Here is a 262,411-nt window from a genome sequence, read left to right on the forward strand (position 1 = left end):
GGTGTTTCTGCATGACTCTCAGACGCTCTCTTTCGCCAAGCTCTTTGCCCGCCCAGGTGGTAAACGGCTGCAGCAGCAGGAGTCATTGCTTCCGAGATTGCTTGGCCGAGGTGGGCGCTTCCGAGCGATCCATGATGGAAATGCTGCTCAGCCTGCATTCCCTGAGCTGGCAGGTACCAGTGTGCACAGCTTCTAGGAAATGGCGGGGGGAAGAGGTGTTTCCACAGAAATAAACCAGGTTACTCCAGAAACAGCAATAAACCTGTAAAACACTTGAAATTTATTGTGATAGAACCGTGTAGAAAAATACTGATGATTTAAAAGCTGTATACTTCACTGCTCCTCCCAGCTCTCCTTCTTCTCGGATACAGGCTGAGCCACACTTCTCCATCACATCCTCAGTGATTAAGCCTTCAGATAAATGTACAGAAATGAGTGTGCACAAATGGACAACTGTTTGAAGGAGACTGAGGTGATGCAGAACATCTTTGGTTTGGCATTGAATAATAAAAAAAACAATGTGCCTGGAAAAGACCTGCATCAGAGGAGTTGACATCTAAAGAACACTGAGGCCACATTGTATTGGGTCTGGCTGAGATGTAGTTAATTCTCCCCACAGCAGCCCTCATAGTGCTGTGCTCTGTATTGGTTGATAACACCAGTGTTTTGGCTACTGCTGAGCAATGCTCCCACAGCATCAAGTCTGCCTCTCCAACATTTTCCCCCCCTTTGATGGCAGGCTGAGACTGGGGAAGATTTTGGGAGGGGACATAGGCAAGACAGCTGACCCAAACTAACCAAACATATTCCATACAAGCTCAGCTATAAAAGCTAAGTAAAGGGAGATGGAGGGGGGCCATTTTTGTCTTCCGGAGCAACCACTACACGTACTGAAGCCCTGCTTCCCAGGAAGTGGCCGGGCATCACCTGCTGATGGGAAGTAGAGAATAACATCATTTGTTTTCCCTTGCTTTCGTGTGTGACCTTTGCTTTCACTTTATTAAACAGTCCTTATCTTGACCCACAAGCTTCCTGTTACATTTTCTCTTCCCTGTCCAGCTGAGGAGGGGGACTGATAGAACGGCGTTGGTGGGCACCTGGCGCCCAGCTGTGGGAGCACTGCTCAGCAGTAGCCAAAACACTGGTGTGTTATCAACACCTTTCTAGCTACCAATACAGAGTACAGCACTATGAGGGCAGCTATGGAGAGAATTAAATCCATCTCAGCCAGACCCTATACACACATAAATAGACTTTTATGGTCTACAAAGTGCTACAATCACAGACGGGGGCAAGAGCAGGCTGTTCTGCTACCTGCAAAAGTGGTATCTTTTCGGTTTCAGAAGGCAGTGCTGGTGATAATGACAGAAAAATGAAAAGACAGTTTGGATGCCTTCCCAGGCCTGTGAACTCAGTAAGGTTTGCCCATTGCTAACATGCAGTGCTGTCAAATTTCTCTCCTTTAGAGATGTGCTGCTTTCTAAAATGGACTGGGAAGGAGCACTCTCCCGCTTCAGACTGGAAGGACTGCCTCCTTCCTTCATCTGCTCAGGAGACACTCTGGCCTCTCCCACTGGCCAGAGTGCATTCAAACAGCAGTATCTCTTGAAAACAATAATTTTCCTTTTCTCTCACGCTTCCTGAAGTCCTTCCTTCCTCCTAAAAATAACAACCAGCACAATTTGAGATATTCTATAAGGCACTTTGTACTCTTGCTTTCTCAGAAGACTGAGAATCCTCAGACATGAAATACCAAATAAATCACAAAAACAGAGCAATGTGACCAAACATGGTAGGCCAGATTCTTAAGAAAGAGAAATTGATACAACTCTGCTGAAATCCTTGCAACTAAGCCAACTTAAGTGAAAGATGTCGGGCCTGGGACATAGGCCTAATACACTGTTACTTTTTAGTTTTGTGTTTGAAGTGGTGGAATGCAGTATTCAGTGCTGAGAAAGGTAGCCTATATCTAAAAGACGTCAAGTTTCTTTGCACCACCTGCATTCCCTTCATCTAACATTTCCCTCGCTATCACATAACCCCTTTCTATCAAATATCTACATGACTTTTGCAGTAGCTTCTCTCAAAGTTTCTGAAACAGTGATACTGGTTAGCAAAACACTGTTGGAGGTGGTTTTGAAGAAGCTACCAGAGAAGTACGTGGCCTCATGGCTTGGTTGATGAAAGCACATATTGCTCAAGCCTGTCTCCCAGACATTGTTTTGTGGCAATAAGACATGTGCAGACCTGAGCATATCAACAAGAGCTTTCATGCTGCAATTACGCACATTCAGATACAGGATTTCTGGTTGCCCCTATTAAGATTCCTCAATCTCCACCAGCTGGAGCTGTACTGTAGACCAGATGACCATGTATGATGGAGTGGCTGTGTATGACATTCTCCATGCAAAAATACTACTTCTGCATTTGCTAAAAAAAAACCTGGAGAGCTGTTAAGTCTGCTTTCTCCTCAATTTTATCCAGCTAGAAGATAAACCCCAGACCCAGGACAACACTTTGTGGGCCACTAATAAAGCACAGAAGGTGACAGAACTCTAAAAGACAGTTTCAGTTTATGGAAAACTGCAGTGCAACAATGAAATTTAAAATGTATATAGACTTTAAGAATGCCTTTGGTACAGTACATGTCAGAAGGTCATAGCTCTGAAGTCTTCAAGATGTCATGTTTAGGGCAATCAACTCCTCCAGTCTTCCAGCACTGGAACTTGAGAATGCCAGGATGCCACATGAACACCAAAACTGGCAGCAGCTGCCCATTCAAGGCAGATTGGTATAGGTCTTACACAACTTTAAACCTGAAACTCTGATGGTGTGAATTCATGAGGTGTTAACATCTCACCAGCACTTGCTAGAAGTTGCGGGCATAAAATGCAGGATGTCTCTGTAATAAAAGTCTGATGGACTGTTCCCAGGCTGAGCATTATTAGTCCTTCTCCAGCTACTGCTGACCCACTGGAATGAACATGAATTGTCTTCCTGATAGATACTTTCACCTTCCAGTAAATTAGATTGATTGCAGGAGCCAGGTCCTGCATACTACTTTGGGACATTTTGGAAAGACAGATGAAGTGAAAATACCATAGAAAGATCATGATGAAGAAGAAACTTACTCCTATACTGATGCAGATCCCTAAGCCTTGCCTGTGAATTTAAATGTTTCCTCCTGCTGCTACCTAGGTCCATGAAAAAGAAGAAAAAAACGCTCATTCTAACAAGAATATACTAACAAGGCAGTATGGAGAACCTTACCCCTCATTCATATGCCAGCCACTACAACCTGTGCGAAGAATGTACTCCAACCAATCTGGTTAGAGTCTGCTTTTAATTATCTAGTAATTTATTTTGCAACGTAGCAGGCTGTGTTCTGTTTGACTGCTGATTTTTGCTCTGCAATAATTTATTTTTATGATAAAAGATCTTCAAGGTCAATAAAGATGGGCAAAAAATGTTAAAATGGTTTAGAATATGAATTTAAAAATAAAATGGATGAGTAAACAACACATTTCTCACAGCTTTGTCCAGTAGTGTGTAGACACACTTTTTGCCTTGACACTTGCAGGCTGACAGCATCTGTGCCGTATTTTCCTCTGCAAGTAGCAAGAGGGGAGGTTGGAATTAATATTTGTTTAGGTCTTTTTTTAAGCTAGCTTTATATAGTACACACCCAAAAGGCATGCAGAAGCTAAAATTTATAAACCCCTTGTTTTTCATCTCCTTTTCCAATGCGAATCCTGAATATGCTTCAGATATCTCACCATTTAACATCAGGAGACCAGAATGCTGTGCATGACACGGCTCTATTTGTCAGTAGCAAAGATAAGAAGCTTTAAACAGGGGCAAAACAAGGAGGTTTTAGAGATGGGCTTTACTCTTGCACCAGCCTGGTAAGTATCAGATTGCATTGTCAAACAATTTAGCATTTTGTTTATGAACATTTTTTACTAAAGATTGCTCATTTGTTGCCTCTGTTGTTTCCTTGGGCTATCCTTTTGGGATAGCAAGGACAGCTGGCTTCCCCCTCAGCCATACTGCTCATGTGTCTGTGTGTGAATGGGCTTCTCTAGCTTTATAAAAGCTATCCCAGTTTTAACTTTCACAGTGAAAACAGACTGTTGTACAGCTGGCTGTCAGTGCAAACTGCATTCTGCTCCTTAGTCTGTAAGGTGGGGAAGTTTCCAGATATCATACTGCAGGGGATTTTATGTGTAAAGAATACACCTCCTCAAAGCTACATTCAACAAGTTCATCAATGTCATTTCCAGCTTAATCCCACCTGCTTCACAGTCATCTTGGTTGCTTGTCTTGTGCTTGACTTTTCTATCTGACATGATTTATACCCAGATTCTGATGTCCTGGCTCTGGCTGACTAGCCTTTGACTTCATGCACGGGTCTGTGCCATTCCTTGCAACAACACAAGTAAAGATCTTTCATGATAGTTCTTACTAGTAAAGGACACCCTTCTTTCACCCTAACTCCTCTAAGTAATCCTATGCAACTGCTCACTTTAACACCCTCAATTTGAACAACACTGAAACAATGTTCTACTTCCAGGAAAATTCCCATCAAGACCAAAATAATTGTTTGTGATTCTTTACTCTCTTCTACGCAAGAATAGCAAAGAATTCAACACAGACTAATTTATTTTACTTCCTTCAATTGCCTCTGCCTGATGAAAACACAGAAGACCCCTGGAGACCAGAAAGAAGAAGCTGAGAGCAACAAAAAATTCAAAACACAATTATAGCTCCCAGTTCAAACATATCTGTTTACCTCCTTTGCTTCCACTCTACCCACTCTAGCTAGGTTTCCTACAGAAATAAGGACTGTGGATGGCTCCTTGACCACGTCTGCATCCATTGTCATCTTCAGTTTGATAGGAGAGCCAAAAAGGTGATTAGCCACTAGTAGGTGGCTGTGCAGGACTGAGAAAACACACAGCCCCTGCTAAAATTGACAGTGACTGCAGGAAGAACATGATAAAGCAAGACCCAGGTGGTGGGAAAACTTTATAAATACTCTTAATGGTAAACAAAGCATTTGCCAATACTTGCGTCATCGTCCATATCTACCTACATACAGCAGCTTGGAGAGAAATCCTCAGGAAAACATACACTACTAATTCTGCTGTTTATTCACTTGTTTGTAGCGCACTGCCTGTACCTGTCTTAGACTGCAAGCTCCTGAGGACAAGTCCCCACTTTGTTTTGCTTGCACAGCAGTAAGCACTGTACAAAAACTCTGGCTAATGTTCTTTATCTGGGACATCTGGCATGCAACCCAAACAACCCCTGTTTGTTCTGATATGGCAAAATCGATCTTGTCACCCCAGTTATCAGGGTAATTTAGGCATGCTGCAAAGGAAGTAGCAGTGGCACAGAATATAACCTCCTCTTGCAGCTGCTAAAGCACAGAGGAACAACAGAAATCAGAGCTGTGGTTCAGAAGGATGATTTTCCTTTCAGCCCTGTGTATCTTTCCAGGCAGTAAGATGACCACAAAAAACTGCAGAAATTGATGTAAATGTAATGCCTAGCCAGCAGATTAACTTGTTCATCAGCCATTTTCTGCATGCCATGCTAATTCAAGTACTAAAAAAGCATCCTGCAAATTGATGCCTGTACAGTGTGTGGTCTATTAATTGGCTGTTAAGGTTAGAAGAATACTGATTAAGAAACAGGAAAACGATTTGTTACCACTGTTGTGGTTTAACCCCAGCCGGTAACTAAGCACCACACGGCTGCTCACTCACTCCTCCCCCTGCAGTGGGATGGGAGAGACAACTGAAGATAAGAAGTAAAACTCATGGGATGAGATACTAACTGTTTAATAGGACAGAAAGGAAGAAACTAATAATGATAACAATAACAAAATGACAATAATAATAAGAGGACTGAAATATACAAAACAAGTGATGCACAATGCAATTGCTCACCACTCACCGACCAATGCCCAGTTAGTTCCTGAGCAGTGATCCCCCCAGCCAACTCCTCCTAGTTTATGTACTAGACATGACATCCCATGGTACGGAATACCCCTTTGGCCAGTTTAGGTCAGCTGTCCTGGCTATGTCCCCTCCCAGCTTCTCGTGCCTCTCCAGCCTTCTTGCTAGCTGGGCATGGGAAGCTGAAAAGCCCTTGACTTACTTAGTCTAAACCCTACTTAGCAACAACTGAAAACATCCGTGTGTTATCAACATTATTCTCATACTAAATCCAAAACATAGCACTATACCAGCTACTAGAAAGAAAATTAACTCTGTCTCAGCCAAAACCAGGACATCACCATGAGCAGCTTCAAGCTTCAGGCAGCTTCAGTGTAGATTCTAACTATATATTTATTTACAGTCTATTATTACAGCAAACTTCCACAAGAAGGGGCCAAAAAGTGAAAAAAAAAAAACAAACAAACTCCAAACATCCTGTAAAGCAGCTTTTGTGCCAACACTGACAAACCGCTTAGCATTTCCCACTGCTGAGGTTAAGTGCTGGGGCATGTCAGAGCAGACCAAGAAATATTTTGAGGAGGTAGAACTTCATCAGGCTGCTTTGTTTTTCTAATTTTAGGAACAGCCGGAGAGTATCAGAGGACAAAATGCTATTTCAGATGACAGGGTAGACATGAGACACTGAATCTGGAAAGAGAAACCTTCAGTGACTGCATCAAGGGAGAATAATTCAGGTCTGTAGGCAGAATTCCCCATTGCCTTGCCACTTGTGACTTTATACCAGTGCTGTTACATGTGATGCATTCATAATGACAATCTCTTTCACCTGTTTTTTACAAATATAAATTAAGACCAAACTGAAAAGGCAGTGGTCATTTAGGCCTGCTCCTTAACATGTGTTACACACCTATTCCCAATGTAACATAAAGTGCACCAATGTTGACAGAAACAAAGGAGTACACTGATGTACGCCTACATTAATGGGATGCTTCTCTGTCAGATCTTTTGGTGTATTTCTATCTCTGTCACCCTGTCAGTTGCATAAGTCTATTCTCACAATAATTAAAAGAAGAATCTTGCTTTGCACTCTCCAGGTTGCATCACACAATGTTTTACACATTTTTATCCAGACTGTTCAAGGGCACATATCAAGAGAGCTACAAAAATGCTGCTTGTGGACAAGTAATCAGGGCAATGCTAGCAAGAAACTTGTCACTCATCAGAGAAGGAAAATGCCGCATGATTTTTCCAGCCCTTATTGTAAGAAGTAATTGCTGTTCTAGCATTTAATGCAAAAACAGTTGTCATTTCTGGTGTCTAATCCCTGGCAGATGGAAACGCAAGTTTGCAGCTTAGTGCATTAGTGATTCTTCATTGTGTTGGTTGTGTGGTAATACTAAATGCAGAGCAAATGCATTACAGATCAGTAGGACAGAACCAATGAATAACAAAGCAGTCAGATAATGCCTCAGAGACACCTTTTTCTTTCACTATATACACATTCTTGTTAGGACTTCAGCTCCAGACTGTCCCCCACTGACCATAGCAAGTCTCACTGCCTCCCTCTCATGTGGTCAAGATATTTTCCTGAATACTGCAGAACTTGATAGCTGTCAGACCTCTCCCTTTCTGGAAGAAGCAAGTCCAGTGATGAGTAGGTTTAAAAGTTATTAGCACTCCATCCTGCTTCAGAATACATTAGCCAGTTTGTATACCTGAAGAAACCCTATTGTATTAAGAAATCAGGCCAAAGTACTTCTTTCACAGTTTGGTGAGGGCTTTTTTCCTAGCAGTACATTCCAGACCAGGAAAATTGGTCTTCTTTAGCTTCATAACTTGCTCCCACAATAAAGGGGATCTTTGAAAACCAAGCATACGTGTTGGTGATGTCTGCTGGTAACTAGCACTCAGCCCTGCAGTGGCAGAGAAGGGGGTGTTCCAGGCCTGCAAGGACATCCCAGTCTGCTCCACGACTAGGTTTGCTCTTGCCTTTGGCATAGCATACAGACAAAGCACTGAGAATTCAGGGTTAAAATAAATCTGAGTTACATGCCTCTATGTGTCCCCTAGAGTTCCACAAATTCATCTTTAAGGAATGTTTTTCTTGAGATTATTCTGGATTTGTGAGTTTAAGCAGATCATGCAAGAGAATTAGTAAACCTGCAGACAAAAATCTTTAAAAAGAAGCCCTGAAAACACTGCTGCTGAATGACCTCATAAAATCAGGAGCATAAAAGCCTTTGCATTGTTATTAGAAAATACTCTGAGTTTCATGGAAGAATAAACATCAGAATAGGTTCGAACACAGTTCCTCTTTCACTGATTGCACGTGTTTTCACTGGTCACAGACAAGCAGTAGGAAGCCAGAGTCGGGAGCAAGTCTGCTGTCCCTGTGAAACTGCAGTCACCTCCATCAGGACCCATTGTGCTTTAAGGAAACCACTTTGTATCCAAAGCGTGAAAAACTGTATTTTGGAAAAAGGCAGCAGCTCCCTTCACAACTTAGCCTTCCTGTTAATGGTTGAACAAGTAGGTCTGCTTGGCACTGTGACTTGGGCCAGTAATTATTGGTTTCTTGTTGCTCTGCTATTGATGGTGTGTTGCTGTGTCAGGTGTTGCTGGGGTGGAGCTGCTAGTATGTTTCACTTGGACAGTCTGGGCTGTTTTCTTGTTTTAATAAATTCTATCATCCCTTCGGGTGCCCAGAGCATTCTTCAAAAAACTTCATTCAGTAACAGAAAGCTTGACCAGGAAAGTCCTCCCGTGCTGAGCAGGATGCATGCTTGGCCTGCAGTGATTCTTGGGAGCAGAAGCACAAGGCAATACAGCTTCAAATCCACATGTTGTCTCCCCTCAAGCTCTGACATTGCTGTGGAAAAAAGAAATTTTTCAAAGTTCATGGCTATATGCCAAGAGTGGATGATCAGGTGAGTCTATTAACAGGAGTACTTACACATGGGAAACAAGACCACCAGCCACCATCTTCCCTCTGGCTTAGATTCTCACTGCCTGCTGCTGTAGGGTGATGGTCCTTCTACCTATAGCAATGAAAGAGGAGGATGACACCCCATGCATTGCAACATCAGCTTCGAAGTGAAGAAGGAGTCCAAACTTGGGCTAAACTGACAAGCTGTGGTTCAGCAGGGGTGGTGCCAGCTGAGGAGGAGCTCACCTCCCCTGTCTCTGCTCAACCAGCTGCCTTGGCAGCACATCCTGGAGGGACGACAGCACCAGCTCCACAGTACAGCCACAGCACACCTGCAACGGGGTGCTCAGCCAAACACCAGCCAGGTGTATCTGTCTGTGACGCTAAACAAGGACTCTGGGGCCCTCTGTGTTGTGCAATACCTCCTCCTTGCAGGGATATGCATATAAATATGTGTGTGTGTGTGTGTGTGTGTGTTTTTTATTACAAGGCAGGTGAGCGTATGTATGTATCTATCTATCTATCTATCTATCTGCCTATCTATCTATTTTTTTTCTCTCTGTGTCACTAGCACTACAGAGTCCTCTACGTTCTCCCAGGCCAGTCAATAGTATTTTTAGCCAAATTCCCTATTCTTGCTAATAATGCAATTGTTCTGTAAAAAATCTGAGTATGGGCTGCAACCTGCTCCTGTGGATAGTGCTTCAGAGGCTCTCACTAGGATGCTGCTGTGCCAGTGGTGCCCCTGTAGGAATAAACACAATCGCTTGCCTCTTCCATCCCCAGCACCATGTGCTCTTAGTGTCATCCTTAGCCTTGGACTGCTGCTGTTTCCTCCTCTCCTGCCCTCTTCACACACAAGCACTCCTGCACCAGCACCAGACTGCACAGTTTAGGTTCTTTCTAGAAAGAGGCAAGAGGACAAAACACCCATCCTCAAGCTGTGACTGGAGATGATGGAGAGTACCAGAGTGATCTTTGAACGTGGTGACTTAGCCTGAGCTAGCAGAATAAGTCTAGCAACATGGAAGAAAGTTGCGTTCATAGTACAGAGCTATGTACTTCTTAAAACCATAATCTGGTTTGTTTGCAGGAGTGGTTGTAGACACCCTGACTTTGATAATCCTGCTTAACCACAGAACTGGTTTTATATCTCCACTGCTGCCATTGTCCAAAATGTGCCACAGAGCTATTCAGTTAGCTTTCGTTCAGTCTTATTGTTATGTCCTAACGATTTAGTTAGAGTGATACATTATTAGGTCTGGAGAGAGGAAGAGGTAGGCTAATAGGGAAAAGGAAGAAAAGGTGCAAGTGCACCTCAGAAAGCCACAATTGCCTCAGACAGGATCTGCACTTACCATGCCAGAATGTTTCATAACCTGGTCCTGAGTAGTTTTTCTGCACATCAGTGGCTTGTTGGCTTAACGCTGATTTCCACCACGGTTTTACCTTCTCTCACGAGGTTTCCATGGAAACTTCTATGCCTGAGAAACTGCGAAGACCCAGCTGTAGGACTGGAGAATACATAAATCAGTAAGCAGGGAAGTAAGTCAGAAAAAAGCAAGGTATTCAGATGTGCACCTTTTCATAAAAGCCACACCTGAACACTTTACAGAGGACAAGAAAAGTGCCTTTTCCTAGCAAAAGCCGTGACTTACAGAAGCAGGGCACAGGCTAGTTAAGAAGATGCTGAACTAAAATCTAGAGAGCATGAGGAGGATGTAGTCTTCTTGCATGAAAATATTTAATTAATAACATCAACCTAGAGTCTGATAACACCCTGCTTTCCCCAACTTGTCCCGGGCAATACTTTTGACTTTCCTAGCCTTGAGATCATAATGAACCTCCCTCCTTTTCTAGTAGCATAAATTAGTTTTAACCAGTATCTCATAAGGGAATAACTCTCCTGTATCTTCTTCTTCCCACACTGTTCTCATCCCCCATTCTTCCTTCTCTACTTGATGCAGTCCAATAAACCAGAATTTGATTTGCTGGCTTGACCTAGCATGTGCACTGAGGGATGTGCTGTGTGGTAGAATTTTTAATTTTTTTTCTAAAAGTGAGAGGCACACTGCACACAACTGTCAGGTACTAGCCACAGCACAGAGTAGCTCATACTCTACAGATCACAAACAAAAGACTGGGGAACAAGGTTTTGCAAAAGTGGACTTAGTTGTTGCAAAAGTGGACTTAGTTGTTTCCCTCCCTTGTTGTTGTGGTTTAACTCCAGCTGGCAACTAAGCACCACACAACTGCTTGCTTACTTCGCCCACAGTGGGATGAGGTAGAGAATCAGAAAGGTAAAAGTGAGAAAACTCATGGGCTGGGATAAAGACAGTGTAATAGGGAAAGCAAAAGCTATACATGCAAGCAAAGCAAAACAAGGAATTCATTCACCACTTCCCATGTCAGGCAGGTGTTCAGCCATCTCAGGAAAGCAGGGCTCCATCACGCCTAACGGTCACTTGGGAAGACAAACACCATCACTCTGAATGTCCCCCCCTTCCTTCTTCTTCCCCCAGCTGTATATGCTGAGCATGATGTCCTATGGTCTGGAATATCCCTGTGGTCAGTTGGGGTCAGCTGTCCTGGCTGTGTCCCCTCCCAACTTCTTGTGCCCCCCCAACCTACTCGCTGGTGGGGTGGGGTGAGAAGCAGAAAAGGCCTGGACTCTGTGTAAGCACTGCTCAGCACTCACTGAAACATCCCTGTGTTACCAACACTGTTTTCAGTGCAAATCCAAAACACAGCCCCATACCAGCTACTATGATGAAAATTAACTCTGTCCCAGCCAAAGCTAGCACACCTCTTTATCACTACATTTAATACCATTAAATATATATGGTGAAATACTTTGCATAGTCATCTTGATTAAGATGCTCCTAAAAGATACTCATAAAAGAATTAAGATACATAAAGAATTAAGCTACTTGCTTAAGCAAGTACCTTCTTCTGCATACCTGACTCTCAGCTACAGCATCTATGGCAGTGTTTCCGCTGGCTGGTAGTTGCATGCACAGAGCATCATCTGTATTGGGAGTAAAACTGAGGACTGTGCTCCTTCTTCCCTAAGAACTCAAACTAACCTGCTAAATGAATTGACTCCACTTCTCAGTGACCTTCAGGGGCGGCACAGTTGCAGTCTAATGCTCCCTACCTAAACATGCACATTTTTTGTCAAGGGTAAGACACCATACAATCTTACTTTCAAAGATGTCTCAGGAGACTGGAGGTTAAAATCATGCCATTTGCAATTACTCTTTATAGGACACAGCAGACACAGCCTGTGCTTAGACAAACAGAAAGCAATTACTTCTGTTGCTAACTAGGCCCTTTGATCACTTTATTGTCTAACAAGTTGTTACTATTATTTTACTAACTGTCCTTAATCTGTTCCTGTTGTGAAGTCTTATTTTCCACTACTGTCCTTCTGAAAAGAGTCTCTGTCTTTGCAAAATTTTCTTTTCTTGCTCTGAGTTGTTAGTGGTGTCAAGGTTTCATGGAAGTACTGGAGTCTTCATTAGTCAGGTATTTGCACAGCAAAGCTCCTGTTTGACTTAATGCGTAAGGGAGTGAGAAGCAGAAATTTCCATACAAGACAAAAAGAAAATGATACCTGCTAATGTGAGAAAGGCAGCTCACAGGGATTCACATCCTCAGGAAAGTCAATTCAATGCACAGGGCAAATCACTGCCCCAGAAGAGATATGGGACCAGGGCTGCTTCATACACAGGGCGCCTGTTTCCCCAGCCTAATACATGGCGTTTCAGTCACTCATTCTTCCTAGGGATGACCTGAATTCATAATTGTTTAGTCTTTTCCCAAAATTTGGGAAATTTCTATGCTGCCCTCTTCTTTCCCCCCATTAAAAGTACATGATTTGGGTTTTGATACCAATCAAAGCAGGTTTGTCAAACTGCTTGTATCTAGCCATCAAACCAGGAAGCTATTCTCCCAGATCCAGTTAGAAATAGAAATCTTTTGGAAAAGGAACTTTTAATACCTTTGCCTTGTGCTGCATGGCAATATGCAGTAACTCCAGAGCACAGGCTTTTGCCTTTTGCTTTCAGGATAACAGTCCCAACAAAAACTTATTACAAGATTCAGAGTCCTTATTACCATGGTGACTATTAATAATTGCTAGATATATTTTAAAAGGTGGCAGGAAAAAACACTTTAGGGAAGTCAAGTTAATCAACATATGACTAATTTTCTAACACAAGTTACCAAGTCACATGTTTTATGGGATATTCCTGTTGCCTGTAGAGAGACAGATATATATAATTCCTCTTTGCCACAGAAAGGACACTTCAGAGAATTTTGGCAGAGATTGCCGCAGAAGGAGTTTTATGTTCATCAGATGCAGAGCTGGAGCACAATGGGGACCTGGGGATCTTCAGCAGGTCCACAACGAACCCTTCCTGACAACATAAATTTGCATGCCCTGAGGCTGTTTTAATTTGCACCAAAGGTTAGATCAGTCTCTGAGTACTGCCTGGCAGATAAAAGGCAGGCTGGAGCCACTTGGATGCCCAATATCAGCTTCTAATGGTCAAAAAGGCTGCTTGCCAAGTAGACTGGAAGGGAGATTGACCAGAAATGGAAAAGGATCACTGTATAAGTAAATGATACTGGATAATCTCATTCATTTGTTCTGAAATAGAAAGCTTACAAATACTGTAAAAGTCCAAACAGTGCTGAATATGTAGCTAATGCTAAAGAGTTGACACTTGTGAAAGAGGAGAACGTGAATACAGAGAACATCAGTAGTTCTGCAAAAGTACCACTTTGAAGAATGCTTACAAGAAAAAAAATCAGGTCCTACAAGAAGAGCCACTGTGCCCTGGAGCTGCTAACTGCAAGGATTTCTATTTAAATATATATTCTCCCACAGCTTCCAAGAGGTGAGAAATGTGCTTAATTTTCTTTCAGCCTCCTTGACATTTTCTGGTGCTGTTCTTGTGTTATCTACATCAGTTTAAACCATTTCAGCTGTAGAAATTATATTTACATGCAGGTTTGCTTCACATACTATTGTCTGCTTATAACAGTATTTGAGTAGCTTAACATTTATTTAGGATTTTCTGGTAATACACACTTGTTTTACTATGTGATCGCTTTCATAATGTTTGAAATGGTGCATGCCTGCCTGCCTTTTAGTCTTGGAGTTGACCATGACAGATGTTCGCCGTTTACACTGTGTTATGCTTTGTTAAAATGGTTTCATTGGGGAGCAAAAAGACCAGCTTTCTGTTCAACTTATCCTGAACTCTCCATTCTAAGGACCAAGTGGAAACCTTTGGAGCTGCAAAACAGAGAAGGTCCAGGAAAGCTGAGAGTGCAATACACAGCTATAGATGGGAAGATACCCAAGAAGAACAGTGAGAAGGCAAAGTTACTTTCTTGGCGTGAAGCACCGAGAAGAATATAGCAATATACAGGAGTTCTGGCTCCAAAGCAAGGAAATGGAAAAGCACTCATGTTATAGGTTAAATAACCTACAGCTATTGCATTATAAAACTTAAGCATATGCACCACATTCTTTTTCTTGTACTTGAACTTTTGCATCTGAAAGAAGCATCCTCTTACTCCCGATCAAAATCAGCAAGAGTGTTAAAAGACATCTCAGCAGTCTGATAATTAAGTCTTCATTGAACATCATTGAGATTTTAGGTAGAAGTTTCATTGTATGGGCACTGAACACTGCTGTTCGTTCTGGAGTGTAGAAATCACCAATTTTATTAAAAGCCTTTTGCTATCAGGCCAAAATATCTAATAAGATATCATTTCAGACCCTAACTTAACACCTCAGATTTTATGGAAAGCTATATCTGCCTAAATCCTTCTCAGTAAAACAAGGATTGCTCACTCACATAGCTAAGCCCTTCTCTGCCTTGCTCACTCCAACATCTAAATCCAGGTCTGAGCTACAGGGTAGCAAGTACCTGAATCCTGTAGGCTGCATCATCGCTGTTAACAGCTGATTACATCTGCATCATCACTTCTGTTTATTCCAAATTCTGTGATAAAGGGATGAAAGTGGAATGGAAACGTAATTTCAACCATACTAGTTAATGGCCTTCTGCTGCTAGAGGTGATCCAGCATCCCAGATAATGCCTATCAGCACCTGATTTTTTAATATGCATGTTTTTATGGGCAAGTTTAAAAGGCCAGAGGGTTACACTAGAGTGAAAGGAAGAAACCCTATGCCCTAGGAGGGGAGGCCTGATCCATGTTTACAGGGTTCAGGTCAGAGTTTTGCTGACCAAATTCCTGAAGAAGCAGTACCTTGATCCCTTAAGGATTCCATAAAAAGTCCACTTTCTTTTACAATTGGAATTGTGGAGATTAGAAGGACTCATGCATATGCAATTTAAAATGTAAAGCAAAACAATATTCATTATCAAAAAGTCAGTATGTTTTAGAATAGTTGCTACAGGAATCACTTTGCCATAGAATCCTACTGGAATACTACTTCCCTGTAACAATAAACATTGGGAAAAAAAAAAAAAACCAACTTAGACTGCTGTAAAGCCATTTGAATTCCAACTTCAATGATTTCCCCTCCTTTCTTTTCTGCCACAGGGACAACTGAATGCAGACATTGTTCCGGTTGCTATCTCAAGATTTATCTGTTCTCCTTTTGGCAAATGGATTTTCCCTCTCCCTCTCTAGTGTGCCTGGCTGGGCATTTAAACAAACTAAATCCTAAGTAATAGACTCCTAGAGGAGTATCCTGGATTGCAAGCATTATATGAAATTATCAGGTCAGAAGTATCACATTCAGTGACAGACAGCCTTACAGAGACCGTCATCTCTACTACCTTGGAATTTCCTCAGTTACTTTCCTTAATAATTTACATTTAATCAGTACAAAGAGAAGTAATAGTACAAAAGCTCACAGTGGCATTGGGCCATCTAGTAATTTGCAGACAACAGCAAAAGTATGTTGATACTGTGATGACTGCTTCTGTACGGGACTGGCGTAACTAGCTGCTGAGGGGCAAAATCTCTGTAGAGGCATAGCTGTGACATTGTAATTCATGCTGAAACTCGATTACAATGCATCCACAGTATTTTACTGGGACATTCAGTTTCTGGCTTATGTGACTTAAGAGGGAAAATATTTTTCTTTTTGGAAAAAACTCTTTAAAATGAGTGAGGAGAACAGGACCAAATTCTGTTTTGGTCCCTTCTTCATGTTCTTTTCCCCTTTTTGTGTTGTTTGGGGTGTTTTTTTCCCCGACTCCCTAACTAAACCTGCCTGTATTCCCAATAACGGACTAAATTCAATCTCAGCCTGTAGGCATTATTGAAGAGGAAGAGGAGACTGAAAATGAAGTGGCAAGTGATTTCCAAGTACACCCGTGTTTCCACACCAGGGATTGTCTTATTAAATGCCTGTTCACAAGCAGGTTTGCTTGGCTCCTGGCTTGTTTTTCCCCGTCAAAATGGTCTAAGAGTTTTGGATTACCTATCTTTAGAGTTCCACAGGCAGCTGAGTAGATGGCATTTAAAGCTGAACTTTTGAAAATAAGTTTAAATAATGCATTTTAAAATATTTTAAATGAACATTTTGTCAGGACCCATGCCAGTTAAGGTTCATGCATTTGGTGAAAGGGACATTTCAATGTCATTAGCAGAGTTACAGAATACCTCGCCTTTCTTGTTTAGGTCAGACTGCAGCCAGTTCTTTCTACGGGAATCAGTTTCCACTCATTCCCACAGGTCTTTAATCAGCAAAACACTCACCATTAAAGCAACAGTCTTGAGCTGTGGTACATGCTCTTATGAAAGGTAATCCGGCCTCATTTTCAGCTGCTTCCCAAAGAGGTTTCAGCTCAGCTATAGTCTGGGCAGACCTTTCCTCTTCAGAATTTTTGCTTGTAATTGTACCCATATTACCAATCTTGAAATTTTGTTTAGGAGGCACTGTTTAAGCCTCTCATGTCACTTATTTTTAATAAACTTTCTTTTTTCTTGTTGGTTTGAGTGTCAGCTGTCAAGGTTGTTGCTTCCCTTTTTCAAGACTTTTACCTTTACATATTCTACTCATATTATTGATCTACCCTTGGGCGGCTGAAGCTGCCCTTGGGGCTGACAGCTGACCTGGGCAGCAACCTGGCTCTTGGAAGTGGAATCAGATTAAAAACTGGGAAAGCATTTTGTTAAAAATTCATTCCTTCATCTGCCCCTTGCCTCCTTCCCTCCTTCCCTCCATCCCATCTGCCTCCCTTCCTCCTTTTCTTCATCTCTTTTTTCTTTCTTTCTTCCTTCTTTCTTTCCTTCCTTCCTTCCTTCTTTCTCTCTCATTTTATCTACTCCCATCTCTCTTTCTTTGTCTTTCTCTTTTCTACAGACCTGCAGGCTTCTCTTTATTCCATGTCACAGGGCAGTCCCTGTGTAAATTTTGCCACTGACCTGATTTTTTTTTTCATTCCTACTAACAAAATGTATATTCTTCATAACACATTGTGTGTGTGTGTGTGTGTATATATATATGTACACACACATATGACTCTACACGTGTGTTGTAGTCTGCTTAAAAGAGGAAGAAAAGTCAACTACAGTCCTCTTGGGAGAGGCGGGCAATGTGTCCCGCTTTGGTGGACACATCTGCAGCTGCCTGCCTCTGGCCCCAGCGTTGGAGGTTGCTGACATAGGAGGTTGCCACTGCCTGTGCCCAGCCCTTCTCCCACCTGCATTGACACCTGTGGGCTCCCTTCTGTCCCTCAGAAACATGGACCAGCACCGGGAAACCTTGGCCCAGTGATCTGCAGGGATGCCAACCAGGACCCTGGCTTTCCCTCACCATGGGGGTTCTTTGGGCGGGCTCGGACAAAGAAGCCAGGAGGCCACCTGCATCCCAACTGCCTGCTCTGACCTTAGGACGAAGTCATGGCCCCACGCCGCAAAAGCCAACATCCAGCCTCAGCAGCCCTTCTCTAATTAGCTTTTTTCCCCCCTACGTCTCTTTCTCAATCTGCCATTCCCAGATTCCTTCACAGTCAGCTATCCCTTTTATGCCTCCTGGAAAGCATTATATATAGCGCAGGGCTATAAATAAGACTAGCAATGTCATGGTAACCATGGTAACCGGTAGGCTTCAAACACGGATGTGTGTGAGATTTATAGGAGGCTGCCCTCGACTTTACAGCCAGATGATCTGTCCTTTTTAAAATTACACTGCTTGGAATCTGGATTTCCCACTTGACACAAAAATTCTTTTTTTTTTGTCAAATACTAAGCAAGGAACTGGATGTTTTTCCCTTTTTTAAAATAAATGGGTGTTGAAAAGAATGCCTGAAAGTGGATACCTTCTTTGGATGCTGATTGCAATGGTATTTCAAAAACTTTTTCATTTCAGATAAAGGGAGAAGCTGTTCTTGCTCACCATGCATTGTAACTGTTAGGTCTCATCTCTTGTTGTGAGGGAGAATTCAATTCACTGCAAGGATGAAATGGGTGTATTCTGATCTTTTGTGCTGGGCAGAATATCAAAGGTTCAATTTCTTGAAAATAAATGCAGCAACTGAAATGCAAAGAAGACACAACTGGCATCTGTCAATAGCTATATAGTAAAAAGGTGCTGCTTGGTTCCCCAGAAGTTGTAACTCCTGACACAATTTGCACATGTAGCAGAGGAGGCCTTCAGGTACCTTTGCAGCGGGGTCTCTGCAGCAAAGCAGCGACATCCATGTAGACAGTCTCTGTGGGCAGTGGCCAGACGCTGATTTATGAGGGGGGTAAGCACCAGTCCGCAGCTCCAGCCTGCACCTGCCGGCACGCTGTGTACCCCCGCCTCCCACAACAGCAAAGCTGTGTCTGCTAGTCCCTCGATAGTCGTGCAACCACAGCGGCTCACCGCTCACTGCACAAACCCACCTGAGAAGCAAGGTGGATGATCAGATAGCGAGTCCCTGTAGACCTCCCCATGGCTGGCCTGTCACCTGTCCTGGCAGTGGCAACTGCACAGGCATCCCTTGCTGTGTGGCCCTGGGAGCTTCTCCCCACTGTGATTTATTACTCTGCCCTTGTGGAAAAGTCTGTAGACCAAAGTCTACAGCAATCCCTCAGGCAGTGGTACTGCAAGGTATTTGGGACAATCGCTGGGGAACGGCCCAGCATTCTGCTTAATTAGTCTGGACGATAATTACAGCAGGGGACCTGAAGCTCTTCAAGGTAAGGGTAGATGCTCAGATGTAAATAAACTGATTGCAGACTCAAGCTGTGAGCAGGAAGCACTGACAAGCTACATCTCAGGAAAAGCTCTGGGAAAAGCCAGACCTGAGAGGTCCCTTCACATAATTCCTGTGTTACAGAGAAGGAGTACGATCGCCTCCCTGCTCCATGGAGGTGCTAGCGAACTTGTCAAGACCAGAGAAAGAGGGTAGCTGTTTCCTACCAGGATCCTGCCACGACGACTGCAGACAGCTCAGCACTGCACACCTGGCTGGACTTTACAGGGGCATCCAGTGCATGTGGTTGGGTAGAAAGCCTGGTGAGGTCTGTCTCCTCTTCACTGCATGGGAAGGGAACCAGTAGTATGTGTTTCTAGACAGCAGTTGGACATGGGGAATATAGGGCTCCCCCAGCAGTAGAAGTGCTCTTGCTCCATGAACTTCAGCAAGAAGAAACCTGCGCTCTGCTAGCTGAGCTCTTTGTACCAATGTGTGTATGCTGCTTGAACAAAAATATGAAGCTTTCACTGTCCCAAAGATAGTTCAGCTTGAATAGTTGACAGACAGATGCTGCAAAATAATGTGGCTCTCTGCAGAAGAATTTGGCAGTGGCATCTGGGAAAAAAAGTAATGCACCACTGTTTCATAGTTTCAGGTTTGCTGGCAGCCCCTTGGAGATGGATTTGGGGAAGGGAACAACAATGCGCGGCATATGGATGTTTTGGCTGTTCTGCAGACTGGCTCTGCAGCAAAAGGAAATTGCTGAGAAAGGATGGTGTTTCTCAGTCCACATGTTAATGGAGGTGTTTGAAAGGTGACCCTAACTTCAGTGGACTCCAGAAATTCCCTCCACAGAGATGTGACTTGTGTTTTAGAGTCAGTCCTGAGGCTCTGTGCTGTTTTTCTATTATAATGCCTATCCTTAGCTCAGCATTACTTGCAAGATTTTTGTGTTTGGAAATAAACGTGGGTCCATTAGAAAATGTTGCTTGCATGTAGTGTGTGTGTGTGTGTGTGTGTGTGTGAAATACGTAGCGCTTTGGGGGAAGCAATATGAGTCAGACTGTTTCTTTCCACTCCACCGAGACTTGCCGAAGGTCTGAGTTTCTACAAATACACCGCAGAAATTCTTCTCTCTTCCAGCAGCACAAAAGGCATGCATGCTGCCTCCAGCAAAGCCCTTGTCCCTGCAATTTTTGCTGCCTTCAGCAGGAAGCAGGTTCAGCAATGCCCACCTCAAGCACCTGCGCTCCATCTGTCAGCAAGGAATGCTCTTGAACTGACAGAAGTGCCACCAGTGAAACTCACGGTGCAATGCCAGAGGCCCTCTTTATCCACCCAGTGACCCATAACCATCGCCATAGATTTTCAATGAGAGTGCATTGGGGTGTTAAAATGGCCGTGCTCCCCTTGATAATCAAGGGCATAGAAAGGTGGCAAGGACACAGCAGATCAATAGGAGTTTTAAAGCTGCTCTGTGCAGATGGTGAGCCTTGATCTTGCAAGCAGTCACAGGGTAGCATTACAGCTATCCATTTTCCATTAATTCCAGTAGGATTTCTGATGCCAGTAAAGTCCTTTGTCTGCCGTGCCAGCCCTGGTGTCTGTTGGTCAAGAATTTAGAGCCTCTTGGCAGGCTTAGACTCAACCATCAGGAAAATATACCCTTCATTGCCTTCTTTCACAGACAGCTGTCAAACCAGTGGCTGGTACTGAACTGCCAGGCTCTTGCATGTTTTTTTCACTGGCACCAGTAACAAATCTCCAAATTGCTGAAGTTTTTTACCTATCAGAAAACACTAGTATGCCCTTGAGCTTCACAGCACAGACTTGTGTTAGAATAACCTCTCTGCCAGAGAGCAGTTATCCCATCATTCTTTTTGAAACCTGCTTCCAGACAAAAGCAGAGCACTGTTTGATGCTGTGAAGAACATCAGACAAAGATGAGCACAGCCGTTTCCAAAAGACCTCAGACACCCACTTCCTAGACCCTTTCCCTTTCCTTAAAAAACACAGCCAGTTTCTTAGCTGTTTTCAACTGACCTTGCTCAGCTGAAGGTAATCGAAGATGCAAATTTCCTCTGGCTGAGGCTAAAAAAATTGCCGATAGCGGGGGAAAGCTAAGGAAACAGTGGTGGAGCATCTTTTCTTCCACTCTCACGATTTCTATGGTTTCAGTCAGGCATTATAATTGCTCATGACATCTTTTTTTCTCTTCCCACAGACTCAGACTAGAAACTTGGGTTCATCTACAGTTCCCCCAGTTCCTGCCTCATTGTGCAACTGGCCATAAACCATTTATAACACAGACAAGCAGCCTGCCTACCTGCAATGGCTTCCACGTGAGTCTGCTTTATAGTTGCAGTAGGTTTACAAAGAGCAAACTGTTGGATGCGAGTAGCTTGCAAAGGTTTTCTCTCAGAGCAAATTTTCTCTCTTACATTTCAGTGTAAACAGCTGGCAAAAAGAGCTGCCGGTTCCATGGTTAGGGACCCAGAGCTTGCTCCACCATCGGCTTACCAGTTTTTCCCTCATGTCAGGGGAGCTCTTGGCTGGAAGTAAATGCCATTGGAAGAGTCAGGCTTGGTTCTCCAACTGCACAAAGAAACGAAATGCTCCCTTTGATGCTAATGAGCTGCTGGTATAGATAGGTGCAGGGTATGGTTATTATCAAGGGGCAGGACGCCTGACCTGATGGATTTGGGACACATCTTGTTACATTTGTGCCACCCAACATCTGCCCCTCATCATCTTCAGGCTCATTGTTATTCTGCAAAGACTGATCTTTGATGCTGTAAGAAATTTCTGACAGGGGCCGAATTTTGTTGTGTGATTCACACACAAGACCTGGCACAGCAGAAGCCAGACTAGTCTGGGCAATAAAAATTTTGAGCAATTTGTATCTGAATCCAGCACCTGATTTTCAAAAGTATTGAGTCACCTATGGAAGGGTGACTTTGCTTCTGAAATTGTATTAAGTGTTTATTTGCATCTGTTGAAGCCAAGATCAATTTCACAATCCGCGCTGCATGTCTGAAGAAACATCTGACCCCAGCTTTAAAGGTACAGTTAGCGTCTGTTTTCTCTACTGAAAGCAGTTTCTTCATTTCCGTGAAGGAGAAGATATAGGGGAAGGATGGCAAGACTTTTTGCAGCCACAGCAGCTGAAGCAGAAGGAACTTCTCAACATGGGCTTTCTGGACCACAGGCTGCCAATAAACTATGTGTACAGGAGCTTCGTGCCTTCTGAGGCATTGCCTCCAGGAACCAGTTTCACACAGTGTTGGGCCCTGCTTGCCCTGTGCTCTCCTGAACACCTTATCCCATTCCTTCATTTTTTTCTGCTTCAGTCTTTTGGGGGGATTAGTATGTGCTGAAGCGCTGCTTTATTGACGATAATAATTATCTCCATAATAAACTGACTTTATGCAGGAAGACAGGTGGAAGGGAAAGTGAGAAAAGAACTAAATAAGGGCACACAGATTAATAGTTTGGAAGGGGGAAAAAGCAGATGGTGGATGAAACTCATTAGATTAGATTAACCGTATTGATTGCCTCCTTTTCTCTGAAGTTGCAGCTAACTTTTACTTCTCCTATTTGTAATCCTGCTCCCCCTGACTGGCAACTTCCTTTCACATTTGCTACCCTTACAATGCTGTCCTTGGAGCATGCCGACAGCGGCTCTTTGGTTTACCTGTAACAAAGTGAAGCCACAGCCAAACCACCTTTCCCGCTATGCAACCAGCCAGCAATAAATTCAGGTGGAGATCCAGCTGTTGGAAGGCATTACTTGCTGGTTTTAGCCATACTGAGACTGTTCATTGCAAAATAGGAGCAATTTTTTGCCCCGGGAGGTTAGTGTGCCACTTGGGTAGAGAGCTTGAAAGCTCAAGTCCCTCTGAAGTTCAAAGAGACTGAACTGTATTTTGGGGGAGCTCCAACAACAGTCACATAAATGCATCATTTCTCGAACAATAATCCAATTCCTGCTGTCCCACACCGAGAGCTGTTAGAAGCGGGCCAGATTCCCTGGAGCAGCTGGATGAATCTGAACAACATGTGAGGGGTTTCAGACACGACCTTGCCCTGGTGAGCAGTGCAGCAGCAGATGGAGCACCTGCACAGCAGAAGAAGGGGCTTCCCAGGTCCGCTCACCCCAATGAGATGAGCAGAATTTGGCAGGGAAGCCACCCTCAGCCACGACCAGCAGCCACCTCCCTTCCCCAGCACCAATCACCTTCCCAAACGCATCGTCTTCTGCAGCTTCATCTGCAGACATGGAGGAAAACCTCTTGCAGCTCCTTTGGAAAGGCTCAGCACACATCCCTCCGAGGCTGGGACCCTCCTTTTTGTGCAGTTGTCAAGCCAGCAAGGCGGTGCCAAAGCCCAGAGGGGAAACTGGTCCTAAACTGAACACAGGGATGGACCGAGGCATGCTGAAGTAAATACTAAGGCAGCAATTAAGTTAATGGAGCTTTGGACCTGGCCCATAAATGGCTTCTAAATCTTAGCGCGATTCTTTTGCCTGTTGCTAATTTGACTAATTAATTTGTCTAATTCTACATGTTGTAGAACTGTTAATATTGGGGAAGCAAATGTTTAATTTAAAAGCTAATTAAAGAACATCGGGCTGCTGTCAAAAAATGTAGCAGGATGAAATGGGTATTTGCTGATCACTTAAATTTCATCATTGTCAGTGGAAGAAGGCAGGCTCAGTAACCTTAGGAAACAGATCCTGTGCGTGAGCAAGGAGTAAGAGAGACAAATAATTTATTGACATAACTAATGCTCATTCTTTTTTACCAAGCCATTGGTGAATCTCCCTTCTTTCTTACAGTGAGCAATTAGAGTATTATGTCTCCACCTTGTTTAAAGGATTTTAGAATTTGTGGCTCAAAATGTTCAGAGTATTTAAAAATAAGTGCTGACACCTAGCCAAATGCTTTTAAATTGGCCACAAAAGGTTACTTTGGGAGAATACTAACTATGTTAAGATTGGACTGCTTTTCCCAAGACTTTGATTAGAAGTACTTCAGGAAATTTCATTTGGAGCTTTCCTTAGAAGGAGGATTTAGGGATGCTTTGTACCTGGGTGCACTTGTATACGTTTCTTTCTTTGTAACATGCTGCACGTCTACACCCTCTGTAATTAGCTATAGCAATCAATCGTGCAGGCTACATTGCTTCTCCAGCTCTTAGTATCCATTAAACCAATTACCAGGAGAACTCGGAAGAATGCTTATGCTGCAGTTTGCAGAATTTATGTTTTCAGGAAGCAAGGGTAGGAAACTGTGTGTTTAACATTCACCGCAAGTATGTGTGCAGTCACTCATTGAGATAAGGAAAGGAACATGCAGACTTCCTCCACCTGGAGCTGCAGCCACCCATCCTTCATCATTGTCATTGAAGAAAGACCAGGGTCCAAACCAAGGACAGATTTCTGTGAACTTCACTTTATAGTGTTTATCTTGATGACTGTAGTGTGCCCAGAGTCTTTACAAGCCTGGCATTGAAAGAGCCTGTTCTGATTAAGAGAATTAAGCTGAATTTCAGGTTATAGCCAGAGATCTGTTCTTTCCACCTACTCCTTCAGAGACTCACCTGCAGGACATATTTCCCCAGGGTGACTCTCAAAGCTGGTGTGGCTACAGAAATTAAGAAGTTAAAACTGATGTGGGAAAGAGATAAACTGCCGTGTTGCTGCAATGTGCCACATGGTTGGGGCGACTCCTGCTCTGTACATAGACCTCTGGGTATTCTTCAGTTGACACACAGGAAGCATCATTCTGAGAATGTATTTCCCCATTATATTTTGGGGTGGTAAGTTTTCTCGTCACCTTCGTTATGTATCCATCCCCACATTACGGGGTCTGCCCTGGGATCCTTATGACACTGCTGAACCTAGCTGAACGTTTGCAACTGAGTTCAGTGCCTGGTCCATTGAACCCTGCTCCTCCTCGTCTGCCACCCCTTGTCTGAGATGTATGGAAAAGTTTAACTGTTACATTGCAGTGCATCTAATGCCCACATGGCCCCGTCCCTGTTGTGCTGCACACAGAGGCTGAACTATTTGCTGAGTGGCTCAGGGAAGAGCTGAGCTCTGGTATCCGCAGCTTCAGGCTACCTGTCAAACACAAGGATTAATAGTATCTGAAGGATGCTAGTCTTGGAATTCTGTTGTACCAGAGACCCAGGGAAGTACAACCCCTGTTGAGGAGACATACAGTTGCTGTAAGATGAAGGCACAAATGACAAATATTGCAAATCACAGGGGAGGAATGCAGGAAGGACAAGAGGGCAGCAATTACAACTGGATATGTGATCTTCATTGCATTTATTGTACTAAAGTGTTTGAAATGTTCTTCTTTCCAAATCAGGTGTAAAATTTAGTCCTGAATTTTTTGTTTATTTGGTTTACTTCGGGGTTTTTGCAAACTGATCATATGGAAGGAAAAAAAAAAAAAAATAAAAGGGCCGGTTGAAAATTTGGGGTTGATTCTGACCTTTTAAAACTCCAAACAAAACCACCAATCTTCTTTGTACAAAGTCACTTACTTTCTAAAATGGCCAGTCTTTTTGAACTGGAACACAAACAGAAAAGACTTTAAAAACTGCAAAACCTCTTTGAGCTGCAGAGAGACTGAGAGATACATGAAAGTCATCTTTCATGGAAAGTTTTGATTTTTGACAGGGTGTGCTTTCCGGTTAAAAAAAAAGCATTTACTCTGATAATTACAAACCAGCAAAGCACAGCAGTGATGGACATAACCATCAGCTACTGCAACACTTGGAATACCTTTTTGCTGTGCTAAACTTCTCTCACTTTCACCTCCAGGCTCCTTCCCACAGCGTAGGGTGGGTTCCTTCATCATTCTGCTGTGCTTGGCCGCTGCTCCTGTAGAAGCGTTACAATCTCACCAGCCTTCCCCAGTATTGACGTAAGGTTTCAGGCCCCATCCCATACAGCTGAAAGCCACAGATGGCTTTAATAGATCCCTGCATGTCATCCAAAGCTCAAAGCTGCACTGCAGTGTGGCAGGCAGGAGAGGGGGGAACTTCTGCTCTGCACTGCAGGGTCGGGCAAGACCAGCCGGGGCAGGATCTTGTCTCCATAGAGCCCCTGTTCTGGCAGAGAGATTGGAGCCCACAGAGAGCTCCTTTTCTTACCCTTCATCTTCAGCAAGTGCATGCTGCAGCCCACGTCCATGCCATCACAAAACTGACCATGTATTAAAATAACTTTTTTCCCCTCTTTCCTTCCTTTTGGTGGGCAGAAGTTGTCAGGATTACGATCCACCTGGAATGAGCAGATCACACCACAGATCTTCGGGGCCTCTGCTTTCTTTCATGGCAGTAGCATCCCCCACCATGTTCTGCCAGAAGATAGATGTGGAGTGTTTTCCTTGACAGGATGGGGTCCTTGTGACCCATGGAGCACTGGTTGCACTGGTCTCTGCATAAGGCAGTCTGAGATCAGGTTTGAGTGTCGCTCTCCGGGTATCTGTGCTTTTATTAAAAAGTTTGTAGAAAAACTGGAGAGGTCACATCAAGGACACATCAGATGATTGTATTTAGGGGCTGCAGAAAATCCATTAAGATGAGATACTTGCAGAAATCTGCCTGTTTCACTTATCAAAAGGAGGCTCATCTATGACATGATTGCTGTGGAAGAGTACCTTCATGAGGAATGATTTCCATGTACTGACCTTGCCTTTAACATAGCATAGAAATGTATAAAAAGAATTGATTTCTGCACTTAATGTCTGGTCCAAATGAAAAAATAGGACATTTTTAAACAGAAATGACCAATAACTCAATTACAACCTGATGCAGAACAGGAAAAATTGTTTGTCCTCTCAGCAATGTTAACAAGCCAGAAAAACTATTTCCTACCCCACTTAGAGAAATGTAGATCAGACAAAACCAGGGCCAGGAGTTCTGCTCAGAGCCTTTAGGTGCTATTTTACTGCTACCAATAAAACACAAGCTCTCTTCAACTGCCGAAAGGCTTTTACTTTTCCAAGAACAAGTGTACCTCAGTAACAACAACAAAAGCTAGACGGCACTAATTAATATTGCTACAGCACTTAGAGAATAAAATACATTGATTAATAGCTTTGGGAAGGTTTAGTTTTTCCATGCAAGTTCTTTTAATACAAGATCCTTGAAAAGCAGTGCTTCAGAAGTATGGAGGATAAAAAAGCTGTGACCTGTCTTTACGAAAAAGGCAAACGATATGGAATAACAACAATAACCAGACGTGTTGCCACAATATAACTGGAAGATGTTCAGACATGCTTTCTAAGGTTGAAGTGCTTATTTGTTAAGATATTCAGTGCCAAATAAAGCATTCAAATACCCTTTCTTCCATTACTAGTAATGGGAACTGGGCACGACGATGGCCTAGAAAGCTTTAGGAGTTTCCCTTTCTCTTCACATTACAACTAACGGAAAGCATTTATCCTGCCACACAGAGCTGATGCCAAGTTTTTGCGCCTTTGCATCTTGGCAGAAAGCAGTAGCTGTGCTGCAGTCTGTTTGTGATTTTTCCATAAATCATAGTAGAGAGGAGCGTTGTTTGTGACCATTGATCAACACCATACAAAAATAACAGCCTTGATACAGACAGACATTTCAGGATGATTCTGATGCTGCCTGTAGATCAACTCCAAAAAGCCACCGTTCAGAGTGCTCAGTTATGCTGTTGACACCCAAACAGGAGCCTGACCCCTATTTAGAGAAGAAGCTGTCACTAAGAGCTCTTCAGAAACCCCTTTATTTATGATAATTTATTACAGCTTGTAGGCTGGTGTTTCTGCAATTCACATATCCTTTCAGGCATAAGGATGGTCTAATAAAAATAGAAGTGTAACAGGTCACGTTTCTACACTTTAGCCTAATGGGATAATTTAATGCATTGTTAATGGCTATAGATCTCTCCCATCCTCCCTACATCCAGTTCTAACAATGTGAGATTTGAGGAAACAGAAGCCTCTGGTCTGGAGCCATTATTTCTTCTTACAGCTTGCTTTTGCCACTATGCAGAGTGCAAAATTAAAGTTTAGTTTTGATTAGTTTGGATAAGCATAAGTACATCACAGAGAAATTTTTAATTGCTTCTTCCTGCTTCACCAAAGTCCATTGGCATTCAGGAAAAAATCTGTACAGGATTCATGTGTAATATTTGGGTGAAGGCTTGAAAGCCAATGTTTAAGAGCATTCATTGCAAAGAAACTTCCAGTTAAAAAATCATGCAGGTTCTTTGGGGATCCTGAACCCTTGACAGCAATGAAGTATTTTTGGAGATACTGTTTTATTCTGGTTTTACTTTTAACAAATGGGACAAAAGTATTTAATATAAAATAAATTGAATTTGATTATAATGGTGAACCACCAATCTCTATTCTCTTCTGCTGTTCAGTTTACACATGTCTAAGTGCACACAAGACATTAAGTCTATGATTACTAACCAGTTTTCAGGTTTGCCTTGTGTAACATTAACCCTTGAAATTCCTGATAAATTCTAGCTTTTCTTGCATGCTTGCCAACTCTTTCCATGTCTACACAAGCAAAATGTTTTATTCTTTGTTCTGGAGTAATGTGCCTTTTGCTTTGCTTGGTGCTAGGAAAATGTAATCATGGTGTCAAAAATAAAATACGGTAAAATTTCACAGCTTTTTTGTAAAGTTACAAGAACCTTTCAGTTTGTGAAGGATTGATTCTAGTGGGGCTTCATTGTCTCCATTTGCAGTGGCCCAGAAGATGCACAGAATATGTTCAGTTACAGAAGATGTAATTAATATTAAGTAACAGAAAACCGCTCTTGGTTTTAGCATCATTGAATACCATTCTGAAGCCTTCAAGCCCCTGTGTTAGCCCCCTCTATGTGTATTGTCCAGAAAGGAGGGATGTTTTAGTTGCGTTCTGCATTTATCCTCTAAAAGTTAAACAAAAAAAATTAAGTCATAGCATTAGCAATATAAACAAATGGCTTTAGTAACTTTTCTCCAACCTCTGTTTAACACACAGGGCATTGTACCAGGGCAAAGAGCCACAAGTAATTACATCTTACCTCAAACAGTTTCTATTTATGCAATTTCAATTAAGGAAAAGCTATGAGTTCCTCTTTCCATTGCCATGCCACAACATAAACCAGTCCCTTAGGGCCTTTCAGAAAGATGCCTGTCCCTGCTTCACCTCAATGGGGGACTTTTCCCCTATGTGGGGTCAGCACAAGCCTCTCCCCACTGGAAACCGGCTTTTCCAGTTCACCCCTTGGGGCATGCCGGGTGACTGTCTGTCACACAACTGAGACACAAGAGATACAACATTTCCATCAGGGTGTACTTGACATAAAACCCACATTTAGCCTATAAACACAGCAGCTTTCCTCCAGCCAAAATGTGCTCAGGGACAACTAGGTGGCTTGACTGAGGCAATGCTCTCCTGAAATGAAGCTGGAAGTCATGTCCTGCTGACGTAGCGTGACAGCAGCCAGAATAACAAGGACCGACTGCTCTGGTGGTTCACGTCTTTGTGCATCTTCCTGAAACAAGAAGTACCTGAAAGAGGTGGCGGTTTTGCCAGCTGCTGGGACCCAGCTTTCTGCTTTAGCAGCTCTGGTGTCGCTCTGCTCTTCCTAACACAACAGCATAGTGGCTTTTCAGAAGACCGCAACATCTATTTTGTGTCTGCTCTGGACTGCTTTCAACATCCCTGAAGCTCTGCCACATGGGAGAAAAACCCCTAGTGTGCTGCTGTCAAAACGTTGCCTCCCTTCTGTGCTCTTAACTGGGAGACCACAACCACTGGGAATCGGGAATGGCAGAGCACGTAACATAAATAAATTGCGAGGTGCTTTGGGACTCTCAGGAGTGAAAAAAAAAAAATAAATCTGTGTTTGGCTATTCTAGAAAATGAATGAAGGACAGGCTTCAGATTGCAGACATTGCACTGTGATGCATGTACATACCAAGGCCATTTTTTATCACGTGTCGTATCCCAGTAAAAACCCAGATGTCTAGTGACGAGGCTCCAGATGGGCTGTGGCAGCAGTCAGTACAACTGGCAGCATTCAGCCTGTACAGAAGCTTTCTTGATCCCTCCACCAGAGCGATATCAGACTCTGCAGCCAAAGACACCAACAATTCATTACCCCACTTTCAGAGCTTCAAGCCAGAAGGGACTACCAGATCTGACGTCTAAATACCAGGCTCGTCCAGATAGCCTGCGCTGAGACCAAAGTCTGCTGTTAGACCACAGAATGACCTTCTTGTGGAGATTAAAATGTGTGTTACAGGCAGAGGACTTTTCCACTGGTGTTTTAGCTGGCTAAGCACATCTTGCAGGCAAAGCAAAGTGGAGCTTACAGCTTGATCTGACAGCCATGAAGAGGCTGAGTGTCTCCCCTCTGACTTCACTGAGCTGTGGATGCAGTTCAGTGTCCAAACACCATCCTCTGCAACTTTGACCCTTCAAGGGACTGATCAGGAGCAGAGAAAAGAACAAGCCTTCACCAGGCTGGCGTTCACATCATTAGCCAGGTCAAGGTCAGCTAGAGGGAAAACAGTCCAACAAAGTCATCGGTTGATTACGGGTGCATTTTGTTCAGCTGGTGAGGTACGAAGTCACATCAACAGCAACAGCTTCATTCTTTCAGACACACCAGCACCCGAGCTTACACTGTCAACCACGTGGGATTGGTGTGGTGCTCAGTAGCACTTTCTACACCTGTAGGTGTATGTGGTTTGCCATAGCTAATCATACCGCAATTAGGAACTTGGGTTACGAAGCTAGGGAATGGTTCTTGGTCAAAAGCCATTCACTTTAGCACTTCTGTTGTCCCTCTTTGGCACAAGTTTAGAGTTGGCCTAATGTTTACTAATGAAGCACAGGTGTTAGATTGCAGTGGAGCTTTGATATGATGAGATACATCAGATATTATGAGATATTATGAGGCACTCAGCTCATCACAGGAAAATTCACATCTGTGATGGATTTCTTCTACACTTTACCTCTTCTTAAGAGCCTTAAGTTCTCTTGAGGAAAGCCAGAACTACACATTTATTAATTCAAAATGTACACAGCAACTCTGGCTTAATTGATAATGCCCTTTTCTCATCTGGCTTCAAGGTCAAGTATTTGTCTAGATATGTTTGGGATTCCCAGCTCAAACAGGGTCTCGTTGTGCTCAATGTTGATCAGACAGATGGTATGGGCATTTTCCTTTCACAATAGTTGATAATCTGGATATCAGATGGAAAATGTCAGGTAAGCAGAACAGACAAATGATCACAAAATGAACTGGAAAAAGAAGTGTGTGGATAAAATTGAGAAGTTGTGTAATCACAGTTTTAAAATGTTTATTTTCTCACCAAAAATGTATGTAGTGTGAGCTCAGGTGTCTTTTGCCATACTGCAATTCACTTGTCAGGCATTTCTGCTACTACTTGAATTTTTAAATTAAGGTTATGCCATTCACTGACTTCAGCAGAATGAGGATGAACTCTTCCTATCCAAAACTGACTCTTCATAGATAAAGCAGCACCTCCTTGCTTACCCATGGGCACGTGCTTGAGCTACGCAGACACACTGTTTCCACAGATACACTTCCATGCTGTTACACATGAACTGGCTGATGCAATGCAAGCAAAAAGAGTGAGTATTGACCAGATAACAGATTTTATTTTTTTATTACAGATTTGAAAATCAAAACAAATGAACCTTTTCTTTTGTTATCAAATAATATACCTCAAACACCCAAATCTAAGTCCCATATTTCTTGTCCACTGTAGTAACAGGGATGCCACGCAGTTGTATCCATTAAAATGAGGACACTAGAAATTCACTATATGGCTTCTCTGCATCATTTGCAAAACTAGTTATTCCTAACATACTGAGTGAGAAACCAAGCATGTCTACATTAATAAATCAGTAGTCCAGGATATCTAACTGATCACTGATCTATGAATACTCCTGCCCTGGTTTCAGCTGGGATAGAGTTAACTGTCTTCCTAGTAGCTGGTACAGTGCTATGTTTTGAGTTCAGTATGCAAAGAATGTTGATAACACTGATGTTTTCAGTTGTTGCTAAGTAGTGTTTAGACTAAAGTCAAGGATTTTTCAGCTTCTGATGCCCAACCAGCAAAAAAACTGGAGGGGCACAAGAAGTTGGCACAGGACACAGCCAGGGCACCTGACCCGAACTGGCCAAAGGGGTATTCCAGACCATGGGACGTCCCATCTAGTATAGGAACTGGGGAGTGGGGGCACGGACTCACCGCTGGGGGTCTAACTGGGTGTCGATCGGCGGGTGGTGAGCAATTGCACTGGGCATCATTTGCACATTCCCATTCTTTTATTACTACTGTTGTCATTTTATTAGTGTTACCATTATCATTATTAGTTTATTCTTTTCTGTTCTATTAAACCGTTCTTATCTCAACCCATGAGTTTTACTTCTTTTCCTGATTTTCTCCCCCATCCTACTGGATGGGGGGGAGTGAGTGAGCGGCTGTGTGGTGTTTAGTTGCTGTCTGGGGTTAAACCACGACAACTCCTTAGCAAAAAAATGGTAAGGGTTAGAAAAAGGATGCAAAAAGTCATAGGCCTCTGGTATTTCTACATCTTGATAAACAATGCTACAAATGTGTAGTCATAGATAGGTCAGTGGGAAGTGAAAAAAAAATACAAATGCTAAATGTTCAAGCTGTCTCACACATGTGCAGACCATAACAAAGAAGAAAATCAGGAAAACTGATGAAAATTTGAGTATGTTTTAGTCTAAAAGCAAAGGAAGCATATAACAGTTTATAGCTGTATCAACACAAAAATCACAGTTACAGCTGTATCAACAAAAAAAATAGGGCCTTATAATGACAGGTTTGAGAAGGTTAGCAGATACTGTTTCAAACAATACAGGAGAGATTTGTCTTCAGTTTCTGGGCCCTTCTTTGAAGCGTGATCAATGCAAAGGTACCAGTAGGGCTGAATTCCTAGGGCAAATCTTTAGCTGACATAAATCAGCATAGCTGCCTCTGCTTTATGGCTAGTTCTGAGATCGAGAAAGTGATGGTAGCTGTAAAAGAAATTTATAAGCTATCCAGTTGTTTAGTTAGTTATAACTTATTGTTATGCTCAGCTCAGAAACCAGCAAATACCAGGCAGAGGTACAATTTAAATCGTCTGTAAAAGCACTCATGCAATGCTTCCTCAGGTAGCTGTGCAATGATTTCCATGTCCGTTACCAGAGGTTTTGCCACTTTTGAGACAAAAGCGCCATAAACATTTGAAGATACTGACAGCACTGAAGTCCATTCATTCTTCCCTTTGCACTCTCACTCCTGCAGTGATCGGAGCTTTTAAGACGGCTATCCACAACTGCTACAGGTACCCCTATCGATGTACTCTTGCACCCTCAGCTGCAAACATACAAGGCTTTTACTGCATGACTCTGCCAAACTGCACTTTGCACGCCCTTTCATATAAAGGGTTTGTTTCCCTCTACTCCACCCATACTTCTAGCTCCATTTTCTGGTATCTCCAAGCCTTCATAGAAGTTTGCCTATTTAGATGATTCCTGCAATCACACTCTCCTCTCCGCCCTTAGGTTCATTCTTCCAAATCTCTTCTGTTAAGACACATTCATGATTCACCACTTTCTTCTTGCTCTTGGAGAATATTGCACAAGTCCAGACTAGTGAGAGAATAAACACCAAAAGGTGTGTATTTCTCTTCTTTCTCTTTGGATGGGAATAACAATGAACTGCAGTCATCCTGCTGCTCTCCTTTGGCAGTGGTGATGACATAGTGATAATGAGAGATCAGCAAGAACACCACAAGGTCAGTGTTAAAGGTGGGGAAAACATGCAGTGGAGTTATCCAGCCAGGAATAAATCTGTGATTGTATGAAGTGTATACATGGTGATCTTTATAGCTTTTATAGACTGCAACCTGTGAATAGGACAGCTGAAGCATGGCAATAGCAGACACAATTATGTCAGTGATGTTTTTTTAAATTTGGCAGTATATGGTTACAACTCTGTACTCCTACAACAACTCAAGCCCAACTCTGATCCAGAAACAACGACCACCTCGCTCTCTTTCTGCAGCTGTCGAAACCACAAGGTAATTTATCACTTTTCCTACTTCCTAGTAATTTGCCATGTACCTTCACACAGCTAGGAAGCAAGAACTGGTTAGCTTCCGCCTTGCCACAAGCCATCCTAAAATTACTTATGCTGCATTGACAATTCAGTTACAGACCCACCTTGGCTCAGTGGTATCCTTAGTGCTACTGTGAGCCTGAGATCCTCGCTGCTCATAGAGTTAGATTTCATTTTCTCTTACACTGGGATGTATCAGAGGAAGATGAACTGCTCTGAAAGCAATTCCCCTTGCCTTGCTCTCAGTCTTGCGTCTCCTGTCCTGGAAACCACCCTTCTAATCTGCTCTGCAGCTGTTAAGTAGTGTGGCATTTTCTTCTTGTTTGTCTGCAGAAATAAATATTTGTATATAGAAGTTCTTTATAAATACATTTATGAGGAAGCTGTTTGTCTGGTATGGAATTATAGAATGATCCCATTTGCTGATTGACAAATTGTACAGAGTCAATAAAAATTGGCTTTATGAATGTGAACTGCAGAGCAAAACAAATAATGTTGGTAAAAACACCTTGAGATTCCAGCTCTGGCACTGTTAGCATGGTCAGATCACCTTTTTCAGAAGTCATTCATGATGTCAGTCTTTTGATTTCAAAGGACCTGTTTTTCCAGAGGCTGGTGTTTTATTCTTTAATTAAAAGAAGAAGAAATGAGTCCCTTCACACTGTTTCATGCTCTGAAAACAAAATCTCCAATTGCTTCTAAAAATCTTCGCTTCAATCTATATAGGAGGACAGAAATACTTATATTCATGTCATCATGTTGTTTCTGGAGTACACTAATCAGCACTGACTGGAAGAAGGATATGCTTAGTATCAATAATCACATTTTTGTTCCACTATAGCCATGTTAACTCTAATTCAGAGGGACTACTCAGAAATTTCATACAGTGCATATTTTCAGGTAGCTTGCTAGGTCAAATCCAAGTGCCAAACATTCAAAACCTGTCCCTGTTCAATCTAGCCTGTGGCAACAAATCAATTATGAAAACAGAAAAAGGAAAATGTATAAGAAAATGTCCATTCAGCAAATTAGAAACATCCAATTGACAACAGAAAGGCAGTTCTGCTGTAAGGGTGATGACATATACGAAAAAGCCAAGACAAGTGCTTTTCTATGTGTAGTTGGAAAACAATGAACAAATACTGCAGGAAAACAGCATCTGCACTCTTTCTTGCCCCCCTTTCAATCACAAGACATTACCCTTACAGATCAGATGGATTAATGAGACTTTCTGTTTTTTCCATGACTGCTTGGGGATCGTATGTTTTAGCCTCATGTCTGTTCTTTGAAGTATGTGCCATTCCCCTTTCTAAGCAGAGATTATCTTACAGCCAGGAAGCCATGTGGTGTTTGAAGACAAGACCCATCACAAAACAACTGGCCCAGTAAGAACCACTGGGCTTGGCCCAGTCAGGGATAATTACTTTTCTTCTAGCTGGGTTGAGCAACTAAACGATGGGGGGAAGGTCATCCAGTCCTCCTGGGAGCCCTCCAGAGAGGAGGGTGAGTTGTGAGGAGGCTCTTTTGGGGAAAGAGTTTTGAAAAACAAAGAGTGGAGCAGGGTATGGTTGACAAGGCAGCTTTCCACTCACTGGGCTGATGAAAAGGATTTGATATGGTGAATTTATTCTCATTGGAGAAATGATTTTGAATGTTCAAAGGGAAGAGTCTGGGCTGAGCTGGAGAGAGCCTTTAGACACCTAGCATTGTCAGTTATTTTTGCCTGGTACTTCTTAGGAAGAAAATAACTGTTTCCTCAGATCTGACCCTTAGCAGGTATGTAGCCAGCTGGGAAATATTGCATAGCCAGAGCTTCCTCATGCATTTCTTAGCTTCTCTTCTATATATCATTTCAATGGTGCAAAGCCTTCTGATTCTGGAAATCTTGGTTTGCAGTGGCATAAGCGTTTCCATTCTATCTTAAGGCTCTTCAGCATAAGTTAAGATTTTTTTTTCCTTCAATGCCTTAATATAGAGTTCGTATGATATTGAGATTTTTCTTTATTAGCTGGGAAAATAGCTAAAAGCAAACCAAATCGTGTCCTTCCTGATGGCCTCAGAGAAGCCGTGCTGCCCCATGGAGTCAGTTCTCTGATAGAGCATCAGCAATGATATGGGCCCTTCTGCAGTCTGTCAAAGCTCCCTGCTTGGCTGTTTAGATTATCTTACACAGAAATTGGAATACGGGAAAGGGGCTTGAATGTCCAACTGACCCAAGTGCAGCTGGGGTCCAGCCGCGGGAAGTGGCCCTGGGCTGTCATGTCCTGCACATCATCCCTGAGGAGCTGGCTGTGAGGTTGGAGAGCTCTGCTCTCTCTAATGCAGTAGTCCTACTGTGGGATGCTGAAGATCCACTCCAAGACTAAGGACTCCTGCAATTTTGCAGTCAGCTGCACAATGTTGAAGAACCTCTGTGACTCTGAGCTGACCAACAAGGTGTGGGTCTGGACTTGCTCTATAAGAGGATAGTGACATCTACTTATACATTTCCTTTTCTGCATAAATTAAGTCTTGCTTAATTTTGCAGCCAGTGCTGCTCAGGAGAGCAAAGTTGATAACCTGATCCCAGCCAAAGCCAAAAGTAAACTGTTTCTCATGGGAGGAAAATGGTTGCACGGGAGTAGTTCTGCCATGAAGCATTTTAAAGTTTAAGTCTTCTTCAAGTATACTCTTAGAAGCAGTTTAGGCAAAACTATTGGCTTAGAAGCAAGCCCTAAATTTCAAAAAGTGCCAGGAAGTACTTACTAATTGAGTAACTGAGGCTTATTCTGAAGGGCATGAGCAGCTTCATGCCAAAGCACATTATGTTCTCAGAGAGTAAGTAAGGAAAACATTTAAAATGGTCCATACTGAGGAGCAGCAGAAATTCTGGTTTAGCTGGGGAAGTTGCAGACATTGCTGAGCAAAGCATATAGGGGTGCTTTTTTTATTCTTATTTGTGTTTTGTTTGAACAGCTGATAAAGAATGGATACCTGTAATTTACAGGTAGCAGAGCTGTTTGGAGGTCTTGGGGGCATTTTTATGTAGGAGGGAAAGAAATGTCTCTCTGCAAACTTCCAGAATTGCATGTATCACAGAGCTAAAGGAAAATATTTCTTTCCTCCCAAGGCAGCACAAGTAGCCTCATGTTGCACACTGTTCTCATTTAAAGCTGCCTTATAACAGGGGAACCATCCAGCTTGCACAACATACCAGTCTGCATGTTTGTGCATGAATTGGGACTGTTCAGTTTTGGACAGCTCTGCAGGCCAACAGTGTTTAATAACTGCCTGTATTTCTCAAGTGGAAATTGTGAACGAACAGATAAGTTCACTAAATGAGGGCTCTCTACAGAAGAAATCAGTACTTGTGCCAGGTGCTTGTAGAGTTACTTGTAGAGATACATCATGTATCCTGCTTCCAACCCCTAGAGATCAAAACATAAAGTAATCCATGTGATTCAAAACTCTCACAGTCCTGCTAGGCATTACAGACTACTACGGACTACTACGGATGAAGTCCATACCAGAAGTCCTCTTAGCTCACCCCAAAGGATTAGGGCCTGTTGATGATGGAGGTTCTGTAACTGGTTATTATGGCTACACTATCTGAGGAGCTTCCAGTTCTTGCTACTAGCTCTAGTAGCTCTTAGCTACTAGCTCTGAGTGAGGGCTAGATTCACATGGGAATTTAGGTGCTGCCAGGAACTTCCCACTTCTAACCAAGAGAACCTACCTGGAGCATCATTCTAGAGAGAGGGCTGGTATGGTCATCTGTGTCTCAAAATAAAGCACAACGTAATACCTATACCCCTACCTTTCCAACGTTATACTCTACCCTTTACATTAGGGGTACCCCAAGATGTGAAGAAACCTGGGTTCAGCCTCCTTTTTCTCTTTAATGGATCTTAAGCTTGTCTTCCACCTTACAATTCATGAACCCGGTTGCCCTTGATGGCAGGTAGGTTATAGGCACACTGGGCTAGAGCCACAAAGTATTAGATGAAGGCACCTGAAGCTGATGGCAAAGCAGGGAATTGAACTAAACATATCGGTCGGATTACTTTTACCTTCCTGCACTTCAAATTGCTTTCACTATCATTTCAATGTTTACTGATACTTTCAAAGCAGTCTGTAGTACTCATAAGCTAAGACTTGTACTCACCAGCTGCTGCTGAGAACAGCCTGTGCGCTAAGGCACGTGTCCATGGCACACCTCACCAACTGACAAATGTATGTGCTGTCACGTTAGTGTTTAATTATACAACTCTTCCCCATCTCCATCTGCACAACTGAGGAGAGCTGAGATCAAAGGTGATGAGAAAGGGAAAACAGTAATCTGGCAGGGGGAAACATATGAAAATCTTTCAAGCTGCTGCAGCACAAATTACTCCAACTAGGGTACGATGGGGCATTAAGCAGTAAGATGTGGCAGGCAGAGTATTAGGCAGAATAACATCTCCTCTTTGAATAGCAGAGAACAGAGGAAAACAAATCCTGTGCATGAACAGAGTGGAAAAATCGGAAGGTGAAGAGTAACACCAAAAACCCCAATGCACAGCAGATGAGAAATGTAAGGAATGTGGGGATATCCATAGGATTGTGGAGAGGAGAAGGGCTGAGGGTGAGATGAAGGATGCAAGACTTAGAGCTTTCCTCCTTTGGTGAAAGTGGAGCTCCTGTTGCCTGATCTCTGCTCTTTGCCAGGCTAATGCACCATAACAATTACACTCTCTGTCTGTGTGCTTCATTGGGGGGGGGGGGGGGGGGGGGGCGTGTGTTAAGAAAAAAGTCCCAGAACTCTGATAAGTTTCATGATTTATCATGTCAGTCAGGGCTCCAACAGAAGCCCAGTGTCAGAACTTTCAAAAGTGAAGCAAAACTTTCTAAAATCCAGAAGCCTACAGAAATCAAAAGTTTTGAAGCTCTACATCCAAAAGCTTTCTAATTTCCCTTTGAGCTGTTAGGGTTAATGCTTTTAACAACAATGTTGGATGAACAAGGAAAAAGAAGATTCGTATGTAATCACCTTGTTTCAGGAGCCTGGCTTTTAAGATGCACAACATAAGACAATATTAAACTTTCATGAAATGTGTTCATTAAAATGACTGAGTTCCTTTTGTAAATAACTAGCTCCTTCACCATTTAATGTCTTCACAAGGCTTTTCACAATCTGATGTCTTTGTAAACTTTGACAATATCTTCCCCTCCATTCCTCCCCTGTATTTGTGGGAATATATATGCTCCTTCTGAAATAACTTCATATTCCTCAATCCCTATGAATATTAACCAACAGACTTTGTAGAGTAGGAGAGGAAGTGTTTACCACTCACATCAAAGTTAGTCAATTCATGACCCATTTAGATTGAATCCCTGTTGGGGGCGTAGGGGAAGGAAGAACAGGATGAGGTAGAAAACAGTCCTCTATGAGTGCCTTTTGAGCACACATTTATGGTAAACCTTTCTTGCCTCCACAGATGTATTTGCATATCCATAAGTAATAAGAATTAAGACATGGGCTTTGTTTGAACTCTTCTTGACATTTGATTTTCCTTTAACAGGTGGGTCCTGGTTTGCATACTGTGTTCAGTGTCATTTGAGTCCCCAAATCACTTCACCAAAATAGCTTAATAACTGCTTTCTGGCTCCTTTCAACTCCAGATCTTTTAACAGAAATAAATTATCAAAGATAAATCCTCTATCCTGAATCTCTGCATTTCAGGGACAGCAAATTAAATGTTCAGTAGTGATTCCCATGTTCTGGTGGCTCTGAGTGTTGTCTGAGGTAGGGGAATGTGTCTGCTACGTGCATAGGATGACATTGAGCAAGTTCCTGCATCTCTGTGTGTTCAAGGTTTTTTCCGCATTCTTGTAGGATGGGAGTAATACTGATAATTGTAATAGATATTGAGACCTGGTAAGGGCAAATGTTCAAGAAAGAACCAAGAAATTATTGTAGAAAAATCAATCTTATGACTTTATTATCATTCACTTCACAGTTCAAGCAAGTACATAGATGGCCAAAATTGCCAAAACAGAACAAAAACCAGAAGGGCGACTTCACTGACTTCAAAACAATGCTATGGATTTATTTCAGCCTTTAACAATGTACCTTACTGTCTGCACCTGCTTTTATCATTCAACTCACATGCACAGTGCAAACGAACAATGTATTAACAATTCTGGTTTTTCCAGAGCATCTCTTCATCCACAGCAATTTCAAATAGTATTTGAGGTAGCTAGACTTAAGAATACACCAAGGGACTACAAAATGCTCACTTTTTAAATAGTTCCAGCTTAAGAGTTTACAAAGAAAAGAAAGCCTTTGTTGCAATTCAGATTCCATTTCTATTTAGATAGGTGTTAACTAAAATCATCTGCTGGTAGGGAGAAAAAAACCCATCGATCCCACCAAGGTGGGTAACATCTTTTTTCTCTTAAAACCACTGAAATTCCAATCCTCCAACACCCAATTTTGTGGAGGAAGATTTAGTTCCTTGCATTTTTAACAAATTCTAAATCTGATTCTTGCAACTGATTCTGTTTTGTGGGGAGTTTCAACGAACAAACTCAGAAAGTTTGAAGAGAAGCAGACATAGAAGCACTCCAAGTCCAGATTCATGCCTTTGCCTCATTTTCCATCACTGGTAGAAATTAAATTCTTTCCTTCCCTCTCAAAAGTTAACGCAGGGCAAGTACTACCTGGTAAGCAGTGGTGCCTCATAAGTGTTATGGAAAGGTGCAGAAACGTACAGCATGACTGACAGGTCTTATTGTTGAATAATAGTGCAGTTTTATAGTGACAATGTATCTGGCATTCATGCCCTAGTAACAGGCCTAACTCGGCTGTTTCATTGTGCTCAGTATCTCACCCTTGGTGATGGTCACTAAATGCAGGGGCACAGGAAGACCTTTCCTATTCCTTCCAAGTGAAAATGGTTCTGAGAAGGGATGAGATGTTCTTGGAGAAAAAATAATACAGTTGCAATCCTATTTACCTTCCTCTAATAGCCCTGAATTAGATGATCACAATATTCATTTTCTTTAGTAAAATTAAGGCAGAAATGAGCTAATGCTATTCACTTTGGTTTTGCTAGCAGGAAACTATTGCAATGAACCTTTCTTTCCTGCCTGCCCTGTTTCCCTTCAGCATCAGAAGAAGGTGGTGGGTATCACATTGGGGCATGATTACAAAGAAGGTGGATGGTAGAAATGTCTTGTTTGTTAAACAGTTGCTGGCTTGCTGTTGAGATATTTACATTTCAAGCAGGTGTTCAAGTCTTCTTCCGAGCTGCAGGAGGTAGAGAGGCATCCCTTGTCTTTCTGGGAGACAGTGCCACAGCTTAGCTGAAGCAGGAGTCTTCTGCAGTAGCTGTAGTCTTCACATTTCTAAAGCAAGTGGAGCATGGGCTTCTGCCACTCTCAATTCCCATGTTTTGTTAATCAAAGACCGATTTGAGTTTTGAATTCAGGCTAGCGTACGTCCAAAAGCTCATGGTGGAGATGTGGAGACGTGGTATGCAAATGCCTCGGTCCGTGTTAGCATGGAGATCCCTGCTGGTGCTGACACAGAGGGACAGCCAGAGGTAGAGAAGGGAAATTGCGTTGATGGAGGTCTCTGCGCTAAGGCTCCTCTTGTCTTCCAGAATTAATTGGTGCTGTCAAGCCAGTGCCAAGAATGCATCTCAGTGGCAGGAGTTAATACTAGCCTAGGAGAGAATCTGCGGCAGGGGTCCTGAAGCAGCTCAGGTGTCTGTTAATGCCTGTCACCTTTCCTTCCTCATCCTCTCCTTGTTTTAATAAGCCAGGTATTTGGCACCGACTTGGTGCTCCTAGGAGACCTTGTAGCTACACAGCAGAACAGCTGGAGAAAATCTTCAGGTGCCAGTGAGCTGCCCAATGTCCAGGAAGCTCCTGCTGCTTGTGTAAATCGAAGGCTGTTCCAACTCATGGTAAAAGCTCAGCTTTGCTCTTCAGTAAGGTCTGGGAAGGACAAAAGGGCTATAGCTGAGTAACTATACTACCTGTTTCTACTCTGCCTGCTCCCTTAACAGTTAATCCTTTGCATTTTCTCTCTCATTCCCTGTCTGTTCATTTCCCCTTCTTTTATCGGTAACCAGAACCTCTCTAAAGTGGGTGAATAAATCTAATCACTACTTGGCCTAGGATTGTGTGCAACAACCTCAGTATCCAAATTCTTTATATTCATCACTTCCAAATTGATCTCTTTATCTTGGAGGAGCTATGTGAATTGAGCTTGTCATTACACAAACTGGGTTGTATTGCCTTTTCAAAGCAAGCCCCGCTTCTGGGAAGCCATATCTGAGGAGCCACTACTCCACAGGCACTGTGTATATTAACTTTTATTTTTTGGTTCTCTTTTTTTTTTCTTTAATTGACATTTAATATCCCTTCCATTTTAGGACAGCAACAGATTTAGGGGAAAAAAATGAACTATTTAACTCTTTATCTGCTGTGATATTGTCCAGAAACACCAGTCCTGTGTCTCTTTGACCAACTGCTATTTCCTTTCAACCCTCCCAAGGCCCTGGTTTTCCACTCCCAGTCAGAAACTACCAAAGACCTCCAGCCTTTTCAAGGCTTGAAATCTATACCCAGGTCTTGATTGGACCTTGTTTTTCTGGCGGCAGAGAACAATTTCTATGTAAATGATGATATACCTAGTAGCTGTAGGGCTTGTGTTGATTGTTTGATCTGATAATCTCAAGTCCTCTACTGATTCTGGTGTCTCTGATTCCTACAGTCATGAGATACCTCGTCATGGCCAGGGTCTTTGGAAGATCCACAGACAAATCTGATTGCAATGACCTAAAGAAGACACTTCCTTTTAAAACCCTGAGGCATTATACAGCACTAGGATATCATGGTTTGGTGTGTATCCTGAAACCGCTGTAAGAACCAATGTTCAGAAACAGCTGCTCTGCTCAGGCTGTTGGGTAGGGGGTGTTACATTTCTGATTGTCAAGGATGAATCACCACCACCTGTGACAGGCCTGTAGGACCCTGCTTCTGTTGTATCTCTGAGCTGTCACAGGAGATTCTACACACCCTTGTGACACATCTGCCCTTGTAGAGGGAAACAGCTCCTCTGGGGCAGATTGTGCATCCGCCCCTTCAAGACCACAATAGTGGTTGATCTCAAAATGGGCTGTGCCTGCCTGTGAAATATATGTAGCATCACGGTGCTTGGAGAGCTAAACTTGATACTCTTGAGAGCAGAGAAAGGAATCACATGTATATTATAATTACTATATGAGTAATTAGTGTAATTAAGGTAAAAGGTGAAGTGTTTGTACCTGATAAAAATCCTATTCTGTGCTACTTGATGCTCCTGTATCTTGTATTAAACCTAGCAGGGCACAAGGTGGTGATGAAAAAAGTGTAGATTCTTCTCCTCCCTCCTTCCTCTGTCTTCTACCCCAACACTCATCAAAGACAGGTGGTGGGGACAGTACATGGTCGCAATATTTTTCACAGAGGAATTGTTTTTTAACTGAGGAACCAGACTTTAGTGGAGCCAAATTATCTTTGTTTTCTCCTCTCTTTCCTTCCAAACATTATAGGTGACCATCTTAAATCAACAGAATTACTGGAGTGAATAAGGCAGAGAGGTCTGGTCACACTTTGGAAACATCCCTGGAAGTCTCTCTAACCAAGTCAATGGTGTATCCTCCTTGTTTTTAAATGCAGACCTTGGCAAGTCACAGTATGATCAAATGCATCACAAAAAACCTAGAGAAGCCTTATGTGTGAAGCTGTTCTCAGAGGAGAAGAGCCTTTCCTCTTTCATGCTCATACCTTGGGTCTCTTCTGAAATAAATTTTTTCTGTTGGTTGATAGCTAAACCTATCTGTCAAGCCTTTACAATTTACCCTTTTCTTCACAGTAAGACTGCATTAGCCACCTCCACAAGGCAGTAGGTGGTTGTTGGCTGTCATCCAAAGTGCTCTGTAGCTACGATGGCATTTCTTACTCTGCCTACACTTCAATTTGGCTGGCGATGGCTTGTCACCTCTATACAAATGGTATGAGTATATAAATACTTTTGGGGGGGGAGTGTTTAAGACTCCATTCATGGAAAGACATGGACCTGTTGCAGCAGGTCTGGAGGAGGGCCACAACTATGAGAGGGATGGAGCACCTCTCCTATGAAAAAAGGCTGAAAGAGTTGGGGTTGTTCAGCCTGGAGAAGAGAAGGCTTTGGGGAGACCTTCTTGAGGCCTTTCAGTACTTAAAGGGGGCTTATAAGAAAGATGGGGGCAAACTTTTTAGCATGGCCTGTAGCAATAGGACAAGGGGTAATTGTTTTTAAACTAAAAGAGGGTAGATTTAGACTAGATATAAGGAAGAAATTCTTTATGATGAAGGTGGTGAAACACCAGAACAGGTTGCCCAGGGAAGTGGTAGATGCCCCATCCCTGGAAACATTCACGGTCAGGTTGAATGGGGCTCTGAGCAACTTGATCTAGTTGAAGTTGTCCCTGCCCATTCCAGGGGGTTTGGACTGGATGTCCTTTAAAGGTTGCTTTCAATCCAAAATATGATTCTATGATGATTCTATGATTGTATGATTTATCATCACACTGTTGTTCAGAGTGGCATACAATACCTGCCTGGTGATGAGCTGGACTTATCCACTTTTTCCCCCAAAAGGGAAACATTCAAATGCATATCCCTTATTTAATATGAGCTGCTGAATCAGGTCAGAGTCAAAAGTCACTGACTTTCCTCATTTCTTGTCACTGATTAATCAAAGCAGCCATCCTTCTTGTTACACAATGTGTTTTGTTGTCTTTCATTTCTCCAGAAAATAAAATACTGCAAAAACCCAAACTGAACCTTACTTTTTTTCCAGTGAAGATGCACAATTTTCTGTGAAAGGAAGAGAAAGCAGAAACTATAGATTTCCAGTAAGTCTCTTTCACAGTTATCACGATTATTTTCAGACATCATTGCTGTGGTCAGTCCTGTGGGAACCCTGTGCCATGAGGACACCATACATTGTTCTGCTTACCCAGGAAATACCCATGCACCTGGCCCTAAGTCTGACCAAGACTGGCTGTAGAGCTGGAGGGGTTATGTGGCTGGCTTGCACCGACACAGTGCAAGATTTGGATTACAACCCTCCCAAATCTAGGTATCACAGCTGTGGATAGCAATGCAATGGGCAGTAAATCTGGAAAGGTCTGTAGGAACTCCTCTTCTAGACCTTTCCTTCCTTGTAATGGCTTTAAAAATATAAGTCGGAGCCAGTTCACTCATCACTCACAGATAATTTCTTGAAGAAGGAAGGAAGGACTGAGGCTGGCTTTTTTGCTCTTCTGTTGTGACAAGCACTTGCTGACAGAATGAGGTTATTCTCAAATGGTACCTTCTAAAAGTTACTGTTCCAGGCTGCATTTCCAGTTGTTAAACCCCCAGATTTCACAAGCAGCCTTTGTGGAGCTCCATTCCTCATGCCTGGTGGAAAATCTGCTTCGTCAGAAGAGCGAGAAGGTTAATATCAAGCCTTGTAAAATGAAGCAGTTACTCTGAATGCTCTTGTGTGACACCACATTTTCCCACCAAACCACACAACCTCTTCAACGTAAGCATTATCCAACTGCCAGATTAGTTCAGGTCCCAGGTTCCTGACCCACCAAGGTGATCATTACAACTTCTGTATCTGATTCTCAGCTGCTGCGCACAGATGTAGTTGGACTCAACAAAAATGACAGATGACAGTGTAATTAAACTCAGTAATTACATCTCTTCTCAATAACCTACTTTCTAGAGAGCTGTCCTACAAACTTCAAATTAGTTTTAAACTTCAGGCACTGTATTATTGCATGCTAATCTTGTTGTTAGGCTGAGCACACAGAAACAAAGAAATTCACCTTGGCATTTAATCTGATGGAAAGCTTGCTGCTCAGACGTATTGCACTCACCTTTGAGCGTGCTGTGGAGTCATGAATAAGCATATGAGCACAGAGGGGGAATCTCCTGTGCAGGAAAGAGGTAGAGTGGGCAGAGGGAGATCAAGTCCTTGGCTCATATAAAAGCAACTCATTTTAAATTGGCAGCAAAGGATTTCCTTGCTAAAGTGTTTTTAAAATTACTCCTACACTGGAGAAAAAGAAAAGAGTAACAGACACTAGCTGATATATCTAACAACATTTTGTGACCCTAACACTAGCAGGTCAGGCTTTCCAAAGCTGCTCCTAGTCCTTAAAAGTCTCGTGCTTTGTCATTGCTGCAAATGACTGACAGCTTGGACCTGGAACCATGAAATGGCAGGCACTGAAAATGGGTTAGGAGGCAAGGACATGGATGGTGGGGTGGCAGGGGTGTGAATCTCTTGGCCCTTGCCTGGAGCAGCATCATAGAGCAGAGGAAGGACAGGCAGGTGGGAGCTCTGCTAGGGAGCTGTGCGCAGCCCCCAGTGCTGCCAGACCCCAAATGGGCACCTGCATGGTGTTACAAGGATGCTCCAGTTGGTCCACCCAGGTACAGGGGTGGACCACTCCCACCCAGTCCTCCTGAGGATGGGACCAGGCCCCACTCGTATGGTGGACGTGTAGCTACGGGTTTTACTGACTGCCTCGCTCCAGCTGCCATGCCCAAGTGCAGGACTGCCTGATGGCTACCCCCAGACAGCCCCGCTCACATCCTCTGCGGACCTTATCATCCCTTCTCCCACTTCTTAACCCTCCATTTCACCAGCCTTGTACCTCCTTATGTCCACCTCAGTCTCCGCCCATATCAACAACCCACCCCAAACTGCTTTTTGCCCACAGACACCAAGTTGGATATTTCTGAGACTGTTACCTGGCTAATCTTCGTCTGGTGTGATAGACCTGATACAGTTACCGGGGTATGGTAGCTTTTCAAGACTGTACTTCCCATAAGGTCCTTAGCACTCGCCCCAGTTACCTGTGGAGTTTGGCCATGTCTCACACAACTGCCGCTTAGCTGCCTGTGAGAAGTGGCCAACCTTCGTGGCACCATCTCTAACTTCTGCCAGCGTCTCACACTGCTCGTTGTTACATCCAGCAGTTTTCTCATGTCAGGTCCAACATTCTTCCATGTCCTGTTCCGCTTGGTTAGCCTGAGGCCAGAGCCCAGTCAGTGCTCTCCTCATTTGCTTGCAGCCCTAAGAGTGATTTTTAGGACAGGTCTTGCAGCATGAGTCTAAATAGCTCAGTAAGTGTGCGCAAATGCTCATCCTTGGGGATCAGACTAAAATGCACTCAGGAAGAGCTGTTGCTTGTCCTTTCCCTCTAGGATGAAGAGGTCCAGGGATACACCAATGGATTTCATGATCAGAAACACTTGCTCGACTCGTGAGTGCTGCTGGACTTTAACTTAAGGTGCAACTGCAGTATGAAGAAATACAATCAAGTAAAAACCACTGAAGTACAAACTACGGCTTGTGTAGGCCACAAGATTAGGGCCCTTTATTTTAATATTTCACCGATACGTTGAAATTAGTCAGCTACCTTTTGGCACAGGGGCTGCTCAACCTCCAAAAATGGAATACACTTTTTAAAACAGCGTTCAAAAGCAAGCGAATTGATGGAAAGGGAATGGCTAGCTTTGAGTTCTAAACCAGGAACCCGTTGAGTATGAATGCTACCTGAAGAGAAAGTGCAGTTCAACGGGTTTGCACAAGACTGGAAAAACCTAACGTAGACTGAAAACACGTGAAGATATGCCGGGGAAAATCTTGCCTAGAAGCTAAAATCTAATTCAGCAAAATAAGACAGGCAAGCGAAATTACTGTGAGTTGATACGAAAATATATAAATAGCAGGGTTACCAGTTGAGCTAAATTGCTGCCTCTTTGTGTAGGACAACCCCTCCTATTTCCGAGGTCTGCAACTTGGACAAATCGGAACGACTGCAGAGCAGACCTATTCAGAGCAAATTAGAAGGAGCCTCATTTGTTAGAGCACTGAGTCTTGTTGTGCTTTGAGACTGATTCTTACTCGAACAAGACTTGACCAGACCCTGAAGCTTTTACGGAGGTGCCCACATTTCTGAAACCTGAACACGAGACTGGAGAGCAAACAGCTGCGTGCCACGCTGACTCATTTACTTATGTGTGAGCTAGGCTGAAGATGCAGTCTCCACAGATTTGATACGATTGTTCTGAAAGCATAAATTTGCTTGTTTTGCTAATGCCTCTTCTCTTGTGTAGAGATGTTACATTTTTGCTTGTTTGAACCTCCCTAAATGCTCATGCCTAAGAATATGAAGAGCTTGTAAGGCTTTTCGCCTGCCCAGCCAACTGTTGAGGGCATTAGGTCTAGCAGAAGTTATCTCATTTAGGAGGTTAAATTCACTGCTCTTTAGTACGACGGATGATGTTCAGAAAGCTTGAAGAAAATAATGTACGACACCTCAACAAAGCTAGAACTCCACTGAATTCTAACTTTTAGCTCGTGTCTGAGCAATTAATTGGTGAGATTTTCAAGCTGTACGAAAATAATTTTAGTCTTCATGGCTGTGACACAGGTGAATTCCTCGTCCTTGTTCTTGTCAAAAGATTTTTTGTCTGTGCATCAAGTGGCCTCGCGAAGGCCCCAAGCAGGTAGCAAGCGAAGTACCCAGCATCAATTTGAGGACGACACCTGCAAGAAGTAAGCACTGTATATTTCTGAAACTGCCTGTAAATTTTTCTGAGTCTTTCAAATCCTATGTGGAAAAGCAGAGTTTATTCTTAAGATACCTGAATAGCAATACCTGAAATAGTTCTTAGCCCCGAAATGGAAAACAGGTATTTGTGAATCACTCACTCTGCTTTCTCTGGTGGCTTGGTCTTTGTCACCCACTCCTGGACGAACAGCGGGCAGATGCCTTGTGTACAGCAAACCCGCCAGCACTTGTGTGGCATGTCCTAGCTCACATGGACAAGGACTCTGGTGGGGGGAATTGCACAGCTGTTCTGGCATAGGAGGCCAATGGCCAGGAAGGCTCACAGAATGATGGGGAAAGAGTCGATGAGATAGGTCTGTACCTCTTTGAATCTTACACAAATGTGTGGGGAACTTTTTCCCATTGCTATAAGCATTCTCCCGAATGTGCCAGCTGCTAGTGACCCACACAGGAGGAATCCCATTGATTCGCGTGTTAGGGCAGGACTTACCCAGCACCGTTAACAACGCTGACCACAGAAAACAAGTTGACAAGAAAAAACCCCAACAAACTGGAAGTGTACACAGGCCAAAAAAAATTAGTTTAAGCAATGTAAAAGTTGAGATCAAACATTGTCCAAAGAGAGGGTGTGTCCTGATGTGAGGCTTTAAGCCAACAGATAAAGGGCAATGGAGAGAGCTGGGCTGTGGTATACATCTTGCTCTCAGACATTGTAGACTGTTTGGCTGGAGTGCTGGTTTTAGGCCCACACCAGAAAAAGTACAGGCCATCTCCACTTAGGTGCAAATTCTGGTTTGTTCATCTCTCCCTGTACAGTAATTAGGAATTTGTTGTTACCCCTGTGGAGATAGCATCTTCTCTCTTGCTAATAGGAAGGTGCTAGAAAATTCAAGAAAAATAGAAAAACCACATGTGAGGCATAGAAACTCTTCACTTGTGCTAAGGAAACAGCTTTCTAAGTTACTGCTGAAGTGTACTACCTGCCTACACCCACTCAGCTTGAGCTCGCCTGCCAGCACACTTCATTATGCAAGTGTCATTTGCTATCATAAAGCTATGAGATGATTTTCCCAAACTTAGGTGTATCACACCCTATCGGCAGGCTTGTGTGTGTGTGCATGTGTATGCGTATAGAGGGGTTTTTGCTAGAAAGCGCCAATCTGATGTTGAAAAGCAGAAAGCTGGTTCCGCACTCCCTAGAGAGTGAATAATTTGGATTATTCCCGGCGTTGCAGGGTGTGTTGCTCATTGTATTCACACCTTTCTTGCCAGGTTGCTTTGTTCCCATTCCCCATGAATCTTCTCCATGGTGAAGGCTTCTCCTGTGTCACTGGCAGCTAAAAGATTTTCATACCTGTAATGGCAACGTAACATGTTAGAAATTGGTCTATGCCCTCTGTGTGGGCTTTAGCTTGTCCTTTGTGCTTGAACCCTTTGTTCTCAGGTAAGAAACTGGCATTTGCATTTAGCCGACCGGGCCTTTAATGGGAAATCGCAGCTCCCATCGTACCTCCCTCTGGCCAAAAGAGTTCGTCCTACAGGAGGTTTGGGCATGGTGTTGTTTATGAAACCGGTCTTCCTTGTAGCTGAAGTGGAATACCATTATCCTACACTGGCGAAACAGATGTTGCATTTTCCTGCGACTAATTAGCTATGCAGTGCCTAGCCTGCAAAGAGTGAGAGGAAATCCTCAATGCCTCTCTGCTACTGTCTTTTCCCCCCAGGTCTTCTGCCCGTGCAGCACACCGCCCCCGACCGCCGTGGTCGAGAGCTTCTTGGCCGGACAGCGGACAGCGAAAAGCAGTCCTGACCTATTTCAGGGCTTTGGCAATTTGACAGATCACTCACCACCAGTCACGAGAGGCTTGCTTGGGCTGCTGCTCGACTCAGGCGTATTTGGCACACACAGCTGAGACGGGAAGCCCCTCGGGCTGACTGCCGTGAAGACGGGCTCATGGCACCTCGGCCGTCCAGCCAGCGCCTGATGTGGAGTTTCACATCAGGGCAGGGCTGTTGCCTCCTTCCTGCCCCCTCGGGGAGTCCTTGGAGGTGATGGTGGCGTACTGAGGCCCCCTCAGACCCTAGAGAAACTGAGTTTTCAATCTGCGACCTAAGGCAGCTGTGTAAACCTAGATTCTAAGGGACAGTAGGACTCCAGCAGTGTGCCCTGCGAGTGAGACTACGGCAACCGACATACTTGCAAATAAGCACACTGAATTTGCAACCAGAAACGTCTGACACCCTAACAGTTGGTATGGCTAACTCTCTGGCTAGCCATGAGGGGTGTGTAACGTCATTTCAAGATAGCAGGAGAAAATAAACCATAGTGGAGAGGAACCGCCCAAGGGCGAATTCACTGGCAGCTCTGCAGCCGTCAGCCCCAGCTTGCCAGAGTGACACCTGACGGAGAAATTATCTGACTGCCGCCTGACCTGCCGTCAGCGGGCACCCACTTAACTTCAGGTGTTTGACAGAGCTGTAGCCTAAATTGGTGTCGGCGGGCCTGGGATTGGTAACCCGTCACTGCTGCTTGACAGGCACTTAGCAAAGATGATTAAGTAAGCGCGGTGCTCTTAGACAGAACGTACTTGGCTAAAAAAATCCCCCAGGTACGTCCTAAAATTCTTTTTTGTTCTATTGGTTGCAAACTTTGCGTCTCCATGCCTTATAGGCAAGTCCTACAGATGCAGTTTGGTCTGTGCGTATGTGTGCTGTCATCTTCTTGCTCTGTGCACAGGTAGGTGTGGACATGAATTAGATGCAGCTGCTCTGCTCAGTGAAACACTTAAAAGTCTCACTGGGTTCAAAAAGCTTTGCAGAAAGCCTATCCTTTTGCCCCCTGAAGAGAGTAGTGGAGCAAATCTATTGACAAATGAGAACAGCAAGGCCTTACGTCGAATTCCTACGCACTAAACTCTGACGTGACTTCATCTGAAACCTAGTCTGTATTCATACTGGTGTGGAAAAAGGTCAGAAGGGGCCACCAAAGAGGTGTTTATTAGTTAGAGGCATGAAGCGAAAAGTGCTGATTCTTTCTTCTTTTTGAGGAAATCATCTCATGAAATCAACAGCAAGCAAATGCATGCTAAACGTAGCAAAACACTTTTGTTGTCACTATGAGCATCCTACTACAAGACGTGATGGAGTACCATATGATTGTAGGACTTTGGTAGGCGTATCTCTCCTGACAGCGGCATGAAGTTTCATTGTGGTACTCTGAAGGGGAAACTGCTTCCAGCCGGTAAGTTGTGCTACACATGCTCAGCTCCTAAAAGCTTCCAGTGACACATATTGTTCTGGGTTTCTGGATTGGATCTACCCGAACACTCGGGCAAGCAAACAGCTTTGAATGTGTCCTGCAATAGGCTTCGGGGGAACGACTCACGCCTTCAGGAGAGTCAGAACATCAGATGTCTTATTGGGACTTCTTCTAGAACGAGGAGAAACTACTACCAGGAGCTAAAAAAACCCAGCAGAAACCAGCTATGTGAGTCCGTGTGGGAGGTGCACATGCGGTTGTGGTGAATGTCGTTACACTCCTTCTTCCGTGAAGATTTACAGACTGCTGAATTATTGCCATCTAGTCTTCCAATGCCAATACTAGACGAAAGAGCTGACAGATATCCATGCCCCCGACCTCATTCCCATTGACTGAAAACTAAAATTTCTTGCTTTCGGGAGTACAAAATGACTCTTTCTTCTATAGTGCCTATCCTTACCTCTTTTTCCTGCCTACTGCAGAGAGCTGCACGTCAGGAGCAGCACCTTGCCCACAGGTTTTCACTAACAAACATGGGCAGGTATTCTCCCAGCAAGTTGGGCAACCAGTTTCAATGCACTTTGGGTGCCAGCTAGACTCTGATTCAAAACACAGACGTGTACCGAACTCTAAGGCGGTGATTGATTTCTATTTAAGTCACCAGGCTAGGTATGCTTTTTCGGGGAAAGGAATGCATGCTGAAAACTGCTGAATCGGGCATCTCGATAAATCCCATTCCAGATGTGCGGCGCTAAACCAAGACACTTTGATTGTTCTGAAGGCGAGACATACTGTTGAGAAGTTGCATTTGCTTGGGTTTTGGGGAGTGGGCTCATGTCCCCTGAGGTGCAGGATGCAGTTTCTACACGTCTGCCGTTCAGCGAGTGCTTCTGCTAAAAGGTGATTCTCGTTTACATCTCTCAGTTTGTTTTCTCCTTTGTTTGCTTGCTTTGTTCTCAAATGTTCCTCCTATTAATGTGTCTTCTGGAACTGCCTGGCCTGCTTGAGGCTAAAAATAGCCCTTGTTGCTACTGCTGTAGCTCCACGCAAGCCACGCAACGCCCACGCTAGGAAAGAAAACCTCGTGCCCTGCTGAGCTTCCCCGAAATGACAAGCAGGTGAGAAATCCGTGTGACCAAAAAGCAGGAGGAAAGACAAATCCTGCCTTCCTGCTCTGCTTCTGCTAGGCTTGCTGATGGTGCAAGGTGGGCCAACAGCAGGAAGGCACGTCAGTGTTCCAGTCTCCCTCTGCCTCCTCCACGTCCACCAGGGACAGCAGATGGATGCCACTCACGGAGGAGAGGCGCGACGGAAACAGTGAAACTGCAGGGATGTGAAGCGGCAAAGACGACGTTTTCGTGTCAGTGTCCGAGCAGTCGTTCTTCAAATTAACTTAACTTGATTGACCTTTTGGGTGCGTATCAGGCTTTGGGTATGATCAGACCAATGCTGCCCATGCTGTCGCAGTGCTTCAAAGAGCAGGAATACCTCTCTGCCACAGCTGAGACGGCTTCAGCGGGCTGTGCCGGTGCTCCCGATGTCTTACAAAGGAAGAGGGCTCTGGGTAGACAAATGTTTTCCTCTGCATTGCAGCAGACAAGACTTAACGCTTCTCAGCCTTAAGCGGATAACTTTACGCTGCCGGTCTGCTTGGGCTGCTCGGTCTGCACGGCCCGCGGTGTGTGCCGGTGAGACGCAAACGGTGGGGGCTTTCTGGCGAGCTCGGGCAAGTCACCTCACTGCTGTGTGGCACTGTGCTCCCCGTCTGTGAAATGGGGGGGTAATGAGGTACCCAGAAACGCTTCTGCAGCTACCTTGGCAACGGAGGCGTGACGCTCCATTGCTCCACAGAGAGGAATTTTGTGCGCGTGGTTCACTCTAGCCCGCGGTCGCCTTTTTTGCCCGTGTTACGGTTAAGGCTCATTGGCGAGAGCGCTTGACACACTTGTGGGAAGCCAGGACTCTGCGCTGCTGGGTGGTTCGCAGCAGGACAGCTCCTGGGTCACCTCTTCTCTGCCCTGCCAGCCAGGAATTTGGCTTGCCGCGGCGGCACCGTTCTCACTCCCCATAGCGCATCTGTGGCTCGGAGGCAAACCTGGCAGAGTTTCCTAACGCAGAGGAAGCGCAAGCCGCTCTCTTGGTGTTCTCACCGAGCCGGCGAGTGGCAGGTTGTTGAGGACAGGCTAAGTCGGGTGCCCTGAGTTCAGAGTGGCCCGGCAGCTGCGGCTCGGGTGGACGGGGCAACGGAGCGCTTTTGAGTCCGGGCCCCAGGGCTGCGCAGCGGTCTCGGTCAGCAGTCCTGCCCGGTGCCCTGCGCGAGCACGATGGGGCAAGGGGGGACGGAGGCAGCCAGCGCTGCCAGGGCCGGGACCAGGGCCTGGATCCCACCCTGCTGCCCTTGCCGCGGCCGGTGCTCCGGGCTGCGAGGGTCCTCCGACCCCGAGCATCCCCGGGCTTAGGGGCACCAACGCTGCTACGGGGCCCCCGATCTCATCCCTCTGTGTGCTCGCTTTGCTCCCTGGGTTCACGCTCCTCTCCCCGCTCCTTTTTTTTTTTTCGGGGGGGGGGTGGCGGGGTCTGGGTGTGTGTGCCGTCCAGCCTGCGGTGACGCTGGGCCAAGCAGGCGCTGGAGCTGCAGCTCCCCACAGCGGGGGCCGGGGGAGGAAGAGCGGGAGGGGGGGCTGCCGGCCGGCGGCCAGCCTCTGCCTGGCAGCTGCCGAGTTTCGGGTGGAAACGTCCCCGGGGCGGCGGGGGGCGTGTTGCTCCCGGCCCCCGCGGCGTGCGGCGGCGGGGAAAGCGCCGGGGGCCGGCGGCTGCGGCACAAAGGGGGGCGCCGGGGCCGGGGCCGGGGCCGGGCGGGGGGAGCCGCGGCGGTGCCCGGGGGGATCCCGCTCCCCCCCTCCCCTCCTTCCCCTCCCCGCCCCTCCCCGCCGCGCCGCTCCGCTCCGCTCCGCTCCGCCCGCCCGCCCCTCCCCGGCCGGCGCCTGTCCCCTCCCTCCGCTCCGCAGCCGGGGCGGGGGGCTGCGAGCCGGGTCCGGCGGAGGGGGAGGCAGAGGAGGAGAGGCGGGCGATGGGGAAGGAGCCGCGGCGGTGATCCTCCGGGCATCGCGCGGGAGAAGGAGCGGGTGGCGGGAGGGGGCGAAGGGAGGCGAAGCAGGACGGGGGAGGGCGGCCGCGGCCCCCGCCCCTCTCCGCCGCGCCGAGGAGGGAGGGCGGACCACGATGCCCGGCCGGCGGGCGCTGCCCGCCCGCCCGCATGGAGACCGCCGCCCGTAGCGGGGCTGCCGCGCCGCACCGCGGGGTGAGCCGGGCCGGGCGGGGGCGGGGGGGGCCCGGGGGGGTGGGGGGGGGGTCGGCGGGCGCCCGCGGGCGGCGGTGCCCCCGGCCCGGCGGTGCCGGGGGGGGGCGGAGCGGGCTCGGCGGGGCGGCCCTGGGGGCGGCCGGGGCGACGCGGGAGCCCGCGGGCTCGCCGTCCTGCTGCCCCCCGCCGGCTCGCCTTCTGCCCCCGCGGCACCCCCGGGGCGCCCCGGCAGCCGAGCGGGGGCAGCGCCCGGGGGGACGGCGCCGGCCGGGGGGGGCCGTGCGGGGCCGCCGCGGGGCGAGGGGCGCGCTCGGGGGTCGGTGTCCGGCGGGGGGGAGGGCGCCGGGCGGCCCCTCGCCCCGGCGGGGAGCTGCCCCGGGAAGGTAGGGGGTCCCCGGCCGCCGGCTCCGCTCCCGACCTCGGCGGAGCCGCGCGGGCCGGCGCCTCGCCGGCGGCTGGGCCGGGGTCCGCGGCGGGGGGGGCCCGCGCCTTCCCCTCGCCCCGGCCGGTGGTGTCCGGCGTCCGCCCGTGTGCGCGGCCGGGAGGCGCGGGCCGCCCCCGGGCGGTGGTTCCCGCCGGCAGGAGCGGCGGTTCCCGGCGGAGGCGGGCGCCGCGTTTCCGCCGCGCCGGTGCCCGGCCGTGCTCCGCTCTCCCGGCCGAGAGCGGGGCTGCGGAGCTGCTCGCTGGCTGGGGAGAAGGCTGCCTGCTGCAGCGGGGCGTGAGGGATACGCCGCATGCGGGGGAAAGACGCTTTGGAGCGGAGATGCAAAAATGCCAGTGTATGCAGTGTCCTTGTCGGGTTTGGATGTTCTGAGAGACCTTGACCCTGAGCCTTTTAGCGTCTCCAGAAAACCTAGTGGCTACCAAAAGGAAAAAAAACGCAGGCATTTTGATCAGCTGTCATTTAAAGCTTGCAGGTAGTGAGATGGGATTTCCTAGCTGACATCAATTGTACGATAGTTGTACGATAGTTCTCTTGATCCCTCTGGGTGAGTGCTTAAGAAATAAATGGGTAAGAGTAACAGTGCTGGTCCCGCACATGATGTGGTCTTTGTGGTGGCGTGAAGACACCTGGGACAGAGGAGGGACTTCAGGTGACATCCTCCCTATTGCAAATGAGATGGGTCTGGTGAGGAAAAGCAGAGGTCATGCCTTTGTGCTCAGATTTCCACCTGTTTCTACTTGGGCACAAGGAAGGAGGTTTTTTAAAACCTTTCAGTTCTGTACAATGGGCTCTTGTGCTTGACTTGGGAAAGAAGGTTTCCAGAGGAGTTACTGCAGAAAGAGTTACCTCTGAGCCAGAGGCTACTCGGTGTGACAGCCCTTAGCCTTTGAATGTCAAGATCCAGTTTAGTCTGAGGACATTGGTGTGGACTGCCCTCTTTTTTAAGTCATCTCACTACTCAGAGGTGTGATTTGGGGGAGGGGGGCCTATTTCTAAAAATAAAGGCGGGTAAGACCTTAGGGCAAGTCTTTTCTGCATTCATCCATAGCTAAGTTTGAATTTACTGTTCAGGAGGAGAACCTGCTTTGGAGGCTTGACACGGGAGGAAAAAGGACAAAATTTACATCAGCTGAGTATCTGTCAAGTACTGGGAGCTATGACAACAGCTCTGGACTACCTCCCCTTAGTTATTTGTATTCCTTCCTCTCCTCAACTTTCATTGCTAGCTCTCATGTGGCATATTTTACTGTTGGCTTATGCTCACTCTGGGTGGAAAACCAGTGATGCTGAAAAACATGCTAAACCCACGTGTATAAACAAGGATGATACTCGGTGCTGTTTCTCCTTTGATGGTGGATGTGAACCTGCTTCAGAATATGTAGACTTACTGGGCAAAACTGTGCTAGGTGCTGGTGCTTATTAACCTGTTTCAACACACACAATAAAGACCATGCTCCCTCCCCCCCCCCAATTGATGAGACATCTGAGGAGAGAAAGAGCTGGTGGGCAACCATATCCTTAATTCCTCAGCCATGCAGTCACATCTGCTCAGTTACAGAACCTTTTGGTGGGTCTGTAATTGGAGACATATTTTGACTGAATTGAGGGAATTCAGTAGCAGATGAAGGGGATTTTTGAATTTTCAATTACATCATAGCTGTCTTTTTTTTTTAATATTGTACCTTAATTTTTTTTGACAGCTTTGATCATCATGAAAAACTTCCCTGCCTCTTTGTTCAATGGTAGGAGTCTAGATGCACTTTGTTGTTTTGAGGGATTTTTTTAAATTGGAAAACGTTTCCATAACTGTTACTTCATCAGACAGTATGTCGAACTGATTAGCCTACTTTCTAGTGTTCTAATTTTTCTTCTTAATAGTTTCTGCAGCCACAGATATCTTGCAGTTCTGTGTATGATACAACAGCATGGAGGAAGGGTGTTTTTCCAGTTGTGTTCAGGAAGACTTATTGTGAATATCACTTTGTCTGGGATTTTATTGTGGAATTGTCACTTCTCATGGAAAGAGGCCCTCAAGATAAGTAAAATTCTCTAATGGAAAACATCTACCTATCACCAATGCTTAAAAACATTTTTTTCAGTCTACTAATTCTGGCCTACTTATACTGGTTGAAGTTATGGCAAAAGACTAACTTTTTAAGTTTACTCTTAAAGAGTAAATTCTGGCTTCAAGATTATTTTTCCCTGTCATTGTCTCCTGAAAATAAAGGTAGAAGAAAGACAAATTCTGTAGTGCTGATGCCAGAAGCCTTTGTGAGCCTCTCTTCTCTCTCTACTGGTTTATGCCAAGCAAATCTGTGACACATGGTCAGTTTTCCACTAATTTTCACACGATGGTGCTGAAATCAGCTGTGCTGCCTCATTCTGAGAGACTGAAATCAGAGTGGTTATTTCTTAGGAAGTGAGAGCCTTTGCTTGGTTTTTCATACATTCTTTCCCAGGTGAGAGCCCCATGTGAATTAAATGGGTTCAGTGTTGTTCTGTCAACCTGGTTGGCAGCCAGGAGGTCACTTCTCCAGAGCTGGCTGCATAGTGTTTGCTGTGGCTCTGACTGGGGTCTGTGATGGTTTGTGCTTTGAATTTCCCAACTCTGGAGGAAATCCATGCTCTTCAGCTAGCCGGGCTTGATGTTACATTGAGTTCTGCAGACTCAGCCCTGTACTCTTCACAGGCCATGTTTTCTTTCTTTTTGGATTTTTCTTTCTCTTTTTTTTTTTTATCTGATCACAGACAGAAAAGACTGGGTGCAAACATTGATCTGCAAACCTCACTTCTCTGAAGAACACCCAAAGCTCCTTGGTTTAATAGGTAGATGTTTGGATGGGGCATAAACGCAAAACTAACAACCAACATATTTATTGCTACTAGCGTGCAAAATTGGTGCTGCAGCTTGCTCACATATCCTCTCTTACCTATTTAGGCATTGTTTGCTGGGTTTGCATATCCAGCGTAAAATTTGCTTTTCAGTGGTGCTTTGCAGAAATGCTTGCTTGGCAGTAGCTGAGAAAGCAGTTGTGAGTGGCATTGTTGTTCACGATGCATGTCCTGATTCTGAAAATCTCGTGCTCCTGTTAACATCATGCTACCATCAATGTCTATTCGATGGCATGAACACGGGTTGAAGAAGGGAGGCTACAGAATCAGTAGCTACTCTGGGTAATCATTAGCTGGGCTATTAAGACAAGGGATCAACATTCACACATTTCCTCTCTTTTTGGAAAACATGCTCCATTGGTAGCCTGCACCCTGTGCATTGTCAAAACAGCCTGTGTTGTCAACAGTCAGACCTCCTTACAGTGAGTAACTGCCTGAATCAGCTGTAACAGTGATGGGGGCAATTCCATGCATTTGTAGGGAATGGAGGGTAGCATCATTCGTATGTTAATCTTTGTTGTGCTACCTTTTTTTTCTAATAAGCAAGTGGATCACAATCTGTGCAACCCCTTGAAATACAAGATAACTTTCCTTACCCAGGTGGGTTTCTGTGTTTTATTTCAAAATGGTCGAACTTTGCTAGTGCGGGCTGCCGGACATCCCACGACAGCGTCTGGTGTGTCTTGTGCAACTGTCATCCTTTCTGGTTATAGTGAAAATCATATGGCGTGATTGAGGACATAATTATTTGGGAAGGGGTAGCCACAGGCAGGGGAGTGGGGACAGAATGTGGCTGTATCTATAAGACAGTGTCTTGATCCGTTTTTCTGAAGGAATCATGCTGCGTTATTCTCCTATCTTAAACAGAAAACGAGAATTGCCTTCAAGGCAGATCCATGTGCACAAATGTGCTAATCATTGATTTACCATGTCCTCTAGGGATCTGAGGACCAGCATAAATGTAAAGGCATGCAGTTCATTGCCAACTAACAGAATTGTATTTGCCAGACGGAGGTTTAAAGTTACCCGTGGGCTTGGACATCCTTTGCACTTGGAATAAGGTTTCTGCTTTTCTTGTTTTAAAGGTGTCACTTTTATTCATGACAATACAGGGTGGTTATGTTGCCACACATCCCCTACTCCTTTAAGCCATTTGTTTCAATAGCCTTGACAATGCACTCCTCTTTTGATTTTTATTTTCTCTTTGTTGCGCTCTAGCAAGTGGAGGGCCAATTCTTTGCTCAGAAAAGTTATCCCATGGAGGAGCAACATTTAATTAATGGCTCTTATTGATGACAAAGAGGGTTTGCAGAATTCATGGCAAATGTGTGTGAGACACTGACTCTTTTAATAGCTCTAAGTCCACTATTACAGTCTCAGAAGGCAGAACTGATTTTAAAATTGAAGTTGAACTCTGCACAGTTGCACAACTGAGCTTCATTCCTAAGCCTCTCTGAAGACAGATGCTGTATAAAACTCAAGAAACATGTCTGAATCTTATGCCTGGTGTCCCTGGCATAGTCTCATCTGAGTGGACCTGAATGCCTCTAAGCATAGAGTTTGCTAATGGGTTTCTGGAGAAGCTGAGGGTTGGACCTCTTAGAAGAGCTGCCCTGTTCAGTAACTCAAATAGGAGCATGAGATTTCAGCATGACTTTTCATACATGTTTCTTGTGCTGCTTTTTACTGCTTTGCTGAGGCACCAGTGAATTCAGAATCCTCCTTCACCATCCATCAGTTTAAATCAATCTAAAGGAGAGGAGGAAGAGAAAAAAATCCAACTTTGATGGAAACACACATACTGCAAAAGGCAGTTGTATCACATTTATATTCTGCTGTGTGCTTCTGTCACCCACGCTTGTAAAATACTCACTGACAACAAAATGAAGTACATTTAATTTCCATATATGCAGTAATTTATTGTATTTGCTGAGTAATTACTGGTAGCTCTTCTATGGTAACTTATTGTTCTACTTATTCCAGCCCTTCTTGCATTCCTTGTGCATGGAAGGGGGTGTTTAATAATGCATGAACTGAAGAGAAACTCAGTTTGTATTAGCTATTTGTTTTTAAATTGTCTGAGATATTTAGCAAGAAACTTGGAAAATTCAATTTCATAAAACACAGCTGGGATTTTTGGAGCATCCCATAAGAACCATTTATGGGAGAAAGAAAGAGTATTGGAAGAATGAAGAATCATTGTAAAAGCTTGGCTTTTCTTCCCTGAAACACCTAAATCACACTCTTGTGCTCAAAGCTTGCTTGTAATACTGATGAAACACACTCAGTAACCTGTCAGAGTTAACAGTTCTGATGGCAATGCCATATTTGGATAAATGAAGCCAGAAGAACTGTTCACAGTCTCATGCAGGAATCTTGCCCTCTCACAGAGCAAACCTGCTGTACAAACTCATGCTCTCCTATGCTAAAACTCTTTCCTACCTCTCAGAGTGGCATTGGCCCTGCTCGTGAAATGCCATGCCAGTTCAGCAAGCAGACCTGAGGACAAGCAGGGCAGGACACCCTACAAAATGCAGGGCTGTGGGATGCTGGCTCCAGTGGACTGCAAAGTGCCCCCAAATGCCATTTGTTTCTTTGTAAGCATCATGCCCACTGGCTGCTTCGAGCATGACTGTGCTCCTGATGAAGAGGTACCCTGGGGAGGTGTCTTACCAGTCACCGTACTGGGTGTGCTGTCGACAGAGGAGGGAAAATACATGTGTGTGTTGAGCAGGACTGTTTGCACATCTTTTTGGTGTGATTTAGAGATACGTCAGGTAGCTTAAAACCTTTGCTAGATTGCAGAGCCATTGGCTGTAATCTACCAAGCTGAAAGTGGAGTGGATTTTAAAGAACTGGGTGTGAAAAACTACTTGACAGTGGATCATCTTTGCAACTGGGGTATTCAGGGATTTGAGCTGCTGGTAGAAAGGGGTGTACCTTAAGAAATATGTGGTGATAGTTGGTATGTTTCTTAAGAGCAGGACCAGGTCAGTCAGAAGACGCCAGTCTCCAGCATTACGCTTCTAACACTGGGCTGAGTCAAGGGAATTTCAGGTCTCCCCAGTGCAAATGTAAGCCACAAACTGATGAAGGTTTCACATCCTTGCATCACTCAGAAGAATTAGTCTCGGTTATCTTGAGAATCCAGTGAATGTTATTTGGAAGGTCATGAGAAGATGTAATACAATTTGTCAGTCATGAAAGCCATTAGGAGCAGGTAATGTCTTTCAGCAAATAAAACACTATTGAGGAAATACCCAGCTTCCTGAGGCTTTCACTGAGACCCTACTGCTTGGCTGGCTGCACAGGGCTGTGTACTCCAAATGCAGATGCAGCATGCAGACAAAGTGGTGTCTTGGCTACTGGTTACAGGTTGGTTCTCTGTGCCGATGAGCATCAGGCAGAGGGCAGCCCTTTGTAGCAGCCTGTGGTATTGGGAAGGGTAGAGGTAGGTCATGGCTTGTAGCAACACCATTGCTACTGTGAAGCTGCCAAAAACACAAGAGAAAAATCATTGGTACCTAACCATTTCAGGCACCGCTACAGCAGTGAAAGGAGAGAGGCCGTTGTTTATGTGGGGTTGTCACATATAGAACATCTGCTTCTGCTCTCATGCATGCCATTGTGCATGAAGCCAATGACCCAAGGGTCTGAGAAACAGCTTGGAAGTTTTCAGATATCTTAGGTTAGGTAAGGACAGAGGCAACTGAAAGGAAAGAAGATGAGAGGTTTGGTGGTATTCAACTTGAGCTTTATACAGAAGCTGTAACGGCAAGGCAGAGATGGTGTAAGGCCACATTAATCTGTCCTGCCACCGTCTGAGAGGAGATGTAATTCACATAAGCAAAACAGCACCTGGCCCACCCACAGGCTGTCACTGAGTTCGGCTCACTTAGGAAATATTGGAGCTGGACTCTGTACGACTTGCATCAGCTGACAGATTATGCAAGGCAGTTGCAGAATATAACTAATTCACAGGTGTTCAGCAAGAAAAGCAGTGTCTGTGCTACAAGGAATGATCTTTAAAGAGAAGCTGTTCAAGGACTATATGCCAATCATTCACTTGTATGATTTGTATGAAAGTGGAGGAAATTTTTTCTAGAAATGGATGGTCTATGGCTTTGTTTTTCTTAGGCAGGCAGTTTCCATAGCAAAATAAAATTCTGGAACATAGAGATTTCTGCCAAAAGTTACTCAGTTCTGAAAAGTTTTGGCCCAAAACATTGAGCAGAAATATTATGCACACAAATTTCTTTTTTTGCTGTAGAGCTGTTTTTTGGAGGGTTTATGTTTATTTAAAATTGCAAACATAAAATGATCCACCATTTTGCATTGCATTAGGTTTTTTTCTTTGTTTATTTCCAGTTGAGAGTGTAAGGGTTTATCTGTTTTTCTGTGTTGTGTTAGTGGCTTGAGCTTGATAGAGAATATTCTACTTTTGATTTTGGTATGTAGAGTAAGAGAAGGGATGTGGAGCTTGAAGTAACAGAGAGATTAAGGATCCAGTGAAGGTCCCCTATTCCTACTAATAGTGTACAACTGTCTTCATTAATTGGATTCTTACAGAGATTTTCTTGAGTTCGTGGTTCTGTGATGGAAATAAGAGGTAAAATAGGCAAGCTGGGAACCAGGAAGGAAATTGTTTGGGGTTGACCAAAGCCATAAACTGTTTTTCTTGCTAACAGGAAGAAAATGGGGTGTCATTTCAGATAGAATTAAATACTTTGTTTGCTTTGTACCACTGTTTTATCTCTTTATGGTTTGTAGCTTCTTTCTGTAAAAACTTTCTTTTATTTACCCAGAGCTGAATTTTGAAACTACCTGCTGGAGTTGTTGACCGAAAGCATGTCCCCAAGCCCCTCCACTGCTCTTTCCTTTGGATTCACCAGTTCCCTTAAGAGAAGGGAAAGCACACAGCTGGTGTTCAACAGAGTAGCAGTGGTGTGAATTGGATGGGTTGCATTTATTTAGTATTGCCCGTGATTCCCCAGGAATTGACTGCATTTGTCCCTACAGAAAAGGGACCACCAAAGACAGGTTTTCCTGCCACTCTGTAACAGCTCTTGAAATAAGAGATTGAGACTCTTTTTTTTAGAATCTGTAACAACCTTTTTACCTAAGCATGTCATCAGACCTCATTTTTGATCACCACAAGAGTCATGAAAAAGCTATTTGCATGACAAAATATTAACGTCAGGCTCGACAAAGAGTAACAGAAAGAAGCCCTGGCTGGAATGGCAAAAAATTAGTAAATAACATTGACCTTGTTGTCTTCCTGCTGGCTTTGTTCTCAAAATAGGAATATATAGGTCAAAGAAATGGTAAATAAACTTATTGATATGTTTTCAATACCCATAGCTCTGCATTTGCTGGCATGATAGTCTGTATTTTCCAGTACATAATGATCTGCAATTAATCTGCAGTCATTTATCCAATTAAATGCTCACATCTTTGGAATCAACACCACTAGGGCACTCAAAGAACTGATGCTATTTGAAAATAATTAATATTGATAGTATTAATTAATAGTTGACATAAACTGTATTCCGGCTCAGGTTAGACAATGTTAACTTAGGCATGGACATTAGTACCGTTCCCGGTGATCTGAAGTTAGGACAAAAATTGGAATAAGTTGTTCCTTCAGCATATGATTTTGAAATTTGTATTACTTGTCCGCATCCAGGATGCTGTCAACACGCAGATCATTACCCTAACTTACACTGTCAAACGGGGCTGTGGGAGATACTTGCTTTGAAAATGACTGTGTTGCTCATCACCACACTCCTAGCTGAAGACATTAGTCTGCGATGTCAGTGTCCTCTTAGGACAGGACTTTCTCTTTGGTCTCTGGCTGATGCAGCATTGCAAAGAGAGATTGACAGCCAAAGAGGAGAGTATGCCGCTTTCCTCAGGAGAATATGGCAGTGATGATGATGATGATGATACACACCCAGTAACTGAAGTTTTCCACTGTGGACTTCAGCATTATCAGGAAGGAAATTTCTGACCAAATTTTGTATTTGCTTTTTTAAAAGTATTTTAAGAAGCTATTTTTTGGTACTAAAAATAGCTACCTGACTAGTGGTTTAAGACAGACTGTTTTTTTCCTCTTAGTCTTCATTTGTTTATCAGAACTCGCCTTGGCTACCATACAACCCTGTCTTCCTCTGTCATTTCTTCTTGGAAAACTAACATCCTCAAAACACTTTCTTAAATTATTAATGTGGCTATCCTTTTATAATGGTAAGGCTTCATTTATCTGAAGAGAAATTTCTCCCCTGACTTCATTTATACAGTAGAGACAGTTTCTGCTGCTGTCAGAGACTTGGTCTGATGAATGTATCTCAGAGGTTTTAAAGATGACTTAATCTGGTCCAAAGTTATCCATGGGGTTCTTGGCTGAATAACTCAGTGAAATGGCTTCACAGATCTAAAATGCATGCACCAGAGAGCAGGTGTTTGGTTGCATTATTCCTTTTATGGGACAGGAAAATATGCTTCTAAGTGTGAGCGACATGAGTTCCAAAGACAGGAGGACTTAAAAAATGGTAATTGTCAAAAGAACAGAATGATTCATTGAGTAGAGGCTAATTTTCTTTTGATATATATTTGTCTGTCTCCTAAATTCCTGCTGAGATTGTGCTGATTCCTGATTCCAAGATGTTTGCCCTGGTATAGAGGGCTAGCAAAACAGCTGTTCAGCTTTAAATCCCATTACACAGGTCTCATACTAAATTTTATCATAGAGTGCATGGAGAGCGCACTTGCTGTTTGCAGTGATGTGATGTGGAATGATTTTTAAAATTCTTACTGTATTGTGGAACAATGAAAGCAATCATTTTAAAACTGTCATTCCTCTTCCTTGTTATTCAAGGTAGGGATAAGAAGCCATAGCAAAATACTGAGTATTACTGCTTGTAGAATTTCATTTAGCTTGGTGATCTTCAGCAGAAGCCAGTCAATGATGCAGGTAAGCAAAAAAAAGGGGGGGAAAGTATTCATCTCTACTGTAAAGCATTCAACAAGGGAAATAGAAAGGCAGGAATAAAATCTACACTGTTTTGCAAGGAGAGGTGAATGAGTCAGGCAGTAAATGGTATGTTAATCAGAACAGAGAGAGCACAGTAAGTGTTTAAATTAAGTCTCATATGAGACCACAGGACAGAAAAGCACATTTTGAGATTTTTGCATTCTGCACCTCAGTGAAGAGGTAGTGTCAATACCTAAATGGGTTTTGATAGACATTGAATGGCTATGTGGGCAGAGAGAAATAGAGATGATAGGAGGTCAGGATACCCGAGTCCTCTTAGACCTCAGGCCAGTGCGTTTTCTTTATGTGGTGCTTTGTCCCTTGTCATCTCCTCCATCCTTGTGTAATAGAAAAAGCCATTTTTTCTCCTCTGTCCATGCCCTTTGCCCTGAAGCCAGATGTGTGAGGTGTTCATTTCCAGACTGAAACCAGTCATGTTCATCTCCTTCATCCTCCTCAACATTTCATGTACCTTAACTGCAAACTTTTTCTGCTTTATATGACTGCTTTGGTATGACTCTCTGAGTCACGCAACTCTTCTGGGGTTTGTTCACTCATACATATTCAGTGGCAAAGCCTTCAACAGCCTGGCTGGGAGGAGCCAGGTCCTTTTCAGGTTTGTTCTCAGCTTGGCTACCAGAGGAGTCTGGTGTTCTCTGACCTTGCTTGCATGTCCAGCCTTGGCCTTCCTTAATATAGTGGTCTTCTCAATCCTTATTTACTTTTGTCTCTTACAGTTTTGATTTCATCTACCTGTGACGATGACTGGAGGAGGAAACTGGGACTTTCTCAGTAACTTCCTTATGTCTGGAAAGTAAACTGAGATTATCTGCAAGTATTAGTTAAGGCATTCTTGGTAGTAGTTGCAGGTTTGAGTTTGTTTTAAGCCTTAACAGCCTCACTGAGAGACTCAAAATTTTGGTCAAATCATCAGTGATTCAAGATCAGTACTTTTTAACGTTAATTGCTTTAAGCCTTCAAACAACTTTTCTGCTGCAAGGTTTTGCTGATGAGTTGTGGAGTGCAGGGGGTAATGGAAATACTTCAGTTCAGGTGAGTGACAGATGGGAATTAGAAACTAATTTTCAGAACTTTTCTCTCCCTCTGCATTAGTGTAGCAGAAGCAGTTCATGCCCTGTTTTATCAGTTTGCTGTAAACAGTAGCTGAACAGTCGAGCAGTGACAGCTTGCAAACAAATGCTGAGGCGCTGGGAGGGTGTAGCTGTTATTCTGAAAGTTATGCAGAACTCCACATTTAATATATGCACAGTGTATCCATGTATGACGAATATGAGTTACCTCAGATACGGCTGGACTTTGAGTGGGAGGGCAAAAGGCAAGTGATAGGATGTGAAGTGGAGGTGGTGAAGGAAGGGAATGAAATGGTAAATGGTAGTAGTTCTGTGAGCATCAGTTGTTGTTGACAAGTGTTATGGGAATGAGAGTTGGTCTTTCTTGATGTCCTGTTTTCTTCATACCTTCCAGGCTGAGCAGAAGATGGGGTCCCCCCGCTTGGTCCTGGGGTCTGTACTCATGCATATGTTAACACAGAATGTTGTATCTCTAAACTAGTTCTATACTGCAGAGCTGTCATATCAGGATTAAGGCCATGCAGCTTCTTACTAGTGTGTCTACAGCACTTTTAGCTCTCTTCTTCTTCTGCACTTGGAACATGCTCTTGGTTTGACCCCCTCTGCAAACAGGCAGGGAGTTTCATTTGCTGGTCTTCTAAGCACTATAATGCATGTCTTGTCTCAGGAACATCCTCTAAAAAAGTACCTAAGCTTTATAATTATCTTCCAGAGAAGCATATGTTTCTTTCCCCTCTCTTTCTGTCTATGCATGAAGGTATAGTTCATGGTACTGATCTGTTGACAATAGCCTGGTTTGTTGCAGCCAGTGGAGTTATACAGGTTTATAGCAGAGGATGGCATGTCTCATGTGAAAGGTGAAATATTAGCCTGTGCAGGCAGGCTAAGTTTTATGTACTGCTCAGTATTAGGCAGATTGAGTGGGGTGAAATTAAGCCAAATAGAAAAGTAATTGAGTTTTTCTCTCATTTCCGGTTTGCTCAGATTAAGCAGTGATTAATGCAGGCACCGAAACTCTTTCTAATGGCTGTATTTAAAATCGTTCATTTTTTAGAAATCTTCATTCTGCTAATGAAGTTGCAACTCCCATCTTGGCCATTGTTACAGCCCTGAAGATGAAATAGAAACAAAAAATAAATTGCAAACTGAAATCTGTGGCTATCCACTTTTCAAGTTAAATGCTAAATCTTTTGATGTCAACTCATTCACATTTTGGAGAAGCTATGCTGCAAGAGATTTCTCAGACCACCTTTCCCTTTACTGTTGCAGTGTTTTTCATAGAATTTGATAGATCTTTGATTCTCTTGAACTGAATGGCAAAGCTTCTACTGATTCAGTGGGATCAAGGTTTGACTCATTATTTGCATGTGGTGTAACCCCCCCCCAGAACTTAAGTTTTATCTTGTTTAACATAAAAATGGCTAATGCCTAAAATAAATAAATGGACTATCTCACCTTGACTTTAAATGTTTTCCAGGGCACAGTTTCACACTACAGTTCTTGTATTTGTTTATAAGCACTTACACTGTGCGTGCTGACATGCAGTGAACACCAATTCATTAAGGCATTTCTCTTCCAGCCAAATGTGTGTTTGGCTGGTTTGAGTCAGCCCTCAGTATATGCTTGTCTTTTTTTTTCTGTAACCTTCCACTCTGCTTTGCTAGCCTTGTTTCCCAGTCTCACAACCTAATGGAAAGACAATCAAATCAAATTAGCTTCTTTGACACAAAAAAGTCCTGGAGCTTGCTCAGATGTGTAGTCTTACGTTGAAGAGCTGGTAACACCAAGAGACTTCGTCAGAAGTTTCACTTCTTGGTGATTTGGCCAGAAAGCATATGGTGGGGATATAAATTAGCTTGACAGAAGTAGAAAGGATAGGTGCTCTGATGGATTTAGCTCATGAGCCTTTACCTGTCTGTCCAGGGACTAGGAAGAAGCTGTAGGTAAGTTATTATGCTGCAGTCTTCTATGGCTCCCTGAGCACCTGGAGGCTGCCACTGTCAGGTGGGATATTGAGTGTGATATGTGACTGCTCTGATGCCTTTATCCCAGTCCCAATATCTGTGGTTTTAAGCGCAGCTTATCTACTGCTGAGTGGATACAGATCAGGCGTTCAAGCGGCTCACATTTTCACTAACTACCTGCCTAATAAGCATCATCCTGAAGAGGGAACCTGGGAAGATCAACCATACTGTAGTCTTTCTGATCTTGAATAAGCTGGGGCATTGAGATGGATTGCTACAAGTGTTATGTTTTCGCTAGATTTGGATGTAAAGGGAGAGACTGGATAAAAGAACTAAAATGCTTTCAACAAAAGCAGTGGGCATATAAGTGAGAGAGATTGGGCTGAGGAATGGTGGGTTTAGCATGCCTTTGACCATAGGACAGGCTTCTGTAACCCTCAAAGCTTCACATGATATAAAGAATATTAGCCTAGAAATGAAAAGGACTTAATTAAAATGTTGGTCTCACTTCGCTACCCACTTATTACTATCATAGCGTAGCTGAGTTTGTTAATGAGATATGCCAATTATAGATGTTTTCTTTCTCAAAACTGTAGGGAAAAAGAGGAGATTTTTAAGGTCAATTGCTATGTCTTTTCTTTTTTTTTTTTTTTTTTTTTAAAGAACCTGTACTCCTTTTTAGAATGATTTTGAAAAACAGATTTTGAGGAAAGGACGATTACCATGGTCAAAATGAAAAGGAAAAAAAAGCCAACTTCAGTATTTTTCTAATGCATTTATTTTTAAACCCAATTCATTGAACTGAAATGTAGTTCCCTTCTGTGCATGATGAAAAGGAAGAAATGGTAAGATTTTGAAATTTAGAAAAAAATTAGTATTATGTGAAATTTGATCATGTTTCGTACAGGATTTTTTCTGATAGATTTTCTCTAACACAAGGGTGTGTTCCTAAGTAGCAGATTGGTTTTTTGTCATAAAGCAGTTACATTAGTGGACTTGATTGTCATACTGCTCTTCACATGAACACATACTTCAAGTAGAAGTATTAAGCTGTGTCAGTTAAATTGCTTCTCCTCTTGAAGGCCTGTGATCTTTGGATAAAAGGTGGGAGAATATCTTGACACTCAAGTTTTTTATCATCTCTGCTCTTCCTTGTGAGGATGTGTTTTCCTTTTTTGTCTGAAAGCCTGCTCTTTGACCTTTTTCCAGCAGCCCCACGAGGGCTAGCTCTGTAAGTGTTGTTTTCTGCTGCCAATCAAGATCTACCTTCTACAACCACAACCGCACGCAAGCCTGGCTGGACACGCAGGGCCATGCTCTGCTGACACTTGGATCTGTGTAATCTACGTGAAGGCTTGTAAAGTGCAGAACTTAGCCCTTTGCATTCTCTAATGGATTTCACTTGCCTGTGCCATGGGATTCATTTTCTTTGTTACAACCTCACCGTGAACCCTCTTGCTGCTCTTACCTTCTACCCTCTTGCTTGACTCTGGAAAGGCATCAGAGCTAACCTCTTCTGTCTTCGCTTCGCGGTATAAACTTATTTGCATTGTCCTTCTTTTAGAGTGATAGCAAAGCTAATGTCTACAACATATCTCACTTACACTGTGAAACGTTTCTATTTCACCACAGTCACAGTGGGATGATCTATAGAAGTCAGGTGAAGCAAAGTCTGGGTGCCCTTTGCTTCCCTAAACCCGAAAGAGGGGAAGTGGCACCAGTGATGACTGTTCTGATGATGTACAGCTCTCTCTCTGTAAAGAGTAGCAATGCTTCTTCACCCTTTTCATCATCCCTAAAAGCATTTAACAGGAACTATTCCTGCAGCCAGCCAGAAGCTTAGAGGTGACATTGGTTTTAGAAACGCAGCTTTTCAGAGAGCTCAAGTTTCTCGGTTACAGTTTCTATTAATTTCTGTGTGCTTGGGTAAGGTCAGCATGCAGCAGAGAGAAGTATTAATATATAGGGCTGGTTTTTACCCTCCCCTCCTTCTCCTTGGTATTACTGTGCTCTGTTCCTCTGTGACCACTGTCCAGACAAACCCTGAGAGACAAAGCCTCGTGTTTCACCGCAGCTTCCAGCAGCTAGCTCAGGTGGGAGTAGCCGCTTACAGTAGCAGCAGAAGGCTCAAAATGAAAGAGCATTCTCCCTGCTGCTTGGGTGGTTTTGGTAGCGTCCCAGGAGGTTCCTCAAACCTGGTTCAGGTGCACGTGTGAGGGCTGAAGTTGCTGGGGCGGCTGATGTGGAGACAGCCTGCAGTACTTGCAGCTGGTTGTTCTGTGCAAAGCCATGCAGTGCTGCACAAAGTCGTGCGTGCTTGGGAACTAGGGCCCCTGTAGTTACAGTTCCCTGGGCAGGCAATAACACTAGGGAAAAGCTGATGGTTGAACTCTGCCAGTGAGCTTTTCTGTGGCACTGCTGTTGGGTTGAGTATCCACATAGGATGGTGGTGGGAGCCTTTTTCTGGGAGGCGGGAGAGCTGAGTTGAAACTTAAGCTGCCTGACACTGCCTTGAGTACAGGCCACCTCAAGCAAAGGCGGGATGCACTGTACGATTTGAGGTGGAAACAGCAGCTGTATCACCAAAACCCTTTCTCAGCTCCCCTTGCAGCTTCAGTGTGCTGTGAGCATGCCCCTCGGTCTCTGGCCCTGCTTATCAGGCAGGGGAACAGCTAGTTTGAGGACACTGCTCAAAGCAGCCCCAGCCCTAGAGCTGCTCTAAATGCATTTGCCTGGGAAATGGAGGTGTTTGTAGGAATAAGAGCCCACCGGGCTGCATCATAGCTAAGCACAAGTTTTGAAATGTCAAAGTCAAGAATTAGACCCCAGAGACTTGGCAGAGAGGACATTTGCCCAAGAGCATGGTGAATGCAGGAGCCAGTCACCTAGAGGTGAATTTTGTCACATGCTCTATCGGGATTTAAGCAGCCAGCAGCAGGGTACAGCAGCCCTTGAAGGTCATCTGAATGCCATTTCTGGCCAACTTTCTTGCTTGACAGTGATGGATGGCACTACTGGATGTTAGAGACCAACATTTGGCTTACAATTCAGCACACCTTGGATTGTATCAGACCCTTGAAGTCTGACCCATTATGCTTGCTTAACTTTAAAATAAATGTTTCCTCCTTTTTGGCATGCAAGCTAGCAAGTAGAAAAGCAAGTGGTTTCCTGTATCTGTGATGAAAACCACTGAAAGGAGATGTATCTAATTTTGTTCTTTGAGGCTTGAAATTTTTCAGTTAATTGTTAAACGCTCAATTCTCAGTCAGGAGCAAAGCCCTGGCTTCATTGAAGCTCTGCCAGCTTAACCGGTAGAGAGTACAGCCCTGAGGATCCAAGAGATGTACCTGGCCATAACAGCTTTGTGAAGAAGAAGAAAGTGGGTGTGGTTAATATTTTGGTGAGAGGGAATGAGAGGTTTTGTAAGGAAGGCTTGTGGCATAGGGTAAATTACTTGCTATCCACTTTCTTGTCAGTCTCCAAGGAATAACTGCTTGATTTAATCAGTTCTTTAAATATCTTGTTTCTTGCATGAGGTTGTTCATTTGGCTAATTATTTTGGAAGTTTCCATGTTCTCTGAGCAAGACAGATATGCAGCATGGCACTCATTTGTAAGTAGATAGATAATAATAAAATCCTGGATCTGAATATAACCTAACCTTTGAGTGTTGGTTAGAAGTGTGCTTGTCAGAAATTCACAGTGTCATTTTCAAAGCTGCTGCTCCATGTTCAGCCATTTTCTATAGCACACAGGGGTTAAAGGAGTGGTTTAAACCAAAAGTGGTGTTTGTTGCTGACTGAGTGGTGTGTTTGTAGAGCCAGTTGGCAAGAGGTGAAAAAAGATTTCATGCTTCAATGTGAAATACAAGCATTAGCATCAGATGAAGCCTTCTGCTGTATAAAAAGATAAGATAGGAAAACCAAACAGAGAGGAAAGCAAGGATTTGATCCAGTCAGATTTAAGGTGATTGAGATTAGACCACTGACTCACACTGGGCACTGGGTGATAACATGCCATCTGGGGCCCGATATGTGATGCGCTGGTTCCTTCATTCAGGTGGATGCCTGAGAGTGGTGGTATGCACTCAGGCTATTCTCAGTTTCAATACAAATTCCATTTCTGAGATTCAGTATTTTGGTCTCTGTCCTGTTGTCCTCTTTATTCTTCTAACCATCCATCAGGCTCATTAGATCCACTGAACTGCCTTATTCTCTGGTCCAGCTGTTTTATAGTCTCCATTCCAGAACTCTGCTGCTGAAATTTGTTTTACATTGGCTGGATTGGGATTGCTTCCCGTTCCCAGCAGGGTTGAATTTCATCTCCATTATGTATTCTGCATTATGCTTATGATGAAATATATTACATTTTTAAGAGTCCATAACACGTCATGTTAATCTCTTGATGCCTAGTACAGGCGAACTCCCATTGGCTTCCATGCATATGCTCTGAATCTTGACTGCATGGATTTATCAAAACCAAACATAAAAATATATGTAAACGGTAGGGTGCTTTTTTGCCTGCTGTTATTTCCTTTAACCTGTCATATTTTTTTTTCTATCTAAAACCTTATTTAAGGAACTCTCTAGGACTATATTCTTAGTTGCAAAGAAATTGAGACATGTAAAAAGACAAGGCTACAAGCTCTGGTGAGTTGCATGGTGTAAAGGTAGCCTAGGATGTGTTTCCTGTTCCAGTTGTGTCCAGATAGACCTGTGATACTGTACAGAGACCAGTTAATTATAAAACTGCTCCTTGTAGTGCCCCTCCATTCCCTTATTCATACTTGGCTTGGTTGAACAGAAAGGAGATCTCAGGGAATGGTAATCTCTGTCTGGGGGAAGGAAGAATAGATGTGGTGATCAAAATAATGCCCTGCAACTTCAGAAGCACAGGCTCAGCTACTGACTCTGCCCTGACCTTGCTAACTTGTGGGTGTCCTAGTCCTTTGATGGCAATTGAGAGCTGTCTTCATAGGTTTTGGCCTCTGAAAAAAGGAGTTGCTACTACTGTCTTAGCTTGCAAGCAACATGAGGACACATGGAAGGGAGGAAGTCTTCATACTCTATGGACAGTAAGGAAGATGCACTTATTGATTTTATCTGAGTAGACTTGTTAGCTGCAAGATTTTTTAGCTTACAGCTGCTAGATTTTGCACTTGGAACTTGAAGAGTTAGAACAGAGTCCGTTTTTTTCTCAGCTGGATTTTCCTTGGCTTTCTGTTTCACATTCTCTACGGTTTCTGTTACGGAGCATTGTGTATGCAACTGTGAGTTAGAGAACTTGCTTTTCACCTTCCTAGTAGTAACAGGTGAATCCAACAGCTGTAGCTTTAAAAAAGAAGCCAGACTGTTAAGTAGTGTAGGGTGTGTGAAATTGCAAGGTAGTTGCAATACAGATGGCAGAAGGTGAGGTTAAAAGTGTCATGAGCCCAGAGTGCCACTGATGGATGCATGCAGTTGGATTTTCTCCTGCCTGATCATTTTCTTCTATCCTAGCAAATAGATGTCCATTCCCCACACAAGATGCAGGTAAAAGCTAACTGCTTCTGCTGGCTAATCTGACAGCTTTGCTTTTGTTGGTGCTATTGCTCTGTTTTATTCTTCCTTCTTTTCCCTCTACTTCTTGTTAATGTGAGAATGCTACGTGCAAATTTTTTTTAATGAACACTGATGAGTGTTCTAAACTATTTAAAAGTACAAAGTCGTCCTTTCTGATGTAAAAATTATTTTTTATGTAATGGCTTTTTGGAAGATAAATGTTTTGCTCTCTGTAGAAAGCATTCTGTTGTTTAAAAACTGACCATCTGAAAAAAAATCTCCATCTGGAGCTGCACTTGTTTTCTTTGGTGGTCCAGGGTTCTTAGCCAGACTACATCCATATAATGCAGTAAGGCATCCAGGAAAGGGTACCACACTGCCTTCGAATGGCACATATACAGTACTTCTTTATAACATCCTTTCACCTCCAACCATTTCAGTTCAAGGACTTCCCGAGTTGGATGTGATTTCTGTGTACAGAGGAGAAAAGCAAGCATATTTTTACTAGGCTTTAATTCACTAGAGACAGAGCCACAAAAGCGGGGAGAGACAGGGAAATAGCTGAAGCAAATTTATCTTTGAATTGGAGGTGACATCCATGAAAAATGTTTTGTGCTTTTTTTGCCTGGCCAAGCTTTGCCTACCAATGTCTTCACCGCATTAATCACAACTAAAAGGTTCTGTGGGAAACCTTTTGTCCTAGCTTGAGAAATACTAATGCGAATATGGACTTAATGTTTCGTCCGTCTTTAGAGGGTTTGCTTGCCGCAGACAGGGAAGGAAGGCTGTCAACAGAGAGTTTTAACGCTGGAAAGGGAGCAAGCACCTCCTGCTCACAAGATGTTTATATTATCTTGCTGTTAAGGAGCCGTAAGCATGAGATTGAGAGCAGCTAACACTTCCAGTGGCAGAAGAGGCAGGCAGCTTGTAAATGGCCTGACATGCGGGCAAAAGACCCATCTGTGCTCTTAGCCGGGATCTGGGTTAATAAGAGCAACCTTGCGTGCAAATTCAACGATGAGAGAGAAGTGTGGTTTCGTATGGCAGTTGTGTAGTGGCACAGCAGGACTAGCAGTAATTGGGCATCTTCAGCCTTGTATCAGAGGGCGTGCGGTTTTCCCTCTCCTGGGCAGGGAAGGAAGGAGGGCAGGACAGCACTATGCAGGGAGGGCCGGGAGACCAAAATGTCTATTACAGGGTTGTGAGACTGCCTACCTGGGTGAAGTCTTCTTAGGTGCAGTGATCGATCCCTAAGGCTCTGTGGAGAAATAAGTTTAATGTTTGCACGTATGGAAGTGGTTTTGTTTTCTGGTGTTTTGTGTGCTTATGCCTGGAGCTTGAGTACAATGCAGATCTAATGGTTGTCCTCACCTTGTTTTTCAGATCACAAAAGGCCTGTCCTTACATTCCACAACCAGGAGTATGTAATCACCTCTGATGTGACCTCCTCATAAACAAATCCCAAATGATTTGGGGCCAGCCTGATTTACACCCAAAGACCAAATCCTCAGAATGGAGCATTGGTCATTTTGTTTTTATCTTCTACCAGTTTCTGGTTTGCGTTTGCAATAGTAACAGGGTGACAAAAATGTTTTCTTGCCTGTTATTCAAACATCAGTATGTCTGAAAGACTGTGTAAATCAGGCGTGTTTAAAGCCAGGCCTTTCGGAGTAAATGATGAGAGCTGAAATCCACTTAGAAACTCTCTTTGTTGCAGACTCACAGTGCATGAGTGAGTGTGCAAAAGCCTGCCTATAGTCTTAGAGGCATTGTATCATCTGAACAGTGGCAAAGAGTGCTTTGGGGTATGTGTTGCTACTTGCAGCACTGTCACTTGAGCATGCGCATGGAGCTTTGTGGGCAAGGTTTTCTGAAGCACTCAACCTTGGCCTAACCTTCCTCGCATAGCAACTGATAGTACAATTTGTACCAATGCCAGTGAATGAAGAGTTGAAGCCTAGTGCTGTAGAAAATCCTGTATAGAGAAGTATTGTTGCAATAGGGAAGCATTATCACTGTTATATTAGACTGATTCTTAACCATTCATAAGGGAAGACTGAAGCAAGCACTCAGACATCATAGCAATGAGGAGAGAGGGAGAGATCTGAAATCCCTGCATGGTAAATGCAATAGCCAGCACAGTATTGTCCAAAGAAAGACCTCTGACAAAAGGTATTCACTGTCAAGTAATAGCATAAAATATTGCGGTGCTTGGAGTATGGCATATTGAGATGCCAACAATATATTAAGTTTAACAAACTACTTGAACACATCCTAACTTTAAACTTTGTGTCAGTGTCACTTGGCCTGAAATGGTTGCATCAAAAGAATGTTTGTTTCTTGAATTACACCTTTTGTAAATGGCAGAGCTAGTGTTACAGATGCACGCACAACCAAATCCAACTGGTGTTAAAGCTCAGATTTATTCTTCAGTAAGAAGTTAGAACTCCGGTAACATTTTATAAACCACGGGCTCAATGATGTAAGGGCAATTAGTACTACACAGCTGACTTAAGAATTCTTAAGGTTTAGAAATGATGGCTCAAAACGTGCGTATCACTCCCCTAAAAGCTGAGGGCTCTCTCCCTCGAGGAGTTACCTTGGGTGGTGCCCCGACCCGAGGGGGAGTCCCTGACTGCAGACCCGCTCTCCGAGGGGGACTGACTCCAACGTGTCCTCCGGCAGGACCCCGTTTATACCCCTGTCGAATCTGACCGGTGGTCTTTAAATTCTGTTGGCCAGGAGGGTCACCTCAGTGTAACTGGCCTGTCTCGATTGGTCTGTTCAACTTTCAACCTGTGGCCTCTAGGGTTTAGTTTTGTTTTTTTTCCTTCCCCTTCTCCCTGCCTGGAGAAGTTCAGTTTCCTGCTGGCGGGATGTGCGGGGGAGGTGTACTGCCACAGCTAGCAAAAGCAAGGACAGTGCTATCACCTTCTGTTAGTTTTAACTGCCTTTTCTTTGAGATTTAACATCTCAGACATTTTATTTATATTAATCATCCCTAGCTGTGGCTGAAAATTGCATTTGGTTTGAATGAAGAGTTCTTCAGGTCAGCCCAAACTCACTAGTGCTGCAGTCTTAGTCTTAGTATTGGGATCAGTCCAGGTGCGCCATGCACTTGTATTGTAAATCATCTTGCCCTTAATACCACACAAGGCTCTTTCGTGAATAAAGCCACAGTGTTAATCCATTCCTTAGCTTTTCAAGTAAGTGCTTATTAGGAGGTAAGAAGGCAGCCAGTTGCAATGTGAATCCTGAATAGGAGACCCCGATTCCCTTGATGTCAATGAATGAGGTCAAAAGCACAATTTCCAGGCTCCTCTGCAGTCCTCATTAGGGCAGGACAGGCATCACAAGCCTTCATGGATACAGACCAGTCAGAGCAGCTGCCTTAGTAGCTGCAGCCTTTATTTTGGTCAGTTCAACCTTCTGCAAATCTGCAGATCCTGTTTACCTGCCTGCTCACACTGGCATCGTTTATGTCAAATCCAACAGTGGTGCAGCGGCCCAAGGAAATGTCTCTTCTTTAACTACAGAGACATAACTTTGTAGTTGTCTTGTTTTTATCTCTGGTTGAATATGGCTGAAACTCAGCATGTTATATCTTCAGCATCAATGGAAGGAAAATTATTGCTGTCTCTGTGCCTTGAAGACACATCACCCATTTCTCCTTACTCAAGGGTAGTGCAGTTTCTTCCATCTCGCTGAACTGGAAAAGAGCAAGGAGGTTGTCAAGCTGTCCCACCTCCAGCTTTTGGAAAGGTTTCCTGGGACCAGAGGATGGGGAATGGGAGAATGGTGAGAGGGCTGGTGCGGGCAGTGGGGTGGGCTGCCTGCCTTCCTCTCCTCCTCCTCCTCTGACAGGGAGGACAGGCGTGAATCGGTGCCCTCGAAATCAAAGGCCAGGGTGTGAGGAGGTTGGGAACTGCTGATTCCTCCATTCCTAGTGGGATCTGGCCTGAGTGCAAACAAGCTGTGTGGTTTAGCTGACAAAAATACGCTAACATCCCTTGCAAACCAGTCTTGCAGCAGTCAGCCTGATTTTTTTCCTTCCTCTCTCCCCTCGGTCGCATCCTTTGTAATACCTAAATAAATCTGTGTCAGTCTCAGCTCTCTTTCAGGATCTCCGCTGAAGGAAGATCAATGTCAGTGCCTCTGCTGGGGGATGCCCAGGGCTGGCCATGGCCTGATCCAGCCGGCTCCAGGCCTGGCGCTGGGTCCTTGGAGCCATCTGGAACCGGCCTTGACCAGCCCAGCACCTCAGCCACAAGGTGCGGCTGCCAAAGCATATGGAAGAAAAGGTGAAAAAGCTGAAGGAGCAGAGGAGTGAGGCAAAAAAGAGGAAGGGACAGGAGGGGAAAGAGGAAGGTAGAGCAGGCGGCACCAAGCAGCATCCCCGGGCTGGAGCAGATCCGCCCTGCCGCCGGCAGAGACCCCACGCCGGGGCAGTTTTCCTGACAGGTACTGCAGCCTGGAGGGAGCGCCTGGAGCCCAGAGCAGGGGACATTGTGAGCGGGAACGAGTGGCAGAGAGAAACCGCCATGTTCTGACCACCCCCTGCCGCTCCGGGGCGGGGGGGGTGGTGGTGGTGGTGGTGTGAAGGTGTTGGGTTGTTTGAGTTTGGCCCTTGGCCAAGGTTAACCCACCATATACTCTGCCAAGGAAGCACCTTTAACTCTCTAAATAAATACACCTTTCATTCTTAGGGGCTCTGTTAGGACACTATAAAAATCTGATTTCAGATTTTCTTTAGCAGTAGGAAAAAATAATCTCAATCAAGCAAAAAACTGCTGAATCATTAGCAGGACCCAGAGGATACAGTTCTCTCCTCAGCTCTGTGAGGAAAGTCAGAGTAGCCGAGCTTGGTCATCTGCCCTCGCCTTTGACACCAAAACTTCTGACCAGTGGCTGCCCTGAAAAACGTGCATAAAGGCTGCCTGGGTCTTCAGTGGAAAAAGGCTTGTTGTTACTGTTTTATTTGAAACTCTTCAGAAGTGCTTAAAGATTCTGTAAATGCTGGGACTACAGAGGCAAAATACGGTCCCTTTTGCCAAACAGTTCATGATCGCAGGCAGCAGTTCCCAAATTATTCTGGTCATGAGGCCATTCTCAGGAACAGGCTGGCCATGTTGACCAGATGTGTCTCCCTCAGTGAAATCTCCTTCGGCACCCTCCTAACATCTGGGAAATGACCCTTGTGTAGCTGATTCATGGTTTAGGTGTTACTGAATTATTATTTTTTTTGCTTTCTTTCTTTCATTTTTTAAAGACAAACCCTTCTTCTAGGTGTTTGTGTAAGAATCGTGACTAACAAGAAGAAATATGAAAAACAGATTTTGCTTTTTTATAATGCAGGGTTAGACACAAAGCAAGCAGTGACATTTTAAAGATGTACTTGCTCAGGGCGATTAATTTTTGCCCCACTGGATCTGCCACTGAGGCTATGTCCTGGTTAGAGGGCAATCTCTGTACTCTTATCTGTGGTAGAGAACAACAGGCAGACACCGTAATGATAGTGTTACTCTGCACCCACAGGAGGCCTGTAAATAGATCTTGATTCAGGCAGTGATGCATGTCTAAATGCAGGCTCTGCAGTCTCTCCCATTTACCCTTTGACTATTTTGCAGTGTGTCCTTTTGCAATGTCAATTACAGACAGGCTCTTAGAGCTTGCAGGTGGAAGTAGAAGCAGTATGTAATCCTAGTGAGAGGTGTGGGTTTTCTGCCAGGCACCTGTCTGTATAGTCACCTACAAGCCTGCTGTCATACTCTATATTGCTAGTATGTAACCCTTTGAAATACCAAGTTTCAGCTTGCACACATACACACAAATCTGCTAACAGTGAAATGTAAATTTCCAGGAGAGGTACAAAGTTCCTTGACAGCTAGTGACAATAATATACTATTTCAATAGAGAGAGAGTTCAAATGGGACTGCTAAACATCGCTCAGCAAACACCCTTCAAACACAGTGATAATAGAAATGTTTTCACTGAGAGACAAAAAAGAGCAGAACTGCTGAAAATTGCGGTGATGTTGTAAAGGAATAGCAATAGGGCATTGCTGTCTTGTTAAGGTGCTAGAAAATAGTAACTTATTCTGGTCTCAATCACAGCTCAGGTCTCTAATCCCTTTCATCTCATTACCCTTGCTGGGCAAAAGATAACGCAATTTCAAATTTCAAAACAGATCCCCTGCTGTCAGACTGGGGTAATGCCTTCTCAAATCTACAGTGGAACATGCTTTAAGTGGGTCACTCTTTATCTTCAGACTTTGCTTGCCTTCAAATGTGAAGTCAGGCACCCGTCCCTACCCTACTGTTGTTAAAACAAAGCTTGTCTGCATGTGGAGAAGCTTTTGCAGCTGTCTGAGAAGGTGAAATCAGAGTGGGATATCAAAACTTTTTTTTAGTTTTATAGTTCTATTTGGAGATCAGCATAGTACATTAAAAGGTCTCTTTGTGTTCACATTTCAGTCCTCTCAATGACACTGTAATGGAGTTGAGAATTTCTATGAAAGTATGGTAAGATGTCTTTTAAAGATGTCTGGCATGATTGCTGAGTGACGACAGGAAATACAGTTACAGTCAACTGCCGTTACAGTTAGATACTCAATGTCATAGTGGTTTTTTTTTTTACTGTTGGGAAGGAGTAATGCATAATGCCAGGTTAGGAACAAGCATTGTTATGTTTTCAAGGTGGTAGACAACCGAGGTTTTTTATTCTGATCGTTAATAGTAATTCAACATGTTCTTCACTGGAGTATTTAGCCCTTCTTCTTGCTAGTTTGTTTGCATGCATAAGAGACATTTCTGACTTTGATAAATTTAAAGTCTGTATACATAGCATGTAAAGCATCGTATTCCATTGCATTGCTTTTGTTCAGACTTCAACAGAAAAAAAGAATACTTTCAAATCCTCTATAAAAGGGCATTAATGTAAAAACAGTTTTAAGATCAGTATGCCCTTGCCCAACACATTTAAAAAAATTTGTGTTATCTGTAATAAATTCTTTTTTTTTTTTTTTTTCCTTTCAGTGAACACTAAAACGTATTGGAGATTGTTCTAAACTGAACCAAACAGAGCTTCAGCCTTCGGTATATGTGCTAAGATATCCAGGTATAACTCCAGCTATTTTTGTGAAGCTGTCATGGATTTTAGTGGGTGTTTTGTACAGTAATTGAAAGGTATATTGTGACCTAGAAAGAGTGAGTTACAGTCTTGCTATGGCTACGTGTAGACAGTTGCCTGATCTTAGGCTGCCTGTAAAAAGCCCAGTACCAGACCTGTCAGTCTTGTCTGATGTCAGAACAGGAACTGACTGTAATTGGTTCCGTTTTGAGTTCAGGTCCCATCAAAAGAAGAATAAAGTAATGCAAATGTCCATTTAATTTCTGTGTTTTGGACAGGTGAAATCTTCATTTCTCTCTCTTTGCTTTGCCTTAAATGAGGAGTGTTTTCTTCTTGTTCAGGTTTGTCACATAAAGAATTAGTTAAGGGGGACAAACTTTTGAACTTAAAAATCTCTCTTATAGGACAACGAATCCACAGCTTTGTCTTCTAGTTCTTCAGAGAGCCGTGTCTCTTTTGTGTCTTGTCCTGTTTTTCTTATAAAGAAAATCTTGTTACTCTGCATCATGGATGAGAAGCAGTGCAACTAGCATAAGATTGCACTTGTAGTTAGTTTTTCCAGGCAAGTAACTAGATTAGCCAAGGTAGAGTTGGATTTTCAACTGACAGTGGCCTTACTCTTGTGTTTGCAGTTTCTGTAATATGAATTAACAGTTCTGAGCTTCTGTGTTTGTGTCTGTATTGACTCGGAGACCCTTATTTTGTCCAAACTTGCCATATAATTTTCAGGAATGCTTACGTTGCTAAACTTCCTGAGCAATCACAGTAAAAAAGTCCTTGAGCATCAGTAAGAAGCAAGGGAAAAGCTACATGCTTTGTGGACCTCCCTAAAGGAGAAATTGCTTGCGATAGAGGAAGAGACAGGCTGTTTTTATGGTACTAGACTGAAATATGTTTTTCGTCTTCGCTTTGGAAATGAAACAACTGGGGACAGATCACATCTGCCTGCTCCCTCTCAGGACAGGCCTTAGACAAGAAATCTCTCCAAGGTCTACTAAGAAATCAGTCTTTCATAGATGTGAGATTTGTCCTCACCTCTGCCATAGGAAATCCCATTTCGTGGTTTTCTCCAGCCCTTGGTTCCAGCCCCAGCTGCCCTGTTGTGTCCCTTGCAGCTTGGTGGCACTGCTTTACCTTGAGTACCACAAGGGGAAAGTACATCTCAAAACACACTCCTCTGTGCTAACCCTATCCCCCAGGAAATGTAGTGCAAGCCCCTTGTCCTCATGCCCACTCCTTGTTGGCTTTTGGCCTCAGGTGTGGGTTTTTGCAGGCCAGTGCAATACCTTGGTGACTGCCTGGGGAAGTATGTGTATGTTTCAGTCTTGCTTCTGCATTGGAGGAGGAAGGGGTTTAACTTGGGGTTGCTTCTCATGCTCAGGTTTAAGCAGCGTAATTCTGAGCCAGGGCTGTTGAAATGGAAAAGGGGCGAAAAAGAGGATTTTGTATAATTATGTATGGTTAACTTAGTCTTTCATGTTTCACTTCAATAAGAAAAAAAAAATCCATGTAGGTTACATTACCTTCATTTTAAGACATGGAGAATCTTATCCCACTGATTTGGTGGGAAGCATATTCTAATGCAATATCCCTGGGCATGTTATAAATTCTTAATGTTTCATTTGGGCATAGTACACTGGATCTTGTGAATGGTAATTCCATGGGAATTACCTGACAGTTGGGTAAAATACCTTTGATGGGGTGGATAAATGATACTGTGGCAGGAGGGTACCATACAGCAGTCTCATTGTTGTGAGAAAACAAGAAATCTTGCATTTTGAAAATGACAAATTTGAATTCATATCCTCTTTGGCGTCTCTGCAGGGCAAGCAAATGCAGCCAACAATGGCATCTGCTGCAGGACTGACAACGCGGCTCTCACAACCGGGAACTGAATCCTTTTATTTTATCATGTGTAGATTAGGTGCCTGGTGCTTTTTAATTTTTTATTAATAAGGTAGAATGTAGGGTATTGAGAATGCTTCTTGTAGACCAGAATTAAGCAGTTTAGATAATGCCAGAAGTAAAGCATATTTCCAAAGCAAAAACCCAGCAGAAGATAGAGATCTGCTAAGTGTAAATTCTTTTTAAGCTGCACAGATGGCCCAGCCTCACAGCAGCAGCAGGATGGGAACAATACTGTGTTTCCTTATGGTGCAAACAATGATGACAGCCTTCTTCAGTCCTTAAACCAGGCTGAGGAACAGCCCTGAAGGGGAACCCGTTGCAAGCTGGGAGATGTAAGGAGTGTAATCGGTGCAATGTGAACACTTGCACAACACAGGTGTAATTAACAGCTTTTACATTTACGGACCCTGTTCATGAATTGTAATGATGGATTGCACCTCGGTGAATTTCCAGAAACCTGTAATGCAGCAACAGCAAGCAAATCTGTAAGAGTTCTGATTTGTCAGAGTTGTCTAGCTTTTGTCTGAGGAAGTTACACTTTGGCAGTGTACTGTACGCTGTAGTCTCTTCATGATGAATATGCTTGGGGCACCATGCCAGGATGTAATTATTCAATATGACGAAGTAGAATCCTATCTATTTATCCTGTTTATGCTTCAAAACTCATCCTTTCATTTTATTTTCCCACATGCCAAATGAAATTTAATATGTGTTGTTATTTGAATATAATACTACAGTTTATGGTATTAAATTGTACAAAAACATTTGCAGATGATAAGGTTATTGCAGACTGTCTTTGAAATGCCTTAATGGGAAAAAAAAGGAGGTCTATTATTACTAATGGGTCTGTGTAGAAAGAAAAATCCATGTCTCACACCAGTGAACTAACAGGTGGCTTAATAGGGCCATGATCTGAAACAGGACAGACTAGAATACATTGATTAAAAATACGCAATTTCACTCTGTGAATACAGTAGCTTAGGGGCAACATGGTTTGTTTTTGCTTTTAACTTGAATGGGGCTTTACATGCTTTACCAATTACAGAATTAACTTTTCTTTTTTTTAGAATGCAGAAAGTTGCTGATGTTTAAAAATGAACCAGCATAGAGCATGATCTGCATGCGCTTTGTGAGAAACTGCATTCTCTCGCTTCAGTACAGCAATTTGGTCACAGTTAATCTGAACTCTTTTGTCTAGTTGCAAAATAACTGTTAGTGTGAGTACGCAGTGTCCTTATCTATTGTACACTTTGCAAAGATTTATTTTCCTTTGTTTGATGGAGAATACAGCAATATATCTTTCACAGATCATGAAGGAACTGACTCTCGTTCAAATACATGGGAAGGTATCTGTGAGAAAATGCATCCCAAGTGATTTAAGCAAATGAGTTGATATTATGTCTCTTAGTCACTTTTGGCCAAACCTTACTCAATAAGTGGTTCCATCAAGATTTCCCATGGAGTCCAGTTTTACTCACAGTGCCACAGTCTGGCCATTACCTGCTTAGACTTCAGTATTTACAATAATTTAGGAATACAGTGAAATTAGCACTTCATACCTTGACGGTAGTGTAACCTGCCCTGCACTGTCACTTGCCTTTAGTTCAGCAGTTTGGACGAGGAGCAAGATGAGTTCTGATCATGTAACTGAGGAGGAACGCACAGAAGATGGTGCTGTTCCTTGAGCTGGACAAACAAGTTACTGATCCAAGTAGAGATGTAGATTTAACTGGACTGGAGAAAGAGGGAATAGCTTTGTAGGGTGGGGTTTGCTTTGGGGTTGGTTGGGTTTTGGGAGTGTGTGGTTTTTTTCCCCCAGAAGTGAGCTTGACTGTTTTTTTTCAGGCATTTTGGAAGGAAGGGTGGCTGTCTATTTAAAAAAAAAAAAAAATCTGACTATAATTTAGAGGCTGGTATAATAAAGAATATATGCTACATATCCATGTTTCTTTGTAATATGGTATGATTTTTTTTCAGCTTGAGTGAGAGTTTCTCTTCATGCTGTCACAACTTACCCTTTTAACTTTGGCGGTTGTCTCCAGTGTGTCAGACAAGATAGGAGCAGTCACAGAAACAGGGCTGCAAAGAACTTGCTTTCTCCGTTGTTTTTTTTGCAGCAAGATAACGGCAGTAATGCGTCACAAGAAGCCTTGTGCTGCACTGTTGTTGTTGACTACTCTGAATTTTCTTCTAAAATAGCTTGGGAAAAAAAAGCATCTTACCATCCTCTAAGAGGTGTGTAGTGAAGAAAAAGACTTTGGTTTTAGTATGCCAAAACACACACAACCACTTGGCTGCATTTCATTCACTCAGCTGTATGGGAGTTGAGTAGCTGTAGCCTAGCTGTTGTAATGTGCTTTTCCTTTTTGTCTGAGGGATAATAGTGTAGTATCTAGCTCACAGAATTCTTTGGACAAGTTTCTTTAGAATTACAAATGCTGCAATGCGAAAAATAAAATATCAGTGTAGTGCCAGGGGTAGGAGCAGATACTGTCTTTCCAGAGTCCCACTCTGGTGTCTCAAATGCATGGAGAGAGGAGGCCTTTTAGAAGGAAGTGCATAGCATTGATTTTGAGAGTATTGACCTCTACCTGCAGAAGTGAAAGCCTTGTGCATTAATTGGCTTCCTTAGCAGCAGCAGGTGTCCAGCAATTGCACAGACAGGAGGATTCAACGCCAGGCAGGAACTCCCAGAGGCTGCTGTTGCTGAATGAGCAGCATAAACAGGTGTAAGCCCGGAGATGCTTCGTTATGTTGTTCGCTAGTTGGGTTGCTTTTTATTTGAATGCATTATAGCAAATGTGCCAACTCAATCATTTCCATGGAATGCCAAGCAAGTCAGAAAACAGAGGCCTTACAGTAACAAGGAGTAGTAAATAAATGTGTTCAAGAGCTTCTTCATCAAGTGTCAAACATGTAGCGCTGATGGATTATTCATTTTCCTTTGTCAAATGTAGAGCTGTTTTTCTAAGTAAATAGCCACTTCTTTGTATTGTAAGGGAACATGCAAATCTGAACACTGTGATAGTTTGCAGATTCCACTGACTTTTCTTTCATGCATGGAGAAGACATCTCTCCTCTCGGGAGGAGAGGATGCTGCCTCTCTGCTTGTGGAAACAAAAGTGCTTCCTGTGGAGCTGTTAAGAACCCTGTTCCATTAAACCCAAAACATTTCATGAGATCCAGTGGCATCAGTTAAGCTTTTATCATTACGTATTTTACAGTTGGTCACTTCTGACTGGAGATCAAGGGAGAAAAAAGTCTCTGTGAGTGAAAACATGATCCTGAACTTCTGGACCTGAAAATGGGCTATTCTAAGAAAATTGCGTCTTGAAAAGATACACGATTTCCAATGCAGGATGAAAACACAAGTTTACTGGTTTGCCTGAATACAGTATGTCCTTTTGGCAGTTCTATTTCTTGATCTAGTGCATGGATATTAGAGAATCCTAGCTCTCTTACTACTGTTGTGCTGCTGAGAGGAAAGGGAGAATCCTGGTTTGGGATAGAGAATCTCCTAGTATAGAAAGGATGGAAAATCACAATATGGAGCAATGCTATAATACAAACATTGTATGCAAATACCATAATGTGAAGAAACTTCCTTGAGTAATTCAAAAGTTAATATAAACAGAACAGTAGTGCATAGAGATCTCAGACTGACAGCTCTTTGTTGGAATTATTAATATATAAAGCAAAAGGCTAACTCACATAGTATTTTCAGGCCCTTTCATTTTCATTGCAACTTAAAATTCCAAAAACATCATCCTTCCTAACCTCCCTAAAGATGCGAAAATCCTGCAGTCACTTGTAAGAATTAATAGCAAAATTTGCTTGGTGTACACATTTTCATATGGGATACCATCTTTTGACTTCAGTCCCATGTTATCAGATGAGGAGTGGCAAGGGGTTGCATTTAATTCTGAGTAGTGTGTCTTTAATGTCATCCCACACCTGAGGTTTGAGCCTTGTACTGAAGCTGGAAAGTGTGAGTTCTAGCTATAGAATATTTCAAAAGATTAATTCCTTGTGTTCAAAAACTGTTAACTACAGCATTTCCATGTTTACTGCTGAGTTTCATGCATTGTTAGGAAGAGGGATTTCTAGGAAGCTCCACACTGCCAGAGGCAGTTCTTTCTGGAAGCACTATGTTCAGGATTTCACTGGATGTGATTGATGCCTTGATCAAATATCGTCTCATCAGCTGACAGGTATTTTCTACAGAGGAAACAGCATTGTTGTGCTGAATATAGTCCTGTTGTGATAGCTATTTTTACAACTGATTTCAGCAGGCTCAGGAAATGCCTGTTGTGTAATGACCCGTACTATCAATGGCATCCTTTTAAAAATGTCAGCATCTGTTTCAGACATGAAAAAAACTTTGTTTGTGTTCTAATAGAAAAGAATAGATCTGTTGTTCAGAAATTCCACTTGGAAACAGTGATATGACTTTTCAAAATGCAGTGGCTTAAAAAAGTAAAAGGGGGCAGGCATGTTGCTGTATTCAGAAGTGATTTGCCAGGTATGTGAATGTAATTATGCAACTGCTCTGACTTTTATAGAAAACATTAGCAAAGTTTGATGGACTCCACTGCATCTATTTACTGTGTCCAGTGGTTCCTAAGATGGTGGGCTGACTCAAAACATAGCTGCTGGAAGTCAAAATTTCTTTTTCTCTTTTCCACTCATAAGTTTTCCTAGTATCTGACTGATACAAACTTGATTATTACATCTTCTATGTCCTGTTTAGGAGTGGACAGCAGTAGGCACTATGTGGCTATAAAGTTAGTCATTTGAAAGAATTGTGATACTGGTTGTCTTTTGGTTGCCTAACAACCACATCTGAAATTAAATCTTAGAATTTACAGACAGTGACTTAAGGTGATAAGTGAATTGTTAGGATGAAAAATTGTACATCTTCATTGTTCTAATGAGATATGTACAAAATGTTTATTAGTTACTAATGTCTGCTTTGTTACCACTGTCAGAAGCAAGTCAGTGATAAGAACACATGGGATGGAATGGCAGCTAGCATATTCATTTTTACAGGATTGTATACCAGAAATCTCAGTTTGTTTGAAACCTTTGTAATTTCTCCTGAAATAAGAACAAACTTGGAATGGCATTCGATCTGTTTTGATTTTTGGTGGTTTGGGTTTTTTTCTAGTCACTGTATTTATTGTATTTTTTCCATTGTTATCTTTTTCACTTTACTAGAGAGCTCTGATTTAAGGAAAGAGTGCACAATAAAGGTGGAAAAGATTAAACAAAAAGTTAGCAAGTGAAAGACTTTTTTCATTCAATTAGTTGGTAAAAATTGCCCAAAATTTAAATATTTTTTTCCACACCAGCAAAAAATGGCAGGCTTCCAAATTTCAGTGAAAAATTGAGGAAAATTTCATGAAAGCCTATTCCAAATTCTTTCTTCCTGACTTTTGTCTTTGTTTGAAAAACTTTCTGGACGATACTTGAGCTATACAATCTGTTAGTCAGAAAGTAAAGATTAGCTAGAACTTTCTATCAGAGCAGGCACAGGGAAGCAGGAGCATTGGGTTCATCCAGTTGCCATCCCAAGGCTGGCAACTCAACATATGAGCATGTGAATATCATGTTTGTTGGAAATAATTGTAACAAAACTCTGTAGGAGATCTTAAAGAAGAGAAAGGCTGTATTTATTTACAGCATCTCTGAGTAAGTTGATTTTACTCGCATTCATTCTGTCATAGTTTTCACTTACTCATGTTCTCACACCCATGTATTTGCAAGCACCAAGACCTGCATTCCCAAGCACTTTGTCCAGCACCACTTGTGTGCAACAGACAGGACAAGGGCCACAGGTGTCTGACACTGCGTTACATCCCTAGGATCCTTCTGGGCTGGAGACAACACAGTCGGTTTGGGCACGTCTTTCATAACATTGAGGAAGCTGCACTCACTATGGAAATGTCCTGTGCATCAGGATTTTCTTCCCGTGGTTTCATTAATCTGAAACAAGGTTGCTGCTCATTGTCTGTTTTCCATTGTTTGTTTGGAATAGTTGTCTATTTCTGTGGTAGGGTGTTGGAAGGAAATTCTTCAATTATTGGAGAAATGGCATAGGCAATATTGCTCAGTCCCATTGCCATCTTCCTTATGTGGAGATGGAGGTCATTGGTGCTGTGGTTGTGTCAGGCTGCAACCTTCTGGGCTTGGCAGAAGCAATGTGTCCCTCACTTTTGCTCCTGAAATTCATGTCCACTCTTACCAGTACAGGGTCTCCTTTTGTTTAGTCCTGTCCATCCAGACACAAATGTTTGTATTCTTATATCATTTATACCAACCTTAATGCTTCTGTTACACATCCAGATATGTTCAGTCTAGCTGGCCATCCCACAGCTCTGTCAGTACACAAATTACTGCACTGTTTCTCAAACTTTTCTAAATCAGAGCATTAAGTAGGTTGTTCCTTCCCTCCCTCCCTCCTTCTTTCCTTCATTTCCTCCCTTCCTCCCTCTCACTTCTTTCTCATGGTATAATCCTTTTCCAGGAAGACGTTTGCAGAATGTGGTAATTTAACAGAATGCTATGCCTGGAGCTCTGAAAGCATTTTACAGCCCTGACTTCTAAGTACTCACATCTTAATTTACCGGAGTGTATACTGCACATTCAGCTATGTCAGCAGAACACAAAAAAGGTGAATACATTTAGAAATAGGCTTCCTTTTTTTTTTTTCTTGTCTAATTTTCACGGTGGCATGGTGGTGGGGTACTGGACTGGAATGTGGGGGCTCCTACTCCCCACGCTGCTCATCTCCTAATGGGAATTGTTGTTCAAAAATTAAGAATTGTACTTACTACTGTTGCTATTTGGTATGTTTCTCAAGAGCTTGTGAGTCTGTAAAATTAGGAGAGGAACACTTCTCCTGAAACATTTCACCTACTCTAGCACTTTTTTGTCTGCTTTTTAATCATGAAGTGGTGGCTTTTTTGTGGTGGTCCTTGCAAGTTTCCAGTCATATGGTGAGGCAGAGCAGTTTTGCAGATGGACCTTCCTGGAGATGTACATGATTTCTGCTTTGGGTCTTCATTTGTTTCAGGGAATTTTTTTCCATCTTGGAAACAAGAATTTATGGATTGGTTTTCTCATTTCCCTAATAAATTGAATGCTTTTGCAAAATAAAGTCTTACTGCTGACTTCAAGAGGTTTTGGGTTGGGTTTTTGGTTTTGGGTTTTTTTTTAGTTTTATTGCAGGCTAAATGCTTGGAACATGTGGGTAAGAGCTGATCTTATTGAACGTTTACATTACTCCCATGAACATACATAATTCCCATGCTGGATTTCATTCTGAAAACTTCCAGAGTGATGAAGCCTCTGTTTTAAATGAGCTTATATGTCTTGCATGAAAGGTCTAATACTACCTTAAGGATCTTTGAGAGCATACCCTGTATGTGGAAATCTTTTGCTGTTTAAAGATTGATCTGAAGTCTGAAATCAGCTGGAGCCTTTACTATGTCCTCATGAGTGTCAGAGACCAGCAATGCAGTAGGCAGGATTTAGCACACTCCCAGCAAAAAACAAAGGAAAGACGGCCAAAACTTGCTTCAGTGACAGCTGAAATTACTTTGTATTATTAGACTCCTGTAGCGTGCTGTAAAACTTGGGATGGCAGCTCTTGATCAAAGAGAAGCCCATGAGCCTTTCATTAATGTGCTAAGGGTGTATAAAGGCCTACTTTATCCCAGGTAATACATATTCTCTTTGTACCATTTGTGGCATCACAGGTACAGTTGCTCATAAAACATCAGTTCCTGTTCCATCAGTGCATTGGTGTAAACACAGAATAAATGCAGATGTCAACTTGCTCATTTTACAGTTGTGTAATGCAGGTCTGAATTACATCTACAGGACAGAGCTGCAATGATACTGCAGTACACAGAAGGATTAAGTTGTGCTTTTGGCTTTAGTGAACAATGTGATGGATAAAAGTGATAATAGCAATTGAGAGCACGTTTTATACTTATGCAGGACTGTGAGACTTTGCATCTGTTTAAAGCAGCTAGGGCTGAGGAGACTTCTGGAATGCAGTCTCTGCATTCCATACTAGCTTACAGGCTTTTGGCCTTCTTCAGGCAAATACTTTTGCACTGTCTGAATACACTAGCTGCAGAAATCATTAGTACTGACAGAGTGAAGTTTGAAAAACGATTACACAATAATGAAAAGAAAGTAGTAGGAAAAAAAATGCCATTGCTGATGACATACAAATGAGCAAGATTTGGAAATGACACTCCAACAGAATCCTGGATTGCTGTTAATTCTTCATTGTGATTGCAAACACTTAAAAAACCACCCTGCCTTTTTATAATCAGGACTTTGTTGTGCTTGAAGGACTTGTCTATTCAGAAGTTATGCTTAGGGACATGGAAAAAAAGAGAGCAGAAGTAAAGACCATGTAAGTTATCCAAAGAAGCATATGGGAGCTTGTCTGTATGCAGCAGTTATTAAAAGCAAAACTGAAGCCTTATGAGTCTTTATCAACAGTTTCTTCAATCTCATTTCCATTGCTCAGTAGTATTTGATGTTACATAGTTCATTAAATAAGTAAGCCTCTGTACTGACTCTCAGAAATCTGTAAAACACACCTTAATACTCTAATTCCTTTGTTTCTAATGGCTTTTTTTGCCATTTCAGTTACTCCTGGGACTGAGCAATTATTACTAACCTCAAGTAATTTTGTCTCAGCTTAAATTGGGAAGTCTTACCCCTTTATTCCTGCTGAAACAATCTTCATTGTTGGTAATTCATCAAAGAAAGATATTATGCCTCTCTGAGACCAAATCAGGCAACTTGTAAGTCCACTGAGTGTAAAGAATCCAACCTTTCTGTGCGTAAATACTTTTCCTTGGAGCATCTAACTGTAACACTAAGGAAAATCTGAGAAAGTGAAAGACTAGTAGGTTCCAGTTTCACTTTCCTGAAAGTTTTGCAGTTTTCTCTATTACAGAGCTCTATTTTTAAGATTATTCTTTGATTACAGGTCTGCGGCCTAAGGTCTTGGCAGAAGGTTCTTTCTTAGCGTGAAGGAGGCTGTATTTCATACTGAGGATCAGTGCTGAAGTGATGTTGAGCTCCTGCAGGTTCTCCTGGCATTGCCTCAGTGCAGGTCTGTTCATACCACATGGCCCAGCATTTGGTTTATGCTACCTTGGCTAAGTGAATTTCTGGGATTTGCAGTCTGGCTTCAGAAAACAAGAGTTATACATGAGATATTGGTTTTAAAGGCTTGCATATTTTAGTTTTTAAAATACTAAGCTTGAGGATGTATTTGCTTACTGGCAAGTTTTGTATCTGTCTTCTGGGGAGGATTTCATTGCATGCACAAAACCCACAAGACTGACTCTTTACAAAGGTGCTCAGTTCCCTGTTGCTGACAGTAAGGATAGTAGGTGTTAAAATGGTTGTTATCAGTTGCAGTGCAGTGGGAATCTGGGTTCCTTGCAGGTTGCAGTAAGTTATATCACCACCACTGTGAATGTGCCCTCAAGGTGACAGATTCATGACTTTATGCAGTAGAAACCTGCATAATGCAAAAACCCCCGATGTGTTTAACACAATGGTTATTCATAGGAGAATGTGTTTAACACAATGGTTATTCATAGGAGAAATGTATTTAGGTGTCTTTTATCTTGCTGCAAACAATGGCTGTTAATGAATCTGACAGTAATTTGGCTTTGAGTGTAACTAAGGCAGAACTATGCCTAAAATATTGTTCAGTTTTGAGTCATAAATAAAACCAGAATTCTAGGATAGATATGCCATCAAATATGTAGATGTGTTTCCTGCTGTTTTATCATCAGAAATGGGAAGCAGCTGCTTTTAAAGGGTACCTGGTTTCCAGTGCTGGAGAGCATTTTCCAGAACATGGGTGTAACATGTGTCAGTCTCCTTGATTCAAAAATCTGAAATCAGGATGCTGCTAACTGCAGAACTGAAAAATTAGGAAAATGACCTTATCCCCAGCTCTTGGGGACTGATTTGGGTTTTGGCTCATCAATAACCATTTCTGCGAGGCAGGGATGGCCATCATCTGAGGTCATGCCTCTATCAAAGCAGGTGGATGGGCAAAGGGGGTTGGGCTTTTATTGTTTCTTTCTATACATGCAAAATCTAGGGACTGCCTTGATGTGGGGCAGACTGCTGCCTTGCTTATTCAGACTGAAGAAAATAAGGAAAGATGAAGGAATGGAGGAATGGGAGGAAGGGAGACAGGGAGGGAGGAAAAGCCAGAAGAGAGGGTGGAAGTGTGTTTTCAAGTGAAACAGGAATAATGTTAATAGGAAAAAATACAAGATCTTTATATCACTGCAAAGAGTATCTAGAAAGACTAGGACGTATGGCATATGTGGAGTTCTTTGTTTTGGCTTTGTTTGTTTTGTTAAAGCATTTCACTTGCTGGCAGTTACAAATCAAATTCTCCAAGGAGAACTGTAACAGGAGTAGAACAAGCAGAGAATTAAAACCTGGTCCCAGAGGTATATAGCCTCCATTTCACTTGTCAGGAAATAGCAGGGGGGAATATACTATGCTTGGGGAACAGTGAGTTGTTTTCTGTGTTTGCTGTGATACACAACAGCTGAAAGAAGTAGTCTTTTTCACTGCCTTTGGGGGCAAGGCAACGGGTTTACAAATACCAGCCAGAAGAACCTTGCCATTAGTCAAAACTACCTTTGCAGAACAACTTACCCTTTTAGAAAGCAATCCTAGGGTTTATTTGTTTTTATTTTAACAGCCCTCCCTCTGCTTCCTAGAACAAAAGTGAATAGGAATCATAAAATATTCATGATCAATATAGACAGAAGGCACATTCACCAATCCAAATAAAGTTTTACTGAGCTTGTGCTTATTATTGAGGACCTGTGAAGTCCTAAATATTTAAACCAAAGGAGATTAAGGGAAATGTGAAAAAATTACTATTTGATTTACTCAGAAAACTCTTGATCCACAGATAACATGCTTAAACCCTCAAGAGGGCAGTGGGAGAAAAGGGAGGAGAGAGAGAGAGAAAACTATATGTTTAATTTTGTATTTTGAAAGTTAAAGCTTGTTCAGTCTTTCAAGGTTGGGAGGCTAATTAAAAAGGCTTTTACCCATAGTAAATTTACAAAATGTTCAAGCTGAAAATTAAAATTACTGTTTGGCAAAACAAATACTTAAGGGGTTTGAGTTCCTTCTGCCTCTGACTTCTTTCCTCTCTTCTCTGACAAGCACACACAAAACATGCTCTCTTGTCAGCTCAGGATAGTAAAAAGGGTTTTAAAGTCCAAAGAGTTTTCTGTTGAAAAGTTCTGGTTTTGAAAAGAATGCTTTTGCAGAGTTAAATTCTCTCTAACTTTAATGGCACTATGTAATTGCAGTATGTTCTCTATTGTCATACCTCATCTAATTTTAGGTGAGGTTTCCTCAGGGCCCTTGGGAAGATGTTTCACAGTCTACAGTGTGCAAGCCTACACTTACACATATTCTGTGCTTGCACCTAAAAAGACAAAAAAACAAAAGCATGCAAAGAAAATGTAGCTGCTGCAAGTTTGAGATGGACAACCAGTTGGTTTCTGTCACCTTTTTTTTTCATCCCCAGTGTAGGAGGCAACTAACAATTTGAACAGCACTGTTTAGCTCATGACCTCAGGGAACAGAGATCAGTGTCCTCAGCCTGAGAAGTCTCTTTGGTAAAGGCCAGTGAAGGCTATGATAGTGACACACTCATTTCTGTGTGCCTTTTGTTTCTTTTGGGTTAGAAAATAGCACTTTTAAAACTATTTTAAGCTTATCCAAACTGAAGGTGAAACAAAGGCACCTGTTCCCTAAATCTTGTACTAATTTTAATTAAATCATTTTCCCTTCACACCATAGGTTTGTTGGTCTGTGTGTAAACAAAAGATAACTTCGTGAGATTGTCTAGGTAATGGGACTTATTTTCCATCTTTTGTTCTACTGCAGTATCATACTAGCAAGTTGGACTGACATTCCCCACACACACACCTTTCCTTCCAGTTAGACCTTTGTGATTATCATCATAACTGGAGGACAGCAGGTTTTGTTAGTCAGATGCTGTTTTGGTAAATGTGGTTGAGAGAATGAAGGCATTTGATTTGTATGGAGATAAACTGCATAATAATCATGTTTCACTCTGGTGGTTTTAAATCAGCTAGGCAGCCTGTTCTTGGCAGCTCATATCCTGAGCTGTCTTCTGTAGTGTCTCAAAACAAAATGTCATCTGTGAAAGTGGTGTTAAACAGCCATTCTTCTGTGCACGCACCAGCACTGAACTTGTGTGTGGCTGGTCAAAACAGCTGAGTTCCAACAAAAACATTTCTGATTGCACTACTGTGCCTAAAAAACGAAAAGCCTTCCCGCATTGCATCCACTGAAAGATGGGCAGAGAGCTATTACCATCTGGAAGAAAATGCAAGTGTTTCCATTCTTCTTCTAGCCTCCAAGGACCATGCATGTGACATCTTGTGTGGATGATAAGCTTATACAAAATAGGTTTGCAGAATTGTACTTCATGCTTGTCTTAAAGCCTTTGGTCCCAGAGTCCAGCGGTTACATAATCCCTGTTTCTCTCTTGCTTTTTGTTTAAGTCCTATGCACAATGCTTTCAACAAAAAGCTTTATGGTAGGAAGATGTGCATTCCAAAAGCTCAAAAAAACAGGAAAAGATGAATCAAAGAGTGTTACATTAAAAATAATAATTTTCAAGTAAATATTGTAAATTATGAGCATCTTTCTCATGATTTTAGAATGCCCATATATAGTTTGCCATTTCTTAGTTCTGGGTCCTTGAAAGTGCATCCAGCTTGCTTTGTCCCATTTCAAAGTTGTTCTAAAATATTTTGATTCATGGATAATCATGAGGTTTCATGATTTAGGAACAAAATCAATAAGAACAGCAACTAAAGCAAAAATTGGTGTGGAAAATGTATTGAAGAAGAGAAGACATTTAAATCAAAGACAGAAATTACTCAAAAATTGAGTTGAAAACAAGTTAAATTATCATGGGAAAAGATACAAGGTCCTGGGTACTACCAAACCCTATCACACTACTTAGTGAAATATTCTGTGAGTAGTATCTCCAGAAGGAATTAAATAAAAGTTAAAAAGGAGTTACCATTTCAGACTGAAAAGATTCTTTTTTAATTCATCAGATAATGGGTTGTTTCCTTTTGTTACTCTGCAGCTTACGTGGGGTACAGGAATATACCTTCTATGCAGAGCCAAGAGTTTATTTTCTCATCTCCGCCTTAACAGTTTAGTCACCATGCACCAGTTGTTACTACTATGGTTGAAATTATACTAGCAGTCCAAATTACCTGTTTTTTTAAGTAATTCCCTTTCATAACTCAAGTAAAACTGTTACGTATACTCTTGCCCATACCTGCCCCTTCCCCTGTGTTATACTGGCCTTTCCAATGCCCCTCTGGGTGGTTTAGTCAGTGGCTTCAGTCTTTATCAAGAAGAGGAAATGATGGTAAGCCATCAGCATCTCAGGTCTCAGCTGAAAGGAGAACACTGACATTGATGGTTTCATCTTGGGCTTGCTTGGGGTTATTTTCATAGCTCTCCGAACACAGACAAATACTCGCCCTTTCTTTATTAGTCCACAATTTCACATCGCATCTGAATTTATTTTATGTGTCATATTTCTCCTTAGTTCCCTTGTAACACTGATAAAGTGGGCTGCCTTGCTTTAATGGCCTAGGACTGTTGCTGGGTTGCTGACACCTCCAATATCATCCTGTGCCTGTGATTTCAAAGCCTGCTGTCATTCTGCAACTGTACTCCCATGCTGTGATTTTATTCTAGGTTCATAGATAGTTTGCTCTACACAAAATAGTTTCATGTTAAGACTCTTAGTTGCAGAAATATACCAAAAGTATTGTAGTAGCATTGCACCACACAACTGCGCAAAGCTGAGCTGAAGTGGATCAGGGGAACAGTTACCTGGTTGTTAACTTGCCTAGACAGCTATGCAAGATAAATCAAAGCTCCAGGCTAGCCAAGACAAAGCTGGACAAGACTGGAGGCCTTGCAAAGCTTATACAAATCCTGTGGCCTGTCTCTAGTTGTGGCAATATCACATCTATTTGTGCACACTTCTCCCTTTGGTTCTGTAATTCTACCTCTTTGAATTTATTCTTCAAGCTGCCTGCTATCTTTATAGTTCTGTATTCACTGAATTTCTCCTAAGGTTGTGGATTTATTGAAAATTTGTGTAGATGAGTTACATGCATGTTAGGACTTTATTAGTACTGTGTATATTTTCACTGAGTTTAATGGGAGAACTTTTTCTCTGTAGTGGGCCATTGACTAAGACAAGTTTGTGTTATGTTGTTAATGAGTATATTAAACAGCATGGGTTTTGTGTGAAACGGACAGGGAACCCAATTATCATGGTGGCTGCTGAGTCCTGCTGCGTCTCTGGGGCTCTGCTTGGCTGGCAATGGTGAATGGGTTTTAGACCTACTTTTCTTTTGTAATCTTTAGGACTGGGTGCCAGTTTGGATCTTTCACCTCATTATTTCTTTTCACCTCTTCAACCTTCTTGTTAATCTTGGGCAAAGTTCTTGAATTTCACAGTTCTCGTGTTTTCCTTATCTGAGTATTTTATGTCTCCAGATACCTTCTTCACCCTCCTGGCAGCTTATCTTTTCTGTTTCAGTGAAACCATGCCTACAGTGCTCTGTGGCAATTAATGCATGCCTTTCTTTTTAACCCTTCTTCTGTTGTTTCTCCTGGCACTTCCTTGTCTGCCTCCCTCTTCTCTCCACTTACTTACATCCATAGTTTCCTGATACAAATCCTAATAGTTCTGTTGCAACACTCTAACATTTCTGAAAATGTTGTTTGCTAACAGGCCTCTACTTGCCCTTGATCCATGCAGAGATTATGTGTCAGAAGAATCAAACTGACCAAAGTGTTCAAAATAACTTTGTTAAATCCATTAGTCTGTATGTTAACCCAGAGCTCACTGATGGTTTAGCTACAAGACTCTCTTCTGTCTTCAGTAAAAATGCGCAGTTGGTTCCTGTGCTGCCCTGACTGCCCTTGATTTGATTTGAGTTACTGAAGAGGTCTGATTGTCTGTTAGCAGTCACATGAATGTTTGAAAAAAGCTTGTAGAACTTAATTTGTTTTTGAATTATTTTGGTGGACTGGCAACAACCTGCTAGATTATTCCAGGGAAAGAGAAATCCAAACTTCTGTTGATTAGAATTTTTTCCAATCGCCCTTGTGCATACTTACCTTTGATGAGCAATTCAACTGTGCTGGCAGAAACACAGCTATGGCAATCTAGAGGGCTTTATTTTTATACCCTCTGGGACCTTTGTGGCACGTTCAGTAAGAGTAATCAGTATCGGTAAGAGTCCACTTTCAATTGCTGTGACCATATAGATGGTACCACGAAGGACAATTGAGACATGTGCCAAGAGTGAAGTTGTGCATACCTTTGGTGTCTGGCTGGTTCAGACTGCAAACTTCAGAAGCTGAGGTTTTGTTCAAAGGAACATGTCCTGCTGGTATTGTGTTGATTTTTAATGATGTTTCCATGTGAGAATGCTGAGCTAAAAGTGTCTAAGGTGTGTGAGGAGCCTTTCTGAAACCGTGATATATGAGCAAATGTTTTATTCTTGTCTCTTGCTTTCTAGACTGTACAGGGCAGGACTTCCTCCAAGAAGAGTCCTGGACAGAGAGATAATATAAATCGAGTTGCCCTTTCCTGTCTCTTATAAAACCTTGCCTGATGATACATAACATGCTAGTTTAACAGTGGAATGAATTTTATTCATCTGACAGCGATGTCTTGATAAAAAAGCAAATGTGAAATCTTACCCAGCTGAAGTCACTGGCAGCCACTGGCAGCAACCAGAGCGTCCCTGTGTTGATGCAAAAGTTGTGGAATTCCTTCTTACCATATCTTAAAGTTTTCTGGTTTTTGTAAGTCCTGCTATGTCCACAAATGAGCACTGAGAGAGACAGAGATAATTTGAAAAAGCAGTGCTAGTATTAGATTTGGACAGTGAATCTGCAGATGGTTTGGGTCATAAAGGCTGTGGGGCTTATTTTGCATTGTAATTTGTGAAAACAGTATGCAGAAAGGGTTGGTAGCCCTTTCAGCTTTCTAAGAGAGATGAGAACATGGTTACTTTTAAGTTGTTTATTTATTTGTGTATCCTCTGAGAGCTGAAGAGATGTCACACTACATGCCTGATCACTCAAGTTAAGAGATGGGAAAAGCCTATTAGCTTGTGCATGTTAGCAGCCATTGCTCTGGTGCTGTATATTCAGTATGATCGGCTAGATGTAGCAGTTGCAAGTGTGCTGAAATCTTGCCAAAGTTTTCATGCTAGAAATATGCGAGGTATTAAATCTGATACTTCACACAACTTTTTCTTAGATCCCATCCTGCTACTTGTTGTTGCCACCATCACACTAAATACTTCCATTCCTTTGTTAGAGGAGACACTATGTTGTTTTGAATCTTGGGGCTCAAATATCTCTTTGCAAACAGGCCCTGAAAGGAAAAGATCTTTTTTGAAAGTAACTCTCAAGAGAACAAAGCTGTAAAGTAATTTATACTTCCAAAATACTTGAAAAACACTATCATACGTTCCTCATTGTTTGGGAAAGCTGGCTATGTTTAGCTGTCACAGTCATTCTCTTATGAGGAAATACCTCCTCTTGTGATAATAGTTGTATTGCTTATCTTGGGACTCTTTTATGCCAATCATTATCATTGTGAGCTTTGCGCCACAGGACCAAACTCATTACAGTGGATCTCTTCCTCCCCACTGTCATCCATCTCTCTGTCAATTTGCTGCTGATTTTTTCCCTTTGTGCCAGGATGTGCAAGGAGGTGGGGTTTGGAGACATTCCAGTTTTGTCAGTAGGAGCAGGTAAAAACGTTCAGCGACTACATACAAGGAGAGGCCCTCTGGGTCCAATTCATATTTGTCAGCACTGAGAGAGTGGTTTCACACTCATTAATACCAGATCAGTGCACTGCAGATTGCCAAGCAGTGGTAAATTCATCTGGGTAAGGTGGTGGGCTTGTGACTGTGATTCTGCTGAATTTGCTGAATGCACAATCTGGCTTTTCTATAGTGTTTTGGCAGCTCTAAGAGGACAGGCAATACTTGATTCAGAACACAGCCTGCAAATGTTGTCAACCAGTGATCTTCCTTTTAATAATTCTCAACTACAGCTATGCTTAGTACCTACACAATGCATGGAGACACAAGCTCTGGTACCCTTGATCCAAGTATTGGGAGACTGAAAGCTGAATTTTTAGTTAAACTGAGACACAGTCTTAGCTGTTGCTGAACTCTGTTATATGTGGAAGTTTTATCCCTGCCTTCAGTGACCGTACAGTTAGCAAAGCAGTTCTTTGAAAAACTCAGGTCTGGCCATTTTTATGGCAGCTGTGCTCTCTGCAGAGATCATTAACGCATCCAAACTGCAGGAGGAGCAGAAGCATCTCCCTGTGGATGTACCTGTCACTGGCAGTGGAGGGCAACGATGTGGTCAGTGTTTGGCCACTTTTAAATGATGAGCAGCTGAGACCAACTGGTGAAAAAATGTCTCACAGTCCCCACGTGTGTCTAATCTACAGAGTTTGGATGTCTGTTGCAACACTTTCTGTGGAGAAGTGGATGCAGGCTAAAGCAGCTTTTTGTTCTGGAGGAATCAGGATCCCTCCCTGGTCTGTTGGCCAAGATGCCAGCCATCACACTGATGTTGGTTGTTTTCTCCACATACAAGAGTAAGTAGATGCATAACTGTGGCTTCTAAGCTAAGCTGTGGCCATGTTGTATGATTGATGCCTAGATGGTACAACATCACATGGCTCCACTGGAAGCCCCAAGAAGAAACTTGCAGCTCTTATGATCCCATGACCTATTGAACAGTCATAATCATGATGCAGGTATGAATGGGTAATTAACACGTGACATTAACAGCTATAAGAGTGAGCCTCTGTTTATGAAATACTGGCTTAAACTTGTGAAGAAATAGTAAAGGGGACCTACTACAGTTCCTAATGTGACCCATTGTATCCACTGCTAGTGGCAAGCCACAGACTGAAATCATTTCATTAGCTTTAAGATTTCAGTTAGGCCAACAGTAAATTCCTTCCTCTTGAGGTGAGGTATACTTCTTTGGCCCGCATAGATGGCATGAGTTCATCAAGTTGGTGAAGATAGTGGGCAAGCCATTCTGGGGGCCTTCATGACATGCTGGGGCATTTTTTGACAACTTAGATGATAAAGGATTAGAGGAAAAACACAGAAGAGGGAAAAGATGGTCTTTGCCTCCTTGTCTTAATCTGGCTGGAGCTCAGCCTAGGCAAATTTGAGTTTAGTTAGGTGTCAGCCTGTGCAGTGTGAGCTGACAGAGTCTGATAAAAATAGGTGAGAGTCTGAGCAAAGTGGAGCCAGATGGAAACCTAGCCTTAGCTGATACTGGTTTAAAATGTTCTTATTATAGTCCTAGGTGAACAGAGGTCTTTGTGCCTGCATCTCCCCCTCAATGTAGTTGGGTCCCAAATTTTATTTTTATTTTTACTTTGAGCAGGCTTTTGTGCAAAGTTGGATAAAGAACAGAAAACCTGGAACACCTATAAGAGAAAGGCAAGAAAGCAGGGTTAGATCTTTTTACTGTTATGACTATTCAAGAGTGGAAGTGGAAGCTTGTTCATGCAGCTCCCTAAATTGTCACTTCCTTGGTTTTCAAAGGAAAAGATGACCCACCTAGGGATGTGGGTTAGACAGTGGTGTACCCAAGTCTTGGAATCCAGGTTCCTACTGGACTGTCCTGGATGCTGGCTAAGAGTTTGCAAAACTGGAAGAAAAAAGCACAACCAAAACCACCCTGTGAAGACGTCAGATGTGCAGGGGAATGGTGGTGAAGAGACAGGACAAGAATTTCCAAACTGAAGAAGCAGAAACAAAAACAAGAGAGAGAAAATGAGATGGGACATGTAAACTGGGAGAAAGTAAAAGTTAATGGTTTTGTAGTGAAATAGTAAGTTAAAAATGCTGTGCAGTACCACAAAGCCAGTAAGCAACTACTCTGAGGAAGCAAATGCTGGAACAGAATGAGGCATTAATGGCTGTCTTACATGAGAAAAGGCAGTTAGGACTGAAAATCAGGGATTGAGGCCCCACCCCACCCCCTGCCCCTGACACACACACAGACACACACACACACACAGACATGCGCCCAAATCCTGAAAGGGAAGGGTGCAGACATACGAGACTCTGAGGTGAAAAACTTAAGTGCAGCACTGGGGCAATGTAATGCCTAATCACAGCTGTTGGTGAAGCACCTTCCAAAAGTGGTCATGGGGTGGACAGAGACCTATGGTTTGTCCTAGTTCAACCCCATCCTTCACTCAGAGGAGTAGAGGGTGACAAGTCCCATTGCTCCTGTTAATGAGATACTGGGAATCTTCAAAGTGTATTTTGGAACACCTGTTGGTGCTGTAAAATGAGAAGGTTGAGGGGTAAGGGAAAAAAAAGGTAATGTGCAATCAGAGACATTTCAAGTTGTTACAAAACTACTGAGCTGCCCGCAAAATTTTAAACAGGCTGGGCTGCAAAATTAGGCCCTTTAAATAAAAATATGGGCACTGAATGGCTTCTTAAACAGGAAAGTAGTATTTGCCTTACCGTGGTGTCATGGTTTAACCTCACCTGCTGACTAAGCCCCACATAGCGCCTCACTCCCCCTCCAGTGAGATGGGGGAGAAAATTGGATGGATAAAAGTGAGAAAACTCATGGGCTGGGATAAAGATAGTGCAATAGGGAAAGCAAAAGCTGTACACGCACGCAAAGCAAAACAAGGAATTCATCCACCACTTCCCATGTCAGGCAGGTGTTCAGCCATCTCAGGAAAGCAGGGTTCCATCATGCCTAACGGTCACTTGGGAAGACAAACACCATCACTCTGAATGTCCCCCCTTCTTCCTCCAGCTTTATATACTGAGCATGACACCATATGGTCTGGAATATCCCTGTGGTCAGTTGGGGTCAGCTGTCCTGGCTGTGTCCCCTCCCAACTTCTTGTGCCCCCCCAGCCTACTCGCTGGTGGGGTGGGGTGAGAAGCAGAAAAGGCCTGGACTCTGTGTAAGCACTGCTCAGCAGTAACCAAAACATCCCTGTGTTACCAACACTGTTTCCAGCAAAATCCAAAACATAAACTTCTACCAGCTACTGTGGAGGAAATGAACTCCATCCCAGCCAAAACCAGCATACGTGGCTGAGTGAGACACGGCTGTACAAGCTTCCACTACAGCTGTTCAGTGGGTGGCTGTAAAAGCTGGGTTGGATGTATCCCCTGCAGCCACAAATCATCATTCTGAGGAGTTTCATTGACTTCTACAAGCCTGAAAAGGAATATCAAAAGGTGAAAAGTTACATTGGAGGAAAGAGTATGTGCCAAATAAACACGTTTTTGGGTCAGAAGAGATTGTCAGGCTCTGTCTGTGGTCTTCTAAACAAGTGGTCTCCAAAGCGGGGTGCATGCACCACAAAGGGTGCATAAGACAGTCCATTGGCGTGTGAAAGAAAATATTTTTGTACCATTAATGAATTTTTAGAACAGTGTTTATGTTAGTACAGTAGTACATGTATATGATTTATAGATTAAATACATTGTGGGGGTGCGCTCAGAATTTCTTTACTGATACGGATTTGCGGTCACAGAAGTTGGAAGAGCACCTTTCTAAACAATAGCTGGGGACAAGATCTGTGTATCAAACAAACTGCATATAGAACAGCTGTGGTGAATGGATGCCCAGGAGGGCATCTGATTTTAGGGCCCATAAATATGTGAACTACGTGTCCTGAGGCAGAACCTTGGTTAAGAGAAATAGGAGTGTGTAGGAGGAAAATAAATGATTGTAAGCTAAAGAAAAATCCTCGGGCTAGGAAAGACAAAGAGGCAGTACAAACTGCTACCTTTGCAAACTGTGACTTCCCACTACTCAGGAAAAGTGGTGTCAAAAGCATGTGTGTGGGAAGAGGGTTGTGGCAGGTACCTTTGCTTAGCGTGATGGTCGCAGGGGGAATTGAAGCAGTGGGGCAGTGCTTCAGTGTCATACTGGGCCTTTTGGTGGAGATCAGTACAAAAAAAAGAAATAAAACCTGGTGCCCTCAACCTCTCAGTCTCAGCCTACAGGTACCTCTTGTGTTTCTGGGTCTTGCGCACAGTTAAAATGTGGAGACTGGGGAAAGCTCAGAGCCTACGCTTCTGGTAGAATTAAGAGTTGATCAGGAAATAAAGTGCCTAGGAGCTGCTGCATACTGTCTATTGATAGAACAGAAAATACTGGATATCAGGTGCAGACCGTGATATCTGCAATTAGGACAGCTATTCTAAGGAAGCAAATCGTGAAAGAGAGTGAGGGGGTGACAACTTGGTTATAGCAGGAGCAAAGAAAGAGGGATGCACGTAGAAGAAGCCAAGGTGCAGTGATTGCCGAGATACAGCTGCAGGACCACACTGACTCTGAGAAGCAGCCTGGAAGCACAGTAACAGAGCAGGTGGTGGGCAATACACTGCAACCAGTTTAGTCTGAAACATGCACTAAACAAGGCCTTGCAGGAGCTTGGGCTGCTGCAGAGAGGGCAGAATGTGATGCACAATGAGAGCAGGAGTCTCCATCGTGGTGCGAGCCTTGCATGTAGAGAAGCAGCAAGTGTGGCATTTGGGGCTCTATAGCTCCTCTGGCATGTCTTCCAGAATGTTTTGGAAGAAAAGGCAGAAACATTTACAAAGAATGTTTTCAGAGGTAAAGCAGCTAGACTAATGTGGCCCTCAGATGGGCAGAAAATAACAGATGGTAAAAATTAGTTTCCTTTGCTATGCAAAATGCTGTGTATGTTTATGGTATGCACTCCTACACCAATTTGCTGGAAAGGATTGTTTCATTTTTAAAGAGCTCATCAGGTAATTTTGGAAAATCAGAATAATAGTATTTTAGAGGTGAGAGCTGTGCATCAGCAGTGAAGGGCTATTAAGCACAACATGATGTTCCCGACGGTCTCCTTAGAAGGATGGCAGCAAACAGCACAGGGCAAGATGGGCATGGTTATGTGCTGATGTCAGCTTTTAGTGTTTACATGACTGTTTCATCATATTTTGACCAAGTTCAATTATGAAATTGTTCCATTTATTTCCAGTCATCATCTGTCATGCAGTTGGTAGCCTCCGGTTGTATTTGACTGTATATGAATTTGTGTGCACATATACACTCATATGCACATATTAGCATCCACAAAATATTGTAAGCTAACTTTCTGTATACAATTTACCTGATAATAGGTGTATATCTTGTGAAAACTGTCAAAGAATGTGATTTTAATCACATCACACTCTTAGAAGTAACATTACGGTCTCAGCTACAGGAATTTCAGAATTTCGGTTTGTATGCTATGGTTGTCATTTTAATCATAACAGTTTTGTGTTTGTGTAGACTGTATTGCCTTTAAAAATCAAATGCTTAACAGGTCAAACAATGGCCATGTGAGTGCTTCTGAGACCTGTATAGTTGTCATGAGACAAGATCACACAGGGAAGAGCACAGGCCTCCAAGAAGACCAGTACTTGGCCCTAATCAGGGGCTTAACTCCACAGAAGGGTTTGCACAGCTTTGCTGGATTCATAGGTGAAAGCCTATGTTTTTCAGTCTGTCAAAAGCCGGGGGGATGGGGTTGTGGCCTTGTAGCCAGACAAATCCTATATTGCCTTTTCTAGTAACAGAACACAAGTTCTGAACTATTCTGTCAGCACAAGGTTTTGTCAGATCTGCAATGTCAGGGCTTGTCTTGGCCTGCCTAGAGCTTTGTTCTGGTCTTTTTAGCTGTAACAGCAATTGTCTAACGAAGTGGTAGCTGTTATCTAATCAGTTTTAGCTTTAGCTTGCTTTTATATGATTGTATAATGTAGTGCCTGTTTTGATAATAATTTTCATATATTTCTCTACCTAATAGTTAGAACTAACATGTCACTATTAATGTAAAATGAACTGCATGAACCTAGAATAAAAATGCAGCATGGAGGAGAACAGACATGGGACAATAGCAGAGGCCTTAAAAGTGTGGGCACAAGGTGGTACCAGGGCCAACGGAGCTACAACCAACAAACCCACCAATGGTCAGTTACAGGTCTCTAGAGGAATGCAGCCATGACATGGGTCAAGCTGGTTTTAGATGTTAAAAAGAGAGCAAAGAAAGAATATGTAAAGTATACCATACATAGCAAATCTGAATGTGACATGGAATTGCAGAAGAGTGTAGAACAAGCAAGGTTTGAGGTATGTTAGAAGTCCTAGCTAGATCCTGGACTAAAGAGGAATAAGCTCCCACTGTAAGCATTGATGCCTTCCTCTCGGAGAGAAGCTCAGGACATTGACAGCTTGCCATAACCCCCTCTCCCATCCCAGACTAAAGCCATCAGCCATAGGAGTCGGAGGGATCTGTGGTGAACATAACACTGCAGAGAAGGGAGAGGTATTACAAAGTCTGTAAGTGATTTTTAACTATTTTGAAACATTTTTGTTACAGTTTGCTGAATTTTCTTTTCTTTTTTTTTTTATGGTAATAAGTAGATCTGGACTAGTAACAGTGATTTTATTGGACTGTTAAGATGTCAGGTAGTCTAACAGTAAATTCTTAAATTCTTGACTTTCCATCCAGTTTTTGTTTCTGAGGCCCACATAACCCACATGTGCTGTACTACAGTGCTGTCCTTAGAAGTTAACAAATGACGGTATTCAGCCTATAGGGGTTATACGTGCTTCCCTTGGCCACATAATGGATGTAGAGATAAAAAGAGGAAAGCAAAAAATTAGGGCTATTTTTCTTCTCCCCCTTCCTTTTGGTTTTTTTTTTTGTTTGTTTGGTTGGTTTTTTTGGTATTAAGGAGAGCTTCTACCATAGTGTTTTATGGGAGGGAACAGAAGAGGTATGCCAGAAATCCATTGTACTCTGTCCTTGCAAGGGATGAAGGTGAAGGTGATTTTTATAAACCAGACGAAGAGATAAAAAATCCACATAAGGTTGAGTTTGCCTGCCAGGTTTGCAGGAGTGGTTGTCCATGCAGTCCTTGTGTTATCTCTGGCAGCTCCACTGCCAATATGAATACCAGAATATCAGAAGAACAAGAGGTTGTGCCTCTGGGTCTCATCACCAAAGGCTACAGTGTGGTGAGGCAGTTGCTTGTTTACTTTCATAACATTAGAGCTTGCAATCAATAGTCACATTGTTTTGCTTGCATGGCCCTGAGGGGACAAAATGAATGCATTTTTTCCTGTGTAGAGTCCACTGGCTTGTGCTTATTACATGCCTAGTGTTTACTAATAGCTCACCACAATTTTGACCTGAAATTTTCAATGCAGCATTCATCCCCGAAAAAATTTGGCTCTAAATAGAAACATATTACTCACCCAATCTTCTTCCCCTCACCCTATGTAACATAGCAGTACTCTGTTCATTTCCATGCTCATCTCAATATTCCCGCTGTTTTATCATTAGACTATGACCTGTATGAACCTTGGCTTCCTAAGTTGTCGTAGCAGGAAAGTAGGAGGAGAGGGGTCTGGACGTTTCCTTGAAGATCTCCATCTGAAGCCTGAGAGTAGCTGGCACTTTGCACAAGCCTCTTCTTTCAAATAAAGGAGAAGGATACGCCATGGCTTGCTCAGCGAGGAGAGGTGTGATAGGGCCGTTTATTTTTCTCTTGGTTCAAGTTATCAGTCAGAGCATCCCATAGACTTTTCTTTCATCTCTGTCAGCTGGATTGGTTGTACCCCCTTGGGAACTGTCAGGGACCAGATGCATAGCAGTGCCAGGTAGCAGGGAGAGGGGCAGATCGGTGCTGGGACTGGTTGCGCTAGACCTGTTCCAGTGCGAGCCACTCATGGCATCAAGGAAATCCCGGCTGGCCAGTTAAGTTGAGACTGAAACTGCTCGGTTCCTCCTGCAGCTAAAAAGGACATAATTCAATGATTGCACTCCAGTGCGTGAATCAGCAGCTTGCTTGGGCCTAGCAGGGGTGGTATGCAAAAAGACCATGCAGCATATATTTTTGAAATATGTTTTTAATATTGGAGTTCCCAAAATTCTTTCTGTGCATAGCTGTGAAACTCTATTCCACATAAAGAACCATTACTTTTTATTCTTGCTGACACATAAGCAACCAATTGGTTTTTTAGTAGCTCAATAGATTTCAATAGGAGTGTTGACTAAGGATGCTTTGAAAAGAAAAAAACAGAACAACACTAGCAGTTTTCTGGAGTAAAGTATGAATTTTCATGTGAATGAGGGAAATGTCTTTGGAAATTTTTTTCTTATATTAAAATTAATTATTTTAATAATTTAAAAATTCTTTTAATTAATATTAAAATCTTTTCTGCAAAACCCTGAGAAATTTGGGAGGGGAAATGAGAACTGATTTCTAGAATCTATTGTATTGATATCCCTTTATTAGAGTAGGCAAAATTTTCAGTCTTGTGGTTTCCCATCATAGGCAAAACTTGTGGTCTGTTTCCTCATCTGCCCTCCATCCCATAGCATTTTTTCTGCAGCTCATCCAGTTTTCCTCTCCTGTGGTGTTGCATTGTTACCCTCTGTATTACACAACCTGGTGTTACAAAACTTGAGGTTTTCTTTTGTTTTGTTCTTCCTCTTCAGTGTCTTCGTCCTTATCTACCAGTTAACTGTGGTAAGAGCCTGAGGAGAATGCTGCTCTTGTATTTTTCCTGTTGAAACTGTCCAGAGTTTCCTCAGTGCTTGTCAGTGCTTTGCGTGGAGAGGCACCAAATGCAATGGAATTGGTTTCAAAGGGTGAAATTCAGTCACAAACCATTCATGATAGTATCCCAAATATCAGGGAGGTCATACTTTAATATTTGGTTTCCAGCAGAAGCCTTGCAAGACTGTCAGCTGTAAATAAAAAGGGGTCTTGACTATTTTCTTGGTAGGTTGTCGAAATGAGACAGTGAAATTAGAACTCTATACAATATTTTAAAACTGGTGGTTTAGCATAGAGCTAAACAGGGTATCCATGTCTCAAGCTCATGATTAATAAATTCAATCAGTTGCAGTTCTGGATCTTGAATATGTTACTTTTGGAGCTATAGACTGCTGTATTTTCATTAAACTGATCATGTTACTAACCTCTGGAATTCAGAGTCTCTTATGTCTATGAACTGTTACTTTATTGCTGACCACACCTGCCAGTTTATTGCTATAAATGCCCTTAAAGATAATGGAGTTTTAACCAGTTAGCAGTAAAAGAAATGACCGGTTGCCTTTTGCATTTGTTCAGAGAAGCTCACAAGGCAAATTAGTCTAAAACAAGATGACCTGCCTTCAGGTGGATGGGTAAAGGCCACAACTAGTCATTTTCTTTTGCCCAAGATAATGCACAACTATTTCATTTAGATTCACTTTAAAGTTTGAAGAAATTAAATGAGAGCTAGAACAATTAGCTTTTTTGAGTTAATTGAAAGTTAGGAGCAGGATCATTCTTGTTAATTGCATGGATAAATTCAGTGGTTTGGTGGTTGTTTTTTTTCAGAGACTGCTTGTTACTTTTTTTTAAGAATTTCCTAATGAATCTCGTTGTTGGATTCCTTCTTAATTTATTATGCACCACTAATCCTTTTGCAAGAAAGAGAGGAGCATTATCAGCTATAGAAGGTTAAACTTTTTATTCATCTGGTTTTGCTGATGTGACACCACATTGTAGTGGGTATCATTCAAAGCAACACTGAGTTAAGTGATACACTGAACATTTCTGCAAGGAATTCAATGCCTTGCCAAATGAAACAGGTCAACCGTGATGACACTTTCAGACCTGCATGACAATAAAAGGTTTGTGGGTGTGAGAGAGTTCAAAATAAGGCTTGTGGTCATTCTGCTTGGCTTCCTGGATGTTAGCATGCATATATCTGCTATTTACAGAGTTATGGTTTGGGTTCTACTTAGACAACATCTGTGAAACTCTGGCCAACTGGCATCATGTAAATTTTGTTGCTAGCAGCTGTGGCATTGGCATTTCACTTGCTTCCCTGCAGTGAGAAGTTGTTATGAGGCCTCTGCCGTGCTGACATAACACTTGAACTCTCTCAAAGATATAAGTAGTGCAGATCCCTTATCAGTCTGCCTGTCTATAGATTTTATACTGCTGCTTATCACTTAGACACAGGATAATTTTATGTGTGAAGCTAGTAGCAAAGGAAGACATCCCTAACAGAATTCTTAAAATCTCCGGCATCACTTTCGCCTGTTGATCAAACCCTGCTTTGCCACCAGGGATTCAGCAACACATTTTTAAGAGATTGGTAGTTTAGGAATCCAGATAGCTATTCATGTAGCTTTCTTCATAACAACCTGGGGTTTGTACCAAGGATCATCATTTCAGATGTGCTGTGAACTATATTAGTTAAGTATCATTGTTTGCCATAAAATGGTTTGCTAGTATGAGTGCAGAAATGTGACCTCTGCTAGCAGAAAAAGGTCAGAACTCTCATCAGAAAAAATGTTTTTCTGGCTTAATACTCAAATGCTGCAAAATGGTTTTTTGTGATGGTGAACATGCGTGGGTTTATTTTGTGTATCGGTGGCAGGTTTTTGTTCTTTTACTTGCTATCATTAGTGATATGTAATTAGTTTCTTTTCATTGAATTTGTGGAGACAAGTGAGAAGCACTATCACTGACAGGCCAATTTCTTTGAATGGCTGTAGCTTAAATAGAAACCAGGCATTTATGCTGCTAGGAAAGTTTATAATAAATGTTATTCTGTGGTGAGATCTAGATCCAGTAGACTGAGCTCCTGCTTCACCTGTTCAGCTCCTCTTTTCAGTGTTCTTGCAAAGCGGGAAGTTGTGCTGCTGATACAGGAGTTCTCTGGGAGACAGTCACCAGCCAAGTCTTGAAATGGAACACACATTTGTTTGTGATCAGCTACTAGGCAGTTTCTGAGTTACCAAGTGTCCTGGTTTCAGCTGGGATAGAGTTAATTTTCTTTCTAGTAGCTGGTATAGTGTTCTGTTTTGGGTTCAGTATGAGAATAAGGTTGATAACACACTGATGTTTTCAGTTGTTGCTAAGTAGTGTTTAGACTAAGTCAAGGACTTTCCAGCTTCTCATGTCCAGCTAGTGAGAAGGCTGGAGGGGCACAAGAAGTTGGGAGGGGACACAGCCAGGACAGCTGACCCACACTGGCCAAAGGGCTATTCCATACTGTGGTATGTCATGCCCAGTATATAAACTGGGGGGAGTTGGCCTGGGCGGATCACTGCTTGGGAACTGACTGGGCATCCATCAGCAAGTGGTGAGCAATTGCATTGTGCATCACTTGTTTTGTATATTCCAATCCTTTTATTATTATTGTCACTTTATTATTGTTATCCTTATTAGTTTCTTCTTTTCTGTTCTGTTAAACTGTTCTTATCTCAACCCACAAGTTTTACTTTTTTTTTTTCCAATTCTCTCCCCTATCCCACTGCGTGGGGGAGAGGGAACAAGTGGCTGCATGGTGCTTAGGTGCTGGCTGGGGTTAAACCACGACAAGTAAAAATCAAGTATGACTCAAACATGTTAGTCAGGGTTTGGGCATACAACATCATCAGTGTGACACCATGTGACTGTTCTGGTGGCTGTGGTGTTGGTGGCTCTTTGCCTCTCAGTTCATGGTGGGTGGGCTAAAGGGTTCTTTGAAGGTGGGAAGCCAGAGCTAAGTGAGTGTCTTCCCTCTTGCCCAAGCTCTATTGTGTGTATGCGCTTTTCCATAGGTCAAGGGCAACCTGATCCAAAGAATAACTTTCTCATTTGTAGGTCAAAACCAGTCTGTTCTGGCTCATTTAGACAGCAAACTGAGTGCCAGTTGTCTGGTACCTTCTAATTGTTGCAGATGTGGTGCTATTTTCTCAGTTTTACTACTTCTATGCAATAACACCAAGCAAATAGTCTGTGTTATGTTTGGATGCAAGGCAGATCAATCAAATCACAAGCAGGTCTTTATGCTACAATGTCATTTGTACTTTTCCTCACACAGTTTGGCTTTTGGAATGGTTCATGCCACCACTCAGTGTTGCTGATTACTTTGAAAACACTAAAAATGTCTGTGCTTTAGCCAGGAAAACATTAAATAGCCATGACTGCCTTTGTAGGAAAGTCTTACCTTTGATTCCTTAGGCCCTTTTGTATGCATTGGTTAGGTTTATGTGGAAAAGAGCTTTGGGAAAGACATTTTAACCCTGTTGCAGCCCGTTCAAAATTACATGCATGTTCATGCCAGGGTTGCACTGTGATAATGAGGTGCCTTTGGACATGCCATGGGTGAAGTTGCATAGAGAGGATGCGAGGCTGTCACATCTTGGTGTATGTTTGATCAGTGCTTATGCAGAGTTGTGATGTGCATGTCGTGGTTTCAGGAGGAAAACTCAGTTTGATTTCAGCAGAAAGCTAAGGGAAACCTGCATTACTTAAATGTGCAATGGGAACCGCATAGTTCTTCTGCAGGAATTAGCAAGTGCATTTGAAGTGTAGAGATTGTATAGTCAAGTGGATGGAGCACTTGACAGGAGCCTGAGAATAATATGTCTTTCTTCAGCCTAGACATTGAGTCATTGTGTGATGTCTGGCAAATTGCTTCAACTCTTTCTGGCTTTTCTTCCCCCACAGGAAATAGAGGACTCCGCTTTAGAATGAGATCTGTAAGAGCTAGTGTAATAAATAATGGTTATAATGATACAGTTCTCTGCAAAAGCTTGGATAATCATCTTCGGCAGCGGCATTAGTTTAAATTTGTTTTCTTAATTGAATGGAGGTTTGACATATACAATTTCGTGTTTCAGTTGGGCAAACTGATCCTTCACGGACTGGTGCAGAAGTTCTAGTGATTTATTTTTTTACTTGTAAACAGAATTCTTATTTTAATGGGAATAAAGATCTTTACAATTTTAAGCCAATTGCCAACAGAGGGTTACAAATTATTAATGCAAGGTTAAACTAATTTACAAATGGAGAGATACTTGCATTTTAAGTATCTTACATTGTTACAGAAGTAGCAGAGTTGTGTTCCTCCTAGTATAACAGTTACATTTTATTTTAAAACAGAATGTTAGCTGCTGCTGAAAAGATCATGACGCTGTCTAGATGAAGAGGGACAGGAAATCCAATGCATTTTTTTGTGTTTGCATCACATCCTGGTACCAAATGATCAGTGATTGCCCTCCTGGTCTGAGCAGATTTGGGTTTCTGCGGTGAAGTCATGTCCCACATGTGCCAGCGGCTATGCTGCTGTCTTAGCCTGCACAGCAGTTACTGCATTTCAGGCTGGCAGTTTCTGAGCTAATGGCAAAAGAACCATGCGTTGGTATTGACTAAATGAAACATAGGTTGAAAACAATGATAAATGCTGCCTGTTAGCTTTTCAGGATTGTTGATTTTAGTGTTTTCCACAGGTGCCGAGATACCCATTGTAGCAATATATAAAGCCATAAGGTTCATCTTCTCTTCTCAGCTATGCAGGACATAGCTTAAAAAACATAACGGTAACCAGTGTCTCCTAAGGAATGGACCAGTAGTTAATGGGTTTGAGCACAGGTTACACAGAACAACGATTAGCTGTACTGTGTCTGCTGCAGGAGCTTGTATGATAAAGGCTCAGCAAATGCTAGTTTGTCCTAGATATGTCCTTTTTGCTGTCTGCCACGTGCTCACATAAAAAGCTTTATGACATACCTGAATGAGCCTTTTAGAAATTCTTCTGCTGGTTAGTAACCTGTAAGAAAATACCTTTTTTTAGAACATTCTTCTTTCCTTCACTCTTTGACTCTCATTCTTCTCTTTTCCCCTGGATGGATCCCTGCGGCAAGAAAGTCTCTTCAGCTTGAATTCTTCTTTCTTTGCTGTCCTTTTCAGTTAATTTTCAATTCACTTATGTATATTCTATATCTCCGCTTGTTCTCCCAGGAGATGTCAGACAATAACCTCCTATGCTGTAGATCAGGGGATTTCTGAAAATGCACATGAGGTAAATTGAGCAACATGAGAACTAGCTAATGCTAATTAATTAAAAAATGTTGTATTATACAATTATATATATTGTTTAAAGATAATACCAGAGCTCCAGAATATTTCTATTCCCTCTACAGTGGTCCCTAATTTGTTAGAATAGGTTTGACCAATTCTACTCTCATGCAGTGCTTACATACCAGGCCTTAAAAGGTCACAGCAAATGGAATCTAAAAAGCCTCTTCTAGTTTTGCTACCATGAGTTCCTTAACAATTGAGTCAAATTGATAAAAATAAAAATTAAAAATGGAGAAGGCAATACCAGATGCTGATATTATAGCTATTATTTCCCGTTGCTTTGGTTAGAGGCTTTGCACTATGAAAATTCGTTCCATGCAAAGAGATCTTCATGGATTATAAAACAGCACTGTCATTAAACACTTGTTTTACATCTTACTATGATTCCCTGATTCTTTGAGAGCAAAAATAGGTTATCTCTGACTGCTCTGCCGACTGAACCATCTAGGGATTGCTGTAATCTGTGTTTTGCTGTCTGCATCCCTAGAGGACTCATTACCAGCTGGAGAGAGACAAAAGGTGCTCCCACCAAGATGACACTTTTCTTCCCCTTTCCTCTTCTGTCAAGTGAGCTGGTGAAAAGACCTGCTATGACAACCACAGGCTAGCTGAGAGTTTTCCCACAATCGGGGAATTAGCTGGCCTGATAAGGCAACTATTTGGTCTCTTACTACTTACATCTGACATAAATGTGTCATCACATAGACGAGAAGCTGACATGCAAAATGCTTTCCCATGGGCAATGCAGTTTTTTAAACTGGTGGTGCACAATAAGCTTAAAAGAACAGACACAGTGATACGTATTTATGACATCAGGACTCCCCTCGCATTAAATTAGGCAATTTTATATGACTACTAAGAACCCTCAGCTTCTTTGCTAGTCTGTGGAGCTGCTTTCAGTCATCTGTTGAGAATGTTTCTTAAATTCTTGGGTTGCCTTGCACCCCTCTGCTTTGGTTAGGAACACAGAGCAGTCACAGCAGTTGGAACTAAATGTGCAGCTTGAAGTTACAGGACAGGGTTATGGAAGACTTTGGTTATTTCTAAGCTTGATCTGGCAAAGCATTCATGAAGGTGCTGAGGTATTAACATCTTTGCACTAAGCCATTTGAAAAACAGGATTTGCAAAAAAAGGTGCTGACAGTGTATCTCCAGGATACAAAAAGAGTTTTGTGGAATAATGCTCTGTAAGCTGCTCTCTTTAACCTACTATTCTACCAGGCACCATGTGTTTGCCAAGTTAAAGAGAGAGGCACATGGCACAAGAGCTGGCAGTATGAAAAGTGTTGTTAAAAAATGAATGATTGGAAATTTTTTCCACAGCCCAAACGGGGTTGGATTACCTCATCTTTTTTTTAAACAATTACACTAACCTCTGAGATAAAACCCATTTTATCCCCTAAGTAAAGTTGAAGTATGTTTGGAAAACCAGGCATTTTGAAAATCCAGAATATTTGTATTTCAGAACTGGCATACAGCATAGGATGGGAATGTCTGAAGAGTGTCACGGGTAACATTTGCTGAGTATTTTGTTTGACCTGGAACTGCATTTTTCAATGGTTAATATTTCAGAAGCCATTCTGACCCAGGATGTGGCTTCACTGGTGTCACCGTAGCTGCACTGCACCTAGAACTGTATTACCAAAACCATCATATACATTGTGTATTTTACAGCTCTGGGTCAAATTGTGAATAGCTGAGATAACAAATAAATAAAGTAGTTCATCAGTGGGAAGACAAGAGCCTGCATCATGGTGCAGGTGGCAAGCACTGGCAGCTGATCCAGTGCTTCAATCAGGCTTCGTAACCTCTGCTGAACTCGGTGCTCTGATAATAGTATTTCTTCCACCCTACTGAAAGCTGGTGAGAAAGCACTGACCCCTTTGTGAACCTCACAGGCTCCATATGCCAATGCCTGAACTGCAACCCAGATACCAGTGAGGTCAAAGAGCTGGAGGAAGATGATGTGCAAAGCATCCTTTGGAAAATATACCAGCTTTCACCTCCTTCCTCCACCCTGGCCCTGGCTTGTGGAGATGCTTATGGTCAGGGCAGGGTTTCTGTGTGAATGTTGGAAGTGAGGTTGGGCCTACCTAAATTTGTGCTCTTGCTTGACGTGCTGATGTTAAACTTGATAGCAAAGGATTTCCATTCTCTTCCGTGTCTTATGCTCTGTGCAAGAATGCACCTGGTAGTTCTGAGCTACAGGCTGCTTTTCCAGCCCCCCTTCCCTGCTAGCTTATTCCTCTCTCTAAAATAATTTAAGCCAGACTTAGCTTCTTGATGTCTTACCTCATGCATGCAAAAAGCACATGCACTCTCAGTAAAAATTCTCCGTGTTAGTCTTCTGTTCTCTCCTTTCCTACTTTTTGTGCTGTAAAGAGATCAAGTGTCTTAGCACAGAGCATTATAAGGTTATGTTAATTAGAATAGCCAGTAGCCTGAAGTAATAAGTAGGTAGGATTTTGTGGGTTAATGTACAAATTTATAGCAGGCTACAAAGGCTCTGCAACAAGGGCCCAGTCCTTCATTGCGTATTTGTTGTATTTGCTTGTTAGGGGGTTTTTTGTGCATAAGACATGCTGTCATCTTGAGACGGTCACACTTCATGCAGATAAACATTTTGATCATGTGTACAATTAATGTACTGTAAGTGTGTCTTTCAAAGTACAAGTTCACATGTCAATTATCAAAAGAGTCTTGATTTAAAACACACTGTAGGCAGGACAGCGGGCTGAAAATGTGATTTTACAATGCTGGGGAAGAAACCTTTGCTTGGGAGTGGATTGTAATTAAGGAAAACAGTTGTATTCCTTACCACTTTTTGCTGTGTAGATGATGTATCTTGTAACCTGTGTCTGTCTCTTGCTTTTGTGCTGCAAAGGGAGTGCCTTCTCAGGTTACTTTGTACGACCACAAGTTAGACCTTGATGTTCTTTTTAGTCTGTATCTCTGGTCCAATATGTCAGTGCTCCATGTTAACAAACCTTATTATGTTAAATATGGAGTTTCCAAAAAAGTGAAACATACTGAAATACCTTTGTCTTTTCTTCTTCAGGATAATAAAGTTTTCAACAGTGCCTGCCCAAGAAGTGTGATGAGAAATGGCTTTAGGAAACAATACCCAGAGAAGTTATTCCATCATCCCCTGCTTCATCTTTGTTGAGGTGAGTGCAGTGTTCAGATGCCAGGCCTACACAGAAGGCAGCTCTGCCCTGCAGGAATTAAGTCATTTTTTGGCCGTTTTGTTTGTAAGGAAGAATGCTTTCTTACTTGGTAACATGAATATCCATCTTCATACTCAGTGTCATCAATATCCCCTGAAAACAGTCCTGCATGAGTTAGCCAGATCTTAGGTACAAGCACACAAGAACAAGTAGATGCTGTGTTTTCAAAACTTGCCTCTACCAGATTTGCCACATGGTCCTGTGGTATTTGGTAGATAACAGGCAGTAGTTCCCAGTGTAGGTCAGCAGCAGGTCATTGCTCATCTTCCCATTTTTCCTCAGACTTGTATCCATCTTGCTGTTGCACAAGGACTAGACCTTGTTTAAGGAAATGTCTGCTCTCACAGTCTAGTGGTTCGCAGGCTTTGGAAGCAACACTCAGCTCTGGTTTCAGTTCAGGTGGAACATAAAATTTAGATGAGGCATGCCTACCTTTAAGTATGAAGAAGCTTGGCTAGCACAAGGGCTGTGAGTTGACTAGCAGTGAAGTTACAGGACTGGTTGTTCCCACAGTGGAGTATGGCTCCATATCTTTGTTCAGGGTAGCTTATTTTGGTTTTTTGTTTTTTAAATTGGCTTATTATTTTACTCTGTACAAATTGCTTTTTTTGTGGTGCTTCTTTTACTTACCCTAACACTGCTAGACTGACCAAAATCATTATCCAAATCAGTGAATGTTCAGCTGGTGCTTATAAGGCTGGTATGGTTTTCCAGGCAAGGGGGGCAACTCTGGGTTTCCAAGGAGGATGAAAGCTTCCATCAAATTTAGATGGTGAAAAGGAGATAACTGCCTGTGACTGACCATCTTCAGAGCCACCTGTCTGATGTAGCTTGGATACAATACTCACTCTTTGGCCTACATTATGAGGCAACTTGTGCACTTCCACAAGAGAAGCACTAAGAACAGTCAAAAGAGTAATTGTAATGCTGAGTGTTGCGTAAGACTTAGGCCATTTTCACTGAAATCTTGGAAAGGTTTCAATGTGCTGCAGCAGCATGTGTAATGGGCACTGTGAATGGTTGCTTTCCAGAGCTCCTGAGCAATGACCTTTCCCCAGGGACATGGGAAAAGCATGCAGTGGTATCCAGGACCTCTCTAACCCTTACTTACCTGGAGTCCCCTCTTCAAAGCATCTTCTCCAGCCAGGAGATACAGTTCCTTTATATTTATACAGTTCCCTGCTTTCTGTCCTACCAGCTTAGCTCTCAAAACACAGTCAGACGATCCCTGGGTACTTAATCTAATGTAAGTGGAAGTTGTCCTTTTGACTTGAATGGGCCTTCCTTGCAGGAGAATCTGACTGGTTGGAAGATGAGGACAGAGGTAAAGCATAATGAAACCACTAGTAAAGCTTGGCATAGGGGCTTCCCAGCTGCAGCTATGGCAGACACCAGTGTGAGAAGGTGGCTGAGCCTTGCAGTGCTTCACAGGAATTTGTCACCGACATAATGTCCAGCTTCCTGGGGAATCTCTGCTCCCTGGGGAAACTGAGGGGCTGTTCTTACTGAGACAATGGGTCACTGCTTTATTCCATCAGCTAGACAAAGAAAGGTTAAAAATGGGGAAAAAACAGCAATAAGCTGAGAAGAAACCCAATAAACACCATCAGGAATGAGATGTCTCAAATTTATTGCTTAAACAAGCAGCTGTGAAGACTTTTAGTCCTCTAAATGTATGAATGATGAGCCTGGTTCGCAGCCTATGACAGGGATATAAATTGTCCTTCCTGCAGACAAGACTGACATGAATATAAGAATAAATCTTTTTAACAGAGGAAAAGAGTTTTTTGCCTTGTAAGTGTACTTTCCTTGTCCTTTCATATACTTGCCTTGCTGATTAAAACACAATTTTAAATTAAAAATCAGTCAAAAGCAGAGAGGTAGTGTCTGAAAAGATGTTCTCTCTGCTACACTTGATGAAAACATGTATTTCTTCCCCCCTTTGTCCCCAGTGTAGATTTTTAATGTGGCACTAGTGGAACTGCAAATTCATAGACTTATGTCAAGCATTGTAGCATTAAACAACAGGAAATCTAATTTCCTGCTGGGAATGCAGAGATGATTGATAGTAGCCATTCGGTGTAAAAAGTCCCTGTAAATCTTGAGGCACAGTGAGGGTGTTTTTCTTTTCCTACTGCCATGCTTCTGAGACTAAGGGAAGTGCTTTTTAGATTAACGACCTCAGACACCAAGCCCTGTGCTGGATTGCCTGGGTTAGGATGGGCCCTATTTTTGTAGCTTTGAAGCAACCATGAGAATTGATTAGCTGTGAGACACCTTGCTGCAGTTGGTAAAGGTGCATGCAGGACAGCTAAAACTGTTGCATGCTTTCCTGATAAGATTTTTCTATGCAAAAACAATCTAGCAGCAGACATGTTAGGTGACCATGAGTAGGAAAAGAGGTAAATATTATCATAGGTCAGTAAATATTATCTGTTTCCCAGAATGTGCTGCCTCCCCCACTGTCTTCCATGGAATGTGGTCCTGTGATTAAAAGTTTTGAGATATTTGCTCTTAAGAAAACAAATGCTGAGCCTTGACTTTCATGTCAGATGCCCTTCCAGTAGATATTTGCTCACTGCCCAGTATGCAGTGTGCATTCAAAGAAGTCATGATGGCAGTGGTGGAAACAAGGCGTCACAAACAGTTTGGACATTTTAAATACCATTATGCTTCAGTCTGTGCAAATGTGACAGTTATAATTTCAGCGATTATTGGCATTACCATTTTTTTCCATTTCATTTTCCTTCCACTGAACTAACTTGTAGCAGTTAGTTATTATGAAACCTGACCTGAAGATGAATGGCTTATTATAAAAACTTAAACCCTGTGCCTGACTCTACAAATTCCTTTTTATGTTCAAAATATGAACTTTTTAATAATACAGAGATAGCATATGATGTCTAATCTGTAATGACAGAAATGTTAAATCAACATTTTCAGTCCCTAATTAGAAACACAATGTCACATTATGAGTAGATTTAAAGGCTAAATAGGGAATCATTAAACTAATTTTTAGCCACTTATCAAATCTGAGTCCCTCTCCCAAATAATGCAGGCAGCCTTCTAGATGGTTCTTTATTGTATTATAAGAGGTATCATTACAGTCTGGCATTTGTCACCAAATGTCTATGAAGATTTGGTATATTACATTTTGTTAAACACAGAAGCAATTAATTAGGATGTACAGGAGACTAACATTCTCCTTTCCCTGCCCCCCCTTTGCAGCATTGCTTGCAGACAGCATCAGTGAAAGGAGACTTTAGGAGGCTGTTGCCTGGCCTTGGTTTACATGTAAGAGGTTGCAACAAGATGAGACCGATTTTATTCCTCATTCAGCTGACATGTGCCACTGCTTTTAGCAGTGTATGGACTGTTGAGAACCTGGTCCAGGAGGACTGATGCTGTTAGCTGCTGACAATTGTTAAATAGAAGTGCAAAGAGCAGGATGCCCTACTCCAGTAGCTTCCAGAGCTGTTTGGAGTCAGTGATTGACCCACAACATGCAGCAAAGGCTATAGAGCTTCTAGTTGTTGGTATGCCCTGGATTTTTCCCAGCAAATGCAAATAGTACACAGCAGCCTGTTTGGGGATTTTTTGGTGGCCAAGACTGGTCACTAAAGTGGTCTTATGGATTGTAGACAAGCATGAGAGAAAGTAGAAGCAGCATCTGGGATGACAGGAAAAAATTTATCGTATATTCTTCCTTTTTCTCGTACTTTTGACTTATGGTGTCATTTGTTGCCAAAACAGTTTGTGGAGCATCTCCTCCCTCCTTCACCTGCTGGGACACGCATGACAGAGTGCTGTCAGAAACATCTTTAATGATGCATCAGCACAGCTGTCTCATTATTTTGCAACGCCGCTTTGCAGGGTTTGATCCAAGGAGTGCTATGTTACATCCTTCCATGTAACATCCACATGTGTACTGGTTGAAGGTGGGGAAAGGTAAAATCACAACTGGCAAAGGTGTGTTTTGTACACACTGGCCCAATTTTCTGCAGGCAGTTGTCAGAACAACTAAGCTCCCTCAGTTCTAGGCAATGTCAGGTGTGGAAGTGGGTGAAGTGCAACGCCTGGTGAATCCCAGTTCTCTTCCTAGGAGACTGGTGAGCTACCCTGAGGTCTTGATCTAGCAGTGTTTTCCACGCGCTGTGGTCTTTCTGTCTTTCTTCATGCCATTCTGAGTGTTAGCTTTCTAGGACGAAACTTATGCTAGGGTTGTGCAGAAGGGACGAGAACAGTGTGGTTTTGAATTTGGTGGGTCAAAGTGATTATACTTGCTTTTGCAGCGTATTTGACATTTATCATTAGTGACAGAAAGTGTAATGCTATGTGATAATTGCATTTTCTAATAGATGCTTGAAGGATAGTTGCATACTATGAGTAAACAGCATCCCCACAACTATCTGTGACTTCAGGGGGAAGGCATGCGAACAACCTTTGAGCCCTTGTGTCTGTTCGAATAGTGGTTTTTAAAGAAGCAACAAGCAAGCAACGCTTCCTCTTTTTCCTGCAAAGAAAACCCGCTCATCTCTTCTGAGTCAAACAGCAGTTAGGACTATAATGGCTCTCTAGAAAATACAAAGAGAAATTTATTCTGCTGATGCAGCGCTTTCTACTTCCTTTTTCCTCCTCCTCCTCATGCTGCAGGTCCTGCTTTGAGGGCTTGAGTTGTTTCAGGGTATGAGTTGCCTAAGGATTTATTTTCAAGTACAGTTACTTCTAAAGGAGTCAGGCACATCTGAGGTGTGTCTTTGCACAGGAAAACACTGCAGTTTTCTGGCACCAGATTTAATTAAGTTGTCTTAAACTGATCAAAGAGTTACTGAATACCAAGTGACTTTAATATGACTGATGTATGTGCCACATTGTGCTTTATTGTGGATTATTGTAATCCTGACATTGACAAGGTAGTAGGGGCAGACTCAAATAAGCAACACCATTAAAACTTAGAACATTGGACATCTTTCAAATTCTGTAATCTAAAGATCCTACTTTTTCACGCTAAATCCATTATTCTGCCCTCAGGAAAGCTTTTGCAGGCAGAGTGGAAACTGTTTCTTCTTGACAACTCGATATATAGTGCATTGCAAAGAACTGAAGATTTTGTAAGAAAAATCTCTTCCCCCCTCCATGAATAAAATGAAAAATGATGCAAAATACAAAGCTCTAGTCTTATGTCTGTTCTGATGCAAACTTTGATTTGCAATGTAGGTATGCTACAGCCTCACAGGATCTCTGTTGCTACAATCAGTGGGGTAAATTTTCCATTACTTTTTGCTATTTTAGACTGCAATTTAGATTGAATCATCTTCAAATATCAGTTCAAACATAATTTAAAAAAAAGTTTCAACTTACAGAAGCACAGAAGTAAAGCATTCTTCTTTCTCCGCCTGCCTACATTTTCCTGCCAGTATTTCACATAGTCAAGCGAACAGCTGAACTACTCTACCAGGAAAATTTCTGCAATACTGAAATCATTTGTGTAAGTGAGACAAGTGCCTCTTGAACTCCTGTTTGTCATCAGCATCACAGCAGGGTTTAGGGACCTATGAAAAATAAGTGAATTTAGAACAGTCATGACATACATGGCACTTTTTTAATTCTATTTTTTTGTCTAGGTGTTTTGAAAACTCAAAAGATTTTGCACATTTGGGTGTACTGGCTGGTGCCCTCTAATTTTGAGCAGTGTTTGGGGAGTGTGAAATGTCTTTTTCTGTGTGCTGTGGTTCTCAAAGCAACATTTGTAAGAGGCATTGAATGTATCAGGAGTGACTTTCTTTTTGTGTTTCTTTAAAGAATAGTCAGTCACATCTCTCCTAAGAAAAACTTGCTGATTGCATTAGAGCTTTAATGATATGATTAAAATTGCATATAGGACATAGGGTCATAGGATCACAGTTTGGGATATTCAAAATAGAGGTTTTAATTTTGGCAGGGTAATGTCCACTTCTCCTAGAAAATGCCAAAAAATTCCAGGCCAGGCAGATTTTAATATAAACATTACCTAAAAAGGCATCCAGATAGTTGAAATGTTCAGTAGCTTTGTTCCGTAGCAGTATCCAGTATACACCATGTGGGGCTTTTTGATTTTGTTTCCTGCTGAGGCAGAAAAGAAGGATTTTCCAGCAGTTTGTGTGTGCCAGCTCAATCCTTTCCCTTGCTATAGGTGTCTTGCACATAGCTATTTAAAGCTCTGTGCCTTGTTTCTCCATCTGTGCCATGCAAGCAGTAGTGCTATGCTGCTCCACTGGGATGCTCTGAGGACAGAATGCCCTGAGGGACATGTCATGTGCTGGTGTTGTGTAAACTGCCTGTCATTAGATCCTCTAGTTAGACTGACTATGTGAATTGGTGGTGACAGATGCTGTGCAAATTCGGAGGAGCTCGTCTTGTAGCAGGGTGATGTTTCTGCATAATCCCCATGCTTCAGTCACTTCTGTTTCTTGGGATTCATTGTTTCTTATTTTATTCACTCAGCATATGCATCTGTTTCTCTTGTTGCTCTTTCTAAATGTCTCTTTATGTTCCCCATTTGCCAGTCATTCCTATTGTTTGCTTTCTTTGTCTCTCCACCACTTACCTCCTTTGTTCCAGATGACTGGATAACTCCATGTTGTGAAATTGGCTTAATCTCAGTGAATAGGTGTCTCCTGAATGTTGGATTAGTTTTGTTGAATTGCTAGGCAGTTTTTTTATTACCTCACTATAAACTGAAACTTAATTTTTTGAAACGATAGTCCTTCTAGGTGCTTCAAAATTAGTCGAAGAGCACAGAAAATTTGTGACAAAAATGGGCACTCTGGAAAAAAGCAGATTATTATTTGATTCTCTTTAGCTTCCTGAGGACATCTTAAAATTAACATTAAGGGACTGTCCAACAGGGATTAGCTGCTTTACTGCATTTTTCTTTAAAAACATAAATGAAAGAAGGATTGTATTGTTGCTTGCAGACACATGAAGCCTATTTTGTTTCCTTCCCCTTTATCCTGAAAATTTCCCTTCACAAATAATCCCTTTGACAGCCCAAGTAACAGCACCAATGAATTTGGTGCAATTTTCAAGGAAGAGATTAAAAATACCAAAAATTCTTTGTCTTTATGAGTAATACAAAAATGCATTTGGTAGTAGAGAAAAATGTTGTGAACATACTGCTTTTTCTGTTTCACTGTGCCCTGAAACTAGCCAACACTTTTGAGATTTACTGCAATTTATAATATGTTGGTCTATATAACCACGTTCCCAAGAGAAGGAATGGTGGGGTTTTTTTAATTACACAGCAGTTACGGAGATTGAATTTGCTTTACGTAGAAATGCATTTTGCCAATTTGTGAGTTAAAAAAACCCATAGCTTTAGTAGAAAAACTAGTAATCAGAGTTGATTGTATAGAGATTTTAAGAAAACTGGTTATAAAACCAGAACCATTCATGCAAGTTTTCTGTGTTATATGTGCAGAACCCTACAAGCTGTGTTTGAAGCCTTCTAAGATGGAAGGTATTTCCAGCAACGACAGGGCAACTTTAATTAGGCTGAAAAAAGATGGCAGTGTGAAAATACATGACACAATATGTAACATGGGCAGCTATCTCCTGTGGGAACAGAGTGATATAATCAGCAAAAATTACTGCTGAATTTTTCTCTCCTTTCTTTTCAGACGTATACTTAGATTTTTATTTTTCTTGCAGACTGTGGTAGAGCAGTTGATGTGTTAATTTTTTTTTGTTTATTTGTATACTTCAAAGACCTGAAGAGTTTTCATATTTTCTCTTCCAAGCACACAATGTTGAGCTGTTTATTTGCTCAGATACATGAAAATTTGGAGACCATTGCAGGTGCAGTGCATTATCATATTATTGATTCCTCTGTGACACAGTTGCACCATTTCCTCTGGTCAACATCTGAGAACATACATTTTTTCCTTGGTCTGTAGGAATATGCCTGCGTTTATTTAGCATGATACTTAATTTGCATAAGTTACATGAAGTTTTACAAAGGGTGAAAAGGAATTAATAGGCACTCACAAATCCATACTAAGTAACCCTAAATACAACAATCAAGCCTTCCCAGAACCAATCAGTAGGAAAGATCTGAGAAATGTCAGACCAAAGTAAGATGCTTAAAGCTAGTTTGCAATATCAAACCCTTTCAAACTTTTTGAGAGTGGTTTTGACATTAAGACAATTTTCAAAAGTGAAATAGGTCTCTTTAAGCATCATGTCCAATTTTATCAGGCTTGCAAAGAACTTGATTTATGGCTCCTGACCAGCCAACCCAGACATTGAAAAGGAGTGTTTTGTTTAGCAATGTTAGAAGGGTGAAGTCATAAAGATCAGTCTTACAGCAAACAGATTCGTATAAGCAATTTAGCTTTGAAAGAATATTGTCTTTTTCTGCACTCTAGAAATTCCAACAGAGTTTAAAGACCAGCTTTAGGAATCAGTCTGCCAAGTCTTGTGCTTCCTCTAAAAACCTAAGGTATTGCACCAACCTGGAACTTCCCCAAGCTGCTGACAGAACATTCTGGTGCCTTTGTGTGGGAAGCAAATAGTTTTTAAATTGTGGTTATCCTCTCCCTCCAAAGCACAAATGGATAATCCAGTTACCAGCACCTGAGTAACAGAAAATAAATAAAGCTATGTCAGGACCCACTCAGAAGAGGGTGAGCGACTCAGATTTGCAAATCCCCAGCAGTGTGGACTAATGTGAGACAACTGTCAAGGTCCATATACAAACATTTATTAGATTCCCACAGTGATTAATATATCTCTTAAACTAGGTTTTCTGATAATTGGTTAGGTATAAACAAATTATGGCAAGTGGTAAGGTACGCCTTGCGTTACTTAACAACTCTTAAGAGAAAAGAGAGAGAGAGAGATCACTGGTCCTGGTTCCAGCGTTGGTCCAGCCAATGGGGGGATTCGTAAGAGCACTCTTCTGTGGAATTCCACACACTTTCCTTCTCCCTTCTTCTCTTCTTTTTTTTTTTCTCCTTATTTTAGTGGCACCTTTCTTCCCCTGTTATGTTCGCTGCATCAGTACGACCAGCTCTCCTGCTACAGTGGCAGTTTCGTTTCAGGTTCTCCCCCCTTTCCCCAGGTGAAGTGTAGTGTGATTTGGGTTGAGAAGGGGATGCTGTAGTCACGTATGTTTAGCAAGATCCCTGTAATCTTCATTAGCTTGTGCAGGGGTGTCAACTTTAATATGCCTTTGGCGGATAATGAGGCAAAGGTCACCCCTCAGACATGATGGTCCCGAAAACAGGGTTCACAATCTTCACAGCTCGCACCAGGGCAGACCCGTCCTGTCTCCACGGGGATTCCTCCCCCAGCCCCATCCTTTGCTATTCCTCCCGCGTGGGTCAAGTGTCAGCCTTATCAGTCCATTGAGCACCAGGCCTGCCTTATTCAGTTCAGGGTACTTGTGAGTGTTTGAGGCATTCCTTGGGAAGGCTTGGAGACCCTCTGCCCTCCCCGCCCCCCCCTCATCTTTACCGACTTTCTTCTCTCTCCATTGTACGTGCTTCCCTCAGGCTGCTTCTCTCAATCTTTGTTTTGGGAGTTAAAAGCCGTCTCTTTCAAGCTATTACAAATGCAGCAGAACGTGGCAACAAATAGAATAAAATACAGCTTTCTGGAGAAATTGTACTGTATGTTTCCATATTTCTAACTTACTTGGCTCGTGCACCTCAGGTTTTGTGATTTATTTCGTGATTTCTGGGGCAGTCTGAAGGAGCCCTGCAACTTCCCCTGAGTCCATTGCCGCATCCCAGCATTTTAGCAGTAAAAATTTTTCCTCTGATATTTCCTTATAGTCATACTGCACTTCAGTGGTGTATTTCACCAGGAATTTCTGTGAGGCGTTGGATATAGTACAAGTAGTTCTCAGATCACATTCCTAAAGTCAGATCATATACTCTCTTACACAGATAAAGTTGCATGTGTCATATATTTGTCCACAGCTGTGAACTCAGTGGGGCTGTTGAAGAGACTATATGAAAATTAATCATATGCAGATGTGTTTGCAGGAAACATGTGAGAGAGTGCTGTTGCTGGGAATCAGAGTTTTGAAAGTTGTTCTATCTTGTGCACATGATGCTAAATGGGCACTCAAGTCTTAACACACATTAATTCATTACTCATGATAAAGATTGCTTACAACAGTGATTAAGAGGTTGACCCTCATTTTCAGAGTTATGAGTCTTCACGGATTATCTTTCAGCTTGATGCCATGCCTAAAATCATACTTCTGATTCAGAAGTTTGGGCTTTGTAAGATTTAGGATATCTGTATAAATATACAATGATAAATTGTGTTAGCTATTCCAAGAACACACCAGTTTTAAGTTAAAGAGTCAGGAATAAAGATGCATCTTCGTCTTGGAACAGAGTGATTTAATGGTCAAGATTTCTATTGAAGATAGATTTTTAGAAATGGTTGTTAGATGAATGATTAATCAATATTTTACTAAGCACATAGTCGATTTTTAAGGAGTTGTACACAGTTCAAGAAACCAAATGGCCGTTCATAATGGTCTGTAACTCTTACTTTTGGGTGATATGTTTATAGCACCCACTGGGATTAAGATCTGCATCAGACTAGACATACCTAGAGTCCTGTGGCTAGCTGTGGTCTCTAGCGGCCTTGCAGCAGAGAGTCTGCATGTTTGCAGAGGGTCGGTGCAAAAAGCCAGGCTGTTTTGCCCAAAAGTTTTAAACATTCTCCAAAATCTTGCTATACACTTCTTTCTCATGTCATTTACTTTATGACCTGATCATATAAGCAGATGAATGGGAGAACCCATGTAATAGGACACGTGAGGGATAGGCTTTTACAAGTTTAAAATAAGTTTGAATCATTTATTAACTTCTTATAATTCTACAGCATTATTAATTTCTTATGATTCTACAGTAATTATTGATGTAGTCTACCAAAAATATGCTGCAATAAGATTAAAGCCGTTTGGAAATAATGATGCAATTATTACTGGAGTTACTGTCAGTTTTGTTACAACTTCAGTAGAGTGAATTCTATAATTTAAAGGATAGCTACAGTTGGTCATGTAATTGCTGAATTATCCCTGTATTTCCTTCTCCCAGCTATTAAACGCTGCATGTCTCTCCTAAAAATCAATAATCTATTGTTCATCATGACTTAATGGCTTATTTCTGCAGTGTAGAGTTTGCATACCTGGAAGGAGCTCTAATAATAATAATAATAAATCAGTAGTTGTTATATACTTTATGAAAACACAGAAATTTAGTGTGTGATTATTTTGTGCAGATGTACAACTTTATTGAATTAATACTGCTTTTATTTAGTTTAAACCATGTACAACAGTCTATTTGATTTGTCAAGACTCTGTGAGTTTTGCATGCTTCATGGAGTGAATGAGGTTTGGCCTTTAAATCTCTCAAAATAGCTTGTGATACTTCGGTTTTTGTAGTGGAACTATTGATCGAATTTCCATTTGATTTATTGTAGTCGTTAATCAACACTGCATTTTTAATAAAATTATAGCAAAATATGTGTAAATGTACTTCATAAATGTAATCTAGTTTCATTGCCTGACTAATATGAGATGCCAGTTATAATGGAGTCAATTAACCTTTCAAATAGATTGGATAGCAGATTACACTTTTATTAGTTTTATAGTCATGCTAATCTTTGACTTGGAGCTAGTTAAATCAGTAGTCATCAGGGATCTTTATGATCTTATTTAAACCAGCCAAAACAAAAATCAGTGCAGCTCTGTTATAAAGGTAGGAAACATACTGAAACTCTCTAACTGGTGAAATTGTGGGAACAGAATGCTTTATACACTGTTGGTTTCATACCAGCATTGGTTTATCATGATGAGTTTCAGGCTTTTCATTCTTATTGAAAATGTCATTCTGTAGAATGAAAGGAGTAAAACAGTTTGGGACTTTGAAAAAACTTGGGGCAGATGTGATTTGAACAAGAAAGGCAGCTAGGGTCATCCAAGTGAGTAAGAGACTTAAGTCTATACTTCTTTGAGCTAAAAGAAAGGTCACAGACTCACAGAATAATTTAGGTGGGAAAGGATCTCTGAAGGTCTCTAAGTACAGCATGGCACAGAACAGTGGCAGCTGGATTAAGTTCCTCTGGGCCTTGTCCAGTTGAGTTTTCCTGTTACCTTACTAGGCGACCTGTTTAGATTTTTAGTATCCTCATAGGAAGAACACTTGTCCTAATATTCTTTCTGATGAATTGATGTAACCTGATGTGAAGGAGAAAGAATCTAGGCCCAATGGCAGTGAAAAGAGAAGGTAGGATGCAACAAAAAAAGAGGATGGGTAATGGAAAGCAGTAAAGGAATGAATTATGTAAAAAAAACCCCTGAATTTTAGAGCTATGTGCAGCTGGAACCTTAAGACCAGTTTTGTCTGCCCAGCCTCTTTTCTTGCAATAATTTCACCCAGGTATTTGCATGCCCATTATGAAAATGTGTGTTGATTACCAATAGTCAGTGAGTTGATTTGCCATAGCAAATAGCAGGTGAGTATTTCTATGGTTTTGACAGGGCTAATGTTGAAAAGAATGGTATCTTTAAGTGAAAGAGACAAAAATGAGCACCAGAACCTAAGGATTTTGTGAAAGTTTTCAAACCCCAAGTTCGCCCTTATTCCCTACCCTGCATTCACAATTGTGTAGCAAGACAATTACAGATTCTGAAAAATGAAGTCATTATGAGGTCAAAATGAGGTCATTATTAATTTTTTAATATGACTGCCTACCAGTGATGAAGAGTTATACAAAAGGATTGGCTCAGACACAACATGACTTGCAAGCAGCAGATGAGATTCAAAGTGATAAGGTGATTGTTTTTTTAAAAGCTTCCTGTTCAGTTGGGAAAATGTTGGAGGCAAATAAAATGGATTTTATAATGCATTATACATAGTAATAAGACTGTGTCCATTTAGGTAAAGTAAAATGTCTTTGATAGTTTTCTATTTAATTTAAAACATTGTCTCTATTTGATTCTTAAGATTGGTCTAAGAGTCCTGCAGTCTTGATATCAACAGATAGTTTCTTTTGGCAGTAACTACTGCATTCATCAATGTCTAATGACTGTAAACCTGCACTACTCTATTTAGTAACATTGGTCTGGAAGCGCAGGCAAATTTTATGAATTTTAATGAATGCTTTTCTATTAATGACAAAGATTCAGAGCTCCAACCGCCTCCAAGGTTGTCAACTTAGAGAAAGCCTTTATGCCTGGAAGAAATAGGCAAAAAACCAAGCATCTAAGAAGGTGATAATGTCAGTGTTGTTAGAGTAAGACTAGATCTGATTTTCTATCTTCTACAGATGGTTTTGGAATGATGAATTCTGGACTGCCTTGGTACCAAGGGACTTGGTGACTTTTACTGGACACAGCAGTGCAGTGCAAGGGACACAATATACCTAAATACAGAACATGTCAGGAAGTTTCCATCAGAAAACATTATTTGGAACTAAGTTTTTTAATGTAATTTTTAATTTGGTGTATTCACTGAAACTCTGGTAGTAGATACCATTTTTGTCCCACTAGCTCACTTATGAGGCAACTAAAGATCCTGGATTTCTAAGATTCACTACTGTGGCACAGCTTGATACAAAACACGTAAATTTATCCAAGTCTGTGCCTGCCAAGGCATTGTCACCTTTAAGACTTCTCCAAGATGTCGAAAACTAACAGGAAGGTTAGGGAGCTGCAGTTCGCATTTGTGTGGCACGGCTCCTGCTTCTAGAAGAGGGCCCCTCTGCAAGTCTAGAGACTTGGTTTCTTGACATTATTAGGGAAAGCAAACTGGGCAGGTAGGCTTGCAGGGTCTGTGGCTTTGAGAGATTTTATGGTCTGAGGCAGATCAACTGCTTAGAGATACCAACAAAGAGTCTTGTAGGCCCTTCAGTCAGAGAAAGATCTGGAAGACATAGCATTTCAGAAGAACCATGTAGCGTGGAAGCTTCAAAGTTGAAAGGTATCTGCCAGTAAAATATTTTTTTGTTTTGAAATTAAATTTGCAGATTTTGCTTTTCAGCATGCTCTGCTCCAATAGGATTTGAGTTAGGATGTAGAGTGACATCAGCAAGCAGATCTGTCTGAAGCTGTGAGGCACCAGCAGCGCAAAAAGATGTGCTGCACTGTAAAGCAAAGGCAGGACAACAGGGAGCTACTGTGCCTCTGTACGTGTGCTGAGGGGATGGGGTACCTGCAAGACCTTCAACACATGGGTCCTGCACTGCTTTCCCTGTGGTATTTTCACTTGTCTGCTCTCCTTATGTGAAAATCAAACAGACAGCAAGGCTGATCACATGCCTATGCTGATCATTGTCTTGTAACCTTCTCTGCACTTCTCTGTTAATGCTAATTACACTGTGATTTGTTTGTGTAGTGCCACTAGAGATCTTACTGTCTAAAGACATCAAAGCGCTTCACAGCTATTAAGAGGATACTGAGCTCATTTAGAAGAGAGAGGAAAAGAGCTGCATTGTCCCCAAACCAAGCAACCCTTGGACCCAGGAGGATGACATCTTTCACCAATAGAATATAAGGCAGTTGTGAGCCAGACCAAAAGCCTGTCTTGGCAGCAGGGCTCTGAACAACTGTGGTAAGCAGGAGATAGCTAGGAAAGGGTATAATTTAGGACTGTTGTATAGTGACTATCTCTGACATGGTGTTGGTACTTCCCCTGGTCAAACGGAGTGTCACTGTATGTAATAGCCTGTGATAGACTTTTCTTCCAGGTTCTTTTTACAGTTGCTTTTTGAGCCCGTGTAAATTGCTAGCACCTGTAACTCCTATGTCAGGGAGTTTCACAGGTTACCTATGCTATCTATATTTTTGTTTATGTGACCCAATAGCTTCATTTAGTGTCCTACATCTAACGCTTGAAAAGACTGCAATCTTTCCCTGTTTTCCTGTGCCTCTATACCAGACACACCCATTTGCACAGCAGTTGCTGGGCTCTGCTTTGAGACTTTCTTGATCTTCTGGGAAATTCTTCTGGGATGATCAGTGGAGTCCTGGGAACCCTTAGAGGAACGTTAGGGTGTCAGTGAGGACAGCTAGATGAGCCTGTGGCTGCTAGCAAGCTCCAGCAGCTTCTAGCAAGCTCTGCCAGTTGCTCCAGATTGAAGGGGGCTCTGAGCTTGTAAATCTTGAGTCCTGATCAAGGAGAGTCAAGCACTTTTCCAGGCAGAGGCCTCTGTAAGTCCTGGCCCAGAGCACAGCCCTTGGAGGCGGCTGCTTGTACAGCATTTTGCATAGAAGGGAACCAGTAACTCTGCTCACACCAGCACCCCTGTCCTCAGTTATGATAATGATGTACCACAGGATCTGGTCCCCATCAGCCACTGGAGCAATTTTCCCTGTAACAGCAGAGGCCTTGACTGGTGCATGGAGCTGCAGAAGGAGGATGCAGCTTTGCAGGTCTCAGGCTGCAGAAGCACCTGGGGCCTCTTGCTGTGGCTGGGGCAATGGGAATGGCCTTTTGGCCAGCAGGAGGGTTCTTCTAATTGAGAATCTGTGTCACCAGCTACATGAGCTGTGGGAGCAAGTCAGCAGGCCGCACAGCATCAGAGATGACAAGAAAGGGATCAACCAGGTCCTCTCTGAGACCCCACAGCTTCCAAAGCCAGAACCTTCAAATGCAGCACGGGGACAGGCAAAGTCTCAGTGCATCAGGTTGGAAAGTGGAAACTCCCGTGATGGTGAAGGCTGGAGGCTGGTGACTTCTGGCCCTGGGGGTGAAGCCCCCTGCTCTCCATGCAGATCTGCAACTATGAAACAGATTCAGTGCTGTGGCAGCTCCCCGGCTGAGAGCTCTGTCCAGTGAAGCACTTAAGCCAGCTGAACCTGAACCATGTGGCAAGAGGAAATGGTGAGTGATGGTGTTGGTAGACCCCCTACTTGTGGGGAATGAAGGCCCCTGTCTGCCAACCTGACCTGCTGTCTGGAGAATTTTGCTGCTTGCTAGGGCCTCAGGGGTGGGATGTTTTGGAAAGACTGTTTCAATCCTCAGACGATTACTCCCTGCTGCTTTTCCACCTGGACACCAATGATACTGTCAGGAGTTACCTGGGAAATATCAAGAGTGACTGCATGGCTCTGGGTGCAATGGTTGAGGACATGAGAGGCCAGTCAGTGGTCTCCTTGATACTGCCAGTGAGGAGGAGGAAGGCCTGAAGAGGACTGGATGGATCCCGTGGGTCAACAGTTGGTTGCACAGCTGATGTCAGCAGCTGGGTTTGGCTTCTGTGGCCATGGAACCCTCCAAGTAATTTTTGGGAAATGAGCACAACTACATGCTTCTCTGTCATGCCACATTTAATAGCTTGTGACTTGGATTCATGGATTCCCCTGTGAGAGAATCAGATCCCACACACACACACTCTCACTTAGGATTAATTATAAGCTTTAGTCAGCAAGTAAGAACTGTTACATACCAGTACTGATTCTTGAACCTCTGATCTCAGTCAACATCCTCTCCATTCTGCAGAAAAAAGTAGTTTTTTCTAGCAGCAGGAGGCATCCCTGACTGTTGGTGGTAATGGGTGCCCCTCCAGTCCACCCATCAGCAGCCTGTTCCCAGCAAAAAGGGTTAACAAAGCAAGCTCATATTTATAGCTGGTTTCTCGGCAGGCCATGCAGGTCATACCATTAACAGGTTTTCCTTGTCTAGCTTAATGGCAAGTGTTCCTTGGCCAGCAAGTGGCAGTTTATTGTTGGATTCAATGTTTCAGCTTGAGACCAGCTTTCACAGTTGCTTAGTTTGGGCAACACTCAAGACCAGGGTCACACATTGTAGCTTTGACAACATTCAAGACTAGGGACGGATGCATGGTCACACTCTCTGAAGTGCCTGTACACTAATGCACACATTGTGGGAAGGAAATCAGAGGAATTGGAGATCTGCGTGCATTTGCAGGACTATGGGTGTCACAGTGATGTGGTGGAGTAGCTCACACGACTGGAGTGTTGCCGTGGATAGACAGGCTTTTTCAGGAAGGACAAGCTGGGACAGCTAGAAGGGAGAGTTGCCCTTTATATAAGGGAGCAGCTGGGACACATGGAGCTCTGCCTTGGGACGGGTGATGAGCCAGCTGAGAGCTTGTGAGTCGGAATTAGCTGATAGACCAAAATACGTGACACTGTTGTATGTGTCTGCTATAGACCATCTGATTAGGAAGCAGTAGATGAGAGGCTCAGACAACTGGAAGAAGCCTCCCTTTCACAGACCTGGGCCTCATGCAGCACTTCAGCCACCTTGATATTTGCTGGAGGACAACACAGCAGAGCCCAAGCAATCCAGGAGGTTTCTGGAATGCATTGATGACAACTTCCTAACGTGGGTGATCAAGTTGCGGATGTAAGATGCTCTACTAGACTACATGCTTAAAAGCAAGATAGAATTTATCTAGGATCTGAAGGTCAGGGATGCAAACGTCAGGGACATCCTTGGCAGCAGTGCCCATGAGATGGTGGAGTTCAGGATTGTGAGAAGAGGGAGCAAGGCAAAAAGTAGGATCACGTACCTAGATTTCGGGGGAGCAGACTTTGGCCTGCTCAAGTAACTGCTGGGAAGATTCCCATGGGATACAGCCCTGCAGAGAAGAGGCATCCAGCAGAGCTGGTTCATTTTCAAGGATTACTGCCTCTAAGCTCAAGATTAGTTCATTCTGATGAGCCAGAAATCAAGCAAAGGCAGCAGAAGGTCTGCATGGATGAACAAGGAGCTCCTGAACTAACCTCAGATGCAAAAAGGAAGTACAAAAGAGCAGCAGGGACAGATGACCCAGGAGGAATACAGAGGCACTGTCTGAGCATGCAGGAGTGGGGTAAGAAAAGCCAAAGCCCACATGGAGTTGAATCAGATGAGTAATATGAAGGGCAACAAGGTTTCTGCAGGTGCATCAGCAGCAAAAGGAAGATTAGGGAAAATCTGGGTCCACTCCTAAATGTGTTAGGGAGCCTGGTGACAAAGAACACAGAAAAGTTTGAGAGGTACTCAGTGCCTTCCATGCCTCAGTAGGGCTGGCCTGCAGGAATCCCAGGCCCTTTAGACTGGTGGAAAAATCTGGATCCAGGAAGCCACCCTCAGGGGGGGAGGATCAGTTAGGTAACATTTAAACAAGCTGGACAGACACAAGTCCGGGGACCCCAACAGGATGCACATGTGGGAATTGGCTGGTGTCACTGCAAGCCACTCTTGAGTATCTTGGAAAGGTCATGATGACAGGGTGAGGTTCTTGAGGACTGTAAAAAAATAAATGTCACTCCTGTCTTCAAGAAAGGGAAGAAGGATGATCCAGGGAACTACAGGCTGATCAGTCTCTCCTCAGTCCTTGGTAAGACAATGGAACAACTAATCCTGGAAACCATTTCTAAACATATGAAGGACAAGAAAGTGATTTGGAGTATTCAGCATGACTACTGATCTCATTGTGACGAGGGAAGGGCCTGGGGATGCTGGTGGACAAGTTGAACATGATACTGCAATGTGCCATTGCGGCAAAGGCGGCCAACAACCTCCTGGGTTGCACTGGGAGGAGCATTGTCAGCAGAGATCATCCTTCCTCTCTGCTCACTACTGGTGAGATACATCTGGAGAGCTGTGCTGGACTCCCCAGTACAAGAGAGATTCTTTGTGGTATGCAGTGAAAGGCTGAGAGGATGTGGGCACAAACTGGAACAGGAAATGGCATTTAACGAATAAAAAGCTTTCTTCCTTAAGGGTGATTGTACACCAGGACAGGTGGTGCAGAGAGGTTGTGGAGTCTCTGTTGTGGAAGATATTTAAAACTCAACTGGACTCGACAACCTGCTGTAGCTGACGCTGCTTTGGGCCAGGACGTCAGATTAAGTGATCTCCAGAGATGCATGTCAACCCCAGCAATTCTGTGAACTACAGATGGCAGCCTGGCACCTTGTTCAGACATGTTTGTAGATGGTGGCTCCATATAACTGTTCTCTCATTCGCCAGGTCTCCTTGATGCTGAGATAACTACTGTAACACATGGGTTGTAAGGGGAGCTGTATATTTCAGTTTTACAGATGGGGAAACTGAGGCATAGAGTGACTTGTCTGTCGCTGTAGTTATTCCTTTGGCTAGGGTCAGGATCTCAGCATCTGCATATGAAGTCTTTTATCCTGACTTTTGCTTCAGTCTGAGACATGACTGTCTCACATGTGTCTGAGAAAACCCAGGTGCATTTCAGTAGCTGCTAGTTGAATACTCACACCTTCTCTTCTTTGTAAGTCTTTGCTTTCTTTAATGGCCTTGAACTATCAACAAAATTTTTCATAGCTAAAGAAAATAGTTTTTTCTTAGAACTAAACATTTATCAAGTTATAGCTCCATCACACCGGCACAACATTTTAAAATATATTTTAGTAATAAATGCAGTCATCTGTAAAGCTGCTGTCTCTGAAACACAATTACTCAGCCTTTCTCTTTCTTCTTTTCCTCAGCAGGTAGCAGAATAGGAATATTGAAGCATTAGTCATTTAAAAATATGATGAAGTGTTTTCATGCATATGGGAAAAGGAGGGGGATTAAACAGATGCTTAAAATGTGTCAGTGCCATGCCACTGTAGGAAAGAAAGGGACAATATTAGAGAGACTGCTGCAAGAAGTAGTTAATAATAATAAAAGAAGAACTTGGCAGCAGGGCGAAGAACTGAAAATTGTCGTTTGTTGTAACTGATGAAACTATCAGAGCATCATTTATGAATGAAAGGAACAGTCCAGGCACACACAAGTAAGCACTCACTGACTGCAAGGAGAGTAGAGATCTGAATGCCTATGAAAATCTTCCTAACGGAACAGTAGTTTGAGCACAGCAAAAGAGCAATAAAATGTGCTCCTTTTTGCTATGTGCCTGGGTGGCTGTCTTGTAGAGTTAACTACCAATCTGGAGGAGGGAGAGCCCCTGCTGTGGAAAGACAGCTGTGGCAAAGGATCTGACTGCAGCCTTTTGTCTCTGCATACACCTTTAACTGCTGGGAAATTATTTGCCCATTTCTAACCCCAAACACCTACCCAGACCACTTCCATAATTAATTAAGCTTTCAGAGAAAGGGCTGGCTGTTAACACCTTTCAAAATCAATGGCAACATGACCATTTGTTTCAAAGGCAGCAGAAAGGGGCCCAAGAATGTAGTGTCTAGGTGTTTGGCTTCTCTGAGGCTTTACATTTACCATCAGACTTTCTGGGTTGAGAAATATTGTAGAACAATAGCTCTGTCTAAGAACAAAATATAAGAACAAAATGTAAGTTATTGCTCTTCTTCGAAACCTCACAGCGCTCCAACTTGCCAGTCTACCTCCAGTGTTTACTAAAATATAAATGTGGGTATACGTACTGATTTGCTTTGTAGTTAGGCTTCATTTCTACTCACATTTGAATTGCCTAAAGCAACATCTTTTAAGAACCTGACAGGATTGGTTTCTGATTGAGATTGTCTCCTAACAGGCAGATTGATGACCAGAACAAAAGAGATGAAAGTATGGGCAAAAATGTCTAAGGAGAGAGCAGATTTGGAAAGTATTCTCAGTGTAAGAAGGGTGAGAGGATGGGCTCTCTGTAGAGCTGCCCTTCCTAACCATGCGCAGTTACTCTATGACTTTATTGTAAGGTTTCCCTCTCTGGAGGGGTGCTTCCATGAGCCTGCAAGGCAGGGATGCTGGGGAGTGGAAAACAGCTTCCCCTTCTTTTGGCCAGATATGATCCCAGCAGCTTTTAGATCTCAGCCTGGTGGGGAGGTTTTTTATAGCTTCTTTGGTCTTCCTGGAAGAGTAATGTGTGGATGAGGCAATGGTCTGTGGACCCCGTGGCAGCTGTCTGCAAGAAGGTAGCTCCTTTCTTCCAAGTAACAGGCAGGAATGATTTTCAGGAAAAGAAGGATGCATGGGGTACAAGAATAAACAGCTATTCGTTGGGAGGAGAATAGGTACTACTGTGTAGAAGGCTCTGCTGCTGTAGCATACCTTAGCATTTGTCTAGAAGTCCAGGTGGGCAAAAGTCCCCTCTTGACTATGTTTTCCCTTGAACTTCCCTCAAATGTATTGCTAGAAATGTCACCCACTCCATCATTAAAGCTTAAGTCCACAGTCTGAAAACAAGCATAGGGAAAGTAAGGATTGTGTTTTGGTGTGGTTTGGTTTTCACTTTCTTCAGATCTTTCTTCCTTTTGTATTTTGCTTTATCCTAGTTCTCCTTTTCATCTGATTCTCCCACTGTCAGTCCCTTCAATCTTCAGAAAAATGCTTCCTTTTCAACCTACAAGGACACATCAGAAATCAAAATGTACCTCTGCATGTCTCAGTGAACAGCTTTGCTTAAAGATACCACATGAAGATACCACAAAGCAATCATGAAAAACATACTGAAAAGATATATTAGTCTGTAGTGCCAGAATCCTGTGTCTTGTCAGGATCTGTTGCTCCTTGTCATTTGAGGAATAGATTTTCCTGACAGCTTCTATATAAGTGAAAACAGTCATTAGATTAAAATGCCTTTAGAGTGCATGACAGATTTAACAGCTTTTATGAGCCATTTCTACAGTGAAATACCATCAGTCAGTGAACCATTCTCAGGGTTGTATAGCAACTTGGAAGTTTTTTTAGCCAAGGGCAGCATTCAACTTTCCAGGGTAGTCCTTGAATTGGATACTTCTGGAGCACACAGCCTTACACAAATAAAATATGTGTGTGTGCCAATCAAATCCATATTTTGCATAGAATGACCATGGTACGTAAAAACTAAATAAACTGCAATTTTGTGTTTTGGTTACTGAAATTAGGTAGATAGTTAATTATGACAAGATTTTGCAGTATTTCTAGTGCACTGGATGAGTCATGTCAGCATAGTCCAGGTTAAGAACTGCTGTCAAAAAGAATCAAACTCAAAACAGCCCTTTCACAGAAGAACACATCTTGTTTCAAGTTGGAAGGGCAAATTCAACACCAAATTCTCATTAAACTTTCTGGAGTTGCTCTGAGTTTTAGAAGGCTTTTATTAGTTTGCTATATTGCAATATTTAAGTATTCCAACAAGTTTCATGAATTCAGATATTTCTGAGGCTGAAACAGACCATTAGGTAGATCCAGAGTGATCTCCAGTGAAAAGCAAGCTGCAGAACTTTATCCAGACAACCTTTTCTTGATTACAATGTCTTGTACATGTCTAAAGCACCTCTTTCTTAAATATATATCACATGGTGTGAAAATGTCATAAGACAACTGTCTGTCCTGTCCTGTCCCATCTACCCCCCAGTGTATACCTCGTTTGGGTGCTTGTGCATTACCTGAGCCCATGTGCTGCTGTAGCTGATCTCTGTAGTCATAGGAGTGTATTGTTAGGCTTTATTGCACTGCAGAATGCTCTTTGTATTACAGTCATTGTCAAATCTGCCCTAAGCTCAGGGAAGACAGACTTAACTCCATTGTGAGGGGGATAACTGGGTGAAGATCTGCTCCCCAGATACATATCCAGTGCCTGGATTCACTCCCCAGGGAGCAGTTTAGTGTAGTGAGTGCTGAGATGCCGGACCTACTGAAGCCTCCTAAAACATGCCCTCCATCGGGAGGCTGGGGTAGGACATAGATTAGGAGGGAGAAGCCTTGGCTGGCTCAGTGCTAGAGGTTGATTTATTGTATTTTAGAACAGAATCTCATTTTTTAGAGAAGCAAACACTGAATCCTTCGAAGCACAATTTGGAGAACAGTTCTTTGAGGATGTCCTGGCAGACTGTTTTCTATTTTCTAACCCTCCTATGAGCAGTTTCATGAGATGCAAAGAACTCAGACTGGACTTAGAAGAATCAGCAACAAATGTTCCAAGTATTCCAACCAAACAAGTTCTTCCAAAGCACCTGTTTCTAGCAGTGGCTCGTCGTATGATGCTTGAAACATAAAAGTTTTTATTAATGTGTTAGATGCTGGATTTCGTGGAGTCAGTAAGAGCTCCCTTCAGAAGTCCTGAAGATGAGCCCAGGATTTTGTACTGTTTGTTTTGGGCAAGCTTTAGAAATGCAGGATAACGAGTCCCGGAGTGTAACTCATTTTCGCTCAGTTCCAAGTGGTACATATATCTGCGACCTCAATATCTCTCTCTTTCCTCTCTCTCTCTTATTGCAACACCAAGCCTTTAAACTTGCGGAAACCTGTATAGGGCTGCTTTGAAAAAAAAGTGCCTGTTCTTGTCATTGGAGGTGCTATGTAGGCATTATTAGTGCTGGTACATGCCTGAACACTAAAAAGTTCAGTGATGTTCTCTTCATTTGAAGAAAAGAAAAAAGAAAAGAGAAAAGAAAAGAAATTAAAAGAGAAAAGAAAAGAAAAGAAAAGAAAAGAAAAGAAAAGAAAAGAAAAGAAAAGAAAAGAAAAGAAAAGAAAAGAAAAGAAAAGAAAAGAAAGAGAAAAGAGAAGATGCCCTTGGCTGCTTCTAATTTAGTATCAGAGTAGTCAAATTGTATCTATACTCTGCTTCTGTTGCTAAAAAAAGTCATTCAGAACAGATGCCATTTTAACACAGCCTTTTTCTCCTAAGAAAATCACTTACTCTCTGCCATAGTTTGTTGATCATTTTAAGGTGTTAAGTGCTGGAAGCAGCAGTTTCCTGGCTGTGTGCCATTTGGAACTGGATAGAGCATTAGTGCCACCTGCTAAAAAGCTTCATGGGACCTGCTCAAGGGAAAATATATACTGTACTTGGGGCCTGGAGGTTTTAATAACACTTGGTAATAGTGATAGCATTCTTCACGTACAAAATAAAAATAAAAATTAAAAAATTTGATACATTCTCCCTCTTGACAGATGGAAGTTTAATTCTCTTCTCCCCTTGCTTGTATAAATCTCATCCTGACATTTATCAGGAAGGCTATCAGATTCAATATTACTCCATGTTTCTGGGGTCTTAAAGGAAAACTATAGTACAAGCATCAGATTTTGCTAAGAGAGGTGTCTTAACTTTCACACACAGAAGATAGCTGCCAATTTCACAGAAGTTCAGAAGGCCTTTATTACTACATCTGTTTGAGGAGCACATTTTGTTTTACTCTTGCATAACTGGGTTTTGCCATAACAAAGGCAGCAGGTTGCATGTCCCTGAGGAATATATGTTAAGTGAATTACAGGATGTCTATACGAGAGACAGAAAAAGTGTGGGATATACCATGATGTCCCAGATACTGAAGCCAAAGCTAGAGGGTCTGGACCTGAAAGCAAGACCTAAGTAATTTTAGAAAGTAGTTTGCTACTGTAGCAGACAGACAGCTTAATGATCCACGTTCTTAATGTGGGTGTCATCTGAATATTGTTTAAGGTCCCAGTGTTACAGTGTATTTAAAACTATTCTTCATTATTCTTAAAAATTCCACTCCTGAAGTCAGGTGATGATGTGACAATCTCAACTTTAGCTTGAAAACATCAGCTAAATTTCCAGCTTTTTATTGTGGGGAAAAAATCTCCAGCGCTAGCCCAAGGAATGTAATTCCTGTCAAAATTTTAAATTAATGGCTCTTTATGCTACACATATGGACATACTGTGGATTATTGTAAATGACACATAGTTTTTAATACAGGAAGATCAGACCAGAATCAGTAACTTTTATGCTAACAGTGAACAAAATAAGAACGAGACCACATTGTACCAGGAGTAAGGATCAACCCTGAGTAAAAGACCCAGGAGTAGAGGGAATGCACGAGTTATCTCTTCCTCTTTAACTTTGACCCCTTCAGTCACTAAATTGACTTTCTGACAGAGAAGCTTTGTGAATTGCCTTCAGTAAGGTTTAGGGAAAAAATGTATTCTTTCTGTTGTTAGTGTAGTAAAACTAACACAAGACAAAATCCTGCTGACATGAACACCTAGATTCATTCTTCGTAACCGAGAATTTAAATTATCGGCATGGTTACTTTTCCCTCCATGAGTGGAGAGTGAAATGGGCACTCTGAGGGGAAATGGTGCTATTTAAAAATTGCCTCCTGGAAATACCTCTCTTCTCCAGGTCAGTAGGTACTGTCAGAGTGCAAGCATAGGAAAGTTGGGTGTTGTCAGTCATTTCCTCAAATGTGCAAGATCAGATGTCAGGGAGCAACTGACGCTTGTGAACAAATATCCCCCATGAGTGTTGAACCCACCTATTTTTCTATTCTTCCTGCTGGTGATAATCCCCTTTGAAATTGCTGGCTGCAAATTTACTGGTCATAAAATCAGCCTCTCCTCTTTTAAACTACATAAAACAGGGACAAAGACTTCTTTTTAAAATCAGGATGAAGCCTGTAATAGGTTATTAAACAAATTGCTACTATCAGCAAATGGCCTGGAATTCCAGCTCTACTTTAAAAAATGAGATGATCTTGTGCAAATACAGCAGAGAAACAAAACATATTAAAAACATAAAACATTACAGACTCTGCATGGTTGTTTGGTAGTTTGGCATTTAGAATTTAATGTCGCATTAATGCCCCCTGCTGATAAGCCTTCAAAGATCTACTTCGGATCAAGCTCAGTATTTAATAGTACTGTGCATCAATACTTTCCTTAAATTAAAAAACAAAATCCAGCGTATATCTCATCATAACTGGATTGATCTTAAATAAATCACATTTCTTATAAGTCTGCTCCATAAGAAGGCCTGTGCTGTCACAAAAGCAGTAACAAAAAAGTCATTATAATTGTCACATATGAACCGTTTCTACTGTTTGTTTAGTAAAAGGGACAAAGTGATGTAGCATGACTATGTAGGAATTAAATTTTAAAGAAGAGAAGGAATCTTTAAAATTTTGTACAGAAGGCAGGTTATTATAATGAAATATAGCTTGCCAAAATAGAGAAATTGCAAAAGGTTGAACAGTTGTATTGCTATTCAGTGTTATGCTTGTGGGAGCTAAATGTCAAGCCTTTTCACAGCATTTATTATCTATTTTCTAGCTAAAAGAGAAGATATCATTAGTATTGATTTTTATAGAGACTCCCTTGCATATAACAACACAGGTATTACCTGAGTCCATAAGAGAGCTAGGGATTAATTTCCTCCCTGTTCAGGCCATAGGGGAAATGGTTTTCCTCTGCTGTTAGTGATTAAAAAGGCACTACTGTGTTTTTTCCAGTTTCCGACACCTGTGCTGCTGAATCTTTCCTCTTTGTCCATACATCTCCCTGCCTCTCTGAGGTACATAAAATCTTGTCCAAGTGTCTGTAGCATTGGCTGACCATGTAAAGCTTGTAGGGACATCCACCACTGTACGTCATGCCCTCTGAAGAGAGTGAGGAGACCTGTGTTGTCGCTTTCAAGCATCACAGAGTGAGTTGAGCCTTTCACAGGCAGAGCTTATGTAAAGAAGCTGCCCCAAGGCAGCCCACCTCTCCAGGAGTGTGATGAATTCAGTGAGAGCAGGGTCAGGCTGTCACAAGGCAGAGTACTGCGCCCAGAAACATGGGTGAAGGCTGGGCAGGGGTGGGACAGAGGCACTCCTAGTGCCCTCCTGTCCTCCCTGTGTGCAGGGTCCCAGCAAAAGATCAGGCATTCTGCAGGGAAACTGATACCTGCCCAAGACAGCTCTGCTCCCAGTCATCAATAGCTTGCACAGATACTGCCTTATGAATGCAGATGATTGTGCATTTTTCCCATTCAGCAGGAATTCAGAGAGATTGTGAAGGGAGAAAGACTGTTGTAGCTCATAGCCATGTGGATACTTCATACAGCAGCGTCATGCATATGGTACGCTTCTGCACGTGTTGTAGTATTGGAAAGTTAATAGAGAAGGGTGTGTGGGGAAAGGCCGGCAAATTTTGTAGCACTAAAGCACTGATTTTTATCAGTGAGAGGAGACTGTGGAGCATTGCTCAATGGTGTCGCAGCCTTACCATGAAAACAGAACTTGGAATGCTCTCTGACACCTAAATTCTGTGCATCTGTTACAGGATCCGATGCATTAGCCTGTGGTTTAAACAGCTACAGAATAGCTGGAAGTGCAGACCTTGAGTTATGTAGATGTGTACAGTTTCTTGTACTCAAGTCACCAACACCAAGAATTAACAGGAAGGCAGGACCAGTTGGGAAGTACCCACTTTACACTTAGCTTGACATATGAGCAAAGAGGGCAGTCCATCAGGCCTACAACATACATGCTTTCCTTTGGTGGCTCTTAAACAAGCAAGTTTGCATCACCATTAGCACCATCCTCAGGAAACAGCATGGTAGATCTATAAAGAATTTTCCTTTGTTGCTTGTAAAAGCATTTTTAATAGTCTGTGAATTAATGGGCTGTTTCCTTACAAAGGCAATTGTCACAAGTGAGAAAAGGGGAAAAAAAGCCAATAGGACAGAATTGTTCATCCATTATTTTGTCAGAAGCAGGTATGTGGTTCTTGGACAACGACAGCATGAGATGGCAAATGCTTGCACACCCTTTTCTGCTGTAGTAGACAGCCAACAGCCCAGAATTTGAAACAAGATATCTCCATCTCTTGAATTTTCTCCACCACAGAGGAGGTGTGTGCTGAGCAAGTAGGGTATGTAGGATAGAGAAAGGAGGGCAAATTGCTGTTGATGTCAGTTATCTTAGCTGATAAAGTCAGTGTCAGATTTCAGTGGATCTAGAAAAATTTGTCAACTCTCTGAGGTTTTTTTGCCAGGACAGTATCATGCGATGCATTGATCTGATATGGCACCTTGTCTCCTCTCAAGCTTACACAACTTCCAGTGCTGATGTCAGAGGAATCACCCTAAAGGTTAGAACATGCTTAGCACCCTTGTCAGCAGTCTTGAGAGGGAAGGTAGCCAAGGAGTCACAGAGTTTGTTCATGGCATGTTGTTATTGTTCCCTTGGAAGGGTGAGGGATGTTTTCCAAGCTCTTCTCACTGTTCCTGGAACGGCACATGTGCCATCTCCTGTTGCAGTACCTGTAGGAGTTGCCCTTGCCAGGCACCTGCCCAGGAGTACCATGAGTATGAAGGTGGTCTTCCTCCCATCTTCTTATAGGTCCCAAAAGAATCAATGGAGGAGACAGAAACAAAAGCCATTACAAGCAAATCCACCTCTAGTGGAAACCCAAAATAATAGCAAGTCATATGCAGCTCAGATTTTTTTGTTGGAGAATTATTAACTTTGAAAAAACAGTTGCAATGTTATTTTAATTAATAGGAGTACCAGAGGATTATAGCTTGTATTGGGCCTGTGCAACTGGAGTTCAGAAATCTGTCAACTCTGCATCAGTCTTCTAGCAAACACTGCTTCCAACAAACTGGACCCATTATCTTGTATTATTCCTATCCTACCTGGGTACCTGAGAAAATGCAAAGATATTTGTATCTGATTCTTTGGGCTTGAATAATTTTTATATTCAGACCTTGGCTATGTAGAAACTTAGAGTTACAATACACAGCACAGTGTGTGGGTAGGTGTCCTTCCTCCCTTCAAGCTGGCAGATTCAGCCTGTGATCAATCCGTGGGTCACAGTTACCTGTCAAAGAAAGTAGGCTTAAATTTATTACATAAGAATCACTTGTAAAATGTCAGGGTCTGCAAATTAAAAGGTTGAAAACCATGCTTTAAACTGAGAGAGTTGGAGCAGTGTGTAGAGTGCATTGAGTTACACATGATAATTAAGGTGCCTCATACTGTTATTTACTTGGTTTCCTACATATGAAAAAGTTGTACCAGTTACAGCATTTTTATGCCTTTATGTCTCTGTTGCCATTAGGAGAAGTGTACTGCTTTAACTACACAACTAGAGCTGGAGAAATCCAGCTTCTTTATGTGGATGAGCTCTTAGGTAACATTAAGTTTCTGTGGTGTAGCACTTAGAAATTCTTCAAGGGCTGTTACATAAAAAAGAAGCTGAAACAGTTTTTAACTAGGTGTCAGTATTTTTAGAGGTCATGCTACTCTCACAAAACTCCTTCTGAAACAAGTGCCTTAGGAACATGTAAAGTCCTCTTTTGTCTGAGAGTGTCTTCTTCAGCCTTATAAACTACACCTAGCCCCAACTTAAATACTAAAATGGTAAAATAATACAATTAGTTCTTGAAATGGACTCTTAAGAAGCTCTGCAGGGACAACTCTGATTTCTACACAGCTCCAGCTTCAAAAGCCTGTGTGCTAATAAACCCTCTCTGCCTCCAAGCTACTTTCTGGCTTGTGCCACCATGCTGACTGGACTTAAAAACTCATGTAACAAAGCCATGTCCTGTAATTGGCTGTTCTCAGAACAGACCATGACTTTTCTGTGCCACAGTTGCATAAGAAAACTGATTTCAGAATTAAATTCCAAAATCAGTTATATCAGGTGAAGGAGAGAAAACACTTTGAAGAGTGGCAGCTTAGGAAGATCATTGGCTTTCGTATTTATTCTGACACTGTAAAATATATGGTTATTCAGCATAATCATAGAATCATGGAATGGTTTGGGTTGGAAGAGACCTTAAAGATCACCTAGTTCCAACACCCCTGCCATGAGCATGGACACCTTCTACTAGATCAGGTTGCTCGTAATGAAACCATTCACTTGCAATTATTTTACTGTTAAGCTGAAGTCTAATATAGGTTATTTTTCTCACTGTGTCCAGGTGAAGTATTTGTTCTTCACACATTCCTCTAGCTGCTTTGTCTTTTTTTGGTAATATTTTCATAGAAAATAGATTATTTCCTACATCCAATCCCTTGGCAACCTAAAAGATTATGCAGTTGGCCAGATTCTTATCATCATTAAAAACATTAATTCACTGTCATCAGAGATTCTACGTGCCTTTACTGTCTGATATGCTCTTCCTCCTTCTACAGACCTAGATAGGTCACACAGAAGTGTGAAGGTAGAACCTTTTAAGGCATGTCATTTGTGATAAAATGGTACAGAACAGATGCTTAACAAACTGCTGTAGAGACAGAGGCTTTTGTTGATCCCTTAAGAATTCATACTGCTAACTCCCATTAATGCTAATGGGAGATATGTAACTACTACCCTCACACCTCAGTGTGAAAATAGGCCTTTTAGCTGCTAGCACATCTGGATCAGATGGGCTTCTAATTAATTGTTGTCTCCATCTTCTGTTATTTGTAAGGAGAGCCTTGTCTGATGGGGTGTTTAATGGTTCCTTACCACTTGACCACTTGTGGTAGGTTGACCCTGGCTGGACACCAGGTGCCCACCAAAGCTGCTCTATTACTCCCCTCCTCAGTCATATAGGGGACAGAAAATATAACAAAAGGCTCGTGGGTTGAGATAAGGACAGGGAGAGATCACTCACCAATTACTGTCAAGGGCAAATCAGACCTGACTTGGGGAGAATTAATTAATTACCAATCAAATCAGAGTAGGGTAATGAGAAATAAAACAAAATCTTAAGGCACCTTCACTCCACCCTTCCCTTCTTCCTGGGCTTAATTTTATGCCCAATTTTCTCTACCTCCTCCCCTGCAGCGGCGCAGGGGGATGGGGAATGGGGGTTGGGGTCAGTTCCTCACACCTTGTCTCTGCTGCTCCTTCCTCCTCAGGGGGAGGACTCCTCACTCTTCCCCTGCTCCAGCGTGGGGTCCCTCCCACGGGCTGCAGTCCCTCAGGCATAGACTGCTCCAGCGCGGGTCCCCCGGCAGGTCGCAAGTCCTGCCAGCAAACCTGCTCCAGCGTGGGCTTCCCACGGGGTAACAGCCTCCCTCTGGCACCCACCTGCTCCGGCGTGGGGTCCTCCCTGGGCTGCAGGTGGAGATCTGCTCCACTGTGGACCTCCATGGGCTGCAGGGGGACAACCTGCCTCACCATGGTCTTCACCACGGGCTGCAGGGGAATCTCTGCTCCGGTGCCTGGAGCGTCTTCTCCCCCTCCTTCTGCACTGACCTGGGGGTCTGCAGGGTTGTTTTGCTCACATATTCTCACTCCTCTCTCTGAGTGCAGTTTCTGTTGCACAGCAACGTTTTTCCCTTCTTCAACCTGTTCTCCCAGAGGGCTCCCGCCATCACTGACGGGCTTGGCCTTGGCCAGCGGCGGGTCCAACCTGGAGCCAGGGAAGCTTCTGGCAGCTTCTCACAGGAGCCGGCCCTGCAGCCCCTCCCCACTACCGAAAAAAAAACCCGCTCCGCACAAACCGAAAACACTGAGTTATGCTGTCAGAGTATTAAGGGGAAGGGAAGGATTTCTGGATGCATCCCAATAGCCCTGGGATTAGTGCAACTGAATTGTACTGCTTACTTTGATGATTCTCTTCCTTTATACTCAGGACACAATCTTACACTAATACCTGATTAGCACCTCCACCAAACAATTACTGATTGCCCAAAGAAGATTGCAAGACTTGCTTCATAAACATCTTGCGCATTTAAGGAAGTGATTTTTTGATTGCAGAGAACTCCCACAACTTAAAGAGGAGCAAGGGTGTACAGTGATAGGAAGGTCTGCAAGGACAGAATCAGTGTGGGCTTGTAGAGTGGTGCAGAATTTAATGGTGTGGCAAGGGACAGGTGTTACGTGCTACAGAATTAATCCATTTAAATAGCTGGCTTTGAGGAAAAAAACACACATCAATTGTTTGAGTCCAGCTTGTTAAGCTGGATCTAAAATTAAGTTTTAAGTTTTTAAAGTTTAAGTTTTTAAATGGGGGTGAATCAGACAAACTGTCATGAATGAGCTTCTGCAGAATCAGGACCTAAGCATGTATCATTGAGTTTTTTCATGTGCAGATTATTGACTAATCCAGAAAAATCTGGTCCAGAAGAAAGGTAAATCTTGGCTGTGCCACAGGCTCTACTGTGACCTAAGGGCAGTCATTTTATCTCCTCTGCTTTTGTCCCCTCTCTGTAAAATGGTGATAAGAGCATTTTCTTATCTTACAATGGAGTAGTGATGATAAACATTAAGGATTATGACATGGTTAAATACTGTGGTAATGGAGGCCATTAAGCACCTTAGACACTTCTATTCATTGGCTGCTTTTCTAAAGTGAATTATTGAGCATTTTTAATTTTTCCCAAGTAAACTCAAGGAAATGAGTTGATAAGGATTAATAAAAAACCCTGCAAAATGTCAGTGTTAAACTGCATTGTGTTTTCTGAATTATGTAACTGGATATTTTGTGTCTTTATCTTACATCAGCCTACCTGCTTTTCTTCACTGCTTCCTTCAATGACTGTAAACCTGAAAACAGGGAGAAAAGGCAGAGTTGTTATCTGCTGCAAACTGACGGCTACAAAAATTAGAGATTTGTGCATTTGTAATTTTAAGTCCTAGCTTTCAAAATCAAAAAAGGTTAGGGGACTAAAGTTGATTAAGGCATCTGTGACCAGTATATCAAAACAAATGTTGGGGAATTTTTATGGTACCCATTGAGGGAAATTAAACACACGTTTGTGCTTCAATATAAAGAAAAAATTAATGAACGATGCTTTGGGCAGAGTCCTACTGCCATAAGTGGTTCTACAGGGAGTCTGGAGAGATGCATCAGGAGCCAATTCCTTATATACACTTGCGCCAGCACCAATCCTAAGAGCAGTTGCGTGGGTCACCTCAGCCCAGCTGTGGGTCACCTCAGCCCAGCTGTGGGTCCACCCCCTGCCCCAGCTCCGCTGCGCAGAGGTGGCCCCTGAACTTGGGCCCCTGAGCGCTCCCCTTCCAGGATGGCTACAAGGCAATGCTGCAGCTATTTCTTATCACCAAGGGAAACTTCACTCCCTTGCAAGGAGTCCTGCTGTCTCTGGCATCCCTGCTTCCAGACAGTTTGACCCCTTCTTGCAGTTGTGCCTTCTTGCCCTTCCTGCCAGATCATTCCTCGGTCACAAATTACCACTGCTGAGCGGTTATGATTAGAATTTCTCCTGCACAAACAACAAAAATCTCACTCATGCCACAATAAATACATACAAAATAGTCACCAAGTGGAAGGGAAAGAGGAAGAGAAAAAGGGAAGGGAAAAGGAAAAGAAGTTCTCACTTCTGACAGCCCAGGACATACCAGGTGCTGGAACCGAGCTTAAATACCTCTATATCCAGTCATCCTGTAATCTCAAACGTGTTTATCTGGGCATGTCAGGTAGAGTAGTGACAGTGTCATTGCCTTCCTCTGATGTTAATTTATAAAACTGAGTTGCCCAAGGTTGATCAGGAAATCTATAGCTGCTCAAGGAGTTAAATTAAGTCCTTAATTGTAGGACTCTTGTTTGTTTATAGGGCATCCCACTGACTCATCCAGGATGCTGTAACGGTCTCTGGGGAGAACACAAATAACAGCATCTTGTTTTCTATTTGTTAAAAAAAATTCCTTTTGAGCAGGTATGGGGTCTTGAAAATGTCAGGATAAACAATGAAAGTTGAGAAAAGTTAAGTACTTTTTCAGCTACACTTTTAAGAAATTGAATACTCTAGCAGTTCCATCTAAAGCTATTGTTATACAATCTGGATAAAATTATGCGAGAGAATACATTTGTTCACACACCTTTAGAGGTAGGTATTGCATAGGAGAAAATATACAGACTAAATCTTTCAAGTTTCCAGCCAGTTCCAGCTGTCTCCAATGGACACTGCAGAACATAGCAGAAGTGTGAGCGGGAAGGAGCAGCAGAGAGCAACTGCCCTGTACTGACTATACATGGTTAGCTTATCTGCAATTCATTGTGGGGAGGTAGATTTCAAAGTTCTGGATCTTAAAGTTACTGAATCATCAGAAGGAAGCCAAAATCTTCAGAAAACAATTGCTTTATTAACATTTTACGTTGATATATTACATTCATGCTGTAAATCAGGGTGGGAGAAATAGAGAACATGCATTTTTAGGGGAAATAATTATGTAGATTCTTACTTGCTTAAGCTTCTAAAAAGGGGCTATGTGCTTTGTCCATATAAATTTAACTTTGTACCATAATTCTGTAGTCAGCATAAGTTGATGTTTGAATCCATAGAGCTAACTGTTTGACCTAAAATCATTAAACAATCCAGGCTGTATTTTCCAGAGGTGGAATTAATCTGTGGTTTTTAGAATCTGGCTACAGAATGAAATTGTTAATTTTGAAGGTAAAAAATGGGGGAGAGTGCAGAATCTCTCAACTTTGCCTTCACTTTGCCCTACTTAAGTCTATCTTACAGGTTGCTCAGGGAGACTGTGGAGTCTCCATCCTTGGAGATACTCAAAAGCTGTCTGGACATGGTCCTGGACAACAGGCTCAAGGTTTCTCTGTCTGAGCAATGGCATTGGACCAGATGACCTGCAGAGGTCCCTTCCAACCTCAACCACTCTGTGATTCTGTGATCTTCTACTTTCACAAGTGATTCCTCTGATTTCATTTTTTTTTTCTAATTTTAATCCAGCACCCACTCAAATAGATGATGACTTTAATGGCTGTCTTGTGTGTCAGAACACATGTGCAAGGTTAGGCCAGAAGAATGCAGGGATAGCTTGTAAGTGTATCTTTGAGACGGAGTTGCTGAAATTATTTTTTAAAGGTCTATTCTTACAATAATCTCACAGCAACACAGTTTTGATGCAGAAACTTTGGTGACAAAATACTAAACCCAAGCTACTTTGGAGTTCATTATTTCACTTCCTTTATTACTATTATTTTCTATGGTGTGGCAAGATAACTTGTATATGTGATTAACTCTTGTAACAGTGGTGGGAGGCAATAGTCTCTATAAAGAGGATTCTGAATCAGATCCTGTAATTGCCATAATTTCCAAATCACTATTGCTATTTTTTAAAATTATGAGGATTGTGACGTGAGATTTCCTTCGCAGTCTGGCAGAGAGTGAACAAGAATGATGAATTAGTATATCTGCTTAACTTCATGAGGTGATTAGCAACAACCTTTGTGAGATCATTTTGAGATGTGTTGTTGAAGCAGTGTGGGAAGCTGACACAGACAGTGACAATAGCTCATGTGCAGTAACTGTGGCTATGTACAAAAAAAGTTGATAGCCGAAGTTTTTCAAGCAACCCATTTAGCCAGCAGTAAACTACCAAAAAAGAGACAAGAAAGGCTCCTTGCAGTTTTTATGTGTAAAATGAAGATCCAGACTCAAGCCAGAGTCTTTTTCAAAAGCAGTTGTGGTGGAGTGGGGAAGCCAGGCAGTGCACAGTAGCCCCAACCAGTTGTTAGGGAGTCAGGATTTCTGAGTAGACTTCTAAAGCTTTACTTGCAAGCAGTGGTTCCAAGGAAAGGTGAGTGGCAGGAGGCAGATTTCACTCTGGATGAGTCTTCATCTGGGACACAGAGGGCTCTTCTGGATTAGCACAGGATGCACATTCCCCAGCATGAGTTTACAGCTGCAGCGGGGAAGCATTTTGGCTTTAGCTCCCTTTATCCTTTGTGATAATCCTTTCCAGCTCCCTACTGCTGTGCACAGGTTTTAGCTTGTCACTACTGTTGGCTCCTGCAGCGCTGCCCCTCGTTCTGCTAGCTTTCATTGATTGTTGCTGCCATTGACACTCACATGCCCTCTGATAAAGTAGCTGTCAAAGCTCCCGTCCCTCTACAATACGGACCCACTCCTATCTGAGACATTCATTAGTGCTGTTTGCCAAAAGGTTTATGTAACAGATGTTGCAAAGCGGACGCGCAGAAACAGATGCACTCACACACCATTATTGCAAGGGCTGTCAGGGTGACGATAAAGGGAGGATGGTCTGCAGGACTAGAGTAGCTCGAAGGCATAGCTGCATCTGTTAAAAAAGCAACTAACATCTGTGTGACCATGTTGTACTTTCAGCTTGTCATCATGGCTGGGACTGTTCTGCTCGCCTACTACTTCGAGTGCACCGATACTTTTCAGGTGCATATCCAGGGTTTCTTCTGTCAGGATGGCAATTTGATGAAACCGTACCCTGGAACAGAGGATGAGAGCTTCATTTCACCTCTTGTGCTCTACTGTGTGCTGGCTTCAACTCCAACAGCTATTGTAAGTATAAGAAATTATTTGAATTCTCCATGACTGCTCCATAAATAATGGCAATAGTCCTTTAATATTTTTGTCCCCTCTCCTCTCTTTTCAGCTGTAATTGATTTACACTTAGCCGGGTCTCTGTTTCGCCTTAGCCTAATATGATCTTCATCAGTTATCTCCAGAAGTAATTATTCTGAGGTAATCACAATGCAAGATTGAGGACTAGAGCTTCTTAAGCCTTTACAATAGCTTGCTCACTTCAGTGATTAGTTGTGAATTGCCTGGGCTCCAGAGAGGTTCTAATGCAAAGGTGATGTATTACTGGAAATCAGAAAACAGGATAAAGCTGAAGTAAAACCTGGGTCGGACATGCAGTATATCCAGGATTATTTGCTGCTAAATTAAAAGGACTGTTGAAGGGCTTTAAAAGGCTTAGATGAGCAGAAAAATGCTCAAGACAAAGAAAAATATGAATGCTATTTCCTTTTTATTTATAAGCTCTTTATTTTTGGCAGTCACATCCACTTAACTTTTTTTTGCCTGATTTTCATTACTATCCAGCCAGTAAGCTGCAATGTAGCTGTTCTGAGCAGATGAAAATATTCAATTAGCTAAGTACATACAATTCCAAACAGATTATTGCAGTCATTGATTAACAAAACTTTGGCCCTTTACCATTTTCTTTGCAGAAAGTTGGAAAGTTCACAAACAGCCAGCTTTTCTGCATTTGTAATTACATTCAAACATTCCTATCAGACTCTGTCTTTATGTCTTTTTCTTTATTTCTTTATCTTTAGTGTTTCTTTCATATATTAATTTTGCTTTGCATCCCTTTCAAAAGTTGATTAAAGCTGTATGTGATGTGTTTACATGTGAAAGGTGAATGCTGGACCATAGTCCATTTTAAGTTTTGATCTGCAGTAATTTTAATGCATGAAACAATGTAACACAGAACATGTTAAGAAATGTGAAAGGGATCTACAGAAAAGGCTATGGGTTTTGGTACAGGACACTTTCTGAAAATAAGTAGGGCTTTTGAATTGGATTACATCATGAGTTTATGAAAATCCTGTGCAGTAACAGTATTAATTTTTGTATTGAAACTCAGTTGAATGTTAAGATTTTCATTTTACTTTGTGCTGCAGTGATAGATGATTTGCAAATGAAAAAATAACTACATTTCTCCAGCTTCCCCTCCCCGTCCCCCAAATATAGTGCCACTGTTTAGGGAACTAACTTTCACAGGCAGTGTTTTTAAAGGGAGATTGAGTGTCACTACCATGCCTTGATGCCGTAACAATGAAGTTAGTGGGAAGTTTGTCTCTTGAATCAGCAATATGGCATTGGGTGGGCAAGTGGTAATAAGAATGTTGCTCTTTATTTGGATCTTCTGTTTTAATCCTTGGTCTGGCAAAGTTTGCTGCAAACCATTCAGGTTTTTCTTCACTGGATCAGCATTTTCTTTCTTTTCAGTGGCCCAAGAAGTTTTTCCTAGTTGCTTTTATTTATGGAAAGCTGAATTGGAGTCTTCTTCAGGAGATGAACAATGCTGGTTTTGTAGTTTCCATAGCCCATGTTAAACACAAGGAATGAAAGACTGTAGTGAATGTCATATAAGTTTTTGGGTGCAGAGACCTTCAGCTTAGTGCTGTGTGGAGCTGGTGTGACTATCTCATGCAGTGCAAGAAGTGCGGAGATGCTAGCCTGGGTCCAGAAGTACAGTAATCACCCAAGATGACTGGATCCAGTGCTCGATATAAAATAGTAAGCTCTGCTTCTTGAGTTAAGCTATGCTGTTACACTGGCTGTACTGCTTCAGCTGGAGAAGGCATGATCAGGGACAGCACAGGGCTCCTTGCACCATGCTTCATTGTGATCTCTATGTACAACCTCAAGGAGACAATGGATCAAACTTTCCTGGGAAAACAGTTTTCTTTCCATTTTTAATGTACTATGTATTAATACATTATTTAATGCATTATTTGCATTATTTGTATTAGTGTATTGTATTATTCATACATTATTTAATTATTTAATGTATTATTACTTAGTATTGGGCTAATCTTCAACTAGAGCATATGTCAGAGGGATCTTTTTCTGTCCTCCTGACTGGCACTCAGCCCATTGTTTTTATATTAGTAATTGCACTTTATTTCTCATTCCGATCTTTTTCTGAGAGACTTTTCTCTTCTTGCTGGCTAATTTCAGACTTCTGCTTCAGCTTGTAGCTGTTTTCATCCAGTCTTCCCTCTGCAGACTGAGTTTTGGCAATGATCGTTTATAGAAAGCTAGTAAATGAGACAGAAAGTGAGTTCAGAGTCTCCCTAAACTCAGTCCTTGCATTGCACTGCTGGTCAGACCACTCAGAGTGTGAGTATCATCAGCTGTCATCTGGTACCCAAACGGATGCTGCCTGTCATTCAGACTGTCACAGTCTGGGAAGAGATGTTTCATCCAGTTGCATCTCCCAGGGATTTCAGTGAAAGGAGCAAGTGCAGCCATTTCTATTTATACTGTGATGATTGTAATCTTTAAAAAAAAACACACCCCAAAACCTGACAAACAAAACAACCCACACAGCTGTGCTTTGTGGGAGGGAGCTTTGTGTGCCTTCACTGTGGGTTAAGTTGTTGCTTCATTCTCTACACTTTGCTCTCAGGAATAATCACTGACATCCTGCAGCTCCACTGTGAAGAAATTACTTAAGTCAAAGGTAATGCAAGTCCCTCCTTACAATTACTTGTTTCTCCTCTGCAAGACACCTGTTGCTTCACTTGCTGACAGCAAATTGGTTGGTTTGGCTAAAAGGATTTACAGTAGTAAATCTGAACTCTCTGTGTTGCCTGCCTATTACCACTGTCCTGACACCTCATGGCATGAGAGGAGTGCTTATTGTTAGAATGGGTGGAACCCAGCAGCAGCAATGGAGCACTCATGGTACTAGTAAACAGTGGTTTTGGAGCAATGGAAAATAGTCTAGGAGTCAGTGCAAGCTCCCTCATCTGAGACACAGGCAGCATTTAAGTGCAGTCTGGTGTGCACAGGTCTGGAGAGGACTCAAAGCCCTGATTTCATCATAGCTGTGAGTTATTATAATGCTTTCAAGCCAAAAGGGAGCATCTTTGTGAATTTAATGGAATATCTTGGTGTCTCAGTCATTTGACTGTGACAGTGGCCATGGGGAAAACAAATGCATGTATTTTATTTCTTCCCTGACAATACTTCTCAGAAGTGCTGTTGTGGGTTGGTACCACTCTATGTGCATTTCCTGCACTTTTAGTGGCAAAATAAATGAGACTGGCCTGGTTTTCTGCAGTTTTATTTGTTGTCCTTGAAACATGTGATGCCGCTGACTCCGTTTAACCATTTTTTTCTGCTACACTGGGTAGTTAATCATCATACATCAGAATTACAAAAGTCTTTTAATGCTCCTACTGATAACCTCTTAGACTCTGATAATGAGAGTTTCTTGCAAGGAGAGATGCCTGAATCTCATGACAACATTGTTAAATAAATGAAAATCATGTATGCCTGACTCCATTCTGTGAAATGCATTTTTCTCCCAAATGTTCCACAGAGGATAGGTCAAAGGCTTTCATCTGCCTTATTAATTTTTAATTTTCTGAGTGTGGTGGTATTAGCATCTTTGCAGCAAAGTAGTAGGATATGGTGAATTTAATTATAAATTGCACCTACATAAGGAAAAATTTTGGTTTTCTTTGTAGAGAAACAACTGGCAATTTTATTTCAGATTTAGTGATTTATCCTCTAAACATACATCTTCAGACTCAAGTAGTAAATTTTGCTGATGGCACTGGTAGAAAAGGGGAATTCCTGGAATCCTGTCTGTTTTGGATTGAACTTGTATTTTATCTGTAGGTTCTGGTGCCACAAAGAGCTTCATAAGTTATGTATGATTTCATCTTCATCTCATGCCAGTTGTTTCCAATGCCTTATTTTTTTTTCTCAGAATCTTCCCCCTTCTTGCAGGCTGATGTCAGTCATATTGATATTGTTGGCAGTTGGTTATTGAACAACTGCTAAATTTCCAGCGTTCCTGTTGTCACACTGAGATGGGTATAGGCCTGCATTCAGCCTGTCTTAAGGTAAAACGGAAGCTATGGTTAAAACATTTTAATTTTTGCAGACAGGAATGTACCACTCCTGACAGTCATGGCAAGCACTTAGGTACTGTACCTACCAGCCAGTCTCTGGAAGCCAGGGAAGGGGAGTGAGAAGGAGGGTATTTGTCTCTGTGGCCTTTTGAGAATAGCACAGAACTTCAGTCTTTGACTCCACTGCATTTCAAAGGATCAAAAGTTCCCAACTTTCCAAAAAACTGCTTTTGTCTTGGGCTTGAGGTGGCCTACAGCAACATGTCTGCACATTTGAATAGCTGACCTCTGCATTACAGAGCTTTAGACAGACAACCCCTCATTTTGGTGGTTATAGGTACTTCAGGAAGTGTGAAATTAGCCAGAGAGTAATTATGGGTTTTTTCAAAGTTGGAGGTCTTAGAATGCAAACCTTTTTCTGGAGGTAAGTATAGCGTAAGTTTTTTACTCAGCTATTTTTCCAGTGGTAGGGAATTTAAAAACTAAGAGCACCTTGAAAGTTTAAACACCGGAGCTTGAATTCCATGATCACAGGTCTGGTGAATTTAAAAGTGACCTGTCCCACAGCAGCATGTTATGCAGAGCCTGGGAGAAAGCATAATATTTCAATGCACTGCCAATTCCGAAATATTGGGGCAGGGAGGGGTAAGAAATAATAATTTTTTTATTTTTTGCTGCTATGAGAACTTTATGAAAACAACATTTAAAGTGGAACAAGTTGCTTTGCACAAACATAAAATTTTCAAGCCATTTCCTTAAAAATACTCTGAGATGACTCCAACACATTCATTAGTGTCTCTCAAGACTGGCTTTCCGTGTTACAAGGTTGCTGCAAATCAGACAATTCCCCAGCTGGTACTGAACAATCCTTCCAGAGTTCAGAGCTGCTGCCTGCACTGCTCCTTCCATTGTGATTTGTCTGCCTGCCCAAGAGGAGCAGAGAGGCTTAGGAACAGAGCCAGCTCACTGAAATGAATACTGAACAGCAGCAGAAAGCTTCAAGGGCACCATTATTTCCTTCCTTAAAGTAGAATAGAAAGTGGCACTACTGTTTTCATGCAATCTTCAGGTTTTTTCCTTCCGTTTCCAGGGAGGAAGTGGCAGCCTGCATGTAATTTTTAACTGGCCAGTGCTATTAACTTGTGCAAAGGCGTATTTGTTTTCAGATAATGTTGGAATCAGTCAAACCAAACTGGTCTGATTATTAAATAGAAGATGAATTACAGTGTTGATCAGATTTATTTGAAGCAGGAGGAAACTGCTCAAACTTTTCTCTACAACTTGCACTTACCTCCCAAGCTTCAGAAAAGTCATTCTTTTAGATGGTTTTCTATTGTCTCTAGCACCTTGCTTCCTTGGACTTTTAACTTTTCTTTGCTGTTGTTTTCATTAAAAAACAACAAAAAAAAACCAAACAAAAACAAAATAAAAAATCCCCCCAAAACAACAACAAAAAAAACCCAAACCAGAATGAGATAATGAGTAATTGAATGCAGATTAAGGTTTTATGCTCAGAAGATTATGGGTGAGCTGGGTCTGCAATGTTCAGCTGAAGACATTGCTTCATTTCTTCTTATAGTTATGCAAAATACAGTATTGATTCCTGTGGGCTAGAGAAGACCTGTCTAGATGGTGATGGCAAAGATGAGAAAGTGTCTGAGAGAACCCTCAGCTGATGCCTAGTCCTCATGACCAGCGATGTTACTGATGTTACCAGGGAAAACCTCTGCCTTCCCAGGCAGGCTTGGGTCAGGGTCCTGGCTGCAGATCACAGCAGAAATACTGTGTCCTGGGAGGGTGCCAAGACAGACCCCAGTGACCGCTTTTCTCCTAAGGTGTCTTTTCTCAGTATGAGTGTTGCTTAGTGTTTGCCGCCCAGGTTTGACCATGGATTTTCAGCTGTGTAGTGTCAATGTTTGGCACTGTAGGTAGCAGGTAGGATGGCAGATCAATAACCCTCGGGGCCTGAGGCTAACTGCGAGGGAGACCTGAGGAATTAAGGAACTAACAACACTAAGTGGAAGTCAGTATTTTCTTAGTGGGTGGTGTAGAGAAGATGGAGACAGACTGTTGAAGGCACAAGAGGCAACCTTGCAATGGACACAAGCTGCCAGAAAAGAAACTGATTAAATATTAGGAAAAATCTTTTTACAGTGAGGGTAGTCCAACACTGAAACAGTGCTCCCCTACAGGCTGTGGGATCTCCATTCCTGAAGACATTCATAACGTGGCTGCTCAAGGCTGTGGTTTATGCTGGCCCTGCTTTGAGTAGGGGTTGGCCTGGAGGCTTCTGGGGTCCCTTCCCAGCTAAATCACTGTGTGATTCTGTGCCTCTGCATTCTGTGGTGCTAGTGAATATTTTCTGCTGTTCAGCGCCTGAAGAGTGTCTCTCTGCTGACAGGCAGCTGTGCTAATGCAGTCCTCAGATACACCGTGATGCAAAAGACCAGAATTGCTTTTGGCCAATGCAAGCCAGTGCTGATGAAACACCTGCTAGAGCACTTCACAAAGGTCACCTTTTGGTGATAAGGCCTGCTTTTCCCAGGGAGAGTTGTGTGGAGTCATTCTGAAACTGGCTGATTGGGGTTGAGAGCCTCATAACCCTCATCTGCTTATATTCTCTGGTTTTGAGTGCTCTGCACATAGCTTGTCTCACAGCCAGTGCCTTCCCTGTATCTGCTCCTCCTCTTGGCTGCTATTTGAATCCTGCAGACCTGACTAATTTAGCTCTTTCTATTTGTGACATTAAAAATGCAGCCACATGCATCCTTATAGAGCATTCAGGAAATGTTATGCAGCTTGCTGAAAGCTGCCCAGAACTGAGAGTGATGATGTCCCAAGTTCAGTTTTGTTTCCTGCCAGAGATTTTTGTGTGTAATAGCACGCTTCTGGATCTGGTTTCTATGTAAAAAGTGGTGTTAAGGTTTGACTGTGTCACAAGGATGCCATTAGAGTAAACAAGTTGAAAGACTTAAAACCTCCCAGAAATCAGAATAATGTAAACTTAATGCATAGAAAAGACAGAGATCCTGTCTGTCAGGACAAATCTTCCTAATACGGGATCTCCATCGTCTTGCTGTGATAGGAAATGCCATTAGTTGTACTTTTTTGTGGAAAGCAGCAGAAGGATGTTGTTTCACAGGGAGACTTCAGGCAGTTGCAGGCTGCGGACACAACTGTGCCTCCTGCATCTCTTCTGTGCACCCTGGCTGATGCTCCTCCTTCTTTACCTGTGTGGAATTGCAGCTGAAATGAAAACTGCCTGTGGCAACTTTCACACAACCCCAGTGTTCACTGAAAGTGTGAAAAAATAGAAAAATAGTGTTTTCCCACATGTTGCCCCGAGTGAGTGAGTGAATGAGAGTCAGGAGGGCTGTTGAGATGCAGCCTCTGCCAGCAGCGATGTGGGACTGCATGGAGGCAGTCAGGCCAGATCCTGTTGGAGAAGAGGGGTGAGCAGTTTGACTAAGTTGCAGTCAATCTGTACTGAGTTTTTCAAAGGGAGGTTGAGAAAAATGGGGGCAAGGCTGTGGCAGTGTAACTGGTGTCAAGCCAGTTTATGCACAGGAGGAACCAGATTGTGGCACTCTGCCTGCACAGGAGTTTGGAGAAACATGACTAAGGAGGAAGATTTTGGCTACTGGAGGAGAGGTAAGCCAAGCTGTGGCAGGGGAGTGAAGCAGAGGTGCAGTCCTCAGCTTTGCTAGAGAATTTGAATTAAGGTACAAGGCTAATGTCCTGAATAAAAGAAACTAATAAAAGGAGCAAAAGTCAAAGCTCGGCCCATCCTTTGGGCTGTCAGCATCATCAATAGTTACTTTTCTAATTTGAATATAACTCTTCATGGCTGCCTGCCACCCTCGGCCCACTGTACAGTTCCTGCAGGAGTGCTGCTCCAGGATGCCACTCTTCTGCAGCCTCCTCTTGGTTGTAACCCAGATTCATTCCTGGGTAGTTTATCTTAGTTTATCGTTACAGAAACAGCTCTTCTTGATGTTTACCCTAGTCCATTTTTAGAATGCAGTTGTGCAAAGAATCATGTGACAAGGAGACTGTGAGCTTATCAGAAAGTGTTACAGGAAAAAAAAATCAAAAGAAAAGGTAAAGATTTCATGTCCCTTAAAAGCAATAGTTACATTGTTTTGTTGTTTAAATTGATAATTAAATAAACAAACTGTTGGTAATCTGTACGGGAGTGCAGGTAGTACTGGGTGCTCATGTTGTGCTGAGAACTTGAAACGGGAAGATATGATACTTCACTGTCTGAAAACATCAGTTCACAAGTTGAAGGACCATCATTTCCAAATCTATTATGGACAAAAGGCTGTTGAAGAGGAAAATGGGACAGATCATTTTATCCGTTTCTTTGCTCAGAAGGAGCCCAGAAATAAGTAAAGCATGTGCCACAGAGATTTTTGAGAGCTGAATGTTGAGGAGCAAGTATTTGGTGACACTGCCAGTAATTGGAAAGCAGGGCAGATTGAAGTTTTCTCAATAGGTTGAAATCAACAGAGGAAAAATGACTGCTGGGTAGGTATTTCTCATTCATACTGGGGCTTTGGGACATCATCGTAGTATTTTTACCTAATAGGAATATGAAAAGGAATGTGAGCAAGAGTGTCCAAGCAACATAACCTCAGTGTAGTTGAGCTGCTGTTGCATTCAGGAAACCAAGAACAAAATCACATCCAGTGGCACTACCTTTGCTTCCCTCTTGCCTACATCACCTTAGACTGCAGATCACCTGTGCTTTCAGTCCCAAACCTCCAATGCAATTTTCTTGCCATTTCTACTATGTAATTAAGCCAGTATGATACAGCAGTTCATTAACCTTGTATTGTTTCCCCAAATGGAAACAAAAAAAATAGTTGGCTTGCTGTTTTCTTTTTCCACCCCTATCTTTGTATCTATATTTAGGTTTCAGATTTAGAACTGAATTGTACCAATTCCTGGGGTGCTGATTCTGTTCTGGCAGAAGCTAAGGTACTTAACAGTGTCAGTGATTGATTTTGGGAGGCCAGCTGGACAACTTGGCTGACCGTGCTTGTGCAGAATCATAACATTTTAAATCATGAGAATCAACAGAGTTACCTGACTTCAAAAATGCCTGGTGAAAAAAAACAAATCAGTTTTTTGAGGAGCTATTCAGACTACATTCAATTTTGCACAGCTAGATTAGCCATCAGAAATAGGTACCCAGGCCCCCATTGAATTTTTGGAGAGCATCAAGGCTCACTTTCTAGAGCCCACATTAAAAATACAGGGAAACAATATTCTCAAATTCAGGCAATTAAATTCAGTGCCAGAGGTGGCACCACAAGAATGGTCCAGTTATGTTGAATCATCTTATATCACCTCACAAATACAGCATTATTACTATACACCTAAACTCTGTATTAAACCAAAGGCACTGTTCACTTAAACACATTTTGATCTGTTATGCCACAGGAAATCTGGAACAACTCTGCTTAAATCAGTGGAACAGCACTGAACAGATTTATAGCCTGGCAAAATATACTCCTAAATCTATGTGGAACTAATCTATCCACATGGGAGTTGCTAGGAGCATGCCAGACAGCTAAAATTTATAGAAATAAAGATGGGAAAATTTTCAGTTAAATTCTGATGCAAAGAAACTTTAAAAATTGATGTGTTGTTAAAGAAGGACTATTAATATTTTTTATACCTAAGTCTCTCTTATTTGAAAAATTTGGGTTTTTTAAAGTCCACTAACCCATGTCTTCACAGAGTAGAATTTCCTCAGGGTGTGAATTGTCTCTCAATGTGTACGTACAGCCCCATGCAGACAGAGAGCCAAAGCATTAATTCAAACTTCTGAACATTATCATAATTCAGATAATAAATGGTTTGAAACAAAGTGTCACTTTTAAACTGCTTTAGTGCAGATGGTCTTTTTCTTAATTCCCAACCCCACAGTTAGTGAGCTGAGCTTATTGAACTGCTTGCCAAATCTGTTAAGAGCAGATGGAGTGAAACAGGATAAAGGCAATATTTCAGTGCAGCTCCCATGCATTGGCTCCCACCCCCAGATGCCATTATCGACATACATTTTACAACTCCACATCTCTCACCATCAGTGGTTAGAATTGTAAAGAGGTTGAGCATACTTGGCTTGAATGTCAATAATCAATAAGGATGCTCGTCTGGCTTAATAAGGATAAATTGTTGCCCTTGAAACAACATACCATTCCAGCAAAGTGAACTAAGATGAGTTGCTTGATATCTATACTAACTCTGGGTGTCTGTGTGCATGTGTGTGTGCTCACACACTTGTTATGCATTTCTCTGACCGTTCCCTAGCACTATGGTTTCCTCTTGTGTGTCTTATAGTAATGTATTAAATTAATTCTTTTGAGTGCTCCCCTTTTAAAAGCTCATTTCTTCCACTTCAGGCTGACTTTTTTTTTCTAAACACTTTGATTACAAACTCTGTCTTTCTAAAAGCTCCCAGCTTCCCCTTCTAAAGTCTGCTGACTTTAGGTGGTAGGTGGGATTTTCAGAAGTGCCCACTGTGAGTGGACCATTGCTGCCTCTAAAGCCTGTGATCAAATTCTGTCCAGCTTTAGCTGGGGCAGATGGACCTCTGTGCAACAGACTTAAATTAATTCTGAGTGCTTAGGAAATACTGATCCTACTCCTATAGGAAGCAGTTATTTTTATAAAAAGCATGGATGTTCTGATCACAAAAAAATAAGTAATGCATAAGCACAGCTAACCTCAAGATCAATGGATTCCTGGAGACTTCATTTTTGATGTTTTAATAAATAAAACAGGACATTTAGTAAATAGAAGAGGCCAGAAGTCATCCTCTGGCCCTCAGACTAGCTGGCACGTGCAATCAGTGGCCAAGTGGCTAAACTCCTTCTGCGTAAATAGCAGTGGCTGCATGCAGCTTTCTTTGTGGGATTTGTCCCAGCTGTTTTCCGAGAGGCTGTTGTCACCAGGCCAGGCTATGGCAGGGACCATGCTAGCAATGTAACAGTATGGGTGATTGGCTATGCTGCACCCATACCCTGACACTTTTTACTTCATTAGTACAAATATGTTGTATTTGTCCAGAATTTTTGCTGACCTCCCCAAAAGTTTTGTGACTTCAGATCAATTTCCATCGCAGGGATGTCCTTCATCTAAATTTCTTTTTAAAGTTGGCAGGAGCTCTGTAACCTATCAGGCAGACTCAGGTGAACATGTTTGAGGAGGTGTGAAGGCTGCAGGAAGCATCCAGTATTGCTGAAACTTGCTGGTAAAATGTTGGGATGGAGTCTGCAGCATTACTTTCCACTTCCCCAGTTCTCTAGAAGCCTTCCATCCGTGACGCCTATACTGTCAGTAAATTTTAAATGCCAATAGCAGGACATGACAAATTCCATGCCAATCACAGTAAAATGAGAGCTTCTGTGATCCACAGTATTCATTAAAGCTCTCTTTGCCCCCTGTATCCTAGGAGTTAGTATAAGAAGGCCTAATATTTGTTGTGTCCTGCCACTGAGTGCGAGAATGACAGATCTTTTTCTGGCTGGGAACTGGGTCTGTGTCAGTTCATCTCAAGTGAGTAAGTGCAGCCTCAATGTGGAAGTGCAGTGTCCCAAAGACACACTGCCATGTAGTAGTTTCTGTGGGCTGGAACCAGCCACCCATGTTTTAGTGTTTGCTCATGTCATTTTTAACCTTCCGTTTCTTTCCCTTTCCTGGCAGATTTTTATTGGTGAGATATCCATGTATTTCATAAAGTCAACCCGAGAAACCCTAATTATCCAAGAGAAAACTATTTTGACTGGAGAGTGCTGTTACCTGAACCCACTGCTTCGAAGAATAATACGTTTTATAGGTAAGCATCCTGAGCGCTGCAAGCTTAGTCCCTGTTTGCACCAAAACAGAATGAAACGTCCTAATAATCTACACCCCAAAATTAATTAAGCTGTGAAATCTTTGCAGGCATCTTCCACCTTAGAGGGATAGTCCCCCTCGGGATGTGCAAGGTAACGTTCAAAATGTGCCTTATCATGCTGTCTGGAGCTGGTTTATATCCTATTCTGTTGAGCTTAATGCTTTTTCTGGACCCTTGAAGAAAGATTATGCCAATCAAATCCTTATATGAGTAATTCCATCATTGCTAGTCTGTGTAAGCTACCCATTTTACTTACAAATTGGTCCTTACCAACCCATCTCTTTGGCACTTTTCTTTTCAGCTCTGATTTTAACATCTATAGCTCTGTCACATGTTCAGCTGGGCACAGTGTAAAAAATTCCAGAGCCCACTTCAAAATAATGTTCTTATTTTTATTGTATTTTGGTTTTTGCTAGAGCTTTCATTGAGTTAATCGCTGAGAAATGAATGAAGAAGTTCTGTCACTAAACCATTTCGAGGTTGCTTTATATGGTGCTTGCAAACCACTATGCCTTTTTCACACTGTTGATTAGTGTAAAAAAATGGCTACAAGACCTTAGTGAGGGGACCGTCCCATGGTTCTTTTGGAGCAGGAAGAGGAACAGCATTGCAGCTTGCATTTCCGCTGTGGTACTGACTGAGAATTTGGTCGTCCCCTGAAGGCTTCTCAATTCACAGCCATTTAAGGCTGCCCAAATGCATCCCTTCGCATTTAGAGATAAGGAAGGCTGGTTGCTCACTTCTTACTACCTCCTTGTAGCAGCAGAGTAAGAAGAGGGCAGCTCTGAACTGCACGTGCAAGGGGCTCAAGGTTCTCTCCTTTCTTCTTCATGATAAGTCCCAAGTTCATGCATGGGATGGGATGGCTTGTCTCGCTGCTGGCATGGGCCAATGGTAACTATGGCTCAGCACTGACCAAGAGCGACTTTGCCCACAGAACATCACAGCACCTCCTTCCCCATATACTCTTAGAGGTAAAGCATCTTTACACTCTGCATCTTGCAGAGAGCTGGGTCTGAATTCAGAGTCTGAGTTAAAAGAAGCAATGGGGAAAAAACTGAAAATATCTGGATTGGTTCTTCCCTGTCACAGCTGAATTTTTGAGCTATATATGGAAGAAAAATGTCTGCTGTGGCTGTGGCAAGGGTTGTATTGCTTCCATGGAGCACAGCCCTGGCTGCAGGCAGGGATACTGGCTCAGAGCATGGAGTTGAAAGTCTTACCCTGTGTTAAGATTTTCATCATCAGTAAATATATGCTGCAAAGGAGGAAAAGCCATGGTTTTCATTCTCCCTCTCCTCTCTCTGTGCCTTCTGCTTTATGCATGGAAGTTAGGAAGTGAAACTTTTTTTACCTTCTGCCACAGTGAGGGTGGAGACAAACCACCTGTGGTTCATTACTCAGGCCTGGTCTGTGTGCTGCTGCTGAAAACAAAAGACATGGGAATGCAGTTAAATGTAAAATACCCTTGAACTTCACATAACCTCAAGGATATATTGATGGATAGTAAACTGCCATTAAGAGAGAAGCAGGGTACTACTGGGCCACTTAGGGCTGTTTGACTGTTCCAGCACACTTGGCGTGTTGCAAAGTCCTAATCAAATACTCTTGCCTGCGGGGTCAGCACTAAAAGAGCTTAGACCACGGAGGCTAAGCACTTGCTCTATATGTTTTCTTAGAGTTGTCTTTATTCTTAAACATTCATGCTGTTGTTTCTCTTCTGGTGGAAGAGAAGGGGGTAGTGATGAGACAATGTACTCTCAGAGAGTAGTAGGATATGAACCCTGCTAGAGAAATCAATCTTGGCTTTCCAACTATATTTGTTTTCCTGAGAAAAATGAAGTTAAATGCTATTAGCAATTACTTAAATTGTTCATCTTATCTTAAACTACACTGATTGTTTGCTTGTTTTGTTCTGGAACCTTCTCCCTGCCTCAGCATTAAAATGAGAGAAGTAGATTTTGTTGAAAAGTGGCTGAAATAATTTATGAAAGGAACTAAAAATAACTGTGCCTTTTTCATTGACATTCCACCTGCATTTTGAAAACATGACAGGGACTGAGCAGCTGTAACCTGTGCTGGATGATCAGGGAAGTTAGCTCCATACAGCTGCTTACTCCAAAAAGAGGCTACCTGGATGCTTGGCTCTGGAGAGACTAGCAGGTTGCTCATACATGGATTTCCTTGCCTGCATCTTCTCTTGATAAACTTGAGGGCCATAAGTTACAAAGCTGATTTAAGCAGGTTGTCTTCTAAGATACTCTAGCAGTCTGGCTTGTTGCAAAGAAGTTTGCTGCCAATTTAGCCTTGGTACAAATTCATTGGAATATCCACATCTGATGATTTCTTCTGCCCTCGGTGTGTGAGCAAGAGTCTTAAGTGAGTGCCTGAAAAAAGTAGTAATTGAACTCCTTGTAAGTCATTACAGTTGGTATTACTCAGAAGGGTGAGAAAAATCCTTCAATGTGTTTGGGTGCTCACGTGTCAGGAAAAATGAACACTCTTTCCTGACCCTGCAAGGCACATGATGGAGAGCTTTTGAGAGTTGCTATTCCTAAATTTTAGAAAGGCAAAGAGGCTTTTTCTCCCTCCCTGACTCTGTAACTGGAGTTGCTAGGAAGAGATGGGTTTTAAGAGTAGTAGCCTATAGGTGCTTTCCACAAAACAAGCAGAATGTTATAGATACTTCACTGAACATTCACTTAGATTTTGTAAGGAAAGGGAAAGTCCAGACTGTCTTTTGGTGATGTGAAAGATAAGCACCCTTGTCATACTATATCCGTGGGATCTTTTGGATCTGGTTGCTAGACTTGAGCCTTCTTCCCTCTTGCTTTTTCTTCATGTATACAGAATGAAGCACACTTTTGCACTTTGATAGTGGAGCAAAGAATTAAGCAAAATCAAAAACCTGCAGCTCTTCTAGGATGTTGGCAAAGCCCCATGTTTCTTTTCCTTGATTTTCCTTATTTTGCCTATTATGCTCTCTGTTTATTCTCTCCTTGTTTTCCTCAAGCCCTCAGCAGCTGCCTGTTTCTAAGATTCTCGCCTCAGGAGTTTGGCAGGGACCTTGAATGTTGAGCTTTGTCTTAAATCCCTCCCGGGTTCTTCATCCACAGGAAGCAGAACAAAAATTTCTTCTTGCTTCCTGGCCCTGGCATGAATTCTGCATGTTGGTAGACATTTGCTTTTGTGATGAAGGGCTGCCTTTCAACTTGCTTCAGTGTAGGTCAAGCCTGTACTGCAGCCTGGATTGGTGAAACCCACTACGTTTCCTGCATTTAGAAAATCAATTCCTTTATCAGTGAAAAGCTGGCTTAGCTTCGAAACATCAGACTCTGATATATGTTGCAATTTCCTCCATCTTCCTCTTTATCTTTTATAGCTGGTTCCACAGACATTTATTTTGAAGATTTTCAGGTCAAGCAAGTGGTCTGCAATTGCTTTGGAGCAGTTTATTCTGCCTAAAATACTGGTGCTGCATTGCTGTTCTTTAGTCACATCACCTCTCCTCCCTCCTGTCCCCACCCCTCCCAGCAGTTTTATTACAAATTTCTGCTGCCAAAATTTGCCATTTACATGCTGGACCTTTGAGAAACCAGAGTGGTTGTTTCTTCGGCTTCTGCCTCTTCTCCCTGTCTCCCAACTTGAGTATGCACAGCCTCTTGTCTTTTTATTCACCCTGTCTTGTGGTAGTTTCCTGTTCAGTACTTTGTTAACATCTTGCCATCTTGCATTTAATTCCATGTTCTACTTCATCATTTGTATTGCAAATAGAGGCTATAAATTATTTTAACATTATTTAGTAAATAGTTTCAGTCAAGGATTTAGTCTGTTTATATACAGCTGCTATCATACCACCAGGATCATGGATTCAGACCTCCCTGAGTCAGTTTGGCAGGGTGACTAGAGTGTGTATTGTGTTGCATTTCATTATATTAGGTTTCTAATCCATGTGATTAAGTTGTATACCTGCAAAGCGCTGATAACATGCAAGTAGCCTCTCTCCAGGTCAGATGTTTAGAAGTGCAGCATGCTTCATGAATTTGCTACCAGTGTCTTTTACTTTGGACCTGCATAATTTGCAGTTAACAAATGGCTCAGATCAGCTTCTGCTGACAGCTTAATTTAAAGCATGGTGACACCTCACAGTGGGCAGCTAAATAATGAAATTAGGGCTTTATTTCAGCAAATTAAGGCTTTAGTTCAGCAAATAAAGGTTTACAAGATTTATACACACATTGAGTTTATTGCAATAGGATAGATATACCCCAGAGCTCTGGTGTCAATTCCCTAGGCAGCTGCAGGACGTAGTTTGCCTGACCTTATCCTTCTGTCTGCCTTGGATCTGAAGTTAACTGTGAAACAATGCATGTTCTGTTAATAACTAATAATAATAATAATCTGTTATTATCAGGGCTCAAGCTGTATTTGTGTGTGCTGCCTCTAACCTAAACTGCTGCAGCACCTTAAACTACTGTAGGTCTCCCTTCTTGTCACTGAAGAACCTCCACAATAAGAAACAGGTCACTCTGTTGGGGACAAATCAAACCTTACTGTTCCTTTTCATGCTAGGCTCTGAGCTGGCTCTTGTCTAGATGAAAACTGATAGTTGTGAAGCAGTGAGGAAGAAAGAAATCCTGTGTGTCTGTGGGGAGGAGTCTTGGGGCTCCAGAGTACTTCTGCACTGGAAACTGAATTTCTTCTTGCATGCTCAGACCACATGTCTTCCTTCTTACGTCTTGAGGGCACAGTAACCAGGCAGGACGCTCACAGGTGAAGCAGGCACACACAAAAGGCAGTAGATGCCTGGAGCAGTGAGCTTTGTGGGGTCTTCACTGGGAGATCGAAGCCAATCCTGGGATCAGATTGTGAGTGTTCAGCAGAAGCTTGCTGTTGAGCCTGTTCCTGATGCCATGGCAACAGACAATAAATTTCCCTGCAACCCCCACCTCTACAGTTGTAAAATGGATTAATGATAGAGATCTTCTTTAACAACACCCTTTAAGATATAATGATGAAGGGTGGTTCAGCTGAGTCTGAGTCACAGGACTATAAATGTATGGCTTTGTTGGATGCACAGGGCCATTAGAGCAAAGACTTCAGAGATGAGCTGAGGATCAACATTTCCATAGAGCCATGAGTCCTTCCAGGGACTCCCTCCATTGAAACTCTAATCTTCTTTAAAAAACATAGGGGTGGAAAAGGGGTTGGGGAAGTGTGAGTGTACATGTGTAATATGAACATTTTCTGAGCAAATTAGGTTGAGTGTGACAGATTCAGATAATTGCCTGAGCACTGGAAGAGAGAGGAGTGCCTAAATAAATGCATTTGGTAGAAGACATGATGATATGTTACTGAAGAGCACAGCTTCTGATGTCTCATAAGCCCTGCAATGCATTGTTTCTTTCATCACTTTACTTAAGGGTTTCACGATTTTTCTCTGATAAAGTCTTGTACCTCCTCATTCTCATTTCCACCCACTGGCTCCTCACTTCTCATTTCACAATGTTTTTTCAGCTGCTCTTCTACAACTCCCAGGGTTTTTTTGTTGGTGTTTTTTTTTCTGGGTGTTTTTTGTTGGTGTTGTTTCGTTTCAAATCAGTGGCATTTTAAATGTCTGAAATGGAGTTGCCATGGAGTCAATAAGCAGCTGCAGTCACTGATGCTAGATGGATTTGGGGTGGAAGAAGAGAGAGCTTGAGCACGAGTTGCAGGGAGAAGATAGGGTTGTACTAAGGTTACAGTGAGCGAGGAGAGCTGGATTCTTCTTCAGGGCAGATGTCTCTTAGCAAAAGCAATAGACAGAGCTGGAGGTGACAGGTGGCAACACTGATGAACAGCCACACAGGGAGCTCGGTGGGAGAAAGACCATTAGAGTAGCATGTGAGTGAAAGCCCAGAAATTATGGGTTTGTGCTTGGAGGACTTTTTGGCACCAATTTAGGGGGAGATGTAAGTGAAGAAATTAAAACTGAAGCATTCAAAGTTGAAGCTGCTGAAGATTTAGGTTCTTCTGCCAAGGCAAGTGTTAGTTCAGGTGAGATGGAGCTGGAAAGATTTAAGGTTCATGTTGTCTGTCCTCAGCATTTTTGACCAGGACTTTCCTTGTTCTTTTTTTAATTTGCACATTTAGTTTGTCTAAGGTCTTTCTCACTGGAGGTAAAGATATGTGCAAATCTGATCCTCAGTTCCTTCTTCCTGGGACTCTGGGGCAGCTAAAGACAGTATCAGGGAGTACAGCCTACCCTCTATCTCTAGTCTAAATTAGTCCCTCTCCCAGTTACATTCTGCTTACTGGTTTGCCTTCTAGCCTCTTCTCTCTGGCTGCTCCTGACACACAGAAACACAGCTGAGAGCCAGGACAGTGACAGAAAGTCAGGAAGCCTTTCCAGAAATAGCTTCTGCTCCTTCTTTAAGGCTTCTTTGTGCAGCCAGACTATGTGACACGTGTGGATGAGGGGAAGGAGTGTCTTTATGTAAATGAAATTAACCTCTATCCATCCTTTCTGCTAGTAACCAACTGTAGAGGCTATAGGTCTTCTTCACATGTGGCTTGCACTGTTTAAATCTTTTCTCAGCATATGGTAAGTTCTGGACTAGAGTTCACTCCCACATTTTCTAGGCCAGAGTGAGCACAGTGAGATAAAGTGGTTGCTCCTTAGCAGGATGACATCACCTCCTGTTACACCTGAGCATCAAAGTCTGGAAGAGGTGCATGTTCTCCTATTCTCTCTCTGTGGCATTGTATCACAGACTTCAGCTGTATGACCCTGAAGAGCTAGGGCTAGTTGCCCTTCCCGTGAAGCCTTTCAGCAGTGATTTGTCTGCCTCTAAAAACCTGGCAATCATGTCACTGCATTCTCATGCTCTGGTCCGTTAGCTTAGCTGCTGTAGGTCATTGAACAAATCCATTGAACAGATGGTTTCCTGAGGTACAAAAACCATCAGGGACTCTCCACCACTACCCAGGCTCACTGGTGTTGCAGCCTTTAAATCAATTACAGCCAACCCTATCTTAAAGTCTCCAGAGACTACATAATGTGTAATCAGTCTGCAAGGGTTAAATTCCTGCTAGCTGAATTCATTGCTGCACATAGCTATGATTTTCATAATCAGTTTCCAGCATAATCAGTTTGGCATAACTGCAAGAGGGGAATTACAGCAATCAATATACATCACAGTCAAAGCATGATAAAGGTTTCAACCATGGCTTGTTCTGCTGTTCTGCAGAGTACTGCAGCCCTCAGCAGTTGAGTCTGGGCCAGCACTTTCAGCACTACCAAATATTAAGAAAATGCAGGTGTTGAAACTTCTGGGTTTTGGGAGAAAAACACTGGACCACTTTTGTACCTGTGCACTGCCTAGAGATTGAAATAACTTTGTGAAGCCCATAAGCCTTTTCTGAAACACCTCGGTTCTCGGCTTGTACTTACTTATGTGATATAGACCATGGGCCAGACTACCTGGCTCATAGATTTCCTCTAAGTATTGTAAAGAGCTGGGTAATAATCCTCACTGCATTCCCTGTGATTTGCACAGCACATCAAAAAGATGCCATTTAAAGCAAGCTGTGCCAAAAAAATTTAAGGATTTGGCCAAAGAGCCATATATAAAACAAGATTCGTGGCCTAACTTGCTTGTGCACTGGCTAATGTAGATGAGGAGTTCCTGCCAGCTGTGGAAAACCATGGATTTAAAATATTAGCAGAGGCATAAAGGAAATAAAGGAGCAGTTTCAGTGCTCTCTCCATTTCCCTTTTAAACACAGACACTTAGAAGGATAAATGGGAGGAAGAGTGTCATGCCAATAAGAAGACAGCGGCCAGTCCTGCAGTCTAGAACCAGAGGAAGGCTACTTCCTTCTTTGACCACCACTGGCTTTTTAAATTCATCATCACACATCAGTTCATTAATCATGACTAATTATAAACTCATATAAAGAATAGTGATAAACTCAGTCCCCAAAATCGTCTTGACTGTGGTAACGCTCCTTTCTAGCCTTGGGTAAGTGTGGTGAGGACAAAACTCTCCGCATTCCTGCGGCCGCTCCAGGCTGCTACCCAAGGAGAGGGCTCTTCGTATCAGTACCCCCGTGAAGAGTACCCCCGTGAGGAGTACGCCCGTGGGGAATTTGTGTTACAGGGAGTATCCCCGTGGGGAATTTGTGTTACAGGGAGTACCCCAGTGGGGAATCTGTGTTACAGCACAGCTGTGTTGGTCACACCACACCATCTCTGTGAGCAAGTGGCACTGGCAAGCCCCACTTGACACTCATACAATGAATCCATATTTAGTTATGGGTTTTATTTTATGTCTGTACAAGTGTCCTGTGTGTAGGTAGGTTCCGAATGTTTTGAAGGACCTAATTCTGCCAGCTGTAGCCCTTCTGCTTTCTGTTAGCTGCATGATGAGTGACAATATCTGCAGAATGATCTTTGATTCTTGTTAATTTGATGTAAAGCATTTTCTGCTGCATTATATTGCTGACTCCCTGATACTTTTTTTTTCTCAGACTATAGCAGTCTTTTTTTCTTTTTCTTTTTTTTTTTTTTAAAGTCAGTACAGATAAGCAGTGAAGTTTTTACAACCATAGTGGTGCCAGCTCTTATGATTTTATCACAGCTCTCCTAAGATGTTTTCCCTGGAGCTCCAGCTCTTGGTCATACTTAAATACATAGCAATCTCAGCTAATTTATAATTTAAGTGACTTTTGCTTACAGAGCTGCAGGAGGGAAAAAGCAAAAATATATGACCCTCAACATTTCCACACCAAAAGTAAATATTTATTTGTTCTAAATTTTTGTGACACTTTAATCTGCCTTAGTGATGTGAAGCAGGAAAGGGGAGCCAGTTCAGTCTTTCGGAACATTTGGGTTTGGCATCTCTGCCAGCCTGCTGTTCTGTTCCTTTGATATGTAGGCAGTACATGCAAGTAAAAGGTCCTCATATATGTTCATAGCAGCTGAAGCAGGTATTACTAACACTCATAGGGAGTCAGTGGAGGATGTGACAACTGCAGTATTAAACAAGGGATGCTCCACAACCCTGGAAATGTTCCTGCGTTCAAGTGAATGCTTCCTGCTATACTATTTGCGGGTATATGCTCCCAGTGACATGAGCTGAACAGCAACTGTGTGGAAATGTCTTCCAGAGCAAAGTGTTAGGATGTTTCTCAAAGGACCTGCCAAATATTGCTAGATCAGGATCTTAATTTTTCAACATCAGGATGGTGAATAGTCAAAATCCAAAATACACCTGACACTAGATAGGATGTTAAGATAAATGCAGTATTGTGTCTCAGCACTACACTGCTCTTTCAGGTTCAGAGCCATTTTATTATCATTTTTTGGCCCAGATGTGATAAAAATAAATAAACATTTTTAGCAACTCATGTGCATGACACTTGACTGCAGGCTGTGAGCCTTTTTCGTAGTGGAAACTTTACAGGCACAGTATAGGTACAGTGTTTTCAGTGAAATCTAGAGCTCACAGCTCTGTTTAGAGCTTGAATCACAAAAGTATTTAGGCACTTGCTTATCATTTTCAGCCTGTTTCTGAGTCCTCCTGGAGTTGCTGAGTTAAGCACCTGTCAGAGTTAAGCATGCAGTCTTCTGTGTCATGCCTTTGCTGCAGGACTCTGCTGGAGTCAGCAGGGGATTTTGCTGGGTAATGACTGTAGGGTTTGGTCCCTTACCTCATCATTATGTCTCCTCCTTCAGGTACCAAGATGTTTTTTTTTAAACCTGTTTGAATAATCATTATTTTTAACCTTTCCTCACAGGAGTGTTTGCATTTGGACTTTTTGCCACGGACATATTTGTAAACGCTGGCCAGGTTGTGACTGGGAACTTGGCTCCCTACTTCCTGACTGTATGTAAACCCAACTACACTGGAAATGACTGTCGGGCCCACCATGAGTTCATAAACAACGGCAACATCTGCACTGGGGACGTGGAGGTGATTGAAAAGGCAAGGAGATCCTTTCCATCCAAACATGCTGCTTTGAGCATCTACTCAGCTTTATATGCCACGGTGAGTGCCAGTGACGATTGCTAACTTGTATGAGAGGTTTCTGTCCATGCCTCTAGAAGAGGCCATTTTTCTCACAATGGGTTTTTGAAGAAAAAGGGTTGCTTTGGGGAGGACTTTCTTGTTTATCTGCAGGAGAAAATCCCCTTCTCTCTCTGTTTTACCAATCCTAGTATAAGCAAATCAAATGCTTATTGCTTTTGTGGCACTGTATGATGTGGAAGCATGAGGTCCTAATCTTGTCTTAGCTGCTGATTTTCTTAGAGGCCTTTGAGTATGCATTCAACCTCTTTTCTCTGCCCCTGTCTCATGAACATGAAAATGAAGTTGATGCTTAAACAGCTCCTGAATCACTACTATTTCTTTTGTTCACATGCCATGGGTTGTTGAACATTTAAAATGTAAATTGTGCCATTTCAATGGAGGGCTGAACTAGGCTGAATTTTGCTCCCCTTGTTCAGGACCTAAATTCCCCATGCAAAGAAGGTTGTAATGGAAGTCAGTGCCAGAATTTGCTGTTATCACAGAGAAATGGACCCCAGTTGACATCTTGACAAGGTGACATGTTATACTGTCAGGAAGGAAATTGTCTGTCTTTAAAAGTCTAGTGAATCAGATTGGCTGCTGCTTTGTGTTCTCTGGCTAAAGTTTCTGTAATGTTTGAAAATTGATCCAAGAAGCTTACTGAATTGATCCAAGAAGCTTACTCACAAAGTGGAAAACCTTGGTGGTTTTGCCATTAAGATCCAAGGACTTAACCTGGTTCTGATCTCAAAATGGCTTAACTAGGCCTTCTTTCCTCCAATAGCTTGACTCGAATGAGTGGCAGAGTCTGTGTGCAGGTCATCAGGATTTGAGAAAATCCTTAAACTTGTTATGGTATTTACTGAATATTTTACCCTGATCTTGGTAGCAGATTAATAAAACACCACATTATTACTCTAAAATGAAGAGGCCACCCGCTGCTGTTTCAATATCCATCTGTTTGCACTGAATGTTGTGTGAATAATGACAGAGATATAAATTGGTATCTCCTTTGTTCAGTATTTGTTGGGAAGTGTTTGGAAAGCCCATAACTTTTCATGTGTATTACTTCTGAATGATAAGCAACCATGGGTGAAATACAGTTCCCAATAAACTCAACATTGTTGTAGCAGCTGTTTCCATCATGATAAACTCTTAGGTGGAAGCTCCAAGATCAGGCTTAGTCCTGGCTCTGCCCTAAGGTAGGGGGCTAGCTACATCCTTTCATGGACTTTCCCTGCCCAGCCTCCCTTGTTTCCTAGGAAGGCAAGTCTTCTACAAACGGGCTGATTTCTACAACTGAAGTGGAATAATGCTTTTCCTTCCTGACCTTAAGTCCCCAGTAGTCCAGTGTTTCTGAGCCCTAGCCTTTCAAGAGTACCTGCGATGGACCTGCACTTCTCACCACACAGGAAGATACCAGGTGAAGGCAGGGCATGGAGTTATTTCTGAGCCTCAAGGTGATAAAAGCCTGCCCTTAAGGCATTTCAGCCTACAGTCCAGTTTTAGCCCGTTTCTCTGCCTGAAGACACCCTCTAGCACTAAAGGTGTTGTCACTTGTCTTTTCTCTGCCTGTCAGCTGGGAATAACATGAGCATTACACAAGAAATGCAGTGTTCAGATCTAGCTTTGCTTAATAATTGTGCTGTGCACAATTTTTTGAGAAGCGTCTTGCTGATTCTAATATGCATGATAATGTGGGCTGCTGAACATAAAACACAGGGCATTTGGTTAGTAATGACTGTATTTTGCATAAAGCTGAAGATTTGAGCCATGGAGCAAGAAAAATAAAACAGGTTGAACATGAGGAGGCAGGAGAATGAACAGCACAGACATTGTCTTTCATCGTATAAATGTCTGTTGAGATCTGGGAGTCTCCTCCCACCACTGAACCTCAAGTATCCTCTGCAGATGTTTCTGTACTGATTTGTTCATTAGTCTGCTAGTGACAGTACTACCACTATGATTGGTTTGGCCTTGTGTTTTGGTTTTTTTACTTATAATCTGGGTTTTATACTTAATCAACTAGACTTTTTCTTGGTACCTGCCAAAGAAGCTGAGGAGAACCCAAAGCATCACTTCTGTGATCTCTATGGGCAGAGTTGAATCTTGTATGCCTAAAGTAAGGGAAAGAGAAAACAGCCAGCAGCCCTGGCTTCCATACTTACACAAAAATTAAAATGGCATCTAATGAAGTTTTATTAGTCTCCCAGAAGTATCGCAGGAAGAGATGGCAGTCACTGTACATAGTATATGCTGCCTTTCCCAAAGGAAAATGATAGGCTAGAAATACTCCTTAGTTAATTAACATTTCTGGCAAAAACCAAAAAACAGATGATAAAATCATATGTTGCATATGGGTATCCCAGTTACATCATCTTTAAACAACTGTTATTTCATGCTTTTCTGAGAAAGGTCATGGAAGAGCCAATGGCATCTAACAGATGGTAGTGTTCAAACAGGACATGGAATATTAAAGTATTTCACCAGCACAACTGGAGGAGCTCTTATTGTAGAGAGAAGATAGATATCCTTTCTGATCCTTCTGTTTGCCTCTCAAGTGAAAGCAAGAATTGTTTTACAGTCACAACAAGGTCTCTGTGGTTGAAAGATACAACTAGTCACTTACATTGACTGTTTAGTGGTGGTTTTGGGATTCTTCAGCCAAGATCTTACCTAGCAGCATCCATAAGTAACACTTTCTGTTACCTCCATGTGGCTAGAAGACTCCACCTTATCATACTGGAGCACAACCTGGCATCTGTTGTTTACACCTGGGTGCGTTGCTTCTTGACTAGATTGGAGTGGTACAATATACCTGGATGTGAAACTTTCAACATTTGGGAAATTTTGAATAGCAGAGAACACTACAGCAAATCTCTTCTGCAACCCAAGTCACTGTGACCCCACCAACAATTTCTTCCCTTTCTGCATTAACACCTGCCAGACTAATCAATGAAATTCAAGGCCTTGGCACTTCAAGCAGCAGCACTGAGCATCCAGGAGACTGCAAGATGTACAAGCCTTATCATTGTCAGAGGCTCTGCTTCTCTCTTACCGTAGAAATCTCTATGGTAAAGGAAAAGATAGTCTCTAAAGCTTGTAGACACCGCGCTTTCCAGTATTGGTATGAAATTGTGAACTTTCCAAGGAAAATAAACTATGACATATCTCCCCACTTTCTGCTGAAAGGACAAGACTTCTTCCACTCCACCTTTCTCATCATAGATATACATTCTGAATATATGCATATATTTGCATACATGTATGTTGTGGTTCAACTCCAACTGACAACTAAGCACCACACAGCCACTTGCACACTCCCCCACAGTGGGATGAGGGAGAGAATTTGAAGAGTAAAAGTGAGAAAACTCGTGGGTTGAGATAAAGACAGTTTAATAGGTAAAGCAAAAGCCATGCATGCAAGCAAGGCAAAACACGGAATTCATTCACTGCTTCCCATGGCAGGCAGGTGTTCAGCCATCTCCAGGAAAGCAGGGCTCCTTCACATGTAATGTTTACTTGGGGAGACAAACGCTGTGACTCTGAACATCCCCCTGCTTCCTCCTTTCCCCCAGCTTTATATGCTGAGCATGATGTCCTATGGTCTGGAATATCCCTGTGGTCAGTTTGGGTCAGCTGTCCCAGCTGTCTCCCCTCCCAACTTCTTGTGCACCCCCAGCCTACTTGCTGGTGGGGTGAGAAGCAGAAAAGGCCTGGACTCTGTGTAAGCACTGCTCAGGACTCACTGAAACATCCCTGTGTTATCAACAGTGTCTCCAGCACAAATCCAAACCATACCCCCATACCAGCTACTATGAAGAAAATTAACTCTATCCCAGCCAAAACCAGCACAATATAGAAATATATATGTGTATGTATGTATATTTTAAACTTGCAAACAAAAAAGCCTCCTAGACTGCCTATGCTTTTGTCTGTCTGAAAAAGATGGGAGAGGAATTACAGGTTGAATGCTACTATCACACATTGCACATTGATAAATACACTGCTTGAGCGTACTGATAAGAGCACACAAAGAAGCTGAATAGATAATTTATATAGTTAAATCATATGTAGTTTATTTTTTAATATGATTTTTTCTATTTTCTTCACATCTTTTGATATTGACTTCCTTTCTCCCTGTCCCCCCCATCAAATAACTGGTTTTGACATTCAGAGTTTTGTAAACAAATTTACCCTATAAATAGCATTGTGGGATATTTTCAAAACCAACTGCTGTGTGTAGGAAATCAAATGTAAGTGACTTTCACTGAGATTTTAGGCTCATTTAGAAAGCTTTGAAAACATGCCCTAAGTGAAAGGGTAAACACATTGTGAGAATCTTAAAAAATATCTTGGCTTTAGGGACCAGGACAATAGAGATCAAATGGCAGTGATCAGGAAGTCTGACCAGAAAGGAAAAGATCTCCCACTTGTTTCTGAGCTCAGTGTATATTTATGGACGAACTGGAGCATACCTTCTAGGAAAACAGTTTGTCTTGTTTCAAACCCTCCTCATGAGGGTTTAATAGATTTCCCTTGGCAATCTGTTCACATGGTTAATTACCCTCATTGCTAAAAATGTTCTCTTTATTACAAGTTTACTTTTTCCTGTTGAGATGGATGAAACTTCAAATACATTATATACTTTCCATGTGTAATAAGGAGAAGTATCCCATGTGGGTATTCCAGAGATCCAGCTTCATCTCATACCTGTAAGAAAACAAGCATGTGTGAGTTGTTCTCTGTAGTAGCATTTGCAGCTGTCGCAGCAGAACTGCATTCTTATTTTGAAGAGGTGATGCTTTTCCTTTGGATGCTGTAAACCACAGTAGTGCGGGAGAGCAACCTGGCTCCCTATTGCTCGTTTGAACTGACTTCTGCTAAAAGAAATGCATAAGGTGAAAGGGTGGGTGGTAATTATTCAGAAAGTGGCAATGATATTTTTTTCCTATTGTTTCCAAAGAAGATCCTTAACGCGAGTTTTGGTGATAGTCAGGTGCAGCTCAACCTACCAGCAGAGACTGGGGCAAGATTGCCGCCTAGTGCTCAGTTACTCGCTGTCATTTCAAGGCATGTACTGCAGTCAGGTATTCGGTTTGAAAAACAAAGCAAGCAGGAACCTCTCGAGTAGCTTAGTCCCATAGTGCTACTATACATCACAATGTTCCAGTTCATAAACTGAATTTACCTTTAAATGATGTGCTCAGCAGCACACTTAAGGACAGAAGACTTGCCTTCCCTGGGCAGAGATCTAGCAAATTTAGCTGTTAGAAGTCTATTGCTGCAGTATCTTGGCACATGAAAGTACAGTTTTGCCTAAGTCCAGAGGCAGGCAGATGTGCCTTCCCCTTGTTGGTTTCTCTGGCCTGTCCCTTTCCCTTCCAAGAGGTGGTTGCTGCATCCCTTCCCTACTTCTGGAGTTACATATTGTAATGGCTTTAGGGCTAACATTTTTAACACCAGCCAGTGAGGGGAAGCCAGCTGTCAGGACATTTGACGGCCCAGTCAGGGAGAAGGGAAAAGAAAAACGGACAGGGAGAAAGTTAGAGTAAAAAATAGGCACAGTACAGCAGAAAAAAGGAATATATGAAAGGCAATGAAGAGGGTGACCTTGAGAATGGATATAATTTGTTTCTTGATCCCAAAACTATGTGCCAGACCATAGTGACCTCTCTATATCTGGCTCATGAAGAAGGGGACAGGCATTGAAATACAGTAAAATAATTGCCCATGGCTGCCAAATAGGTCATGGAGTGTGAAGCAAGCTGTGCTGGTAGTTGCAATTGGAAGCACCAAGCCAAGCCTCTGCAGACTTCCTTCAGCACAGACACAGGAAAATCCCAAGGCAGCTTCACCCCAGCCAAGCCATTGTAGTCTTGGCCAGAGACTGGTGGTGTGAGCCAGCACGGTGTCCTTGGCTGCTGCAGCAGCAACAATGGAGAACAGCTCTTGGGTCTCCACCATCCTGCAGAGTCCCACCCTGATTTCAGTGCTGCCCGTGCAAAGCGCTCAGCAGTGCCCTTCCCCAGAAGTGAAGTCATAATAGTGAAAGCTGAGGTTTGTGACCTGCAGAGAGCACCATCACAGATCCCAGTTGTGGTGGTATTGCAGATGTGATTAAACAATAAGGATCTCCTATAGAGTCTTTTGTCTATGTCATGGTTTAACGCCAGCCAGCAATTAGGCACCACACAGTCGCTCGCTCACTCACTCCTCCCCACTCCCAGTGGGATGGGGAAGAGAATTAAAAAAAAAAAAGTAAAATTCATGGGTTGAGATAAGAACAGTTTAATAACTAAAGTAAAATAAAATATAATAATAACAATAATAATAAAATATAATAATAATAGTAATGAAAAGGAATATAATAAAATATTTTTAAAAAACCAACAAAACACAAACAGGAAAAGACAAGTGATGTACAGTGCAATTGCCCAGCACCTGCAGACCAATGCCCAAGCAGCAATCTGTGCCTTCCAGCCAACTCCCCCAGTTTATATACTGAGCATGACATTCTATGGTATGGAATATCCCTTTGGCTAGTTCGGGTCAGCTGTCTTGGGTATGCTCCCTCCCAGCTTCTTGTGCACCTGCGTGCTGGCAGAGCATGGGAAACTGAAAAATCCTTAACTTACGGTAAGCGCTACTTAGCAAAAACTAAAACATCAGTGGGTTATCAACATTATTCTCACACTAAATCCAAAACACACTGTACCAGCTACTAAGAAGAAAATTAACTGTATCCCAGCTGAAACCAGGACAGTCTAGAAGACTAACAGAACCATAATTCCATGGTTCAAGGAAGGGTCAAGGGTCAAGAATGGAAATATTTTCAGCTTTGATGATTTTACGGTTTTTACAACGGGAGAATGCATTTTTTCTTTACAAATAAAATGGCATCTTTTGATATTAAGCACTGGAAGAGACACTTCCATGGTTTGTAATCCTTCCATTCCCCAGCAGAACAGGTGTTTGTACTTTCATTGGATCAGATCAACACTATATGAATCAGGTTCATTTACCCGGTGATTGGTAATAAGAATCAAATGAATTTTTCAAATGTATCTTCCTGATTCTGTTTCATGTATGGGAGGCAATGAGTTATCTGGAGACATTTCTGGCAAATGTGTTTGATTTATTTGCTTTGCTTATCAAAGCTTTGGAAATCATGCACACACCCATACTTCCTTGCTGAAAAGGATTTTATTGAATTGTTTTGCCATCAGACTTGGTTTGCTTGATCTTTGTAATTTTGTGGCTCTGGAATTAATGACAGGCTGCTAATTGCAACCCACATGGTTTTACTCTCTGTGTCAAAATGCATTTAAAATAAAATACAAACTGCCACAAACATGTGGGGTTCATTAAAAAATATTCAGAGGACAGTGAAACTTCATGGTCTGGAATTACATTTTCAGAATCAACTTTGGTTTCAAAGAAATCTCTCTTATAGTCTGTGTTTCATTTCATCTTGCAGAGAAAATGTCTGGAATGGTTTCCCTTAATGTTCTCTGTTTCTTAAATTTAACAGCACTTAGGAAACCAGAGCAGCTAGTTCATATGGGTGCTAGGCACTCCATCATGTGCACATTATAGTTTCTGCAGGAGTATAAACATAAATCCTTGACTCCCTTTGCAAACATTTAGTCATGTACCTTCAGAGTGCATGTTTGGTAGCATATGAGCAAGTATGTGCACAAGTTAGGAAGTCAGTAAAACTGAGCCTGTACATACCAGCTCAGAAAAAGTCCAGTATGTAAATGCAGTTCATGCAATATTTGACATCCTGAAACATAATTTAACAATGTATTGTTCTCTTAAAAGTGTTCTCTGACTTACCTTAAACCTCTTCCTCTACTTCCCAATGCTTTTTTTAATGAAACATGGATTTTGTCACATCCTTGCTGATTCAGGATTTGTCTGGGTGGAGAAAGATGCATTTCTGGCAGAGCCCTTTTCATTTTTGGCTTACCCTTTGTTTCAGATGTACATCACAAGCACAATTAAAACGAAGAGTAGCAGGCTAGCCAAACCTGTGCTGTGTCTGGGTACCCTGTGTGCTGCGTTCCTCACTGGGCTAAATCGAGTTTCTGAGTATCGAAACCACTGTTCAGATGTGATCGCAGGCTTCATCTTGGGAAGTGCTGTAGCTTTGTTTCTGGTAAGCCCATCAGTCTTTCTGCATTCCTTTTAAAGATACCTCAGTTTAAAAAAAAAAAAAATTACTATTCTCTTGTGGCCTATTGCAGCTGATTAATCCAGTTGCTAAGACCTAATTCTAGCCCCATCTAATTAAAGGTATCAGAGAAAATCCCAATATAAAATCAGGTCGATACTAATTAGTAAGGCTAATATGATGACATTTTGTGCATTGTATGTATTTCAAGACTATTTTAATTACTGTACATGTTCTTACTTGACCTGCCCTGGAAAACTCTTGAAAGATGGTGTAGATTGCAACTAATGTCAAAAGCGGGGCATGCCTGAGACATCTTCTCTGACACCTCTGTGTTGCAAAACCTCACTGTCTGCCTGGTATCTGGCAAAAATGTAGGATACACAGTGTTATTTGGGGCTCTAAGCAGTGGCCCTGGTTCTCCATTTCACTTTAGACCATAAAAGAAGTGCAATAGAAAGGAAAGGCAGCACAAACTCCCCGGGAGACAAAACTACCTCCATTTGCAGCATTTGGAGTTGAGCTGGAATTGTTTACCGTCTCATAGGATAAACAAATCTATCAAAGTGTATCAAAGGCCTTCCTACAGAATCTTGGAAGAGCATCTCTCTGGACTTTGAATGTTACTTGCTCACCTGTAGGCTGTGTGGTTCAAGTGTTTTGTTTGGTGAGGGACCTCTTGCTGAGGATTTACCCACACAGCAAGCAGTCAAGGCGATTCTCACTGTTACCAAGAAATGTGCCTGGTTCTATTTAATCAAAAGATGCTTCAAAACTATCCACTGCATAGCAACAGACACTTTATCCCTGTAATCAGGAGAGATTAGGTTTCGAAGATCCCTTAAATCTAGATTGTCCTGTCACTTATCTTTTTTTCTATTCTGTACTTAAAAAAAACACAACAAACCTTCACCTATCATTTATTTCTGTGTTCCCTTTAAATAAAAAGATGTCTGCAACCTCTAACCTGAATCTCCTTGGCTTTAGTGTAAGTAATTTGTTTGATTCCCACTGGGAAAGGCAGTTTAAATTTAGCCCATGCAATACAAGAGGCAGTCACCACATATATCTGGTCAGGACAATCTATGTGCTCCCAGTACCTGTTTCTAGCAGTGACAGCCAGCTCCCAGCCACAGCCACATTTTGGCCCTGTAGACCTTCTGCCACCCTGCAAGTGTCACAAGCCCAATTGCAGAGTGGTGGAAGGGGTCTCCCGGAGCTTGGAGGAGAGGGGTGCTGTGAGATTCTGCTGCTGGCACAAGACTCGCCCAGGCTGCAGCCTGCTCCTTGCTCAGATATAAAGAGCAGTGAAGAGGAAGAGCCAGCAAGGAGCTGGCTGCAGAAATCACTCTGACAGCAGATGTGTCAGCTCCTGTATGTCTTTTTTTCCACTGTGTCCCCAAGCCCCAAAGTGCCATGTGTGTTTGCTCTTATTGCATCACCATGTGGGTGCAGTAAGTCTGGTCATGCACAGGGGAAGGGTGTGTGGAATAAACCCCACAGCAGTTGTGCTGGAAGTATGCAGGAATGGTGCTAAATGAGCTTGATGTCATCCAGATGTGAGGTAGATTCAGCCATCCAGTGAGCTGTTTTCACTTTGGAAATGACAGGAAGAGTCTGAAGGGAGTATTTGGCCAATAAAATGCATCATCAGGGTAGTCGGGAGTTCTATGATGATAAAGCAGACATGGAAGTCTCTGCTGTATAAAATGTAAAAAGGCTGAGATATGGTTCATCACCTCACATTACAGGCCAGATGAATCCATTTACCAAGGTAGTCCACCACGCACAACTACGTCAGTAAACACACTGTAGCCCAAGGCTGAGATAGATGATGCCTTTAACCAATACCCCGGTTAAGTTCTTTGCAAAAACTGGCAGTTGTGAGACCCCTGATGGTAATTCATTTGAGTTTTGCCTATGGACAGAACATGCTGGCTGACCTCACTTTTTTTTTTTTTTTTTTCCCTGAATTACACAGGGGATATGTGTTGTCCATAACTTTAAAGGCACTCATGGAGCTCCTTCTAAACCGAAGCCTGAAGACCCGCGAGGAGTGCCGCTAATGGCTTTTCCAAGAGTGGAAAGTCCTCTGGAGACATTGAGTGCACAGGTACTGTAAATCCTTTCACCCAGACCATCACCAAGCACATTTTCTGTTATGGCAGAGTAAAAAGTAGCTGTATACATAACTATACAGGGAGCTGTTTTATTCCTGACGTTAAGCCCATTGAACAGAATGAATTTGCATCAGGGGAGAGTTTGTTTTAAGGCATTTATCCCTTAAACTAGCAAATACTGTAGATCCTCTGCCCCTGTGCATGTCCAAAGCTAAAGCAGTAAGGTTTCACGTGCCTCTGCATATTGTTTGTGATAACAAACTTTTGCTTAGAAGAATAGAAAACTGAGAGAAAAGTAAAGATAAGTCTGCCTAATTACACTTTGGAATGCTTTTGGGATGTCTTAAGGATTTACTCTAACATTCGTAATCCTGAGAATAAACTATGATGTCCAGAAAAATATTATAGAGATTAGTTTTTTATCCTTATTACTGTTCAGTATCTTCTATAAAAAGAAGAAATCATGTACTGTTTTTTAACTCCAAGTCGTCATCATTAATAGCATTCTTTCAAGTTTCAAAAAAAACAGGCTAGCAGGAGTGTCATTATTGATGGTGTTTCTCTTCTTAAACTACTAAATTCAAATGGCTTGTGTTGTTGTAACTGAATCATAACCAGTCCTTTCAAAACAGACAAGCAAATGCCACCTGCCAAGAATTTCTGGGAACAAAGAGGAACTGCAGTTTATCAGTTATCTGAAATGCCCTAGTGTAATTAATTTGTTCTTTAAATTGTTCTTCCTTTATTAGATGGCCTGTCATTCCTGTGTACATGGTGTGTGGCAAGATCAATAGTGACTTTTGTTAAACCTTTTGACAAATAAACTGAAAATAGGAATTAAAAAAATGGAAGAGACACTGTTTCTAGCTCCTGGACATACTTTGCTTAATTGAAAAGTCAATTTTGATTAGGCAAAGATTTGCTGGAAGGCCTTCAACTAAATCTGCAGAACTGTGTGCATTAACTGTTCTCTTGGTGGATTTGCAGTCCAGAAACTAAGTGCTACTTACATATCCACATTGTATCATGTATGACAAAAGGGTTGAACAGGTGAAAATATTCACAGACTGTGAGAAAAAATTTGCCTAGTCAGCTATTTGTATCTTCTGGACTGTGAAGTGTAACTAGGGACTAGGCCTTAACTGTTGATGTCCACTGTAACCAAAAAGATAATTTTCTCTGATTCAGGGTATCACTCTCTAAATGACCATACTTCTACCATGCAGGAGTAGATTGGGAAAAACATGATCCCACTCTGAAGCTATTATAAACAAATCCTTGGGAGTGCCTGCTCATTAGTGTTTCTTCAGATATAGAAGTTGCATCATCCTTTGTGCAGATTTCTGCATCTATTCCCACTCTTGTTTTGCTTGCACCCACATCGATGCAGCATGACACAAGGACGACTCAGTACTGCCACTGAAGTCCTGGACATTGGCTTCCAAGAAGGTTAAATCAACACTATTGTCCCCTAAAGAGGACTTCTGTGTTGCTATATATCTGTGGCTGCATGTGTTTTGGCATAATGACCCCACCTCTGTATGGTTTTAAGCTCTATGTGTTCCCTAGCAGCAAACTGTGTAGGATCTACATGCAGACATCACATGAAGACAAACCATGGTCTTTTAAGTTCTTCATGACTGAGGACAGACCTACTGTATTAGTAATGTGACTGTATGAAGTGCTTGAGCCTGTACTGACATGTCCCTCTGGACAGGATCCAGACCCGTTTGAAAGTCTTTATTGAAAAAGTCGCACCTTGTTTTTCAAGCCTGTTAGTGAGCGTTCATAGCCCAGAAGCAGGGCTTGAGTTTCCCACCACCAGCTCAGGATAGACAGCAGTCATGTTTGCAGTGATCTCTTCATTTTAAGGCCCTACACTAGCTGGGCAACAAATATTTTATTAGTGGACATTTTTCTCATTCATTCTGCACATTAGGTATGTAAATGCCAAATTGTATATAAATGTTCATGTGTTTGTTTGCCTTTTCCTCTTTGCAGAATCACTCTGCCTCTATGACTGAAGTAACCTGAGATGGAAGATTGGCAACCGAAGCTATTTTTTATTACCCTCCAGTACAATACTCCAAGACACACAGTTACTAAATGTCTAACTGTGATGACCAGTATTATGTTATGTCTAGTTAGAGGCTAATGTTTTGTACTTTTTTTGTATGAGGAAGTGATGTAGCTTGCCCTGATTTTTTTGTCAGCTTTAATATTATTATGCCAGAATTTAAAAGCAAAACGAAAAAGAACAAAAAAACCCTTTTCTTGTTTAAAGTGTGCACTGAGGAACTACATCTATGGAATTGTTGATGTTGTTATGTGATATTTGTACACAATTTTTTTTTTTATTTTTGAATTTATATATCTTGGGAAAAAAAAAATTTCACTTTTTCTTACCATAAGAAGTGCTTCTACCAGTGGGTCAGATTCTGATCTAAGTAAGCTCAGCATAGATCTGAAGTAATTGCATATATTTAAATCAGATTAAAATACTGGTGATCAGGAATCTAACCTGAATGATACTATCAACAAGTAATAAACATCCCTTCTTGATTCAGTGAGCTACTTAAGCATTCCTTAGCATTATGGACTTCAGTTAGCCATCCATTTCCAGACTACTTGGCAGACTTGAAGTATGTCCTTAAGCATCTTACTGAATCAAAGCCTGATTGTTCTGGTGTGGGTGATTGTGCTAGTTATTGAAGAATAACTAAAACAACATAGTCTGCAATATATACAGACTGGACATGAAAATTTATAGTAGTAGCTGATAGCATGTGAGCTGACTATATCATCTCCCTAGATCTCCATTCCTCCCCGAGGCCCAGCTAAAGCTCCCAGTGAAACCTGGCTTCAGGAATTGACTATGGGGATATACAGCCACCACTGTGGAGCTGAGGCTGTGCTTTAAGTGTTTCATAACTTCATCATAGATTTGTGGGGTAACTAGTAACACTGGTGCAACGGAGAAGTGACACCACTTCCTCAGTGGAGTGGCATTACTTGGCGTTCAGTTTGGCGTAACCAGGAAGCCAATTTTGCCCCGACAGTGTACTTTTCACTGAGGGGCTTTGGCAAGTCAAAAAGACTAAAGAAACTGACACAGTTTGTAGTAGCAGTCTGCATTTTTGTAAATTCTGCCATACAGAATTTATATCAAAACTGCTATTTTACAATTTAACAACTTTGTTTAAGGATTAAAAAGACAATTAAGTGTGGGTGGGGGGTGGGGAAAGAACAAAAAAGACCCCATTTACAATGGCTAGAACTGGGGCAAAGGCTTCATTACATGACTTTTCACTGTTTCTAGGATTTTCCTGCATCTCATTCTTCTAGCATGGTGATAACTGCTGTGTGTCTCCTTTAAAGAATGGAGCCTCTGTCTGTACTTTTACTGGAATGTTTACCTCACATTTCCATGTTGGTTCTTCTTGGCTTTTTTTGTATATTTTTTCCAAAACAGATGCAAAAAAAAATTATCAAAAAACCAAAACGTGTAGCCTGGTGTCTGTCATTTGCCTGTGACACAAAGAAAATTTGGGATGTCCGTTTGTGTCTGGTCTTGCGGTGTGTTTCTTCCACGTTGGTATTTTCTTCTGGCTTTACTGACGTCTGCTTCAGTCTTAGGAGTGTAAGGGTCAGACGTCGGCCATGCAGGCTGTCTGTGACCATGAGGAACCACTGATAGTGTTCTGGGTCCCTCACTACAACTTTGATCCAAATTCCACATGGAAAATTTCTGCTTCATAAATTTGGCTGCGGAACCAGTCCTTGTTCTGCTGTGTTAGGAGAATAATGACATTTTAGGAAAGCTTATCAGCAATGAATACTCCAATACACCCATTCAGCAGCACGTTAGTCCACTCATACTGCAACGGGTTAGCAGGGGATTGAATTCTAAAATAAAAACTTTGTATTCTGAAGCCTAGTTTTTGCAGGTGTGGTCCCTGGGGTTTTGTTCCTCCCAAGTGTGCTGTTACCACAGCATGAATCTTGCATTCGTGGTCAATAGCTTCCACAGAATTGGTAGTGATGTTGTCCCCCTCTGCTTATCCTCTAGTATGATGATGTGGGCAGTCTTTCTGAAGGTGGAAGATGCGGGTTTGAGTTTCTTTCCCATCCTCCAGCTTGAAGAAGGATTTGAATCTCCGTTTTCCACTTCCTGAACGACTGCTTTATCCTTCCAGTTATAGTGCAGCATGGTGAGAGACACCCCTCTCCACTTTGAAATAAGCAAGTAAGCCCTGCTCTCTTCTTTGACATGGTACCTAAGGATGCCTGCACCTGGGAGAGGTGAGGTCTGCAGGTAGGTGCAGATCCACAGGGGTGTGCATGCTTGTTTGCAAGTGCCCAAGTTCTAGATGACTGGTTAGATGAAGCTAGACCTATCACACATGTTCATTGCATTTCCTCTTGGCTAGCTCTATGTGTTTGTTACCATCTTAGATTTATAGTACCCTCAGCCTTTTCCAGTTGACAGATAACCCCTTGTACAGGAAGTCTAAACCTAACAGTGTATTTGCTTTTCCCAGGTGCCTTTCCCTTCAGGAGCAATGTGTGTCCACCTCCTGGAATCTCTGACCCAGTGAAAAATCAGTCTTTAGGTAGCCTTTGGTTAATTTTTTTTTCTTTAGTTCCTGTTCTGAGGCACATCATTCTCTATGTGCTGTGTACAGTAAGCTTAGGCAGCTAACAGTGGCTTCTGTAGTCCTGTGTTATGACTAACTGCGTAAAATAAACACATTGCAGTTGGATCATCTCTTAAGATGGATATATGGCCATTGGGCTGTGCAGTTTCATGCACTTCAGGAATGAACCTGGCCTATGTAATGTTACTGGCAGCAGTGTCCCACCCCCCAGCTTCGGGGGTTACCCAGCTGGATGGTTGTGGCCTTCCTCTGCCCTCCCAGGCTAACTCCCGTCTGACAGAAAAGTGGGTACCCCTGCAGACCTGGTGTTCTTGCTCCTCCTGGTGTGCAGATTGTGCCGCTCAGCTGTGTGAAGGCTCTGGAACGTGACTCTTGGCATCAGGAAAACCACCTGCCCCTATCTTAATCGAGTACCTGTACGGAGGGCAAACTGGCACATCTCATCAAAACCGGAGGTCAGCATTAGAAATAAAATGTTCATCCTTCCCGAAACGTGAATGGACAGACTTTGCCGATGCCCCCACAGGCTGGCAGACAGAGTGGTGTAGGACAGCCTCCCTCAGCTGGCTGTACACATGCAGGAGTCTCTTCTTAGTGCACCACAGCTTTCTCTCGTTCATGGACACACTAGTCCACCCAGTCTGGCATCCAGTCTCCCCGTTAAGAAACACCCTCCTAACCTGGCTTCTTTACACTTTCTTTTTGACCTTCTCTACTGGTTCTGCCTAAAACAAATGAACATCAGCCCTCTGGCAAATGCACAGGTGGGGCTTTTATTTATTTATAATTTAATTCAATAGAAATTAAGTACTTTTGAAAGCCCAAGGATAAAAGAAGAAAGTGTTTAAGCACCTAGAAGTCTTAGTCCTTCCATGGCACGGGTATTCTACACAAGACTTTGACCTCATTTCAGACTTCTGCTTTTTCACCTTGTTACAAGCAGTTAAATATTTGTTTTGTATCTCAAATACCCATGTGGGATCTCCCCTTGTAGGTTGGCCCCTGCAGCTTCTTGCACAGGTGTGCTGATGGAAGCATGAGGTTTGCACCTCAGAGAGACCAAAGTATCTGAGATTAGGGAAATGGCAATTTGACTTAATTCAGGCACAGCAAAACACGAGACGAGGCTGTTGTCATGCTCCCTTCTTACCTATCCTATTTTTCACTCATCTGTTTTTCACTCTCTCTTTTGATCACGTTAAATGAGCTATGGAAGTTACATATTGGGAGACACAGAAGGGGGGGAATGAGCAGAAAGTGCAACTACCACTGAAAGTTTTTTTGAGATAAGAAGCACTCAGTAAGAGGAAACAAGGAGACCTAAGTATCTCTCCTTTGATGGAAAGAAGACATAATTTAATGAAAAAAATGCTTCCAATTCATTGCTCCCAAACAGCCTCTGAAGCAGACAAGATGACGCCGATTTAGCTATCACACTGTGTTTTTCCATAAGCTACAGGGAAAAAGGCATTTGTGAACAGCCAGCCTTCCACAGCGACCAGTGAAACATCCCCAGTCCCCTCACGTTCATCCCACAATGGAACACGTAGTAGTAAACTTAAGCTATTCTGTAATTCCCCAGGAGTCAAAAGGAAGAAAGAACAGGTTTCTTCAATCTCTTCAGAGCTATAAGAAAGCAGCACTTGAGAAGTGTGCTGAATAAAGAAACTGAGCACTGTAACACACAAAAGCAGCAGTTCCTAAGCGTGCTTCAGGTATTATACACTAAGAGAAACCAGGGGAGCTAGGGTTCAGGAGAGTGAGCAGTATAACCAGGGTATTGCTGGATCATTCCCAGAAATACCACACCTACAGAATCTAACCTCACTGTAAACAACCTGTTTTGTAGAAAACATTCACAAAGCACCATGCATTTCTCAGACTGTTGCATTCATTTTCTTGTCCTCCTGATTTCACTGCTTGCCTCCTCTGATTAAAGGCAAACCTACACCATCAGTTACACGGGAAGAAAAACTAACATACAGCTATTACATGTTTTTCCATAGCTACAGAAAAGCTAACATACAAGAAAAACTAGTAGCTACTAGAAGCAGCAACAGAATTTACAAATATAAAAACGGGGTCCTTCAACAGACATGGAAGAATTCTACAAGCTGCTTTGATGGCAGCAGCTGGTTCTGTTGGGCTGTTGGAGAGTTCACCATTACTGAGTTAAGAGATTTCAGAATTCCATTTGGCACTATTTTCCTGTAGCAATTTTGAGTAAAACAAGTAGTTTTATTTTAAGATAGCACCTGTGATGGCTTTTCAAAACCTTATTGCTGACTGGGTCTTCTTCTCAAGCTCAAGGGAAAAAAAAAAAATAAAAAATGCTGGCTTACCTCCCCACTCCTTCCCCAAGAGTTTGCTGGCCCTGCTAGTCTTGGTGGCCAAGCTGAGCAGGGCTCCTGACACAGCCAAACTGCACTCAGAAAAGCCCATTACACAGTTCAGAGCTGGACACAAGAAGTTTATGAGGTGAGGGAAGAAACTGGGGAGTTGGTCTCCCCTGTTTATCCCCACTGGACCCTCTAACTGTTGAGCAACAGGGTAAAGGCCAGAAAGCATACATCAGTACCATTACTGACCACACTGCGTCAGTTTCACAAGGAGAACTTCTGCTCTTTTTTCTGTAATGTAATATGTATTTTCTGTATGTAATACACGGAACCAATGAAACCCGAGGATAACTAAATGACCTTTTATTAGTGATATTCATATATTTGGTTGCTACCACAATAAAAGGGCTCTGCTTCTGCTCTGCAGTCCTGCCTTAGGAACACAAGCAAAGCAAAGTGATGCTTCATGGTGCAACTCATTGCTCCCAGGTAATCTTCAGGTTTGGGGGTAGCTCTGCAGCGCACAGTTCATCAAACTTGGAAGCATCCTTCACAGGAGTGCTGTAGAAATTCAGGACATCCTCAGCACTGCACATCAGGTGGAGCCGAGAGTTGGGGACAGTGTGACCAAGTTCTGCTGCCAGCTGAGCCAGGAGGCGATACTTTAACCTGTTTTCTTTGAGGGGCGTCTGCTGCCAATTATCAGGAAGTGAGGGTCCAAAAATCTCCCTGACGTGAGACTCAAGACAGCTCTGTATATCCTCCGGAGGAAGATAGCTTCTGCTGCGTGGTGGAGGACAGATCAGGCTGGGTTCACTTTTCTCTTCATGAACCATTTTGTCTGCTTCTCCTTCTTTTTCCTCCTTCCTGCTGACACCAGACAGAAGTATTTTCAGTCTCTGGGGTACTTAAGACTGAGTCAGAGCACATTTCTATTCATAATCGTTTAATATCGGACTCAACCTAGCCTGTAGAGAGTTTACACATCCCATGGACACAGCAGGTTCGTTATGCGTCCAAGAACAAAAGCGCATAGGCTAGACCTTTGGTTTCCCCCCAAATGCTGCTTGCCACCCAGGCTGTCTCTACACAGCCATCACCTGCCTAGCTTATTTTATTGGTCTGAGTGTAAATAGGATTTTAACCAGATTAATGACTTGTTTTCCCAGTTACTGCTCCATTTTCTAATCTGCTGTGGAAAACAAAAGGATAACAGAAAATAACCACTACTATAGAAAAAATCAGTGCGCACGGATAAAAAAAATACGATCACTAGTTTTAACTAGAAAACCTCCAAGTTATTTGACTTGCTCACATGCCACAATCCAGTCAACAACACAAGCACGGTGTCACCCAAGAAGTGATACAGAAACGACTCTTCCTCGTTCCCGTTGTAGTACTGCCCCGAAACGTTTTTTCCACACCTAGCAAATTCCCTTACCGAAGCGGGTACGCGCATTAAAAAGCCTAACTCCGCACCGTCACACCCGCCTGCTAGCAGCGCGCCCCCGGCAAGGACGGCGTCAGGGAGGGCACTGGTTGCACGCCCCGAGGCCTGCGACCCAAGGCGCTCTGCTGCACGAAAACCGAGGAGGGCAGGTCTGAGTGACCAGCCGCTGCTCTCCCGACTCGGCCGGGGGTCACGGTGACAGGGCGCGGGCCTGCCCAGCACACCCCCCCCCACACACACACCCCCCAGCCGCCCTCGGCCCGGCCGGTCGCAGGCCCAGCACGGGGAGGCAGCGGGCCCGAGAGCCGCCAGCGCCTGCCCTGCCCTGCCCGCCCCCGGGAGCCACCCCCCAAAACACAGGGCGGGAGACCCTTCCCCCGCCGTTACCTCAGGCCGCCCCAAAACGCCCTGCGCGCCGGAGCGCCGAGGCCCCGCCGCCGGCCAGCCGCCCGCAGGACCGCCACCGCCGCCGCCATCATCCTGAGGGGAGGACGAGCCTCTTCCCGCCAGCCCGCGCGGGGAGTCACGCGTTTCCGCCCCGCACTGCCTCACGGGAACGGTAGTCCCGCCCGTCACGGTCGCCGCCGAACCGGCCCGGCCCGCCGCCCCCTCGGCCCGCCACCGCCGCCCCCTCGGCCCGCCACCGCCCCGCCACCGCCGCCCCCTCGGTCCGCCATCGCCCCGCCATCCCCCCGCCTGCCCCACGCACCCCGCGGGGCGGGCAGGGCAGAGGCCGCGGCCGCGGGGGTGGGAGGGAGGTTTGGCAGCCGAGTGCGTGGGGCGAAGGCAGCGTAAGGCGGGGAGCCGCGTCGTCACCGGCTGCGGCGGTAGCGATCGCTGCGTGCGTGGGCCAGTCGAAGACTCTTGGCGGCTGTCCGTGGAGGGTTGCGTCCCGTCTTTCGGGGGCGATGGCTGCCGGGGCTGTCAGCCGGCCCCTCTCCGCAGGGAGTGGGTGCTGTAGGCCGCGTTTCCGATCCTGGCACACGATTATATCGGGGTATCACTTCTCCTGTTTTTCAAAAGGGTGTTCGTTTTCAAAAGCAAGAAATAGCGCTTCCTCTGTAGGCAGCCTCGCGTTGCTCCATGGTGGTATGTTTGGATGATGTCCTCTTGCTCCCGCCACAGACGCGAGAAGCCTGGCCGCAGCCGCCAGCTGCGTCAGGCACAGCACGTGTGACGTGTCCAGCGAAGGAGCAGCAATTATTTAGCAAAGCTACAGCTGTAGTTTCATAAAAGCATGAGAGGGTTTCTTTTGCTGGTTTGGGGGAACATTTTTTCCACTCTCAGTATTTTAAGAGAAGCGATCTATGTAGATCAGAAAATCAGTAGGGTGTTTCTCAACAGGAGTAGAGGTTTATTTGAACTCGCGTGCATGGAGACCTACAGGACCACAACTGAACGAGGAAAGAGGTGGTGTTCCTGATTCTGGTATCAGCCTCTGGAGTGTTTTTTGGCAATTCACTTGGTCTTCATTCAAGGTTGAGGTCAGGACAGACTAAAAGCGTGCATTAATTACACAGTGATTGTATCTGTGTGAAGGAGTTCAGCTATTTGTTGCCTGTGTGAAAGAGTGGTTAATAATGCAAAGAACACAAGGAGGTTACAGGGCAGTGATTTTCCTTATTTTCCTCTCCTTGCTGGCAGGAGCAGTGTGTGCCTGTGGCTGGGAGGAGCAGCCTGCAGAGCAGGCTGGCTCCAGCTGCACAGGCTTGGTCCCAAGTGGTCCAGAAGCATGTGGGGGTGTCTTTCGGGTTGTGTGCTTTGTGCTGGCTGGTGGGCTGCTCCATGGTGTCACTCGTTGGTGGGTGTAGCGTGTTGCCGGGCAAATATTCTTGTATAACCTTAGGTCTGCTATTTCTGCCATTTATGCCTTTTTTGATAACAACTGTCTAATTGTGCTTTAGCTAACGAAGCTTATATCCCTAAGAGGTACATAGCAACATACCAAAGGTCAAGCTGTGGGCCTTCAACGTCAGCCTAATTATTCAAGCTACACCAGCAGGGTAGGCCAAGATGCCTCCCTGCATGTTTTATGTTAATTATTGTGGAAAATGCCACCATAAAAGCACTTTGGCAAAATAGTCTTTGCACAGCACCAACTCAACCTGTGCAGCCCTAACGCAGTGTATAGCAGCCTCATCACACCAGCCATGATTCTCCAGAGGCAGAAGAAGCTTCTGAAGGTAGTAGTATTTATCTGTGGCCTGAGTCCCATGCACTGCTCACCATATACATCTCTGAATTTTTCTCAGTGTCTGTCAGACTTCAGTCAGCAGGATTAACCTCTCCAGCTGTATCACTATTGAATTATTTCCCTTTCATCTCCTCAGGGTTTCCCAAGCTCACCAGCTGTAACGCTTTGAGACTTAATCTTTGCATAGGCTACTGAAAACCAGAGATGTGTGAGACTGTAAAGTTTATACAGAATGAAGAATTGTGAGACAGAGATTAGTTTCAATTACTGTTTTATTCCCATGATTGAACACACAGTTGGGTTTTGTAATTCAGGATTTTGGCTGCAAAATGTGGTGATGGGCAAGGGTATGTATTTGCATTGCTAGGGAACTACTTAATCTGCCTACAATTCTGGGGTCTAAGTTTAAACCAGAGGGAGAGCAGGTTCATGATTCATTGGCAGCTGTTGTTTATTGTATGGAAGGAATTCCCCTTCCTTGGAATGTGCAGATGAAACAAGAATATTCCCTCGGTAAATTGTGGGAGCATAGGGTAGAGAGGAAGCTAATCCATTTTATCTCCAATTTTGTTTAGGGTAAGGGAAATTAGATTTCTTTGTTTTTCTTTCATTTCTGAGCATCTTCCACCTTGTGAAGAAGGACAGGACGAAGGAAGGTTCCTGCGCTTTCAGTAGGTGTAGCTGGCAGTGAAAAGCGACTGTGTGGCAGCTGTGTCAGTCTTCCCAGCCACAACATACTGTCCTCTGCAAGCCAAACTGTTAATCTGAAAAAGAAAGAGAAAGGAGGGGAAAACAGTTAGCTTGGAGTAAGAAAGACAGATGTAGAAAGACAGCAGGAGTAACCAAGCAAGGCAAAAATAACAGAACAACATCCCTGGTGAACATGAAGCACCAGATGGGGCGGGAACAAGAGGAGCCTTAGGAAGGTGACATGTCTCCCTTCATGGTGAGCAGTTCCTCCCTGCACTGCAGGAAAGCCTCGTACCTGGGCCCGCTTGCGGAAGGCCTCCTGTGCAGCCTTCTTGTTCTCGCTTTTGCCCACCCATGCTGCCAGGGCAGAGGCTTGCAGGGCTCTCCCGTATGAAAAGGTCAGTTTCCAAGGCTTAGGCAGAGGGGACTGATTCATGGCATTCAGGTTGACAGAAGCCTCCTCTTCACTCTGACCTCCAGACAGGAAGCAGATTCCTGCAAGAAAAAGGTTTCGAGGCTTAAGTGCTTCAGCCACCGCAATCCCTGACCTTTATGTGCCAGAGGAGTGAGCATGTCAGATGTAGGAGCAAGGCCAGCAAGAGTGACAGTGTGAATGGATACATAGGAATGAACTGGGAGTCACCGGGAACGGCAGCAGGAACGGTGCGGAGAAGAGTAGTGACAGTTGCTATGGCTACATCCTGAGGGGTGTACTTCTTGGGGCAGGAGTGCCCAGCTGTCACCATGTTGGGTTTCAGCAGTGTCCCTTCCAGGTAGACATGATGATCATTCAGGGCCTTGTAGACAGCAGCAAGAACCTGAAAACAGGAGGAGCGAATGTAGATCTCTGCTCAAATCTTCACTTCAACCTTCTGTGGAAAGACAGCTCATTCCTTGGGAGTGTGAGAAGATCAAATTGAATTTTGCTTTCTCATGAAATTTATCACAGGGGTTGCAGCCCTGGAGACACCACTGCTTTTGAGATGACCAGGATACCACTCTTCATATTTACTGAATTTGTCCCTGCAAGCTGAGGTACTGAAAGAGTGGTCAGTGGGTTTGGTCCCTGTGCATCTTTTTGAGATTGAGAATGCTTATATAGGTGGTTCGAGTGGAAATCCAAAAGCATGGATTCTACTCTTGCATTCACTATTAACTGTGAGCAACTCATTTTTGTGATGCAGTTACGAAGTGCCTTTTTGGTCAAAACTCCTTGAGATGTGTGAGTACAAACTGAATAAGATCAGCTACTGATCTGTGAAGGGGAGGAGAGGGGCAGGAATCTCTTACCTTTTCTGTGACATACTGACAGCGTTGGAGATCATGGTCTCCATCAGGCAAGATTTCCGGCTCCACAATGGGCACCAAGCCATGCTAAGGAAAGAAAAACAGGGAAGACACTAGGGATGTGGAAGAAAAACTGTTCTTGTCTACCCTGACTGGTGGTATTCGTTCTTGCTGCACTGCCCTTCTACCTCATCTTTCCCAAAAGCCTCACAGAGATCTGCCTTTCAAGTTACCTATCATGTTATCACAGAGAACAGTGAGAAGGGGCAACAGCATCTCAGGAAAGGTAGATACCTGCTGGCAGATGCTGGCATAGCGTGCCAATGTGTTGGCATTCTCTTGGATGGCAAGTTGAGAGGGTGTTGTGCTAGTGATCTTCAGCACTGCACGCCACTTGCCAAAGTCAGCACCATCTTTCTTGTACTGGGCACAGCGCTCAGCCAATCCATCCAGCCCTGCAGATGATAGAACAGTGCTTCACTGAGAGCAGTTCTTTAGGATATAGCTCTGAAAGTACCATGACACCAGCCCAGGCTGCGACTCAGGGTAGCCACCCCATGGCTTTTGTTCCACCAGTCATAACTTAGGCTCCTTAGATCTCTCCTTACCTTGGATGGTGGTTTCTCCGTTTGTTCCTGCTAGGGGTGCTGTGCCTTTATCCAGCTGTGGAGATGAGGAAAACAGGAAGGGTTACAGAAAGATAGAGATCAGTCTTCTTACCCATGGCTAGTCTGTCGCTGCAGGCTGACTGTGAGTGAAGCATGGTGCTGAACATGCTAAGGGTGCAAACGAGGGAAATGTTGGAGCAAAGGGGAGGCAGAGGAGTGAATTGGTCAAGAGGAAGGGACAATGTGTAGATGGCCATAGGGAATGGCTCGAGAGCTCTATCAGATGCAGAAAGGACTGGATTTAGGTTACTGCATGGAGGGATTTAATTGCAGCAAACGGTGAGTAGGTGCGAGTTGGTGAATGCAAAGTTCCTGCACTAAATGCAAATGTGCTCCTGGTTAGTTGTACAAAAGCAATGCAGAGAATGGTGGCAGAGATCCTCTAGTTATTTTAAAACCAAGCACAAAAAAGAAAAAAGGTGTTTGGCAGGAGAGAGTGCAGCCCCATATATAATTTTCACTGGTAATGGGTTTTAGATTATGCTGCCATCCAGACATCTGCAGATACTCACCTTTATTCCCACCACAATGCCTTTTTCTTTGATGAGAGCGGGAAATGGCTTTCCAGTGCTGTCTTTCTGATAGAGAGTCTCGTGGAAGAAGATCACTCCCCCAATGCTCTGGTTGATGGAAGCATCTGAAGAGAAGAGGATCTCTCGAAAAGCCCGGCGATTCTCCTCTGTGTTCTCCACATTGATCCTCTGCAGCCTGTTCCCCATGGTACCTAGCGAGGTGGACAAAGGTTGGATGGAGAGGTGTTAGGCTTGGCTGGCCTCCTGGTCCCATTATGTAATAATGAACTGGAGCTTCAGTTCAGAGCTTCCCTTCTCAACCCATAGTTTGTCAGCTTTTGTTGCCATAGATGCAGCCCTGCTTGGCTGAGTTGTTCCTGCTCAGTCAACAGTTCTAAGTGTTTTTAATTTACTCCACTGATTTCAAAGATGAAGCAAACTTAACGGAAAAAGTCTTGGGTACTGCTAATTGATTGATATCCAGAACTCACCCACTGATTCATCTGCAGCTAAGATCCCCTTTCCTGAAGCCACAATCCGCTGAGCAATGTCTGAAAGAGCTTTCTTCTGCTCTGGAGACAGCGCTGGGAATTGGTGGGTCATGTTGACTTATCTGTGGAAGAGAATTACTGTTACAAGCTGAGGGAGACTGTATACACAAACTGGGAACCAGAGATACCACTGAGGTGTTTCTATTGGAGGGCAGTCAGTGCTTGTCTGGAGCATGTTATCACAGGCACACACTCAGAAATCCATTTGAGTTCTTCTTGAGTTGGTGTGTCTGACAAAACCAGAAGAGAGAAATGCAGGAGACACATCCTAACGCATCCTTCCAGAACCAAATTGGGAAAGACTCTGCTTTTTACATGGATTTGCTCAGAGACTAAGGGAAGGTCAGTCTGTCATAAAAACATGCACCAAGCTAACAAGTATGCTGATTGCAGACTCTGCGAACTTCTTTGCAAAGGACTTATGACTTTTTGGTCCCAATCAGAAGAATGCCAATTACCACATTGCTTACTTTTCCTAACAATGCCCCTCTCCCATGCCCTGGCCTGTGTTGGTGGTATTTGCTATTTTGTGTAGCTGACTTTCCATCCCCACCCTCCTGCCTTGCTTTGTAATTCTGTCCTCCCCATGGCTGCTTTCAGAACTGTAGCGCATTGCTTGCTCTATGGAAAACCTGGGTGTTTAGAAGGATTCACCACCCGTGTCTATCTTTTCAGCTGTGGCAGGGGCTTACCTGCTGCAGATACACAGCACCTGAAATCCAGGTTCTGTCTTGTTATGACAAAATGCTTGATCTCATTGAAGTTTTGATTATATGGCATTAAATTACAGTTTCTCAGATCATCCGAATAGCCCAAGTTACTTCCCTATGTGTATAAGCCTGTGAGCCTGAGACATAAAGGCTGTCTTCCGTCTGTTTATCATATGTGATAGCTAAAGCAACACCCATGTTTTTATCAGCGGATGGTAAATCCATGAGATGAATCATTAAAAACAACAGAAAAGACCTCCAATACCAAGTTTTCCTCCAGAGGGGCAGGCTTCTGGGCAGCATCTGCATTTTCTGTTCCCAAACTCAGCCTTACAGAGGAGTGAGAACATGCCATTTCCCATTTCACCATGTGCCAGAGATGGCCAGCAAGTATGTGTCCCTGTATAAGCATGTACGCAGCCAAGTCCTCCATCCTCTTTCCCTGCACGCAGATTATGTCGCCTGGGAATTCTTGTCTTGCCCACCCTGCTGAAGGGTATGATGGGGAGAAACAATCAGGGGTCTGGCTACTACTCATGATACAGTAACAGAGTTCTGTGCAGCATGCCAAATGGTGCCAAAATTTTCTGGCAACAATGCCATCACAGTACTGTGACAGCTATAAATTTGTGTCTCTGATTTGCCGTTGAAGGTACTTTGGTATTAGTAATGTTATTGTGCAAGATTCAAATGCTGTTGTCTACCAGTACAGACCAGTCAGATGCAGTGTCCAGATACCTGCTTTACCTTTTTGTGAGTTGTTTGAGACTAGAATTCATCCTATGCAACTTATCAATGGTGAGTCATTCTAGGTTTAGAGGGAATTTGAAGGAGTGCGTGGTGAAGACTGTGTCAAATGAGGGAGGGTTCCCTCCTTTAGCAAGCACTGAAATGTCTTGCTGTGGTCCTGCAAAAGCAGGTTTCGCTGCACTCCTCTCTCTGTATGCCAGGCTGTGGCCAGACCTCTGGGAAGCATCCTTCTGCTGTGGTGACCACAACTCCATCACTCCCAGCTCTTATCCTGTTCAGCCCACCTAAAAGAACTTGGAAGAGCTATTGTGTATGCTGCATAGATAATTAAGTTCACCTGTAACCCTCCTTATCCCTCATCTGCTTTCTGTGTCTGTACATGTCTTAGAAGTAGGAAACTGGCTTATTACTATGATTACTGTAATAATAGTTTGTGTTGTAAGCACTTCAGTCAAAACCATAGCACTGCTAAATAAATTGCTATGCAAAATGATGAGGAATCACTCCAGGAGTTCACAGTCTCTGCAAAAAGACTGAAAAATGGTGATCCGGCAAGAATATGATCTTGTCCAAGGTCAAAGCTAATGAATTGCTAAATCAGTAATAGGATTTCAGAGTTGCAGTTTGGAGGTATGCTACAGCACGAGTAGGCGTATCCAGATAATCTTTAATCCAGCTAGCTGAATTACAAGATTGTCAGTCACTCTAGTTATGTTGTTATGGGTATACTTTCTCTCCAGCAATGCAATAAGCAATGAGACTGATGTCTGTTGTATCTTACTTGTTTCCAGTGTTTGCATAAAGATAACAAAGAGACAGTTATCACTCAAAACCAGCCTGCAAAGTAAATTGCCAAAATATGGAAATACAAGTTTTCAGTGGATAATGCTGGTCCAAGTGAGTACTTTGAGAGACTGAAACACTACGGTATTGTTCCACAATGATGAATTGGAAGACAGCAGATTAGTTCCAGTTTCTATACAAGTATCTCATTGAGTGTGAAGAAGTAGGTGGAGATTTGCCAAAAGGTTCCTGAAAATGATCTATAAGGCCATGGTGAGTGGTTCCCAGCTACCCTGCTGAACTACAAGGACAAATAAAATGCACAGTGTTTCTAACTGAACTGGTGAAGAAATGAGGGCAAAAGAGCAGTTGTAAAGCTAATGATAGCTCTAAGGTCCAGAATGTTCAAGTACCCTTGATTTAGGACTTTATTTTTCTGTGATTCTTTCATGAGGAGCATAATCTTTGAGGATCTTCCCCATTGGATTCAGAAAGGGTGTCTCTGCTGTAAGGTACTGCTTTGAGCATTTAAACGGGAGTGGAGAAGTCTTACATTTCAGTAACATTCACTTACACTTCATTCAGCTGCTTTGTAAAGAGTAAGCTCCCAGTGCATCCACAGAAACATTAATTTCCCCCCTTAAAGAGCTGGATATGTCACCTTACAGGTCCTGAGGAAAAACAGTTGTGCCCAGGCTGCCAAAGCTGGGCAGCTCATTTCATTCTTCCAAGAACGAAGCCCATTTGCCTTATTATTCTGCTTTATTTGTTTAATTTGACAACTTTTGCAGGCAGGAAAAAGCTTGAAGGAACTGTATTCTCAGTAACAGTATCTAGGACTTGTCCCACCACTAAAGTTTTTCAATAAATTTTATTTTTATTTACCCATTTTAGGCTGTGGGCTAGCATCCTAGTGTCACAAGCTCAAGTGATTTCACATTAATTTGACATTGTATGAATACAATGTATTCTCTTCGTGGTAACTGCTTACATAACATTTTTTAAAAGTGGAAGAAAAAACCAAAAGAATAAAACTGCACAGCATGCACAAAACCCCCAGCTTTATGGCTACCTTGAGTGTTTGTCAGGCTTTAGCAGCTCCTTAGGCAAACAAAGTTCTTTGTTCAGCCTCCAGCCTGTGATCAGCAGGAGGTGAGGGTGGGGGGAAAGGGGACAGCACAGTTGTAAAAGTAAATATTGTACTGCTGAAGTCTCAAGTTTTTCTCAGCTACCATAATGGAGGACTGCAGGGAAAATATCTTCATGGATATCAGCACAAGCACTGCATCCTGTTAATACTAATAGAACTAAAGGGCAGAGGCAAGACAAACAGCAGAAGGAACAAACTGTTACATTCCACTTCAGGTTGTCCTAGAAACATTAATACTTCATTGGCATCTTTTCTTTCCAACCACCTCAAGAGACTGGCATCTTCTAATCTTACAAAAAATCTCACCTGAGTCCTGGTTTGCAGATGGGAAAAGATTGCATTAGTATCTTAAAGTTTTTCTCTTGGGTATCTTCGTTGCCTTCTTTTATAAAATTGGTTCCAAAAGTGCAGGACCAAAGTCTCAAAATACAGTTTGTATCCCATGCATTTAGCTTTTCCTGTTCGATTACTGGTCAACACAGCCCTTCAACATGATCTCTGACAGTTAGCAATACAAACCACATGTGCATGTTGTTGCACTGTGCACACAAGAGATTCTGCATCCAAAGACCAGGGTTTGAAGAAACGAAAGTTGCATGTATAAATAGATAAATACTGTTGCTGGGGAGAATGAAAAGTATTCAAAAATGTAGCCCATTGCATGCAGGCACAGTGTTGACCTGACTGGATTTACTCCTCATTTACACTTGTATGCTTAGGAGAGACAGACACATAATGAGTTATGTACCTTATATTCTCATTGCAGTGGATAAATCTAGTTATTGACCTCTATGGAGCTCCATTAAAAAGCTATTTCTAAGTAAGACTGGTTACTTGGACATTGGCCAAACTGATAGGTATGAATGGCTGGGCAAGCCTGGCCCCATCTTGCTGACGGAGCACATTCTTATCTAGCATGCAGATGACACCAAGCTGGCAGGACTAGTTGATACGCTTGATTGCTGGGCAGCCATCCAGAGGCTGGACAGGGGGCAGGAAGAGACCAAGAGGAGCACCATGAAGTTCAGCCAGGACGAATGCCCAGCCGTTGCCTGGGGGGCAGAGCCCTGGCAGTGATCCCACCAGGGCTGGTGGGACAGGGGAACAGCTCTTCGGAGAAGGTCCAGGGCCCTGTCGGGCAGCGAGCTCAACAGGGGCCAACAATGAGGGCCAGCAGCATCCTGTGTGACCAGGGGTCCAGCCCAGAAAGGCAAGGGAGGACAGGGATTATCCCCTCTGCTCAGCACTCTTTAGATCACATCTGGGTGCTGCATCCAGTGTTGGGCTCCTGCAGTACAGGAAAGATACTGAAAAACTGGAGTGAGTTCAACAGATGCCACTGAGAAGGTGGGGGGCTGAAGCACTTGCTCTGCGAGGAGGAGGCTGCAGAGCTGGGTCTAATTCAGCCTCGAGCAGAGATGGCTTCGGGGGCACCTCTCAGCAGCCCCCAATACCTACAGAGTGGTAATTCAAGAGGCAGAGCCAGGCTCTTCACAGCGGCATGTGACAGGAGGGTGAGAGACAGCAGGCAGAAGCTGAAATTCGAGCGATTTGGACTGGATATGAAGAATTTTTTTTCACTGTTGGGACAGCCAAGCAGTGGAGCAGGTTGACAGAGAGGCTGTGCTGTCTCCATCCGTGGAGGCTGTCAAGACCTACCTGAATAAAGCCGTAAGCAGCCTGGTCTGACCTTGTGTCTAACACTGCTTTGAGCAGGAGGTTGGACTGCAGACATTCTAATGTCCCCTTCAGCCTGAATTAGCCTGTGATTCTGTGTGAGGACTTGCTTTAGGGAGCTGAAGTGGCAGTGGTGCCTCCTGTACATATGAAGGAGCTCTGAGGGAAGAACAGGATGTTTCTCCCTTTATCTTTGCAGTGGGAGTGAAGGTTTCAGTATAGCAAAATGTTTCATTTCTGGGTTCTAAAAAGTGAGTCAAAGGTATGGGACAAAAAGAGATACTCAGATTTCTGTCACCTAGAAAAAGCAGCAGATGTTTTTGATTGACTCACTAATTTCACCATCTTGATAGGTCCTTTGGGACATATATGATGGTAAATTGTCTGGTTGGTTTTTGCTCTTATGAGGGTGAGAACAAGGGGTTTTCCTATCTTCATGCTCTGTCTAGGGACCTTGCTTCAACATCCTATCTCAAGTGGATGGGAGTAAGAGACCTGCAGTTCCCTGTCCTGATTCCCATAGTAGCCTCAGAGCTACACTCAAGCCCTGAGCAAATGTACCCCCTGTTCAACTTTCTAGCAAGTATGAAAGGAGGTTATGTACTCGGGGACCTGGCCTCTGCAGTCAGTGCAGAGCACTCGTGGAGCACTCACGACTGCTAGAGATGGCTGAGGTGGCAAGAAACTGGTTTCTTGGCAGGAAGTGTGGTCATTAGGGTGAAGCTGCTTCTCTTTCAGGGCTGGGCTCTTCTGAGAGAAGGTAAAAAAATGCTGCCAGACTTGCATGAGAATTCAAGTCTTATACTGCCAGCAGGGGAGCCTGGGGGAAGCAGTGGTGAGGGTTTCAGGTGGGCTAAATAGTTTCGGGTGCCAGGGACAGGGAATAGTTGAGGAAGTGATGGAGTATCACAGACTCTGTGAGGATTTGAGTTTGTTGAGCAATTTCCTGAAGCTGGCTGTTCGCAACTTGAAATGTTACAGCCTAATTAATGCAAGAGCAGTTTTTAGTTTCCTGTGCTGCAGACTACCTTAGATCCCCCTGCCAAAGAATCTTATCCACACTACTGCACTAATACTTCAGAAGAAGCTGCACAACAAACACGCCTAATTACAGTTCTGTCAGTATCGGTGTTTGTCAGGACCAGCTGCATTCTCCAGTGATTCTCTCTTCTCCTTGCAAAACATAAATTTATGTACCCCACAAGCATAAGCAAACACATACAATACAAAGCACTAGAAAGCAATGCAGGTATGTTATTGCTCTAGTCCCCTTACACTAAGGATTCACTTACTCCAGGAGTTCTGAGTGATTAAACTAAGTTAGAAAGCCAGTGTTAGCAGCAAATGGGTCACATTGGAAGATCACTGCAGAATGGCTGAGTGCTTATTTCTTGCAAGCTGTTCCTGGAACAAAAAAATAAAAACAAAACCAAAAAGAACTCCCCAAGCCCACTTTAGATAAACACATCGTGTCTCAGCTGCTGATATACATACCACCTTTACAGTTTAGAAATGAATTATACTTACTTGTTAGTGGACAGTGAGTGCCTCTGCTGCTACAAGCTTCTGGTGAGGTGGTTGCCGGCGAAGAGACCCGGTTCTTCTAATCACTAACTTTTATAAAATTCTTGACAGGGTTGGTTTGGTTTTTTTTTTTCTCCACTCCTTCATTCCCTCTCCTCCCCAGGCTGGTTGGGGAGATGTCATTGCTCGAGGTCGGTCATTGGCTGTCAGAGCACAACCACTCACAACCAATGGGACCTCGTCTCGCTCCTGGGGTTTCTCCCCTTTCCCCTCCCCTGTAGATATAAGGCCATTCAGGATGCTGTGAAACGGAGACATTTTCCAGTTATTTCAAATTATTCCTCCCCTTTCTAAAACAGACTGAAAAGAACTACAAGAGGAACCATGGAAATTGTTTACAGGGGACTTGGGCATAACTTTCCATTTAGGAATCTGGAAGCTTATCTGTAGGAAACCACGCAGTGCAGGAAGGAGGAGTAGAAAACAAAATGCAGAAGCAAGAAACAGATCCTTAATTGACATGAGTTACTATCATTTCACTGGCTTCCTAAGCATTACACTGATTTTCCTCACTTGAAAATTCAGCACAGAAACATATTTTTCTTCTCCAATTAGTATATGGAAAGGCAAAATGCAATGCCACAGTACCAGATTTCATGAAACTGCAAGTTCGTATTTCCTTTAATGCAGTGTATGTGTGAGAATGATAGTTATCAGAAGAAATATGCCCACGCTGAGGTGCACAAGTGCAAGCCAAATTTTCTACCAAAATCCCATTGAAACACTTACCCATATTACAATTACAACTTCTCAGTTGCTTAGCAAAATTTTCCTGTGAAAAATGCTAATGCTCTACAAAGGGTATATCAGCATTCCAGTTTATATGAAATCACACTACAGCTATTCACCAAATCTAGGTAGATAGACTTGATTTTTTGTTTTTATTTTATTTTTCCCCCCATACTGCAGGTCAATACTCCTGGAGGGAAGTACTGCGCAGGGACTGTTAGGCAAACATCATACCCTCAGCAGCAACACGCTCTGCGACCTTGGACATTAGCATGTCTTTGCCACAAACACCCAGTGTTTGCCTGAAGAATGACGTAGTTTCCCCATTTGTTTGGCTCATGTAGTGACACCTTTAGCCTTTACACGGACATGGTGAGACATCTGATTTCTCCTCTCACTGAGCAACATTGTCTTCATTAGGGCACTTCCGCCGTGAGCCTGTCTCTTCTAGAGCTGCATGCCAAGGTCTGTGCCTGTGGGAGATCTTAACAGCTTACATGCTGCCAGCGGTAGCACTCTGTGACAGTCAGAAGAGAAACCTCTGAAAAAGCTGAGGATACAGCTTTTGAGGATACAGACCTCCAATTGAAGGTCTTGGGCTTGTATTGTTTTGTTTTCTTTAACATTCCTTTCTTGATCTATAGCTTTTTGCTGAAGAATGCTGTGGCACATAACATGGACATAAAGCCTTCCCTGCTTTACAGTGTTTGCTTTATATTCCATTTCTCCCATCCTAGCAGAAGGATGAACCCCATGTGTATTAAAGTTTCTCCACCATGAACAGAGGCATCTAGTATGGATTAAAAATATTTTTAATGAAATACACATTATCTAAGACCCTCTTTAGACCACAAAGGTGTCATACTGATGGTCTTCTTCAGGGCCACAGAGAAAATAAGAGTTTGAGTCCCATCATTCCTGGTTTGGGTAGAAGCTGTCACAGGTAGGAAAGTACTCGGAAGTGTTTCTTTCCCATGTGTCATCTGTGATAAGGTCTGACAGGCTATTAGAGAAATGTTGGGGGGAGTCTTGAAAAAACAGTGTCTGACATTTAGAAACCACTTTAGATAATCCCCCGCAGCCCACCTTGCATTCTTAACTCATTCAGAAGTGTATATATATATATATATATATATATACACACACACACACACACATATATATGTATTTCCAGGTAGGTAATGGCTAATATGTGCCCTTCTAGTCCTTCTGAGCCAATAGCCAGTGCTTCAAACACTAGGATTACAGGTTCTAGCAGAGATTCTGAGGACTGAGGAGAAAAAAGTGAATGGACATGATGGTTAACTTTTTCACTTAATTTATGAATGGGAGCCTTTTCAGGCAAGAATATTGAATGAGCAATGATGCTAGATAATGTCACTGTAAGGTTCAGTACTATTAACATGCAGACCCATGACGCTGACCATGCTGTGCAGAAATTAGTAGTAGAGTGATACTAAAACACTGGAAAAGAGTACATACTTTCATCATCACAGCTGCATAATCATAGTGTGGGGATACTTATACCTCTAAATATTTGGTTATAGTGGTATCAGTTATCCTTAAATGATAGGAGGAATAAGCTTGCATCATGAGGGGAATGCAGTGTACTTGCATTTAACCAAGCAACTAACCTGCCCCATAAAAAATACCAAATCATTGCCTGCACTAATTTTTCTATAGCAAAATTTGAGTATTGTCCAAGTTGTCAACCTGTCTCATTGAGTTAGTGTTTGAACTCGTAGTATGGGCAACTCTCTCAGCTTTCCAGTGACCCAACTAAAAGCCTTTTTCAGAGTAATGTGATGCAGGCATAGGGCTGTAGCTAGCAAAAGGCTGGCTGCTGGTGTGAGCACCCTTGGCAGAGGTGCCTACATCTAGACGTTACTTTGACAGAGATTGAATTTGTGGCCATGGACAGCATGATTTTGATACAGATGTCACAATACAGGAAAACTGGGACACCTTTGGTGGACATGGAGTGTAAGGAATACCAAAACCCTGGTGGAAGATGTATTCAGAGGAATGAAGCAGATCAGGAATCAGATTGGGGGGTTCAGGAAAACAAGAGGCAAAAAGAGGCAGAGATCATGCAGATGAATGTTAAGGGGTACAGATAACTCTGTGACAAAAAGTGGCTCGATAATGGCATGAAACAGGTGCCCTCTTGTAGCATCCACTGTTGTTTGTGTTGCCACCCATTTTAGTGGTATGTGGGGTTTGTCTTCTGCAGTTTATCGGACTGGCCATGCAGGCAGGGTTTCTGGTAGGTGTTCAGTTCCTGAGGAAGCACCAGCTCTTCTCTGCTTCGCTAGGGCTTCCTCATCTCCCTCTGCCTCTGGCATGGGAAGGGGGAAGTACTGCAAAGGTCCCGGGCTGAGGATAAGGACAGGGAGAATGGGAAGGGAGGGCAGTTGAGCTAAAGAACAAGTACTCTCAGTTATTGGTATTCTTAAAAATAATTTTACAGAATATTGCAGTGACTGCTGATCCACTTTTCTAGTGAAGAGAAAAATATTTTAATAGATCAAGGATTATTAACTACTTTTGAGAGTTTTGGATGTGTGAGAATTGATTACTTAAATACATATCTAACTAAATATGGTGATTGAAGTTTTTCTGCATGGATTATGGCTTTTTTTATCTATTAATGAGAAACCTGATATAAACAGTCTTGCAATATGAAAATATTCATAGCTCACTCAAATCTGTGTTTGACACATCACTGCAAACAAGACGCATAACTAGTAAGAGAGCTTAAATGTTCATTGTTGTACCTTTTGTAGCATGGAAACAGAAAATGGTGGTCAGCTATGTAACAGAAGTATAATGTTAAAACACAAGCGTCTAGCATTTCCTCTGACAAATGTGGCACAGCATAAGTGAATTTTGTATTTGAATGGCTTGGAGATTTTGCTGATGTTGACTTTTCCATCTGAAATTACCATACAAAAGCTGGCAGAACTATAAATTTAAAAATTTTAAGGACCACTAAAAACTGTCTTTACAGGTGGCTTGAGTTATTATTTAGGTCTTAATCTGTGGTTTTGCCTTCTTGAGTTTGACAATGCAAGTAGTAGATTTTCACAGTAGAATGTAATTTAATTGCTGTCCTTGTTATATCCAACCTCGCTGTCAAAGGATCTGTCACTTCTGCACTGAAGTTTTGACTGAAGATTGTTGCTGGATGAAGTACAATAAAATCAATGGAAAGCCTGGTTTAAAGGCAATGAGTAAAAATTTTAGAATTGCTTATGTTTCTTCAGGTTGGTGATTGTGTGTTTTCTGTGTGTTTCTAGAAGTATTGTTCCAGTACTGATTTTGCCTCCACTTACTCATATAAACTAGCATTTTAAATGAAAATAAGTATGTGAAGAGAGACAAACTGTAGTACATTTGAGAAAGAAAGATGAAAAAGAAGGAAATGGATGAAGCCATTTCAGAGATTACATGGTCACCAAGAGAAAAATGAAAAAGTTAAAACTTCCCTCTACACTTCAGTAAATGAAGTACTATTAATCTTACCAACACTTTTGTATGTGGTCAGACTAGTAAAAGGGTTTGAAATGGAATGGAAAAAAACACTGGAAGTTGGAAGAATGTCTGAGTATATTATGCATCCACGTGAAAAACACCTGGCTCTGTGCGGCCCAAGAGAGTGCTGCCTGCGTGATGGGGTTAAAGTCTAATCAGAGCAGATTTGAGCCGAGTGGATTCTGCCTCTTCCTCACCTCTCCACACCATGCTCGATGTTTCCTGTTTTCTGTACTCTGCAGTCTTGCTTAACTGTCTCAAAGTCCAGCTTGTTCAGCCCTATCTAATCAGAGGTATTGTTTATTAAGTGGTTTGTTTTCCCCATTCACCTACAGCCCTCACCCCCAATGCAGAGAGCCAGGCTTTTAACCCCACTGAAAGAAATTGCCTGTATTTCTGGCTCCACGGCGGTGTCTGCAGACATGTACATCAGGGAGAGTATGGATGGTGTTGGGCAGAACAGACTCAGCCCCACAAAGAGCACTGAGGGGATTGCACAGAGCAGGTTTGCTTGCTCTTCATTCTTTGCATCTTTAAGCAAACAAACACCATGCCACAAACACCATGACTTGGAATGAAAAATAGGCAAGCATATATCATTACTGTTATCAAACACCAAGACTCTGTAATAATTTCAATAGTGGGGACAGCAAACGAGGATACAACTTTAAATCAGGCTGCCAGTGGCAACATTTCTGGGCTGTGCAAAGTAGCTGTAGCAGGACATGAAGATAAATGCAGTAATGACACTGGTCTCTGCCTTTCTATTGACATTTTGTTTTTAAAAAAGCAAGTGGGCAAACAACTGGCTGCTATAATGGGAGACACTTAACTGTTTATTACCTGTTTATCTAAGCAGCACATAGTCCTCAAAACAGCAGACTTTTAGGTGCTGCATGTTAACATTGGCATACCATTTGCAAAATACAAACTACAACAGATGTCTGAAGTGGACCGGTTTGCTGCAAAGACCATTGCAGATGCAGTTTCTGCACTGCTGGAGGAACACTGGACACCGTGGCAGAAATTCAAAGAGAAGGTAGGCACTGAAGAATATATAGCTGGCCAGAGGCTTACTAACAGAGCAAGAAAATAGAATACTACTTATTCTTTGTCAAAATTTAAAAATCACCAGTGGTTACACAGCTGGGAATATGGCATTCATAGCTTGCTGTGCAGAACAAAGTCTTGGAAAAGGACATTGATATTGCTGACACTTAGCCTACAGATGCATGAATAAACTGGCTGATGGGTGGATTCTCTCAAAGGATGAGCTGTGAGGACAGGTAGTTTGTGGAAATTAAGTTACTCTAGCAACAGAGACACATGCAGTGAAGAAGCACAGATCATGGAGTACCTAATTCTATATGCATTTTTGGCAGATGTATGTTTTACTGAAAATTACTCACAACCATATGTTGGGCCCTGCCATCTGCTGAATTTGGATACGATGTCTATAAAGCTGGTGTGGAAATACACAAAAAGAAACTCTTAACTTGGGGAGAGAAACTGCCACTGCCTTTGTAACTACAACTGCCTCCCACAGAAAATTACCTTTTTTATTTCGTGAAAAATATAGCCTTTCTATACAAAAGTATATTACGGTTAAATTCCAGCATGGAGATTTTATCTCAGGTCCCTATTAAAATGCCTCAATACTTGATTGGCGAAGGGCCTGAGCAATGTGGTCTAATAAGACCTGCTCTGAGTGGGAATTGGACCAGGGACCTTCAGAGGACCTTTTCAACCTGAATTGTAGGATCCAAATTATTACATCCATGCAGACGCATGCAGATGCATGAACACAGAAGTATCTTTCTTAGTCATATATAGTAAGGAAAGAGATGCATCTGCCAGTCAGGAAGTTGAACAGTGGCACACAGAAAGAAGGGACACTAGAGTTTTAATAGAAAGGGGTTTTATCTGGTAGAAAGTTTGCTTGTAAATTTCTTTAGAAAAAAAGTAATTTACACTGCATCCAGCCAAATTGCTGTTGAAATACCCAGTCTGGCAATTCACAGCTCCTCAGAGCTGAGAGGAAGGCTTTTTCCTTGTGTCTTCAAATGCAGTGCCTTCTCCCTAAGGCATTGACACCTACTGTAGTTAGAAAATCCTCTTGGGCCTCTATTCTAATAGAGACCTATCAATTTATGCTTTGTGTTCTGCCAGAATCATGCTTATGTTGGACATGCCTTGGAAACAAAGGTAGTTTTTGTTTAATTGAGTAACTTCCCCTGAATTTTCTTGAACAATAATGCCTTGAGTCCTGCTGTCTGGCCCATCAAGAAAGAATCCTCTTGTGCAAGCAGTAGTCGCTGTGTTGAAAAAGAGTCTCTGAACTATTGGGAATGAAACAACACCCAAGAAAATCCATATTGTTTGTTTCAAAAATAGTGAGTAAGTTTGGTTTAATGTGAGTAAAAACAAAGTCTTAAGGCTGCGTTTCAAGGAGTTAATGCTAGGTGTTGAAGTTACGTAGCCTGAGATATGGCAACTCAGCTCTGCTCCCCTGGTAGAAAAGAGAGGGAAAGGCTTGTGTGAAACTGCATTTTTAGCCAGAACTGTGGAACAAAATCCAACAAGAATTAAGAATTCACAGTAACATCCCATTTTCTGTTGCAACAGTGAAGTACATTTCTCTGACTTGTCATTCTAATAAAACATGTGGCACAGGAAACAGAAACAAAAATCAATCTACTTGTGAAAGTTCAGAGGCAGCAGCAGAAGGAACGCTTGCCTGAGATGCCACATTGGCATGCTGGGCTCTGAGCAAGTACCCGAGTAACTCAGAAATAGCCCCCAGCAGGCTCAGTGAAAGAAGCACCTCTGTTGTAAAGGTGAATTGGGCACTTAAGGAAATTATTCCAAAAAGACCTGAAGAATTTATTAACCTGCTCCCTGCAAAAAGGAGTTTGCTCTCAACAGGTTTATCTGAAACTCTCTCACTAGCAGGTTCAGGTTGTAGGCCCTCTGCATATTGTTTGGTCTCCCAGTCAACTTCTCTCATCTCTTATGCTCTGAAAATTGTCTTGTAGTCTAGAAGGGATGCTTCAAATTCATGTTCTTAATTTTCAACTATGAAACTCAGTGAAATTATTGACCTCTCCTGGACTTCTGGGACAACAAATAAAGTACTACTGGGCAAACAAGAAAAATAACTTCGTTACAAATGGATAAATCATTTCCCACATCAAAACATTTATTAACTGCATACAGTTAGCTGGTTTCTTTTCTAAGGTTTCTTTCTTTCTTTTCCTTCCTCCTTTTTCCTTTCCCTGTTCCATTTATTGTACCTTGCTGGGAGATTTTCTTTGCAAGAATGCGTATGACTGGACCCTCATGAAAAGAACAGGGCATTGTCCAGGATTTGTATAGTATAAAGATAGAAAAAGATTGAAAAGAAAGCACACCACACTGAAAGAGTCACAGCTGAAGATGCATAAACAAACAAGTTGTATTTTCTCACACGCACAGGCACTTAGTGGAATACATGTACAACGACACTCCAATCCTGCCATCTTAACCATGTTATAGTAAAGCCTGAGAATAGGTTTGCCCACCTGCCACTGTGTGACCACTCTGGGATCTTTGGGATTCTCAGCAGCTGGGAATAAATCGTGGCTCTGCCTGTACAATTTTTCCTGTGTCCTCTGACAGGAGAGGTGCTTTGCCTTTGGAATGACATGGAATCCACAAGCAGTTTTTACTCACATCTGATTTCCAAAGGTGTTATAAAAGTATCCCAGCTGATTACTAAGAGAGCAAAGCACTGCTCTGTGTTGTGAGGCCATTTCTCGGCTAACTTTCATTATGCATTTGTGTTGTGTAATTGATATCTATTGCACACTGACAGCTGGAGGTCTGCAACTTTCTTTGGTTCATCTCTCAGGAGTTTTATGTCTTCCACATCTACAACCAGACTTGTTAAGAGCTTAAGGCATAAATCACCTGGGAGAGACTGGGGGAAAGAAAATCCAAAATAAAGCTCTTCCTTCACCAAAACAAAAAAAAAAAAAACAACCCCAACTGACCAAAACTCAACAGAAATAATGTACTTGGTTCATTCCAAAGCTAGGAATGTGATTTCAAAAATAGTTCAGCCAAACTCCACATGTAAGTGAATTTGATTCAAAGCCCACTAAAGTTAGGGTGAGCTTTTCATTAGACATAATCATTTTGGTGCCAGTTTTGATTCTGTATGAGATCTGTCATCTGCATGGTTTTATATTTAACTGTACCCACAGCTGTGGTACAAAGTACCTTTCCCAAATGCCTAACAACCAGAGCACATTAAGTTAATGGGTCAGTATCAGAGTGGCCCCTTGATGTGTTGTGCTATTGTTGCCTGTTTTTATGAACAGCTAGCTTTGTTTCCTGTTGGTATTTTGTTTGCTGCCAGGAGCAGTGAATGAACCACTTAGTGCAAGCTGTGAATTACAGCTCCAAAATGAAACAAGGATCCTGCACAATAGCGGCACCTGATCTAATCTTTCCTTTGCCTCTGTGCTGACAGAAAGTCAAGGTAAATTCATATTGAACATCTAAGTCCAATCAGCAACTGATAAGGCCTCTTTTAATGACCTGGATCCACTACAACTAGTGACGATACCAACCAACACAATAGTGATCCTATGTTTTTTATAAAGTCTGTAACGTATCAATGAAAACGTGCATTTGTGACCTGTCTGTGTAACATCAATGGCTGTTACTCTGTTTTCCTATTCCTACATTCAGATGTGACCTTTAACGAAGATGTGGAAGCACTGTTTTTAAGAGCCTCTGTTCCAAGAAAAAGGAGTGGGAAGCGTGGAGGTGCAGATACGATCTGTAGGGTGAGACAGTAACAAATAGAGCCTTCATAAAATTTGTGGGAAGGTGCACATAAACCTCTGCTGCTTTTGAAAGGTCTGCTCAAAACCACAGCTTTGAAACAGAGGTCAGAGATCAGACCTTAGTAAGGATGGGAAAACAGGGGCTTTTCCCTCACTAGCTTAAACTTGAGACATTCACTTTGCCCAACATTTCTGCTGCCCTAAGGTGAGGATTTCTGTAACCAATGTAAAGGAGAGTAGACAGTGTAGCTGTTTATATTGGTGTGAGAGCTTCTCCCTAAGGATGATTGAGGAGAGTAGACAATCCACACCCTGAGCTGGAATCCGCCCCTCCCCTCCCACATGGTGCATGGTGATTAGTTCCAAGTATATATTCAATAGGGTCTGCATGTACATAAGTTTATTTTTTAAGAAACTTTTTTTTTTTTAAAGAGAGTTATTCTTTGTCCACCTGGAGGCACAGGATGCCCAGTGCGAGCAGCTCATCATCTGAGTTTGCACATCATCATCTGAGTTTGTCTCTCCACCCAGCCGCAACTTCTCTGGGCTTTGTGTCTGGTAAGGCATGAACAGATCACAGCAGTTTCGGGTTGTCGTTTAGCCGAAGGCTGGAATACATTCCCACGTGCCGGACCAGGTTGGGTTCCACCACGTAGGCCTTCTCCCCCTTAGTACGCAGCAGCGAGTAAAGGGCAATATCCTTAGCAAAACCCTGGCGGCAGTGCAGCCCCTTCAGGTAACCTAAGGCACGGTGGGCAGATGGAGCGGAGAAGAGCATGGCAGGCGTGCAGCACTCGGTGACCGGCACGATATTATACAGCGCGGGGGCCAGCCGCCGCAGCTCCAGCATGTAATGCCGTCCCACCAGCTCTGACAAAGCCATACTGTACAAAGCAAAGAACAAGACAATGGGCCAGCTGAGGCTGGGGCGCCCAGTTGCCCAGCAGTACACACAGTTCAGCATGGGCCCCAGAAACATGCCCACACCTAGCCACTCGAGGATTCTCATGGGTTCGGGGTTGAAGTAGCGCTGAAGCCTCTCGGGATGGTAAAGCTTGAAGTAGAGTGCGTCTCTGAGGTATGGTTTGGAGAAGCGGGCCAACAAGAGGTGCTGCAAGACAGGAAATATCTCCTCCTCTGGCACAGCATCATCTTCCACTATGAGGATATATTCTGGGTTGTACGCCAACAGCGACTGCTCAAGGCAGAAGATGTAGTCCTGCTTCTCCTTCTCAAACTGGTTCACTCTGGGGTCAGGGTTCTCGCCAGTCTTGTCACGACTGACCATAGGAAAGAAGCTGCTCAGCAGCCTGACATCCTGATGGCTACTGGGGTCTGACTCCACATTGCAGAGGAGGATGCGGTGGCTCCAGCAACGTGCACCACAGTTCTGGAGGAGGCGGTGGAAGTGGGAGGCCACTTGCAAGACATAGTGGAAATCATTCCGCCTCTGCACAGTGATAATGGTGACCAGCAGCAAGGGCTGGAAGGCGTCACCACCAGAGGCCTCAGAGGCGTTTGGTATCTGTAGCTTCTCAAAGTAATGGAGGGCAGCCTGGCCCTCCTGCTGGTTCTGCTCCAGGAACTCCTGGCTCATGGGGTTCAGGTGCCAGCGCCGCAAATAGAAGTAAGAGTGGAGGAGCCGGTGACAAATCAAAGGTGCAAGCACACCGAATGTCACCACAGTCAGTGTGAGGAGATGGATAAAAGGACTGGACCAACGGCACCACCTCCCATAGAGCTGCCAGGCTTGGTAAAACATCGCTGCTGCAGAAGGAGGCCACCCCTGCTCTATTCATGCCCTCATTCATTCACTTCTGATGCATCCTCCCTGGATTGCGAGGTATCACTGGGGTAGTGGCTGCCAAACCTGCACAATTTGTCCAAGCCTGGAGAGGAAAAAAAGAGATGGTTAATGAAATAGGAACTGTCAGAGTGGGAAGACATTGATTTGACGAAATGGAAAGCTGAGGGCTAGTCACTGAGTAAGCCAAAATAAAAGGCCCCTGAGGAGTCCTTTGTGGTGGGGGCATCACAAAATTGTCATGGGAGGTTGAGGAAAGATGAGCCAAACTTAGTTTCCAGCAAAGTGCCCCTAAGTCCTTTTCAGTACATAGGAGCTCTGATCTGACTTAGCTAGATAAGACTTTGTTGTGTTTGTTACTGCGCTTCAAATGCATAACAAACTAGCAACATGGATGCAGGATGTGTGGAAATCCCTTTCTGGTAAAGGCAGAGAACTTTTAGACACCACTATCTGGTCACAGTAACATGGTAAGACTTGGGTCTCAGCCAAGAACCAAAGCTGGATCTCTTGTATCTTGGCCTAGCACATATGTGAGAGACAAACTTTTACCTCTATGGAATGACACATGCTTCCCTTTTGTTGCTCACACAATTCCAAATGCATGCTTTTTCACTTTACTCCCCAGAGTGTGAAGCAAGGTAACAAAGATACCAATTTGCTTCACCAAGGGCATGTGTACACCAAGTGTAATATGTGTGTGTGTCTCAGATGTCTCCTCCTCTCTAGACCCTGTGAAATACACAGCCACAGCAAGATTAACAGGTTGCAATTGAGCCATTGACTCATATTTGTTATTTAAAAGTTTGTAATTTAAATTATATGCCTTTAATTTAAAACTAAAACATTTATATAAAAAACAGTATTTTTTTTGTACACACACACTTCAAGCAAACATCCACTTTCACAAAAATTAGATTTTGCCGTATTTGGCTTTTCTGTTCTGCTTCTCTGGGCTGCCATGAACACCTAACAGCCTGGCTGTCAGAAGCTTACACAAAAGCATGGCAATTAGGCTGTTCGGATGAATTCTCTGTGCCAGTAATTTCCCTTTTTAATCTGCTTTAATCCCTTTTTTAATGTCCCTTTTACTTTCCATTCCCTCTCCTTATGAACCAAGCTATTCACACGCACACCCCCCCCCCAGCTGACTGACTGTGTACCATTCAGTGGAGAGTTTCTCCCATTTTTAACCTTCTGCCTTCACCAAGTTCAATCATCAAATGGTGCTCCCAGACGAAAATGTTACCCTTTTTCCTTCTCTGCACTGCCGTCTGAAGCAGCCTAAGCAATGGTGTGTGGATAGAAAGAAATCAGGGCTGTGGCTTTTCTTCTCTGTCTCAGAAGAATGGACCATGTAGAAGAAATGACTCAGAGGACGCTGAGCAGGGTCTAATTCTGGGACTACCTCAAAAGTGCCTTTGTTACCATAGTGACAGATTTGCTGTATTTACCATTAAGAAAACTGCTCCTATTGCCGTATGGGAATCTGACAATCTTATATAAAAGGCCTTTTACTAAGATTAATGGAAAATATACAAGAGTTATTCTAAATGTTTGTTAGAGGCCAGGCACTTCATGCTGTGAGATCTCAAACCATCTTTGCATAGACTGCGGCATCACTGTTGTGCTATCTTACGATTCACGAAAACACAAGACTTCAAAGATTCAGTGTCATTAAATAGAGATAACAAATTTACACACTGAGGCATGAGAAGCTGCAGTGTCTTCCCATATAGCTCTCTTTTTTTTTTTTTCTTTCTGATTTCACAACCCTGCTTCACAGACACTGCATTGTATTGCACCAGTGGACCTTGTAAAAACCTTAAAGGTGATGGCTGCATTTCAGCCGCCAGATCCAAGCCATGATGATTCAGGACATGAAGACCTGAAATCCATCAGATGCAAAGGCCTGGCATTTAAATGCATTTATTCATCCAAATTCCAGGGCGTTCCTTTTTCTCATTTTCTGCTCACCAGTCACGAACATTAAGGGAAGACACAAATGCAGAATCATACTCTACAGCTCACACTGGCATACTTTTGAGCCTCCTCTCGATGTGAGCAGCATCGTTGGCACTGTCGCTGAGCCAGCCGCCGAACTTGAAAGCGAGGGCCACAGTGGGAAAAGGAGGTGAAGGAAAGCTAGAAGGTAGTTTAGTTCTGGGAGGGTAAAGAAACCTCCTCTCCATCCGCCAGCAATGCTGGATACCTGAGCTACTAAACCCATGAGCCTGCAGCGAGCGCCGTGGCTCTCAGGACACGCGCTGCAGCACCAACGATCCCCACGCAAGCGGGGGTCCTCCTCCCCCGTGTGTCCCCCGTGAGAAGGGAGAAAGGGCTCTCCCCTCCCCTCCTCTCTTCTCCTCCTCTCCTCTCCCTCTCCCTCTCCTCCCTGCCGCAGCAGGAGCGGCGGGCTGGCAGCCTCACCGGGCGGCCCAGGGAGAACCTTACCGGAGGCCTCGGTCGCCTGCAGCCCGCCTCGGTGGAGGCTGAGGCCCGCCCGCCCCACGAGAAAGTCCCTCCCGTGTCCCCGCGGGTGGGCTCCCCCCGCTCCCGCTCCCGCTCCCGCCGGCTGGCAGCGCGGTGCTGGCGCTCCACCTGCTGGTGTCCGCACCGCCGGCTGGCTGGCTGCACCACCCGCCCCTGGGGGGTGCCCGGCATCGCCCACCCGCTCCTCGGGGGGTATCCATCATCGCCCACCCTCTCCTCAGCGGGTACCCATCATCGCCCACCTGCTCCTCAGGGGGTACCCATCATCGCCCACCCACTCCTCAGGGGGTATCCATCGCCCACCTTCTCCTCAGGGAGTGTACATCATTGCCCACCCGCTCCTCAAGGGGTATCCATCTCCCACCCTCTCTTCAGGGGGTACCCATCATCGCCCACCTGCTCCTCAGGGGCATCCATCATCACCTACCCACTCCTCAGGGGATATCCATCGCCCACCTTCTTCTCAGGGAGTGTGCATCATTGCCCACCCACTCCTCAGGGGGTATCCATCATCACCCACCCTCTCCTCAGGGGGTATCCATCATCGCCCACCTGCTCCTCAGGGGTACCCATCATCACCCACCCACTCCTCAGGGGGTATCCATCTCCCACCCTCTCTTCAGGGGGTACCCATCATCGCCCACCTGCTCCTCAGGGGTACCCATCATCACCCACCCACTCCTCAGGGGATATCTGTCCATCATCACCCACTCTCTCCTCAGGGGTATCCATCTCCTCACTTCACGAACGGGAGAAGCCGACTCTAAAAAAGCACACAGGACTGGAAGCCAGCCACGCAGGTCACCGTGTCGTGTTCAGCAGCGTTTCTGACTTGCCCTGGCTTCACCTCATCAGTAACACAACGCAAGATCTTGGAGGTCTTACCCTGGTTTTGCAGCTCAGAACACCTCGAGGAAAACAACCATCAAACAGGCACTTTTGCTTCTCTCCAAATCTTCCCCTGCTGCCTAGGCTGTTAGCACTCACATTGACTGCCACGCTCTTTATCAGTTTACTTGCAAAGAAAAAGGCTGTTTGTTTTCACTGGGTGGTGGAATAACCACAGAGGCTAAAAATGGTCAGGAGCATATTAAAGTGGGTCACGTACTCTGGTTTATGCCAAAAACAGGCTGAAGGAGCTAGAAAAGAGGGGAGACACTGACCTTCTCCCCACTTTTTGGCCGTAACACTGGGAACCCAGGAGTTCCCAATCTAGATAGAAATTTCTTGCTTCTACAGAGGCAAAATCTGATTTTTTCTGCAGAATTTGAATCCAAAGTTTCTGGTCAGGCTGTTTTCTAGTCATTAGGATGGCTCTGACTTTACAGAAGTTACTCTGTTTTCAGAAGCTGTTGGTACTGTCACGTTCACTTTTTTTCCCTTTTTAGAGGGAAAAAAAAATCTTGTTTGTTCTTTCTTAAGTATTTAAGTGGCATTTCTGACAGAAAAAAAAAAAGGAAGTTTGAGGAGAAAAGTAAGATTCAGAATTGGATTTTATAGTGCTTAAACAATAAAGTGTAGGAATCCTGAATAGTAACTATTTTGCAATCATGTAAATGCTTGCAGTGGAGGCCACTTCTATGTATGTTCTGTGCAGAACTGAGCCATTGCTTAAACACATTTAGAAGCTGAGGCAATATAAAGCTATACATTCAGCTTGTTTCTTTACTTAGATCCTCATGATGGAGATTCCACCCAGAAACACCAGGTTCACCTGGTTCCAAATCTATGTTCCCATCGTCATTAATACCCTAATTCTTGGCTGAATTCTAGTGTTCAGGAAAAAGTTACCTCTGCACACACTGAGGAAGAGTAGAAAAATGAGTAACGTCCTCTTTGGGGTGCGGAATACTGTCTGCTGTGCTAGTGCTTTAAAAGAGAAAGCTGATTTTCTGTCTGCTCCAAACTCCTCTCCACAGAGGTGCTCCTGCAGGCAGGCATTCGTGGAGCAAAGCTTCCTACGTGTTTCAAAGCTGCGAAATTTTAGGAGGCTCCTGGACAGCTAATGTAAGAGAGGGCATCTGTCTCCTGCTGACTGCTTTGCGAGACAAGGTCGTAATTATTACTTTATGATTACAATATTAAACGATTCCTTTTTGCCTAATTACACTTCTTTTCAGTGTCAATGGGAAAAGCCGTTCCTTTCCTAACATAAAAACAGCTGGATGAAGTCATGTGGTCGGAAGCCATAGAGTGATCTCTGTGGGAAACAAAGGTAGGCTCTCGGAAATTGTCACGGAGAGGCTAGCTGTTATAGTCCCCACCTAGTAGTAGTAGATGGTAGTAGTAATGGTGTTCACACAAGCTGTAGTTTTGATTTGTGCGTTGATCCTATATAACAGCATCCCAAGTTGAAATACCCCAACCTAACATCGTGTGGACAAGCTGCAACCTCAGGACCAAGCTCCTCTACTAATTAACCCTCTCTGGCAGAGACAAGAGCTTTGTCTTGGCTGTGATATTGTTAGTGCACCAGCAAACAGTCCTGCTTGAATCTGAGGAAACTGGTGCAAGCTTCACAAAGTCATAGGGAGCCATATAGATCTCCTTTTGTCTCATATATGCATGCTGACAGCTGACTGCTGTGTACAGATATCCTCAGCTTCCAAAACCTGAGGTCCCTACCATGAGCTGATCCCTATTACTGGACCAGATGGCCAGCTTTTCTCATCTGCAATTCGTCTTGTTTTCTGACAGCTTTTAGTAGGTCAGGTGCCAGACAATATTTTTGCCATGTTTGCAGGCTCGCCTTGAAAACAGCAGTGTCCACTAGAAGCCAAAACATTCACAGATCTGACCATTACACTTAGATGCCAAACTGGGAGTTGGGCTCCCTAGAAAACACAAACCATCCTGGCAAGAGCTGTGCTTCTAAAAACATTCAGCAGAACGTTAATAGCAAGAGCTCAGCAGTTGTTCTTTGATTGTATTTTACTAGCAGGTACCAAATACATCTCTTATCTCTTCTACCTCAAGCAGCGCTTAAAGCAGTTGTCATTGTATTGTTTCTAGACAATGAATGTCAAATAAGTCAGGCTGTTTCATTTAACTTTCACTTAAAGTGCTTCCTGCTATGGCAAAGACCAGGGCTGCTGCTGATGCACTTGATCTCTCAGTTCTCTTAGAATTTTACCTTTTGTTTCTTATGGTCTATGTACTAAAGGCATAACACTGCTACAGTCTAACAGGTTAATGATAGCTTGAAGCCTAAGAGAAGTGGCTAGGGAGGTGGAGACAGTTTGGCCTTGGCCCTTTGCAGGACTTTCATGCTGTAAGAGGTAGAAATCAATGGCACAGCCATCTATTTTGATCTGCTGTTCCCCAGAGCCTGTCAATGAACATACAAACTTCTGCCCAAGAAGATGGAACTTAAGCACTATTAGAAAAGTGAAAATGCACAGATAGACCGGGAGTAACCCTGTCCAGTTAGGAAACCCCAGAAACTGCAGAATTGCATATTGAATGTAAATTTAAGGATAGGCTGGCCTGCTTTCCTCATTTAACCATAGTTAACTTTTCTAGGGTGTTCATAAATCCCTAGAAGTCCAGGGAGCACAGCTCAAAAGCTACTGAACTAAGAGGCAAGGTACATGGATGTGGCATCTGGAAGATACTTTCTCCATTTTCCTTGAACTAAGAAGGTAAAACTATGTCACCAGCGAAACAGGCTATGAACTGAATATATATAGTAATTACAGTTATTTCCCCAACTTCTGTCTTGCTTCTCATGCATATTAATATTCTTCTGCCACATAAATCTGAAGGGAGCCCATTCTCCACACCTGCCAACTTTCACCTGGCTGCCTCCCTGCTATGCAGTGTCATGGGAAAGCAATGCTTTGCCCTGTTGCTATCAAGCAGTAACATCCATATTCAGATCAAGTGGGAGTGGAAAGCAGCCTGCAGAAGAGAGTTCTGCAAGATAACAGCTTAACACAGACTTAAGGCAAAGGGTTTTGTGAGGAGCTGTCTTTTATTAGATGACACCAAAGGTTTACATGGCTTTAAAATTAGTTATGCAATCTGTACCTGTCTGAATTCTTTTGTGCCAGAGGTTAAAAAAACAAAGAAGGATATGTTGTTACAGAGTTTGGTAACGATCTGTATAAAAACTGCTTCATATTTTCACAGAGGTCTGCCTGGAGCCCTCCAAAATCTTAAATGTGGCTTTTGGTTTGAGCCTACTTGTGCTAAAGCACAAGTATAAAATTCACATCTCTAACTGTTAAAAAAAGAAAAATGTATTAGACAAAGCTGCTGCTAATAATGCCACCGGCTATTACCTTTAGCTGTCTGCTCTTGGAATCTGAGAGCTAAATGCGCATTGACTCATCAGAGATGCTATAGATAATTTGTATTTTAACTCCTTGTGTCACAGTCTTTTGCTAAAATAAGACCAGGGCTCCTGCATGCAAGATACTGTACACAAATATAGTAAGAGGCAATTTCTACCTTAGTGGATCTTCAGCTTAAGAATATAAAAGACAGGAGGGAATCTGTTTTTCCCAGACATGTAACATATCAGCCTGGTTTTGTTGTCATGAACAACTGGCATTTTATAGTTTAACCGTACGGGTAGTCCACACAGGCAAATTATCTAGAATAGCTATTGAAAAATCAGCTACTAAATGTGGTGGTGCTGAAGTAATAGCAACTCTTTGCAAATTAAAGCAATCTGAACAGACCAGGAAGAAGAAATCTCGGTCTTGGAGAAGTCTGTCCCAAAGGAGCTCTTCCAGAGCAGCAGAAATAAGGTATCCCAGTGCTGCTATTGTTGAATAGCTCCTTCTATTCAATTTCTGTATGCAATTGTGCCCTTGGGGCTTGCTAGGAAACCAGCCATTTCACAGTCTCTGAAAGAGCAATGTGCAGATGAAATTAGCTCCCTGAGTATCTGTGACTTGGGCAGGTGTGATGGCTGCAGCCACTCTGGCTGAGTGAGCAGCACTTTGATTCAGGCATCACTGACAAACCAACCCTGCTGTGCCGACCACGAAAACTGTGCTAGGCCATATCTTCTCAGGAACGAAGGAGTCTAGGTCACGTCTTACCGGGAGCTAACAGTACCAGCCTGAGCTGGGACTAGACAGAACTACAACTGCTGCACCTGCACTCCAGCGCATACACCAAAGGGGGGGGGGGGGGGTTGAATACGGGTCAATCCCTTTATGCTATAGATAGCCGTAGCCCCCCGAGCCCATTGACCTCTCCTGTATGGCTGCAGGATGCATGGCGGTGATGTCCCCTTGAGCAGGGACACCTCTCAGGGTTACTCCTCAAGGCTGTGACACCTGGCATCTCTAATAAGGTAACCACATATTACATTAGGCCTACAAGGATACTGTAGGCTAGTGACATTTATATATCCAGCAATAGCTTAAGCATTAGAAGTGTAGTAAGTAGCAGAGTGTTTGACCACCATCTAATCATCGTTTAAAACATTGCTGAAATCATCACTTAGATTATTGTTCAATTACCATTTCATTACAGCTTGATTATCAATTATTGTTAAATAATCACTGTTTAATTATAATTCAATTATTGCTTAATCATAATTTTATTATTTAATTATCATTCAATCATTAATTATCATTTGATCATCGTTTAATGACCAATAAAACCTTTTACTTAACCCCACAATGATGACTTCTCTTAATAATTCACCTGTAACAGTAGGGCTGGGCGTGTGGGTATATGACTGGGGGAGAGGGAAATAAAAGAAAACAGATGTGGTGATGGCTGCTAATGCAGAAAATGTTGCAACTTTACTGTTGTTCATTTATGACTGTAAAGAATAAAACACAGTAATAAATAGGATACTATTTTTGTGAGCAAAGGTCTTTGATGGTAAGGCTGTTAAGTTTACAGTTGGGATAGGTCTATAAAAATGCAAAACTGTACCAGGTGACAACTGGAACACTGTGATTCTAACCTCTGTTTGAAAGAAAAAATGTTTAGTCATATTGATAAACAGCATTCCTTTTTTAAGAGACACTATCTAGTAATGTTAAACAGTACTACTGACTTTCTCTGTGTCCAACTCACTTGTGTCCGAGGAATACACAATCTTCCTCCACTCCCCGCCCAATGTATGAAACAGACAATTTGTCCTGCATAGAAAGGCATGGTAAATGGGATGCCCTGGTTCTGGGGGATACTGGTGATCTCTCTGAGCCCCAAGGGAAGAAAATGGGATAAATACAGTAGCTGAAAAATAGTCTGTTACATAATTAGTATAACCTTTGTTAGACAGACGAGAAAGCACATTTCATATGTGCAGGAGGGTTTCTCTCCTGGTTTTTGTGCTTGTAAATGCTTTCCGAATCTGGTGTGCCTTTATGGCAGCCCATTGGTAAATAAAATTGTTTTCTCAGCAACTCTATGAGAGCAAGCCAGTTTATGGACCTGTAGTGCACATTGGTATAGTTTCATGTTTTGCCTCACCAACAGCACAGCTGCAAATTTCCTCCACGGCCTATGATTTTCAACGTTAGTGGCTTCAGTCCTTAGGTTTCTTAGGTGCTCCTCTTTGCCTTTGGGAGAGCTGCCAGGTAGCACAAGGTGACCCTTAAAGCACTGGGATTAATAGCAGTTACCTTAGCGATGATGGTCAAAGAGGAGAGGGCGTTAGATAAGAAAAGCTGATTCCCCCCTCCACTCTCTGCCCTCCTTGCAAAAGGAGCAGAGACACAGATGGTATTTCAGTGTGCCCAGTCCTCAGCCCCCTTGCCGGGACTTTTGACCCAGGAAATTTTGGCCATGCTTCTACCTCGGCCAAGGGCTCCTTTGGGTAGCACCAAGCACAGGGTGGAAGCTGGGTGGTGGTTTGTTTTTGGTTTTTTTCTTGTTTCCTTAAGAGTTGCATTCGCCTTCCCTAATGGAAGCCCTGTTTCTTTAGCCCCAGCCAGGCTCTGGCCACCCTCTCTTCTGCTCGTCACCATGTATAGTCACATCCTCAGAGCAAGCACAAGGCATTTCCTCGTCCCCTGGAGCCTTTTTACCCCCCCCCCCGCCCCCCGCTCGGGTGCCTCAGCTGCAGCAGCAAAGCCCGGCCGTCCCCGCAGAGCCATGCCCTTCTCCAAGCTAAGCACTCACCGCCAACTTCGCGCCTCCCGCCGCCCAGCTCCCCCCCAGGGCTCGGTGCAGCCGGCGGGACAGAACCGCCCGGCCAGCCTCCGCTCCGCGCCGCCGGCCCAGCGCCTTCCCCGGCCGGTGCACCAAAGCCACGTCGCCCGAGGACTCGCCCCCTCTCCCCGCAGCCCCCGCCGCAGAAGCGAGAACCGACACCTCCCCCCTTTCCCCCGCCCGCCCTTCCCCGGGGGGGTGGGGGTGCAGCCCGAGACACGGAGGGGAGATTTACCCTTTCCTGCTCGGCAGCCTCGTCCCGCAGCCCGCGGCAGAGCCGGGCTCCCCGCTGATCCGGCCCCCCCGCTCCCCTTCTTCTGCCGGCTCTCGGCTCCCCTTCTTCCTCCTGCCGGCTCTCCGCCCCCGGCGGCCCGGGCGGTCCATGCAGCTGCGCTCCGCTTTCCGCTCTACCTTTGCCGCTCCGCTTGTTGCTCACTTCTCTTCCGCAAATTCTTCTCCTCCCTCTCGGGCGGTGAGGGTGGGATTAGAGGCATCAAAGCCTAAACATGTGACTAACGCCAGCACAGAGATTCTCGGAAGGAGAGGAAGGGGAGCCGGCAAGCGTGGGAAACCAAAAACCAGAGGCGGGGGGGGGGTGCCTGTGAAAGCAGGTGAGGAAGCCCAAGGCGAGTTGCCTGAGCCCCAGAAGGACTGCCCCGGGTAGCGCCGCAGAGCCCTGCGGTCCTCTACGGCTGCACAAAGCTTCCCCCAAAAGCCCTTCCCTCGCCAGGATTTCAAGCGTACTCCCGGCATGGGTCCGGCGTATTTATGTGTTTGTCGGCTCCCACGGCCACGCCTTTGCGGCACTGCCCCGTCTCGCTCCTTCTGCAGGGCTCCCCTCCCTCCCCAGCCCGTACCGCTTTGTCTCCTGGCCGAGCCCTTCGCCAGCGGCCAAATCGCGGCGCGGTGCCTCGCCTCCGGGAGCGAAGGATCACTCCACGCGTGTTCAAGTGGGGAGTCGGCGCTTCGGGGTTACCGGCAGATTGCTTTATGTGCGCGTCGACCGTGGTATGCAGAAACGCTAAGCTTTCCCAGTGGGGAGGCTCATCAGCTACACCAAAATTTGTATCGGGCTGTTCAGGATCCAAAAATCACATCAAACTGACACAGGAGCGCCTCTGACCTGGTCATTTCCCCTTCCCCTTTTCTCTGTGTTCCAGTTCGCAGTTCTTCTACACACAGAAGAACAGCTCTTTGACCTTAATTATACTTAGTTACGCAAACTGTTTCTAAATTCTGTTATCTAAAATATGCCTCAGAGAAAGTATCCTGTCTTTCATTGCAAGAACTCCTTAGTTCTGTGCCTGCAGCTCCAGAAAAAAATGAGTGTATATATTCAGGCTAAATTGTTTCTAGGCTCTGACCCCTCTTACTTCTAGGAAAAATCTGAAAAAAAAAAACAACAAGAAAAAATCCATTACACTGTTTCAGTAAAACACTATGTTCTGTCAAGCACAGCTAGAATTTTGCTAGAGCCCAGTCCAGTGATCAGAAGCTTCTAGCAGGATGCATGTTTTTGTTTTTTAATTTTAATGTGTCAATTTATATTATTCCCTCTAATAAGCATTATGGACAAAAGAACTCAGTTACGCATGCCTGTGATCCTTACTTCTTACAACTGGCAAGAGCTATGCCCTCTGCTAAGGTTTCTTGTTGTGGAGATAATGTGAACGAATGGGGGGAAAGCCAGAGGAGCAGTAATGCTCATAATAACACACTCAAGCATCACATTTGGGTTCCTATAGCGACTTGCTCCCCTAGGAAAAGGTGAGGCACACCGGAAGGTCCACAGGTTTACCTAGATGCATGTTACTCTGAAAATAATAAGACAGTAGAAGAAAGCATAGTTTCTCAGCTGATTTGCTTTCCAAAGTCCTTCTCTGCTGACCACCTCTGCCTCTTTTTCTACCAGTTTTTAGTGACAGTGATTCATACTCTACCTTCCACTTCAATGTTCTCACGCCTGCAAATACTGATGCATCGGAAACACAATAGATCCTGGAACAGAGGAGAGGCAAAAGGGTATATGAGAGTACTGGGGTTGGGAAAGAGATTATACATTCCTGGGAGGTCCATTAGCATGTTCTTCCCAGGACTGGAGTTGCAGAATTTGTGAGGAAAAAAAAAATTTTTTTTTTTTCCCGCTTCTGTGTCAGTACGTGTGTGGGAGAGTGACTATTGAGTGACATCACCAGAAACACATCACATTGAACCCAGTATTACATTTCAGGTGGGGTTTCAGCCAGCAGAACAATTTGGCAGTAATGAATTAAAAGGAATGGGCCAGAAGGCCTTTTCTTTGGCAATAAATATTTAGGTAGTTGTAATTTTATGAGGAGCCTTTCTGTACAGTCTTCTCTGCTGTCCCTTCGCTCACTTGCCTGCTTTTCAGGGAACACTTGGCTTTCATCCTTAAACACCTATTTCTTTAAAACAGCTTCTGTTAGACCCGAAAGACTGAGGGAGAAAAGTCACAAGTGATTTTGGGGCAGTGGCACAATTTAAACAACAGCCTGTCATCCCAAACTACTCATTCTTATCACAGTGCTGTCTCCTGCTGTGCGCTAGCATAAGGGAGACTGATGTGGCTGAAAAATAAAACTTTTCTTATGATGGATTATTTCTTAGGCAGATCACTTCATCTCTTCAGTTCCCCACACCAAGTGACTAGGTAAGCACAGCAGGGAGGGGTCTGGAAAGCAGAGATGAACATCTGGGGACATAATCACTCATGAAGTAGTAACATAACTGCAACCTGCAGCGCTCAGAAGAATTAGTTACTTCCGAAATTATTCAGCCTGTACAATAACAGGACAATACTTTAAAGTTATAATCAGAAAAAAATCCTGTGGTGAGAACTGTATTTGAGTCGGGGAGGTTCAGCCCAGCCGTTTGGATCCAAGTATTTTCTGTTGCCAAAGCAGCCTTCCCCTCTGCCATCCACTGTAACAGCTCTCACGGCACTGAGCATTTGTGCAAGGGAAAGGAGCTAATATTTTCTTTTGCTTTGCTTGAGGTCAGGTACGGCTCCTGCTTTTCATAAACATGAGTGTTAGAAGCAGGGCAAGTTAGGCAGGTGATGTTTACATGCTTGCACAATGTGGAAAGGAGAAGAGCAGAAGTTCATGGTCTTGGGGGCTGCTGAACTGAGAAGCCTGGTTTCTTACGGAGGTGTGTCATTTGTGTTCTGTACATCACTGTCAAAACACCCTCTGCTCCCACCTCATATTCCTTGCACCCTCCCAATTCTTTAGCTTTCCTTCCACACGGTAGTCCTACTGCTTCATGTTTTTACCAGAAGGCAAGGGCATGAGGGTGTGCACACTCTAGTTGATTTTGAGCTATGTGTACTAATTATCCAGCCAACGAATCAAACATACAGATTCCTGTTCAGTGTGTGCTGAAGGCTTGTGCTCAGTGGGATGGAGATGTGGGTCTCTCTGCTCTACAGGAGACTGCATGAAGTATATAGCAGCAAACACACTGGAGACTTACCTCCTTCAGCCAGTTGCAATGAAATTTGACAAGTGTGTTCAAAATTTATTAGGGACAGGGAAGAAGCTGTGAAAAGCCAGGAAAAAAAAAAAGAAGGCAAAAAAAAAGAGAAAAAAGAAGGAAAAAAAAAAAGATTTTGTGAGCCTGGTGTCTTTAGGAAAAATTCCAAAGCAATTGCATTCTAGCAGGAAGAATGAATAGTATGTTTACCATAACATGTTGTACCAGTATGTACGTAACCTGGTCAGTTGTAAAGGCTGTGCGTCTTCTACAAACACTCCGAGAAGTTCTCCAGTGCAGTGACAGTATTCTTCCTTTACGTTCAGCTACCAGATGATAATAATTACCCAGTTATTCCTGTACTGTTAGCTGCACAACAGGTATCTTCTCCTTGTAGGTATCTGCTGTTCACTTCAAAAGCTAACTTTTAAAAATACCTTTCTTCCTTTGCTATGTATTTATAGGAAAAAATGCACAGAGTAAATCAATAAATATTTCCTGCTTACACTCTGCTTTTTAAGAAGCAGCAGGCATTTCTGATGGCTGTTTTGAATAGGAATACAATATTGATGATAACCAAATCACATACAGTGGCTTTCTCTTTTTTTCTTTTAGACTCGGTACTGATCACTGGGCACAAAAAGTGTTGAAAGTCCTTTGTTGGTTACTGGAGACACAGTGAGCTCACATGTCAGGTCTATTGTGTTTGACTTTAGACAACAGTAGTGAGATGAAATACAGCTCCAAAGAGGATGAATTCATGCTGGCTTAGCTGTCTAGGGTACATCAATGTTCTCTGGAAAGGCTGAAATACTTTGATCTCCTTTTCATCCTGGTCTGCGCATTTGATTATCCACTCAGGACTAAGCACTCTTCATGTATTTCCCAGGCCTTCCCTCTGTACAGCCTCCTATATACAACTGCATTCCAGACTTGTCAGGCTTATACCAATAATTAATTCATCCTGCAGATACATTATTAAATACTGTTCCTGTAATCTCTTCTACCTAAGCTGCACGTGTCTGAAGATGACAAAAACACACTTATTGTAGTCCAGTTCTTTTTAGAAAGTATTGCACACATACACACACGCAAAGCTTTTCTATGCTTCCTTTGCTTCTCTAAGCAAATCATTAGGTAGGTCTGTTCATAGCAAAAAAATAAGAGTGTGAGCTAACATGGCGATGTGTTAAATGATGGCAGAATTTCAGAAGGGCCACAAGTGTGATTCCACTCAGAGAAATGGATGTATCTTAACCAGTTTATTGTACATGCTCTGGTGATCCAACTTCCTACCTGTCTTGCTCCAATATTCTGACTTTTGCAGACCACAAACTGAGTATTTCAAAGAGAGGGACAAACATTTTAATTTAGAAATAGAGTCAAGTGGCTCTCCAAACTATCTGTTAAAATATATTGGCTCTCAGTTACTTGCTCTGTGTTGCAACACAGAAGAGCAGTCTGGAACAGTGTACTATTTGCAGATGCTAAAAAAAAGAATGGGGTAAAGAGGCAAAACACAAGATTTCCAAACTGAGGGTCAGACAGGAATTATCCTGTAGGGACTGCTGGAAAGCTTTTAATTTTCCCTTGCAGAATGGAGTAAAGTTATTTTGTATGGTCACTGGGCACATTTCACTAACAAATTCTGTGCCTGTGTGAGAAGCACAGAACGTTAGTAATTTCTCTGCTCTCTTTCACTGCAAATTTTAGGTGTGCACTTCTGGAACTAAAGGTCTGCCTCTGACATGAGAGAAATGGCCTGTCTAGCTAGAAAGTTTGGGTACCACTCATACAAGGTTTTAACTACACGAAGACTCTCAGGAAAATTGTATCAAATTATGACTTTTTTAAGACTGCTTCAAACCTGCAAGGGACAGCACTGTTTGACATTTAAGAGGTTGTAATTCAGTTTAGCTGAATGGTCTTTGGAAGTGAAAGCAACAAAATAAATGTTAATCTTTTTCCATTCTACATAATAGTGTCTGTACATGATGTAACACAGAGACTATAATAGTTCACTTTTAGTTCATATTTTTAATTCATTCAGATTAATTTTTTTTGAATATTTAAGTTTAGGCAAGTCCTGGGAGGCCAACTAGGGGTACTGGCCTTACTTGAAGAAGGACATAAAAGTCTGTGACTAGTCCATGATCTAGAACGATAATCTGCTATAATTACTAGTATAAAGATGCAAGTCATTTCTCTAGAGTTTATTTTATAAATTCTCTAATTTTCACTACTGATGAGTAATGAATATTTTCAGATAAATCTCATTTTCCTTTTCCAGTCTCACAGAGCAACAGACAGAGCTTACCAAGATACAAAGCAGTTTCTGAAGAGCAGCTCTTTAAAATTTAAGCACATCTACTCATATGGATAGTGGGCATAGGCTCATTTTCAGGAAATTCTTCATAGCACTGTTTACAGAATCATTTGCATACAGGAATCCCCCATGCACAGACAGCAAATTAATGGGGTATGCTGCCCAGCAACAAAACCAGAAAGAAAACACTCAAGCTCCTGCTCCATTTTCTGGGCTTTTTATTTCTCATGATCATTACTACAACTGGGCAGTGAGGCAGCAAGGCAATAGCTAGTACTCCCTGTTGAGACTTCTCAGTCTGTGTTACTCACTGATTGGAGTCTTTCATTCCTTCTTTCTTTAGATTGCCTGCCAGGATGTTCTGGGTGTCAAGAGAGTGAGCAAGAGAGTGAGAGCGCACTTCTCTTCTCTATGGTCTTGACTTTTAATTGAGCTGCTTCCAGTATTTACCTTTTTGTATCTCCAGGGCTGGCTGGCTGGTTCTTCAGGCACTTCCAGTGTGAATGGTGTGGGCAAACAGTCTTGGGCTTATTACAGAAGATCGTATCTATGACTTACTAAGCTGTGCAAAAGCTACTGTTGTAACTATATAGTTATATCATATCCAAAGCTCCTATTTGGAAAAAGTACAGGGGTCCGTCCTTGTTAGTCACCAACAGGAAGGGGAAGTAGATGAGGCATGTTTTACAGACCTCATTATTTCCATAAAATAAAACCACTTAATCATCTTTTGCATTCACACCTATATTCTCCACTTAGTTTATAGCATCAAGTGTTTCTCTACAAGAGGAAGACAATTAGGGAAGAAACATGACAAAACAAAAGTAAGTGAGAATTTCTGTGGAGAGCATAAAAGCCATTTAAACATTTCTATCCAAGTTAGTTCTGGTCAGACAACAATGGAATTTTATTCCTACACCGGAGCAAAATATAATTTGTATTTCCCTTTTCAGATGCGTGTCATAAGTATTCTAGTATGCTGTAGGGTGAACTTAGATAAGCAATAATTAACTAATTTTAGTTTAAAACAAAAGTAGTACAATTTCTTTTTACAGTAAAGCAGGAACCCACTTAGTCCAAGTGCATTGGCTACATGTGTGTTCATTTTCTTTAGTCAGCTTGTCTGCCAAGAAAATTATACGTCTTAAATAATATAAACAGCAATTGTTGGACAGATCAAGGACGCTGTGGAGTGATATATATCTGTGTGATCTGATGTACACACTGCATTGGGTGCATATTATTAGGTACAGTACCCTGATGTTATTAAATACAGTTCCGCTGGTGTCCCTGATAAATGTGTACCTAGCACAGCACACTGCAGCACCACCTTTTCATTCCATTTCATGCCCACAGCAAAAAACATCAGCTGCTTCACAACATTTGTGAGAGAAAACCAAAAATTATCCTATTTTTACAGCACATCCTTAGTCACAATGAGGTAAAGACAAAGCCATGCCAAGAGGATGGGATACTAGAACAAACCTTGAAGAACCAAATTTTGAGCAAGGACTGAGGCTTTGCACTTCAAAGGTCAGATTTAAAAATTAATTTTCTTATTGCTTATCACAATTTGGTAACATGAAAATGCCTCTTACACAAATCAGCCAATAAGAAAGAGATGTCCTTTAAGACAGTAGTGTTTCTCTTTTTGGTTCAAAGCACCAATGATCAAAATAACAGAGTAAGATAGAATCATCTTGGAGTCTGTATCCAGTATATGAGGAAATTAAGGGGGTTAAGAAGTTCAGTCTAAGCCCTTCATCCTATTTATTTATTTATTGTAGTTGTTTTTCCAAGAAAAGAGCTCCATTTGCTTTGAAGCCAAACACCCGCACACACACGTGACAGGATCTGGCACTTCTATTTGGAAGTATGTTCCACTAATGTGCATTTTCTTTGTTTTGTTTTGTTTTGTTTTGTTTTGTTTTTCCCCCATTTTGAGACTTTCCCTCCCTTTCCTGTCAACTACATAATCTGATCTAGCAGGCTCTGAGCATATGTGTAAACTACCACAGGACACACTAAGGGTTGTGCTTCATACCTGCTCTTCTATGGTAACTAGCCCTGGGTTATCATGAAGTAACTGCTGTGGTTCCAGTTTACAACCTAGCAAATGGAAGGCTGACTTGGGTGCTGATACAAAAAGATACTTTTCCCACTGAATTATTTATGGCAAGAGCTTTGCTCCATTTAATGTGGGGTCTGGTTAGCTCTTTTAGGGCAGTTGATCCGCTGTGAGTGTTGTGGAACAGTGGTGGCCTGAAGATGGCATTTTTCTAGCTCGTGAAGTTAGGCTAGCTGCTTTTCGTGAGGTCCAAGTCCTGAGGTCCATTTGTCTGACCTCTTACCTTCTGTACGCAACTTGCAGTCCCCTTCTCCACCTGCCACTGACAGCACCAGGAAGTGACTGGCCAAAGCTCTTCTGTTCCCATCTTTGGGATAAATCTGTGCTCTGCTATTTCCTCAGCAGACTCCAGGGCACATAACCTTTCTGGCAAAAGAGAGGATTTCTCTCTGCCCTCCAGAGCAGAGCCTTCTGTTAGCCATGATCTCAGAGCAAGTTTCACTAACAGGTTTTAGTGAGATCAACTATCACACCATCTCCCATATGGCCTTTCCTCTTGGAAGCAGCACTGTTCTGCTGGATGAAATATTATTTTAGATACCAGCCTGGGTGTGCCAAACTTCCAAATTTAACTACATATCTACATGCTGCCTGTCCAGACACATATGCCTATAATGTGTGAACAGTTGCCAACACTGTGTCTCAATATCCTGCCTTACTGAAGAGGATGCATTTCAAGCCAACATGTTGGGCTTTCGTAACTAACTCTGCTATATGCTGCTACTACTACAACTTGAGGGAGGACCAATGTTTGAGGTTTTGTAGGTCCTTTTGATTTGGAATAGAGATTAACTGGTAATGGGTGATGGTCAGTACAACCCTGGTCACAAGGCCATGCAAGTCTTGTTTACACAAGGAGAATCAGTCAATCTGAGTGTCCTTCTGCTGTTCCAGCCTTAGCACACTAACAGTACGAGCTCAAAATTGTCTCCTCTGTAGGCTGTTCCTTACACAACTTTATTTATTCAGTTCATCTCTGTGTCTTTGGTGTTTTTCTTCATATCCGTCTCCCCTCTGCTCTTGCTAAAACAAGTGCACATCGTTGCCAAGAAACTCTCTGCTTCAGTCATTCAAATTCTTAACTAGCTGTAGTTCTGAATTAAGTATGTGCTTAACTCTCTCTTAGAGCAATTGCAAGTGAAGGACTGTGGTTGAACCTGCCAGTTTCAAGAAAAAGCAACCTTATCTATCACATTCCTAGTAGACTAAATAATTGCAAATTGCTGCAGGATGTCCTCTGCAGTTCCTCTTCACTGACGTTAGACTGCTTGGCTCTCCCAGTGTCTTCACAAAAAGTGTCTCAAGTATTCATACAAGTGTTAATACTCCCTCTCTCTCCTTAGCACTCATATTTATGCTTGTATTTTTTCCCACATCTGCTGTATTGTCTGTGCGTAACAATTCACAAGGATGTGGCAGTTACTCTATAAACACCACTAAGGGAAACGGCACATTCCTTCTACTGGAAGGAAGCCAGTGCCTCAGTGCTCAGAGGAAATGACCGTCAGAAGTGGTAATGGAGGGGAGGAGGAGGGCGATCCTTGTGTCTTGAGTTTGCTGGCTGTATGGAAAGTTACACCGGTGTCCTGAAGCATTTCTTTTTCAGGACTACAATCTAGCTTGCTGCAAACACTTTCCCTTTTAAACCCCGTTTAGGGCAGGCCCAAACACTATGCAGTATGCAGTGTATAAAACAGCATCTCAAAGATCAGTTTGCATGCTTATCTAAAGCATAGTAATTAAGACAGATCTGGATGAGAATGTACAAGAGTAGGAGGATGCTTTGGAAGCAGTGGTTTTTTCTTTCCCTGTGGAGGAAATGGCAAGGTGCGTGGAGATAAAAGACACAGAGACGAAATTAAAGTTGTGACTGTCCCCATTTCAGTTACAGTTTTGCCATGACAATGTAAAGCTAGTCAGCTAGTCTGCAGGGGATCAACACCTCAGAAAAAATATGTAGAGGTGAGAAAAACCAAGTATAGAGCAAAGACAGGGAAAACACAAGGACTGAAGGCTATGCTGACTTGAAGATCTGATTTGGAGTGCATTCGATTCAACAAAAAAGCTCCTTTTGGTTTCAAACATTTTGGTCAAGGACTGGCTGCACTGAAAATCGATGACTTACCAACCATTTCTTACTCAGCTAAGGTGTCTCCAGCTGCAAGGGAATGCTGTGGGTGGAAAATGCATTAGCAATTTTATATTTTTTTAACTAGGAGAGGTTTGAGTGCAGCTTTTTAAAAAATCCTCCAAGGTACTCACCCTTCCAGTTCTGTTACACAGTTTATTTTATGCCACAGTACTGTGTAGATACAGACATCAACCAGGCTGGTCAACTTCCCCAACCCAGCTGCTCTCACACTTGCTCATGAAGCTGCAGCAGCTCACTGCCTTACCAAACTCATTCTGGCAGCTGCAGGGTTAAAAAAATTTATAGGGGAAGCTTTGTTTTTCCTTCAGGAACTCAGGTGTTCATTCACCCTGAAGTCTTGTAGTGTATTACTAGGCTAGTCTAGTGCTCTTGGGCATAGCAGCCCCTTACATTGTGATTTGCAACGCGGGGACTGTACCTTTTTTGGCTTTTCCCAGCGGAGACAGCTGCTGTGAAGCTGAGGGGGGAGAACTCCACCACCTGCACAAAATGCTTGCAGCGGCTTAAGAGATACAAATCTATTTTAAACTGATAAATAAAGCAGGAACCCTGTCAGTCTGATGATGTTCATAGGTGTTTCCATGTTTTTCTACAAAGATGGGCAGAGGTGAAGATGTCAAGCCTAAAATATTAAAATTTTACTTCAAAGCTGCGATATCTACAATACTACTTCAGTCTTGGAGCTAGGCCTGCGCGGTATATGTATTTTCATGTATTTTGCACATGTAAACGTTATCTGCACGGCAAAACTTTACATGCACTTTATATATACCGCCGGAGCACCGCGCGGGAAGACGGGCAGGCGGGTGTCGGTGGGGGACACCCCCGCCGGGACTGCGACAGGACTGCCGCGGCAGCCATTACCCGACCCCTCGCCCGGGGGGGAGGCCCAGCCCCCGGCGTCCTCCCGGGGCCCGGAGGAGCGTGTGGCGAGGGGGGCGCATCGCCTCCCGCGGCTGGCTGCCCGGGCGGCGGCAGCCATCTCTCGTGCGGGTAAGGGCGCTGGCGTCAGGCGCCTCCGCGGCACCATGGCAACGGCGGCCATGTCGAGCGAGGGCAAGCGGCGGGGCCAGGAGCGTCCATGACGGGTGAGGGCGAAATGGCCGCCAGAAGGGGCGACCGCCCATCGCGCCGGCGCTGCGTGACGTCTGCTCAGCCACGCACGGGATTGGACCGCTGACGGCAGCGGCTTCCGGTAGGGCGAAGGAAGGCGGCGGCGGCCGGTTTTGGGGCCTTTATGGAGGTCTGTGGGGCCGCCGGGCCGGGTGTTTGGGGAGGGTGCTGGCCGGGAGGTGGGGGTGCGGGGGAAGGGGGAGGGATTGGGGGGGCGAGGCAGTGTACACCCTTGGAGGAAGGGATGGGCCTAAGGGAGAGTAGGTGTGGCGCTGTCATGGGGAGCAGCGGCCGGTGTGGGGCTGCCCGGAGGTGCCCGGGGAGCGGTGCCGGAGGGCCCGGAGGTGCGCAGTAACGGTGTCCATCTGCGGGCGCGGGCGGTGGTTGGTGGGGTGGGAGGCTCCCTGCTGTGCGTGGGATCAGTGGGGGTCCCCACCGGGCGTGGAAGGCAGGAAAAGGTGTTGGGGCACGTCCCTGAGTGTTTGTGGGCCTCAGTGGCGTGGCTCCCTGTATGTGCTTGGGGACTCTGGCGATTTGGAGTGATCTTCTTGCTCTGTGTGGAGAGGAGTCTCTGGTGGGCGATGTGGAGCTTTCGGTACCCTGTGTGGGGTGGTATCTCTGTGGGACATCTCTGGGATTTGAATGGGTGGCCACGACAGGTTTTTGGGGAGCTCCAAGGGGCTGTGGATTGTATGAACAGGAAATGAAAGCGTAGAGAGTGGCTGGTTTATGCAGGAAGCTGAACGGTGAGTTTTGGCAGGTCTCTTGACTAGAGGTGCCACGAGCATGTTAAAGGGCTCAAACGCGGTTGGTGGGCATAGGTTGTAGATGAGTGGCTAAGTATTGGGCCTGGGGAAGTTTGATCTCTGCAGGTGATTGAGGGTGGTCAGAGTGGATGACTTTTGGCCAGTAGTAGGTGTGGGGAGTGTCAGGTGGAGGTGTATTTTGGTCTCTGTGTAAGAGGATTTTAATCATAAGAGGGGGATTAAGGCGAAGCTGAGTCCACGATAGGGGAGGACAGTCAGTCTTTGGTGAATTTATGTGATCTGTCTGGGGAGACAAGAATGTGACTAGCCTGGGACTGAGGGTAAGGTTGAGTTCCTAAAGGAAAGAGAAGGTCTGTGATCATGAAAACTTAGTGGGTTAGGCCCTGGCATACAGTATGTGAGGAAGTGAGTAGTGGGGAGAGGGGGAGCTAGAGCTGTGACGGATGGTGTCAGGACGCAATGGAAGAAATACTCTTTTCGTGGACAAAAAATGTGAAAAGCAGTAGTCACTGGTGGCTCGCTGGACTCGTAGCAGATGTTTTTAAATGACAGCTGTTCCCCTCACCCCCTCCAATGGCCTAGTCATTCTAGCTAAAATCAATGCCCACTGAATTCTGTTGCTCAAAGGAGGAAAACGGTTAAGTGGAAGTTGTCTTTGTTTATTTTTTAATTTTCAGATGTATTTAATACTTATGTTAAAAGACAGGTTACAGGAACACTGTATGTGTTCTTTCAGTAACTCATTTAGAAATAATCTTTATATTATGTTGCATATGGTGAAGGGCAATGCCCAGCAAAAATGCTTGTTAAATGATAAGATTTGGCAAAGCAGTGTACCAGCTTAATCCCAAAAATACATTAGCCTTATTACTTTCAGTAGACTTGCTCAAGTAAAGCAAATACATAAGAACTGGCAAGTTCAGTTTGTAACCCTTAGTTTAACTGTAAATGCCATTATAGATTTAAACTGAAAAATAGAAATCTTACTCGTATGGTCTGCATTTCATTTACTTCTGGGTTTCATTTAGTTTGGAGTTAGAGATCTGTGGATTAAGTTGGCACAGCATCAGTGAATATGGGAGAAGAATGTGGCTTACATCTACTGAAGATCTAATTGGTTTTGTTTTCCATCACTAGCTGTTATATTTGTTTTGGAAACGCTTTAAGGAGGTATTTGTTATTTTGCTAAATAATATTTTAGGGAATGCAAGAAATACTGTTCAAACGTAAGAAAAAACTGTTTTAATGCTGAGGGTCATGAAGTACTGGGATGGGTTGCTCAGTGACATTGCCGAGTTTCTATCTCTGGAGATACTCAAAAGCTGAATATACGAGGCCCTTGGCAACCTGTGCTGGCTGACCCTGCTTTATTCAGGAGCGCTGAGCAGGTGATCTTTAGAGATCCCTTCCAGCCTCAACTATTCTGTGATTCTGTAACTAGTAGTCCAGAGCTTTTCAGATTGCACTAACTTGGGGATAAATACTCTTAAAAAATGTCTGTGCCTCTCCTGATACACAGGAATACTCTTCAAATGGGTCTTTACAAACCTTGGCTCTGAATCGCTGTTCAGTTCCATAGGATTTGTAAGATCTCTATATAAGCTCTTACAGGGCTCATCTTCAAGATGTTGCTGCCCTTGGCTTTAACTGATTTTGAATGTTGATATAATAAGAACAATTCAGTTGGCATGCTGTGAACTGGTGCCAGATATACACACTCTCAGTTGCTTGTTAAAGTCTAACCCAGATCATTTTTGTTAATACAGAGAGAGGTCAAAAAAGCAGAGACTGAACCCACATGAAGATTTTTTTCCAGAGTGTGATCAGGTACAGTGCTTCCATTTTAACGTTACAGAGCAGTGGATTGTTTTCTCATCAACTTGCTATTCGCAGTGCTAATCCTAGTGGTGTCTTTTAAGACATAATGTTTGACCAGTATTTTTCAAAACCTTTTGAGTTACATGGTCTGTACTATATGGAGCATCTTGTTATCATGATGGATCAGTATGTTAAAAAACCTAAATTGAGTTGATTGTGTTTGCTGGGTTTTTTTAATAGTGTTCTTTAATGTTCAGGAAGAACTTAGAGAAAGGAGAAGTCTATATGCTTCAGCCACCATGTCTGGAATTGGTAATAAACGGGCAGCTGGAGAGCCTGGCCCTTCTGCACCTCCAGAGAAGAAGGCAGGGGTTGAAGATTCAGGGACCACAGTGGAGACCATTAAGCTCGGTGGCGTTTCTTCAACGGTATGTCTTCCTTGCACACCCCCACTCAACCTCTTGCTTTTTTTCATCTGGAAACAAAAGTATCTCTCTGATTTATGTATAAGCGCAGTGATCTGGCTTGTGTGCAATGTGCCCTGACTTGTACCTCTGCACAGGAGGAGATGGACATCCGGACCTTACAGACCAAGAACCGGAAACTAGCAGAGATGCTGGACCAGCGGCAAGCCATTGAAGATGAGCTACGGGAGCACATTGAGAAGCTGGAGCGTCGGCAGGCCACCGATGATGCCTCTCTGCTGATTATCAATCGATACTGGAATCAGGTTAGTAACATGCTTTTTTATTTTATATGTACTGTTCTCTTGTCTCTTCCACTACACTCCTTTTATTCATATCCATTCTTTGTCTTGTCTCTCCCGTCCCATCACTCAGTTTGATGAAAATATCCGCATCATCCTTAAACGCTTCGACCTAGACCAAGGTCTTGGAGACCTTTTGTCTGAAAGAAAAGCACTGGTGGTGCCAGAACCTGAACCAGACTCGGACAGTAATCAGGAGCGCAAAGATGAGAGGGAACGAGGTGAGGCACCTGGTTGGGGCCAGTGGAAAAGATGGATTTCAGTTGTGGACAATGTTGATATCCCTTTCTAAAGGGTAACAGATTATGAAGACTAGTGATATGTTCCTTGCAAAAGGACATTTACTTTTTTGCACCTCTTTCTGTTCCCAGGTGAAGGACTGGAGCCGGCGTTCTCCTTCCTAGCCACTCTAGCCAGCAGCACTAGTGAAGAGATAGAATCTCAGCTGCAGGAGCGTGTAGAGTCCTCCCGCCGTGCTGTTGCCCAGATTGTGACAATGTACGACAAGCTGCAGGAGAAAGTGGATGTGCTGTCCCACAAGCTGAATAGTGGAGGTATGACCAAGGTGGCTGATCCCTGGCTGATACTAAAGAATCCTCATCTACCCCCAGCTTAGACATGATTCTGCATTGTAAGCGTTAAGGCCTAGTCCTTCTCATGCTCATTTATTTTCCAAAATAAATTGGCTTAGCTTTCCAAACTCTCAATAATCAAAACCTCTAATAAAGACTAGTACTATACGCTAGAAGTGTATTACAACTGCCTCTAAATTTGAATGCTGAGAACGCTGCTTAGTGTGTTGGGCTAAGGAAAGGCTTGTTTCTGCCAGTAGTGTGTTCACGCACCTGAGAAGTTACAGATTACAGCTGAACCTTGTCACCCAGCTGTCCTCAGCCACTGTGTAAAAGGCTTCATGCTTACAAGCGAAGAAGTGAAATCAGTATTGCAAACTGATGTTGGAGTCCTTCTCACTTGCAGTTTAGTAAAAGAAGTGGGAATAACCAGGACCTCAGTTTTCCCTGAGTTTTGAGCAAAATGGTAGCCTTCTTACATCTTGGTATGCCTAGTGTAGCTGTCACTTTTGAACACAAAGCAGAGTTCTGCAGAAGAAAGCCGAATGACTAGCTCCTGAAAATTAATGTAGCAGATTCAATTTACACTCAGATGACTCTCTGAAAAACTTCATTAGCTTAAGGTTAGAAGTTTAATCTTTGATGAAAATTCAGGTGAAATATCAACTCATCCTTGGTTTGCCTTCTGTTGAGAGTGTTCTGTATGCTTTGATCAAGGAGCTCTGGCAAGTCTAGCATTAGCGTGGTGAAGCATTACTGTCCTTAGCTGGCAGTCTTAAACTCTGTAGTAGCATTGGCATTAGTGCAATGTGAGCCTGTACTCAGTTGCTCTAATTGTCATCTGGTGTGTTAGCTCAAGCCACCTGTTTTAGCCGGTTTACGCATGAATTTGATCTGCATTAGGGTGTCACTGGGTTACAAGGGCGTGTTCTGTCTTGCTGATACTGACACAATTTGAATGATCTCTGACATTAGGGGATGGTAACTGACAGAAATGTGTAGTATGTTAAACTGCAGAGCCTTTTGCTTAGTGAATGCAAGTCAAAGCTCTGTGTGGCTGGAGATCAGACCCTTGGGAGCCACCTGGTGGACAGATACAGTAGGCAGAAGTTAAAACCAGAAATTTCCTTTTCTGTTTTCTTTTTTCTCTTTCTGCTGTTTAAGAATTAAAAACAATCTTCCTTGATTTGTGTTAATTTCCTTTTCTTTATGCATCTTTCAGATATTTCATTGATGGAAGAAGCAGTCCTGGAGCTTAACACCTACCTCTCCCATGAAAATGGACGGCTGCAGGAGCTAGCTGATGTTCTTCAGGAGAAGCACCGAATCATGTCTCAGGAGGTATAAAAAGGAGAGAGAAAGAAATCTGCTTTGGGGTTTAGGCAGATAACTGAACCATAGCTTTAATCCTTTCACTGCATTGTCTCCAGTTGCTGTTGCAACTGCTGCTGCTTGGGTAAGTCCTGACACCACTTCCACCGCAACAAGAACATATTGCTTCCTGTCTGACTTCTTGAAGGGTTATGTATAGTCAATTTGCCAAGTCTTCCAGAGTCCTCTCCCATCTCGTAGGTGGAGAGGGGATTCTTGTAAGGGATGTCTTTCTAGCTGGGTCGGCACTGAGTACAAGCAGAAATGATCGTATTACACAATTCCTGAGTAACAGGCCAACCTCTGCCACCAGCTCTTTGAAAAGATCTTTAACCGCTGAATGACCACACTTCACATGTAACCACTCTAACAAGCGTCTTCTTCAGCTTCTGCTGCCATTGTAGCTAAGTGAGTTAGAGAGTCTATCTGATTATTCCAGATGTGTGCTGGGTGATTTCCCCCTTGGTATGCGGCTACCCATCCCACCAAGAAAGTTCCCTGTTCGGTGATATTCAAAATCTCCTCCACAACAACTATGCGATTACGGTTGGCAGCATCTGTTCGGAGTGCTGATATCTGAGCACCTGTATGTACATCTGGGAGCGGGTTTCATCTAATTGCTCTCTTAATACTCTTTCCCGCTCCAGAGCCTCAGTCAAAGCAGTATGTAGTCTCTGGTTAGTCACTCGCTCAGTGGTGAGTTGGTTGGAGAGGTTCCTTATCTCATTTTCCAATTGCTCCTGCAAAGATTTCGCCAAGTCTTGAAGGGATTTAATCATCTTCTCTTCTGCTTGTCGGGCCACGCATTTGTTCTGTTTTGCTGCCATCAAAGGGGCTCCTAAAACTGCACAAACCAACGCCTTCCCTTTTCCTTGCTTCAACCTTCGTTCTTTAGCCAAAACGAGAATTTTGTCTGCTACAGCTTGCGGATCATGTCAGTTGTTACGGGCCCAAGTCATACCAAGGGGAGAGGGTTGAACATTGTAGCCCTATAATCCCTTTAGGAGAGGGGTACGGTCTACAGTCTGACCTCCCAGGGAGACCATAAAGAACACACAAGTACAGGGATCAGATGCTTTCGGTAGTCCTCTGAGGACTATCTCTACAGTGGGATCTCCCAGGGAGACCTCAAAGAAATCCGATCGAGTTCGCTGAGGACTGTCTCTACACTCGGACCTCCCTGGAAGACCACAACAAAATCAGATCGAGTCCCCTGAGGACTGTCTCTACACTCAGACCTCCCTAGGAGACCACAACAAAATCAGATTATTAAGTCCTCTGAGGACTATTTCCCCTTGTGTATGGCTCCTCTCAGAGAGGAGCCACAGTAAGGACCTGGTCCCAGTGATCGCTTTAGCAACACCGAGAGAATCCTGCCGACTACGCCAAAAAATGTCACAACCCAGACTGGACAGACCAGGCAGTCGTGTTTAATTTTAAATTCCCTCAGGCTAAATTAAGGTGAAACACCACCAAATGATTAGTTAAAGCTTTTATTTATGACAGAAGCAGACTGAACTGGGGAGGCATGATAGTAGGTGGCAGGGCTTCTCACAACAGGAATTGGCATAAGACTACTTCTGTAAACCGTGTAACCCAGGGTAAACATATACATCAATTCAGGGAAGAAGGTGATCCCTCCTGTTAGGTTCAGAGCAGACCCCCTTGCTTTCTAGACTCCTCCTCAGAGAAGGGCCCAGGGGCGGCTGGATCTGCTCTTAGTCTCAGACTTGGTCAGTGATTTATGTCTTGAAATGGATGAGGTGTAGGGATTGTGGAAAAGGGAAGAGGGAAGACAGAGAGAGAAAAAGGAAGAGAGAAAGATTTCACCGGTCCTGGGTCCAGCATTGGTTCAGTCAGCCAAGGGGTCCAGTTCTGGTGGGCTTGCGCACCTGGAACTTCACTTTGTTTCCCTTTGTCATCCTTGCCCCTCCTTCAGGCAGGCACCCAAACTCCTCAGGTTAATGAGCAGTTTGTGAGCCTTTGGGCTTGGGGGTCGTTTGTGGAGTAACTTCTCCTTCCCTGCAGACACTGCCATTGTTTGATCTTTGTATCAGAACAGCTTATCAGAACAGGGAGCTGTGCACCCTCCAGCAGGCCCTCCCCCTCCTGTTGCTGATGTCTGAGCTGATGGGCTTTTCACCTTGGTTCCTTGCTGTGCAGGGTTTGTCTTTAAGCAGAACTTGCCCCACCACAATGTTTGAGACATTAACTCTTCCAGTCTCTCAGAGGTCTTTCCTAGAATAATTTGTGGTTACCATAGTTTGGAGAGCAGGCTATTGCCTTGGAGGGGGACAGGAGCAACAAGGTTTGAAAGTTCCCTTCTGAACAAAGGCTATGGAACAGGTTGTTGTTGAGAACTGTACGTAGTTCTTCTGTGATTTGGGTTGATTTGCTTGTTACATCACTGAATGAAAAAGTGTAACCAAACCAGTGAGTTGAATGGTTGTAATTTTAAAAGAAAACAAAACCAGAGGAAGTGGTAAGGTGATGCTAACGTGGTTGTGTAAACATCTGAGACACTTTACATGACATCCCTGTAATTTCAAATTCCTTGGTTTCTCTGGGTCATGTATGAAAGTGTAAAAACATTAATTGCAAGATGATCCCAGTCATTAAGGGATTCATGTTTGGCGGTATTTGCTTCAGAGGTTTAAAAAACTTTAAAAACTGTGTTAACACTGGCCTTGCTCAGTGTTAGACCATCAAGCACTTCAGTGATCTGATGAACATACGGATCGAAAAGATTTCAAAAAAAAAAAAAGCCTTCGAATAAGCTGAGGTCACTGCCTCTGTACTCTGCCAGTTATTACCAGTTTGTTGCTCTTTTTCCATTTTCTATTTTGTCTTATCATTACTGTGTTGGGATTCAGCCAGTGTAAAATTCAGGGCAGTTCAGGGAGTAGTCTGTCACCACAGTAAAAGATGGGCAGAAAGCACATAAATCCAGGGTATGATGAATAAGAGAAAAATTAATACTGAGAAGTCTTGGAAAATGTTGATTCTATTCAATATGCTGGCTGAAACACTGTTTTGCTTGCAGTTCTCCAAGCTGCAGGAGAGAGTGGAGACAGCAGAATCTCGTGTGTCTGTTTTGGAGACTATGATTGATGACCTTCAGTGGGATATTGACAAGATACGTAAGAGAGAGCAGAGACTCAACCGGCACTTAGCAGATGTTCTGGAACGAGTAAGCACCATCCTCTTTGCTAGGAAACCAGAGAAATGGGTGTAGTTTTGAGATGTGTGACATCATCTTATGGTACTTTGCTGTGAGAAGTGAGAATCTATAGTGTGCCATCTTTGGTCTTGAATATGCTGTATCAGCAGTCTTGGCATTTAGTTGGGTATTGATGAAATCTGTTGCCTTTTTTGCAGGTAAATTCCAAAGGCTACAAAGTGTATGGAGCTGGGAGCAGCCTCTATGGGGGCACAATCACCATAAATGCTCGCAAGGTAATGTCAGGAGCTTGGTTGTGGGTAAGGGGAAGAATAAAGTCAAGGAGAGCTTGTGTGTAGAGCAACAGATTGGAACAGAATTCAGACACCTGCTTTGCCAGAAATCTGGGTGACTCTGGGCAAGCCATTTTGTCTGTGCACAAGTTTCCCACTTACAAAACAGACCTGATGGAAGTAGACTTTGTCTCACTTGGTGATGTTACCTGACTATTAAATTTGTAATTTCTATTACTGTATAAACAGTTGCTTAATTAGTACCCTCAGTAGATAACTTTAACAATAGGATTTATGAGCAGTTTCTTCCCAATAGTTTGAGGAGATGAATGCAGAGCTGGAAGAGAACAAAGAGCTTGCTGGGAATCGCCTCAGTGAGTTGGAGGAACTACGCCAGGATCTTGAGGAAGTAACAACACAGAATGAAAAACTCAAGGTGAGACATCTGTACCTGTTTGAGGATGAGGATGGAGGTGTTGGTTCCCCTCTGCCTTGCTGTACTGTGTCTCTGGAAAACCTCATTAATATTATTCTATTCTGTATTTGCTCTTTAGCTGGATTATATTTTGTACAAGGTACAATTCAGCAAGTTTGTGGGACTTAAACTTGCAGTTCAGTGCATTGGTGACATCATGTGGTCATCACTGGAAGTTGTAGTGCTTTCTTATTTCCTTTTTTCCATTCTGATCTACTTGGTACATTTTAATGATGTCTAGTTAAAACTAATTTCACATCTTTACAAGTTTTGACCCCTCTTCCACCTTCCCTGTGCAAGTGGAACCAAAGAACTGAAACAAGTCAGGGAACTTGTGTAGGAGAGCTAGGCTCTTGAAAGACTCGATGAACTTAAATCTTTCCCAGTGTGGTAAAATGGATAGATAGGAAACAGTGTATGAGTTTCTTACATCTTAATGGTGGTAACACAGAAAGCTATGAATCTAATGCACATAAAATTTAGATTATTCTCTATATCATATACTTAGTGATCAATAGATAAGTTAGCCTGTTACGAGAAATGTCTGAGCTGATAACTTAAGTTTCAGAGATGAGATTCCAGAAACTGTCTTGAGGCACCTCTAAGTTCTGTTTATCCACATGAGTTTGTTTTGAGAGAAACACTGTTTCGCTTACAAGTTTCCTTTTCTCTTAATTAATGTTAAGCTGTATGTGTGTACATATGTGTCTATTTCACTGCTGGTAGTCACAGTCATTTGCTAACTTTTTTTGTAAGGAAAGTTCAGATTCTGTATTTCTGCTTTCTCTCAATTCTCTTCCTTTCAGTCATTCTGTCTCTTACTGGTAGAAAGCTAACATGATGCCTACTTGCTCATGTATTTTCTCTAGTTTTCTGTTATACTTTTCTATATGTCCATCTTTATTTAGGTGATTACAGTTTTACAGTAAATCCATTGAAAAGGTATATCATATTTTCCAAGCTTGTATCTTTGAGAGAAACTATTGCAGAAGCTGAGAATCAAAAACTCTTGTCACGTGACTATGCAAGAGAAACAGCCTGGTGCATACAGAGAATGTATAGACTTTTTTAATGGATACTGAAGCATATCCCTTGCATCTACTTCACAGCAATGCTATCAAAGTTCTACTTTTGTCTTTGCTTGTGGCAGCTTGATTCACTGTTCACCTTGCAAAACAGATGTCAAAAACAAGGAGATAATTTTTCTTTCTGTGGCATTTTCTGGTGTCCTGACTAGGTTGAGCTGCGACGAGCAGTGGAAGAGGCTGTGAAGGAGACCCCAGAATATCGCTGCATGCAGTCCCAGTTTTCTGTTTTGTATAATGAGAGTCTCCAGCTGAAGGCACATCTTGATGAGGCCCGCACTCTGCTTCATGGCACCCGCACCACACACCAGCGCCAGGTGGAACTGATCGAGGTAGCACCTCTGCTCCATCAGACTAGGGAACGTTGTCATCCCATTGACCATCACTGCTGGGTCTGGGTGGCTCTGGGAATCTGCAGGAAATGTATCTTCCTGGCAATAATTCATCTGTTCTGGTACCTCATGTTGATTAGGTGAGAGATACTCCAGGGTCACAGCACCAACTTCTGTCCCTTTCTTACTCCTCAGAGGGATGAGGTCAGCCTTCACAAGAAACTACGCACAGAAGTGATTCAGCTAGAGGACACCCTGGCACAAGTCCGCAAAGAATATGAGATGTTGAGGATAGAGTTTGAACAGACACTTGCTGCCAATGAACAAGCAGGTAGGGAGTTTTTCCGTTGTGCTTAAAAAGAAACAAATGCCCTCTCTCCCCACCCCCACCTCCCCAATCCCCATTAGAGATTGCATTGCATTAAAACACCTGGTTTGATTCTTTGTTATTGTTAAATACTTGTTCTGGCAGGTCTTTATCTCAAAAAACCAAAGCTCTTCACTTGTTTTATGGGAGGCCAGTTCCATGTTATCTGAATTCCTTTTAGAAGTTGCACTATACATATATTTTGCTAATAATTTGGTTCGTGACAGAGTATTTTGCATTATTAAAAATTAATTTGGGGCAGGTTAATTTACGAGTCTGGAATGACAAACTGGATAGGCCACCAGTAATTTTCAAATTTCATCAGAGGAAATTAAGAAGTTATTTCTAAAGTAGCATTTAAATCATAGAGATTTTTTGTAGCATGACACATTTCCCTTACGAATGTGGGGAAAAAGTAGGGTTAAGGGGAATTTGGAACTGGGAATTTGCAAGGACTTACGGTTGCATGTAAAACTGGCGTGACATTTTTCTGCAAACGTGTTGCGTTGCTCTGTTGTTCAGCAGAATGATAATAGTCTTATTTTGGTTCTTTGTCATTGTCACTTAGCTGGTTCTCCATCTCCATGAAAGTCCTTGCAGAAGGTTGGCGAAAGTGTCATTTGTTACAGTTGTGTTTCTGTTTTTGTAGGCCCAATTAATCGGGAGATGCGTCATCTCATCAGCAGCCTTCAAAATCACAACCACCAGCTGAAGGGAGAGGTGTTAAGATACAAGCGCAAACTGAGAGAGGCCCAATCTGACTTGAGCAAGGTATCAGAGCAGGAAATGCCAGAAAAGAGCAGAAAGTGCTTAGGAGAAGTGGGAATGGTGTCACCCTTGCCTGCAATATCAGCTTTTCTGTTACGGTGTGCAGGATGGCATGTAATTTTTGATAGAGTTCTACACTCTGTTGCTTCCACTTGCCAAATGAATGGTCTTCCTTTGTAGCTGTATAGTGCTCTATGAAAAGTAGTAGCAATTATGGAGGGGGCACGCAAGCACGGATCTGGGAAGACCAGGGAAGGGGGTTAAGGTAGATTTCTGGCTAAGAACTGAATGGTTTGTTTTCTACTGTGTCTTCTTTCTTGCTATTCCACAACAGATCCGCTCGCGCAGTGGTAGTGCCCTCTTACAGTCCCAGTCCAGCACTGAAGACACAAAGGAGGAACCTCCAGAGATCAAGCAGGAACCTGATGATCCTTCTGCCCAAGTGACTGCCCCCAAGCCTGCTTCTGAAGATGTTAATGAAATGAAGGCCAGGCGGGATGAAGAGGAACGGGAACGAGAGAGACGTGAGAGGGAGAGGGAACGAGAGAAGGAAAAGGAAAAAGAGAGAGAGAGAGAGAAAGAGAAGGAAAAGGAAAAGGAACGAGAGCGGGAAAAGCAAAAGCAGAAGGAATCTGAGAAAGAGAGAGAGTCCAAAGAGAAGGAGAAAGGGAAGCATGAAGATGGAAGAAAGAAGGAGGCTGAAGTGATCAAGCAGCTGAAGGCTGAGCTCAAGTAAGAGTTGTTGTCCCTCCCTTTCCTGCTTGAGTAGTACCCAAACTGTGGTGTTTGTGTGAGATGACTTGTTGCTTGCTCTTGTGAGATTAGCTTCACTGAAGTGAGAGGTTTCTGGCACTCTCTATTCTGATTGTGATTTGGACAATGTAGTAACATTTCTCCTGCGGTAGCCTAAAGCATGAATTACCAAACCAGATACTTCACAGTGTGGGTCAAACAGTCTTTATTTGTTGCTGTCATAGCAATTGCGTAAAGCTTTACAGCAGCAGGTTATTAATAAAGGGCACAGTAGTCTTCCCTGTCTTGGATCCAGTACTAAAGCAGAGATGGATAGTTTGTTGCTTACCGTTAAAGTAGATGTTTCCTCCCCACCCCACTTCTCTTGGTTTTTCAACCCATATGTGCCTGAACATGTTTCTTTCAGCCTCCAGCCTTTACTCCTTGGCTATTTTACATTACCAGAGTAAGATGAGCCAAGGACGACTCCATATGCATGCCATGTGGGAGATGGAGAGAGTATTGCTCTGACTCTCATGCTGGATATGTAACAGCATAGCTTTCCTGCTGTCTCCTCACAGTTGTCTATCTCTCTGTCTCCAGGAAGGCCCAGGAGAGCCAGAAGGAGATGAAACTGTTGCTAGATATGTACCGCTCCGCCCCCAAAGAGCAGAGAGACAAAGTGCAGCTGATGGCAGCTGAGAAGAAGGCAAAAGCTGAGGTAAATATAATTTCTCTTCTCTTTTTATCTTTAGCAAGTTCTCTTCGGATACTCTGCACCTGAACTGTGATGGTTTTGTCTTCAAAATTGGAGATTGTTCCTCTTCTCATCTTTGTCACTTAGAAGAGAGATTGGAATGTTCTGGAAATGAACAGGGATATTTTCGGGTATCCTCCGCTGGGAAGGGATGATCCCTTTGCTGAGGCTGAAGGCCATGGCTGCCACTTTCTCAGATTCAACCAGTAGCGAAGCTGAGCTCATGTCCCAGAGACATACACACACAGAGGACACTGACACGCCAGTTAGACTGCCACAGACAAGGTGCTGCCTTCAACAGCATGTACATACAGGAGTCATAAAACGTAAGCATAGACAGACAAGTCCCCTTCTTCCTCTTCAGCTGGTAGAGATAGAACGTTGCTAGTGCAGGCACACACATACCAGTCTCTAGGTTCACAAGCATACACACATTTGCAGATCCCTCAAGTATCAGCACGGCTTCTCTGTCTGTCTGGTACCCCTGTGAGCCCAGGCCCTGTTACCTTCTTCACATACACGTCTCACCTGTAGCTAGCACTTACTCTATGCAGCACACATACACATGGGGTAGAGAGTTAGATTACACAGAGATAGTTAAGAAAATATTTAATAAGAAGATACAAGAAGATAGGACAGGCTGTGGTGATCATGCACAGGGCTGAGCCAGACAAATGTGTACTGACTGCCCACATTTTACATGTGACTGGCTCCTTGTATATCCTTCTCTGTCTAACCCCAATTTGTTCATCCCTGCATGTTCCCCCTGGGTTTGTACAGCTCTGTCGATTCCCACAGCCCTCCCAGTCCAGGATCCACCCCTGCTTTATGGTTTTATCAGTTGCAAAGTCCAGGTTGATTTTCCTGGAAGTGGTGCCTGTAGTTTCTTGGTAGCTTATCAGCTATTGTGAATGTGGAGGTTTGTTTCTCGTCTCTGTCTCCCTGTTTGTTTTGTCAGGTCTGTTTCTCTGTATATTTTGTTTCTGTTTTTTTCCTTTCCTGCTCCCCACCCCCTTAGTTTCCCAATTGACAGGGTCCATAGTTAGATAACCTTGCTGGAATAAACATTCTCACATGCTCTTGCCAATTAGTGTGACTGACCAGGTTTGGTTCTTATCACTGTCTTCCTTACCATTTGTCTGTCAGGTTTGTGCCTCTGTAGGTTTTGTGTATGGCTTCCTCCTTTTCTTATCCCTTTTTGTATTGAAAAAGGTCCTTGACCAGACACCCTTAAAGGAGCAGATGCTCTCTGTCCACATAGTCTTACATACACAACTGCAAGAGACTAATGTTCCTACTCTGATAAAAGATGCCATGGCATTTTCAAAGGTTTTGAACTCAAGATCTGGGGCTTACAGCCCATCTTAATGGTTCATCTGCCAGTAATACACTGTTCTGTCAAGATGAGATGGGTTTTCTTTTCCCATGCTTTGAAGGCAGTTTCTCCAACGTTTCAGAGAATTGTAGGGAAAACAGGCTCTTAACAAGGTTCAGGCCACATTCTTGTGTTTAGTGTCACTTCTGTTTTGTCCTTGCTGTAGCTGGAAGAACTGAGGCAGAGGGTGAAAGAATTGGAAGACAAGGAGAAAAAGGAGAGTAAAAAGATGGCTGATGAGGATGCCCTCCGCAAGATCCGAGCAGTGGAGGAACAAATTGAGTATTTACAGAAGAAACTAGCCATGGCTAAGCAGGTGAGAAGTTTCTGACAAGTTCTGACTTGGCTGGAGTATCTGGGAAGGAACTGCCTTTAGGTTACAGCCAGGAAGATTACCCGAGAGAAGGAATTTCTGTCTCTGTATGTGCCAGAGATGTGAGGTTTGTCCCTGTTTATTGAAGGGGAAAAAACCTAACCAGCGAAAAAAATGATGACGATCAAAAAAACCCCACACCACCAGGGTGTCACAAAGCTCATGGCGGGGGTGGTGGGGAATGTTTAGTTGTTTGTGGCCTAGGTGAAGAGCACAGAGGAGAGATGGCAGGATCAGCCTTTAGGGCAGGAGGTTACAATTTCTTTTTTAAAAGTATTATCTGCACTGTTCGTATAATTAATACATGTGCATGGTACTGTGACGTATCTTCTTCCACATAAAAGGGCTTAATCTAATGATAAGAGAGCAGGATCACCTTAGTAGGGGAGAGGCAAGCTAGTGATTTGACATGTAGTTTTTTAGAATTCAGATTCTTTTCCTTATAGTACAGAACTGTTCTATCTTGTCACTTACTCCTTTAATGTTGAAGTGGCCTAAGTGAGTTTAAGGGGCTTGGCAGCCTGTTAGGTGGAAGCTGTTGAGTTGTCCACATGCAGAATTCTTGGCCTAGTGTATATGACAGCTATTCAGCTAGCTGCCTGAGGTTGGCAGTTGGTTTCTGCCCAGCTCTGGCAATGACTGTGTCACAGCTGATTTTGCCAGCAGACAAGCCACAGTCTTTGAATGCTTGTGGAGATGACAGTCTCTTTTCTACACCTAATGCAGGGCATCTCTGCTGTGGTGCAGACTTCTAGGGAGCTTTCTTTTCTGGTTGCAGGGAAGATATTGTTTTCTGATACTGAGACATCTTCCTTCAGCGGTGCTAGGTTTGGTGCCTCTAATGTTCAGGGTCATTGTAGGGCACACAGGAGACAGTTTTGCCAGAGCCTGTGATTCTTTTGCAGGAGGAGGAGGCCCTGCTGTCAGAAATGGATGTCACAGGCCAAGCCTTTGAAGACATGCAGGAGCAGAATATCCGCCTGATGCAGCAGCTGCGGGAGAAGGATGATGCCAACTTCAAGCTGATGTCAGAACGCATTAAGTCCAACCAGATCCACAAGCTGCTGAAAGAAGAGAAGGAGGAGCTGGCAGACCAAGTTTTGACACTGAAGACACAGGTAATCTGGGAGAAGGAGAGAGGAGAGCAGAAATAACGGGGGAAGGTGGAGGTGCTGTGGGTTAGCTCTGGTAGGCAGCTAAGCTCCATGCAGCTGCTTGCTTGCTCCTGCACAGTGGGATGGGGGAGAGAATCAGAAGGGCAAAAGCGAGAAATAAAGACAGTTCAGTTGTTAAAGGAAAGCTGTGTGGACAAGTAAAGTGAAACAAGGAATTCATTCACTGCTTCCCATGGCAGGCAGGTGTTCAGCCATCTCCAGGAAAGCAGGGCTCCATCACGTGTAATTGTTACTTGGGAAGACAAACACTGTAACTCAGAACATCCCCCTGCTTCCTCCTTTGCACTAGCTTTTATTGCTGAGCACAGCGTCATATGGTCTGGAATATCCCTTCGGTCAGTTGGGGTCAGCTGTCCCAGCTGTGTCCCATCCTAGTTTCTTGTGCACCCTCAGCCTACTTTCTGGCGGGCAGCATGAGACACGGGTGGTCTTGATGCTGCATTAGTACTGTTCAGCAGTAGCTAAAACAGTAGTGTGTTATTGATACTGTTTTGGTCCCAAATCCAAAATATAATGCCATGTGAGCTGCTATGAAGAGAATTAACTGTATTGCTGCCAAAATCAGTATAGGAGGGAATGTTCCCCTGATCAACCTGGGTATGCTGCATCAGACTTCAAAGGGACTTGTCTTAGCAAGAAACAGAGACTGCTGCGTGAGTATGAAATGTCCTACAGGTCCATTGCTGTGGAGAGCAGGAGGGGGAAGGAAAGTGGGAAGTCTTTTCCCTGTCATAATGGTACTTCTGCATATATATTCTGCCATCCTTGGAACCAAGGTGGAACTGTTCACTGCCTTGCAGCAATTCTCTAAGCCACCTTCCAAAAAATAAGACATCTTTGTTGCTGGTATTTGACTGCTAAGTTTTAAAGTGTTGGCTACAGCTCTTAGACTGCTGTTGTGTCTGTTCAGGGAGAAAAAGACAAGTTGAAGAGATACTCCTTGGTGATGGTGAGGCAGGGATAGTTTCAGCATGTAGCTTTAATGACAAGTGTGAAGACCTGGAGAACATGCATTTCAGGCCTTCTGTATCTCCTCTCTCCAAGGTGGATGCCCAGTTGCAGGTTGTACGTAAGCTGGAGGAGAAGGAACACTTACTGCAAAGCAGTATTGGAACAGGAGAGAAAGAACTAGGTCTCCGAACACAGGCCCTGGAGATGAACAAACGCAAGGCAAGTGATTGCTTGTTTTCCTCTTGGATTGTAAGATGGAGTTGTTGTTTTGTGGGAAGCATAGAAGGCTCCTAGTTCTCATTGGTGTTACAGAACCTGATATTCCTTGGTTTTGGACTAGTATACCAGAAGGCTGAGGAGTCCTGAAGAGAGTTCTGATTAAAGTATTGCAGACTGATGTTTCCTTTGGTAAGGAGGAGCAGATCATAGGTGTTTCTTTGACAGTCTGATTAGGAAGCTGAAGTAAGCTGCCTTTAAAAGGAAACCTGTTGTGAAAGGAGAGGCAGCAGCCAGATGAAGTTAACTGGGGTCAAAGCTTTTAAAGGAAAGGTGGTGTAAGTGAAAGGAAAATATGACTAATGAATGTTAAGACCTTTAACAAATGACTAAAATCAATAAAGTAGGTCTGTTATGAGTAAAACAAGACTTAAGTCTCATGGTTGATGCTGCCTTTGTTGTTAAATCTTTAGTAGAAATGCAGGAATGACACTAAAACAGACAGAAAGGAAAGCAGAAATACCACTGTGAAAAGGAGATCGGGGGGAATTCAGCACAATCACTTGTGCTTAATGTCACAATCTGTGGTATTGAGGGAACTTGGCTAATAGAGTCATTGGTGCAGGGACAGTTAGAAAATGATAGGAGAACTGGTGAAGAGAGCAAATAAAGACTTATCTTGCAGTTCCATCTAGTTCAGCTATAGAACTGCCTCTAAACAATTTAGTAGAGAAGATGTAGAAGGTGGAAGGCTGAAAATACTTGAACAAGAAGAGAGTTGTGTGGTCATTAGTGTTTTTCTAAGTGACATGCATTGCAGTATGACAGGGGTTGGCTGTACTGAAGAGGAATTTTGAAGCTAAATGATTAGAACTTGTTAATAATAAGATATTTTGCTGCTGAAGTAATGTGTAGGGAGTAATTCCAGTTATGCCATTTGGAAGTACCAAAATTAGATTGAAAAAATAGATCTCCAGCAGCCTGAGGAGTATTGTGTGAGCAGTCTTGGATTGCCAGGCAGAGGGACTAGAAATCACTAGAGCTCTTTTTCCATGTTTGGTACTTCTATACTGGTTCTCTTTTTCAGGCCATGGATGCAGCTCAGCTTGCGGATGATCTGAAAGCCCAGCTAGAGCTGGCTCAGAAGAAGTTACATGACTTCCAGGATGAGATTGTGGAAAACAGAGTAACTAGAGAGAAAGAGATGTTCAACTTCAAAAGGGCTGAGGTATATACCTCATGCACAGTCCTTCAGTATCTGTCTGCTTTGGTGTCTGTCTCCTTGTACATTGAGCTTGGAGTGGGTTTCAGCTACAGTGCTTTTTTGGGGGTCCAGTCTCAGTTTGATTTCAGCTTCATTGGGTCTTGGCTCTTTCGGGTTTTATCCACTGGTAACTGACAATACATGTGGCACCAGATGATAATGTAATCTGTCGTAAGTCTGTTGGACTATCGGGGATGAAAGTATGGGTGAAGTGATTTAGCTAGGTGCACAGTGGGCCAGGTGCTAGTTCTCTTTGGTCCCTGAAGAAGCTGTGATGGAGAATACACTGCTCATTTATTTGGTAAATTGTTTTTATGCAGGAAGATATCTCTAGGTTACGCAGGAAGCTGGAGACCACTAAGAAGCCTGACATGGTTCCCAACTGTGATGAGATATTGATGGAAGAAATCAAGGATTACAAGGTGAGTAGCTGTCTTTACCAGCTGCCCTCTTTAATTCTACTTCAATCATGTTTTCAGTATTAGACATCTCCTGTACGTACTCTGGCATTGTAGCCTTATCTTGCATTGAAGAAACCACCTTCTCCTTATGAGGAATGGAAGGACCTTCATCTTCAGTCATCTTTTAACATACCTAGCACAATGCAGTGGGCCCTCACTATAATGTTTCTGTCTTGCAGGCCCGCCTGACCTGCCCATGCTGTAACATGCGCAAAAAGGATGCTGTGCTCACAAAGTGCTTTCATGTCTTCTGTTTTGAGTGTGTGAAAACACGCTATGACACCCGGCAGCGTAAGTGCCCCAAGTGCAATGCTGCCTTTGGTGCCAATGACTTCCATAGGATCTACATCGGTTGATTCTTTCCACTGGTGTCATGAAAATTTGCCGCTTATGCTGACCACCCAGCCTCCCTCACTTTCTGTGATTGTCACCTTTGGGGCAGTCAGTGCTTCTGTCAGCTGATCTGTAGTCTCTTCTGGGAAGTGTGATTAGGGTATGGAAAGAAATGGATTCTGGATCCTGGTTTCTTTCTTGTCCCTTTTCTTTTATTCTTGCCCTCAGTTTTTGTGGATTCTTTGTGCCTCAGAGGACATTGCCCAACCATCACTTTTACACTGCCAAGTTGGGAACATCTAACTGAAATCCTGCCTTGATGGGATGGGAGCTGTCTCTGGTGCAGCAGAGATAAATGAGGGCTTTATCTGAGGAGTTTGCTTTGGATGTTAATTATTAAATCCCATCAAGGTATGGTAGTGTTTCTGAGAGTGAATAGTTTCCCAATTAAAGGGCCAAAAACCGTATAAACAGGTGCATCTGTAGACTGCAGTGGAGTGACACCTTAGACATCTTCCTGAGTCAGGGCAAGAATCTGTGAAGGGTGGTGCATTAGTAAACATCCTCCCTACCCCCAAAAGCAAATGCACATCTTAGTATCCAGAAGAGGAGGAGGATAAGACACTGGAGAATCTTTGAAAATATCATTCCACTGATGAACCCTATTTGATGTGGACATCTTCACCTAGGTTGAAGCATCGCCGTCATTGTCCTTAAGTTTCCAGAAGAGAATTTGTAAGGGTTACTTTGTTGCAACTTTGCCACAAAGATTAATCTTGTAATGCACAGAACCTAATAAAAGCTGTTGTCTGGGTTATTTTTCCGTTTTTCTTGCCTCTAGTAGTGTCTATCTGTACTCCTGTCCTTTGTCCAGTTACTGGAAACACTTTTGACAAGCTTTAAGCCTGTAAAGTAGAGATGAATTTCTTCCTTCCTCTGTTTTCAAAAAATCGTTAACTAAAACAACCTTTGTCCTTTTGGCTTTATCTTCCCTACGTTATTCCTGGCACAACAGAAGGGCCAAGATGCTGGATTATTTATGCAGTCATTTTGTCATGGCCGCTGGGAATTTTGTGAAAGGACATGGCATAGGTTAGAGTCTCCATGCTCCCTGTAGTGCAAGGCTGTATTTGAAGTCTGCTCCTAAAATCACAACGCGAAGTCATTTATTTACAGCATTCCTCCATAGGGCATAGTGTTTTTGCTGTAAACTTAATGTTCTTCGAAGGTACAACTGTCAGAGGTCTGTGTCCCTTCCCTGAATTATAAAATCTGTATTACCTTCCTGTATTCACTGTAGGAAATAACAGAAACAATAGTAAAGTGAAGGCAATTATCACAGACTGTCTTATAATATGCATTATTATTTTTATCTTTCTGAAAACATTCAGAAAATATGAATTAAACCTTGTAAATTATTATGAATCCTGAAGAGTGAAAAGGAACACATGACCCGATCTTTGCAAGGGAAAGCTGGGATGCTGAGAGTTTGTGATATGGCTTAAGTTCTGTTACAGCATGTGTAGAAGAAATGAGAGCAGAAACCTCTCTGCTTTCACTGGAGGATGCTTCCTGGATTGCAGTTTGTGACGTCAAGTTGGAGAAAGAACAGAATACTAATGCTGATGGTAGATTTTGTGGTACAAATGCTTTTTCATCAAAACCAGGACCTGGGTCACCAGCAAACATTGGACCTTCAAACAGCTTTGCTATAACAGCAGACTTATTTTTACAGCTGTGAACAACAATCTGAATTAAATGGCCCTTGTAGAGGTGCAAAGCCCCTCTACGCTTTCCCAGTCCTTAAGTCATGTCACCTTTGTACTGAAAATTAAGCTTGAAACTTTGTGTATACTGTCAGTGTTGAGTTCACTGGTCATGGTAGGAAGCAGACTTGAAACAGTCTAGATTTGTTTCACAGATGAGGTTTGGAAACTTCTATTTTTTTCTTTCCTCACCAAGAAAAAAGTATTTTCTTATTTTAAAATAAATATTTTAGTTTAAGCTCAGGAAGTCCTTGAAGCTCATTTTGGAGCTGTGCTAATAACTTAAACATTGAGAAACAGTGAAAATTTTAGATGGTCTGTTTTGACCTGCCAGAATGAGTGGAAATAATTGAAAGTGTATCAAGACTAGAAGTATTTTGGGGTAAAAGAAGGGAAGGAGCAACAAGTATTCTTTATAAAAAATCTGTCTAAATTTGGTGTCCGAGCTAGAGTAATTAAGTGTAAATAGAGAAAAGCATCATCTACGCTCTCCAGTGTATCTTCTTGTCATAGCCAGTCCTCCCTCTGCTTATGCAGTCTGCAGGCATTGACAGGTGTGTGATACTCCTCATCCCATAGAAAGGTACAGCAATCTTTTTTTTCTGCCTCCTGTGGGATCAGGCTGGAGCAATAGTTGACAAAGAAAGTAACGTTGCCAAAATGTCTCTGTTGGGCAACAGTAACTTGGACCTTCTCCCAAAAGGCTTCTAATTAGTGCTGCAGTAATTGGAGCAATCCTTATTCTGCATTTGACAGGGGAGGAGCCCCTAAGGCTACCCAGCGGAAATACAGGTTTTTGCTTAACATTAATATGAGGTGGTTGATGTTTTTTCACTTAAATTTTTGTCTTTAAGTGAATAGAGGTTTGTTGAAAGATCGGGTGTTTAGATTGGAAATTTGAACTAAACCAGACATTTTTGTTTAAGAGGTTATTAGCATTTTCAATTATTTTAAAAACCCCCACCTTTTTCTGGGCTTGTGTATGTAGAGATAAGGACATAACAACTGTTGATAAACATACTGATAAAATTGGGCTGAAATATTTCTTTCCTAGTGTTTGTCTCATAATAATGAAAAGAGCAGTGTTCATCTGTTGTAACCAAATGATGTTGGAGGTTGTAAGGTACTGGATGCTACATAAATAAAAACCTCTTCCTAAAAAGCTGATTATCTAAATGAGGGAGGGAGGGTAAGGGAAGGCCACAAAAGCAGCCTAAGTGACTTGCTCGTAGTCATCTACCTTGTCAGGAGCAAGGAAAGAAGGGACATCCTAGGTCTTTCAGACCTATCTAGCGTGCAGGGGTTTGGATCCTACTTCCCTGCTTCATGTCTAATTACTTTTCGCTTTGTTACTGACTGTATTGAAAGAAGCAGACACACTTGCTGCCCACAAGCAGAGGCCAAGGACTGAGCAGGGAATAGAATGTGAACTCCTCTTGATGAGGGTAATTAGTCTGGGTATTCCTGCTATCAGCTTTTAGTGGTCCATGCAGAGCTTTTCATTTGCAAGTGTTTTTCGAAGATTAAAGGTGCAAAAAGGTAGAATGCCTTTTTCAAACCCCAAAATACAGTTTCAGATCTGCCTGTAGCTTTTAAACCATGTCTGGTGAGAACATCACCCCTGGCAGCATTCATACAGGTGGCTAGAGATATAGGGAGGGTAAAAATGACTTTGGTGACATAACCTGAGAGACCAGAGTTAATCCTGACAGTGTTACAAATGTTCTTTTTCTCTGTAATAGGGGATGTGTTGGAAAGTGTTTTTTAAAAATTCATAGAAAGCCTGTTTAAATAACACAGTCAGTTGGGTTGATGCAGTTTTATTCAGGTGCTGAACAGCTTACCCTTCCTGCCCCTCTACTCATCGTCCAGGTGGGAGGGAGCTCCACTCCGTACATTGCCTTTGAAACCGCAACTCTCATTCTCCTTCACAGTGAGCCCTGGTCCACAGGGAGGCTTTGGTGACTCCCTTTGACTTTGGTGGGAGCTTGGTGTCAGAATAAATCATGGACCAGAGCGCCTTTATGTCACTTTGGCTGTCAGAAAGAACCTTACTGTCACTTGAAGACAGAGAATATTAAGGGAGTAGATTCGCATTGGTGAGTACTTCTCCTTCAGCAGTAAATACTGATTTACAGTGCTGCCACCCCTCCATTCCCCTTATCATTGCTCTGTGCCACTGTGAACCCATCCCCTCACATCTGCCAGTGCAGCTGTTTGCATGGCTTCTCTGTGGGTGGGAGTGGAAGCCAAACCAGGGCTCAGAAGCAGACAGAGGTGGTGGTGGTTTGGTTTTTATCAAGTTATTTTTAAGCTGGGTGAGTTCCTGTATCACAGTCACAGAGTAGCCACATCTGCATTTGTGCTGACAGAGCTGAGGGAATGTTGTGTACTGGGTTTGCCACCAAGAATTTGTCTCGTGAAAGCACAGCCTGTGCCAGGA

General features: G+C 43.0%; 5 protein-coding genes across 9 annotated transcripts; 2 read left to right on the forward strand and 3 right to left on the reverse strand.

Moving 5' to 3' along the window:
* Window positions 1-52,979: 52,979 nt before the first annotated feature.
* Window positions 52,980-188,185, forward strand: PLPPR1 (phospholipid phosphatase related 1). 3 transcript variants are annotated; one of them, XM_075019856.1, is made up of 8 exons: window positions 52,980-53,547; window positions 117,638-117,746; window positions 153,509-153,697; window positions 165,514-165,646; window positions 175,487-175,737; window positions 183,746-183,922; window positions 185,919-186,050; window positions 188,059-188,185. In XM_075019856.1, exons 2-8 carry the CDS (start codon window positions 117,684-117,686, stop codon window positions 188,089-188,091), a joined length of 978 nt encoding a protein of 325 aa, XP_074875957.1. In that variant the 5' UTR covers window positions 52,980-53,547; window positions 117,638-117,683; the 3' UTR covers window positions 188,092-188,185. The 3 variants fall into 3 exon arrangements, with proteins under 3 accessions (XP_074875957.1, XP_074875958.1, XP_074875956.1); XM_075019857.1 differs by lacking the exon at window positions 52,980-53,547 and adding an exon at window positions 55,208-55,223; XM_075019855.1 differs by lacking the exon at window positions 52,980-53,547 and adding an exon at window positions 55,216-55,434.
* A 5,209-nt stretch (window positions 188,186-193,394) lies between these two features.
* MRPL50 (mitochondrial ribosomal protein L50) lies at window positions 193,395-195,036 on the reverse strand. Of its 2 annotated transcripts, none has more exons than XM_075019865.1 (2): window positions 194,892-195,036; window positions 193,395-193,921 (listed from the first exon to the last, which is right to left on the reverse strand). In XM_075019865.1, the coding sequence occupies exons 1-2, from the start codon at window positions 194,981-194,983 to the stop codon at window positions 193,531-193,533; spliced, it is 483 nt and encodes a 160-aa protein (XP_074875966.1). In that variant the 5' UTR covers window positions 194,984-195,036; the 3' UTR covers window positions 193,395-193,530. The 2 variants fall into 2 exon arrangements, with proteins under 2 accessions (XP_074875966.1, XP_074875965.1); XM_075019864.1 differs by having other exon boundaries at window positions 193,395-193,924; window positions 194,892-195,035.
* Window positions 195,037-196,961: 1,925 nt separating this feature from the next.
* On the reverse strand, window positions 196,962-207,222 carry ALDOB (aldolase, fructose-bisphosphate B). Its single transcript, XM_075019662.1, has 9 exons — window positions 207,004-207,222; window positions 200,347-200,468; window positions 199,856-200,067; window positions 199,284-199,338; window positions 198,970-199,130; window positions 198,679-198,762; window positions 198,032-198,206; window positions 197,684-197,883; window positions 196,962-197,462 (listed from the first exon to the last, which is right to left on the reverse strand). The coding sequence occupies exons 2-9, from the start codon at window positions 200,456-200,458 to the stop codon at window positions 197,367-197,369; spliced, it is 1,095 nt and encodes a 364-aa protein (XP_074875763.1). The 5' UTR covers window positions 200,459-200,468; window positions 207,004-207,222; the 3' UTR covers window positions 196,962-197,366.
* Window positions 207,223-214,746: 7,524 nt separating this feature from the next.
* On the reverse strand, window positions 214,747-227,989 carry PGAP4 (post-GPI attachment to proteins GalNAc transferase 4). Its single transcript, XM_075019578.1, has 2 exons — window positions 227,813-227,989; window positions 214,747-218,044 (listed from the first exon to the last, which is right to left on the reverse strand). Exon 2 carries the CDS (start codon window positions 217,915-217,917, stop codon window positions 216,730-216,732), a length of 1,188 nt encoding a protein of 395 aa, XP_074875679.1. The 5' UTR covers window positions 217,918-218,044; window positions 227,813-227,989; the 3' UTR covers window positions 214,747-216,729.
* Window positions 227,990-238,838: 10,849 nt separating this feature from the next.
* RNF20 (ring finger protein 20) lies at window positions 238,839-259,029 on the forward strand. Of its 2 annotated transcripts, none has more exons than XM_075019681.1 (21): window positions 238,839-238,921; window positions 241,325-241,385; window positions 241,634-241,804; window positions 241,939-242,106; window positions 242,216-242,363; window positions 242,514-242,696; window positions 243,937-244,055; window positions 247,129-247,275; window positions 247,464-247,541; window positions 247,855-247,974; window positions 249,251-249,430; window positions 249,626-249,761; window positions 250,447-250,568; window positions 250,900-251,297; window positions 251,901-252,018; window positions 253,596-253,745; window positions 254,708-254,920; window positions 256,022-256,147; window positions 257,232-257,372; window positions 257,729-257,830; window positions 258,049-259,029. In XM_075019681.1, exons 3-21 carry the CDS (start codon window positions 241,676-241,678, stop codon window positions 258,223-258,225), a joined length of 2,955 nt encoding a protein of 984 aa, XP_074875782.1. In that variant the 5' UTR covers window positions 238,839-238,921; window positions 241,325-241,385; window positions 241,634-241,675; the 3' UTR covers window positions 258,226-259,029. The 2 variants fall into 2 exon arrangements, with proteins under 2 accessions (XP_074875782.1, XP_074875783.1); XM_075019682.1 differs by lacking the exon at window positions 238,839-238,921 and adding an exon at window positions 239,040-239,135.
* Window positions 259,030-262,411: the final 3,382 nt, after the last annotated feature.

Source organism: Buteo buteo, chromosome Z, assembly GCF_964188355.1.
Source record: "Buteo buteo chromosome Z, bButBut1.hap1.1, whole genome shotgun sequence".
Taxonomy (NCBI): domain Eukaryota; kingdom Metazoa; phylum Chordata; class Aves; order Accipitriformes; family Accipitridae; genus Buteo; species Buteo buteo.

Bases quoted from the DNA above. Each gene is read 5' to 3' on its own strand.
- PLPPR1 (XM_075019856.1), top strand. From the start codon at position 117,684: ATGGCTTTAGGAAACAATACCCAGAGAAGTTATTCCATCATCCCCTGC. The intron at 117,747-153,508 runs GTGAGTGCAGTG...TTGTACTTTCAG, and splicing joins CCTGCTTCATCTTTGTTGAG to CTTGTCATCATGGCTGGGAC. The intron at 183,923-185,918 runs GTAAGCCCATCA...TGAATTACACAG, and splicing joins GTGCTGTAGCTTTGTTTCTG to GGGATATGTGTTGTCCATAA.
- MRPL50 (XM_075019864.1), bottom strand. From the start codon at position 194,983: ATGATGGCGGCGGCGGTGGCGGTCCTGCGGGCGGCTGGCCGGCGGCGG. The intron at 193,925-194,891 runs GTAACGGCGGGG...GTCTGGTGTCAG, and splicing joins GCGTTTTGGGGCGGCCTGAG to CAGGAAGGAGGAAAAAGAAG.
- ALDOB (XM_075019662.1), bottom strand. From the start codon at position 200,458: ATGACCCACCAATTCCCAGCGCTGTCTCCAGAGCAGAAGAAAGCTCTT. The intron at 200,068-200,346 runs GTGAGTTCTGGA...CCACCTCGCTAG, and splicing joins AGCTGCAGATGAATCAGTGG to GTACCATGGGGAACAGGCTG. The intron at 199,339-199,855 runs GTGAGTATCTGC...TCATCTCCACAG, and splicing joins GCATTGTGGTGGGAATAAAG to CTGGATAAAGGCACAGCACC.
- PGAP4 (XM_075019578.1), bottom strand. From the start codon at position 217,917: ATGTTTTACCAAGCCTGGCAGCTCTATGGGAGGTGGTGCCGTTGGTCC.
- RNF20 (XM_075019681.1), top strand. From the start codon at position 241,676: ATGTCTGGAATTGGTAATAAACGGGCAGCTGGAGAGCCTGGCCCTTCT. The intron at 247,542-247,854 runs GTAATGTCAGGA...TCTTCCCAATAG, and splicing joins TCACCATAAATGCTCGCAAG to TTTGAGGAGATGAATGCAGA. The intron at 256,148-257,231 runs GCAAGTGATTGC...TCTCTTTTTCAG, and splicing joins TGGAGATGAACAAACGCAAG to GCCATGGATGCAGCTCAGCT.